This window comes from Macaca fascicularis, chromosome 20 (assembly GCF_037993035.2).
Source record: "Macaca fascicularis isolate 582-1 chromosome 20, T2T-MFA8v1.1".
In the NCBI taxonomy this organism is placed as follows: domain Eukaryota; kingdom Metazoa; phylum Chordata; class Mammalia; order Primates; family Cercopithecidae; genus Macaca; species Macaca fascicularis.
In genome coordinates this window covers 54,516,352-54,800,670 of record NC_088394.1, presented here as the reverse complement: position 1 = coordinate 54,800,670, position 284,319 = coordinate 54,516,352, and the positions used below count along the sequence as shown (strand labels likewise).

The window sequence follows — 284,319 nt, the reverse complement described above, 5'->3', positions numbered from 1 at the left end:
TGTAGGGTATAAGATCAATATACAAAACTGTTGTAGGACTGGCCCAGTGGCTCACACCTGTAATCCTAGCACTTTGGGAGGCTGAGGTGGAAGGATTGCCTGAGCCCAGGAATTCAAGACTAGCCTGGACAACACAGCAAGACCCTGTCTTTGCAAAAAATTTAAAAATTAGCTGGACATGGTGGCACACATCTGCAGTCCCAGCTACTCGGCTAGAGCACAGTGGTGCAATCTCGGCTTACTGCAGCCTCCACCTCCCCGGTTCAAGCAATTCTCCTGCCTCAGCCTCCCGAGTAGCGGGGACTACAGGCGCATGCCACCACACCCGGCTAATGTTTTTGTATTTTTTAGTAGAGATGGGGTTTCACCATGTTAGCCAGGATGGTCTCGATCTCTTAACATCATGATCCACCCGCCTCAGCCTCCCAAAGTGCTGGGATTACAGGTGTGAGCCACCGCGCCCTGCCAATAAAATAATTTTTAAAAGGTTAAACATAGAGTTACCATCTGATCTATCAATTCCACTTCTACATGTATACCCGAGAGAAATGAAAACATATGTCCACACAAAAACTAGTCCATGAGGGTGGCCAAGGTGGGCGGATCACCCGAAGTCAGGAGCTCGAGACCAGCCTGGCCAATGTGGTGAAACCCCGTTTCTACTTAAAATACAAAATTAGTCGGGCATGGTGGTAGGCGCCTGTAATCCTACCTACTCGGGAGGCTGAGGCAGGAGAATCGCTTGAACCCAGGAGGCGGAGGTTGCAGTGAGCCAAGATCATGCCATTGCACTCCACCCTCGGCAAAAAGAGCGAAACTCTATCTCAAAAAAAAAAAAACAACCTGTACATGAATGTTCACAGCACCATTATTCACAGTAGCTAAAAAGAAAATATAACACAAATGTAAACTACTGAACAGATAAACAAAATGTGGTGTAATGAGAAAAACACTGAATTGTATGAAAAACTTCCCCCCAAACTTGGAGGCAGTCGAGAGACCAGAGAATGACTCAGGCAAGTCCAGCTTGGCGAGTAGATGAGTTTGAGGACTTACATATGGGACACTCCTGGACAGCAGCAGGACAGTGCTACAGATCCGCGCCACCTCCCATCTCTAAGCTGTTTTTAAGCTAATTTTCTAGCTCTTTGCCTACTGAGTGTATGCAGTGGGACTGTTTTCCTTGGTAGGTTCTCAGATCGTGTCCAGGATGTTTGAGTCCTCAGGAATATCTGCTCCTAGGCTGGGCACCATGGCCTTGGCTCACCACCCAGCGTTCAGTATTCAAGCAATGGACATACACTCCCAAGTAACCTGATGGGGGACCTGCCACACTACATGTGGTATAGCCACACAACAGAACATTATTCAGCAATAAAAGTGAATGAAATACTGATTCATGTTCCAACTAGGATGAGCCCTGAAAACACGATGCTCAGTGAAAGAAGCAGACAGAACAGGTCACATATTGCGTGACTCAATTTATAGGAAAGGTCAAGAATAGGTAAACCCACAGAAGCAAAAAGTAGATTCAGAGTTGCCAGGGACTTGGTGGAGGGGGAGATGGGGAGTGACTGCTAACGGGTTCAGGATTTCAGTTTTAGTAGAGGACGGTGATCACAATATTCTGAAATTAGATAGTGGTCATCATTGCACAATTCTGAAGAAATGCACCTTATTGGACGCATTTAAAGGGTGGATTTTATGGCATACGAATATGTCAACAAAACTTTTTTATTTTTTTAATTTTTTTTTTTTTCCGAGACAGAGTTTCACTCTGTTGCCCAGGTTGGAGTGCAGTGGCATGATCTTGGCTCACTGCAGTCTCCACCTCCTGGGTTCAAGCGATTCTCACAGCCTCAACACAGTTTGAGGCTGGTCTCGAACTCCTGATATCAAGTGATCATCCTGCCTTGGCCTCCCAAAGTGCTGGGATTACAGGTGTGAGCCACCACACCCAACCAGTATGATTCAATTTATATAAATTTTTTGGAGGCCAGGCGCGGTGGCTCATGCCTGTTATCCCAGCACTTTGGGAGGCCGAGACGAGTGGATCACTCGAGGTCAGGAGTTCGAGACCAACCTGGCCAACATGGCGAAAACCCATCTCTACTAAAAATACAAAAATTAGCTGGGTGTCGTGGTGCGCACCAGTAAGTCCCAGCTACTCGGGAGGCTGAGGCAGGAGAATCACTTGAACCCAGGAGGTGGAGGTTACAGTGAGCAGAGATTGTGCCGCTGCACTCCAGCCTGGGAGACAGAGTAAGACTCTGTCTCAAAAAAATAAAAAATAAAAAATAAGATATGACTTGGGTTTCTAAGGATCCCCAGCGTGTCCTCATCGGTTGGACCTCTGATGCATGAAGAGGTAGGTGCAGTGGAGAGCATATCCACAAAACAGAAATGAGGCTATTGGGATGCTGGAGATTACATGACAACTTATGAGTGACACACAACCAAGAACAGAACCGGGACTGGATGCCCGTTTCTTCATTCAACAAGTATTTATTGAGCACCCACAAACCCTCAAAAACTGTTCTAGGACCTAAATCCTGGGGTCATAGTCATGCCCCCAGCCCACTCTCTTGCGGGAAAGACCATGGCTCAAGGTCCCCCACATTACTGGTTAAAAAACACTCCAGTGCTCTGGCCGTGTCCTTGCGGACAGAGACCGGGAGGATAATGAGGCCAAATAGCTTTGGCCCACCGCCCTGGGACTGGCAAAGACGCCAGACCTCCTAACGCTCTTCCTTGGAAGAAGGAGCAGTGCTTGATTTGGTCAAGAGGCCAACACGAACAGTAAGAGGATAAACACGAGCTGGCTGGACGCGAGGCTGGCTCAGGGCAATGCTGTTGGGCTGAGGATTCAGGGAGCTGGTGTGGTCCAAGAGTCACACTTGCGGAAACTACAACTCCCAGCGTGTCCCGCGGCCGCCCAAGCGGGCGTCATGTGATCCATGCTCACGTGTCTCCGCAGCCGGCTCGGGAAAGAATCCCCAAAGGTAAGTGGCCGGAGACAGGCTCTGGAGGGTGGAAGTGTTAGATCCCCGAGGTCTCTGGAGCCCCTCAGCCCCCGCCACCGCGGTAGTGCTCAGGCCCTTTCCCTGCAGAGGTCCGGATCCCGGCGTCCTCGCCCCACGCCCGTCCCTCGGTTGGCCGGCTCTGCCGCGCCTTAGCCCAGCCAGCGGGTCTCCACCCAGTCCTAGGCCGGAATCGAGTCCCGGAGCTCCTCCCCAGTTTACCCCACAGTAGCCCACCCGCCTCACTCCAGGTCTGGGAATCGCCCCGCCCCGGCCTCCTGGCCCGGGTGCGCCCTGGCTCACCTCACAAAGCAGCCCACCCTTTCAGGGCTCCAACCCCAGGCTGGACTGGGAGCACACTCCAGTTGGGATCTGAGGGGCCTACATCTCTGGCCTGAGCATGTGGGCATCAGGCTTCTATTCTGGCTCCGCCACCTGCCCACTGTGACCTTAGTCTAACCTCTCCCTCCAGGGCCTGTTTTCCTGTCTGACCTGAGGCTCCAGTCCATGGGTAAGAGTGAGAGCCGCTCAGTCTCCTCCAGCTCTGCTAAAGCCAGCGCAGAAGTAGCCCAAACTCTTCTCTCTGCTGACAGCAAATTGTAGGCAAGGTCTTGAGAAAGAAGAAATTGGGGCCAGAAAGGGAAGTGAGGAGAACCAGATCCCAGACCTTTGGAGAGAAGGAGCAAACCCCCTCTGGCACAGCCCATCAGGGAGAAAGCAGGTAAGGTGCAAAGGTGGACTGAGTAATTTGCCAGTGAGCATTGGGGGTGCCCAGAGATCTTGAACCAAGGCAGAGAATCCGCAAGAGATGAGACCCCCAGCTTCTGAGTTCCATGAGGACCCCAGCCTGTGCTCTCATGTGGGTGGCAGGAGAGGCTGGCAGATGGTGCAGGACTTGGGCAGGGCTGCCAAAGGGAAACATTTTGATTGGAGAGTCAGGAAGCCGCACCAAGCCTTGTGACCTTGGACGAGTCACTCTGTAGACCTCTGTGTCTGACATGAGCAGCGGGGAGGAGGTGGTCACAGCTCTGGCAGCACTCACTTTGCAGGGTTCCTTCTCTAACTGCACGGGAAGCCTGGGAGTCCCAAGACTCTGCCTTCACTGCTCACTGCTTTGATTTTGCTGAGTTGCTGGCTGGGTGACAGGATGTGTAAGAGGAAGAAGCCCTGTGACATCTGACAGATCTTTCTGGGTTTAGAGCCAGCAGAGGGATGTTTCCTCTGGTGCCATGGTTGCATGCTTGATGACAGATGGTTGAGAGCACATGAATTTTCCCCCTTTCCCTCTCAAGAGTGGATGGTCCCCAGCTTTGTTTGTCCATCATCAGGAGGAGCGATGGGAAGTAGCCCAAGTGGTTTTGTTAACCATTTTAAACCCCCAGTGGGCTGAAGGCATCAGAGAGGAAGGTCCAATGGTTAGGGCAGTCATTATGGCTGAATCTGCTCAGTTCCCTTTTCTTCCCTCTGGGCTGTAAAGACTAAACCAGGCCAGGGGCTGTGGCTCAAGCCTATAATCCCAGCACTTTGGGAGGCCAAGGCAGCAGGATTGCTTGAGCACAGGAGTTCAAGACCAGCCTGGGCAACATAGTGAGACCTCCTCATGTCTACAGAAAATTTAAACACGACCGGCATGGGGGGCTTGTCACATGGGAGAAGTCACATGGGAGAAGAGTTGAGAATTGGCCTGAATTTTGAAGGGCCAATTTTGTTCCCCACAGGAACAAAAAATGTAAAAGGTTGGCCAGGCACGGTGGCTCACTCCTGTAATCCTAGCACTTTGGGAGGCCGAGGCAGGGGGATCACAAGGTCAGGAGTTCGAGACCAGCCTGGCCAACATGGCAAAACCCCATCTCTACTAAAAATACAAAAATTAGCCAGGCATGGTGGCAGGCACCTGTAATCCCAGCTACTCAGGAGGCTGAGGCAGGAAAATCTCTTGAACCCGGGAGGTAGGGGTTGCAGTGAGCTGAGATCGTGTCATTGCACTCCAGCCTGGGCAACGAGAGCAAGACTCCATCTCAAAAAAAATAAAAAAAATTAAAAAGTTAGCTGGCTGTGGTGGCACACACCTGTAGTCCCTGGTACTCAGGAAGTTGAGGTGGGAGGATTGCTTGAGCCTGGGAGATTGAGGCTGCAGTGAGCTCTGATTGTGCCACTGCACTCCAGCCTGAGCAACAGATTGAGACCCTGTCTCTAAATAAATAAAGACTAAACCGGAGAGGGAGTAGGGACTGAAATGGAGTTTTGTATGAGTACCCTGAAATCGGGACTCAGGAATGAGGAGACTCTCAGAGGGGTCTTTGGCAGATTTTGCCAGCCTGGGTGGTAACCAGCTAATAGTAGCCTCTGGGGAAGACTGCCCTGGCTCCTCCCTGCCCCCTTAGTCCCTGCCCTTGTAATCTGGGCTTCTTCCTGCTCTTTCTCCCATTAGCTATCCCAGGGCCTCTGTGCCCATTGTTACCTGGCCAATAGCACCAGGCTCTGGTTTGGGGTTTTTTGTTGTTGTTTGTTTGTTTGTTTGTTTGTTTGTTTTGAGACAGAGTCTTACTCTGTCGCCCAGCCTGGAGTGCAGTGGCATGATCTGGGCCCACTACAACCTCCATCTCCCGATTTCAGGCCATTCTCCTGCCTCAGCCTCCTGTGTAGCTGGGACTACAGGGGCGAACCACCGCACCTGGCTAATTTTTGTATTTTTAGCAGAGATGGAGTTTCACCATGTTGGCCAGGCTGGTCTCAAACTCCTGACCTCAGGTGATCTGCCCACCTTGGCCTCCCAAAGTGCTGGGATTCCAGATGTGAGCCACCGCACCCGGCCCAGGCTCTGGTTTTGATCGGTGTTCTACTCTTAGCTTGCTTAGGGCTGGAGAGTCTCAGGCATGGTTGGTAGTGGGCAACATGGGAAAGGGCATCTGCAGAAATAACAGCAGCAGTGACCATTTATTGAGTGTTAAACCCTTACTGATATTAACACACGCCCCACAGGAACATATGATGTAAAGGCTTAGAGGGGCGAGGTGACTTGCCCAGGGTCACACAGATAGGCAGCGGAGGAGTCAGCATTCTGAAGGCAGAGCCTACTCAGAGACCCAGATCACAGCCCTGTCCAGGGCTGCTCTTGATCTGGGGGTGGACTTGATTCTTTAGGACCATCATTTCTCTGTGAGTCTCAGGCTATGAGCTGACCCTTGAGAACACTGAAGGTCTTTTTTCATGGCTGGGCTCCTCATAGCATCAGAAGATTCTTGGAAGAAAAAAAAAACTGCATCTCAACAGTGTTTAGCCAGAGAGCAAAGAGAATCATTCGAGTGATAAGCCTGTTATCTAAGTTCCGCCACACCCAAGGTACTGTCTTGGACTCAGGAGTGGGGCAGATACAAACGGATGGATGCCCTGTGCTCAGACAGGCCTGGGTTTGAATCCCAGCTCCACCACTGACCACTGTATGACTCAGGGGAGAGTGGTTGTCCCTTCTGGGATTCAGCTTCCTCTTTGGTAAAATGGTGACTGTCATGTCTACCTTTTAGGGCTGCATTGAGGATTGAATGAGAAAGCATTCCATAGCTGCAGCAATAGTGGTTTATAGTAACAAACAGCACTGCATGTTGAGCACCGATCATTGTAATCTAGCCCAGGAGAGCAAGCCTAATGGCCAGTGAGATGCTAGCACATGAGAGAGTACTGAGAAGAAACCAACTTGAGTGGTGCTGGCCCCTATATGGCACCAAGAAGAGCTCAGTGAGTGACCCAGGAAATGGGGAAGAAATAGGACCTAAAAGGGTGGCTGGCAAAGGAGTTGGGAGCATTCCAAGCATGGGAGGAATCATTGTTTTCCTGAAGATGCAAACATGACAGGCATGGGGGCTTGTCACATGAGAGGAGTTGAGAATTGGCCTGAATTTCAAAGGTCCTCGAAAGTCACAGAATTTAGACTCTGGGCCACCGGGAGGCATGCTGGACTGTAATATGTTGAATTTCAGTTCTTGGCGAGGGGTCCTTTTGGGACCCTGTGGTGTGAAAACAGGCTGGGAAGCCAGGCAGATCCGGATCCAAATCCTGCTGTGCAACTTGCTAATATATGACCCTGGGTCAGTGATGGGATCTCTCCAAACCTTTTGACCACAAGACTGTCCTAAGGATTGAATGAGATAAAGTATATCCATGACACACCTGCCCGACATGGGGCCTCTCTCTAGTGCTGATGTGTTAGTACCCACTTTATGTTGACATCTAACTGGCCCAATGAGTCTGTATGCCTGAAACAAGCATGATTTACACCTGATCTGTTTCTGTGTCTGTCTCCCCATACTCTGGCACCCAGTGCACTGTCTGCACAGAGGCATACCTGGGTTTGGATCCTACCCATGTGATCTTGGGCAAGTTATTTCACCTTTTTGTTCCCCAGTTCCCCCATCTTAGGATAACAGTAGTGCTTGCCTTTGTCCCATCTAGGTTGAGAAGAGTCCTAGGCTAACAGCCCCAAACAGGTGGGTGTTGCTCAGCTGCCTGGGGCATGTGGTTGTAAGGCAGAACCCACAGACCTTGCAGGAAGAAGGCTTTTGGGGCCATGGCCCAGGCCAGCATCAACAGTGACTACAGTGAGTGGGGCTTGAGCACAGATGCCGGGGAGCGGGCCCGGCTGCTTCAGAGTCCCTGTGTGGACACAGCCCCCAAGAGTGAGTGGGAAGCCTCTCCTGGGGGTCCAGACAGAGGCACCACTTCCACACTTGGAGCTGTCTTCATCGTCGTCAACGCGTGCCTGGGTGCAGGACTACTCAACTTCCCAGCAGCCTTCAGCACTGCGGGGGGCGTGGCAGCAGGCATCGCACTGCAGATGGTGAGTGCACTGGCTGGGAGGGCAGAGGTGCAGTTCAGGCGGGCACTTTGCCTCAAAAGGGAGGCTTTGAGTCAGGAATGGCCAGTAAGTGATACAGCACTGCTCTCCCCTCCCTCACATGTGGCAGACATGACTAATCTATTCTAGTATTCTTTCTTCTGACCCAAATGAGGCTTCAAAAGCCTTCCAACAATCAGAGAAATTTGAACATCAATTACATCTCTAATTTTTTAGGCAAAACATTGATTTTGTGGTATGTTTACAAAGAGGGCCCTTATCTTTTAGAACTGCACACTGAAATATTTATGGATGAAATGATATGATAGCTTATATTGGCTTCACAATAAATGCAGAGTGGGAGGGAAAGGGAATGATGAAACAGGTTGGCCATGCATTGATCATTTTTGAAGCTGAGTGATGGATACATGCCAGTTCTTTTTAACTATTCTCTTTACCTTTTTTTTTTTTTTTTTTTTTTTTTGAGATGGTGTCTTGCTTTTTCACCCAGACTGGAGTGCAGTGGCCTGATCTCAGCTTACTGTAGCCTCCGCCTTCCAATTTCAAGTGATTCTCCTGCCTCAGCCTCCCAAGTCGCTGGCATTACAGGCACCCACCACCATGCCCAGCTAATTTTTGTATTTTTAGTAGAGACAGGGTTTCACCATGTTGGCCAGGCTGGTCTCAAACTCCTGACTTCAAGTGATCCTCCTGCCTCAGCCTCCCAAAGTGCTGGGATTACAGGCACGAGTCATCGCGTCCGGCCTATTCTCTTTACTTTTGTATGTTTGCAATTTTTCACAAAACTTTTTGTTTTTAAAGAAAATCTCAACTCAGCATCGTCTAGCAGTCCCTTAAAATTGCCCTTGGGATTTGGCAAGCTTGCTTTGGGCACTGGCCCAGTAAATGCGAGGCGAGCCCAGGGCGCCCTCTGCTGCCAGGCCTGTCCCACAAGCTCTTGTTCTGCCTCTGCCTGCAGGGTATGCTGGTTTTCATCATCAGCGGCCTTGTCATCCTGGCCTACTGCTCCCAGGCCAGCAATGAGAGGACCTACCAGGAGGTGGTGTGGGCTGTGTGTGGCAAGCTGACAGGTGTGCTGTGTGAGGTGGCCATCGCTGTCTACACCTTTGGCACCTGCATCGCCTTCCTAATCATCATTGGTGACCAGCAGGACAAGAGTGAGCTTCCCCCTCAGTCCCTACCCCATCTCTTCTTATCAGCCCTGCGGGGGAGGGAAAAGGTGCTGAACACCTTTCCAGGACTTACCTGGGCCCAGCATTCATCTGGGAATCCTCCCTCCAGGCAGAGGGAGGTCCTGGGACCCAGCGGAGCAGGAGGGCCACACCCCGTGATGGCCTGGCTTGACATTCCCTCCTTCCTCCCTGTGTAGTTATAGCTGTGATGGCAAAAGAGCCGGAGGGGGCCAGCGGCCCTTGGTACACAGACCGCAAGTTCACCATCAGCCTCACTGCCTTCCTCTTCATCCTGCCCCTCTCCATTCCCAGGGAGATCGGCTTCCAGAAATATGCCAGGTATGGAGGCCCCAGCCCCGGTCAGACAGAAGCTGTGATCCTGGGCAGCTGTAGACCCAAGGGCTCCTGGGGAACCCTGCTCCTCCATGCCACCTTACCTTGGGGAGCAAGAGTAGGCAAAGCAGGGCAGACCGGGGCTTGCAGGGTTTCTGTCTCCATCACAGAAAAGGATGCATCCGTGAGAGATTCAGTTCTAAGTGTCCTTTTGCATCCATGAGAAATTCAGTTCTAAGTGTCCTTGTCAAAGAAAGAACAGGTGGTATCTGGATGGTGAAGGCGGCCTCCTGGCTTTCCCTGGGAGGAAGGGATTTGGGCCTTTGAGATTGTCAGCCTGGCAGCATCTTACCTGCAGCTTGGCATGAAGGAAGGAAACTGGTTTCCTGTCTCAGCATCTGAAAGGCTGTGGGATTCTAGGCTTCCCCGTCTGTAAGTGCAGGGGCCATGCTGCACTCTCTCCCAGGCTCCCATAAATGTTGACACAAAAGTGTTTGTACTCTCAACCCTCTTACCTCTGGCATCTCGTAGTTCTCAAAGGCCAGGCTCAGAGGATGGGCTGCCCACAACCCCTGCCCAGGCTGGGCTGCTCTGATTCAAGTCCCAGGTGTGCTTTGGAGCCCTGCTCTCTGCATTGTCTCTGAGCCATGGAGCTGAACCAGCACTTCCCAATGACCAGAGATGATGATCGGGTCCCCTCTTGGCTGTCCAGCTCCCTCCTAGCTGTGGCAGGTTTCTCTGAAACTACTTCTCAGGCATTTACTGAGTCTTTGCTTGGCATAGTTCCTGGTTCATTCAGTGGACACTTGTGGTCACTAGAGCTGAAGGTGGATGTCCCTAGGGGTGGAATCAGATAAGAGGCAGCTGGGGATGAGGACACTTAGTCTCTCCTTCCCGGCAGCTTCCTGAGCGTCGTGGGTACCTGGTACGTCACAGCCATCGTTATCATCAAGTACATCTGGCCAGATAAAGAGATGACCCCAGGGGACATCCTGACCAGGTGAGGGTGAGGGCCCTAGGAGACATGGGGAAGAAGCCACCACTTGGGCCCCAGCAGGTGCTGGGTCAGGAACCAGAAGGCCACACAGGTGCTCTTCTCAAGGCTCATGAGCTCATCAGGGCTGACTTGGTCATTGTAGGAAGGAGGAAAGAGCCCCTGATCTCATGTTACTAGAGGGAAGAGCAAGAATCAGAGACAGGAGGCACCTTGCCACCCACATCCAACAGATGAACCAGTGTGAGGCTAGGCCTTGGGTTGTGGAGGAACCTGAGGGTGGAATCCCAGGGTGGAATTGCCCATGTTTCCAGCATGTGCTTATCTGTAATTTCTATATCTTTGAGGGTGAATTTATTATTTAAACCTTTTTTTTTTTTTTGAGACGGAGTCTCGCTGTGTCTCCCAGGCTGGAGTGCAGTGGCGTGATCTCGGCTCACTGCAAGCTCCGCCTCCCGGGTTCACGCCATTCTCCCGCCTCAGCCTCCCAAGTAGCTGAGACTACAGGCGCCCGCCACCACGCCCGGCTAGTTTTTTGTATTTTTAGTAGAGACGGGGTTTCACCATGTTAGCCAGGATAGTCTCGATCTCCTGACCTCGTGATCCACCCGCCTCGGCCTCCCAAAGTGCTGGGATTACAGGCTTGAGCCACCGCGCCCGGCCGAATTTATTATTTAAAAAAAAAAAACCAGGGCCAGGCGCAGTGGCTCACGCCTGTAATCCCAGCACTTCGGGAGGCCGAGGCAGGCGGATCATGAGGTCAGGAGATAGAGACCATCCTGCCTAACATGGTGAAACTACGTCTCTACTAAAAAAATACAAAATATTAGCCGGGCGTGGTGGCGGGCGCCTGTAGTCCCAGCTACTCAGGAGGCTAAGGCAGGGGAATGGCTCGAACCCAGGAGGCAGAAATTGCAGTGGGCTGAGATGGCACCACTGCACTCCAGCCTGAGCGACAGAGCAAGACTCCGTCTCAAAAAAAAAAAAAATTTCCTTTTTTTGAGAGAAACAAACCAGTGAAGCAAAATCCCCAGTCCAGGAGCCAGGAATTCTGGATTTTGGTCCTAGGGGGCTTTTTGGAGCCTCCACGTCCCCTCCCAGCGGGGCCTGGGACAGAGGGATGCCTCTTTTCCCTGTTCCCAGAATTCTGTGGGTGGAACCTATAGAATGCCAGTTGCTGGAGACCATGGTAGGCTGAATGAAAAGTGAGGGTGTGGGGTGGGTTGGTGGCTCCAAGGAGTTCCCAGGTGGCAGCACCTTGTGTGTTTGTTCACAGGCCGGCTTCCTGGATGGCTGTGTTCAATGCCATGCCCACCATCTGCTTCGGATTTCAGGTGCCAGTGCCAGTTGCAAGGTCCCTGCTGTCCTCTTAGGTCACCCCACCCCAGGTTGGAACCCAGGAAGGAGGAGGAACCCAGGCAGGATGGAGGAAATCCTGGGGGGAAGGACAGAGCAGGGGCCTCAGGACTTGCCCCTTGTCCCTGGGGTCTTTGTTCCCAAGGTACCTTCCTCTGGAAACTGGGGGTGAGGTCATTTCCCCACCATGACCGTGCCCTTCGCCTGGACAGTGCCACGTCAGCAGTGTGCCCGTCTTCAACAGCATGCAGCGGCCGGAAGTGAAGACCTGGGGTGGAGTGGTGACAGCTGCCATGGTCATAGCCCTCGCTGTCTACATGGGGACAGGTGAGTGCTCCCCCCTAGACCTGGGACTGGAGTGCTCTCACTTCCACAGGTGTCCGCAGGTCCTGGGGCCCAGCTTTCCTGGGGACAGCCCTGCATTCCCAGCATGACTTGTGCAGGCACTGGCTTGAACTTGGCCTGCCTGGGGCCTCCTCCTGCCAAGATGAGAGTGGCGTATTCATCCATTCATTCACCAGTTCTAAGTTGGTGCCTAGGAAGTGCCAGGAACTGTTCTCAGTGTGGGGGATGCCATGGAGAGAGATGGAGCTGGTCTTGCCCTCATGGAGTTGACATTCTTGTTGGAGAGACAGTCATGCAGGAGTAACTAGGGAATCAGTAAGGAATTCCAGATGGTGGCGAGCATCCTGATGACAGTGAAATCGGGGAGGTGTATTTTGTTTTGTTCTATTTTGTTGTGTTTTGAGAAAGGGTCTCAGAAACTGTCACCCAGGCTGGAGTGCAGTGGCATGATCATAGCTCACTGTAACCTCAACCTGCCGAGTTCAAGTGATCCTCCTGTCTCAGCCTCCAGAGTAGCTGGGACTACAGCCATGTGCCACCATGCCCAGCTAATTTTTTGTTTTGTTTTGTTTTGTTTTAGCAGAGACAAGGTCTCACTCTGTTCCCCAGACTAGTCTTGAATTCCTGGGCTCAAGCAATTCTTCTGCCTCGGCCTCCCAAAGTACTGGGGTTACAGGCGTGAGCCACCAACCCAGCCTAAAATGGGGAAGGTATGAATGGGACTGGATGGGTGACTTTGGGAGTGGTTCATAGAAAGTTCTTCTCAGAGGAGGCCCAAATGATGAGAAAGAGCCAGAAGAGGAGGGGCTGGGGGAGAACGGTTCTAGACAGAAGAACCACAAAACACCAAATCACTGAGGCGGGGCCAGGAAGAAGGTCTGCGTGGCTGGAGTGGTGTGTGATGGGGGCAGGTGACAGGCAGTGAGGCCAGACAGGCACTGGCAGCCAGATCCTGTTGGACCTTGAGGGCTTCTGGGAGTCAGAGAGGAAGCGTTTTAAGCAGGGGGGATGGTTCGGGGAAAGATGGCTCTGGCTGCAGTGTGGAGAGTGGTTGGGATGAGTGAGCAAGTCTAGGAGACCCCGGAAGAAGGATCCCCTGAGTTCTTTCCATGGACAGACAATAGGAGCTGCCTGGGCCAGTACTGTTCTAGCCTCTGAATACACAGCCAGGAATAAGAGAGGCAAATAGCCAAATCCCTGTTCTCCTGGAGCTCATATTCTGACTGGGGAGACAGAAAATAAGCCTGTGAAAAAAATTAATTTTTTTTTATTGTTTACTTAAAGACCAGTGTAATAGTACAGTTTAAAAAAAAAAAATTAGAAAGAGATAAGGCTGATCACTGTGGTTCACACCTATAATCTCAGCTATGGGAGGCCAAGATGGGAGGTTCTCTTGAGCCCAGGAGGTCAAGACAGGCCAGGCAACATGGTGAAACTCCATCTCTACAAAAAAATTTAAAAATTAGCCAGGTGTGGTGACATGCACCTGTGGACCCAGCTACTTGGAGGCTGAGGTGGGAGGATCGCTTGAGCCTATGAGATAAAGGCTGTAGAGACCCATGATCATGCCGCTACACTCCAACCTGGGCAACAGAGCGAGACCCTGTCTCTAAAAAAGAGAGAGAAATGAGTGTTAGGGGACAGGCACAGTGATTCATGCCTATAATGCCAACACTTGGAAAAGCTGAGATGAGAGAACCGCTTGAGGCCAGGAGTTCAAGACCAGCCTCGGCAACATAGTGAGACTCATCTCTACAAAAATTAAAGAATTAGCCAGGCATTGGCCAGGCACGGTGGCTCACTCCTGTAATCCCAGCACTTTGAGAGGCCAAGGTGGGCGAATCACTTGAGACCAGGAGTTCAAGACCAGCCTGTCCCAACATGGCAAAACCTTGTCTCTACTAAAATTACAAAAATTAACTAGGCGTGGTGGCAGGTGCTTGTAAGCCCAGCTACTCAGGAGGCTGAGGCATGAGAATCGCTTGAACGTGGGAGGCAGAGGTTGCAGTAAGCCAAGTTCACGCCACTGTACTCTAGCCTGGGGGATAGAGTGAGACTCTGTCTTCAAAAAAAAAAAAAAAATTAGCCGGGCGTGGTGGCATGTGTCTGTGCCTGTAGTCCCAGCGACTTGGGAGGCCAAGTCGGGAGGTACTCGAGCCTAAGAATTCAAGGCTACTATGGAACTATGATTGTACCACTTCACTCCAGCCTGAGTGACAGAGCAAGGTCCTGTCTTTAAAAAAAAAAAAAAAAAAAAAACGGCCAGGCACCGTGGCTCACACCTGTAATCCCAGCACTTTGGGAAGCCAAGGTAGGCAGATCACATTAGGTCAGGAGTTCAAGACCAGCCTAGCCAACACGGGGAAACCCCATCTCTACTAAAATTACAAAAATTAGGGCCAGGCACAGTGGCTCACGCCTGTAATCCCAGCACTTTGGGAGGCTGAGGCGGGCAGATCACAAGGTCAGGAGTTCGAGACCAGCCTAGCCAACATGGCGAAACCCCATCTCTACTAAAAATACAAAAATTAGCCAGGCGTGGTGGCAGGCGCCTGTAATCCCAGCTACTTGGGAGGCTGAGGCAGGAGAATCACTTGAAACCGGAAGGCAGAGGTTGCAGTGAGCCGAAATCACACCACTGCACTCCAGCCTGGGCGAAAGAGCGAAACTCCATCTCAAAAAAAAAAAAAATTAGCCAGGCGTTGGCGGCAGGTGCCTGTAACCCCAGCTGCTCAGGAGGCTGAGGCATGAGAACCCAGGAGGCCAGACTGGGCACGACAGAGCAAGACTCTGTCTCAAAAAAAAAAAAAAAAAAGAGCCAGGCATGGTGGCGTGCACCTGCTGTAATCCCAGCTACTCAGGAGGCTGAGGCGGGAGAATCACTTGAACCTAGAAAGTGGAGGTTGCAGTGAGCCGAGATCATGCCACTGCGCTCCAGCCTGGGCAACAAGAGCGAAACTCCATCTCAAAAAAAAAAAAAGAAAAAAGGCCAGGTGTGGTGGCTCATGCCTGTAATCTCAGCACTTTGGGAGGCTGAGGCAGGTGAATCACAAGGTCAGGAGTTCAAGACCAGCCTGGTTTATATGGTGAAACCCCATCTCTACTAAAAATACAAAAATTAGCCAGGCGTGGTGGCGAGTGCCTGTAGTCCCAGCTACTTGGGAGGCTGAAGCAGGAGAATTGTTTGAACCTGGGAGGCTGAGGTTGCAGTGAGCCGAGATTGCACCACTGCACTCCAGCCTGGGCCACAAAGGAAGACTGTTTCAAAAAAAAAAGAAGGCTGGGCGTGGTGGCTCACACTTTGGGAGGGTGAGGTAGGAGGATTGCTTGAGCCCAGGAGTTTGAGACCAGACTGGGCAACAAAGCACAACCCCATCTCTACAAAAAAATTAACTGGATGTGGTGGCATCTGCCTGTAGTCCTAGTTACTTGGGAGGCTCAGGTGGGAGAATCACTTGAGCTGAGGAGGTCAAGGCTGCGGTGAGCCATGATCACACTACTGCACTCTAGTCTGGGTAACAGAGCAAGACTGTGTCTCAAAAAAGAAAAGAAAAATAGGACAGGGTGATGTGAGAGAGTACCTGGGGTGGGGGTCATTGTATCATGGTAGCTGGACTGGCAGGAAGCATTCTCTGAGGAAGGACATCTAAACTGAAACCCGCATGATGAGGAGATGGCATCTGAAGCTCTGCCAGATAGAACAGTCAGTGCCGAGGCGCTGAGGTGGGAATGTGCTGGGCAAGTTTAAGCTCACAAAGCTGGGGGCTAGAGGGCTTCCAGTGATGGGGGATATGAGAAGTCAGGGAGGGAGGCATCTGATCAGAGCCCCATCTCCCACTCTGAGCCTCCGTCTAAGTGTCCAGAGCTGCTATAGCAGCCTCCCAGCTGATGTTGTCCCTAGGTGGAGTGCACAGTCCACCCCACTACCCTCCCACGGTTGCCCTGACCCAGCTGTTCCGGCCCCCAGGCATCTGTGGCTTCCTGACCTTTGGAGCTGCTGTGGATCCTGACGTGCTCCTGTCCTACCCCTCGGAGGACATGGCTGTGGCCGTTGCCCGAGCCTTCATCATCCTGAGCGTGCTCACCTCCTACCCTATCCTGCACTTCTGTGGGCGGTGAGCCCCCTTCCACTCCCCAGGGCCCCTCCGAGCCCCTGTGAGCCCTTCCAGCATGGTCCTTTGGCCTTGTGTGGACCCCATCCTGTAGAAGGAGAAACTGAAGCCTGTAGGAAAGGGTCAGTGCCTAGGATGGGTCCCTACGTATCCCAAGACAGGTCTCAGAAGCGCCCTTTGTCCTGGGGTCACCAGAACATTCCGTGAGTCCTGTAAGAATATCCAGGGCGGCCGGGCGCGGTGGCTGAAGCCTGTAATCCCAGCACTTTGGGAGGCCGAGACGGGCGGATCACGAGGTCAGGAGATCGAGACCATCCTGGCTAACACAATGAAACCCCGTCTCTAGGCGCGGTGGCTCAAGCCTGTAATCCCAGCACTTTGGGAGGCCGAGACGGGCAGATCACGAGGCCAGGAGATCGAGAGACGATCCCGGCTAACACGGTGAAACCCCGTCTCTACTAAAAAATACAAAAAAACTAGCCGGGCGAGGTGGCGGGCGCCTATAGTCCCAGCTACTCGGGAGGCTGAGGCAGGAGAACGGCGTAAACCCAGGAGGCGGAGCTTGCAGTGAGCTGAGATCCGGCCACTGCACTCCAGCCTGGGTGACAGAGCAAGACTCCGTCTCAAAAAAAAAAAAAAAAAAAAAAAAAAAGAAACCCCGTCTCTACTAAAAATACAAAAAAATTAGCCGGGCGAGGTGGCGGGCGCCTGTAGTCCCAGCTACTCGGGAGGCTGAGGCAGGAGAATGGCGTAAACCCGGGAGGCGGAGCTTGCAGTGAGCCGAGATAGCGCCACTGCACTCCAGCCTGGGCGACAGAGCGAGACTCCGTCTCAAAAAAAAAAAAAGAATATCCAGGGCATGGCACGGTGGCTCATGTCTCTAATCCCAGCACTTTTGGAGGCTGAGGCAGAAGGATCACTTGAGCCCAGGAGTTCAAGACCACTTGGGCAACCTAGTGAGACCCCCATCTCTACACAAAATAAAATAAATAGCCAGGTGTGGTGGCATGCACCTGTGGTCCCAGCTACTCAGCCACTTGGGAGGCTGAGGCAGAAGGATGGCTGGAGCCCAGGAGTTCAAGGCTGCAGTGAGCCAAGATTGCACCACCGCACTCCAGCCTGGGTGAGAGAGCCAGACCCTGTCTCAGAAAAAAACAAAAGAATCTCTATCCAGATCCTTTCCTGAGCTTTCACGTGGACACCCTGCCCTTTGCATACCCCAGAGAGTTCCTTTTAAGGAAAAAACTATATCAGTTTCCATGTGATGTAAAGCAAAGTGCTAAGCTCTCCACATTCACCATCTCTAGTCCCCGTGGTAAACAGAGTGCTGGTGGCCCATTTTACAGAAGAGGAAACTGAGGCTCAGGAATGGGGCTTTCCCTGCCGTCTACCCAATTAGGAGTCTGGCTCCTGTGAGCTAGAGGTGGGAGGCTGCTAGCGGCAGGAGCACCTCTAAGCCCCTCTCCATGTGGGCAGGGCGGTGGTGGAAGGCCTGTGGCTGCGCTACCAGGGGGTGCCAGTGGAGGAGGACGTGGGGCGGGAGCGGCGGCGGCGAGTGCTGCAGACGCTGGTCTGGTTCCTGCTCACCCTGCTGCTGGCGCTCTTCATCCCTGACATCGGCAAGGTGATCTCAGTCATTGGAGGCCTGGCCGCCTGCTTCATCTTCGTCTTCCCAGGTGCGGACCCCTGGCGCCCCATCACAGCCCCACAGCACAGACTCCCAGGGCCTCCCTAGCCTCTGCTCCCTACTTAATCCAAACATGCAGGAGAGAGTAACCACCATCACTGACTAATCAACTGCCTCGCCTCTGTGATGGCCCCTGTCCAAGCATTATCTCCTGGAAAGAAGGTGTAGTTGTGATCTCCAGTTTACCTGGAAAGAAGGTGTAGTTGTGATCTCCAGTTTACCTGGAAAGAAGGTGTAGTTGTGATCTCCAGTTTACTGATGGCACGTGGGGCTCAGAAAGGGTCACAGACTTGCCTAGAGCTTAACAAACTCGACTAGTAACAAACCTTTTCCATCCCACACTGTCTGGGTTCAGAGTCTGTTCTCTTAACCATTCATTCAGGTGTCTGCTGCTCCCTAACTGAGGGATCTGTCTGGCTGGTTCAGCCCATTACAGCCCAGAGAGCAGTAGGGTCTAGGGGTGACACCCTGACACAGACATCAGAGGACCTGGGTTCCAGACACAGATCTACCACCAGATCCCTGGAGAAGTGTCCTGTTGGCCCAGCCATGAGTTCTACCCTTACCCAACTTGTCTTTATCCAGGAAGCCACCCTCAAAGCCCCAGCTACTTTGCTGGAGCAGGGGAGCCAGATCTGCTCGGAAGTGTACTGGGAAGACCCCTGGGGTTGGGCCACCACTGAGTCACCATTGAGTGCTGTCCCTTTAGCTCTGAGTCTAGCATGCTGCCCAAGGGATCTTATCAGATGCTGGCCTGTCATGGGAGAGCAGATGCCAGACGTCCTCAGGTGGATGTGGCATGGGGGCAGAGATGGAATTTCTAGAAGAGTAAACATGGGCCTTTCTCCATCCAGCACTGCTTCTTGGGAAAGGGGAAGGTTAGGAGGGAGGGAGCCCTCTCCCCTCACGAATGCTCAGGGCCACTTCTTCTCTTCTAGGGCTGTGCCTCATTCAAGCCAAACTCTCCGAGATGGAAGAGGTCAAACCAGCCAGGTAAAGCAGGGCCCAGTCCTTGATCCTCTCAGGGAGGCACTGGATTGGAACATGGCTTTGTGGGGGCCTTAAAACAGATAGGAGTCAGAGGCTTGTGTACTTAGAAATCATGGGTTTGGTTTTGTTTTGTTTTTGAGACGGAGTCTCGCCCTGTCGCCCAGGCTGGAGTGCAGTGGCACAGTCTCGGCTCACTGCAAGCTCCGCCTCCCAGGTTCATGTCATTCTCCTGCCTCAGCTTCCCGAGTAGCTGGGACTACAGATGCCCGCCACCACACCCAGCTAATTTTTGTATTTTTAGTAGAGATAAGATTTCACCATGTTGGCCAGGCTGGTCTCGAACTCCTGACCTTAGGTGATCCTCCTTCCTTGGCCTCCCAAAGTGCTGGCATTACAGGTGTGAGCCACCACACCCAGCTGGGTTTTTTGTTTTTTTTTTTTTTAATACTTTAAAAATTGGGTAGTGTGCTAGGTGTTAACAATTTGAACATTAATAAAGGGCTTAATAGAAAAAGATGGAAGTCCCAGTTCCCCCACAACCCACTCGCCCCCACATCCCTTCTCCTGAGATAGCTCCATGTTACCAGTACGGTCTGTGTCCTTCTCAACCACTTGTGTACATGTGTGCATGTCTGTGTACACATAGCTATGCAGATGTATATACAGTTGCAGGGCATTTGTTTTGTTTTATGAAAAATGATTTCAGCCTGGTGCAGTGGCTCACACCTGTAATCCCAACACTCTGGGAGGCCAAGGCAGGTGGATCACCTGAGGTCAGGAGTTCAAGACCAGGCTGGCCAATGTGGTGAAACCACGTCTCTACTAAAAATACAAAAAAAATTACCTGTGCATAGTGGTGGCCACCTGTAGTCCCAGCTACTCGGGAGGCTGAGGCAGGAGACTCGCTTGAACCTGGGAGGAGGAGGTTGCGGTGAACCAAGATCGCACCATTGCACTCTAGCCTGGTGACAAAGTGAACCTCTATCTCAAAAAAAAAAAATGATTTCAGGTTCAGGTTTCGCTTTCCTGTTCTAGTCCCGTTGTTCCAGTTTCTAGTCAGATCTCCACCCCTTACAGTCCCATACCACGTTCAAACAGGTTTTGTTAAAGCTCTTATCCCACCTTTCTCAGCCTATACCCCCACTGCCTCAGACCCAGACCCCGCCTCCCCAGCTCCTATAATTTGTCCCACAGCCTCTCTAATGATCCCCTGCTCTTCAGCAGGACCTGGCACCTGGACTTCTCTCAGCCCTTTCTGGCTATCAGCTTTTTCCAGCCTCCTCTTCCATATCCCTGCACTGACCAATGCCAGTCCACACCAATCTGCATTTTCTGGACTTAAAATTAGTATTGTATAGACAGCAGTTAATTCTCTTACCTTCCCAATGCTTTCTTTTTTTCCCTCTTGTGTAGGGGGTGAGCTCAGGGACCCCCCCAGCCCCAATCTAGTAGTGGAACAGTAGTTACCGATTGAAGTAACTGACATGTTTATTTTTGTTGTTGTTGTTGTTTTGTTTGTTTGTTTTTGAGTTGGAGTTTTGCTCTTTTTGCCCAGGCTGGAGTGCAATGGTGCGATCTCAGGTCACCAACCTCCTCCTCCTAGGTTCAAGTGATTTTCCTGCCTCGGCCTCCCGAGTAGCTGAGATTACAGGCACGCACCACCACACCTGGCTAATTTTGTATTTTTATTTTTATTTTTATTTTTATTTTTGAGACAGAGTCTCGTTCTGTCGTCCAGGCTGGAATGCAGTGGTGTGATCTTGGCTCACTGCAACCTCCACCTCCTGGGTTCAAGTGATTCTCCTTCCTCAGCCTCCCGAGTACCTGGAACTACAGGCACACGCCACCACGCCCAACTAATTTTTTTTGTATTTTTAGTAGACATGGGATTTCACCATATTGGTCAGCCGGTCTTGAATGCCTGACCTCATGATCTGCCTGCCTTGGCCTCCCAAAGTGCTGGGATTACAGGTGTGAGCCACTGTGCCCAGCTTAATTTTGTATTTTTAGTAGTGATGGGGTTTCACCATGTTGGCCAGGCTAGTCTTGAACTCCTGACCTCAGGTGATCCGCCTGCCTCAGCCTCCCAAAGTGCTGGGATTACAGGCTTGAGCCACCACGCCTGGCTACTGACGTTCGTTTTTACCATAAAAAATATTTAAAGGCCTTAGGAGGAGTATTGCCCCCCAAAATCATTTGAAGACAGATCTCAGGTCCCATTTGTTTATTTTGTTCAGGTAGTTTGTTTAAAACCTCTGGACAGCTCGAAGGCCAGAAAAAAAAAAAAAAAAAAAAAAGATGTTTTGATCTTCAAAGGCCATATGCAAAAACAAGGACTGAGCTCCCCCTCAACACTGTTTTTCTTTATGACACAGGCTCTTACTATGTTGCGTAGGCTGACCTTGCACTCCTGAATTCAAGTGTTCCTCCTGCCTCAGCCTCCTAAAGTGCTGGGATTACAAGCCTGAGCCGCGGCATCTGGTCTGCCACTTGCTGTTTTTCACTCAACTGCATCAGCATAAGAAGATCTGCTGCTTAAAATTTTTATTTATTTATTTATTTTAAGAAAGATTGAATGATGAAGGCTTGGAAGACAAAAAAATTAAAAATTACAAAAAAATTTTGTCCCAACCCTGTGGCTCACACCTGTAATCCCAGCATTTTGGGAGGCCGAGGCGGGTGGATCACTTGAAGTCAGGAGTTCAAAACCAGCCTGACCAACATGGGGAAACCACGTGTCTGCTAAAATTACAAAATTAGCCATGCGTGGTGGTGCATGCCTACAATCCCTGCTACTTGGGAGGTTGAGGCAGGAGAATCGCTTGAACCCGGAAGGCGGAGGTTGCAGTGAGCCGAGATCATGCCATTGCACTCCAGCCTAGGCAACAAGAGTGAAACTCCATCTCAAAAAAAAAAATTTTTTTAGAGACAGGGTCTTGCTCTGTCACCCAGGCTAGAGTGCAGTGGTGCAGTCATAGCTCACTGCAGCCTCAACCCCTGGGTTCCAGTGATCCTTCCACCTCAGCCTTCCAAGTAGCTGAGACTACAGGCATGCATCACTACACCCAGCTACTTATTTTATTTTTTGTAGAGGCAGCGTTTGTTTTGTTTTGTTTTTGAAATAGAGTCTTGCTTTGTTGCTCAGGCTGGAGTGCTAGAGTGTAGTGGCATGATCTTGGTTCACTACAACATCTGTCTCCTGGGCTCAAGCAATTCTCCTGCCTCAGCCTCCTGGGTAGCTGGGATTACAGGCGCCCACCACCACGCCCGGCTAATTTTTTATATTTTTAGTAGAGACGGGGTTTCACCATGTTGGCCAGGCTAGTCTCGAACTTCTGACCTCAGGTGATCCACCCGCCTTGGCCTCCCAAAGTGCTGGGATTACAGGCATGAGCCACCGAGCCCAGCCAAGACAGTGTGTTACTTTGTTGCCCAGGCTGGTCTCAAACTCCTTGGCTTCATGAGATCACCTGCATCGGCCTCCCAAAGTTCTGAAATTACAGGTGTGAGCCACCACTCCTGGCCATGCTTTTTCCTTTTTTAAATGGCTGTAGAATATACTCTTGTATGAAACTGTCCTGAATGTGATACTCTTATACTTCTTGGTACATATGTTCAAGGATTTGGGTAGATCAGTTCTTAGATGGAAACTGTGAGGTCATAAACCACGTTCATTTTACTTTGGCACATGGGTTCATATTATCCTCCAAAAAGGCAGTGCTAGTTAGAGTCCCAGCAGCAGTGAATGGGAGTCCCCGTTTCCTCACACCCCTGCCTGCACTGGATAGTACAACCTTTCTAAGTTTTGCTAGACAGAGGGACAAAAAACACGTTGTTTTCATGTACACATTTCCCTGAATAGTAGAAAGCTTGAGAACAGGTGCATGCTTTTAAAAAACTTGTTACATAAAAGAGCCAGGCGTGGTGGCTCACGCCTGTAATCTCAGCGGGCAGGTCGCATGAGGTCAGGAGTTCGAGACCAGCCTGGCCAACATGTAGAAACCCCGTCTCTACTAAAAATACAAAAATTAGCCAGGCATGGTGGCACATGCCTGTAATCCCAGCTACTCGGGAGGCTGAGGCAGGAGAATTGCTTGAACCCAGGAGTTGGATGTTACAGTGAGCCGAGCTTGCACCACTACACTCCAGCCTGGGTGACAGAGCGAGACTCCGTCTCAACAACAACAACAAAAAAAAACGTATTACATAACAATACTTGTTCATTGTAAAAAACTTTGTTTGTTCATTGTAAAAATACAAACATGTCGGCTGGGCACAGTAGCTCACGCCTGTAATCCCAGCACTTTGGGAGGCCAAGATGGGCCAATCACCTGAGGTCAGGAGTTCGAGACCAGCCTAACCAACATGGTGAAACCCCATCTCTACTAAAAATACAAAATTAGCCGGACATGGTAGCACATGCCTGTAATCCCAGCGACTTGGGAGACTGAGGCAGAAGAATTGCTTGAACCCAGGAGGTGGAGGTTGCAGTGAGCCGAGATCACGCCATTGCACTCCAGCCTGGGTAACAAGAGGGAAACTCCATCCCCCCCAAAAAAATACAAACATGTCTAAAGAAGAAAAAAAATCGGCCGGGAACAGTGGCTCACGCCTGTAATCCCAGCACTTTGGGAGGCCAAGACAGGCAAATCACCTGAGGTCAGGAGTTCGAGACCAGCCTGGCCAACATGGCAAAACCCTGTCTCTACTAAAAATACAAAAATTACCTGGGTGTGGTGGCGGATTCCTGTAGTCCCAGCTCGGGAGGCTGAGGCAGGAGAATTGCTTGAACCTCAGAGGCGGAGATTGCAGTAAGTGGAGATCGCGCCACTGCACTCCAGCCTGGACAACAGAGCAAAACTCCATCTCAAAAAAAAAAAAGACGAAGATAAAAAATCACCCTTTTTTTTTTTTGAGGTGGAGTTTCACTTGTTGCCCAGGCTGGAGTGCAGTGGTGCAATCTCTGCTCACTGCAACAACCTCCGCCTCCCAGGTTCAAGTGATTCTCCTGCCTTAGCCTCCCAAGTAGCTGGGATTACAGGCATGTGCCACCACACCCAGCTAATTTTTTGGGTTTGTTGTTGTTGTTGTTGTTTTGAGATGGAATCTCGCTCTGTCACCCAGGCTGGAGTGCAGTGGCACGATCTCGGCTCACCGCAACCTCCACCTCCTGGGATCAAGCGATTCTTGTGCCTCAGCATCCAGGGTACCTGGGACTACAGGTGTGCGCCACCACAGCTGGCTAATTTTTGTATTTTTGGTAGAGACAGGGTTTCACCATATTGGCTAGGCTGGTCTCAAACTCCTGACCTCAGGTGATCCACCCACCTTGGCCCCCCAAAGTTCTGGGATTGCAGGCGTGAGCCACCACAGCCGGCCATTTTTTGTATTTTTTTTTTTGAGTAGAAACAGGGTTTCACCACGTTGGCCAGGCTGGTCTCAAACTCCTGACCTCAGGTGATTTGCCTGTCTTGGCCTCCCAAAGTGCTGGGATTACAGGCGTGAGCCACGGCAGCCAGCCTAATTTTTCTATTTTTAGTAGAGATGGGGTTTTGCCATCTTGCCCGGGCTGGTCTCGAACTCCTGACCTCATTGGAGAAGGGTGATCCACCCACCTTGGCCTCCCAAAGTGCTGAGATTACAGGCGTGAGCCACCGCGCCTGGCCGGAAATCACCCTTTATTTCAATTCCGTTTTATCCCTGTTGCTGTTATTGGTACATACATTTGCAGATGTCTACTTTTTGTTTCCTTTTTTAATGAAATAGACCACATTCCATGTGACCTGCTTTTTTCTGAACATCTTTCCATCAGGATGCCTACATTCGAATCCTGGCATGATGTGACCAATCAGTTACTCCCATTAGATCTTGGTCTTCTTACCTATGGACTAGGGACAATACACCTGGCCCCACACTACCTTCGTATTGAAGTCTTAGGGAAATAGGAAGTGTTCTACCAACACGAGAAGTGGGATAATTACAGTAATTAACAGTTATATATATTGAAGTCTGCAGTCACAGGATGGGATGACTGATCAGACCTCTCTCACCCTCTGTTCTCTAGCTGGTGGGTGCTGGTCAGCTACGGAGTCCTCTTGGTCACCCTGGGAGCCTTCATCTTCGGCCAGACCACAGCCAATGCCATCTTTGTGGATCTCTTGGCATAACCACTGCCTCCCAGGGAACACAAGGCCTTTGCCATTGGTCGCAGGAACCCATCTCTTAGAGCTATGGGGCCATTGTTAGTCCACGATCATTCCAACTGGTGGGATGACATCCGGACATCCTCTTCCAGGGACTGGGGCAAACTCAGGCCCCACACCTCTGGACAGCTCAAACCCAGTCCTCTTCCTGCTCCCCGGTGCTGGCAGTGCTGTGGATGTTGGCAGGAAGTCTCACATCATAGAGGAACCTTCTTCCTCTCCCAGTTCTCAGCTTCTCCATGCCTGGAATCCATGGGTGAAGAGAGTCGGTAGATCTCGTAAGAAAGAATCCAGTCTGACTTCCTGACTTCCCTCTGGAGAATGACTATGGACAGAAGGCCACCATCCTCCACAGAGCACCCTATCCTGAGTAGGGGCTGTGCTTATTACCCCAGGCCAGTGGTAGCTTCCTCAGGAGCCTGGTCATTTCCAAAGGTAGCACTGAAGTCATACAAATGCATAGTCAGGTAGATTCAGGCCTTGCCCACATCTTCCTGGGCAACCCCCACCATGAACCTGTCAGCCTCTTTCCCGTAGCTAATGGACATTTCCCAGGCCTTGAGGGGCCTCACCGTGTCTCTTTCACCAAACCTGATGGTCCAGGCTGGGCATCTCTCCTCCATCCCCAGACATCACCAGGTCTATTGTTTACAAACGGTGCCAGCCCGGCTCTGAAGCCAAGGGCCGCCCCGTGCCATGGTGCTGTGAGTATTCCTCTGTTAGCTTTCCCCATAAGGTTGGGGGATATCTGCTTTTTTGTCTGAGATGGGCCCCTCTTTTCAGAGGCCCCAGGGTGGGTGATGGAGAAGGCTGGGAACATTTCAGCCCCTCTGTGTGGGCTGGGCTGATGAGAATCAGGGTGTACCTCCCCGACACCTTTTTCACTGATGTTTTCTCTTCTCCCTGCCTCTCCTCTGCCTCCTCCCCCGCCAGCCCTAGCCTGACTACCCAGAGACCAAAAAAAATAGGCAGGGCCGGGTGCGGTGGCTCACGCCTGTAATCCCAGCACTTTGGGAGGCCAAGGCGGGCAGATGACTTGAGGTCAGGAGGTTGAGACCAGCCTGGCCAACATGGCAAAACCCCTTCCCTACTAAAAATACAAAAAATTAGCCGGGCATGGTGGTGGGCACCTGTAATCCCAGATACTACTGCACTCAAACCCAGGAGGCAGAGATTGCAGTGAGCTGAGATCGTGCCATTGCACTCCAGCTTGGGCAACAAGAGTGAAACTTCATCTCAAAAAAACAAAAACAAAAAGGCAGCTGGGTTGTCACCGATGGGCAGCATTTGAGCCTGCCACACTGGCCTGGAAATTTCCCTTCCAGTCTGGATTTTGTCTGCTCCTTTCCCCTCACCCCGTCACCTCTTCACCTCCCATCCCATTTCACTGTATAGCTCAGTCTCTCCCACGTACATAATTGGGGGCAGAGGGGGGCTCTCTTATCAGCCTCTTCAGCAACACATGTCCATCAGGCCTGGCCTCAGTGGCCAGCCACATTGATGTCACATTGGAATTGTTACCCCAGGCAGGGTGAAGAGATAGGCTATCTCCCCACCTCCCACCCCCCTCCCCACTATATTCTTGTTTTGTCCACCTCAGCCCCTCAGCTACCCCCTCTCACTTTGGCCAATCCCAGGCACCAATCAGGCTTCCTCCTCCACCTGGAGCCCCTAGCGTTTCCTTGGCCCCTCTTCCCCAAAACCTCTGTACAGGGTATGAGAGGGACCTCCTGCCCAGCCACCCACCACTCAGGGCAGTCCGATCTAAGAAGCAGAAGCTGGTTGGAGGCTGGCCGGGCTTCTGTCCAGTCTCCAGATGGATAAACTGCCTTTTCTCACATCCCCTCTTGGTGCCTGATCTTCTCTGCCCACGGGGTCAGACCCACGGTACTGTTTTCTGTCAGTCTCCGGCACAGCACCAAGCTCTGCCAGCACCAGTCCCTGACAGGGCTAGGAGGACAGCCTGGTCAGCAGGGCTGCAGTCCCCCAGTGCCGTGTTTCGGGGGTTGAGGGATGTAAGTGGAGTCATTGCACAGAGACAGACTAGTCAGGAGAAGAAGCTGGAATCTGGCCTCTTGGCCTAACCTCAGGAGCCCCCTCCCATCCTCTCCCCACTCTCCCTGTCGGGGTACTTCACTGTTTATTTTCTACTTGTGTATACTCGGGAAAGGGAAGATGGTTAATAAAAGGGATTTGTGCTGCTGAGCTGTGTCCCCTGTGTCTGGTTCAGGGGACAGAGTCCGTGCCACTGCCAGGAGGAGGAAGGGCTGGGGTAGAAGGTGTAGATGGCACGTCACTGTCTCTGACCCCGTCTCCGGAATGGCACCACCATGCTCCCTCTACCAAGCAGGGACCTGCAAGTGGCTCTTGCCACCCCTGCTTTCTTCCACATTCTACCTGTCCTTCTCCAATGACTTAGGAATGTATCGCAGTCTACAGTCCTGCGACCTCTGCCTTCACTCAAGCCCTCGCTGTGTCTTTCCTGTGCCTTTGTGGTCTCAGACTGTCTCCCTGACTTCAGATCTTGGCAAGAGCTTCAAACTCCTGAGTATCCACCCCCATCTTTTCAGAGGCCTGTGCTGAGCAGGTCCCAGCTGTCTTGATTTTGGAGCCACCAGTCACCATGCTCAGTGCTGGCAAGAAAACCAGCAACGGTGGTCTGGGTGTGGTGGCTCATGCCTGTAATCCTAGCACTTTGGGAGAACAGGGTGGGGAGATCACCTGAGGTCAGAAGTTTAAGACCAGCCTGGCCAACATGGTGAAACCCTGTCTCTACTAAAAATACAAAAAATAGCCGGGCGTGGTGGCGCATGCCTGTAATCCCAGCTACTTGGGAGACTGAGACAGGAGAATTGCTTGAACCTGGGAGGTAGAGGTTGCGGTGAGCCAAGATCGTGCCATTGCACTCCAGCCTGGACAAGAGTGAAACTCTGTCTCAAAAAAGAAAAAACAGCAAAACAGACTCCAGCACTGCTCTCAGCCTAGTTGTGGGAAGACTGATGCCAAGCAAGCAGTGACACAAATATACACTTCCAAACCGTGATACGTGCCAAGGAGCGAAAATACAGTGTGTTAGTCTGGGGTCTTGAAGTTGTCTGGGGAGTCGAGGAAGACTTCCTGGAGGAAGTGATGTTTGAGCTGGCCTGTGACTGATGAGTAGGAATTAGTGAAGAGAGGTGGGGAAACTTTGCCAAGCAATGGAAACTGCATGTGCAAAGGCCTTGAGCTGGGAGGAATATGACTTCAGGAACTGAAAAGTGGCCAAGGTAGGCAGACATTTACTGTGTGTTGGGAGGGTCTTAAATGACTCCTCCTTGCCTTTAGGGTCAAGTCTAACCAGCTCATCTCTCACCACACTTCCCCTCTCTGCTCCAGCCACACTCAAGTGAAGGTCAGGCTCCAACTCCTAGTAAGAGTGGGGGACTGACCTTGCAAGGAAGAAATACTTCAGAAGAGCCTGAAGGCTTTGGGCTTTGGGCATTAGGCCTAACTAGGGGGTGAATAACTGGAGGTTGAGTTTCACCTTCTCTGAACAGAAGGAAGGAAAGGATACGTCTATGCTAAAGGCATACTCCAGTGCAAACAGCCAAATTCATCCGCTCATACACTTCACTGGACATCCACCTAGTGTGATGGGTGGATAATGAGAAATTACTTAATGGACACAATGTCCATTATTTGGGTGATGGATACACTAAAATCCCAGACTTCACCACTTACGCAATATAGCCATGTAACAAAATGGTATTTGTACTCCTAAAATGTATACAAAATTCTTTTTTTTTGAGACAGAGTTTCACTCTTGTTTCCCACGCTGTAGCACTCTTGTTGCCCAGGCTGGAGTGCAATGGTACGATCTTGGCTCACTGCAACCTCCGCCTGCTGGGTTCAAGCGATTCTCCTACCTCAGCCTCCCTAATAGCTGGGATTACAGGCACCCACCACCACACCCGGCAAATTTTTGTATTTTTAGTAGAGATGGGGTTTCAGCATGTTGGTCAGGCTGGTCTCAAACTCCTGACCTCAGGTGATCCACCCACCTCGGCCTTCCAAAGTGTTGGGATTACAGGCGTGAGCCACTGTGCCCAGCCTACAGATTTTTTAAAAAAGACATCCCCATCCTAATGTCCCAAATACTCATAAGCACTTGGTTAATGTCTGTCTCTCCCATTAGACTATAAGCTCTATTAGAGTAGGCCTATGTCTTCTTTTTTTTTTTTTTTTTTTTTTTTTTTTTGAGACGGAGTCTCGCTCTGTCGCCCAGGCTGGAGTGCAGTGGCGCGATCTCGGCTCACTGCAAGCTCCGCCTCCCGGGTTCACGCCATTCTCCTGCCTCAGCCTCCCGAGTAGCTGGGACTACAGGCGCCCACAACCGCGCCCGGCTAATTTTTTGTATTTTTAGTAGAGACGGGGTTTCACCGTGGTCTTGATCTCCTGACCTTGTGATCCGCCCGCCTCGGCCTCCCAAAGTGCTGGGATTACAGGCGTGAGCCACCGCGCCCGGCCGGCCTATGTCTTCTTTACCCACCAGTGCTGGTGCCTGGCATGAGCGCTCAGTAGTTACTGAAAGAATGAATGAATGAATAGCAGCATTTGTTGAGTTCTTATATTGTGCTGACACTTTACTTGCACAGTCATCTGGTCTTCAAATTTCTATGAAGAAGCAAAAGCTAAGAGAAGTTAAATATTTTGCCCACGGTCACACAGGTTGTAAGACTGGAGGTAGACGGCACTTTTAACTTGCATGAATAGACAAGTGAGCAGGCCAGGTGCAGTGGCTCAGGTCTGTAATTGCAGCACTTTGGGAGGTGGATTGCATAAGACTAGGAGTTCAAGGCCAGCCTGGGCAACATAATAAGACCCATCTCTACAAAAAAAAATATGAAAAAAGCCGGGCACAGTGGCTCAAACCTATAATCCCAGCACTTTGGGAGGCTGAGACGGGCGGATCACTTGAGGTCAGAAGTTCGAGACCAGCCTGGCCAACATGGTGAAACCCCATCTCTACTAAAAATACAAAAATTAGTCAGGCATGGTGGCGGGCGCCTATAATCCCAGCTACTCAGGAGGCTGAGTCAGGAGAATCACTTGAACCCAGGAGGCAAAGGTTGCAGTGAGCCAAGATTGTGCTACTGCACTCCAGCTTCAGCAACAGCGAGACTCTGTCTCAAGAAAAAGAAAAAAAAAAACATATATATATAGTGCATATCTGTAGTCCTAGCTACTCAGGAGGCTGAGGCAGGAGGATCACTTGAGCCTAGGAGTTTAAGGTTACAGTGAGCTGTGATTGTGTCACTGCTCTCCAGCCTGGATGACAGAGCAAGATCCTGTCTCTCAAAAAAAAAAGAAAAGCAATGTACAAATTTAACTTCTTCCCAAGAGGACCCATGTTGGGGTCTCCCTGCCACCTCCTGGGAGTCAGGGTGTTTCTAAGACTTTTTTTTTTTTTTTTTTTTTGAAATGGAGTCTCACTCTGACACCCAGGCTGGAGTGCAGTGGCCCAATCTCGGCTCACTGCAACCTCCGTCTCCCGGGTTCAAGCAATTCTCCTGCCTCAGCCTCCTGAGTAGCTGGAACTACAGGCACACACCACCACGCCCAGCTAATTTTTATATTTTTAGTAGAGACAGGGTTTCACCATGTTGATCAGAATAGTCTCGATCTCTTGACCTCGTGATCCGCCCACCTTGGCCTCCCAAAGTGCTGGGATTACAGGCATGAGCCACTGTGCCTGGCCTGTTTCTAAGACTTTAACATGCATACCAGTGCACACAATTATCACAAATCCCCTGGTGGCTCTCCTTGGGCTACAAATTCTGATTCACTAGGTCTGGAGTGGGGCCTGAGGTATACATCGCTAACACTCCCAAAGATGCCAATGCTCTGGTAATCCCTGGGCCACACTTTTGAGTGGCAGGTGCCTCGAGGACAGTGCAAAGTCATTGGCATCAGACAGACCTAACTTGAATCCTAGTGATGCCTCTTAACACTGTGAGAACTCAGGGAGTTACTTCACTTCCCTGAACTTCCATTTCCTCATCTATAAAGCAGGGTGATGATGCCTACTTTGTAGATGCAGACATTACAAATGCAAGGATGATGGCATAATAGTACATATCAAGTGCCTGGCCGACAGCAGTGACTACGTTAGTCTTTTTGCTGAACTAGAAGGAACAGGGAGTGTGTAACAGCCGTTTCTTCCTTTGGTCAGTAGAGGTCACCTTTGCATAATCTCTGCTCATGAAAGTGGGAACCCTGTGGCCACAGAAGAGACTACAGGCCTCTGAGTCACTGGGGCTCCTGGAGACTTGGCTGCTGCTTGGTACATCTGAGTGACACCCATATACTAAGGCAAGGCCACTCTCAGTCATGGCCCACAGCCTGGTGGGGGAATCAGACCAACTGAATAATCACAGATGCTAATGTTATAGGTACATATACTAGATATAGATATGGATATTACAAACCCAGATTTGGTACTGAAATAATTTGGTAATAATGTTAGGTGTGATACAATAAAGAAAATGTCGGCTGGGCGAGGTGGCTCAAGCCTGTAATCCCAGCACTTTGGGAGGCCGAGACGGGCGGATCACGAGGTCAGGAGATCGAGACCATCCTGGCTAACACAGTGAAACCCCGTCTCTACTAAAAATACAAAAACTTAGCCGGGCGAGGTGGCAGGCGCCTGTAGTCCCAGCTACTCGGGAGGCTGAGGCAGGAGAATGGCGTGAACCCAGGAGGCGGAGCTTGCAGTGAGCTGAGATCTGGCCACTGCACTCCAGCCTGGGTGACAGAGCAAGACTCCGTCTCAAAAAAAAAAAAAAAGAAAATGTCAGCCGGGCACGGTGACTCATGACTGTAATCCCAGCACTTTGGGAGGTGGAGATGGGCAGATCACCTAAGGTCAGGAGTTCAAGACCAGCCTGACCGACATGGAGAAACCCCGTCTCTACTAAAAAAAAAAATAGTAATACAATATTAGCCCAGTGTGGTGGCACACATCTGCAGTCCCAGCTACTTGGGAGGCTGAGGTGAGAGAGTTGCTTGAACCTGGGAGGCGGAGGTTGCGGTGAGCCGAGATCACGCCATTGTACTCCAGCCTGGGCAACGAGAGCAAAACTCCATCTCAAGACAAAAAAAAAAAAGAAAGAAAATATCAGTAGATGTGGAGGAAGGCCAGAGACTTTGCAGACAGGAAGAAGGTAGATGCCCTGTCCTCCAAACTTGTCAAGTTTCCTGGGGGAAACAAACACAAGATTCATCCATTTGATCCTTACCCCATTAAAAACAAAATTGGGGGCCCGGCACGGTGGCTCATGCCTGTAATCCCAGCACTTTGGGAGGCCGAGGCGGCTGGATCACAAGGTCAATAGATCAAGACCATCCTGGCCATCATGCTGAAACCCCATCTCTACTAAAACTACAAAAACTTAGCTGGGCATGGTGGCACAGGCCTATAGTCCCAGCTACTCAGGAGGCTGAGGCAGGAGAATCGCTTGAACCCGGAAGGCAGAGGTTGCAGTGAGCCGAGGTCGCGCCACTGCACTCCAGCCTGGGTGATAGAGTGAGACTCTGTCTCAAAAAAAAAAGAAAAATAAATTGGGCTGGGTGCAGTGGCTCACACCTTTAACCCCAGCACTTTGAGAGGCAGAGGTGGGCAGATCACTTGAGGCCAGAAGATCGAGACCAGCCTGGCCAGCATGGCGAAACCTGTCTCTACTAAAAATACAAAAATTAGGCCAGTAATGGTGGCTTACGCCTGTAATCCCAGCACTTTGGGAGGCCAAGGTGGGTGGATCCTGAGGTCAGGAGTGCCTGGCCAACATGGCAGAACACCGTCTCTACTAAAAATACAAAATAAATTAGCCGGGCCTGGTGGTATGCACCTGTAGTCCCAGCTACTCGGGAGGCTGAGGCAGGAGAATAACTTGAACCTGGGAGGCAGAGGTTGCAGTGAGTCAAGATGGTGCCACTGCACTCCAGCCTGGTTGAATGTAAGATTCCATCTCAAAAAAAAAAAAAAAAAAATTAGCCCAGCATGGTGGTACACACCTGTAGTCCCAGCTACTCAGGAGGCTGAGGCACGAGAATCGCTTGAACCTGGGAGGCAGAGGTTGCAGTGAGTCAAGATCGCCCCACTGCACTCCAGTCTGGGTGAGAGAGCAAGACTCTGTCTCAAAGAAAAAAAAAAAGATGCATTAGTTAAGAGATGCTACAGATAAAACCTAAAATCTCAGTGGCTCAACACCATAAACATTCATATCTCACTGATGTCACAATCCAATGCAGGTGGCCCTGCTCAGGCACATGGAAGGCTAGGGTGAGGCTTGGGGCTAGCAGGTGGGTGGTTGAAAATAATACAAATTGCCGGGCGCAGTGTCTCATGCCTGTAATTCCAGCACTTTGGGAGGCCGAGGCGGGCAGATCACGAGATCAAGAGATCGAGACCATCCTGGCCAACATGGTAAAACCCCATCTCTGCTAAAAATACAAAAATTAGCTGGGCGTGATGGTGCATGCCTGTAGTCTCAGCTACTCAGGAGGCTGAGGCAGGAGAATTGCTCGAAACTGGGAGGCAGAGGTTGCAGTGAGCTGAGATCACGCCACTGCACTCCAGCCTGGCAACAGAGTGAGACTCCATTTCAAAGAAAAAAAAAACAGACATCCCCATCCCAATGTCCCACATACTTGTAAGCACTTGGTGTGGGAGTTAGATATGGAGAAAAGCCCGCTGAGCAGAATGCATAAAAGCTTGGGCTTTGGAGACCAAAAACTCAAAGTCTGACTCCCAACTAATTTCTCCATTGGCTCCTTAGCTATGTGACCTCAAGGAAGTTGTTTAACTTCCCTGGATCGTAATTTCATCAGCTGCAAAAACGGGAATAATATCATCTGATGTTTAGCTTTCTCATCTCTCCAGTTCTCTATTGTTGCATAATAAGCCACCCCAAAATTCAGAGGCTTTAAACAAAAGTTTACTTTCTGTAACAATTCTGTGGGTTGACCAGGATCAGCTGGGTGGTTCTTCTCTTCTGTGTAGTGTTAGTTAGAGCTAGGGCTGCAGCCATGTGGAGGCTTGCTTGGGGCATGGTGTCCAAGATGGCGTACTCACTTGCTGGCTGCTGGCTGGGAACTCGCCTGAGCTGTTACATGGAGCATCTGCACATGATCTCTCCATGCGGCTTCAACTTCTCATAATGTGGTGGCTGCATTCTTGGGAGAGTCCCAACAGTGCTGTGATCTCGGCTCACTGCAACCTCTGCTTCCCTGATCCTCCCACCTCAGCCTCCCGAGTAGCTGGGACTACAGGGGCATGCCACCACACCCAGCTAATTGTTTGTATTTTTTTGTAGGGGTCTTTTGTATTTTCTTGATGGGGTCTCGCCATGTTGCCCAGGCTGATCTTGAATTCCTGAGTGCAAAGCAATCTGCCCACTTCAGTCTCCCAAAGTGCTAGGATTATAGGTGTGAGCCACCACGCCAGGCCCAACAGTGAGCATTTCAAGAGACCCGGAGAGAAGCATCTTCAGCTACAGGAGTCCCAGAATGCCACTTTTGTAGCATTCTCTCAGGCAAATGAGTCACAGGGCCCAAAAAGATTCTAGTGGAGAGGAACTAGACCCCATCTCTTCAAGAGAGAAGTGACAAAGAACTTGTGGCCATTTTATCTAGCACATAATCTGGAAAATATACACAAATACTGGGATCAAAGGGTTTTTGCAAGAATTATATGGAATTTGTAAAAAGTACCTTGCCCGTAATGAGGGATATTGAAGAAATAAATGAAAAAATAAATAACCATTGACTGTCGTTATTCTTTTAAAAGGTTACATTTGGCGTCAAAGAGTACCTTAAGTAAATCAGGATGGAATTCTTCACATAAGAGGATTCACCTCACATCAGTCTAAATAGCCAGCTTCCCTAGTTCCTGGAAAAGAGGACCTGGGTCGTGTGTCCTTTCACTGACATCCCACTAACTATAGCTACACCCTTCACACTCAATGGGGTCTCTTCTGAAGGCCCAACGTGGAGAAAGAGGGTCTTGCTGGGAATATGACTAGTTCCATCTCCTGGAGGGTCAGTGGTTGGACCAGGAACCTGATTCCCAGCCACCAGCTAAAACCAAATGACATCCCTTGGACTTTGGTTGTTGGTCAAAAATGAGAATGGGGTAGGGTGCAGTGGCTCACGCCTGTAATCCTAGCACTTTGGGAGGCCTAGGTGGGTGGATCACTTGAGGCCAGGAGTTCAAGACCAGTCCGGGCAACATGGTGAAACCCCATTTCTACTAAAAATACAAAAATTAGCTGGGCATGGTGGCACACGTCTGTAATCCCAGCTACTCGGGAAGCCAAGGCATGAGAGTCGTTTGAACCCAGGAAGTGGAGGTTGCAGTGACCTGAGATTGCACCATTGCACTCCAGCCTGGGTGACAGAGCAAGACTCCATCTCAAAAAAAAAAAAAAAGTCATAGCCTCATCCTCAATAAACCACATTTTATTATGGGAGACAGGGAACGGGATTCATTTGTTTAAAATAAAATGATTAAGATGATACAAGAGGGCCAGGCACAGTGGCTCACACCTGTAATCCCAGCATTTTGGGAAGCCAAGGTAGGTGAGTCACTTGAGCCCAAGAGTTCAAGACCAATCTGGGAAACATGGCGAAACCTCATCTCTATTAAAAATACAAACAATTAGCTGGGTATGGTGGCACATGCCTGTAGTCCCAGCTACTTGGGAGTCTGAGGTGGAAAGATCACCTGATCTTGGGAAGTCAAGGCTGCAGCAGGCCGAGATTGCACCATTGCACTCCAGCCTCGGTGACCAGAGTAAGACCAGTCTTAAAAAAAAAAAAAAAAAAAAAGGTGATACAAGGGCGAAGAAGGACCATGGAATTACACTCTGTCAATAAACAGATAAGGAGCGCCAGAGGACTCTGAACTCCTTCCTAGCTCCCTCATGAATGACCTCTGAGCCAGGAGGAAGTTCTGCAGTCTCCTCCTCTGAAAGCCAGGAGCTTCTCCAACCTTTCAGCATTCCTGTTTTTAGACTCCATGGGCTGTGCTTTGGGTTAGTGATCCTATGGCCAGCTCTCAACTTTTCTCTTCCCAGGTCACCCTGCATTCCATTCAGCCAGTTCATGCACATATGTATCCATGCATCCATCCATGTATCCATCTGTCCTTCATCCATTCATCCATGTATCTTTCTTTATTTATCGCCCCCGCCCCACTCCCCCCACCCTGCCCCAAGACGGAGTCTTGCTCTGTCCCCGAGGCTGGAGTACAGTGGCACAATCTCGGCTCACTGAAACCTCTGCCTCCCTTGTTCAAGCTGTTCTCCTGTCTCAAGCTGTTCTGTCTCAACCTCCCGAGTAGCTGGGATTAATAGGTGCACCACCACATCTGGCTAATTTTTGTATTTTTACTAGAGATGGGGTTTAACCATGTTGGCCAGACTGGTCTCGAACTCCTGAATTCGTGATTCACCCGCCTCAGCCTCCCAAAGTGCTGGAATTACAGGCGTGAGCCACCATGCCAGGACCTTTTTTTTTTTTTTGAGACGGAGTCTTTCTCTGTTGCCCAGGCTGGAGTACGGGTGGCACCTTCTTGGCTCACTGCAATCACTGCCTCCCTGGTTCAAGGGATTCTCCTGCCTTAGCCTCCCAAGCAGCTGGGATTACAGGCATGCACCACTATATCTATTTTTTGTATTTTTATTAGAGATGGAGTTTCACCATGTTAGCCAAGCTGGTCTCGAACTCCTGATCTCAAGTGATCCACCCGCCTCGGCCTCCCAAAGTGCTGGGATTACAGGCATAAGCCATCACACCCAACCTAGTCCTAGCTTTGATTCAAGAGTTTTGATTATGGCCAGGCGCTGTGGCTCACACCTGTAATTTCAACACTTTGGGAGACTGAGGCAGGCAGATCACTTGAGGTCAGGAGTTGGAGACCAGCCTGGCCAACATGGTGAAACCCCGTCTCTAAGAAAAATGTAAAAAATTATCCAGGTGTGGTGGTACATGCCTGTAATCCTAGCTATTCAGGAGACTGAGGCAGGAGAATGGCTTGAACCTGGGAGGAGGAGGTTGCAGTGAATCGAGATCGCACCATTGCACTCCAGTCTGGGTGACAGACTCCGTCTCAGGAAAAAATAAATAAATAAATCTCAACCTTTTCTTTTTTTGGTGGGGATAGAAATTTTATTTATCCATGAAAGCCTCAAATCTGGGAACCTGATCTAATCCAACATTCTTTATTTATGTATGTATTTATTTATTTTTCCTTTGGAGACGGAGTTTCACTCTTGTTTCCCAGGCTGGAGTGCAATGATATGATCTTGGCTCACTGTAACCTCTGCCTCCCAGGTTCAAGCGATTCTCCTGCCTCAACCTCCCTAGTAGCTGGGATTACAGGCACCTGCCACCATGGCCAGCCAATTTTTATATTATTAGTAGAGATGGGGTTTTATCACGATGACCAGGCTGGTCTCAAACTCCTGACCTCAGGTGATCCACCCGCCTCAGCTTCCAAAGTGCTGGGATTACAGGCCTGAGCCACTGCGCCCAGCCCCTAATCCAACATTCTTATTAAAATGAGAAGAAAACTGAGGGCCGGGCGCGGTGGCTCACGCCTGTAATCCCAGCACTTTGGGAGGCCGAGACGGGCGGATCACGAGGTCAGGAGATCGAGACCATCCTGGCTAACACGGTGAAACCCCGTCTCCACTAAAAATACAAAAAAAACTAGCCGGGCGAGGTGGCAGGCGCCTGTAGTCCCAGCTACTCGGGAGGCTGAGGCAGGAGAATGGCATAAACCTGGGAGACAGAGCTTGCAGTGAGCTGAGATCCGGCCACTGTACTCCAGCCTGGGTGACAGAGCGAGACTCCGTCTCAAAAAAAAAAAAAAAAAAAGAAAGAAAGAAAACTGAGGCCCCGTGAGGGAAGGTGACTTATCAAGGTCACCAGCAGTTAATGGCAGCCTGGAAGCCAGGCCTCCAGCCTCCTAGTCTAATGGTTAATGTTTAGCTGGCTGAGTCTCTGTCTCCGCCTATGTTCTTGATGCTCATTCCAGGGAATGGAAAGATGTGGATATGAGGAGGAAGCCCTGAGATCCTTCTCTGTCCTTTTTCCTCAAAACAACAGACTCAGCAGTGACCTATTTCAGAAAAAGCGCAAAACAGCAGCTGGCTGCCCATGGGTAGAGTCTGCAGAATCTACTCCTCCTCTGTTCCCCCAGCTCTCTCCCCACAGGTAGGGCTGTGGTCATGGGAAAAGGACTCAAGCAGGAGCTGCCAGGACAGACAGTGGCGGGACCTACCTGGAATGGAATCTTAGCTTAGAGGCCCTCTGCCACCAAAGAAGCTAAGGTGAGAGGAAGACATTGCATTCTGTGAGGACCCCAGCTCCCAGCATTTGTAGACAAATGATTATTTCCTTTCATCTTCTGAGTTGAGACACAGCCATTCACCATAGAACAAAGGCACTCGCTTTCTGTAGCTACCATCAGGGCTCTTTGCACTGGGAACAGGGCCAAACAGGGGCAAACTGTAAAAATAGTAAAAGGGCAAGATCCCCCAAAGCAAACGCTCAGTGTGTACAAGGCACACCCTCAGAACTGAGGTAGATGCTTCACACAGCAGATGGGAAGACAGACAGCAGACCAGACAAGTGACCAAGTCTGAGGGACTGGTGCAATCTCCATGCAATAAAGCACCAGCCCGGCCCGAGGGAGAGCACGGCTTTTCCCGCTGCCTCCCAGTTCCCTCATCTTCGCTGCCGGGAAGTTCTTTACAACTAATTCCAATCTCTCTGCTGCAAATCTCTACCCTCTAATTCAGCCTCAGGGACTGAAATCCTCCTTTTGGATGGAGCCTGGGCCCTGGCTTCCAGTGCTGGCTCCAGCACTGACCACTGCCTGACCTTGGGCAGGCCTCTCTGCACTGGTCCCTCATTTGTGAGATGGTGAGATTCTGTGGTTCCTTCCAGCTCTGGCTGATTAAATTGTCCTCAGCCTTCTCCTCCCCAGAGGTTGTAAATAGAAGCTGTTGTGTGCTGATATTTCGGGGGGAAAAAATAAACTGGAAGAGAAGAAAGACTAAGAAAAAAGAAAGAAGGGAGAAAGAAAGAAGAGGAGGAAGAGGAAGGTAGGGAAAGGGGAGAAGAAGAAACATTTAAAAACTAAGAGCTGGGGCTGGGCGGGGTGGCTCATGACTGTAATCCCAGCACTTTGGGAGGCCAAGGCGGGTGGATCACCTGAGGTCAGGAGTTCAAGACTAGCCTGGCCAACATGGTGAAACCCCATCTCTACTAAAAATACAAAATTAGCCAGGCACAGTGGCATGTGCCTGTAATCCCAGTTACTCGGGAGGCTGAAGCAGGAGAATCACTTGAACATGGGAGTGGAAGTTGCAGTGAGCCAAGATCGTGCCATTGCACTCCAGCCTGGGCACAAGAGTGAAACTCCATAACCCCCCCCCCAAAAAAAAAAAAAAAAAAAAAACAAAGCTGGGCCGGGTGCAACGGCTCATGCCTGTAATCCCAGCACTTTGGGAGGCCAAGGCAAGTGGATCATTTGAGGCTAGGAGTTCAAGACCAGCCTGGCCAACGTGGTGAAACCCCATCTCTACTAAAAATACAAAAATTAGCCAGACATAGTGACATGTGCCTGTAATTCCAGCTACTCGAGAGGCTGAGGCACAAGCATTTCTTGAGCCTGGGAGGCAGAGGTTGCAGTGAGCCGAGATCACGCCACTGTGCTCCAGCCTGGGCAACAGAGCAAGACTGTTTCAAAAAAAACAAAAATAAAAATAAAGTATCTTAATGTCTGGCTTCTCTGAGAAATTGGAATTTCCGGCAACCCTGGTCCTCATTCCTGCTTGGAAACCATGAGCTAGAGTTGGATGGACCCCTGCCCTCAAGTTCACTACGGTTCCAATCTGGCAGCTTTTCTCCTGTATGTGTCCTGCCTGCCCCCAGGGAACATCTGGATTTTAAAAAGCTACAATTGACCTTGAACCAAATCAGCCAATTCCAGCCCACCCCTTTGCTTCCCTGCACCCTAGCGTTCACCCTGGGGCACTGAAATGCCAGTAACTGAGCAGAGGTCTGCATCAGAGCCAGCTGTCCGATCAGCCTCTGCTCAGAAGCTCAGGCTGACAAAGGGAATGGGACTGACCAGGAAAACTAGCCAAGGGCTGTGCAGGGGGTGAGGTGAGACAGATGCAGCCTCTCAGCTTCACCATAAATTTTAGCAGTTCACAAATCCCAGCATCTTCCTTACTTGTCTGGCTGCTCATGATTAACAGAAGCCCAGGGAGAAGCTGACTCTACCTTCTCTTCAACCACACCCAAGATATTGGTATAAGGGAAGCTGGCACCATGAGTATTAGTATAAAGGAGGCTTCCGAGTTCTGCGCTAATACAGCTGGACCTCAAACAACCAGAACCTAATGACCATTGTATGTAACTGAATTCCTGATTGATATGGGTTTAGTCTTCTAACCTGTATATTCCTTGATGTTTCAAACAAATAATCTTAACATGTGTTAGAAATCCTTTCTTCTAGCTAAGTGTGGTGGAATGCACCTGTAGTCCTAGCTACTTAGGAAGCTGAGGCGGGAGGATCCCTTGAGCCCAGGAGTTTGAGGCCTATCTGGACAACACAGTGAGACCCATCTCTACAAAAAGAAATAAATCCTTTCTTCTTGAGCAAACCTCATGAATAAAACCGAATCTTTTTTGGCTGATTTAAGGTCTGGTAAAGAGCTTCCTTTCCTGCAAAAGTTGTTTTTAAGCACCTATGACGTGTCACCCCTGTCTAGCCTTGAGAACCGAGAGGGTGCAGGCAACGGGCCAGAGTGAGTACTAACCACAGACTGTTCCTGAGAAGTTGCCTTCATAGACTAATTCTAGTTTGTGTTTGTTTTTATTTTGAGACAAAGTCTTGCTTTGTCTCCCAGGCTGGGGAATGCAGTGTGTGATCTTGACTCACTGCAACCTCCGCCTCATGGGTCCAAGCAATTATTGTGCCTCAGCCTCCCAAGTAGCTGAGATTACAGGCACACATCACCATGTCTGGCTAATTTTTGTATTTTTAGTAAAGACGGGGTTTCACCATGTTGGCCAGGCTGGTCTCGAACTCCTGCCCTCAAGTGATCTGAGCCTCCCAAAATGCTGGGATTACAGGCTTGAGCTACCACGCCCAGCCTATAGACTAATTCTAGTTTGAATGCCTTGCCTATAGACTAATTCTAGTTTGAATGCCTTGCCTATAGACTAATTCTAGTTTGAATGCCTTGCTTCCAGCCCTTACTTCCTGGTTCTAGGTTGATTAGAGCTCCTTAGGGACCTTCACTTCAGTACAAGCCAGAGCTTGTACTGAATCCTAGTTTGTGTCTTGAGGATTTGCTTTTTTTTTTTGTCCTAAGGATTGAAACCCCAGGGGGGGGAAAATCAAACTAATTGTGAGCTCTGGATAGCTGAGTTCAAATTAACTGAGGTTTAACTGAACAGGTCTTGGGCCCTGGGACAGTCTTGATAATTGAAATAGAGCAGAGCTGGAATTGGATACGTCTGAATATGAATCCTGGTTTTACCATTTCCAGTCAGTAGGATCTTACATAACTTACCTTTCTCAAGCATTTACTATGTATGCACTTAGCACTGTGTATAACACTTCCCATGCATTATCATTTGATCAGTGAGCTCTAAAAGCATTGCATAAGAAGCCTCAGGAAAGACACTTTACCTCTCTGAGTCCGAATTTCTACATCTACATGGTGAAAACAAAAATAAACATCGGACAGGTTTCTCGGGTGAATTAAGTGAGCTCAGTGCTGGAACGTCCTCAGCATCTGGGCTGGCCCAGGGCGTGTGCACTGCAGGTGTGGCCACCAGAACACGGAATACACCACTCTATCAAATGCATCCTGCCAGGGTGCTCTGCTGGGTAGTCAGGTTTGGGTTGTTGATTTTCTTTTTTTTGAGACGGAGTTTCGCTCTTGTTGCCCAGGCTGGTGGCAGGCACCTGTAGTCCCAGCTACTCGGGAGGCTAAGGCAGGAGAATTGCTTGAACCTGGGAGGCAGAGGTTGCAGTGAGCCAAGATTGTGCCATTGCACTCCAGCCTGGGTGACAGAGCGAGACTCTGTCTCAAAAAAAAAAAAAAAAAAAAAAGAAGTTGATACAGCAAAGGCTGGGGCATGATGTTTAAGAGGCAGGAACTGAGGAGCTCTGTAGGGTCCAATTATGGAGGGTCATTCAAGCCCCAGCAGGGTTAAAGATAATAGGAAGCTTTTGAAGGGTATGAAGCCCAGGCTGTCATGATCAACTCTACTGAGACCAGTGAAATATGCAGATGAGTAGATGACCTGTCTCATCCCTTGCCTGGAGCAGGGAAGCCTGTTTGAGAATCTTTCCCATCGTGACCAGCTGCTGGGAGTCTGCTTCCTTTCTGTTCAGGTGGCTGCCGACAACTACCAGGCACTGGCGAGCTTCTTTGGAAAGTTCTCCACTTTTGCCAGCCATGACTGCTGTTTTTGGAAAATGTGACAGGGGTGTGTATGTGCTCTCCCTGAGTGTGCAAATTGTCAAGGGTCTGTTTTCCATCAATTTCAAAGTAAGCCTCAAGCCTCAGCTGAGCAGGAATTAACACCAGCAAAACCTTGAGTTCCTTATCCTTTGCTTCAAGGCTTCCTCGATCCTATAAATATGTATTGAGCACCCCATCTGTGCCAGGAACTGATGTGGCACTGGGAATATGGCAGTGACCAAGACAGACACAATCTCTGCCTTCTAGGTGGGAGGAAATAGGCAGTGAACACAAACACACACATACAAAAAGGTCGTTTAGAACACTAACTGCAGTGAAGGGCCTCCTTAGCATCCTTGGAAGCCTTCCTGAGAAGGAAACAGGTGAGTTGAAGGATGAGGAACAGCTAGAGAAGATTGGTCCAGGAGGAGAGAAAAGGAGTGTGTCTGGGCATGGTGGCTCATGCCTGTAATCCCAGTACTTTGGGAGGCCACAGCGGGCAGATTGCTTGAGCCCAGGAGTTAGAGACCAGACTGGGCAACAAAGTGAGAGTCCGTCTCTACTAAAAATACAAAAAGTTAGCCGGGCGTGGTGGCTCATGCCTGTAATCCTACCACTTTGGGAGGCCGAGGCAGGTGAATCACCTGAGGTCAGGAGTTTGAGACCAGCCTCACCAACATGGTGAAATCCCATCTTTACTAAAAATTAGCCAGGCGTGGTGGCGGGCACCTATAATCCCAGTTACTAAACGGGGTGAGGCAGGAGAATCACTTGAACCCGGGGCGGGTGGAGGTTGCAGTGAGCCAAGATCACAACACTGCACTCCAGCCTGGGCGACAGAGCAAAACTCTGTCAAGAAAAACAAAAAACGAAAACAAACAAACAAACAAACAAATTGGCTGAGTGCGGTGGCTCACGCCTGTAATCCCAGCACTTTGGGAGGTCAAGGTGGATCATGAGGTCGGGAGATGGAGATCATCCTGGCCAACATGGTGAAAGCCCATCTCTACTAAAAATACAAAAATTAGCTGGGCGTGGTGGCACGTGGCTGTAATATCAGCTACTTGGGAGGATGAGGCAGCAGAATTGCTTGAACCAGGGAGTCGGAGGTTGCACTGAGCCAAGATCCCGCCACTGCACTCCAGTTTGGTGATAGAGTGAGACTCCATCTCAAAAAATAAAAAAAATTTAAAAAATTAGCCAGGTGTGGTGGTGCACACTTGTAGTCCAAGCTACTCGGGAGGCTGAAGGGAAGGATTACCTGAGCCTGAGGAGGTCAAGGCTGAGTGATCGCACCATTGCCCTCCAGCCTGGGTGACCGAATGAGACCCACCTCAGTGTTGGGGATGGACAGTAAGAAAGAGGCTCTTGTGGTAGGTGGGGGCCTTATAAGCCATGTAAAGATTATATAGGGAGCTATTAGAAGGATTTTAGCAGAAGGATAGTTTATGGAGGAGCAGGGCAGAGTACAAAGATGGAGACCAATCAGGGCGTGCTGTGGTCCAGGCAGAGATGACAGCGACACATGGACTAGAATGAGAACATGGGAGATAGAGATCAATGGGAAGAGTGGGGATATATTCAGAGGATAGTGACTGATCTCTGACCTTGATCCTCATCCCCCTCTACTGCAATCTGAAAGGTGTCAGCTGCTCTGAGGTTCTGAGTGTGGCTCTGTGTTAACCCTGCAGGAGGCAATGTAGCCAAGTGGCTACAAGTGTAGATCTGGACATCACACCAATCTGGGTTTGAATCCTGGCACTGCCTCTGACTGACTGTGGCCTTGAGCAAGCTCTTTACCGTCCCTTTGCCTCAATTTCCTTGTCTGCAAAATGGGAATGCACAGGCCAGGCACGGTGGTTCATGCATGTAATCCCAGCACTTTGGGAGGCCAAGGCGAGTGGATCACCTGAGGCCGGGAGCTCGAGACCAGCCTGCCAACACGGTGAAACCCTGTCTCTAGTAAAAATACAAAACTTAGCCAGTCGTGGTGACCCATGTCTGTAATCCCAGCTACTTGGGACGCTGAGACAGGAGAATCGCTTAAACCTGGGAGGCTGAGGTTGCAGTGAACCGAGATCGCGCCACTGCACTCCAGCTTAGGCAGTGGAGTGAGACTCTGTCTCAAAAAAAAAAAAAAAAATGGGAATGCACAGAGTAGTACCTGCTTCACAGGGTTATGGTAAATAAAAAAGACAATTAAAATGAAGGACTCAAGGCAGAGTCTGGCAGACAGCGAGTGCTCAGTCAAGGTGTGTCATTACCACTGTCATGATCAAGTAGAGGCATTTACTTGTCCCTCCTGGTTTTAGGCCAATTACACTGACGGAATTTGGTTACAATGGCCTCATTGGCAAAGAGTAAGTTTTGTCTCCTTCCAGTCCTTATCTTTGGCACCTTGTGGTACACCTACCTGTGAGGCAGGTGGCTCTCTGCCATCCTTAAGTCAGAGACAGGTGATGCCACCATGCAGACCAATTTAGAAATGGCAGGAAATGGGGTGACTTCCATGGGAATGGAGGTGGGTCCAGTGGCCCCCTGCTGTCACTGTCCGACTTTCCAGACCTCTGTCCACAGCCTCTGGCCATTCCTCACATCTACTGCTGCTCTGAGGGCACCTGCAACTTCAGCAACACAGAGAACCACTGCCTGAAAGCGGTGAGTCACCTCCTCTCCTCAGAATCAGAGGAAGGTTAGAATGAGGGTGTCTCGGCCGGGAGCAGTGGCTCACGCCTGTAATCTCAGCACTTTGGGGGACTGAGGCGGGTGGGTTACCTGAGGTCGGGAGTTCAAGACCAGCCTAGCCAACATGGAGAAACCCCATCTCTACTAAAAATACAAAATTAGCCAGGTATGGAGGCACATGCCTGTAATCCCAGCTTCTCGGGAGGCTGAGGCGGGAGAATTCCTTGAACTTGTGAGGCGGAGGTTGCGGTAAGCCAAGATCGCACCATTGCACTCTAGCCTGGGCAACAAGAGCGAAACTCCATCTCAAAAAAAAAAAAAAAAAAAAAATTAAACTGAGACAGGGTCTCTCTGCTATGCTGCCCAGGCTGGTCTGGAACTGCTGGGCTCAAGCAATCCTCCCACTTTGGCCTCCCAAAGTGCTGGAACTACAGGCATGAGCTATTGTACCTGGCCAGGATGTCTCTTTCCTGCTCAGGTGTCAGAAGAGCAAAAAGAGGAGCTTAGAACCCCAGTGCCTAGTGCTGTACACGCACGCGCACACACGCATGCACAAACACACACACACAAACACACACACACTCTTCCAATTCACAGTTTACAAAGCATGACATTTCCTCCTTTGCACCATACAGCAACCCTGTGAAGCAGGCAGATTGGTTGGGCCCACAGTGTTGTTTTAAAAAATCGTGTTCCGGCCAGGTGCCGTGGCTCACGCCTGTAATCCCAGCACTTTGGGAGACAGAGGCAGGCAGATCACAAGGTCAGGAGATCGAGACCATCCTGGCTAACAGGGTGAAACCCCGTCTCTACAAAAAATACAAAAAAATTAGCCGGGCATGGTGGCGGGCGCCTGTAGTCCCAGCTACTCGGGAGGCTGAGGCAGGAGAATAGCGGGAACCCGGGAGGCCGAGCTTGCAGTGAGCCGAGATTGTACCCCTGCACTCCAGCCTGGGTGACAGAGCGAGACTCTGTCTCAAAAAAAAAAAAAAAAAAAAACAAGAACAACAAAAAAAAATTGTGCTCCTAGGCCAGGCCCAGTGACTCACGCCTGTAATTCCAGCACTTTGTGAGGCCAAGGCGGGCGGATCACCTGAGGTCAGGAGTTCAAAACCAGCCTGGACAACATGGTAAAACCCTGTCTCTACTAAAAATACAAAATTAGCCTTGTGTGGTGGCACACACCTGTAATCCCAGCTACTCGGGAGGCTGAGGCAGGAGAATTGCTTGAACCCAGGAGGCGGAGGTTGTGGTGAGCCAAGATTGCACCATTGCACTCCAGCCTGGACAACAAGAGTGAAACTCCATCTCAAAAGAAAAAAAAAAAAAAAATTCCTGGGCTGGGCATGGTGGCTCATGCCTGTAATACCAGCACTTTGAGAGGCCAAGGCGGGTGGATCACCTGAGGTCAGGAGTTCAAGACCAGCCTGGTCAACATGTTGCAACCCCGTCTCTACTAATAATACAAAAATTAGTCGGGCGTGGTGGCATGTGCCTGTAATCCCAGCTACTCAGGAGGCTAAGGCAGAATAATTGCTTGAACCAAGGAGGCAGAGGTTACAGTGAGCTGAGATCACGCCATTGCACTCCAGCCTGGGCAACAAGAGCAAAAATCCGTAAATAAAATAAAATAAAATAAAATATTGTTTTACTGGCCAGGCATGGTGGCTCATGCCTGTAATCCCAACACTTTGGGAAGCCGAGGTGGGACCAGACTACCTGGTCAACATAGTGAGGCTCTGTCTCTATAAAAAAATTAAATATAGGCCGGACGCAGTGGCTCACACCTGTAATCCCAGCACTGTGGGAGGCCAAGGCGGGCAGATAATGAGGTCAGGAGTTCAAGACCAGCCTGGCCAACATGGTGAAACCCTGTCTCTACTAAAAATACAAAAAAAAAAAAAAAAAAATTAGCTGGGCGTGGTGGCACGTGCCTGTAATCCCAGCTACTCTGGAGACTACAGGAGAATTGCTTGAACCGGGACCTGGGAGGCAGAGGTTGCAGTGAGCAGAGATCACGCCACTGCACTCCAGACTGGGCAACAGAGCCAGACTCTGTCTCAAAAAAAAAAAAAATAGTAAATTTAAAAATAAATAGGCTGGCACAGTGGCTCATGCCTGTAATTCCAGCACTTTGGGAGGCTGAGGCAGGTGGATCACCTGAGGCCAGGAATTCAAGACCAGCCTGGTCAACATGGCGAAACTCCGTCTCTACTGAAAATACAAAAATTAGCCGGACTTGGTGGTATGCGCCTGTAATCCCAGCTACTTCGAAGGCTAAGGCAAGAAAATTGCTTGAACCCCAGAGGCAGAGGTTGCAGTGAGCCAAGATTGTGCCATTGCACTCCAGCCTGGGCAACAGAGCAAGACTGTCTCAAAAACAAAAACAAAAACAAAAATTAAAAAATATAAAGCAGCAGGAGGTCTCACAAGGAATGGTGACAATTTAGAGAAGACTGCCCTAGAGCAGTGATTTCATCTGTGCTCCCTGCCTGCTGCTGGGCCCTCAAGTTCTGATTATCCATTGCTGGAATCTGAATATTCCAAGTGCCTTCGATTTCCATTTGACCCTTGACAAAGGATTATTGTGCATGGGGAGTTATTACAGGCCACCAAAATTTGGTTTTCAAATAGAATTAGCATTTGAGGAGTGTTTACTGGGCACAGTCAGATTTCTGCCAAGAAGTTTGGTTGCCATGCAGCCTTGCAAACTTTCTGCTGTGTATGCCCAAGTGGAGATAGTTTTACCCCTATTAAGACTGACAATGGGGGAGATGATAGGACCATAGAGTCTTTGGCTCTACCTAAATAGGCCAATTAAATAAAATCATGGGGCCAGGCACATTGGCCTGTTCCTATAATCCCAGCACTTTGGGAGGCTGAGGCAGGAAGATCGCTTGAACCCAGGATTTGAGACCAGCCTGGGCAACATAGCAAGATCCTATCTCTAAAAAATTTTTTTTTAATTGGCTGGGCAAGTTGGCCCATGTCTGTAGTCCTAGCTGCTTGGGAGGCTGAGGCAGGAGGATCGATTGAGCCCAGGAGTTTGAGGTGGCAGTAAGCTATGACTGTGCAACTGTACTGCAGCCTGGGCAACAGAGTGAGACCCTGTCTCTAAAAAAAGAAGAAAAAGAAAAATGGTGAGCCCTGGCCCCTACAGCGTAATCCAGCCCACTGCCTTGGTGATGCTAGTTGATACTTAGTAGCTCTCTCCTGGGTGGGAAAGGGCTGCAGCTTCTCCCAGCTCCCTGTGGTATGGCATGGGTGTGTCTCCTGGAGTCAGCTCCAAGACTGCCCTTCCCTCTAGGAAGCCACAGGGCACAAGCTCAGGTCCCATATGCTCTGCTGGTAGCTTCTATCATGTGGGATGTCAGAGGGATTAGGACCTTGATGTCAATTGGTGTTGGCCAGGAAGTATAGCAAGTTGTATTTCACCCTCAACCCCAGAAAGACTTTGGACTGATTCTTCTCTGCAGGTCCTAGAAGCTTATGGCATGATTCAGGGCATTGGCCTCAACATTTACCACCTCTACTCACCCTGGTGGAAGGCATCAGGGGCATTACACCACTGTCATGAGCAACCTGTTCCAAAGATACCAGTTCAATGTGGTCACCTGGGTAAGTGGTTGGTGAGGTGGGATGTGGGATGGTGGAGGCTGCATCCTATAATCTGGAGATAATTATTATAGATAATGCTTCTCTCTACCTTTACAACTAGTCCGGTCCACCATCGTCTCTTGCCTGGACCATTACAATCTACCTCTAATTTGGAGATTCCTGATTCCATCCTTGTTCTCCTATAGTCTTTTTCCTCTTGCAGCAGCCTTTATTTATTTATTTATTTATTTATTATTTTATTTATTTATTTTTTTCAGACATAGTCTCACTGTGTCTCCCAGGCTGGAGTGCAGTGGCACGATCTTGGCCCAGCACCCAGCATTTTTGGAGGCTGAGGCAGGAAGATTGCTTAAGCTCAGGAATTCCAGACCAGCCTGGTCCATAGCAAGACCCCAACTTTAAAAAAGCAAAATTCAAAATAAATTAATAAATAATAAAGGAGTCAGACTCCTGAGGTTCATATTCCAGCTTTACCCTAGGTAACCATGCACTACGACACCGCCTCTCTGAGCTTCAGTGCCTTCATCTGTGAAATGGGATGACAGCAGTACATAGCCATAGGGTAGAGGATCTTCATGAGGGTTAAATGAGATAAAGTATGTAAAATACCCAATGTCTAGTGTAGAGGAAGATTTTGTTGCTGTCGTTGTTTTGAGACGAAGTATCGCTCTGGTGCCCAGGCTGGTCTGGAATTCCTGAGCTCAAGCAATCTTCCTGCCTCAGCCTCCAAAAATGCTGGGTGCTGGGATCACAGGCATGACCCACTGCATGCTGCACCCAGCCTCTTTTTTTTTATTTTTACTTTTTTTTAGAGACAGGATCTCACTCTGTTGCCCAGGTTGGACTGCAGTGGTGCCATCATAGTTCACTGCAGCCTCAAAACTCGTGGGCTCAAAGGATCCTTCTGCCCCAGCCTACCGAGTAGCTGGGACTACAGGCATACACTACTATGCTCAGCTAATTAGAAGTCTGACTCCTGAGCCCAGACTGTAGTACTCAAGGTACCTCATTCTGGCCTCCCTGGAAGCATCCTTGGGGCCAGTTTTCTGTGCTGAGACAGTCTTGGACTGGAGACAGCACAGTCTTGAACCTGAAAGGGATCAAGGTGGTGGGATGCTCAGGTGGTGGAAATGAGGGACAGGCAGCACTTCCCCAGGGTCCCCTATCCAAGGCAGGTACACCCTGGGCCCTACCTCTTAGGAATATTGGATGGCAATGGAGGCAGAAAGGAAGGCATGCAGAGGGCCTTACTGCCTCTCCTCTTTCCACCTCACTTTTCCTGGGTTACTCTCTCTGAGAACCCTCATTTGGAGTACAGTGTGGACCAGGGGCTACTGTGACTCAGAACAGTTCCAAGTGGAAATGACTTAGAGATCATCCTAGCCAATTCCTCTGTTTTACAGAAAGATTCTGAGACTTAGAGAGGAAGAAAGACTTGGTCTATACGGGAATGGCATGAGCAAAGGTGTAATTGCTTCATCATGGGTTCTTCCTGCCTGTTGCACAAACAAAATCAGTTCACTGAGACTGTGATATTGCAGGAGAGAGTTTTATTAACTCAAGGCTGGTCGTGCAGTAGTTGGAGTTATTACTCAAATCAGTGTCTCTGAGAAGTCAGAGGCTGGGCTTTTTATGAACAAGTTGGTGGGCAGGGGGCAGGGAATCAGTTGGAGATAGCACAGAAGTGTAGAAAATGGGCCTCCTGTACTGAGTCTGCCTCCAGGTGGGGCCACAGGACTGGTTGAGGCATGAGTCACAGGTTGGGGCAGGATCAGCCAGTTGCCAAAAAATCTGGGGAAAAAAAAATCTGGGCCAAGAACGATGTCTCATGCCTGTAATCCCAGCACTTTGGGAGGCCGAGGTGGTCGGATCACGAGGTCAGGAGTTCGAGACCAGCCTGACCAACATGGTGAAACCCTGTCTCTACTAAAAATACAAAAACTAGCCGGGCATGGTGGCACACTCTTGTAATCCCAGCTACTCAGGAGGCTGAGGCAGGAGAATCTCTTGAACCTGGGAGGTGGAGGTTGCAGTGAGCCAAGATCGCACCACTGCACTCTAGCCTGGGCGACAGAGGGAGACTCCGTCTCAAGAAAAAAGAAATCTCAAAAGACAAATCTTAAATTTCACAAGTAATGTTATCTATAGGAGCAAGAGGAAGTCACAAATCCTGTGGCCTCTGGCCACATGACTGCTGAGCATAAGGGATTATAGAAACTATGCCTACATTTAGCAGAACTCGGGCCAGTCCCATACTCCTAATCTTGTGGACTTTCATTAGTCCTTTTTTGCTTTTTGTGTTTTTTTGTGTGTGTTTTTTGTTTTTTGTTTTTTTTGAGACAAAGTTCTGCTCTGTCGTCTAGGCTGAAGTGCAATGGCATAATCACAGCTCACTGCCTCAAACCATCTTCCTACCTCAGCCTCCCAAGTAGCTGGGACTAGAGGTGTGCACCACCACATATTGCTAATTTTTTATTTAAAAAGTTTCTTTCTTTTCTTTCTTTTTTTTTTGAGATGGAGTTTCACTCTGTCACCCAGGTTGGAGTGCAGTTGCGTGATCTCTGCTCACTGCAACCCCTGGCTCCCAAGTAGCTTAGATTACAGGCATCTACCGTCATGCCCAGCTCATTTTTGTATTTTTAGTAGAGACGGGGTTTCACCATGTTGGCCAAGCTGGTCTCGAACTCCTGACCTCAGGCGATCCACCTGCCTCAGCCTCCCAAAGTGCTGGGATTACAGGTGTGAGCCACCATGCCCAGCCTAGAGGGGGTTAGTTTTAAAGGAGGACTATTATCATCCTTGCTTTCAAATTAAACTATTAATATCAGGGCACGGTGGCTCATGCCTGTAATCCTAACATTTTGGGAGGCCAAGATGGGAGGATCGCTTGAGGCCAGGAGTTCGAGACCAGCCTAGTCAACATAGTGAGACCTCATCTCTTTATTTCTATTTATTTTATTTATTTATTTATTTATTTATTTATTTTGAGTCAGAGTCTTGCTCCATTGCCCAGGCTGGAGTGCAGTGGCGCAATCTTGGCTCACTGCAGCCTCTGCCTCCCTGGTTCAAGTGATCCTCTTGCCTCAGTCTCCCGAGTATCTGGGATTACAGACATGTGCCACTTACACCCAGCTAATTTTTGTATTTTTAGTAGAGCCAGGGTTTCACCATGTTGGATAGGCTGTTCTCAAACTCCTGACCTCAGGTGACCCGCCCACCTCAGCCTCCCAAAGTGCTGGGATTATAGGCGTGAACCACCACACCCAGCTGAGACCCCATCTCCATTTTTTTTTAAAATTAAACTATCAACTAAATTCCTCCCATGATTAGCTTGGCCTATGCCCAGGAATGAATGGAAGAGAGCCAGCCTGTGAGGCTAGAAGCAAGATGGAGTCAGCCATGTGAGACTTTTCTCACTGTCACAACCTTTGCAAAGGCAATTTCAAAAGTACAGAAACAGAGCAGGGGTATAGAACTTGGAAAACGTTTGCAGGATTCCAAAAGAGCATCTTCATGGGATTCACCAAGTCTGGGGGGCCTGGTCATGGAACAATGGGATGGAGGGATAATGTGTCTCTGGCTTTGAATTCTATAAACCCCTACTGCACTCTCTTCCTCCAGTCTCCTAATGGTCCCATCCCTGGGGTACCCGAATGCATTAATACCACTGCCATATGGATGTCAGGGATGTGGCTGAAATGCTCTCTGTTTTCCTGACTCCCTCCCTGCCTGGAAACCATGCAGTTGAGTCTAAGATCTGGTCAGCCAATGGTAGAGGCATGACAGCTGGGCTGTGGCCTCAAAGGATTAAGGGGCTTTCTTGAGGGAGAGCTAGGGCACGTAAGCACTCAGTTATTTGTTGAAAGAAGAAATAAGTGAGGGTGTGAAAGGAAAATAAAATCTCAAAATCCTCAAATCACTAAGCCAAAGGGAAAAGTCAAGCTGGGAACTGTGTCAGGCAAACCTGCCTTCCATTCTATTCCTCAATAAGATAGCTACAAAGATATGTCCACTGCAGCCTCGACTGCCTAGGCTCAAGTCATCCTCCCACCTCAGCCTCCTGAGTATCAGCTGGGACTACAGATGTGCACCAACACAAAAATTCCTTGTGGGCCTCAAGGTCCTTACCCTGTTGAATTTCACCCTGGCAATGTAAATTGATAGCTTATCTTCACAGGTGAGGGACAAAGGACAGAATTCAAAGTCATCCCTCTGCTCACCTGAGACAAATCCATATCTGATTGCCCCCTCTCCCCTATTGTTTATGTAAAAATGCAGATTCACTGAGCTGGACTAAGGCATAAGTGACCATTCCTCTACCCCCCTCTCACATGTAAATTGTATGTTTAGTAAAATGCTAATCTGAGACTCAAAGAAATGCAACCTTTTGTCTCTTATCTACAGATGACCCTGATGCAGAAGCCCCCACTTTGAGCTGTCGCAACCTTTCCAGATGGAACCAAAGTACATCTTACACATACTGATTGATGCCTTATGTCTCCCTAAAATGTATGAAACCAAGCTGCACCCCAGCCACCTTGGACACGTGTTGTCAGGATCTCCTGAGGCTGTGTCATGGGTTAACCTTGGCAAAATAAACTTTCTAAACTGATTGAGACCTGTCTCCGATAGTTTTGGGTTAAGAAGGGAGAGTGCTATGTGGCAGTTGGAGAGGATTCAGGGGTGAAGGTTGGGGGAGTCCCAGGGTCCAGGAAGAGGGTGTGGGTGAGAGTTGTCATCCTGGGAGGAGTGTGAGTGTGCCCATGTCTAGCAGCAACTTTGTGCTGGTTGGGAGGCGGGGTTGACCAGGGCCCCCGGGAATCCCAGTTCTCAGTTTCCCTGAGACCCAGAGTAGACACAGCCATCCTCAGCTGCTTCTCCCTGCAGTACTATGCGGACATGTCCCCTTTCTACCGGAAGCTGCTGCAGCACAACCTCCGTGCCCCATGTGACAAACGCAAAGTCATCTGACTGGGGAGAGGTTTGTGGAGACCCTCTGCCCCAGGGGAGGGGAAGAGTGGATTCTAGTTGGGGGGGTTTGGTGGGGATTGGGGGTGGAGGTGGAGTAGTCCTTCATTCTTCCAGAAGTCGGCAGCCTGGGGAAGAGTCCTAGTGCTGCTCCAAAAGGCAGCCATCCTGGAAGCCTTCTGCCTCAGGGAAGAATCAAGTGGAGGAGAGCTGGGAAGATGATCAAAGTTCAAGCATTTCTTCCTTTTCATTGGTATCCAAAAGGAGATCTTGTCCTTTCAACTATCTAAAGCTGGGCTCCACCCAGATCACAGACAAGAGATAACTTTCCAAAAGAGCTTCATTAGCATTTAAATGTGTGCCAATCTCATCATCTAAAAAACAAAAATAGAACCCTCTCCTCCAGCTATAGCTCTCCTCCCCTTTCCCAGACTCACAGGCCACTTCCATCTGGCTTTGGTCTCCCCTCATTCCACAGAAAGGACTCTCGCTAAGGTCACCATGGCCAAGCTGAGCTGTCACACAGCCCAAGGACCTTGTCAATTCCCTCCTTGCTTGACTGCTCAAAAACACTGAGCCTCTCAGTTCTCTTGGCCTCCAGTAGCCCTCAGGCCTCTTGGGCTGGGCTGCTCTTTCACGCCTTCTTTGCGGGAGGCTCTTCCACACTTAACCTTGAGCTCCAGCAGGATTCTTTTCAGGTCCTGGCTTCTGCTCTCTGCAAGCTCCCACTGGGCGGCAGCTCTACCAGCCTGGGCCTGTCAGTAACTGCATGCTCTGTTTCCAGAGTCTTCCCGAGTGTTAGCTCCTTGGAGGTCACAGGACATCTCCACTTGGGTTGAATCATAACTACTTTCAACACCTGCACTAAACTCACCATCTCTTCTCCCAAACTTCCCCAGTCTCCTAGTCTCATAGGGAGAAAGGCACCTAGTAGCAGACAATTTTTTTTTTTTTTTTGAGACAGTCTTGCTCTGTCGCCCACACTGGAGTGTAGTGTGCAGGGGCGCGATCTCGGGTCACTGCAACCTCCACCTCCCGGATTCAAGCGATCCTCCCGCCTCAGCCTCTCTAGTAGCTGGGACTACAGGTACGCGCCACCACGCCTGCTTAATTTTTGTATTTTTGTAGAGTTAGGGTTTCATCATGTTGGCCAGGCTAGTCTCAAACTCCTGACCTCAGCTGATCTGCCCACCTCAGCCTCCCAAAATGCTGGGATTACAGGCATGAGCCACCGCGCCCAGCCCCTTCATTTATTTTCTCTTACCTTTCACACTCTATCAATTACCAAAGTCCGACAATTTCACTTCCCATATCTGTTGTGGTCCCAGTTCTCCCCATTCCCACTGCACTATCTCCCCTGGACTCTAAGATCAGCTTCCTGGTTAGTTTCCCAGCCCTTCCTCCACTTCACAGCCAATGTGACCTTAAAAAAAATGCAAATATAAGCCTGTCCGCTGCTCCACCCAACCCTTCAAAGGCTTCCCAGAGCTCTTAGGATAAAGGGCTGACCACAGCAGCCCTAGATGGGCTTCTGGCTATCACTCTGGGTTCCAACCTTCCTGGTCTTTTAGCTCCTCACAGATGCCCAAAGATGCTGTATCATCTCTGGAAGGCCTAGCTCTTTGCTAGAATGTAACCCTCCCCTCCACTCTTCCCCTGTAACTCCTACTCCATGCCCAGCCAGGCTTTTACTTTTTAAAATATATATATATTATATTTTTTATTGTACTTTAAGTTCTGGGATACAAGTGCAAAATGTGTAGGTTTGTTACACAGGTATATATGTGCCATGGTGGTTTGCTGCACCTATCAACCCATCATCTCGGTTTTAAGCCCTGCTTATATTAGCTATTTGTCCTAATGCTCTCCTTCTCCTTGTCCCTCACCCTCTGACTGGCCCCCATGTGTCATGTTCCCCTCCCTGTGCCCATGTGTTCTCATTGTTCAACTCCTGCTTATGAGTGAGAACATATGGTGTTCAGTTTTCTGTTCCTGTGTTAGTTTGCTGAGGATGATGGCTTCCAGTTTCACCCATGTCCCTGCAAAGGACATGGTCTCATTTCCTTTTTATGGCTGCAGGTTTCTGAATTTCTCAGTGGGCTTTTTGCAGTGTGCCTCCCTGGACATCCTCCCAGGGTAGAGCTACAAATGTCCTACTAAAGCTTCAGCGCCCAGGGAATCAGAGGGATTGAGGCAAGGCAGTGGTAATGGGCTGGATTTAGAGTTAGGCTGTCAATGGGGAGCTCTGGATAAGAGAGAGAATCCTAAGGTAGTTAAAACTACTGTAAATTGAAGTTACTGACTAACCTGAAAAATGAGACTGAAAAACAGGAACATGAAATAATAAGGCCTTGTATTTCTTGCATTCTTTTTTATGTATTTCTTTATTTTTTGAGACAAGGTATCAGTCTGTTGCCGAGACTGGAGTGTACTGGTACAATCATGGCTCACTGCAGCCTTGACCTTCTGGCCTCAGGGGATCCTCCCACCTCAGCCTCCTAAGTAGCTGCAACTACAGGTATGCAGCACCATGCCTGGCGAATTTTTCTTTTTCTTTTTTGTAGAATCAGGGTCTTGCTGTGTTTCCCAGGCTGGTCTTTAACTCCTGGGCTCAAGTAGTCCTCCCACCTTGGCCTCCCAAAGTGCTGGGATTACAGGCGTAAGCCACTATGCCCAAAGGCCTTGTATTTCCATTCACCTTTCTTCCAAGCACTTTGAAACATACTATAATATAATTTGCACAGATCTCAAAGCCTCAAAATTCTTTGTCTTCTAAGTATTTTTTGTTCCCCTCCCTAACCTAATTAAACAAGACTTTTGTTTTCAGCATTTACATTTCTCTCTCTGGGCTATTTTGGGAAACAATGAAAAGTTTCCTAAAACCAGAGTCTCCTCTCTAGCCAGGCTGGAGTGCCGGGCGTGATCTTGGCTCACTGCAACTCTGCCTTCTGGGTTCAAGCAACTCCCCCCTGCCTCAGCCTCCCGAGTAGCTGGGACCACAGGCATGCGCCACCATGTCCAGCTAAGTTTTTGTATTTTAGTGGAGACGGGGTTTCACCATGTTGACCAGGATGGTCTCGATCTCTTGACCTCATGATCGGCCCACCCCGGCCTCTCAAAGTGCTGGGATTATAGGCATGAACCACCACACCCGGCGAGAGTTTTGTAAATTCTTCCAGAGCCTGGGATGCAGTTACTTGGGGAGAAGTGAAAGACTGGAAGAAGATGAAGGAAAGAGGCCAGGAAAGTAATTAACGGCTAGCTAAAATATCCTGTTTATTTCTTTTTTTGATACGGAGTCTCGCTCTGTCGCCCAGGCTGGAGTGCAGTGGCCGGATCTCAGCTCACTGCAAGCTCCGCCTCCCGGGTTCACGCCATTCTCCTGCCTCAGCCTCCCGAGTACCTGGGACTACAGGCGCCCGCCACCTCGTGCGGCTAGTTTTTTTTTTTTTTTGTATTTAGTAGAGACGGGGTTTCACCGTGTTAGCCAGGATGGTCTTGATCTCCTGACCTTGTGATCCTCCCTCCTCGGCCTCCCAAAGTGCTGGGATTACAGGCGTGAGCCACCGCGCCCGGCCCTAAAATATCCTGTTTCTAAATACAGTGTGTTGCTGAGTTATAAGGTGATTCAGTTAATCCTTTGTGAAGGTGTCTAGTAAAATGGTTGGTCTGGACCGGGAGCGGTGGGTCACGCCTGTAATCCTAGCACTTTGGGAGGCTGAGGCGGGCGGATCACAAGGTCAGGAGATCGAGACCATCCTGGCTAACACGGTGAAACCCCGTCTCTACTAAAAATACAAAAAAATTAACCGGGTGTGGCGGCGGGCGCCTGTAGCCCCAGCTACTCGGGAGGCTGAGGCAGGAGAATGGCCTGAACTCGGGAGGCGGAGCTTGCAGTGAGCCGAGACCCGGCCGCTGCACTTCAGCCTGGGCTACAGAGCGAGACTCTGCCTCAAAAAAAAAAAAAAAAAAAAAAAAAAAAAAAAAGTTGGTCTGGGCTTGATTTCCAGTTATGTCTTTTGATAAAAATGCAAAGGTGTATCACGTGATCTACAGTACCCCTTCCAGTTTGTAAATTTCCTGTGAGTCTTTCAGCTATTTAGTAAGGATGTAAGCCACCTAGGATTCTGACAGACGGTTGAAGGACTTTGATCTCTAGGCCATTGTGCAAATCTTGCAGGTACTTAGCTCAGGCTCCATGACCAGTCAAATCCTAGAAGTGGTGTTGTAACTCCAGGGGAGGGGTTGGCAGTGAGCACAAGGGTCTGCTGGTGCAGTCTCAGTTGAAAGCAGCAAACCATTTTCCTGGCAAAGATAGGCTGAAGTAGAAAAAGGCATTTCACCTGTATTTTACCTTATCTTTATTTTTGGAGATCTATGTTTGAGACCAGAACTAGCTGTAGAATTACAGAGTTGACCTTAGATAGCTGACCTCTATGGGTATCACCTTCTGTCTCTTTTTTGTTTGTTTGTTTGTTTTTTTTTTGAGACGGAGTCTCGCTCCGCTGCCCAGGCTGGAGTGCAGTGGCCGGATCTCAGCTCACTGCAAGCTCCGCCTCCCGGGTTCACGCCATTCTCCTGCCTCAGCCTCCGAAGTAGCTGGGACTACAGGCGCCCGCCACCGCGCCCGGCTAGTTTTTTGTATTTTTTAGTAGAGACGGGGTTTCACCGTGTTAGCCAGGATGGTCTCGATTTCCTGACCTCGTGATCCGCCCGTCTCGGCCTCCCAAAGTGCTGGGATTACAGGCTTGAGCCACCGCGCCCGGCCTCACCTTCTGTCTCTTAAAAAAAAAAAAATTTTGGCCGGGCGCGGTGGCTCAAGCCTGTAATCCCAGCACTTTGGGAGGCCGAGACCATCCTGGCTAACCCGGCGAAACCCCGTCTCTACTAAAAACACAAAAAATTAGCCGGGCGAGGTGGCGGCGCCTGTGGTCCCAGCTACTCGGGAGGCTGAGGCAGGAGAATGGCGTGAACCCGGGAGGCGGAGCTTGCAGTGAGCTGAGATCCGGCCACTGCACTCCAGCCCGGGCGGCAGAGCGAGACTCCGTCTCAAAAAAAAAAAAAAAAAAAAAAAAATTTTGGCTGGGCACAGTGGCGCATGCCTGTAATCCCAGCACTTTGGGAGGCTGAGGCGGGTGGATCATGAGGTCAGGAGATTGAGACCATGCTGGCTAACATGGTGAAACCCCGTCTCTACTAAAAATACAAAAAATTAGCCAGGTGTGGTGGCGGGCGCCTGTAGTCCCAGCTACTCAGGAGGCTGAGGCAGGAGAATGGTGTGAACCTGTGAGGCAGAGCTTGCAGTGAGCTGAGATTGCGCCACTGCACTCCAGCCTGGGTGACAGAGTGAGACTCCCTCTCAAAAAAAAAAAAAAAAAAAAAATCTTAAAGTGGGGTGTGGTGGTTCAAACCTGCAACTCCAGCCCTTTGGGAGGCCTACGTGTGGGGAATCACTTGAGGCCAGGAGTTGGAGACCAGACTGAGTGAGATCCCATCTCTACAAAAAAAAGTTTTTAATTCATTTAAAAAAGTATTTAAAATTATACAAATAAAACATAAATACATACTCTTTGTAAAAAGTTCAAATAGTGGCCAGGTGCAGTGGCTCACGCCTGTAATCCCAGCACTTTGGGAGTCTGAGGTGGGTGGATCTCCTAAGGTCTGGCATTCGAGACCAGCCTGGCCAACATGCTGAAACCCTGTCTCTACTAAAAATACAAAAAATTAGCTGGGCATGGTGGCAGGTGCCTGTAATCCCAGCTGATTGGGAGGCTGAAGCAGGAGAATCCCTTGTACCTGGGAGGCAGAGGTTGCAGTGAGTCAAGACCATGTCATTGCACTCCAGCCTAGGCAAAAAAAGAAAAGAAAAAAAAAAAGTACAGTCATCTATAGAATAAAAAGCACAGTTTCCTTTTACCGTTCCTCATTCCCACTTCTCTCCCTACAGACAACCATTAGTGTTAGTTGGGGTGGGGGGAGGAGTATATCTTTTCAAATGTTTTGATGCATTTAGTTATATAGAAATATAGACAGTTATTTTCTTCCACACAAATGATAACATAATGATTATATATTTTTTCTTTCCTGCATCTAACTTTCTAATTTAGCAATAAATCTTAGAACCATTCCATATAAGCAAATACAGACTTACCTCATTTTTTAATTATTATTTTTTTGAATCTTGCTCTGTTGCCTAGGCTGGAGTGCAATGGCACAATCTTGGCTCACTGCAACCTCCGCCTCCCAGGTTCAAGTGATTCTCCTGCCTCAGCTTCCTGAGTAGCTGGGATTATAGGTGCCCGCCACCACGCCTGGCTAATTTTTGTATTTTTATTAGAGATGTGGTTTCACCATGCTGGCCAGGCTGATCTCAAACTCCGGACCTCAGGCGATCCACCCGCTTCGGTCTCCCAAAGTGCTGGGATTACAAGTGTGAGCCACAGTGCCCAGCCGACTTACCTCATTTAAACAAAAACAAAAACAAAAAAGCCGGGTGCGATGGCTCATGCCTGTAATCCCAGCACTTTGCGAGGCTGAGGTGGGTGGATCACGAGGTCAGAAGATCGATACCACTCTGGCTAACAAGGTGAAACCCCGTCTCTACTAAAAATACAAAAATTAGCCGGGCATGGTGGCAGGCGCCTGTAGTCCCAGGTACTCGGGAGGCTGAGGCAGGAGAACCGCGTGAACCTGGGAGGCGGAGCTTGCAGTGAGCCAAGATGGCGCCACTGTACTCCAGCCTGAGTGACAGAGACTCAGTTAAAAAAAAAAAAATTCGGCCGGGCGCGGTGGCTCAAGCCTGTAATCCCAGCACTTTGGGAGGCCGAGACGGGCGGATCACGAGGTCAGGAGATCGAGACCATCCTGGCTAACACAGTGAAACCCCGTCTCTACTAAAAAATACAAAAAACTAGCCGGGCGAGGTGGCGGGCGCCTGTAGTCCCAGCTACTTGGGCGGCTGAGGCAGGAGAATGGCGTGAACCCGGGAGGCGGAGCTTGCAGTGAGCTGAGATCCGGCCACTGCACTCCAGCCTGGGCGGCAGAGCGAGACTCCGTCTCAAAAAAAAAAAAAAATTCATAATATTCCATAAAAAAGTACGATATTTATTTATTTATTTTTGAGTCACAGTCTCACTCTGTCACCCAGCCTTGAGTGTAGTGGTGCGATCTCGGCTCATTGCAGCTTCTGTCTCTCGGGTTCAAGCGATTCTCTTGCCACAGCTCCCGACTAGCTGGGATTACGGGTGCCTGCCACCACACCTGGCTAATTTTTGTATTTTTAGTAGAGACGGGGTCTGGCCCAAAGTACCATACATTTTAGTAATCAGTTTATTATTGTTTCCAATCTTTTGGGTCCCCATAAACAATGCTTCCATGTGTATGTGTATGCATTCTACACACATTTGCAATGTTCATCTGTGGAGTAAATTCTTAGACATGGAATTATTGGGTCAGTGGGGTTGGCGTTTTCACTTTTGATAAACTCGGCCAAAATGCTGCTATACATAGGGGTTTTGGCAACTTTTACTAGCAACAGGGCAGGGAAGGGCCTTATTCCTCGTCCTTGTTCTGTTTAGGGGACCTTTTACTTCTAAGAATACAATGTTGTAAGTCGATTTCTCCCTTTAGTACCCTGCAAGGCTTATTTGCACATATGCCTACCATGTGCCAGGCACAATGCTAGGTGCTGAGAATACAGCTATGAACAAGACTGAAGCGATCCTTTTTCTTACTATAGGTGGGGTCCCTGGCTCTTGCACAGTTCTGGCTCTTGCACGGTTGCTTGAAAACACGAGGGACTCAGTAAATGTATGCTGAAAGACCTGGCCTCCAACTAAGGAAAGGTACATGTCGAAAAGTATTTTTAGGCTGGGCTTGGTGGCTCATGCCTGTAATCCCAGCACTTTGGGAGGCTGAGGTGGATTACCTGAGGTCAGGAGTTCAAGACCAGCCTGACCAAGATGGTGAAACCCCGTCTCTACTAAAAGTACAAAAACTAGCTGGGTGTGGTGGCACGTGCCTGCAATCTCAGCTACTTGGGAGGCTAAGGCAGAGTCTCACTTGAACCAGGGAGGCGGAGGTTGCAGTGAGCTGAGATTGCACCATGCACTCCAGCCTGGGCAACAAGAGCAAAACTCCATCTCAAAAAAAAAAAAAAAGATGTATTTTTAGGACATTATGTTCAGTTAAATAGGCCAGTCACAAAAAAACAAATACTGCATGATTTCACTTATATGAGGTATCTAAAGTAATCAAACTCAGAAACATAAAGAAGAATGGTGATTGCCAGGGACTAGGGGGAGGGGGAAATGGAAGGTGTTAAACAACAGATACAGTTTCAGTTCTGCAAGATGAAAAAGTTCTAGAGATCTGTTGTACAACAATATGCATATAGTTAATACTACCGTATTCTACACTTAAAAATGATTAAGATGGTAAATTTCATGTGTTTCTTACCATAATTTTTTTGAAGTCTTTTTTTGGGCACCAGAGGTAATATGAGACAGATGGCCAGGAGACCACCTACTGAGCCTAGCCTGAGGACAGGGGTGAGCAGAGGGATAGGTCTGAATTTCTTTTTCTTTCTTTCTTTTTTTTTTTCTGGAGATGGAGTCTTGCTCAGTCGCCCAGGCTGAAGTGCAGTGGCACAATCTCGGCTCACTGCAACCTCCCCCTCCAGGGTTCACACCATCCTCCTGCCTCAGCCTCCCGAGTAGCTGGGACTACAGGCGCCCGCCACTACGCCCGGCCTCCCAAAGTGCTGGGATTACAGGCGCGAGCCACCGCGCTTGGCCTTTTTTTTTTTTTTTTTTTTTGAGATAGAGTCTCGTTCTGTTGCTCAGGCTGGAGTGCAGTGGCGCGATCTCTGCTCATTGCAAGCCACGCCTCCCGGGTTCAAGCGATTCTCCTGCGTCGCCTCCTAAGTAGCTGGGATTACAGGCCTGAGCCACCACGCCCGGCTATTTTTTTTTTTGCATTTTAGTAGAGATGGGGTTTCACCGTTGTTAGCCAGGATGGTCTCGATCTCCTGACCTCGTGATCCACCCGCCTCAGCCTCCCAAAGTGCTGGGATTACAAGCGTGAGCCACCGTGCCCGGACTTAATTTCAAAAGGTAATACAGCTAACCAGTCAACACTTCCTTCCCAATCCTTTCTCTTTGGGGTACAGGTGAGTATAAAATCTTACCAACTATCATAGATAAGAAACAAACCAAAGCAAAATATGTCTCTATGCTTTTTCTCTTGAGAGCGAAGGACATGGGTATCCTTTCTTAGAAGGCTTCTAGGACTTAAGCCAGTAAGAGAACTTGCGTCTCCTACGTCTCTGGAAGGCGTCTCTGGAAGGTGTCCTTTCTTCAATAGGCAGAACTAAAACAAAGTTCCCTTGACCAACGCGAAGCAAGCGAGGACAAGGTGGCCACCTGGGTGACTACATCCCCCAGCATGCACTACTCCTTCTAGGTCGCAGCCAGTGACGGAAGAAGTCGCATTACTTCTGAGATGGGAACGGGGTAGGGGAGCGCGACTACACATCCCAGGATGCAAAGCGCCCCAACTCTAGTCGCAACCTGGCTTGCTTTCTGGCTGGCGTTCCCCGCCAAAGGGACACTAGGGGAGGGGAATGTTTCGGTTGGGAATCCCCGAAGTCTGCTGGATCGTGACATTTCGAAAGAGGAAGGAAAGTGGAGGAAGGCTGTTTCACTGTAACTCAAAGTAGTTCCCGCGCAGGGTGGCGAGGCGTTATGGACCCCTTCCATAATTTATTGTTCCTCAAAGGCAATGCCAAGCCCCACTGGTTGCAGCCCTCGAGGGCAGGTGGGAAGTACGTGAAGCCCCAAATCGAAGTTACCAGCGTCTCCTTATTGGCCCTCGCCTCGAGCGCAGGCGCGAGGGCTCTGACTCTGGTGCACTGGGCCTGGTGAGCGGCAATTGGCCAAAGTCCGCGAAGTAAGAGTCCGGATTGGTAGTTGCTAGCAGGAGCCTGGTTTCTCCCTCGACTTCTGCAAGTGATAGAGTGTGATTGGTTTAAATCCGCGGGCACCTGTCGGTGATTGGCTAGAAGCCACAGGCGGGGCGCGGCCATTGGCTGGCACTGGGGCCATCCCTCCTCGGGCGGGCAGCGAATGATGAAATGGGAACGGGGAGGGGAAAGGCCGCGACGTGAGCGCGCGACCTCCGGCGCCATTTTGTAGAGAAACAAGCGGAGTTAACCGAAGAGGGGGTCGAGGAGAGCCGGAGTCGGGGACCCAGGAGTTTCCTGTGTCCAGCGCTGCCGGAGCCGCCTGAGGTGAGGCGGGCTGGCGTCAGGGGCTACGGTAGGGTGGCGGTGACAGCTTGGGAACGCGAGTTTCGGTGGGAAGAGGAATAGGGGTGGACCTGGGGCCACTGGAAGCGTTTCCCGGAGCTCCAGGGAGTGAGAGGCAGCCGGGACGGGGAATTGGGACGAGGCGGGAGAGGGCGGACTCTTCTCCGCACGGCTCTCGGAGGCTTCGCGCTCTGAAAATTAGAGGCCAGCCAGAAGGCTCCAGGGAGCGGAGAGCAGAGCTCGGGGTGAGACCCGGGGTGGTCTCTGTCCCGGGCCTGGAGGCTCAGGGGGCGGCAGTGGCGGCAGTTCGTGTCGCTGGGCCTGGCTTCGCGCGGGTTGCACCCTCCTGAGACCTCCACGAGCTCCTCAACTCCTCTGTCTGTCTCTGCTCCCGGATGGTTGCAGTGGGCATCGGCTCCCGAGGCCTAGCGCTTCGGGCGAGGGGCACCGTGTTTGGAGTTTTTGCACGTTTCCAGTTCTTCTCCGTGTACTCGGAGCTGCCACTCTCCCCCTCTGACGCCCCCAGCACGTTGTCAAAGCCCCCCAGGTTTCGGGTGTCCCCGGATGGGAAGGGCGGGCGGGAGCGAGCACTTCCTTATTACTTGCTACAGGTTTTGTTCCACTCGCGCGCCTGGGCGCTCACACTTTCTTTGAAGTCGGCCCCCACCTACTCGGTCCGGTGTCTGCAGTAGTGGCGGCCCTGCTCACCCAGGACAAGTGTCCTGCTAGTGAGCTGAACACTTGTAGGCCTCAAGGCTGATGAGATCCACTGCAGATCTTGTAGAGGTACTTAAGGCCAAACACAAATAATACTTTTTCAGTACCACCTCCTCTGCAGAATTTACCCAAGAGGGCTCACCGATACTAACTCCACGAGGAGTAAGCTTTGTAGATTAAAAAAGAATGCTTGACATCTGTGTGTTTGAAAATGTTGTATTTAAAATAAACTTTATGACAAACTTTTCCCATGAAGTTACTTCAATCAAATGTCCCATTTCTTAGGACTCTAATCAATTAAGGTCTGTTTTCTTCCTGAAAACTGAGCAACAATGCTTAACCTACCCTGCCGATTTCTCTACAATTCGATCGCCTGTGACTACTTGGGTTTTTTTTAAAGTCAATAATTGAGTGAATATAATTATACTGTTTGAAAAAATGCCGAAAGTTTTCCTTATGACAGCCTCCTTGATAGGAATAGGGAATATATGTATTAAAACAAAGAGGGAGGGCAAGTAAAATATTAGGAAGAAGATGAAACAGATTAAGAACAATTTTTTTGTATGGGTACGTGGGTTTAATACTTAAGTGGTCTGTGGTCCAGGTTGGCATTCCTACCCTTTTAGAGATTGGCAGCAGAGTATTTTAGCTATTAAGAAGACATGTGGTAACAGTTTAAATAATTATGTCTTAGGACACTGCAAATTGTTACCTTGTCTAAGGAGAACGTGCATTGATGATACATGGTTTTAGGTGACTAGCTGTGTTTTCAGTGAAATGGTAGCATGTTGACAAAACTAGTTTGGGCAGTTGATCCCTTTTCAACAAGTGTGAGTCCCCCAAGTCATAGTGGAAACAAGTCTAGAATCGACTGGGTGCGATGGTTCACGCCTGTAGTCCCAGTACTTATGGAGGCCGAGGTGGGTGAATCACCAGAGGTCAGGAGTTCGAGACCAGCCTGGCCAACATGGTGAAACCTCGTCTCTACTAGAAATACAAAAATTAGTCAGGTGTGGTGGCAGGTGCCTGTAATCCCAGCTACTTGGGAGGCTGAGGCGGGAGAATCGCTTGAACCCGGGAGGTGGAGGTTGCAGTGAGCCGAGACAGAGCCACTGCACTCCAGCCTGGGGGACAGGGAGACTTTGTCTCAAAAAAAAAAAAAAAAAGTCTAGAATCAAGGCACAAAGACATGTCTATTTGTAACTGAAAATATTTCCTTTTCTTACCTAAGATTGTAATCTTAGAAGTTTTAAGGTACAGTTTTGTGGCATTATGGTGGAAAAGAATTGAAATACGTTCTTTTTGGTTCCCAGCTTACCACCCTGGGTTCATTTTCTTTTTTTCTGGTTTCTAAATTTCTCCTGGGGGTTTAGATCCTAGTCTCTTTAATATAAATGTTGTCGGCCGGGCGCGGTGGCTCAAGCCTGTAATCCCAGCACTTTGGGAGGCCGAGACGGGCGGATCACAAGGTCAGGAGATCGAGACCATCCTGGCTAACACGGCGAAACCCCGTCTCTACTAAAAACACAAAAAATTAGCCGGGCGAGGTGGCGGCGCCTGTGGTCCCAGCTACTCGGGAGGCTGAGGCAGGAGAATGGCGGGAACCCGGGAAGCGGAGCTTGCAGTGAGCTGAGATCCGGCCACTGCACTCCAGCCTGGGCGACAGAGCGAGACTCCGTCTCAAAAAAAAAAAAAATATATATATATATATAAATGTTGTCAAGCTAAGTAATAAGACATCCTTATTTGGAGTCAAGTCATTAAAAAAAACTATGAAAACAAATGGAAATGCTTGCCATCTTTTCAAAACATGCTTTAAAGTCTGATTTCAAATTATGTTGCATTTTACTTTTTCTGAGTATGTTTTTGGATAGATTCTGATCTGTTTATGATAAACTTTTTTTTTAAGATGGAGCCTCGCTCTGTCGCTAGGCTGGAGTGCAGTGGTGCGCAATCTCGGTTCACTGCAACCTCTGCCTCCAGGGTTCAAGCAATTCTCCTGACTTGGCCCCCTGAGTAGCTGGGACTACTGGCGCCCGCCACCATGCCCAGCTGATTTTTGTATTTTAATAGAGATGGGGTTTCACCATGTTGGCCAGGATGGTCTCGAACTCTTAACCTCGTGAACCGCCCGCCTCACCCTCCCAAAGTGCTGGGATTACAGATACGAGCCACTGCGCCCAACCAAGAAGCTTTCTTTTTAATCAGTTTAAATTTATGAACTTAATTATTTCTTTCTATGAAGTAACAGGTCTTCGATACCCAATGCCAGAGAGTGGAATTTGTCCACAATAATTCTGATTGAATGCTGTCATATTTTGAGACTAATTTTTTTGGCCCAGGCAAGTGGCTCAAGCCTGTATCCTAGCTTTTTGGGAGGATGAGGGAGGAGGATGCTTGAGACTAGGAGTTAGAGACCAGCCTGGGCAATATAGTGAGACCCTTTCTTTACAAAAAAGAAAATTAAATTTTAAAAAATTAAGTTTTTGCGGCCGGGCGCGGTGGCTCAAGCCTGTAATCCCAGCACTTTGGGAGGCCGAGATGGGCGGATCACGAGTTCAGGAGATCGAGACCATCCTGGCTAACACGGTGAAACCCCGTCTCTACTAAAATACAAAAAAAATTAGCCGGGCGAGGTGGCGGGCGCCTGTACTCCCAGCTACTCGGGAGGCTGAGGCAGGAGAATGGCGTGAACCCGGGAGGCGGGGCTTGCGGTGAGCTGAGATCCGGCCACTGCACTCCAGCCTGGGCAACAGAGCTAGACTCTGTCTCAAAAAAAAAAAAAAAAAAAAAAATTAAGTTTTTGCAAAATATTTATTATGAATATTTTGTCCCAGATTAACAAAAAGAGTAGTCTGCCATTTTGAAATGCTGTATTTTATGAACTTGGTATATCTTTTTTTTTTTTTGAGACGCAGTCTCGCTCTGTTGTCCAGGCTGGAGTGCAATGTGGGATCTTTGTTCATTGCAACCCTCACCTCCCAGGTTCAAGCAATTCTCCTGTTTTGGCCTCCTGAGTAGCTGGATTACAGGCACCCATCACCACGGCCAGCTAGTTTTTGTATTTTTAGTAGAGAAGAGATTTCAACGTGTTGGCCAGGCTGATCTCGAACTCCTGACCTCAGGGGATCCACCTGCCTTGGTCCCCCAAAGTGCTGGGATTACAGGCGTGAGCCATAGCGCCCAGCATGAACTTGGTATATACTTTTATTAAAAAAAAAGACTTTCAAGCCGTATATATTAACTGAGACATTTCTTTAATGACCCTCTGACCAAACTAAACTTCCTGCTGTGAAGTTTCAAAATGGCATCCCATTGAGTGACTCTATATATAGAAGAATCTAGCAATTCCTTTTCTGTTTGCTCACAATTTTAAAGATGAATCTTTGAAAGTTAAAAGGGGCTCAAAACCTGCCCCCCAGTGTATACAATAGTTTTTTTTTTTTTTCTGAGACAGGATTTCACTTCAATGCCTAGGCTGGAGTGCAGCGGCACAATCACTGCCCACTGCAGCCTTGGTATTCTGGTCTCAGGTGATTCTCCCACCTCAGCCCCTGAGTAGCTGGGACTACAGGTGCATGCTACTACACGTGTCAAAAATTTTTTTCTTTTTTTTTTGAGATAGTGTTTTGCTCTTCTCCCCCAGGCTGGAGTGCAGTGGTGCGGTCTTGGCTTGCTGCATCTTCTGCCTCCCGGGTTCAAGTGATTCTCCTGCCTCAGCTTCCCAAGTAGCTGGGATTACAGGTGCGCACCATCATGCCTGGCTAATTATATATATATGTTTTTTTAAAACAGGGTTTTGCTCTTGTTGCCCAGGCTGGAGTTCAGTGGTGTGATTTCTGCTCAATGCAACCTCTGGCTCCTGTTTTCAAGCAATTCTCCTGCCTCAGCCTCCCGAGTAGCTGGGATTACAGGCGCACGCCACCGTGCCCGGCTAATTTTTTGTATTTAGTAGAGACAGGGTTTCACCATGTTAGTCAGGGTGGTCTCAAACTCCTGACCTCAGGTGATCCACCTGCCTCAGCCTCCCAAAGTGCTGGGATTACAGGCGTGAGCCACTGCACTGGCCTGTAGTTTTAGTAGAGATGGGGTTTTACCATGTTGGCTGAACTCCTGACCTCAAGTGATCTACTTGCCTCAGCTTCCCAAAATTCTGGGATTACAGGTGTGAGCCACTGCGCCTGGCCTAATTTTTGTATTTTTTTTGTTAGAGATGAGGTTTCACCGTGTTTTCCAGGCGAGTCTGAAACTCCTGGCCTCAAGCGATATGTCCACCAAGACCTCCCAGAGTGCTGTGATTACAGATGTGAGCCACCATGCTGGCCTATGATACTTTTTTTTTTTTAAGTGTACTTTTCACTCAAATTTGCAAGAATGTAGCAAACCAAATAAAGCATTGTTGACTGGAAAGCATAGTTTGAGAAGGCAGTAATTAGAGGTGTAGACTTAATATGAAGCCCTTTGTTGAGTTTTTTGTTTGTGTGTTAATGTGGAGTCTCGGTCTGTTGCCCAGGCTGGACTGCAGTGGTGTGATCTTGGCTCACTGCAACCTCTGCCTCCCGGGTTCAAGTGATTCTCCTCCCTCAGCCTCCTGAGTAGCTGGGATTATAGGCGTGTGCCATCACGGCCAGGTAATTTTTTTTTTTTTTTTTTTTGAGACGGAGTCTTGCTCTGTCGCCCAGGCTGGAGTGCAGTGGCTGGATCTCAGCTCACTGCAAGCTCCGCCTCCCGGGTTTGCGCCGTTCTCCTGCCTCAGCCTCCCGAGTAGCTGGGACTACAGGCGCCCGCCACCTCGCCCAGCTAGTTTTTTGCATTTTTTAGTAGAGACGGGGTTTCACTATGTTAGCCAGGATGCTCTCGATCTCCTGACCTCATGATCCGCCTGTCTCGGCCTCCCAAAGTGCTGGGATTACAGGCTTGAGCCACTGTGCCTTGCCATGGCCCGGTAATTTTTGTATTTTTGGTAGAGATGTGGTTCACCACGTTGGTCAGGCTGGTCTCAAACTCCTGACATTGTGATCCACTCACCTTGGCCTCCCAAAGTGCTGGGATTACAGGCATTAGCCACCACACCTGGCAGTGATTTAAAGGAATGTAGTGCATATATTTAAGAAATGCATTTATGTCTTTAATTCTGGAAAACACAGCATTAACCTCCAGGATACCTGTTGCTTAATTGTCTTACAGTTGTTACAGGGAAATTCCTAAAATGTTGAATACGATGTTCAACCGTGTAGGATAATTTTTTGTTGATTCTGAGAATATAGATATAAACTTTTTGGCCGGGCGCAGTGGCTCACGCCTGTAATCCCAGCACTTTGGGAGGCCGAGGCGGGCGGATCACAAGGTCAGGAGATTGAGACCACGGTGAAACCCCGTCTCTACTAAAAATACAAAAAATTAGCCGGGCGCGGTTGTGGGCGCCTGTAGTCCCAGCTACTCGGGAGGCTGAGGCAGGAGAATGGCGGGAACCCGGGAGGCGGAGCTTGCAGTGAGCCGAGATCGCGCCACTGCACTCCAGCCTGGGTGACAGAGCGAGACTCCGTCTCAAAAAAAAAAAAGAAATGCATTTATGTCTTTAATTCTGGAAAACACAGCATTAACCTCCAGGATACCTGTTGCTTAATTGTGTTACAGTTGTTACAGGGAAATTCCTAAAATGTTGAATACGATGTTCAACCGTGTAGGATAATTTTTTGTTGATTCTGAGAATATAGATATAAACTTTTTCTTCCAGTATATTCTCACAACACCAGATGCGTGGGGTTTTCCCCTGCACATCAAACAAGCTATTCAGCAATGGACACCACATGGGTATCCTCTAATTCAGTATGATTCTGACATGGTGTACCTGAAGAGAGCATCAGATCCCACAGGTTGAAGGCTCAAGTCCCATAGACAGCCCCCCACTTCCAATGCTAATCTCAAGCCCCAGGTTGTTTTACCTGTGTTTCTGACCAACTGACTGTAAATTGAGTTCCTAAGTACTCCTTCTTTTGTTCAATTAACTTGCTAGAGTGGCTTATATAATTTAGAACTCTGGGAAATACTTAGGTTTTTTTTTTTTTTTTTTTTTTTTTTGAGCCGGAGTCTTGGCTCTGTCACCCAGGCTGGAGTGCAGTGGCACGATCTAGGCTCACTGCAACCTCTGCCACTCTGGTTCAAGCAGTTCTCCTGCCTCGGCCTTCCAAGTAGCTGGGATTATGGGCATGCGCCACCACACCTGGCTAATTTTTTATATTTTTGATAGAGACGGGGTTTCATCATGTTTGCCAGGCTGGTCTCGAATTCTTGACCTCAAGTGATTGACCCACCTCAGCCTCCCAAAGTGCTAGGATTACAGACGTGAGCCAGCACTGTACCTGGCCAACACGTAGGTTTGGGTTTATTATAAAGGATATGGATGAGGAGGTGCATAGGAGAAGTAAGAGCTGTGGAGCTTCCATGCCCTCCCCTGGCTACACTATGCCTCAACTATCTGGAAGCTCTCTGAACCCAGTCATTTATGGACTTTTATGGAGGCTTCATTACATAGGCACAATTGATTAAATCATTGGCCTTTGGTGGTCATCTTAATCTTTAGCACGTTTCCCCTCCCTGGAGTTTGGAGGAGGTGGGGCTAAAAGTCCTAACCCTCTAATCTTGCCTTGGTCTTTCAGGTGACCAGCACCCATGCAAAAACTACCTAGAAGTTGCCAAGCTATCAGTCAACTCAGCATACAAAAAGAAATTTACCATTCTAAGGATCTTAGAAGTTGTATGCCAGGAAATGGGATGAAGACCAAATGTATATCTCACAATATTACAGTAATGTTGAACTAATTATTTGAAATATAAAAGTGGGATTAAAGTATTTTCTTTTCTTTTCTTTTCTTTTTTTGGAGGCAGAGTCTTGCTCTATTCCCCAGGCTGGAGTGCAGTGGCACGATCTCGGCTCACTGCAACCTCCTGCTCCCAGGTTCAAGCGATTCTTTTGCCTCAGCCTTCTGAGTAGGTGGGATTATGGGTGCCCACCACTACACCCAGCTAATTTTTGTATTTTTGGTAGAGACATGGTTTTGCCATATTGGTCAGCCTGGTCTCGAACTCCTGACCTTAGATGATCCGCCTGCCTTGGCCTCCCAAAGTGCTGGGATTACAGGCGTGAGCCACTGCGCCCAGCCTCTAATATTCTTTTTTTTTTTTTTTTTTTTTTGAGACGGAGTCTTGCTCTGTCACCCAGGCTGGAGTGCAGTGGTCGCATCTCAGCTCACTGCAAGCTCCGCCTCCCGGGTTCACGCCATTCTCCTGCCTCAGCCTCCCGAGTAGCTGGGACTACAGGCGCCTGCCATCTCGCCCGGCTAAGTTTTTGTATTTTTAGTAGAGACAGGGTTTCACTGTGTTAGCCAGGATGGTCTGGATCTCCTGACCTCGTGATCCGCCCGTCTCGGCCTCCCAAAGTGCTGGGATTACAGGCTTGAGCCACCGCGCCCGGCCAAGCCTCTAATATTCTTAAGCTTTATATTCAGAACGCGGCGGTTTCCCAGTCAGATAATTAAACATTTGCTCCCTTAGATTTATAGCTTCTAGGTTTTGGGTTTTTTTTCTTAATTGGATTATTTTATTTTATAGAGCAGTTTTGGGTTCACAGTAAAAATGATCAGAAAGTACGGAGGTTTCCCATATTATCTCCTGCCCCAATACATGCTTTGCCTTCCTCATTATCAACACCCCCCCCCCGACTAGAGTGATACATTTCTTATAATTGATGAACCTACACTGATACATCATTATCATCCAAAGTCTCTAGTTTACATTGGAATTCACTCTTGGTGTTGTATAGGCTGGATTTGGACAAAATATAGGGCCTGGTTTTGCTAACGAATAGTTGCCAGGCGTGGTGGCTCACACCTGTAATCCTAACACTTTGGGAGGCTGAGGCGGGCAGATCACCTGAGGTCAGTATTTTGAGACCAGCCTGACCAACATGGAGAAACCCCGTCTCTACTAAAAATACAAAATTAGCTGGGCGTGGTGGCGCATGCCTGTAATCCCAGCTACTCAGGAGGCTGAGGTAGAGGTTGTGATGAGCCGAGATCGAGCCATTGCACTCCAGCCTAGGCAACAACAGCAAAACTCTGTCTCAAAAAAAAAAAAAAACAAAACAGGCTGGGCGCAGTGGCTCACGCCTGTAATCCCAGCACTTTGGGAGGCCAAGACGGGTGGATCACCTGAGGTCAGGAGTTCGAGATGAGCCTGACCAACATGGTGAAACCCCATCTCTACTAAATACAAAAAATTAGTCGGGCATGGTGGTGCGTGCCTGTTGTCCCAGCTACTTGGGAGGCTGAGGCAGGAGAATTGCTTGAACTTGGGAGATGGAGGTTGCAGTGAGCTGAGATTGCGCCATTGCACTCCAGCCAGGGCAACAAGAGCGAAACTGTCTTAAAAAAAAAAACAAAAGGCCGGGCGCGGTGGCTCAAGCCTGTAATCCCAGCACTTTGGGAGGCCGAGGCGGGCGGATCACAAGGTCAGGAGATCGAGACCACAGTGAAACCCCGTCTCTACTAAAAATACAAAAAAATTAGCCGGGCGCGGTGGCGGGCGCCTGTAGTCCTAGCTACTCAGGAGGCTGAGGCAGGAGAATGGCGTGAACCCAGGAGGCGGAGCTTACAGTGAGCCGAGATCGCGCCACTGCACTCCAGCCTGGGCAACAGCGTGAGACTCCGTCTCAAAAAAAAACAAAAACAAAAACAAAAACAAAAACAAAGAATAGTTAGCTGGGCCAGCGCAGTGGCTCACACCTGCAACACTAACACTTTTGGGAGGCAGAGGTGTACAAATCACTTAAGCCCAGGAGTTTCAGACCACCCTGGACAAACCACCCTAGAGATGGGAAACCCCATCTCTTCTAAAAATACAAAACCTGAGGTGGGAGGATCACCTGAGCCTGGGGGGGTCGAGGCTGCAGTGGGCCGTTATTGCACTCCAGCCTGGGTGACAGACTCTGTCTCAAAAAAAAAAAGTTATCCTTTTGTCTAGTTTCAGGCTCTTTTGTCTTTTTTGAAATAACTTTCTTTTTTTTTTTTTTTGAGGCGGAGTCTCGCTCTGTCACCCAGGCTGGAGTGCAGTGGCGCGATCTCGGCTCACTGCAAGCTCCGCCTCCCGGGTTCCCGCCATTCTCCTGCCTCAGCCTCCCGAGTAGCTGGGACTACAGGCGCCGCCACCACGCCCGGCTAATTTTTTTGTATTTTTAGTGGAGACGGGGTTTCATTGTGTTAGCCAGGATGGTCTCGATCTCCTGACCTCGTGATCCGCCCGCCTCGGCCTCCCAAAGTGCTGGGATTACAGGCTTGAGCCACCGCGCCCGGCCTTGAAATAACTTTCTAACTAATCTCCGTTGTAGTTTCTTTATCATTGGTTTTTGGGTTTATTTCAAAAATAATATGTGGATAGTCTGATTGTAAAAGATTCTAAGAATGCAGTTAATTTTTTATATTTCTGCCAAGATTCCACCTAAATTATTACTTTGAAAATATCCTTTCTTTGTTCAGAAGTCATTCTAATACCTTCATCTGAAGTTATAAGTGTTGATTCCTCCTTCCCTGTGGTACTACTGTGTTGTGTTATAGCGAAAAGACTGTTAAGCAGTGGTCCCCCAAAAATCTTTGTCCTTTTTTTTTTTTTCTTTAAATGAGACGAAGTCTTTGCTGCGTCACCCAGGCTGGAATGTAGTGTTGTGATCTTGGTTCACTGCCATACAACCACCTCCTTCCGGGTTCAAATGATTCTTCTGCCTTATCCCCTGCCGAGTAGCTGGGATAACAGGCGCCTGCCATGCCACACCTGGCTAATTTTTGGTTTCATCATCTTGACCAGGCTGGTCCTGAACCCCTGACCTCAGGTCATCTGCCTACCTCGGCCTCCCAAAGTGTTGGGATTACAGGTGTGAGCCACCGCACCCAGCCTCTTTGTCTTTTTACATCTGGAATGTCATCTCTACCAAAACTTTATCATTCTAGTCCAAACTCAGATGTACTATCTATAAGTCCCTAATTTCCTTAAGCAAAATTGATTTTTTGCCATTCTTGTCCAGTTTCACTTATGTGCACCCTACACTGCCTTTTTAAGTTTTCTGTCTCATAGTGAGTAAGGAGTCTCCCTTTCCCCAGTGCATACATACAGTTGAACTGTAATTGAATAGTGCTTCATTTATTACAGTGGGTAAATTGATAGAATATAGCATTCTTGGAAATCAATACTCTTTGGTTTTTCTTTTTTTAGTACTGCTTGAATGAGCAAGTAACATTTGAGAGGAAAAGATAGATCTATCATTGGTGGTTCATTATGTAGGTCAGGATTTTAGTTTCATTTGTGCATTGGATTTTAGAATATCATGACTAACTCTAGTAGTCTACAGAGTTAACTATTTACATCTTGGCAATTCCTTGAATTGATTAGGGAGATCGATCTTTACCCCCAACCTTTTATTTGGATAGAGTTTTCTTAGTTGTGACCAAAGCAAATAAGGTTTTTTCCACAGCAATTTTTTGGAGGACTGGAAACAAGATTTGAATTTTTCATTGCCTCACTATGAAAATGCAAAACTCGGCTAGGCGCGGTTGGTCACGCCTGTAATCCCAGTACTTTGGGAGGCCGAGGCGGGCGGATCACTAGGTCAGGAGTTCAAGACCAACCTGGCCAAGATGTTGAAACCCTGTCTCCACTAAAAATATAAAAATTAGCCGGGAGTGGTGGCAGGTGCCTATAATCCCAGTTACTTGGGAGGCTGAGGCAGAGAATTGCTTGAACACAGGAGGCGAGGTTGCAGTGAGCTGAACATCATGCCACTGCACTCCAGCCTGGGCAACAGAGCAAGACTCTAAAAAAAACAAGCAAAAAAAACAAGAGTCCTTGCAATTTCTTACTTTTTATTTTTTTGGTAGTCAGTGTCTTGCTCTGTCATCCAGGCTGGAGGACAGTGGCCTGATCATAGCTCACTGCAAGCTCGGACACTTGGGCTCAAACAGTCCTCCCCCTTTAGCCTCTTTAGTAGCTAGGGCTACAGGCATTTGCCACTGCACCCTGCTAATTAAAAAAAAAAAAAAAAAGTAGAGATGGGGTTATTCTATGTTGCCTAGGCTGGTCTTGAACTCCTGGCCCCAAGCCGTCCTCCCTTCTTGGCCTCCCAAAGCGCTGGGATTAGAGATGTGAGCTACTGTGTCTGGCCTGCTGTTTCTTGAGTACATTAGCTTCTCTTTTCCTTCCATGTTCATGGCTTTCCTGTGACCTTATCTTTCCTTTCTTGGTATTTCTCATCAAGAGTAACTTCTAAAAAATGTTCATTTGACCATTTTGTCTGTTATTAGGCAAAACAGGCCTAAAACATATCCAAGATAACGGCGGCTTAACAGAGTAAAAATGTATTTCTTCCTCAAATAATTTTCATTGAGGATGTTTGTGCAAATTTCATTGAGGATGTTTCATTGAGGATCCTGTGCAATAACTCAAGAACTCTGCCTTCATCTGTCATATCGTGACATCCTCCTCCTCTAGGTCTTGGGGCTTATTCATCGAGCAGATAGTGAAAAATGAGAGAATCATGAGTGAGGTTTTATGAGCTAGGTCTGAAAGTGCCACATACCGTATTTGGTGTATACTTTGTGGGTTAGGAACTAAGTCTTGCAGCCAAACCAATACAAGAGAAGCTGAGAAATGTATTCTAATTTTTTAGCCAGGAAGAGGAAACAGTTTGGTGAGCATCTAGTCCATCTCTGCATCACCCTGTTAACTAAAACAGACCCAAACCAATAGAAATAGCTTCCCAGATCATTTTCGTGATAAGATTCAAAATTCTTAAATGGATTCTCCATGTGCTAGACAGGAAATCCACAATTTGGGTCCCATTTACCTCCAGAAGATATTTCATCTCTGCCACTAGCTGGGCGAGAGTGTTGGGAGCAGTCCCCAAGTCCACCTGCAGGTTTGGTAATTCACTAGGAGGACAGACAGCCAGGACCATGATTTTTTTTTTTTTAATAGCAAAGGATACAGGCCCGCTGCTGTGGCTGACCAACACTTTAGGAGACCGTGGCAGGCAGATCATTTGAGGCCAGGCGTTCAAGGCCAGCCAGGCCAACATGGTGAAACCCTGTCTCTAGTAAAAATACAAAAAATTAGTCTGATGTAGTGGCTTACGCCTGTGGTCCCAGCTACTCTGGAAGCTGAGGCAGGAGATCACTTGAGCCTGGCAGGTAGAGGCCACAGTGAGCCCAGCTCAGGCCACTGGGAACTCTTCTGAAAGTTATCAGAGACCAGTCAAGGGCCAACTATGCAAGCCTTTCTAAGGACAGCAGGCTCAGGCCATCTGTGTTACCTCTTTTCTACAGTGAGTGAGGTGAATGGCTTCCATAGGTTGGGATTTTGCATAGAGAGTCTTGGAATATGCAAAGCTTCTGATGTAATATTTTTTGGTTTTGAGAGTTAATTTTCTACTTTGGAAAAAAAAATTCAATTCCTTTCTCAACTATTTTATGTAACTTTTCAAAAGTTATTCTTATTAGATACTTTGTGTATATAAGAACATAATCTAAATAGACCACTGTTACGTGACCGTTTTTTTCCCCCTCAATAGATAATTTCTATTATTTATGGGTCGCTCTCTTTTTTTTTTTTTTGATACAGAGTCTCGCTTTTTCGCCCAGGCAGGAGTGCAGTGCTGCAATCTGGGCTCACTACAAGCTCTGCCTCCTGGGTTCAGGCCATTGTTTTGCCTCAGCCTCCTGAGTAGCTGGGACTACAGGCGCCTGCCACCAGGCCCGGCTAATTTTTTTTGTATTTTTAGTAGAGATGGGGTTTCACCGCGTTAGCCAGGATGGTCTCGATCGCCTGACCTCGTGATCCACCCACCTCGGCCTCCCAAAGTGCTGGGATTACAGGCGTGAGCCACCGTGCCCGGCTGGATCCCTTTTTTAGTTATTACATAGTATGCCATTTTATGATTTACTTAATCAGCGCCCTTTTGATGTATATTTAGGCTTTCAGTTGATAGTTTTTAAAGAGTTGGTCATTGCCTGGAGAAAAAGTAATGAATTAAAAGGTGACTCCTAAGTATTCAGTGCAGAAGTATAATACAGATGGTTTAGGGGCTGAAAGCTCTTCTGTGAGGGTGGAGATGCTTACTGATAGCAGGAATTGGTATTAAAACAATTATTTAGACTTGTACAAATTGATTTTGAAACTATAATACGAGGATTTTTGCTGGTTTTTTTTTTTTTTTTTTAAACTTAGCTCTAGGCCAGATGTGGTGGCTCAAGCCTGCAGTCCCAGCACTTTGGGAGCCTGAGGTGGGCAGATCATGAGGTCAGGAGTTCAAGACCAGCGTGGCCAACATGGTGAAACCCCATCTCTACTGAAAATAAAAAAAAAATTAGCCGGGCATGTTGGTGCGCGCCTGTAATCCCAGTTACTTAGGAGGCTGAGGCAGGAGAATCGTGGGAACCTGGGAGGGGGAGGTTGCAGTGAGCCAAGATCATGCCACTGCACTCCAGCCTGGGCGACACAGCGAGTCTCAAAAACAAAAACAAACAAAAAACTTAACCTCTACTGCTCAATATCTTCAAAATTATACTACTTATTATCTGAAAGTTAAACTATTCTTTATCTGTAAAGTTTGGGTAATATCACCCTTGAGTTGTGAGGATTAAATAAACACGTAAAGTGCTTAGACCAATTCTACTTAGTATTTATTATACTTGCATAAGTTATCCTATTATGTACACAGTAGTTATAACTAAGATTTTAATAAGTGAACCAACCTTTTGGAACTGCCTCATAAATCTAGAATCTTTGCCTCTTGGAGAAGTAGTTAATATCAGTAAGTGTATAATCAGCCTTCCATAGAAGTTTTGCTCTTGTCGCCTGGTCTGGAGTGCAGTGGCACGATCTCGGCTCACTGCAACCTCCACCTCCTGGGTTCAAGCTATTCTCCTGCCTTAGCCTCCTGAGTAGCTGGGATTACAGGTGCGTGCCACCACGCCTGGCCAATTTTTGTACTTTTAGTAGAGATGTGGTTTCGCCATATTGGCCAGGCTGGTCTTGAACTGGTGACCTCAGGTGATTCATCCTCCTTGGCTTCCCAAGGTGCTGGGATTACAGGCGTGAGCTACTGTGCCTGTCCGATGTAGAACATTTTCATAATTGCAGAAGGAGAGTGAAAAAAAGACAAGGCTCAGATTGACCTATTTTAGGTCAGAATGCTGCTTTGGAAGTCACGAATTTTCAAGGTCAAACTTAGTTGGTGTAAGTATTCTGTATTTTTTATTAGTATTGGAAGTTGGCAGCCTTGGGTCTTGCCTACTTGTCTTTTTAAAGTGCCTGATATTTAAATGTAGAGCAAGATAGGTAGTAGAACATTGCTGGCATCAGTGCTGTGGGAAACCAAACTGCCTTTAGATCGATGTCTTTGCAGCGTGGCATGGTGGCATGTTCTTGTAGGTCCGGCTACTTGGGAGGTTCAGGTGGGAGGATCACTTGAGTCTAGAAGTTTGAGGTTGGCAGTGAGGTGTGGTCACACCACTAGACTCCAGCCTGGATAACAGAGCAAGACCACCTCTGTTAAAGGAAAAAACAAACAAATAGATGTCTTTGGTTCAGTTGGAGGGAGTTAAGGGGAGAAAAAGGAGGTGTGAGGGGCATTCCTTGTCCCCAAAGAAGAGATTGCATCAAACTACAGTATCCTTTTCTTAAATGTTTCTTTTTTTTTTTTCCCCCCCCCGAGATGGAGGCTCCTCTGTCACCCAGGCTAGAGTATGGTGGTGTGATCTCGACTAACTGCAAGCTCCACCTCCCAGGTTCATGCATTTCTCCTGCCTCAGCCTCCCGAGTAGCTGGGACTACAGGTGCCTACCACTGTGCCTGGCTAATTTTTTGTATTTTTAGTAGAGACAGGGTTTCACCATGGTCTGAATCTCCTGACCTTCTGATCTGCCCGCCTTGGCCTCCCAAAGTGCTGGGATTACAGGTGTGAGCCACCACGCCCGGCTTCTTAAATATTTCTAAAACCTGTTAGCAAGGAAGAACCTGACACTGCTCCTTAGGTCAGTGGTTCTCAGGAATTGACTGGGGAGTTTATTTATTTTATTTATTTATTTTTGGAGATGGAGTCTCGCTCTGTCGCCCAGGCTGGAGTACAGTGGTGTGATCTTGGCTCAGTGTAACCTCTGCCTCCCGGGTTCAAGCAGTTCTCCTGCCTCAGCCTCCCTAGTAGCTGGGACTACAGGTGTACGCTGTCACGCCCTGCTAACTTTTTGTATTTTAGTAGAGACTGGGTTTCACTGTATTGCCCAGGCTGATCTCAAACTCCTGAGCTCAGGCAATTCACCCACCTCGGCCTCCCAAAGCCGTAGGATTATAGGCGTGAGTCATCATGCTCAGCCTGACTGGGGAGTTTAAAACAGCCTGTACTCCCTTTCTCCAGCAGTGTTGACTCTCTTGGTCTTGGGTGGTGCTTAGGAGTCAGCATTTTATTTATTTATTTAGAGACCGAGACTCGCTCTGTTGCACAGGCTGGAGTGCAGTGGTGCGATCTTGGCTCACTGCAACCTCCGCCTCCCGGGTTTAAGCGATTCTCCTGCCTCAGCCTCCCAAGTAGCTGGGATAACAGGCGCCTGCCACCATGCCTGGCTAATTTTTCATATTTTCAGCAGAGACAGAATTTCACCATGTTAGCAAGGATGATCTCAATCTCCTGACCTCAAGTGATCCACCTACCTCGGCCTCCCAAAGTGGTGTGATTGCAGGCATGAGCCACCACGCCTCGCCTATTTATTTCTTTATTGAGGCAGAGTCTTGCTCTGTCGCCCAGGCTGGAGTGCATTGGTGCGATCTCATCTCACTGCAACCCCCCACCTCCTGGGTACCTGGGATTACAGGTGTGTACCACCATGCCTGGCTAGTTTTTTGTATTTTTAGTAGAGATGGGGTTTTGCCATGTTGGCAAGGCCGGTCTTGAACTCCTGACTTAAAGTGATTCACCTGTCTCAGCCTCCTGAAGTGTTGGAATTACAGGCGTGAGCCTCCTTGCCCACCTTGCCCAACCAGGAATCAGCATTTTAAATATTGCCCTCTCTCCCCCTTTCCAGTTCTTATACATAGCTGCCTTAGTTGAATAGCATTATAGTAAAGTCTGTATTTATTACATTAAGACTCTTGGTCAATGTTTTCTTTCGTGTATTCTATAATACCTAAAGTGAGTACATGGTGTATAGTTAGGGCTCAAATGTTTGAGTTGTTAGGAATGCTCACTTTAGTAGATAATGATGTATTTGTATGTTTATTAGTAATATGTTAATGTATTATAATATATATATATATTTTATTTATATCTCACCCTAAGTGATCCCAGAAGGATATTCCTTCATGATAAAAGAAGGAATGGGAATAGTACAGTTTTCCAGTTAAAAATGTTTTCTGGCCAAATAGTTCATGCCTATAATCCCAACACTTTGGGTGGCTGAGGTAGGAGGATTACTTGAGTTCAGGAGTTCCAGACCAGCCTGGGCAACAAAGTGAGACCCCGTGTCTGCAAAAAAATAAAATAAGTAGCCAGGCATGGTGGCATGTACCTGTAGTCCCAGCTACTTGGGAGGCTAAGGTGGGAGGATCACTTGAGCCTAAGAGAGCAAGGCTGCATGAGCCATGATCACGCCATTGCACTTCAGCCTGGGTGACAAGCTCGAAACTCTATCCCACCCCTCCAAAATTTTTATTTCCATAGGTTATTGGGGGACAGGTGGTGTGGGTTACATGAGTAAGTTTTTTTTTGTTTTTTTTGGAGACAGAGTCTCTCTCTCTGTCATCCAGGCTGGAATGCAGTGGCAAGATCTTGGCTCACTGCAACCTCCCCGTCCCAGGTTCAAGCGATTCTCCTGCCTCAGCCTCCCAAGTAGCTGGGATTATAGGTGTGTGCCACCACACCTGACTAATTTTTGTGTTTTTAGTAGAGATGGAGTTTGTCACCATGTTGGTCAGGCTGGTCTCGAACTCCTGACCTCATGATCCACCTGCTTTGGCCTCCTCAAGTGCTGGGATTACAGGCGTGAGCCACTGCACCCGGCGAGTAAGTTCTTTAGTGGTGATTTGTGAGAATTTGGTGAACCCATCACCTGAGCAGTGTATACTGTACCCACTTTGTAGTCTTTTATTCCTCATCCCCTTCCCACACTTTCCCCCTGAATCCCCAAGGTCTATTGTGTCATTCTTATGCTTTTGCATCCTCATAGCTTAGCTCCAACTTACAAGTGAGAACATATGATGTTTGGTTTTCCATTCCTGAGTTACTTCGCTTAGAATAATAGTCTCCAGTCTCATCCAGGTCGCTGCGAATGCCATTAATTCATTCCTTTTTATGGCTGAGTACTACTTCGTTGTGTGTGTATATGTATACCACAGTTTGTTTATCCACTCGTTGATGGATGGGCATTTGGATTGGTTCCATGTTTTGCAGTTGCGAATTGTGCTGCTATAAACGTGTGTGCAAGTATCTTTTTTGTATAATAACTTATTTTCCTCTGGACAGATACCCAGTAGTGGGATTGCTGGATCAAATGATAGTTCTATTTTTAGTTCTTATTTTATTTTATTGTTTTTTGAGACAGAGTCTCATTGCATCACCCAGACTGGAGTGCAGTGATGCGATCTTGGCTCACTGCAACCTCAACCTCCCAGGCTCAACAATTTTCAGCCTCCCGAGTAGCTGGTATTATAGGCACGTGACACTATGCCCGGCTAATTTTTTGTATTTTTAGTAGAGGCAGGGTTTCACCATGTTGGCCAGGGTGGTCTTGAATTCATGACCTCAAGTTATCTGCCTGCTTTGGTCTCTCATGGTACTGGGATTACATTGTGAGCCACCGTGCCTGGTTCACTGTGTTTTGTAATACAGATTGGATACTCAGGTTTATTTGTTTTAGTTTATTTTTCTTTAAATTTTCTTTTTCTTTTTTAAATTGAGACAGTCTCTCTGTCACCCTGGCTGGAGTGAAATGGCATAATCTCAGCTCATTGCAACCTCCATGGCCCGGGTTCAAGCGATTCTCATGCCTTAGCCTCCCGAGTAGCTGGGACTACAGGCGCCTGCTACCACACCTGGCTAATTTTTTTGTATTTTTTAGTAGAGACAGGGTTTCACCATGTTGGCCAGGTTGGTCTTGAACTCCTGGCCTCAGGTAATCCTCCAACCTCACCCTCCCAAAGTGCTGGGATTATAGGCGTGAGCCACCGCGCCTGGCCTTTTCTTAAAATTTTCAATCATGCATTATATTTACATGGCTCAGAAATAAATCAAAACCAAAAATAAAAGATATAATCAGTGAATTTTTGTTCTGACTTCTGTCTCTTCTCCTTTTTTCTCACCCATTCCCTTTTAGATAGCCCCTTTGCTTTGCTTTCCTTTCCTTTCTCCTTTCCTTTCCTTTCCCTTCCTCTTTCTTCTTTCCTCTTTCCTCTTTGAGATGGAGTTTCGCTCTTGTTCCCCAGGCTGGAGTACAATGGCATGATCTCCACTCACTGCAACCTCCACCCCGTGGGTTCAAGCGATTCTTCTGCCTCAGTCTCCTAAGTAGCTGGGATTACAGGCATGTGCCACCACGCCCAGCTAATTTTGTATTTTTAGTAGGGATGGGGTTTCTGCATGTTGGCCAGGCTGGTCTCAAACTTTTGACCTTAGGCGATTGCCTGCCTTGGCCTCCTGAAGTGCTGGGATTGCAGCCGTGAGCCACCTTGCCCAGCTCAGATAGCCATTTTCATAGGCTTGTAGTTTATTATTTTCACAAAAAGGCAACTATATATATGTGTGCATGTATACAAACAAAAGTTAGTGTATATACAAGTGCTTAAACAAAGACACATGACTATATACACTGTCCAGGATGTTTATTCACCAGTCACCTAGTCCTCGCCAGCCATCTTTCATGCTCTGACAGATACTGCTACAGTAAATAATACCATCCATGTGTTATACTTTTGGAGGTGTGTAGATTTCTGGACCTTTTTTTAGTGGGATTTTAAGTGAAAGCTTCTATGTAACTACTGTTAATCGAGACCTTATTTGGGATCATGCTATTTAAGAGTTCTGCAGCTTTTCACTTAGCGACTTAGTGTCATGAGTATACTTTTTTGTTGACATTTAGCAAACTATGTACCACAGCTGCTCTTGGTTCTTTTTAGCTTGAATGTTCAATAGACAATTAGTAATATTGTATAGTGTTCTCTAGTGAAAATGTGAATGCCATTTTATAATCCTTTTTCCCCCCAGCTCTGCAGTAGGTAGTGGTTTATGTATGGTAAAACTATATTTGAATTGGACATTAAGCATATTGGGTGGGTGTCCCATTGCATGTATGAATATAATCTTTTTTTTTTTTTTTTGAGACTGTGTCTTGCTCTGTTGTCCAGGCTAGAGTGCAATGGCGTGATCTCAGCTCACTGCAACCTCTGCCTCCCATGTTCAAGCGATTCTCCCTGCCTCAGCCTCTCTGGTAGCTGGGATTACAGGTGCCTGTCACCACGCCTGGCTAATTTTTGTGTGTTTAGTAGAGACAGGGTTTTGCCTTGTTGGCCAGGCTGATCTTGAACTCCTGACCTCAGGTGATCTTCCCGTCTCAGCCTCCCAAAGTGGTGGGATTACAGGCATGAGCCAGTGCACCTGGCCTGAAGATAATCTTTACACTCATTTATATTTGGGTGATTTATAGTATTTTAGTATTAGGAAAAGTACTGAGAATGGCCTTGTACAATCTTTGTTCCCCTCAGTTGCTGTTTTACTTTTTTTTTTTTTTTTTTTTTTTTTTTTTTTTTTTTGAGACGAAGTCTCACGCTGTTGCCCAGGCTGGAGTGCAGTGGCGCGATCTCGGCTCACTGCAAGCTCCGCCTCCTGGGTTCACGCCATTCTCCTGCCTCAGCCTCCTGAGTAGCTAGGACTACAGGCGCCCGCCACCGCGCCCGGCTAATTTTTTGTATTTTTAGTAGAGACGGGGTTTCACTGTGGTCTCGATCTCCTGACCTTGTGATCCGCCCGCCTCGGCCTCCCAAAGTGCTGGGATTACAGGCTTGAGCCACCGCGCCCGGCCTTATTTTTTGTTTTTTAAGGGATGGGGTCTCACTGTATTGCCCAGACTGGCCTCAAACTCCTGGGCTCAGGCAATCTTTTTGCTTGAGCTTTCTGAGTAGCAGGGAGTACCAGTGTGTGCCATCTCACCCAGCTATTATTTTACTTTTTATTTCTTATATTTTAATTATAGAGACACTGTCTCACTATGTTGCTCAGACATGTCTTGAACTCTTGAGCTCAAGTGATCCTCCTGCCTTGGCCTCCCAAAGTGCTAGGATTACAGGTGTTGAACCACCGTGCTTGGTTACTTTATATTATCGTAAGCATATAGTTGGTAAATTTTTTGATATCATTGTTCAGGTAGCAGTTGACTTGTAGTATATTATTGTCAAATGTCAGTGACCTTTTATTTGCACTGTACATTGTTTAATTGAGAAGTGCTGTGAGAAGACTTAAGGAAACAAGGTAATTTGACTGGGTGCGGTGGCTCATGCCTGTAATCCTAGCACTTTGGGAGTCCTAGGCAGAGGGATCGCTGAGCCCCAGAGTTTAAGACCAGCCTGCGAAACATGGCAAAACCCCATCTCTACAAAAAATACGAAAATTAGCCGTGTGGTGGCAGGTGCTTGTAGTCCTGCCTACTCAGGAAGCTGAGGTGGGAGGATCACCTGAGCCAGGGAGGCTGCGGTAAGCCGTGATTGTGCCACTGCCCTCCAGCCTGGGTGACAGAGACCCTGTCTCAAAAGAAAAATAGATAATTTATTGCTTGGAAAGGATTTAGCATTTTTATTGTACGATTGCTGCTGTTACCTTATTTTCCTTAGAATTATAGTTGTTTCCCATGTTGAAATATCAGTGGCATGATAATGACAAGTCCTCTGGAGTTTTGGAAGGATGTATATATGTGTTTTTATTTTATTTTATTTTTTTTGAGACAGAGTCTTGCTTTGTTGCCTAGGCTGGAGTGCAGTGGTGGCGTGATCTCGGCTCACTTTAGCCTCCGCCTCCCGGGTTCGTTCAAGGGATTCTCCTGCCTCAGCCTCCTGAGTAGCTGGGATTACAAGTGCGCACCACCACACTCGGCCAATTTTTGTATTTTTAGTAGAGATGGGGTTTCACCATGTTGGCCAGGCTGGTCTCGAACTCCTGACCTCAGGTGATCCACCCGCCTCAGCCTCCCAAAGTGCTGGGATTGTAGGTGTGAGCCACCACACCCAGCAATATGTGTTTTTAATGATGAAGATTAGGAGATTTGTTGAAATGGTAGCCATTTTTGGAGTGGTGGTGGTGGTGGTGTTTTTTTGAGATGGAGTTTCGCTCTTGTTGCCCAGGCTGGAGTGCAGTGGCACGATCTTGGCCCACCGCAACCTCCACCTCCAGGGTTCAAGCGATTCTTCTGCCGCAGCCTCCCAAGTAGCTGGGATGCTGGGATTACAGGCATATGCCACCACGCGTGGCTAATTTTGTGTTTTTTTTTTTTTTTAAGCAGAGATGGGGTTTCTCCATGTTAGTCAGGCTGGTCTCCAACTCCTGACCTCAGGTCATTCGCCCTCGGCCTTCCAAAGTGCTGGGATTACAGGCATGAGCCACCACGCCCGGCCTTTTGGAGTGTTTTTTTTAAGGCTTTGGCCTGGATATGAAGTTAATCATTAAAACTATCTGAGTCCCTGGCATGTAAAGAGCCAATAGTACACAAATAGAATGATCCTGCACTACAAATCCCTTATAGTGAATGAATATCTTGGAATCTCAATTTTAATGATCTTAAAATAATTAACTCTCTAAATAAATATTTTTGTGATGAACTTGTTGGAAAGTGACTATAGCTTTTTGTTACAGTATTTAAAAATGGCCTATAAATAATGACATGTGACCTAACTCTGTATACACATAATGCTAGAGGTTTATTGGAAGGCTGTTTACACCTTTGTAGTAGTATATGCTACTAAGGCTAAATCACTTATTGTCTATTCTCATGTAATTGTTGTATATGACTAGCAGTATTTCAGTGGATTTTCGTGTTTTTTTGGTAGAGTTAAAATACAGGTTAAAAAATCCTAAGCTTCAATTTATATCTTATTCATTGAACAAATATTTAGTGAGTTCTTACTATGGGACATGAAGTATGTATAATAAATTGGCACAGAGTAAATAATTACTATCGTTGTATGTAACTTATATCCTAATATGAGAACACAAGAAAAATATAAATATGATACATGTTAGTTGATATGTGGAAAAATGCATGGGGCAGGGGTGTGGGGATTACAATTTTGCATAGGATAGTCAGAGTGGTCTTCACTGAGAAGGTGATGTTTGAGTAAAGACTTAAAGAGAGGTAGTTAGCCATATTGCTATCCACAAGAAGGGCATTCCAGACTGACGTATCAGTTTGGTGCAGAGGCATTAAGGTGAGAGTGTACCTGAGAAGCAACAAGGAGGCCACTGTGGCCAGACAGAACTGAGTAGGGGAAGAAGAGTATAAGAGGAAGCCAGAAGAGTAACAGTGGTTAGGTTAACATTAACAGTGGTTAACCTAACCACTGTTTATTCATTGGACATTTTAAAGACTTCGGCTTCTTTCCATTCTTTGAGTCAGTGGAGGGTTTTGAGGACAGGGTGACACATCTGAGTTCTAGACACACACACATACACTTTTAAATTGTAGAGGTAGGGTCTAGGTATGTTATCCCAGGCTGGAATGCACGTGATGTGATCATAGCTAACTGCAGTGTTGAACTCCTGCGTTCAAGCAGTCCTGCCTCAGCATCACAAGTAGCTAGGACTGCAAGTGTGAGCCACCATGCCTGGGTTTTGAGTTTTTTGTTTTTTGTTTTTTGTTTTGGGACGGAGTTTCACTCTGTCGCCCAGGCTGGAGTGCAGTGGCGCACTCTTGGCTCACTGCAAACTCCACTTCCCAGGTTCACACCATTCTGCCTCAACCTCCCAAGTAGCTGGGACTACAGGCACCCGCCACCATGCCCGGCTAATTTTTTTTTTTTTTTTTTTTTGAGACGGAGTCTCGCTCTGTTGCCCAGGCTAGAGTGCAGTGGCGCGATCTCGGCTCACTGCAAGCTCCGCCTCCCGGGTTCACGCCATTCTCCTGCCTCAGCCTCCCGAGTAGTTGGGACTACAGGCGCCCACAACCGCGCCCGGCTAATTTTTTGTATTTTTAGTAGAGGCGGGGTTTCACCGTGGTCTCGATCTCCTGACCTTGTGATCCGCCCGCCTCGGCCTCCCAAAGTGCTGGGATTACAGGCGTGAGCCACCGCGCCCGGCCTACTTTTTTGTGTTTTCAGTAGAGACGAGGTTTCAACGTGTTAGCCAGGATGGTCTTGATCTCCTGACCTTGTGATCTGCCCGCCTCAGCCTTCCAAAGTGCTGGGATCACAAGTGTGAGCCACTGCGCCTGGCCGATTTTGAGTTTTTTGTTTGAAAATTATTTTTCTCAGGACATTGTGTTGAGAATAGACCATAGGAAGCAAGTGTAGCAGGGAGACCAAGTTAGAGGGCTGTCATAGTAATCCAGGTGAGAGATTGATGGTCTTTATCATAGCTTGGATATTGTGAGCAATGGTTGGATTCTGGTTGTATTTTATAGGCAGAGCCAAAAGAATTTCCTGTCAGATTGGCTACAGGGAGTAGGAGGACTCTTAAGATTTTGACCTGAGTAAGTTTAAGGGTGAAATTAGCACCAACTGAGATGGAGAGTGCTTTGCAGGGTGTGACATCATTAAGTGGGGGGAAGACAAGGAGCTTTTTTTTGAACACGATATGTTTGAGATGTGAAGTAGAGATTATATTATACAAATTTGGACACTATGAGAGAGGTTTGGGCTGAAGATAGAACTTTTGAGTTATCGATATAGATGATTTTTTCTTAAAAATTTTTTTTAATGTATTCTTTTATTTTATTTTTTGAGACAGAGTCTCGCTCTGTTGCCCAGGCTGGAGTGCAGTGGCACAGTGTCGGCTCACTACAGCCTCCACCTCCTAGGTTTAAGTGATTCTCCTGCCTCAACCTCCTGGGTAGCTGGGATTATAGATGTGCACCATCACATCTGGCTAATTTATAGATTTTTTTTTTTTTTTTTGGAGACAGAGTCTTGCTCTGTTGACCAGGCTGGAGTGCGGTGGCATGATCTCGGCTTACTGCAACCTCCGCCTCCCAGGTTCAGGCAGTTCTCCTGTCTCAGCCTCCCGAGTAGCTGGGATTATAGGCTTGCGCCACCACGCCCGGCCTATAGATGATTTTTTAAGCCATAAGACTGCAGTAGGCCGGATGCAGTGGCTCACGCCTATAATCCCAACACTTTGGGAGGCCGAGATGGGCGGATCACCTGAGGTCGGGAGTTCGAGACCAGCCTGACCATCATGGAGAAACCCCGTCTCTACTAAAAAAAAAAAAACACAATTAGCCAGTCGTGATGGCGCATGCCAGTAATCCCAACTACTCAGGAGGCTGAGGCAGGAGAATTGTGTGAACCCGGGAGGTGGAGGTTGCAGTGAGCTGAGATTGCGCCATTGCACTCCAGCCTGGGCAAGAGCGAAAGCTGAGATTGTGCCGTTTCACTCCAGCCAGGGCAACAGGAGCGAAACGGTCTTTAAAAAAAAAAAAAAAAAAAAGACTGAAGTAGATTACTAAGAAAGTTAATCTAGAGAAGAAAAGTTCAAGGACTCCAATATTGTGAAGCCAAAAGTCATCAGAGTAGACTAGAGAGACCAGTGAAATGCCGTATTAGGAACAAAATAAGTTTATCCATCATCTTTTTATTGTTAAAAGTATTTCACTTCTTCTTTTTTTTTTTTTTTTTTTAAATAGACAGGGTCTCGCCATGTTGCCCAGGCTGGTCTCAAACTCCTGGGCTCAAGTGATCCTCTTGCCTCAGCCTCCCAAAGTGCTGGGATTACAGGTGTTAGCCACAGTGCACAAGCCTTTTTGTTTGTTTGTTTGTTTGTTTGTTTTAGGTGGGTATGGAGCAGTAGCATATGTAGAACCTTTGATTTGTCTAGATAAAACTATGTAGCCTTTATACATTAAACTGTTACCTTTGCTTTGTCTTGATAAAACTATGTAACCTTTATACATTAAGAAACTGTTAGAGATAAAGGTTTTAAATGGCCTCTTAAAGGGGCTTTAATCTTCCTGAGTTTACTGCATCTTACATGGTGAGTTTCGATTGTAATGAAACTGCAAGTAGACTTCAGAACACAAAGCTGTGGATAAGCTCAGCTCCTTTCCTTCAGAGATTTTTGTGTTTCAGTGGTTCTTGGTGAATTCCTTAAAAAATGGGTGTTGTAGCTGGGCACGGTGGCTCACACCTGTAATCCCAGCACTTTGGGAGGCCGAGGAGGGCGGATCATGAGGTCAGGAGTTAAAGACCAGCCTGGACATCATGGCGAGACCCTGTCTCTACTAAAAATACAAAAACTAGCCAGGATGCGGGCTCCATGACTCATGCCTGTAGTCCCAGCGTTTTGGAAGGCCGAAGCAGATGGATCGCATGAGGTCAGGAGTTCAAGACCAGCCTGGCCAACGTGGTGAAACCCCTTCTTTACTAAAAATACACAAAATTAGCTGGGCATGGTGGCTGTTGCCTGTGATTCCAGCTACTCGGGAGGCTGAGACAGGAGGATCAGTTGAACCCAGGAGGCCGAGGTTACAGTGAGCTGAGACTGCGCCATTGAACTCCACCCTCGGCAACAAGAGCGAAACTCTGTCTCAAACAACAACAACAACAAATAGAGATGCGCTCTCACTATGGTGTTCAGGCTTTTCTCAAACTCCTGGCTTCAAGCAATCCTTCCACCTCCCACCTCAACCTCCCAGAGTGTTGGGATTAAAACACTTTGGTGTGAGCCACTGCACAGCCACATTTGTCTTTTTATAGAGAATAGTTGTCATTCAGTAGATGGCTGGAGTTAAACTGATAATCATCCTGTCATTTTAGCTGTACTGCTACTTTGGGCTTCCCTTTCTGAATTCTCCCAGTGAACAGTTTCAACAATGCAGGACGCAATTTGGCTTCTGGAGTCATTACTTGTACAGCCATTCAAATACCTAAGGTATAAGACCAAACTACCTGATTCTGAAGCAGTAACGTAAAGAATAAAGTGAATACATAGTGTCTTATAAATAGGTCGCAGATACCATGGAAAGAGAGTCTGAAAATGAGAGGTGAATGTTCTTTCCACAAACCTTAGTTTCAAGTAAGTTTCCACTTGCTGCTTCCAAAGGGTATAGTAGAAATTATTTTGAAATAGGTAAAATAGAAATTTTAAGTGTTACAAGTTGTCTTACTAAAGTGAAACTCTTTGGTTGAGTATTTTCTTTTTTTGAGACGGAGTCCTGCTCTCTCACCTAGGCTGGAGTGCAGTGGCATAATCTTGGCTCACCGCAATCTCCACCTCCCTGGTTCAAGCAATTCCTCTGCCTCAGCCTCTTGAGTAGCTGGGATTACAGGCACACACCACCATGCCTGGCCAAATTTTTTTGTATTCTTAGTAGAGACGGGGTTTCACCATGTTGGCCAGACTGGTCACAAACTACTGATCTCAGGCAATCCACACACCTTGGCCTGCCAAAGTGCTGGGATTACAGGCATATTTTTTCCCCCCAGATGGAGTCTTGCTCTCGCCCAAAGCTGAAGTGCAATGGCGCAATCTCAGCTGACTGCACCCTCCGCCTCCCAGGTTCAAGCAATCCTGCCTCAGCCTCCTGGGTAGCTGGGATTACAGGCATGCGCCAGCATACCTGGCTAATTTTTGTATTTTTAGGAGAGACGGGTTTCACCATGTTGGCCGGGCTAGTCTTGAACTCCTGCCCTTGTGATCTGTCCGCCTTGGCCTCGCAAAGTGCTGGGATTACAGACATGAGCCACCGCACCCAGCCACGTATTTTATTTTTATACCTGCCCTGCCTAATTGAGAAACTTGGCATCTCTTATCAACAGTGGTTGAGCTACTTTATTGTCTTTTTAAAGTCCTTAGTAACATTTTAGGTACTAACACAGAGGTGATGGTAGTTTAACCCTATTCTCTTCCAATTATTATTTTTTTTTATGGCTAGTCGAGTGAAGCAGTGGGAATGGCAAGGAACAAAGAAATCTGCAACTAGTTGTGATCAGTTAGTTGTAAACATCACTGTACTTGGACCAGCCTCCTTTTTCCTTTAATTTAAAAATCTGGATTTGTGTGTGTGTGTTTTTTTTTTAAACAGGTGCCATGTTTCAGAACAGAGTAAGACTCCTGGTAAAGAAGAACTGAAGATATTATACAGATACCAGATATAGCCTAATTACAAAGAAAGCATTAACCTGCCTCTGAGGTGACTAAAGGGGAATAATGGTGATTTTGCGCCGGGCTCGGCCGCCTGCTTCCGCCCCAACCAGCAATGAATCTTGACTCGCTCTCGCTGGCCTTGTCTCAAATCAGCTACCTGGTGGACAATTTAACCAAGAAAAATTACCGAGCCAGCCAGCAGGAAATACAGCATGTAAGTAAACTAGCCAGAAAACAAATGCCATTGAAGGAATGAATAGACAGTGGAAAGAAAACCACACATTTATGTGGGCATGTTGCATGAAAGGTAACAAACTTTTGCCCCTTATTTCAAGTGATTTCTGTCATCATCTGTAAAACAGCTCTTAGCCCAGTCTTTTTTTTTTTTGGAGACAGTCTTACTCTGTCACCAAAGCTGGAGTGCAGTGGCATGATCTTGGCTCACTGCATCCTCTGCCTCCCGGCTTCAAGCAGTTCTCCTGCCTCAGCCTCCCGAGTAGCTGGGATTACAGGCATGTGCCACCACGCCTGGCTGTGTTTAGTAGAGACGGGGTTTCACCATGTTGGTCAGTCTGGTCTCGAACTCCCAACCTCAAGTGATCCGCCTCGGCCTTATTCTGGGATTACAGGCATGAGCCACCACGCCCAGCCCAATGTTTTTTTTAAAAAAGATTTTTCACAGCTTTTTATTTTCCATGGAAATTATAAAATAGGTCTGACCTGTCTTTGGGCTGGTGCTCAGGGCCCAGAGAAACCTGCTAGCTAGGGTTTTCCTTTCTTTACTTTTTTTTTTTTTTGAGATAGAGTTGCCCAGGCTAGTGTGCAGTGGCGCAATTTCGGCTTACCACGACCTCCGCCTCCCAGAGGAGCCTGAGCTCTTTCGCTCAGGCAGGAGTGCAGAGAAGTGATCTCGGCTTACTGCAACCTCCTCCTCCTGGGTTCAAGCGATTCTCATGCCTCAGCCTCCTGAGTAGCTGGGACTACAGGCGCCCGCCACCACACCCAGCTAATTTTTTTTTTTTTTTTTTTTTTGAGACGTAGTCTTGTTCAGCTTCCCAGGAGTGCAATGGTGCGATCTTAGCTCACTGCAACCACCATCTCCCAAGTTCAAGCGATTCTTCTGTCTTAACCTTCCGAGTAGCTGGGATTATAGGCATGCACCATCATGCCTGGCTAATTTTTGTATTTTAGTAGAGATGAGGTTTCACCATGTTGGCTAGGCTGGTCTTGAACTCCTGACCTCAGGTGATCTGCCTGCCTTGGCCTCCCAAAGTACTAGGATTACAGGTGTGAGCCACCACGCCTGGCAGATTTTTATATTTTTAGTAGAGACGGGGTGTCACCATGTTGGCCAGGCTGATCTGAAACTCCTGACCTCAGGTGATCTGCCCGCCTTGGCCTCCCAAGGTGCTGGGATTATAGGCGTGAGGTCTTGCGCCTGGCTCCCAGGCTTTTCTTAAACAGGATTGGGGATGGTCCCCAACCAACTTCATGTCTGGGTTTTTCATGATAGTGAAGTCGGAAGCCAGCAGTGCAGCTGCCACCTACTTCTGTCCAGCCAGACCCTTGCCCTTGCTGATCACAGTCCTGGGGCTGGACTGCTTCACATAAGTTGTCTTTTGGCCTTGGAGTATCCTTTATCAGAGCCTTGGGCCCCTGGGCTCCTTCACTCAGTACTTGGTGGGCCACCATCACACCCTCCCGTGCAGTAGGTATTGGCTTGCCTGGCTGAGTCATGTGGGAGAGTCCTTGTATGGTTCCTACAGACTTTCCTCTTTGAGATAGCGTTTCTCCATGTTTGATTGCTTACAGATCAAAGTGCCAAAAATGAACCTCAAGATAGCTGAAAGTTTTCTTTACGCTTTTACATTTATTCTCAACATTTTTTGTGTGTTGGGGAGGGTGGTGAAGTGTTTATCCAGTGATCTTTCTATTTTTTTTTTTTTTTTGAGACAGTTTTACTCTGTCGCTCAGGCTGGAGTACAGTGGTGCTCACTGCAGCCTCGTTCTCCTGGGTTTGAGCAATCTTCCTATTTCAGCCTCCCGAGTAGCTGGGATTACAGGCTTCCGCCACCACAACCAGCTAATTTTTTGTATTTTTAGTAGAGAGGGAGTTTCACCATGTTGGCCACACTGGTCTCGAACTCCTGACCTCAGGCCATTTGCCCGCCTCGGCCTCCCAAAGTGCTGTGATTACAGGCATGAGCCATCGTGCCCGGCCAATCTTTGTACTTTCTAGAAATTGTCCTTCAAAGCTATTTAAGCTAGTTAGTCCTTTTTTTAATCTTTTTCTTTTTAAATGCCCTGGTTGAGCTTGAATAGACCAGTTGTTTTTTTTTTTTTTTTTTTTTTTGAGACGGAGTCTCGCTCTGCCACCCAGGCTGGAGTGCAGTGGCCGGATCTCAGCTCACTGCAAGCTCCGCCTCCCAGGTTCACGCCATTCTCCGGCCTCAGCCTCCCGAGTAGCTGGGATTACAGGCGCCCGCCACCTCGCCCGGCTAGTTTTTTGTATTTTTTAGTAGAGACGGGGTTTCACCATGTCAGCCAGGATGGTCTCCATCTCCTGACCTCGTGATCCGCCCGTCTCGGCCTCCCAAAGTGCTGGGATTACAGGCTTGAGCCACCGCGCCCGGCCTGACCAGTTGTTAAAAAAGAAATAGAAAAAGATTTTAGCTGTTCAGTCCTATTTGGCAAGAGGACTTCCAGTTACCTTCTTATGGTTCTTGATTATCAGGACCCTTGTGTCCTCTGGGGTAAGCCACATGTTAAATTGACTTTCTTTTTTTTTGGGACGGAGTCTCGCTTTGTCGACCAGGCTGGAGTGCAGTGGTGTGATCTTGGCTCACTTCAAGCTCCGCCTCCTGGGTTCATGCCATTCTCCTGCCTCAGCCTGCCAAGTAGCTGGGACTACAGGTGCCTGCCACCACACCCGGCTAATTTTTTTGTATTTTTAGTAGAGACGGGGTTTCACCGTGTTAGCCAGGATGGTCTCGATCTGACCTCGTGATCCACCTGCCTTGGCCTTCCAAAGTGCTGAATTACGGGTGTGAGCCACCGCGCCCAGCCGTAAATGGACTTTTTAGTATGTATACCTTTGCCCCCACCTTCTGATGAGAATACCTTGCCCTCACCACCACTATTTACCTCTCTTTTCCCAATTATTTTTCTACCTTGCTGGAACAAGATAAAGTGACACTTCCACAGTACATCAATTCCATACACTTTTATTAGGTACCTGTGAGGTAGGATTTTATCCTTTCAAACTTACATTTCTCATGCTATAGAGAAAGATAAGGAAGATGAGCAAGTTCCCAGAACGTGGCAGGCTGAGTGGTCACACAGGCATGGAGCACATGCTGAGAACCTAGAGGGAAGGACTGCAGAGTGCCATCCTGGATGCTGCAGCTGGAAGTGGTCCTTCCCGCCACTTGGCCCCTGACACCATGCTCTGTAGTGTGCAGGGGTCTGATGGCACTGCTAGATTGCTCCTTCAGCTAAGGGCCACATCTTAGACAGCTTTACTTTTCCCTTCAGCACTTGTCCCACTGCCTTGCACACAGGTGCTGTATCAGTGTTCATTGAACAAAGGAGGGAAACTGATTTCAATTTCACTTGTTCAGTATCATTCCAGTTTTTTTTTTTTTTTGGTTTTGTTTTGTGTTTTTTTTTTTTTTTTTTTTTTTTTTTTTTTTTTTTTGAGACGGAGTCTCACTCTGTCGCCCAGGCTGGAGTGCAGTGGCCGGATCTCAGCTCACTGCAAGCTCCACCTCCCGGGTTTACGCCATTCTCCTGCCTCAGCCTCCCGAGTAGCTGGGACTACAGGCGCCCGCCACCTCGCCCGGCTAAGTTTTCGTATTTTTTAGTAGAGATGGGGTTTCACCGTGTCAGCCAGGATGGTCTCGATCTCCTGACCTCGTGATCCGCCCGTCTCGGCCTCCCAAAGTGCTGGGATTACAGGCTTGAGCCACCGCGCCCGGCCATCATTCCAGTTTTTATGTGAAAATTGCACAACCCATTTGGGGTACCTTCATCTCAAAAGAAAAGTACAAGACTGCCTTTGATACCTTTCTGTGGATTCTGTGGTGAAAAACCTTTATGCTTTTCATACTTTTCTATTCTCCGTAACTTTCTTCAAAAGTATCTCTTTCCACCTCTTTCTTACTCAAACACAAAAGCATTCCTGTTTTAGAGATTCTGGCCCGTGGGTTATCTGGCTAGTTACGGCCTCTCCCGTTCACCTGGTTATACTTTATTACTGGTGACTGGTTGGAGAGGCAGGATCACTGACTCTGTCACCCCTAGGAGCCATTAGGACCCCTTCCCTGGAGGACGGCCTGCTTGTTCTCTGGGGACTAGTCCTCATTTCCCTTCCATGATACAGTGGGGCAGGTTATTTTTATTAAGCAAACATTTATGAGAACCCCCTCCCCAAAATAAAGTCCCCAAGTAAAGCACAACTCTGAGAGGTTGTGGACTATGAATTGTTTCTAGGGAAGATAAATTTCTGCAAATATATTTTAATCTTTTCCTCTATCTTGTGATTAAGGGGTTGCTTTTTGGTAAGGATTTTTTTTTTTTTTTAAATTGAGATGGAGTTTTCTTTTTTTTTTTGAGATGGAAAACAAATTTTTTTTTTTTTTTTTTTTTTTTTGAGATGGAGTCTCGCTCTGTCGCCCAGGCTGGAGTGCAGTGGCCGGATCTCAGCTCACTGCAAGCTCCGCCTCCCGGGTTCACGCCATTCTCCTGCCTCAGCCTCCCGAGTAGCTGGGACTACAGGCGCCCGCCACCTCGCCCGGCTAGTTTTTTGTATTTTTTAGTAGGGACGGTGTTTCACCGTGTTAGCCAGGATAGTCTCGATCTCCTGACCTCGTGATCCACCCGTCTCGGCCTCCCAAAGTGCTGGGATTACAGGCTTGAGCCACCGCACCCGGCCACAAAATTTTTTTGATCATAGAGTTAGGCATTATGGAAATTCAAGCCAGATTTTAAAAACCTGGTCATCTCCGAAGAAGAATACTGACAGTAATAGTGGTGCAGGGAACAATATGGTAGATTATTGAATGAAACAGATTAACTTGAATAAAATGCTGTGACTTGCATCTCTAAAACAAATTATAAAATGTGATTGGACTTGTTTTGGTCTGCTTCCTCTTTTTTTTCTTTATTGGTTCCTTTATTTTTCACATTTTAAAAAATTGAAATATCCACAGGTTGTAAAAATTCCTTTTTTTTTTGTTTTTGACGGAGTCTCGCTCTGTCTCCTAGGCTAGAGTGCAGTGGCGCGATCTCCACTCACTGCAACCTCCACCTCTCGGGTTAAAGCAATTCTCCGCCTCAGCCTCCTGAGTAGCTTACAGGCACCCACTACCATGCCCAAGTAATTTTTTTGTATTTTTAGTACAGATGGAGTTTTCACCATCTCTTGGCCAGGCTGCTCTTGAACTCCTTACCTTGTGATCCACCTGCCTCAGCCTCCCAAAGTGCTGGGATGCTGGGATTACAGGCGTGAGCCACTGTGCCCAGCTTTCTTTTCTTTTTCTTTTTCTTTTCTTTTTTTTTGAGATGGAGTTTCACCTTGCTTCCCAGGCTGGAGTGCAATGGTGCGATCTTGGCTCACTGCAACCTTCACCTCCTGGGTTCAAGACAATCTCCTGCCTCAACTTCCCGAGTAGCTGGAATTACAGGCATCCACCACAATGCCTGGCTAAATTTTTTTGTGTTTTTAGCAGAGACGGGGTTTCACCATGTTGGCCAGGCTGGTCTCAAACTCCTGACCTCAGGTGATCCACCCACCTTGGCCTCCCAGAGTGCTGGGCTTACAGGCATGAGCCACCATGCCCAGCCTGTTTTTTTTTTTTTAAATGAGACAGTATTGGTCTGTTTCCCAGGCTGGAGTGCAGTGGTATAATCTCAGCTGACTGCAATCTCCGCCTCCCGGGTTCAAGTGATTTCCAAGCCTCTCGCTCCGCAGTAGCTGGGATTACAGGTGTGCACCACCACATCGGCTTATTTTTGTTTGTAGTAGAGATGGGGTTTCACCGTGTAGGCCAGGTTGGTCTCAAAACTTCTGGCCTCATGTGATCCACCTGCCTCGGCCTCCCAAAGCGCTGGGATTAAAGACATGAGCCACCACGCCTGGCCAGATTCACCCTTTTAAAATACATAATTTGGTAGTTTTTTAGATTCACAAAGTTGTGCAACCATAACCACTATCTAATTTCAGAACATTTTCATTACCTCAGAAAGAAATACCTGGGTTAATTTGCACTCATTATTCTTTTCCTCCTCCGTCTAGCCCTTAGTGACCACTATTCTATTTCTGCCTTGATGGATTTGCATATTCTGAACATTTCATATAAATGGAATCGTACTATATGTGGCCTTCTGTGTCTGCGTTTCTTTTTTTGTTTTTTTGATTTTGGTTTGAGATGAGAGTTTCACTCTTGTTGCCCAGGCTGGAGTGCAATGGCGTGATCTCCACTCACTGCAACCTCCGCCTCCTGGGTTCAAGCGATTCTCCTGCCTCAGCCTCCAGAGTTGCTGAGATTACAGGCATGCGCCACCACGCCCAGCTAATTTTGTATTTTTAGTAGAGACGGGGTTTTTCCGTGTTGATCAGGCTGGTCTTGAACTCCCAACCTCAGGTGACCCGCCTGCCTCAGTCCCCTTAATTCCTCTGAAATTAAGCCCTACACAGTTTTGCTTAAAATAGAAACCATTCTACCAGTTGGTAAGGGGGGACTAGTAAAATAATTAAAAAACTGTATTAAACACCTTACAATCTGGTAGCAAAATCTTAGGCTATATGAAAAATTAAGTATATCAAAGGCTTTTTGCAGTATTTCTATAATGTTTCGATTTATGACTGTAGTAAAACATATTGTGATCTAGGAGCCACATATTAAGAGGGATATTAGCAAATAAGTCTATGATGTCAGAGATTTAGAAAATTATATGGAATGGTTGAAAAAAATCATATTGAATGGTAGACACTATTTGACCTAAAGAAGACACATGAGGGAGGATTAAGACTTAGAGTGTATCAAACATATGTGCCACACAAATAATGGAGTATCTCCATAGTTAACTTTTTTTTTGAAACGGGTTTCGCTCTTGTTGCCCAAGCTGGAGTGCAATGGCGCGATCTCGGCTTACTGCAAACTCCGGCTCCTCGGTTCAAGCGATTCTCCAACCGCAGCCTCCTGAGTAGCTGGGATTAGGAGAGCACGCCACCACGTCCGGCTAATTTTTGTATTTTTAGTAGAGATGGGGTTTCACCATGTTGGTCAGGCTGGTCTCGAACTCTTGACCTCAGGTGATCCGCCCACCTTGGCCCCACAAAGTGCTGGGAGTACAGGCGTGAGCCACTGCGCCCGGTGCGTAGTTAACTTTGAAAACGTATTCTGCCTCTTAAAAATATTCATTCCAGGTTTTTATTGTATAATTCACATGGGAAAAAAATTAAGCAAGAAACAAATGTAAGGATAACGGGATTTTAGTAAATCTTTGCTGATCCTAGTGAAGCAAAAGCTTGAAACTTTTTTATTCTTTGGCCATTGACAGTGTGATGAAATGTGCCTTCTATTTTTTAGGTTGATAACACAGTCTCAGACAAGTCAGTGTATTCATTAACCATGATCTGGCCCCCTGATTCCGTCTGAACTTTTTTCTTATCTTCAGAGTTCTTTTCTGTTTCTGTGCTTTTGCACTCTAGGTTTTTGCTTCTCCCTGGATTGTTTTTTCTTCACCCGTATCTATGGTTGTTTCAGCTCACAGGTCTCACCTTAGAAGGTCTCTGAGATAACCCCCTGCATCAATATTAGCAAGCTCTGTTTTATTTTCTTTTTGTAACAGATAATGTTGTCAGAAATTTTTTGCCTGTACTTCTCCCACAAAAATTGGCTTAGTGAGAATTTGGATCCTATTAGTCTCCTCTGCTGCTGTGTTTACAGCTAGAATAGTATGTAGCATATACTCAACAAATGTAGGTTGAACCAGATTATCGTATTTTTTCAAGGGTGAGAGATCTGGTTAATTGGATCATAGTTAATTCTGTTCTTTCTTTATTTATTTTTTGTTTGTTTGTTTGTTTGTTTTGAGACGGAGTCTCGCTCTGTTACCCAGGCTGGAGTGCAGTGGCACGATCTGGGCTCACTGCAAACTCTGCCTCCTGGGTTCAAGCCATTCTCCCACCTCAACCTCCCTGGTAGCTAGGACTACAGGTGCCTGCCATCACACCTGGCTAATTTTTTATTTTTTTTAATTTTTTTTTATTTTTTGAGACGGAGTCTCGCTCTGTCGCCCAGGCTGGAGTGCAGTGGCGCTATCTCGGCTCACTGCAAGCTCCGCCTCCCGGGTTTACGCCATTCTCCTCCCTCAGCCTCCCGAGTAGCTGGGACTACAGGCGCCCGCCACCTCGCCTGGCTAATTTTTTTGTATTTTTAGTAGAGACGGGGTTTCATTGTGTTGGCCAGGATGGTCTCGATCTCCTGACCTTGTGATCCGCCCGTCTCGGCCTCCCAAAGTGCTGGGATTACAGGCTTGAGCCACCGCGCCCGGCCAATTTTTTTGTATTTTTTAGTAGAGACGGGGTTTCACTGTGTTACCCAGGATGGTCTCGTTCTCCTGACCTTGTGATCTGCCCGCCTCGGCCTCCCAAAGTGCTGGGATTACGGGTATGAGCCACCTTGCCTGTCCTTTTGTTTTATTTTTTATTGAGACAGGGTACTGCTTTGTCCCCCAAGGTGGGAGCACAGTGGCACCATCATAGCTCACTGTAACCTTGAACTCCTGGGTTCATGTGATCCTCCAGCCTCAGCCTCCCAAGGTGTTTGGATTACGGGTGTAAGCCACTGCGCCCGGCTTCTATTCTCTTTTTTTTATTTTTTGGAGACAGAGTTTCACTCCCTCATCCAGGCTGGAGTGCAGTGGCGCAGTCTCTGCTTACTGCAACCTCTGCCTCCCAGGTTCAAGCAATTCTCGTACCTCAGCCTCTCAAGTAGCTGGAAATTATAGGTGTACATCACCATGCCTAGCTATTTTTTTTGGTAGAGATGGTCTTTCTTAACTTCCATATTTTCTGAATGAGGAGACGGGAAACTGAAATAAGCTAAGAACTTAGCCAGCTTTCATGTTGTTATCGTGATATAGTGGGAAGATCATAGCCTTTGAAGTTGGACTATAAATCCAGATTCTTCAGCTCATAGTCTTGGATTTTTGGCTCAAGGAGTCTGTTTTAACTGTGTCAACCCGTTATCCGTGGGGATAGAGGGTGGTAAATGTTAGCAGTTGTTGAAGATTAAGCCAGGAAAGCTCAGTGCAATATCTAGCCCAACGTGTAGGTAGTATGTGGCTCTTAGTAAACATGATTACTCTGCACATATACTGTGCTCAAGTCTTTTCTAGACTAGATGTGCAGAAGTGAACACAGCTACAGAAAATTTCAGTAAATTAGCAGGTAGTAGTAATTGCTATGGAGAAAAAGTAAAGCAGAATAAGGAGTGATGCTGGGGCAGGTCATATTGCTATTTTAGGAATGGTAATAAGACCTCACTGATAAGGTGGCTTTAGAGTAGAAACCTAAATGAAGTGAAAGAACAAACCATGATAGCTATCTGGAGTTTTTCATTTAGAGAGAATAACAAATACCAACAAACATGGGTAAATTTGAGGAAGAGCAGGAAACTAATTGAGCTCTAGGGCAGCATCTAAATCACTGAAGTCTGATCTGGTGGCAGCTTCATTTAAGGCTGTGCCGTGTAGCGTTACAGTTGTGTTAGCAGAGAGAATTTGTGTTATGTAAAATTGTTGTCTTAAAAAAAAATCTTTGTTACACATTTGATCAATGCTACTTGGTGTTTTTGGTGTAGATGTTGAGCAAAGTACAGAGTTGCATGGTAAAATTACTGTAGTTTTTCTACTCTTCTTCCTGCCAGTGACTGACTATAGGAAACTTTTTTTTTTTTTTTTGAGATGAAGTTTCACTCTTGTTGGCCAGGCTAGACTACAATGGCACGATCTCGGCTCGCTGCAACCTCTGCCTCCCGGGTTCAAGTGATTCTCCTGCCTCAGCCTTGCAAGTAACTGGGATTACAGGCACCCACCACCATGCTTGGCTAATTTTTGTGTATTTAGTAGAGACGGGGTTTCCCCATGTTGACCAGGCTGGTCTTGAACGCCTGACCTCAGGTAACCCACCTGCCTTGGCCTCCCAAAGTGCTGGGATTATAGGCGTGAGCCACTGCGCCCGGCACAGGAAACATTTGAAAAATATTGAATTGGCCGGGCGTGGTGGCTCACGCCTGTAATCCCAGCACTTTGGGAGGCCGAGGTGGGCGGATCACAAGGTCAGGAGATCGAGACCATGGTGAAACCCCGTCTCTACTAAAGATAGAAAAAATTAGCCGGGCGCAGGGGCGGGCGCCTGTAGTCCCAGCTACTCGGGAGGCTGAGGCAGGAGAATGGCGTGAACCCGGGAGGCGGAGCTTGGAGTGAGCCGAGATTGCGCCACTGCACTCCAGCCTGGGCGACAGAGCGAGACTCCGTCTCAAAAAAAAAAAAAAAAAAAAAAAAAAAATATTGAATTACAGGTGGAAGCAGTGGTGTATGCCTGTGATCCTAGCTACTCAGAAGGGTGAGGCAAGGAGATTCTGTGAGTCCAGGAATTCGATATCAGTCTGGGCAATACGGACCCTCTCTAAAAAAAAAAAAAATTAATTATAACTTATGGGCACTTCCATCAATAATTCCTTTAACTTCAAAAATGAGTAATTAATGTAAATTGGAATTTTGCCTTGGAGGTTGATTTTCTTTTTTGAAACTTTTTTTTCTTTTTAAATCCTCTCTTAAACATACTATGTTTGGTCATTTTAGATTGTGAATCGGCACGGTCCTGAGGCAGACAGGCATTTATTACGCTGCCTATTTTCGCATGTGGATTTCAGTGGCGATGGTAAAAGCAGTGGCAAAGATTTCCATCAGGTATTTGGGGCTTACAAAGTTCATGTCCACTTAGCTGTAATTGTTAAATGAATTTTGGGCGTAGTGTATGTAGCATATGACACATACAAAATAGCATCCAGAAGTAATTGTAGCTGGAAGGTGAAAAGGTGTTAGATTTTTCCTTTTTTTTCTGTGCGTCCCTTCTTCTGCCTGCCTGTAGACTATAACAGGTACCTAGTTCAGATTTTGAGAGGTACGAATCAGACTTGCCTGAAGGAAGCAGGAATGTGGGGGTTCCCTGCCTGAAAAGTTAGTAAGGCAGAGGGGATCTCATGTCCTGGATTGAACCTGTAGCTTTATTTCCCATCTAGCAAGAGTTTGTCATTATACTGTTTCTTACAGTAATCTTATCAATGAGCTCTTCTTTTCTGGAAGTTTTGCTGGTAATAGACTTTGAGTAGTGTAATGAGTTTTTTAAAAAACCTCTATTTTTATAACCTTTTTTTTTTTTTTTTTTTTTTTTGAGACAGAGTCTCGCTCTGTCGCCCGGGCTGGAGTGCAGTGGCCGGATCTCAGCTCACTGCAAGCTCCGCCTCCCCGGTTCACGCCATTCTCCTGCCTCAGCCTCCGGAGTAGCTGGGACTACAGGCGCCGCCACCTCGCCCGGCTAGTTTTTTTGTATTTTTTTAGTAGAGACGGGGTTTCACCGTGTTAGCCAGGATGGTCTTGATCTCCTGACCTCGTGATCCGCCCATCTCGGCCTCCCAAAGTGCTGGGATTACAGGCTTGAGCCACCGCGCCCGGCCTTATTTTTATTTTTATTTTTTTATTATTTCCTGGTTCCTTTTACCTTGGGTGTTGTTGAGACAGAGTCTCTCGTCACCCAGGCTGGAGTGTGGTGGCACAATCATGGCTCACTGCAACTTCTGCCTCCTGGATTCAAGCGATTCTCCTGCCTCAGCCTCCCAAGTAGCTGAGATTATAGGTGCCTGGCACCACTCCTGGCTAATTTTTGTATTTTTAGTAGAGACAGGGTTTTACCATGTTGGCCAGGCAGGTCTTGAATTCCTGGCCTCAGGTGATCCACCTGCTTTAGCTTCTCAAAGCGCTGGGATTATGGGCATCAACCACTGCGCCTGGCGAGATTTTTAAAGAGCTGATTTTGATAAGATATAACAGTATATAGTGTTAGATCACAGTTTAGTGTTCTGAGTACCTCAGCTTCTGTTTGTTCTTAGATGACGTTTAGTGCTAATGAAAGTCATTTTTTATTTTTAAAGACTCAGTTTCTGATTCAGGAGTGTGCGTTGCTGATTACAAAGCCAAATTTTATCTCGACGCTGTCCTATGCCATTGATAATCCATTGCACTATCAGAAGGTTGGTATTACTATTATCTTTAAGAATGTGATCTCAGGCTTTCTAAAAAGGCCCTAAGCCTTGATCTGTTAATGTGATGTCTTAATATAAAAATTTCAGGTTATTTTGGGATGTCTTTCATAGCTTTGTAACAAAATTAAGACAGTTCATTTAATAATAAATAGAATCTTACTAAAACCAGATCATGTGAAGACTTAAGTTTGTCATAGTTTTAGGACATAGTGTGATGTTTCTAGCAACACTACAGAATTAAGCAACTCCTATGTAGTGCCATCCTTGAGCAAACAGGTTGTTAAAAATTTTTTGAAAAAACAAGTTCTTATTTTAAACTAAAATTTGGTTTGTTTCAGAGTTTAAAACCTGCACCCCACTTATTTGCCCAGCTGAGTAAAGTGCTCAAATTAAGCAAAGTACAAGAGGTGAGTGAGTTAAGAAAAGAGACGTAGACAGAATTAGAATTAGAAACAGCCATTTGACTCTTTGGTTAATCTAACCCTTCTTGTTTCAGGTAATTTTTGGCCTTGCCCTGTTGAATTCTTCCAGCTCAGATCTTAGAGGTTTCGGTGAGTTACTTTTCCAAAAATATCATGAAGTGAGACTTTAAAATACATGGGTTTTTAATCATGAGCCTCTGTGGTTTAGACTTACTAAGATAATCTGAAATTAATTTCTCTCTATGGTAAAAAACATGTAATATAAATGTTACCTCATAACAGAATTTTTTTTTTTTGAGACGGAGTCTCGTTCTCTCTGTCACCCAGGCTGTAGTGCAGTGGCGTGATCTCGGCTCACTGGAAGTTCCGCCTCCTAGGTTCTCACCATTCTTCTGCCTCAGTCTCCTGAGTAGCTAGGACTACAGGCGCCCGCCACCATGCCCAGCTAATTTTTTGGTATTTTTTAGTGGAGACGGGGTTTCACTATGTTAGCCAGGGTGGTCTCGATCTCCTGACCTTGTGATCTGCCCACCTCGGCCTCCCAAAGTGCTGGGATTACAGGTGTGAGCCACCGCACCCGGCCCCCTCATAATTAAGTGTAAATTTCCATAATGATAATTGTATTTAGGTTGTGTAACAGATCTCTAGAACGTTATCTTGCCAAACAGAACTATGCCTATCAACAACTCTCCCATTTTCCCCTCACCACAGCCGGTCCCTGGCCATTACTTTCTTTATACTTGTCAGCTAGAGAAAGCATTAGAGAGATGGGTGAGCTGGTGAATGAGAAGGGTGATTATCTGCATTTTGATGGTATGTGACTTTTTAACCCATTGTGGTGCAAAAATAACTTGTGGTTTTTTGGTTTACCTGACTTCTAGCTGCCCAGTTTATCAAACAGAAGCTTCCAGATCTTCTGCGTTCTTACATTGACGCAGACGTCAGTGGAAATCAAGAAGGTGGCTTCCAAGATATAGCAATAGAGGTCCTACACCTCCTCCTCTCCCATCTCCTCTTTGGGCAGAAGGGAGCCTTTGGAGTTGGACAAGAACAGATAGACGCTTTTCTTAAGACGCTGCGCAGAGGTAAGGGAGTCTTTGTAGCCTACAGTGGATGGTTTTCTTGGATGACCACAGACACATCACAAAAGCATTTTTTTCTCTTCTCTTTTCTCTCCTCTCTTTTCTCTTCTCCCCTCTCCCTCTCCCCTTCCCCTCCCTTCTCCCCTTCCCCTCCCTTCTCCCCCTCCCCTCCCTTCTCCCCCTCCCCCTCTTTCTTTCTCTTTTTAAAAAAGAGACAACATCAGCTGGGCACAGTGGCTCAGGCCAGTAATCCCAGCACTTTGGGAAGCTCAGGAGAGCATGACACCATGCCTAGCCTTACATGCTGTTTTTTTTTTTTTTTTTTTTTTTTGAGATGGAGTCTTGTTCTGTCCCCCAGGCTGGAGTGCAGTGGCGCGATCTCGGCTTACTGCAAGCTCCGCCTCCTGGGTTTATGCCATTCTCCTGCCTCAGCCTCCCGAGTAGCTGGGACTACAGGCGCCCGCCACCTCGCCCGGCTAGTTTTTTGTATTTTTAGTAGAGACGGGGTTTCACCGTGTTAGCCAGGATGGTCTCGATCTCCTGACCTTGTGATCCGCCCGCCTCGGCCTCCCAAAGTGCTGGGATTACAGGCTTGAGCCACCGCGCCCGGCCTTACATGTTGTTTTTAGCTTAAAAAATTGGTCACTTTCGATATGCTCACTTCACCTCCTTGGATATTGGCATTGTAAAGTTAAGATAAATTCTAGTTATTTTGTTGCCTCTGAGCTTTCATGTTTGAGAAAGATTAAGAATTCTTTTTAAAACAAATCTGGTAGTGGATTAACATCCATTCTCATGGTTATTTTTATTTACTTCCTAATGTTTATATAGTTTAATGTACATTAACATTCTCACTAGTGGGAAACTCCACTTGCCAGTGAAATAAATAGACTGATATTCTGATTGTTTGCTTTCTCTGCATGGGAAGTGATAGCCCTGTTGTGAAAATTTAAAGTAATATTTAGGGTATGAGTTGGTCAATAGATGGAATCCCAATATCAAATGTTAAAGGTACACTGATGAGCATTTTTTGTGATATAAAAGTATTCAAATTTTGAAATTGATGTTAAAGTCATAACTTGGGCTAATAGGCTGGAAAAAATGAAATAAGCTTGCCTTTGATATGAACTTGTGAGAGAATTGGGTTTGAGGGGATTTTGGATAGAGCAAAAGAGGATTGTTTGTTTTTAATTAATATAGCAGTTGTAACCTTTTTCTTCCCTCAGATTTTCCCCAAGAACGCTGTCCTGTGGTGCTCGCACCACTTTTATACCCTGAAAAACGGGACATTCTAATGGACAGGATCCTGCCTGATTCCGGAGGGGTAGCTAAAACCATGATGGAGAGCTCTTTGGCTGATTTCATGCAAGAAGTAGGCTATGGCTTTTGTGCAAGGTTGGTAGTAAAACATGTTGTTTCTGATTATTCTTGTGCAAAACATGTATGATGTAATTGTTTAAAAAAAGTCTCTAAAATTCCTTAATCATCTTTTCCTCTCAAGAGGCATGCTTCTAAATTTTAATCTTCCACAAACTAGTATGTGTGACAGCTGTAAACATGCTGGGTGTTAAATGTTTAACTCCTTCCCCTCTCCAGTTTCTCAAAATTAGGAGTCAGTGGTTTCTAGGCTAGTTGCCACGATAGGCATATTTTAGCTTTTGGAAGGAAGAGAGAGCATTGAAGCAAGTTAGTATTTATGGAACTTGTATCGCTTTACACTTAATGTGACTAATTTTCTCCTCTCTGACCCCCACCCCTCTAATTTCTTCATTCTGCCTTCATCTGTGGCTTCCTTCCTTTTCTGCCTCTTTTATACCCTGTCTCTTGCGTATTTTTCTCACTTGCTTAGGGCATCAAAGGATATTATTTCGCGTTGTTAGTAGCACTTAAGACTGTGATATACTGGATTATTAATATTTTTCTAAAAGCAAATTATTAAGGATGTTAATGTGCTTTGCTTTGACTTAAAAATCCTTATGTTTTAAAAACCTTCAGACAAACCACATTCTCACTTAGGTTTGAAATAGTGCATTTGTGAGTGTTGTACTTGTGCCTGGCATATAACTTTTGTTAATCAAACTGAATAAGATGCATAGTGAAATGTTAGGATGCAGACCGGGCACGGTGGCTCATATCCTGTAGTCCCAGCACTTAGGGAGGCCGAGGTGGGCGGATCACATGAGGTCAGGGTTCAAGACCAGCCCGACCAACATGGTAAAAACCCTGTTTATACTAAAAATACAAAAATTAGCTGGGCATGGTGGCACGCGCCTATAATCCGAGCTACTCAGGAGGCTGAGGCAGGAGAATCGCTTGAACCCAGGAGGCGGAGATTGCAGTGAGCCAAGATTGTGCCACTGCACCCAGCCTGGGCAACAGGGTGAGACTTCATCTCAAAAAAAAAAAAAGTTAGGATGGATGTTCAAGGTTTTGTACATATCAGAATAATCAAACTCACTTTGGATGTTAAAATCTTAAAGAAGATTGAGGATAATTTTGTCATTGTGAAAGAGAGCATCACTCATGAGTCTTATTTTCTTCCACTGATTTTTTTTTTTTTTTTTTGAGATGAAGTCTTGCTCTGTTGCCCAGGCTGGAGTGCAGTGGCACAATCTCAGCTTACTGCAACCTCCGTCTCCCGGGTTCAAGTGATTTTCCTGCCTCAGCCTCCCGAGCAGCCGGGACTACAGGTGCGTGCCACCATGCCCAGATAATTTTTTGTATTTTTAGTAGAGATGGGGTTTCCCTGTGTTAGCCAGGATGGTCTTGGTCTGACCTTGTGATCTGCCCGCCTCAGCCTCCCAAAGTGCTGGGATTGCAGGCGTGAGCCACCACATCCGGCTCTTACACTGAGTTTTAAAAATCGTTTGCCTTTTAAAAAAATTTTCAGGCTGGGCATTGTGGCTCATGCCTGTAATCCGGGCACTTTGGGAGGCCGAGGCGGGTGGATCACTTGAGGCCAGGAGTTTGAGATCAGTCTGGCCAACGTGGTGAAACCCCGTCTCCACTAAAAATACAAAAATTAGCCAGGTGTGGTGGTGCGTGCTTGTAATCCCAGCTACTTGGGAGGCTGAGGCAGGAGGATGATTTAAACTTGGGAAGTGAAGGTTGCAGTGAGCCAAGATCGTGCCACTGTACTCCAGTACTCTTGTACTCCACAAGAGGTGGAGCCCAAGTGGAAATACTTGCTCACTTCCTGCTGTGTGGATGGTTCCTAACAGGCCACAGACTGATAATGGTCCATGGCTGGGGATTCAGAAGCCCGCTGCATTATATCATTCTTACGCCTTTGCATCCTCATAGCTTATCTCCCATCTAACAAGTGAGAACATACAATATTTGGTTTTCCATTCCCTAGTTACTTAGAATAATGACTTTTGCCATTTTCTTACCGAAGTAGATGGTTTTTACATTCCTAACTGTATAAATATAACAAGAAATGACACTTACTGCTCTGCCTGTTTTATTTAGTAAAACTAAGGATTTCAAACAAGGTTCATTTAATGCCAGAATTTCTCAATTTTGATGTTGAGGCTGGTAGCATTTTTCTGAAGTTACATTTCTGTTTCAGTATTGAAGAATGTCGCAATATAATCATGCAGTTTGGTGTTCGGGAGGTCACAGCTGCCCAGGTTGCAAGGGTTTTGGGAATGATGGCTCGAACTCATTCAGGATTAACAGATGGCATTCCATTACAGGTGTGTTGAATTCAGCTATTTTACCAAGTGAGTTAATGTCCTGTCCTCTTTATTTTTTTTATTAAATTACAATATGATTGATTGCTGTGTCGACCAGAAGTGAACATATGGAGTAGTTGGGTTTGTTTAATTCAAGTTTTACTTCTACAGAGTATTTCTGCTCCAGGCAGTGGGATCTGGAGTGATGGGAAAGATAAAAGTGATGGAGCACAGGCACACACGTGGAATGTAGAAGTCTTGATTGATGTTCTTAAAGAACTGGTGAGTATATGTGATGATGGTTTTTGATTTGTGGTATTTGGATGATATAGTCCAAAGAAAGCAAATTTTTAAGAATTTTCCACCTTTGTTAACTCAAAAAGTAATAAAGTGTCCAAGTTAATTGTGTACTGGAGACAGTACGTAATCAAATTTAAATTTTTTCATTAGGGTTGTTACCTTGTAACTTGGGGTGCTACTGCTAAATTACTCTTTGTCTATGGTGAATAAGAATAACGAAAATCATTTATCTTGCCGCTTCTACTTTGGTTGTAAACTGAATGAAAAATAAACAAAGTACCTCTATTGAAATATTGAAGGGCTTAAATAAGACATAAAGGAATTGAACTGTATTTATTTTTGCTTTTGCTATGTTGCCCATATTGGACTTTAACTCCTGGGCTCTAGTTAGTGATCCTCCTACTTTTGGGAGCAAAGGGTTGGGATTACAAGCGTGAGCCATTGTGCCTGGCCTAGAATGGAACTTCTGTTTTTGTTTTCTTTTTTAGATGAAGTCTCACTCTGTTGGCCAGGCTGAAGTGCAGTGGCATTATCATGGCTCACTGCATCCTCTGCCTCCTGGGTTCAAGCATTTCTCTTGCCTCAGCCTCCCAAGTAGCTGGGTCTATAGGCATGTGCCACCATGCTTGGCTACTTTTTTTTTTTTTTTTTTGTATTTTTAGTAGAGACAGGGTTTCATTATGTTGGCCAGGCTGGTCTCAAACTCCTGACCTCAGGCAATCCGCCCTCCTTCCAAAGTGCTGTGATTATAGGCATAAGCCACTGCACGTGACCCTAGAATGGAACTTTTAGATATTGAGAGGTAGTGTGTGTAATAAGCCGGGTGTGGTGGCTCACTCCTGTAATCCCAGCACTTTGGAGGCCGAGGCAGGTGGATCACATGAGGCCAAGAGTTTGATACCATCCTGGCCAGCATGGCGAAAACTTGTCTCTACTAAAATTAAAAAAAATTACCTGGGCATGTTGGTGTACTTCTGTAATCCCAGCTACTTTGGAGGCTGAGGCACGAGAATCTATCGAACCCAGAAGGCAGAAGTTGCAGTGAGCTGAGATCATGCCACTGCAGTCCAACCTGAGTGACAGAGTGAGACTCTGTTTCAAAAAAGAAAAAAAAGAATGGGTTTCTTAAAATTCACGTTTAAAATTTTGTAAGTAGAACATCTAAATTGAATTTCAGATTTAATATGGCCTTTTGGACAATGTATCAAAATATACACACATTCATTACATTTTAAACTGCTTTGGTCTTTTTTAGAATCCGAGTTTGAATTTCAAGGAAGTAACTTATGAACTGGACCATCCTGGATTTCAAATTCGTGACAGTAAAGGACTTCATAATGTGGTTTATGGCATTCAGAGGGGTTTGGGTATGGAAGTGTTCCCAGTAGACCTCATATATAGACCTTGGAAACATGCTGAAGGCCAGGTGAGTGAGTGAGTGGTATTTAGCTATAGAAGGGGGGATAAAACATGACTTATTCTATATGTAGTGCCATCTACCCATTGATTGAAATATTCTTGTAAAGTAGAATATGTTATACATAGCACAGAAAAGCAAGGACTCTCATAAGTATTGAAGGAATATTATCATAGTTTTAGTACTAGTCAGACTCCTTTAAGCTGTAACTGTCAAGGTGTTTTCCCAATAGTTTAATGATGTGTTCGTTTCCAAGGCAACATTAAGTTTCCCTAATTGGCTCAAAAAAGTCTTTTAACAGTTATGATTGAGAATCCACACAGGGTTTCATTGTGCACCTTTCATGTGTCTGAATTGTGTGTGGTTTTCAAAGGGCAGGTAATTAAGAATTTTTTTTTTTTTTGAGGCGGAGTCTCGCTCTGTTGCCCAGGCTGGAGTGCAGTGGTGCAATCTCACTACAAGCTCACTGCAAGCTCCGCCTCCCGGGTTCACGCCGTTCTCCTGCCTCAGCCTCCCGAGTAGCTGGGACTACAGGCGCCCGCCACCACGCCTGACTATTTTTTTTTTTTTTTGTATTTTTAGTAGAGACAGGGTTTTACCATGTTAGCCAGGATGGTCTCGATCTCCTGACCTCGTGATCCGCCCGCCTCGGCCTCCCAAAGTGCTGGGATTACAGGCATGAGCCACCATGCCTGGCCATAATTAAGATTTTAAAAGGGAAATTGCCATGCTAATAACCTTAAGATTGACAATAGCCTAATGAAAACATTTCAGATTTTATAGCATTCACAGTCATTTATGGTGGTAAGCATTTTCTTTCATTGCAGCTCTCCTTCATTCAACATTCCCTTATAAATCCAGAGATCTTCTGTTTTGCTGACTATCCCTGTCATACTGTTGCCACTGATATTCTGAAAGCACCACCAGAGGATGACAATCGAGAAATTGCCACGTGGTAAACACTTTGATTCAGCTTTCATTTAAAGGATTACTTCTTCTTTTGTGAAATATAAAGTTAATAGTAAGCCAAATACATAGTTAACAGGTTTAAATGAAGCAGTAGTTTTAGTGACCCTACTTAAGTATTTATAGAGGGGATTGTTGGATAACTTATTTTTCAGTCCCTATCGTTAGTTATATCTTGTAGGGTCTGTCCTTAGGTGTTCTTTTAAAAGCATCAAATCTGAAAGTATCAAATGTTGGAAAGAGGTTAGTACTTCCTCCTTTCTCCCTTAATGTTGAGATTTCTTCTCTGTAGAGCTTATGCCTTTTTTTTTATTTGTAAGTTGCTCAAGGTGCCCAACCTGTCAAATATAATAGTTTTCTTTTCTTTTCTTATTTATTTTATATTTTTGGGATGGAGTCTCACTCTGTTGCCCAGGCTGGAGTGCAGTGGCACAATCTCAGCTCACTGCAACCTCCACCTCCTGGATTTAAGCGATTCTTCTGCCTCAGCCTCCTGAGTAGCTAGGATTACAGATGCTCACCACCGTCCTCGGCTAAGTTTATATATATATATATATTTTTATATATATATATATATATGTATTTTTTTTTTTTTTTGAGACGGAGTCTTGCTCTGTCGCCCAGGCTGGAGTGTAGTGGCGCCATCTTGGCTCACTGCAAGCCCCGCCTCCCAGGTTCACACCATTCTCCTGCCTCAGCCTCCTGAGTAGCTGGGACTACAGACACCGGCCACCACGCCCGGATAATTTTTTGTATTTTTAATAGAGGCAGGGTTTCACAGTGTTAGCCAGGATGGTCTCGATCTCCTGACCTCATGATCCGCCCGCCTCAGCCTCCCAAAGTGCTGGGATTATAGGCATGAGCCACCACACCCGGCATATATATATATATTTTTTTATTGAGATGGTGTCTCGCTCTGTTGCCCAGGCTGGAGTGCTGTGGCGCAATCTCGGCTCATTGCAAGCTCCGTCTCCCAGGTTCACACCATTCTCCTGCCTCACCCTTCCGAGTAGCTGGGACTACAGGCGTCCGCCACCATGCCTGGCTAATTTTTTTGTATTTTTAGTAGAGACGGGGTTTCACCGTGTTAGCCAGGATGCTCACGATCTGATCTTGTGATCCGCCCACCTTAGCCTCCCAAAGTGCTGGGATTATAGGCGTGAGCCACCCCGCCTGGCCTAGTTTTATATTTTTATTAGAGATGGAGTTTTACCATGTTGGCCAGGCTGGTCTTAAACTCCTGACGTCAAGTGATCCATCCGCCTCGGTCTCTCAAAGTGCTGGGATTGCAGGCTTGAGCTACTGCACCTGGCCGAATCTAATACTTTTCAGCTAAAGTATCTAGTTTCTCTGAGTTCTAGTTTCAAATATTCGAGGTAGAATCTTAGTCCGGCCCAGTGTCTAGATCAGGTTTCTCTTGGAACTCTGTCCCATCATTCCTCTCTGCGAATGTGTGAAGAAAGAATGGTACAAGTACTTTCATCATTGTTGAAGTACACAGGGCTACAGGGAGAGAGCGTGGCCTGAATTTTTCCCCAACGGGATCTAGTTCATAATGTATCTTCAATTTTTTTCTATCTATACCCTCCCAGAACACGTTTCTGTTTTTTTTTTTTTTTTTTTTTTTTGGAGACGGAGTCTCGCTCTGTCGCCCGGGCTGGAGTGCAGTGGCCGGATCTCAGCTCACTGCAAGCTCTGCCTCCCGGGTTTACGCCATTCTCCTGCCTCAGCCTCCCGAATAGCTGGGACTACAGGCGCCCGCCACCTCGCCCGGCTAGTTTTTTGTATTTTTTTTAGTAGAGACGGGGTTTCACGGTGTTAGCCAGGATGGTCTCGATCTCCTGACCTCGTGATCCGCTCGCCTCGGCCTCCCAGAGTGCTGGGATTACAGGCTTGAGCCACCGCGCCCGGCCACGTTTCTGTTATTGATCAAATAATTGTCTTTACTTTTTTTGGTGGTGGTGTGTCCTTTTCTTAGGTGGTAGCCAACATTAGATTTGTAAGCTTGCTTATTTTTTTCCTTATGAGTCTGATGTATATAGTAGTATTTCTTCTTCATTTTATTTGAACAGATAAAGGCCTCTTTCCATTTTTATAAAACTTAAATACCATTATCACTTTAACAAATAACAGTTCCTTAATATACCTAGTTATTTACATTTAAGTTCTTCAATTGGCTCAAAAATGTCTTTTAATCTTTCTGTGATTGAGAATCCAGACACGGTCCATAGTTTCTTTTATTCTGTAAATCTATCTTTATTCTCTCTTTTAAATTTATTTTTTGCCATTGATTTGATAGAGAAATATAGCATTTGTTCTCTAGTCTACCCCATGTTATTTTCTTACTTGTTTTCTTGTGGTATTTACTTCATTCTCTATCCCCTTGTTTTTCATGGGCTGAGGATAGAGTTAGATCTTCAGGCTCAGTTAAAGTCAACCAGATTCAACCTCTTGGGGCAAAAATAATTCTTAAGAGAGTGCTGTGGACTTCAAACTTCTAATATTAAAACATGACACCAACTTGGTTTTGTGCTTACAAGCTGTTATCACTTATTTTGAAAATTAATCTGTATACTTGGATGTTCATTGATAAAGCATGTTTCTTCCTTTCTCGTTAGGAAGAGCTTGGATTTGATTGAATCTCTGCTGAGGCTTGCAGAGGTTGGGCAGTATGAGCAAGTCAAACAGCTCTTCAGCTTCCCTATCAAACACTGTCCAGACATGCTGGTATTGGCCTTACTACAAATTAACACCTCTTGGCATACCTTGCGCCATGAACTTATCTCCACTCTGATGCCAATTTTCCTTGGAAACCATCCTAACTCAGCTATTATTTTGCACTATGCATGGCATGGGCAGGTAAGATGTGACCTTGTGCCTACCATTTTTTCATCTGAATAATTGACTTTCAGAGTGTTGAGGAAGCTCAAGCAGAGAACTTTTTTTTTTTTACATCTCTGAATTATTATGACTTTAGAAGTCATACTGTCATAAAACTTGTTTTATCTGTTAGAATCATGTGAGGAATAAAATATAAGATCCGAAAAGCAAGGAGGCAAAATAATATTTAATGATTTTATTTTCTTTCCCCCCCCCCCCTTTTTTTTTTTTTTGAGATGGTGTCTTGCTCTGTCGCCCAGGCGGGAGTGCAGTCTGGCTCACTGCAACCTCCATCTCTTGGGTTCAAGTGATTCTCCTGCCTCAGCCTCCTGAGGAGCTGGGATTACAGGCATGCACCACCTTGCCTGGCTAATTTTTGTATTTTTGGTAGAAGCGGGATTTCACCATGTTGGCCAGGATAGTCTCGAACTCCTGACCTCAAATGATCCATCCACCTCGGCCTCCCAAAGTGCTGGGATTACAGGCATGAGCCACCACACCCGGCCAATATTTAATAATTTCAGTATTAAGAAAGGTCTGTATTGCTGGGGCATCCCTTTTCTTTTTATACTAAGGAACTTAAACATCTATCATGGAGGCAGAAGGTACTGATGTCGTATTTTCACGGGAAATGAAAGAATATCACAGATCAATTTAATTAGCATTCTTTTCTAATTTATCTAAATCCAACATTTACATTTTATTTCAGTTTGTGCTGAAATGCCTTTCAAGCCCCTGTGCTTTTCACCTCTAATTTTGTAGAATGTGTTTGGCAAGTAAGTATTCTTTTGTCCACTGATTTTTTTCTCTCCCCCACGTTTTTTTTTTTTTTTTTGGAGAGAGGATCTTGCCCTGTCACTTAGGCTGGAGTGCAGTGGTGCAACCATGTCTCACTGCAGCCTCAACCTCCTGGGCTCAGTCAGTCATCCTGCCTCAGCCATCCCGAGTAGATGGGACCACAGGCACATGCCACCATACCCAGTTAATTTTTTGGATTTTTGTAGAGACAGAGTCTTGCCAAGTTTCCCAAGCTAATATCCTACATTGTATGATACATGTAGAAAAAAAAATTTTTCTTTGCCTTTACCTCAGGTGTCCTTTTTAGTTACTTTTTATCCTTTACCCATTCTTGTAATAGTTTATATTATATACAAGTGCTTTTTACAAATTAATGAAATAAGGCTCTTTATTGTAAGTGAAAAATGATAGCCTTAGTTCTAGGTCATTCAGTTAGTTTCTCCTCCTTTCCTAGAGACTCAATTAACATTGTAGACTTAACAGTTTACAAAATGCATGATAAACATTTAACCAAGCATTTGCAGTCCAGATGGTCTTCATTCCTTTCTCACCAAAGCTGTGAGGTAGAAAGGGCTGGTAAACAAGCTGCATCTCCTCACTTGTGATTGAATACTTGTTCTAGCAGACCATCTGCCACTCTAGGACAATTAACTGGGATATTACTTGGACATAGCAATAGTAATGATCTTGCTGTTGCTTCTATGATAAATACTCACTGAGTTCCAGCTATTTGCATCATTCATGGTTATTTCTGAAAACCAGTCTACCTGCCAGTAAAAAAAAAGAAATGGAATAAAAAAAAATCAAAGATTCTTGTTTGTGGAAATAAGATTTAGAATGTGTGTACCGGTGCCATTCCCAGAAGTAGTGATACATCCAACACTATACTGTGCAACATGAGAAATAGTTACCTCAAACTGTTTTGTTTTTATTCATATATCAGTAATTTGCATTTTAAGTAATTATGTAAACTTTATGTAACCTCATGTTCACATAATCTAGTTCACATTTTATTTTTGAAAATGATAGGCAGACTTAATATAGGACAGATAAGTTTGATGAATGACTGTATGACCGAAGTTTAGGAACAGGCTTTATTTGGAATATGTAGAGGTAACTTGGCTTTACCATAAAGAATATCATGGTAATTGCATAGTTTGAGGCCTGAACGTAATGTCAGCACAGGTATACCTGATTTTTATACAAGTTCTAGTAAAATTAACCGGGCATTTGTAATAATATCTATCACAGTGTTTAGCGGTATATCTATTTAATCTTTCTTCCCCTTCTTAGGGACAGTCTCCCTCAATTCGCCAACTTATCATGCATGCAATGGCAGAATGGTACATGAGAGGGGAGCAGTATGATCAGGCCAAATTGTCTCGAATACTTGATGTGGCCCAGGACTTGAAGGTGAGTTCAGCAGGACAGAGTGACACCAATTTATTTACTAATGAGAAATAAAGGCTGGGCGCGGCAGCTCAATCCTGTAATCCCAGCACTTTGGGAGGCCGAGGTGGGCGGATCCACGAGGTCAGGAGTTCGAGACCAGCCTTACCAAAACTTGGTGAAACATCATCTCTACTAAAAACAGAAAAATTAGCCGGGCGTGGTGGTGCACGCCTGTAATCCCAGCTACTCGGGAGGCTGAGGCAGGAGAATCGCTTGAATCTGGGAGGTGTAGGTTGTGGTGAGCCAAGATTGCGCCACTGCACTCCAGCCTGGGCGACAGAGCAAGACTTCATCTCAAAAAAAAGAAGAAAAAAAGGAAAAAAAGTAAATGCTTATGTAACAAAGATGCTCTAGGAATAATTCACATGTAACTAACTCCTAGAATGAGTTGAGATTTAGAGGTTTCTTGAAAAGGATAGGAAGGAGAGTGACTTTAGGTAGATAAAAGTGTTTTTGATTGATCTTCCATATATTGTAAAGCTGTTTAGTGAAAAATTAGCTTTTCTCATACGTTATATTAGATGCAGTTTTTGGAGAAACTAGGCATGTTTTTCCCCTTAAGCAACTGTCTGAGAATCAACAGGATCTTTTGATGAATTACTCTGTGCCTTTTTTTTTTTTTTTTGAGATGGAAACTTAGTCACCCAGACTGGAGTGTCGTGGCGCCTCTTGGCTCACTGCAACCTCTGCCTCCCAGGTTCAAGTGATTCTTCTGCCTCAGCCTCCCGAGTAGCTGTGACTACAGGCGCCTGCCACCATGCCTGGCTAATTTTTGTATTTTTTTTTTTTTTTTTGAGACGGAGTCTTGCTCTGTAGCCCGGGCTGGAATGCAGTGGCCGGATCTCAGCTCACTGCAAGCTCCGCCTCCCGGGTTTAGGCCATTCTCCTGCCTCAGCCTCCGGAGTAGCTGGGACTACAGGCGCCCGCCACCTCGCCCGGCTAGTTTTTTGTATTTTTAGTAGAGACGGGGTTTCACGGTGTTAGCCAGGATGGTCTCGATCTCCTGACCTCGTGATCCGCCCGTCTCGGCCTCCCAAAGTGCTGGGATTACAGGCTTGAGCCACCGCGCCCGGCCATTTTTGTATTTTTAGTAGAGACAGGGTTTCACCATGTTGGCCAGGCTGGTCTTGAACCCCTGACCTCAGGTGATCCACCCGCCTTGCCTCCCAAAGTGCTGGGATTACAGTCGTGAGCCACCATGCACAGCATGGACTCTATATTATTAATCACTAGGTGCATTAATGTACTGGTGATGTAGTCGTGCTTAAACCTGTGTTTAGATTTTGAAAAATGGGTAGGGATAATTATTCATGCTTTCAGTCTTATTCTGCTCTAGGTTTAGTTATTTTAAAAAGTACGGTAAAGTTTGTTTGGAAGGTAGTGTCATGTATTCACCTTTAAAATGTGATCATTATTTTAGAAAATAATGAAAAAAAAAAAAAAAAAAAAGACTAATGTTACCACCGAATTGTGCTAAGCTGTTTAAATTGTGACCAAGGAAGTATTAGCAGTGTGTTTTATTTGAACTTTGTGGAAAGCAAGAAACAGAATGTGGGACAGAGATAGTTTCTTAATTGCTCCACTTGCATTTTCTAATATGCTTTGTCCTTTAGGCCTTGTCAATGCTGCTAAATGGTACTCCATTTGCCTTTGTTATTGACCTTGCTGCACTTGCTTCACGTCGTGAATACCTCAAACTTGATAAGTGGCTCACAGATAAAATTCGAGAGCATGGGGTAAGCAGGATTTGTTCATTTATTTTTCCTCTTAAATTTTGGTGGCTAAAATGACTAAAGTACAAGTTTCAAAATTTGTGCAGCAGTAATAAACTAAAAGTAGAAAAATTTAAAAGAAACAACTTTTTGCAGTGGCAATGCAGATGTTATATATTTTGGATTTTAGTTATAGTGCTTGGTAGTTATCTTTAATCCAAAAACATTTAATATAAATTTTAAATACACTGAGAGACTTTTCTCTTCCTCAGGAGCCTTTTATCCAGGCATGTATGACTTTTTTAAAGAGACGGTGTCCTTCTATTTTGGGTGGCCTTGCCCCAGAAAAAGACCAGCCCAAAAGTGCTCAACTTCCTCCAGAAACTCTGGCGACAATGTTGGCCTGTCTGCAAGCTTGTGCGGGGTAAGAAGTACATGGATGAATATGACTGTCTTTGAATTGGATTATATGAATAATTGTAGATTTGTGGAAGAAGAGGTTCAGTGAAAGTTACAGCAGTTTAAGATGGTCCAATGTTTTTTAAGTCCAAAGTCCTATACTATTTATGATACATACTAGATCCATTTGAGTTAAGGTTTTGTATCTGGTGTGAGATGGAGGTCCAAATTCATCTTTTGCATGTGAATATCCAGTTGTTTCAGGAGCATTTGTTGAGACCACTACTTTCTCTTTTGAATTATCTCAAAGTAATTGCCTGTAGTGCATGGGTTTGTTTGTGGTCTCTCTCTTTTAAGTGGCAAGGTCTTGCTGTCGACTAGGCTGGAGTACAGTGGTGCAATCATAGCTCACTGCAACCTCAAACTCCTGTATTAAGCGATCCTCCCACCTCAGCCTCCCAAGTACCTGGGACCACAGGCACATGCCACCCCTCAGCTGTTTAAATCATCTTCTTCTTCTTCTGTTTTTTTTTTTTTTTTTTTTTAGAGATGAGGTCTCAGTATGTTGCCCGAGCTGATCTCAAACTCCTGGGCTCAAGTGATCCTCCTGCCTCAGCCTCCAAAAGTGCTGGGATTACAGGTGCGAGTCACCACACCCGGGCTGTTTTTGGTTTCTTAATTCTGTTGATCTGTGTCTCTTAGGCCAGTTCCACAGTCTTGATCACAATAGATTTTCAGTAAGTTTTGAAATTGGGGATTATGAATTTCCCAGGTTTGTTCTTTTTTAAGATTGTTGCAGCTCTTCTGGGTTCCTTGAATTTTCCTAGAAATTTTAAAATCAGCTAGTCAAGCCTGGGTGCGGTGGCTCACGCCTGTAATCCCAACACTTTGGGAGGCCGAGGTGGGTGAATCACGAGATCAGGAGATCAAGACCATCCTGGCTAACACAGTGAAACCCCGTCTCTACTAAAAATACAAAAAAAATTAGCCACGCGTGGTGGCAGGCACCTGTTGTCCCAACTTCTGGGGAGACTGAGGCAGGAGAATGGCGTGAACCCGGGAGGCAGAGCTTGCAGTGAGCCGAGATCCCACCGCTGCACTCCAGCCTGGGCGACAGAATGAGACTCCGTATCAAAAAAAAAAAAAAAAAAAGAAAGGGAGATCAGCTAGTCAATTTTTGCAAAAAATTTGCAAAACAGCCTACTGGGAATGTTGAGAGTATTATGTTGAATTTTTAGCTCATTTTCGTAAGTACTGCCATCTTAATAATAATGTCTTTTTAATCCATGAATCTGGGATGGTTTTCTACTTATTTAGGTCTTTTAATTTTTTTTTTTTTCTTTTTGAGATGTTGTTTCACTCTTGTCGCCCGGGCTGGAGTGCATTGGTGCGATTTCGGCTCACTGCAACCTCCGCCTCCCGGGGTCAAGTGATTCTCCTGCCTCAGCCTGCCGAGTAGCTGGGATTACAAGTGTGCACCACCACACGCATCTAGTTCTTGTATTTTTAGTAGAGACAGGGTTTCGCCATGTTGGCCAGGCTGGTTTCAAACTCCTGACGTCAGGTGATCTGCCTCAGCTTCCCAAAGTGCTGGGATTACATGTGTGAGCCACCACGCCCGGCCTCTTTAATTTTTTTCAATGATATTTTTTCATTTCAGTGTACATCTTGCACTGATTTTGTTAAATTTATTAAGTATTTATTTAACTTAATTTTTTTTTTTTTTTTTTGAGACAGAGTCTTGCTGTCTCGCCCAGGCTGGAGTACAGTGGTGCGATCTTGGCTCGCTACAACTTCTGCCTCGCAGGATTAAGTGATTTTCCTGCCTGAGCCTCCCAAATAGCTTGGACTATAGGGATATACCACCTCTCCCAACTAATTTTTGTATTTTTAGTAGAGATCAGGTTTCACCATGTTGGCCAGGCTGGTCTCATCTCCTGACCTCTAGTGATCTGCCCGCCTTGACCTCCCAAAGTGCTGGGATTACAGGCGTGAGCCACCACGCCTAGCATTAACTTAATTTTTGTGTGTGTGTATGTTCCCCAGGCTGGAGTACAGTGGCATGATCATGGCTCACTGCAACCTCCACCTCCCCCGCTCAAACTTCAGAGTAGCTGGCATTACAGGTATGCACCACCATGCCCAGCTGATTTTTTATTTTTTGTAGAGACAGGATTTCACTGTCTTGCCCAGGCTAGTGTTGAACTCCTGGGCTCAAGGCATCCTACCACTTTGGCCTCCAAAAGTGCTTCAATTAATTATAGGCATGACCTTCTGCACCTGGCCTATCTTTGTAGATCTATCTGTTACTGAAAGTGGAGTATAGAAGTATTCAATTTTTTTTTTTTTTTTTGAGTTGGAGTTTTGCTCTTGTTGCCCAGGCTGGAGTGCAGTGGTGTGATCTCGGCTCACTGCAACCTGTACCTCCTGGGTTCAAGCAATTCTCCTGCCTCAGCCTCCTGAGTAGCTGGGATTACAGGCATGCGCCACCAAGCCCAGCTAATTTTGTATATTTAGTAGGGACGGGGTTTTTCCATATTGGTCAGGCAGGTCTCGGACTCCTGACCTCAGGTGATCCGCCCACCTTGGCGTCCCAAAGTGCTGGGATTACAGGTGTGAGCCACCATGCCCGGCCCAATTTTTTTTTTTTTTTAATTTTTTTACTTTTTTGAGACAGAGTCTGGCTCTGTCCCCCAGGCTGGAGTGCAGTGGTGTGATCTTGGTTCACAGCAACCTCCGCCTCCTAGGTTCAAGTGATTCTTGTGCCTCAGCCTCCTCAGTAGCTGGGATTACAGGTGCTCACCACCACACCCAGATGATTTTAAAATTTTTAGTAGAGATGGGATTTCAACATATTGGCCTGACTGTTCCCAAACTCCTGACTTCAAGTGATCCACTCGCCTCAGCTTCCCAAAGTGCTGGGATTACAGGCGTGAGCTACTGTGTCCGGCCTCCTGTTATTTTTTTGACCGTCTTTTTCTCCCTTCAGTTTTGTCAGTTTTTCCTTCGTGTGTTTGGGGCTTTGTTTTTAAGTATATGTTTTTGTAATTGTTACATACTTCTTTATTTTATTATTATTTTTGAGATGGAGTCTTGTGTCTCGCTCTGTCGCCCTGGCTGTGGTGTGGTAGCACTGTCTTGTCTCACTGCAACCTCCTCCTCCTACGTTTCATTGATTCTCCTGCCTCAGCCTCTGGAGTAGCTGGGACTACAGGTGTGCGCCACCATGCCCAGCTAATTTTTTTTTTTTGTACTTTTAGTAGAGATGGAGTTTCACCATGTTTCCCAGTGTGCCCTTGAACTCCTGACCTCAGGTGATCTACCCGCCTTGGCCTCCCAAAGTGATGGGATTACAGTCATCAGCCACCGTGCCCGGCCTTAATGGTTACATATTTCTGATGGATTGACCCTTATTGTAAAATGTCTTTGTCTCTATTAACAGTTTTTTTCTTAAACGTTTGTTTTGTGTGATACTAGTATAACCATTATAGTTATCTATAGTGGTTTGCTTGGTATATCTTTGTTTTTTTTTTTTTTCTTTTTCTTTTTCCTCAAGCTATATGTGTCTTAATCTGAAGCAGGTCTCTTTTAGAGAAGGTATGGTTGGAGTGTGTGAATTTGTGTGTGTATTTACTACATTCTGCCTGTCTTGCATTTAATATATTTATTGACAATGTAGGGCTCTTTTGCTGTTAATCTTTCTATCTCTTGTCACCTTTGTCCCTCTGTTCTTCTATTATTGCCTGTCTTACTGTTAAATAAATATTTTGTAGCGTACCATCTTAACTCCTTTGTTTCTTTGACTTTATTTTTTGTTTTGTTTCTTAGTGGCTGCCTTGGGTATTAAAACTAACATTTTAACTTATTCCAATCTTTTAGTTTCAGTAGGATCCAAAATTTTCCTTTAGTATGGCTTCGTCCCCTTTGCCTTGATTTTTGCCATTATTGTCATACAAATTATACCTTTATACATTATATGATCACCAAAAGGTTTATAATTCATGCAGTTATTTTTTTGAGGCAGGGTTTCATTCTGTTGCCCACACAGGACACGATCACAGCTCAGTGCAGCCTCAGCCCTCCAGACTCAAAGCAATTCTCCCAGGTAGCTGGGACCACAAACATGTGCCACCACACCTGATAAATTTTTTTATTTTTTGTAAAGTTGAGGTCTCAGTATGTTGCCCAGTCTGGTCTCGAACCTCTGGGCTCAAACTGATCTCCCGTTTTAGCTTCCCAAAGTGTTTGGATTACAGCAATGAGCCACTGCACCCAACCCGGTTGTTCTTTAATTAGAAGATTCATACTGTCCTTCATATTTACCTGTGTATCTTTGCCAGTATTTTTTCATACGGATTCAGGTCAGTGTTCAGTGTCTTTTCATTTCAGCCAGGATTCTTGAATTTTTCTTGTTTCAGCAGGACTGCTAGCAATGAATTACCTCTTTTTGTTATCTAGGGAATATCCTAATTCCTCCTGTATTTTTGGGGATAGCTTTGCCAGATGAAGGATTCCTGGTTGGCATTCCTTTTCTTTGAACATTTTGAATGTGCTCCCCCACTGCTTTCTGTCCTCCATGGTTTCTGATGAGACATCAGCTGTTAATTTATTGAGTATTGTATGTGATGAGTTGCTTCTGTCTTGCTGCTGGTAAGATACTCTCCTTGTCTTTTTTCTTTCATCAGCTTGATTATGTTGTTCTAGGTGTGAATCTCTTTGAGTTTATTCTACTTAGAATTTATTGAATTTCTTGGATGTCTAGATTAATGTTTTTTAAAAAACTTACAGGGTTTTCAGTCATTATTTCTACAAATCTTTCTGTACCTTTTTCTTCTCTCTTTGTACTCCCTTTATGTTTGTGGTGGCACACTCAGTGGTGCTCCACATGTCTCTTGAGTTCTCAGCCCCTCCCACCCCGTTTTTTTTTTTTTCTTTTTTCTTTTTCATTTTCTCAGGCTAGATAATTTTAATTGATCCATCTTCAAATGAACTCTTTTGTCTGCTTGAATGTGTGGTGGTTAGTGAAACTTTATTACAGTTACTGTGCTTTTTCTGTTTGGTACGTTGTAGAGTGTAGTGTCTGACGGGAAAAAACATTTCTGTTTGGTTCTTGGCTTTTTTTTTTTTGGCTAATTTCTATGGACATGCTTTTTGAGATAATATTCTTATGCTTTCCTTCAGTTCTTTTGATATACTTTCCTTTAAATGTGTTCAGTAGTGGCTGGGTGTCGTGGCTTCAGCCTGTAATCCCAGCAGCCCTTTGGGAGGGCTGGATCACCTGAGATCAGGAGTTTAAGACCAGCCTGACCAACATGGCAAAACCCCATCTTCATTAAAAATGCAAAAATTAGGCTGGGCGCGGTGGCTCAAGCCTGTAATCCCAGCACTTTGGGAGGCCGAGACGGGCGGATCACGAGGTCAGGAGATCCAGACCATCCTGGCTAACACGGTGAAACACTGTCTCTACTAAAAAAATACAAAAAGCTAGCCGGGCGAGGTGGCGGGCGCCTGTAGTCCCAGCTACTCGGGAGGCTGAGGCAGGAGAATGGCGGGAACCCGGGAGGCGGAGCTTGCAGTGAGCTGAGATCCGGCCACTGCACTCCAGCCTGGGTGACAGAGCGAGACTCCGTCTCAAAAAAAAAAAAAAAAAAATGCAAAAATTAGCCAGGTGTAGTGACAGGCAACTGTAGTCCCAGCTATTTGGGAGGCTGAGGCAGGAGAATTGGTTGAACCCAGGAGGCGGAGGTTGCAGTGAGCCAAGTTTGTGCCACTGCACTGCAGCCTGGGCAACAGAGTAAGACTCTGTCTCAAAAATAAATAAAATAAAATATAAATAAAATAAATAAAATGCAAATAAATGTGTTCTCTGAACCTATTTAAGGTAACCGATTTGAATTCCGTGTCTAGTAAGGCCAACAGCTGTGCTTCCTCAAGGATCATTTCTGCTGATAGCTTTCCAGCCCTTCGTGTGGGACACCCTTTTGTTTCTTTACAGGTCTTGTAATTTTTTTGTTGAAAACAGACAACTTTAAATAATATGACATTTCCTGAAATCAGATCTTCCCTCTTCAGCAGAGCGTATTGTTCGTTATTGCCCTTTTTCTGTTTAGTGACTTTCCTAAACTAATTCTCTTCTTTATAATAGTTGGCTACTGAAGTTCCTGCTTGGTTAGCCTTGTTGTCAGCTAAGATTGACAGAGATTTTCTTAAACCTAATCTTGGGAATCAATAATTAGTTTTTACTCTGGGAGAGTCTTAGATGTTCTTTGGGGCTGACTTTCAGCACTAAGCCAGGCAGTTCACAGCCACCTTAGTCTTTACTTCCAAAGTTTTTTTCCTCTCTCTCTCTTTTTTCTTTTTTTTTTTTAATTGAGACAGAGTCTCACTCTGTTGACCAGGATAGAGACCAGTGGCACGATCTCAGCTCACTACAACCTCCACCTCCCGGGTTCAAGCGATTCTCCTGCCTCAGCCTCCCGAGTAGCTGGAATTATAGGTGCACACCACCACGCCTGGCTAATTTTTGTATTTTTAGTAGAGACAGAGTTTCACCATGTTGGCCAGGATGGTCTCGATCTCTTGACCTCGTGATCTGCCTGCCTCGGCCTCCCAAAGTGCTGGGATTACAGGCTTGAGTCACCGCACCCAGCCCAAAGTTTTTTACAGATTTTTTTTTTTTTTCCGAGATGAAGTTTTGCTCTTGTTGCCCAGGCTGGAGTGTGGTGCAATCTTGGCTCACTGCAACCTCCACCTCCTGGGTTCAAGCTGTTCTCCTGCCTCAGCCTCCCAAGTAGCTAGGATTGCAAGCATGCACCATTACGCCCAGCTAATTTTGTATTTCTTTTAGTAGAGGCGGTTTCTTATGTTGATCAGGCTGGTCTCGAACTCCCAACCTCAGATGGTTTGCCCACCTCCCAAAGTGGTGGGATTACAGGTGTGAACCACCGTGCCTGGCCTTCTTTACAGATTTTTAGTTAGCCTGTGGTTTGCTCCAACTGTGATAGTCTTCCATCTCGGACAGGCAGTCAGTTTCAGACAATTACTTTCAAATGTTTTTTGCAAACACCTCATGCAGAAAAGGTTTTTGTTTGGGTCAGTTTTTAGATCAAATAAATCCAACCATGTCATGGTGTTCTCACACAGACTCCCTATACAGGTGAAATCATGACAGTTCACTGAGAAGGAGACTTTGATGTTTTAACCCTGTTTTGACTCACTTCTCAGGCTTCTGGTTTTCATTGTGATTGAGAGCTGTTAGCTTCTAAGCTTGCTGTGTAGCTGGAGATGGGAATAATAGGGTAAATTAATATGCTAGAAAGCTTGATAGTCTCTTGAATAAACGTTTCCTACTTGTTTATAAGCCTTTGGTTAATTTCCAAAGTTCTGAAAAAGTTGATTCAGATACTTTTCTAGTTGCTTGTATGAAGGAGAGGAAGTCAGCCCATACCCTATCGTTTTGCCTTGTGAGAATGTATTTTTTTTTTTCTTTTTTTTGAGACGATGTCTTGCTCTGTTGCCTCCGATTAGCTGGGATTACAGGCAAATACCACCATCCTCGCCTTTTTTTTTTTTTTTTTTTTTTTTTTTAATGGAGCTTCACCATGTTGCCCAGGATGGTCTCAAACTCCTGAGCCGAGGCACTCTTCCTATGCTGGGATTACAGGTATGAGCCACCACACCCGGCCAGCATTATTTCTTTTTGTTGTTGTTTGAATAGTCTCGCTCCGTTACCCAGACTAGAGTGTAGTGATGTGATCATGGCTCACTCACAGGCTCAAACAATCCTCTCTGCATCCTAAAGTCCTGGGATTATTGGCATAAGCCCCCTATGCTCAGCCTTTTTTTTTTTTTCCCCCTTGAGGTCTTACTGTGTTGTTGAACAGCCTGAAGTTCAACAGGCACAATCATAGCTCAATGCAACCTTGAACTCCTGGCTTAGTCTTCCTGCCTGAGCCTTGTGAATAGGTGGTCCTATAGACGCATGCCACCATGCTTGGCCTGATGGTCTTTTTGTCATAATTAGAGAGAAACATGCCTCTAACACCTAGTAGTAGAAACCAATGATACTAGGCTGGGTGCAGTGGCTCACACCTGTAATCCCAGCACTTTGGGAGGCTGAGGGTGGGTCACCTGAGATTGGGAGCTCAAGACCAGCCTGATAAACATGGAGAAACCCCGTCTTTACTAAAAATTAGCCGGGCGTGGTGGTGCATGCCTGAAATCCCAGCTACTCGGGAGGCTGAGGCAGGAGAATCGCTTCAACCGGCAGAGGCAGAGGTTGGGGTGAGCCAAGATCTTGCCATTGCACTCCTGCCTGGGCAACAAGAGTGAAACTCTGTCTCAGAAATAAAATAATAAAAGAAACCAATGATACTGTCTACAAACATTCCACATTGCACAAGACTGCCTTGTACAAGAAATAATTATTCATTCCAAAGCACTCTGCTCTATAAGCTCTAAATGTTCTGCAGTTTCAAGTTCTAAAGTGTAGCCTTTTACATTTATACATTTTAATCCATCTGCGGTGGAATATTCTGCAGAGTTAATTGCTTGTTAAAATTGCACAGAATGTTTTTATTGTAAGAAGGCAGTTTACCTAACTTTTGGGTTTCAATTAATTTCTTTTTTTTTCTTTTTTTTTTTTTTTTTGAGACGGAGTCTTGCTCTGTCACCCAGGCTGGAGTGCAGTGGCCGGATCTCAGCTCACTGCAAGCTCCGCCTCCCGGGTTCCCGCCATTCTCCTGCCTCAGCCTCCCGAGTAGCTGGGACTACAGGTGCTCGCCACCTCGCCCCACTAGTTTTTTGTATTTTTTAGTAGAGACGGGGTTTCACCGTGTTAGCCAGGATGGTCTGGATCTCCTGACCTCGTGATCCGCCCGTCTCGGCCTCCCAAAGTGCTGGGATTACAGGCTTGAGCCACCGCGCCCGGCCTCAATTAATTTCTTTAATTGATCTCTTAGCAGTACTTGTTGAAAAATTTAATAAGATAATGTATCCAAAGTATTCTGAGTCTATACTGATGATAATAAATGCCAGAGAAGGAAAGTTATTTCAACTAATACATACAGAAGTTACTATGATGGAGTTGTAATTGTTAATGTGTGCTAATAGTAATGGGTATATGTTTGAAGAGCAGGATAATTATGTAGTTTGAAAATATCTCTCCACAAATTACATTGTAATTACAAAGGGGGAAAACAACTTCAGTGGAGAAACCTGTCAGATACCATGTTAATCTGTTGATCAAAGTGATCACCATGTGAAACCTACATCATGTGTTTCATAGAATGCACTGAGAAGAATTCAAGGTAATTTATGCCGTAAGGTTGTGATACCTAATTTGAATTTAGAATATCAGACAAATCAAGGGACATTCTACAAAACAACTGACTTGTACTTTCCCCCCCTTTTTTTTTTGAGGCAGGGTCTTGCTCTCTTGTCCAGGCTGGAATGCAGTTGCGAACTTGGCTCACTGCAACCCCTGCTTCCTGGGTTCAAGCGATTCCCTCAACCTCCTGAGTAGCTGGGACTACAGGCGCACACCACCACACCTGGCTAATTTTTTGTATTTTTGGTAGAGATGGGGTTTTGCCATGTTGGCCAGGCTGCTCTTGAACTCCTGACCTGAAGTGATCCACCTGCCTCTGCCTCTGAAAGTGCTGGGATGACAGGTGTGAACCATTACACTTGATCCTGACTTGTACTTAAAAGAATGAAGTCAAGAAGGACACGTAAAGGCTAAGAAAATCTTTAAGATTAAATGACCTGAAGAGAGGTGACAACTTAATGCAATGGAATGGATCCTGTTCCAAGGGAAAAATAGCTTCGAAGAGCATTGTGGGAATAGTTGGTATAATGTGAACATGGCCTATTTATTTTATCATTGTTAAGCTTCTGATGTTTGATTTTACATGGCTATGTAGGAAAATGTTTTTCTTATAGAAAATACATAGTGAAGGCTGAGAATGGTGGCTCACACCTGTAACCCCAGCACTTTAGGAGACTGAGGTGGGCAAATTGCTTGAGCTTAGGATTTTGAGACCAGCCTGGGCAACGTCGCAAAACCCCGTCTCTGAAAAAAACATTTAAAAATTAGCTGGGCGTGGTCTGTATGTGTGGAATCCCAGCAACTGGGGAGGCTGAGGTTGGAGGATCATCTGAACTCAGGAGGCAGAGGCTACAGTGAACTGTAATTGCACCACTGCATTGCTGCCTGTGCGACAGTGAGACCCTGTCTCAAAAAAAGAAGAAAACATGTAGTGAAGCATTTAGGGATAAATTCATGATATATCCAAACCAATGCTGCAGGACAAAAAGTATAGAAAGAATGGTTAGATTAATAGGGCAAATGTATACCCTTGGCATGAAAAGCATTTGTGGGAGTTAATTGTAATATTCTTGCCTTCTTGCCACTTCTTTTTTTTGTTTTTTTTTTTTGTTTTTTTTTGAGACGGAGTCTCGCTCTGTCGCCCAGGCTGGAGTGCAGTGGCCGGATCTCAGCTCACTGCAAGCTCCGCCTCCCGGGTTCACGCCATTCTCCTGCCTCAGCCTCCCGAGTAGCTGGGATTACAGGCGTCCGCCACCTCGCCCAGCTAGTTTTTTTTTTTTTGTACTTTTTAGTAGAGACGGGGTTTCACTGTGTTCGCCAGGATGGTCTCGATCTGACCTCGTGATCCCCCCGTCTTGGCCTCCCAAAGTGCTGGGATTACAGGCTTGAGCCACTGCGCCCGGCGACACTTCTTTTATTATTTATTTATTTTTTTTGAGACGGAGTTTTTCTCTTGTTGCCCAAGCTGGGGTGCAATGGTGCCATCTTGGCTCACTACAACATCCACCTCCCAGGTTCAAGCTATTCTCCTGCCTCAGCCCCCTGAGTAGTTGGGATTACAGGTGCATGCCACCATGCCCAGCTAATTAATTTTTTTGCATTTTTAGTAGAGAGGGGGTTTCAGCATGTTGGTCAGGCTGGTCTCGAACTCTTGACCACAGGTGATCCACTGCGCCTGGCCAGTTCTTGCCACTTCTAAGTTTGAAACTGTGTCAGAAATAAGAATTTATCCCTAAATAATAAAGGTGAATATTTTAATTTACTATAGTTTATTCTAAAGTGCCCATTTTATTTTTCTTCCTACTTTAATTTCTGAAACGATGTGTCTTATTGGTGATGTGTCTTATAATTGGTGGAATTACTTTTTTTGTTTTTCCATAAGACGTAAAATATTAGTGTGGCTTACACAGTTGAAGACATTTGGATTCAATGTAGTATAATATAATTACCATCTACTGCTTTGTAGCCTGTTTTTCTGACCCGTGGCATTGGTCTTTTTGGAACAGTTTTTTTTTTAATTTAATGGTTTGTTTGCTTGCTTTTGTTTTCGTGATTGGTAAAACATAGATGTGGTTTTAAAGTCAAAACTCTAAAGCAAGATACATTTGGAGAAATCTTACTTTGAACTCTGATACCTCTACCTTGTTCTCCTTTTCTCCTGTAGTTAGCCACTGTCATTAATTATTTTGCATTATCTTATATTAAAAACACATACTCATTTGTATATTTATCCTTCACTGTAGAAGAGATAATATACAACTTGCTTCTTGATCTTATATCCTAGAGTTCACTCCATACAATTAGAGAGCTTCCTTGTTTCTTTTAATTGCTGCATAATACTCCATTGAATGAGTATTCTGTACTTTAGTCAACCAGTCTCCTACTGGTGAAAATTCACTTTGTTTTCGCTCTTTGTATCACATATAGTGTTGTAGTGAGCAGTGTTTTGCACCCATCATTTTTACCAGTGTGTAATTGGACTACTAGAAGAGGATGTGTCAGAATAATAGGTAAATTCGTGTGCGATTGTGTTAGGTATTGCAAAATTTTCCTCCATAGGGATTTTTCTATGTTGTAAAACCAGCAGTGTTACAGCGTCTATTTCCCCACAGCCTTGCTAATACAGTATGTCCCCATTGTTATGGTGAGATATGGGACAACATGGAGATACGGTATCTCTATGAAGTTTTAATTGTTGTGGAGTATTTGGAATGCAGATACATTTGTAAGTGAAGATTCAGAGGGCCTCTTGTTTCCTTAAATTTGAAATACCTTTAATTATTTTGAGCATTTTTGTGGAAACTAATGTTCTACTTGTTTCTAAAGTAAATAAGTAGACCAATACCTTTAGGAGTGTGAGGCTCCCTTTTCTTTTTTGTGGTCTGCATAGCGTAACAATAGGAATGCATTTCTGAGATATGTGTCATTAGGCAATTCTGTCTTTGTGTGAGCATTATATAGTATACTGGTAACAAACCTAGATGGTATAATGTACTGTATACAGTTTGCCTATGTGGTATGGCCTATTCCTCTTAAGCTACCAACCTGTACAGTGATGTTACTATACTGAATAATTTGAAGGCAATTATAACACAGTGGTATTTGTATATTTAAACAGAAAAGGTACAGCAAAATATGATATTAGAATTTGTGGGACAACCATTATATATGTGGTCCCATATACCATTTTGTTGACTGAAATGTCATTATATGGTACGGGACTGTATTTTTCTTCCTGGCTTCAATGGACATAAAACAACTTGTTTATTTCATTTGTTTCTATGTTCAAACTATTGTTATTTTGCTGGCACAAGTAAAAATTTTCATAGATTTTTCTCTTACCGATTTAATGTAATACAGGCTTATTCAGTACTGTTAGCACCCTAGTCTTTTTGTTTTTTTTTTTCCTCCAAATGTGAAACCACTTTCTTTTCTGAGTGATCACTTTTACTTCTTAATGCCACTAGTAACATTCTGAATTTAGGTGGGAAGATTTAAGACTAAGTTCATGTACAGCTGCTACTGCTTTTTTTTGTTGTTTAAGACAGAGTCTCTCACTGTCGCCCAGGCTTGAGTGCAGTGGTGTGATCTCGGGTCACTGCAACCTCCGCCTCCCAGGTTCAAGCAATTCTCCTGCTTCAGCCTCCCGAGTAGCTGGGATTACAGGCACCTGCCACCACACCTGGCTAATTTTTTGTATTTTTAGTAAAGAAGGGATTTCACTGTGTTGGCCCGGCTGGTCTCAAACTCCTGACCTTGTGATCCACCCATCTCTGTCTCCCGAAGTGCTGGGATTACAGGCATGAGCCACCGTGCCTTGCCCTTTTTTTTTTTTAATTAATTTTTTTAGAGACAGGGTCTTCTTTCTCTAAGACTGGAGTGCATTGATGTGATCATAGCTCACTACAGCCTTGAAATCCTGGGCTCAAGCACTCCTCCCGCCTCAGCCTCCCAAGTGGTTAGGACTACCGTCATGTACCAACACACCTGGCTAATTTTGAAAATTTTTTGTAGAGATGAATTCTTGCTGTGTTCACAGGCTGGTCTTGACGCTCCTTCCTCAAGTGATCCTCCCACTACCACCTTCCTCCCAAAGTGCTAGGATTATAGGTGTAAGCCACCTCCACCTCCCAGCTATCATGTAGAGCTTCTGTTTTTTTTTTTTGATATGGAGTCTCACACTCTGTTGCCCAGGCTGGAGTATAGTAGTGCAATCTCGGCTCCCGGGTTCAAGCAATTCTCCTGCCTCAGTCTCCTGAGTAGCTGGGATTAGAGGTGCCTGCCACTCGCCCGGCTGATTTTTGTAATTTTAGTAGAGATGGAGTTTCACCATGTTGGCCAGGCTGGTCTCGAGCTTCTGACCTCAGGTGATCCGCCTGCCTTAGCCTCCCAAAGTGCTAGGATTATAGGCATGAGCCACCGCTCATGATCCAAGTAGAGCTTCTAAATACAAAGGACCCCATGGTTGTATGAGGCAATACAGACTGAGTATCCCTTCTTGGAAATGCTTGGGATCAGAAGTGTTTTGGGTTTTGGGTTAAAAAAATTTTTTTTTAACCATTTGCATTATACTTGCTTAATATACACCTTCAGTTCAAAAATCCAAACTCCAAAATGCTCCAATGAGCATTTCCTTTAAACATTGGCATTCAAAAAGTTTTAGATTTTGTAGTGTTTGGGATTCAGATTTTCGGATTTGGGATGCTCAACCTGTGATAGCAACCTAAGATAGGAAAATTGGTTTAACTGTCAAGTAAACATTTACCCTACTTGACATTTGTTTTAGAGGTCAGTCGCTTCTTCATGTGCTTGTTAAAGGTAATGACTGTGCATGGTGTTTTTGTCTATAAGTACATATATTATCTTAGACTGTGATATACTAGTATAAAAATTGCATGCCTGTTTGCTTTGATATGTTTGGGTTTGGGCATAATTTTTGACAAAGTGGTTGAAGCTATGGAATGTTTCTTGGAGAATTTTAAAATATTTTGGTTGTACTGTGTACTAGTTCATTTCAGAAGTGCAAATTAGTTTCAAGAGAAAGCCAGCACTCAGAAAATTCTAGTGATGAGTGACAAGTGCAGAGGGATAGGATGTGGCAGAAATTTGGCTACATGTTCCAGCAAGTTTTCTTTCCCCTTTCCCTTTACTTCTCATCTCTTACCCAGGCTGAAATGCTGTGGTGCTCATTGCAGCCTCGAACTCCTGCACTCTATCAATCCTCCCAACTCAGCCTCCCAAGTAGCTGGGAGTACAGGCGCTTGCCACGAGACCAGGCTCACTTTTGTTTTGTTTTGTTTTGGAGACGGAATCTTGCTCTGTCACCCAGGCTGGAGTGCAGTGGCGTGATCTCGGTTCACTGCAGTCTCTGCCTCCCAGGTTCAAGTGATTCTTCTGCCTCAGCCTCCTGAGTAGCTGGAACTACAGGCGTGCACCACCATGCCTGGCTAATTTTTGTGTTTTTAGTAGAGATGGGATTTCACCATGTTAGCCAGACTGGTCTTGAACTCCTGACCTTAGGCAAACCGCCCACCTTGGCCTCCCAAAGTGCTGGGATTACAGGCGTGAGCCATTACGCCCAGCCTCGACTTTTTAATACTTATTTAATATTTGTAGACATGGGATCTTGCTATCTTGCCCAAGGTTGGCCTCAAACTCCTGGCTCAAGCAATCCTTCCACCTCAGTCTTTCAAAGCAATGGGACTACAGGTATGAGCCACTGTGCCCGGCCTCAACAAAGTTTATTTATTAGAAAATCAAATTGGTACTCAGGAGGCTGAGGCAGAAGAATCGCCTGAACCCTGCGGGGCAGAGGTTGCGGTGAACTGATACCGTGCCACTGCACTCCAGTCTGGGTGACAGAGTGAGACTCCATCTCAAAAAGAAACAAAAAAAATAAAAATCAGATTGGTTTACTTACATGTTCTGGGGAATAGGAACTGATTTTTTTTACTTTTTCCCCTCTATTTTAGGAGTGTTTCTCAGGAGCTATCGGAAACTATCCTCACCATGGTAGCCAATTGCAGTAATGTTATGAATAAGGCCAGACAACCACCACCTGGAGTTATGCCAAAAGGCCGTCCTCCTAGTGCTAGCAGCTTAGATGCCATTTCTCCTGTTCAGGTAAATGAGTGCTACATTCGATACATCTTCATTTGCCATAGATTTGGAATAAGAATAAGCTTCTATGTCTTTAATAAATTGTCTGAATTTGTTACATTTTAGATAACTGCATGTCTAGCATCCACTTATTTTAAAGGAGATATGTAAATAGGCATTGTAGTTAAGAATAGATTTTATCATCAAATAGAACGTGACGCTAAGAGGAAATATACAAACAACTTATTTAGGTAAATGAAGAGGGTTTCTTTTTAAAATATGAATTACATAGACTCTTGAGACCTAAGCACTGCCTTTGAACCTGATGTGTCTTGTTTGTAGCTTCACGGGCCAAGCAACAGTGCTAGAGCATAACGACTTGTTATAACTGGGGCTCTTCAGCTCTCAACTGAACTGCTCTTTTAAAAACAAGGTACATTTAAGTTACTCCCTGACATCAACCACCCCCTTCTCTCTGGGAGCAACATATTGCGCTTCTATTTTCAGATGCATTGAATGGCATATTGGGTTTTAAGGAAAGAAAGAGGCTAAAACTTAGTGATTCAGTGGCTACTTCCCTATAAAAGGCATTTGCTTGTCACATTCTATAGCCATGAAGGTATGAAGTAGTGCCACAAACTTAAGCCTGGAAGTGCAGTTATTAGATATTTTAAAAATACATATTTTGGTGAATAACATACCTTGTTTTTGTTTTCAAAATTGGAGCTGATCTTCCCCCACCTCCAAAATCCCCAAATTTTGACTAAATTTATTTTGACTGGGAGATTTGTTTCTAATTTCTAATATTTCTATTTATGTTGAAACTTAAATTTAGCTTGAGAGATTGTTTTAAAGTGACTTATTGGAATTTGTGAGGATTTATTAATGTAACTGTCCCATGTCACCACTAAAAGTTTAGGGCAGTTCATCTTAAGTGTTGTTCATTAGATTTTATAGCCCTTTTTATGGCTCTGTTATAGGTTGAGCATCCTTAATCTGTAAATCTAGAATGCTCCAAAATCAAACTTTTGGAGCACTGACATGACACACCACAAGTAGAAAATTCCATACCTAATCTGATGTTATGTGTTGAGTCAGAACATAGTCATAGTTTTGTTTCACGCACAAAATGCTTAAAAAAATATTTTATAAGATTACATTCTGGTTATGTGTATATAGGTATATGTGAAACAAGTGAATTTCATGCTTTGACATGGGTCCCCTCCCCATGATGGGATTGTTATGATACCTGGTTATGTGTGCGCAAATATTCCAAAATCCAACACTGAAAACTTTTCTGGTCCCAAGTATTTTCGATAAGGGATTCTCAACCTGAACTTTGTCAAAGGCAAACTCTTTAAACCTATTCCATATGTGACACAGTAAGAAAAGTGACTGACACGCTTGACTTGATAACTGGGATTTAAGTATCATTGTGATTGAGTGGGTGTAATAGTTTGCTTTTTAAGAGTATGAAGAGCTGTTGTTAAAGACTGCTTTATGTGTGTCTGCCTTTCCTCGAAGTATGTTTAATACATTTTTATAATGTTTTTCTTTAGATTGACCCTCTTGCTGGAATGACATCTCTTAGTATAGGTGGTTCAGCTGCCCCTCACACCCAGAGTATGCAGGGTTTTCCTCCAAATTTGGGTTCTGCATTCAGTACCCCTCAGTCACCAGCAAAAGCATTTCCACCCCTTTCAACCCCCAATCAAACCACTGCATTCAGTGGTATTGGAGGACTTTCATCACAGCTTCCAGGTAAGGGGGAGGCAAATGAGAGCGTGGATTATTCATAAGTTTCATTATGCCTTACTGTTTCGTAAGGGGTTTGGAGTCACTATGACAAGGAAAGCTGTTTAAATGAAATTGTGAAAGCTCCTTCAGTATCCAAAGTTAGGAAAAGAAAAACAGATTATATTCCATTCAGTCTAATTGGAGGAAAGAATTAGGATATTTGTAGTTGTAAAGTTAATTGAATTATTTAGTAAGGATTTTGTGTTAACATGATAATATAAGTGGTAACATGTATGTTAATCACTTTCTAAAGGGCTTAGATCAAGAACTAACAGCTTTATGAATTCAGGTTGGTATAATAAAGTTAGAAACTATTGTACATATCAGGTTCAGGCATATGTTCTGCCTGCCTTATTGCATTTCACCAACCTTGAAGATGATAGGACATCCTAAAAACATTTTAAGGTTTTTTTTTTTTTTTGCGGGGGACGGGGTTTCGCTCTTGTTGCCCAGGCTGGAGTGCAGTGGCGCTATTTTGGCTCACTGCAACCTCAGCCTCCCAGGTTTAAGCGATTCTCCTGCCTCACCTCCTGAGTAGCTGGGATTACAGGCACCGGCCACCATGGCTTGCTAGTTTTTTGTATTTTTAGTAGAGACAGGGTTTCACCATGTTGGCCAGGCTCGTCTCAAATTCCTGACCTCAGGTGATCCACCCACCTTGGCCCCCCAAAGTGCTGGAATTACAGACGTGAGCCACCGCACCTGGCCACGTTTTCAGTTTTTTTCCCAGATACCGTGGCATGTAACTTCACATTGAAGTAAAAGCTACATTTTTTTGGTTGTTGTGGTTGTTTGTTACCTACATCTTCTTAGCCCCCTGTACCTGTTATGTTGACACTGTAAGTTCGGGCACTAAAACCTAAGGACTTCAGTGTTATCATTGACTCTGATCTAGTTAACATTGCTGCTCTGTGCTTCTGGCTTTTATGATTAATTCATTTAAATAAACGTTACTGAACTTACTAAGGCCTTCCTAGCAAAGCTCTAATTACTGTAAGATTCCGTTTGTCAGAGCTGAGAGGAATAAAGAAGTTTTGAGACTCATGGTAACTTTAAAAGATGGTATCATGAAATTATCTGATTTGAATAATTGAGAAAAGCTAGCCACCTCCTTATTTTAACTACCTTGGGTATGGGAGTATGTGCTTCGAGAATGTATACTTAATTTTTTGCACATTATCAAGAATATAAATAATTCCAGATGCTGAAGAAATTTGGATTATCTGTTGTTACTGCCTAGTTTGTAGGCTCTGTAAAATTGAATAGATGTAATAAGGGAATTAACAAAGGCTCTGACTTTTAAAGTAAGAGTTATTATGACTATTTTAAAAGTCAGTCTTATTAATACATCTGAGATGTTAATAAAATCAAGAATATGAATAATGATAGGATTTGTGGCTGCCTTCGTTCTCTCTAGTAGGTGGTCTTGGCACAGGCAGCCTGACTGGTATAGGAACTGGTGCTCTTGGACTCCCTGCAGTGAATAACGACCCTTTTGTACAGAGGAAATTGGGCACCTCTGGACTGAATCAGCCTACATTCCAGCAGAGTAAGATGAAACCTTGTAAGTGGTAGTGTTGTCTGTGATTGTGAAGTGTGACTGATAAAAATGTTTAGTTGTATGTCTCATTTGTGTTAGTAGGGCCATATGTTGATGTGCCTTCTAGACCAGTGGGAATAAATTCACAAATTTGAATTATTAAAATAAAAGTTAGAGATATCAATCCACTTTTGCTGTGGATTCCCAGAACAAAGTCATGGTTAGTAAGAGGCTGCATCCTGAGGGTGTTTGTCCTAAAAGTAAGAAATAGATAAGATAAAGAGAAATTAATATGTGGTAGATAAATGAATGTAACTCTTGTACTTAACCTAAACATGTGTTGAGTTTTTTTTAAAGCAAGTCAGGAGTGACAAGGAAAATTTCAGATTTCTGTTTCCAATTTTTGTTTCACCTCCTTAGTGATTTTTTATCCTAACTAAATTCATAGAAGTCATCTTTATAAATCCATAGGTATAATTGACTGAAGTCCTTGTCATTGGGACTGTGTAGTCATGACACGAGATTTGAAAGTATTCCAGCTGACTTGATAATGTTAGTGTGAAAGTCTTGTCTGAATGTTATGTTTTGTAGCATGCTTTGTGTTTACATCAGTCTTTCATGCACATGCATGATAATTATATGTTAAATGTGATTTTTATTATAAAGTGATAAAGATTTGTTAACTTAATGAGGTTGTATTAAGGGTAAGTGCATTATGAGTTTGAACCAAGTTAACTTTTGTGTTGTAATGAGTCCTGATGAAGATAATACTAATGTAGAATTATGGAAGGCACTTTGTTAAGGATCTTTTATGTCTACCCTAGAACACGTTAATACTGAAACTTGACCACTTAATACCCTTTTCAGTTTTTTTATATTTCCCTTAAAGTTAGAACTGCAATAGTCTCTGGCTGTCTGTGTTTTATGGGGAAGTGGAAGAAGGGCTTAAATACCCACTGATGCCTTTTTTGTTTCCAACAGCGGACTTGTCTCAGGTGTGGCCAGAGGCAAACCAGCACTTTAGTAAAGAGATAGATGATGAAGCAAACAGCTATTTTCAGCGAATATATAATCATCCACCACATCCAACCATGTCTGTTGATGAGGTGAGTGTCTAGGATGATCCGATTATTTATTGTTTAAGCCAGTCTTAAATAAATGTCCTTTTCAGTGTTTTTAGAAATCCAGCTCAAAGTGCTCTGATATAGCAATGTGTGTTTTGAAACCTTAATATTTGTCTCAAGCTCTTTTGGTAAATATTCTACTTAACAGTCTTTTGTCAAGGATATTTGAGAAAGGCACTTAGTAATTGTTTCCTTTATGTGTGCGTTGTTTTTTTGTCTTGCTTTTCCAGGTATTAGAAATGCTGCAGAGATTTAAAGACTCTACTATAAAGAGGGAACGAGAAGTGTTTAACTGTATGCTAAGGAACTTGTTTGAAGAATATCGTTTTTTTCCCCAGTATCCTGATAAAGAGTTACATATAACAGCCTGCCTGTTTGGTGGTATAATTGAGAAAGGACTGGTCACTTACATGGCACTAGGTCTGGCTCTACGATATGTTCTTGAAGCCTTACGCAAGCCTTTTGGATCCAAAATGTATTATTTTGGGATTGCTGCACTAGATAGATTTAAAAACAGGTAAGTGGATAGGTTTCCTATGAAGTGTCTCTTCCCTGACCCCACAGACAGGGTCTTAACTCTTACCCAGGCTGGAGTGCAGTGGCACGATCTTGGCTCACTGCAGCCTTGACCTCGCGGGCTCAAGTGATTCTCTCACTTCAGCCTCCTGAGTAGCTGGGACCACAGGTGCATACCACTATGCCCAGCCTTTTGTATTTTTTGTACAGACAGAGTTTCACCATGTTACTCAATCTGGTCTTAAACTCCCGCCTCGGTCTCTGAAAGTTCTGGGATTATGGTGTGAGCCACTGTGCCTGGCCTGAAGCTTTTTTTTTTTTTTTTTTTTTGACATGGGGTCTTGCTCTGTTGCCCAGGCTGGAGTGCAGTGGTGCGATCTGGGCTCACTGCAACCTCTACCTCCGGAGTTCAAGCGATTCTCCTGCCTCAACCTCCCGAGTAGCTGGGATTAGAGACGTGTGCCACTGCACCCAGCTAATTTTTGTATTTTTAGTAGAGACAGGGTTCCATCATGTTGGCCAGGCTTGAACTCCTGATGTCAGGTGATCCATCTGCCTCGGCCTCCCAGAGTGCTGGGATTGTAGGTGTGAGCCACTGGGCCTGGCTAAAGCTTCTCTTTTTAAAAATAAGTGGTAGGAAAACTAAAATGAGAGCAGAGGTTTTTGGTTGGATATTTATGAGGTATACTTTGTACAGTAGAAGTCTTCCCTTTTAGGTGTATAGTTCTTTGAATTTTGGCAAATTTATGTAGTTCTGTAACTCCCACCACAATCAAGATACAGAATATTTTGGAACTCCTGAATTCAAGTGATTGTCCTGCCGCGGCCTCCCAAAGTGATGGGATTATAGGCATAAATCAGCATGCCCGGCTGATGCAGAATATTTTCATCATCTCCCAAGAGGTTTCCTTGTTCCCCTTTGTAGTTAGTCCCCTTCCCTGACTCGCAATCTCTGATAATCTCTAAAGTTTTTCTAGAATGTCATTTACACGGAGTCATAGAAATATGTAGTTTTTTGAGATTTATGTTACTACATGTTTCAGTAGTCTTTGTGTAGTATTCTATATGAGTTGACTACAAATTATTTTTCCATTCGTATGTAGGTGAAAATTTGAATTGTTTCCAGATAAGTGGCTCATTTTAATCTATTTTTAAGTAAAATATAGCCTTTAAAAATCAAAGGTAGTGTCTTTTCTGATGTAAATCCAGTGAAAATCATCAGTATTTTCTCCTTCTACTTTTGTTTTCTTCCCTTTGACATTTTCTTCAAATAAGTTATTCATAGGTAAGATGGAGAAAATGACCTAGATTAGCATTTGGACAAAAACATTTTGTTAGTGCTGCTTCTGTTCTGACACGAAATGATGGCAGAATGATTTTGTTGGCAGATTGAAGGACTATCCCCAGTATTGTCAGCATTTGGCTTCTATCAGTCACTTTATGCAATTTCCACATCATTTACAGGAGGTAAGTGCCCTCTGTACCTAAAACCCAAATAGCTGTGTAGTATTTGGAGGGTTTAATATTTTGGCTTTTTTTGTAGACTTGATGGTAGTGGCATTAAGATTTCTTAATAATTGGCATGACATAGGTATACGTATTAGTTGAGGTTGTTCATTTTGTGGCCTTACAAGAGAACATGAAAAAATAATCATTCTTGGATTATCTTTTCTAAGTAGCAGGCTTACTTCAAAAACTTTTTACTCATTCTTTTAACCTGATAATGGAGTTGAAGAATAAACAGTTCTACTAAGAGAATCTTTATCTTAGGTAAAGTACAGACACCCTGCCTCATTCTAAAAGGGGATTGGAGTGGGAATCTTGTGTGTAAAAATGTGAAATTTTTATGAGTTAATATGAGCCAAAGCTGTTACGCATAAGACTTAGATCATGTTTATTAAAAATAAAGGCTTCTTAACACTTCCTTAGATTCCTTTGAGGTGTGGTTTTTGTTTTGTTTTTGTTTTTGTTTTGAGATGGAATCTTGCTTTGTCGCCCAGGCTGGAGTGAGACAATCTTGGCTCACTGCAACATCTTCCTCCCGGGTTCAAGTGATTCTCCCATCTCAGCTTCCTGAGTAGCTGCGATTACAGGCGCCTGCCATCATGCCCGGCTAATTTTTGTCTTTTTGTAGAGACGAAGTTTCACCCTGTTGACCAGGCTGGTCTTGAACTCCTGACCTCAGGTGATCTGCCCACCTCCGCCCTGCAGAGTGCTGGGATTACAGGTGTAAACCACCGCACCCGCCTGAGATGCTTATTTAAAAGGAGTCAGTCCCTGGGAAAATAGACCTAGGGAATATACATTTTAAAAACCATTTTATATGATCGTTATTTTTACTGAAATTTGAGAAGCTTGTTGCAGTGACTGATTTTAGGTTAATTGGTAAGCATTATCTATACCTTTGTCTTGGTTTTGGTCAACATCAGTTTACATAGAACAGGGAAGTTGGTTAATTGACTATTTTTAACATGCAGTAGACAACTTTATAAGATCTTATTTTAAGAAATCAGGATGATCAGAATTTGAACCTACTTGATATTCTGTATTTTAATTTAGTTCAGTGCTCCCTACCTCATCCTTCTAGATTTATTAGGAGGGCAGGGTTATTGTAATGACTTAATCTCTGGGAATGTGGAGTATATTCATTCAAGTGAGTGGACTGAGACAAATTAAGAGACAGGAATATGGAGCTTGAAAGACTTGGAGAAAGAGTGAGTTAGCAGGAGAGCGATCACTCAAAACTAGTCCCTAGCACCCACTGTATGTAGCAAGATAGCCAGAGAGAGAGGAGAGAGAGAGAGCATCACTTTCTGTACTTTGTCAGCATAAAGGGCTATACTTTCTTCTGAGACTCTTTCCTACTTTAGAAATGTCCCTCTAAAAAGAAAACTGTTGTATACATAATTGGTAGGTTTAGTTCTGCTAGGTAAGGACTGTTGAAATAGCTTCGGGATCCTTATGTCAGCACTCTAAATTGTGTGGGGATGGGCTCTGTATTTTTTTGTAATAGCTTTATTGAGATAATAACTCATACTACCACGGTTTTTGTTTTTTAAGACCTTTGGTTTCTCATTGCTGCCTAATTAGAAAAGAGATGAGTTTACTGTATGAATTATTAAGACTTTTAAAGTTTGCATTTTTTAAGGAGTTTAAAGGCATTTATATGCAGTATCTGGGGCTGCTGCTTTAGAAGTTGTTTTGCTGTAGTTCTCTCATAAATACTAAGATTTTATCGCTGAAGGAGTTCATGGAATCTACTTACGTACTAGTGCCAGGGTATGGGGCAAAGAGTATGGAGCTAGATGAACCAAAAAAGCATTCATGCATGTTTTTTACCCTCTCAGAAAAGAGGGACATATAATCCAGACTTAGCAATTAAGGTTAACTGTTTTTCCTCTCCCTACCCTTTTAGTATATTGAGTATGGACAGCAGTCTAGAGATCCTCCTGTGAAAATGCAAGGCTCTATCACAACCCCTGGAAGTATTGCACTGGCTCAGGCCCAGGCTCAGGCCCAGGTTCCAGCAAAAGCTCCTCTTGCTGGTCAAGTTAGCACTATGGTTACCACCTCAACAACCACCACTGTTGCTAAAACGGTTACAGTCACCAGGCCAACTGGAGTCAGCTTTAAGAAAGATGTGCCAGTAAGTAAATCTGTCTTTTTTCTCTTCTAGGATTTATGATTATATCACTAGTGAACATGTATTAGAATTTTATCATAACATGCCTACCAAAAAAGATATAAAAGACCAACATTTCTTCCTTTGTATCTCCCATCCTTATATTTCCCAGAGGCAAACATTATTAATAGTTCACTATTCTTGCCCACGTTTCTAATATACAATCATACCATGTGTATTTTTTAACACTAAGTCTGTATACATTATTGTACTTTTTTCAGAGAAGCACTTCAACTTATTTGCTTTATGTACTTTATTTTTTTTTTTTTTAGCCTTCTATTAATACTACAAATATAGATACATTGCTTGTAGCCACAGATCAAACTGAGAGAATTGTGGAGCCCCCGGAAAATATCCAGGAGAAAATTGCTTTTATTTTCAATAATCTCTCACAGTCAAATATGACACAAAAGGTGAGCATGCTGTCATAGTTTATAAATTCATTCTCTTTTCCTTAATGGACTAAAGGATATATTGTTGACCCTTTTACATACTCATTTTAAAGGTAGAGGTAATAAACTCAAAGGGAATATGTGTATTTAACCTAGTGGTTTTGGTAAACATTAAATAGTACCAATTTTTAAGGTTTTGTTTTGCAGCTTTTTGAAATAAGCTTAATGTTCTCATGGTGATAGAAAGTTTCATTTGTACTAGTCATTAGTCAAAACTCATTTTCTCCCAGAGACTATTCAGAGTATTTATTACAACCTAATAACTGAGGCCGACTTTGTGAAAAGCATAAAGAATGCCACTTGCCTCCTCAGATTACATGGTAAGACAGTATAGTTGACCCTTGAGCAACATGGGGGTTAGGGTTGCCAATCCTCTATGTAGCCAAATCCTGGTATAACTTTTTATTCCCCCAGAGCTTAACTATTAACAGCCTACTGTTGACCAGAAGCCTTACTGTGATAACACAAATAGTTGATTAACACATATCTTATATGCATATAATACTGTATTCTTAGAATAAAATAAACTGGAAAAAAATATTATGAAGGAAAATTATAAGGAAGAAAAGATATATTTACTATCTGTTAAGTGGAAATGATCATCATACAGGTCTTTATCTTCATGAGGAGGAGAAGAGGAAGTCTTGGTGTCTCTGAGGTAGTGGAGGTATTAATAGAAGAAAATATACATTTAATTTTACTCTGTGTCATTCATATCCTTGTTCAAGGGTCATCTGTACTTGGAAACACCAGAGTTAGCTAAAGATTCCTGTAGATGGAAATTTAGGAAAACATGGTTCTGGAATTTTCCCCATTCTTGGTTACACTGTGGGTCTGTTAATGGCAGCTTGTAGATTAGTAATTCAGGTGGAGATAGGGGACTACATGTTTTATGATTTTAAAGCTGAAAATGACCATAAATGTTTCAGTCCCAATCACCTATGGGTTGAGTTGTGATTGACTATGGAATTGAGCATACTCTTCTTCATAGCATCTATCTGGTGTGAAGGAAAGTCATGCTTTAGTATCTAGTTAGTTTTGCAAGGACCCATTATAGTTAGTGCTGTAGAGAGTGCTGTATAGTATGGTTCATAGAAACCAAATGTTATTTTATCATAGTGTAATTCTGTGCTTCCCATGTCGTATTGACTGGCTAGGTTGAAGAGCTGAAGGAAACCGTGAAAGAAGAATTTATGCCTTGGGTTTCACAGTATCTGGTTATGAAGAGAGTCAGTATTGAGCCAAACTTTCATAGCCTGTATTCAAACTTCCTTGACACGCTGAAGAATCCTGAATTTAACAAGATGGTTCTGAATGAGACCTACAGAAACATTAAAGTAAGAGTTGGTTCTTGTATTTTCTTTAATTATTGCTTTGAATTTAGAAATATTTGATTATATAGGTAGGATTTTTGATATTTTTTGATATATATTGTCAATATTATGTACCTCTGGAAATTGCTGTAGATTTTGTTTCTTACATGGAACTAAATTTTATGAAGAACTTAAACTTATAGGCATACCCTGTGCATTTTCTTTGAAAGTAACCACTATTGTAAATTGTTTTTGTCATTCCATACATGATTTTAGAACTTTACCATTGTTATGCATAAACAGCATAGTATTGGTTAGCATATTCTGTATGGTGTCACCCTCTGTACATCCTTTTCACTTTTTTTTCGCTTGCTTTTTTTTCTCCCCTGGATATTATTCGTGATAATGCTCTTTGCTGTAGTCCTTTGTTTTTTTTCTTTTTAATTTTTTTGAGGCGTGGTCTCACTCTGTTGTCTAGGCTGGAGTGCAGTGGTGCGATCTCGGCTCACTGCAGCCTCCACCTCCCAGGTTCAAGCTATTCTCTTACCTCAGCCTCCCGAGTAGCTGGGATTACAGGTGTACCACCACGTCCAGTTAATTTTTGTATTTTTAGTAGAGACGGGGTTTCACCATATTGGCCAGGCTGGTCCCGAACTCCTGACCTCAGGTGTTCCACCCTCCTCAGCCTCCCAAAGCGCTGGGATTACAGGCATGAGCCACTGTGTCTGGCCAGTCCTCTTTTTTAAAAAACAGAAAATATAGTCTTGTGGAAAACCATTGTATGGATTTGTATTGCTGCTGGGCATTTGTGTTGTTAATCACTTCAACTATTATAAACAATACTGTCCTGAATGTTTTCATTTGTATCTTGTGGTCTTCAAGTGCCAGATATCTTTATACTCAAATCTGTTTGTGGAATAGCTGTTATCTAGGATTCTGTGCAGTTTAAGATCAAACTCTACTGAGCCGAGGCTTATTCAACAAAATTCAAGTATTTTAATTTCTAAACCATCATTTATTTCTTAGGAGGAAAAACTTCTAGAACCAGCATACAAGCATACAGCTATGGTCATTCTTTGCTCAATAACTTAGGTCATTGGTTTAGGAACCAGCACTATATTTAAACCTGTGGATGGAAATATTCCCCATTCTTGGTTACGCTGTAGTGCAAAAGAATTCCTGGCTCTCTGTTGCACAGCTGACTTGTGCCATTCTGCTGTTGCTGTATGGAGTTAAGGAACATGGCTCTATTTCGTTTTTATTATCTGATAGCAAGGCGGTTGGGATACATAAAAGTTTTCACATACTCCACAGCAAAGTTTCAAGACCTTGGTTTTTAAACAGAAGTTTAAATATAACCCTAAATCAAGAGGTACCACAGAGTAGATGGGTATATACATGTGTGCATACCTGCAGCCAAAACACTCTCCTATGTTAATTCTGTCCCCCTTAGAAAAACAGTAACTGGAGAATCAATTAAATGGTTTGGGTTTTTTAGAAATTTGAAAAGAAGTATATAAACAGTATTATACTCTATCTCAGAAAGTTATCTTAGTTGACTGCAGAGATTTGTTAATGCCTGGATATACTGAGGATTGCAATAGGAGGGTAATTTGATTATATTCCTTTGTGTACTTGCTTCCTTTAAGGACTTAAGCATGGCTATCATCCTCATTTAAATTAAGTTAGCACTTCAAAATAGCTTTGTAGTTAGATCTCTGCTTTAAACCTAGCTAAGGTTTTCAGAGTTGAAAATACTTTTCTAGGGGAGGATAGCTGACACATAAGTTTGTGTTCCTTTTGAATTTTGTACAATGTGTTTGTACCTATTTTGAAAAAAAATGTAAAGACTTCTTAAAGGTAAAAATGGCACTGTTGAATCATGAACACAGCAAAATGATATTGATAATGATATACAGAGTAATTCTACTTTGGGGCCTGTTGTTAGAAATGATGACTTGTCTTTAGGATAATGGAATTCTCAAATACTTAGTTGAGTTTTCTTTCATAAGCTCATTCTCATATCTTTCTTAATCTTACACTATTTCAGGTGCTCCTGACCTCAGATAAAGCTGCGGCCAATTTCTCAGATCGTTCTTTGCTGAAGAACTTGGGACATTGGCTAGGAATGATCACATTAGCTAAAAACAAACCCATCTTACACACTGTGAGTTTCAGCTAAATGTGTAAAAATTGAGAATCTTCAGCACATTATGATTACAAGTATTGGCTGTTTGGAGCTATTTGATGATTATTGGGGTTTTATAAGACCTTGGCCCATGTTTTGAGTTGTTAACCCCTTTTTGTAAGACAAGGACTAGACATTATGTTGATTCCTGTTTTGGGGATAAGCTTGGCAAAATACTTTTCTTTGGTTATGTTATACCATTTTGGGGGGGTATATTCCCAGCTTTTGAAAGTATTTTTCTTATTCTAGGACTTGGATGTGAAATCATTGCTGCTAGAGGCTTATGTTAAAGGACAACAAGAATTGCTCTACGTGGTGCCCTTTGTTGCCAAAGTCTTAGAATCTAGCATTCGTAGTGTGGTGAGTAGATTTTAATATTTTATTTATGGCTAATTCCTAAGCATTGCTTTGTTTTAGCATGAGATCAAGAGATTATATTCTTAGTTCTTGTGAGGTAAAGCTAGTTAAGTCTGTTTTCCTTTATGGCACTTGGATTTCCAATTTGAGAGGCTGGGTAAAAGAGGAAAGATTGTGATGGTTGGCTTTGGTTTTTGGTGTTTTGTTTTGTTTTGTTTTTGAAATGTGATATAGGTGAGAAGGCTAGGGGTTTTGTTATGGCTACACAGGTATAAGTGTTTATTTTTGTTTTGTTTTTTTTAATCCTTGTTTTTTGTTTTTTATTTGTTTTACACCCCCCCCCCCACTTATGTTGTGTTGAAATTGTTTTAAATAATCCAAATTAAAGGGCACCTTTTGGGCCAGCTTAACATAATAGCTCTTCTTTAGGTTTTTAGGCCACCAAACCCTTGGACAATGGCAATTATGAATGTATTAGCTGAGCTACATCAGGAGCATGACTTAAAGGTAATTTACTGCTTCCTTGTCCTCTGGAACATTCTTTGCCTTCACATTATTAAAACTTGCAGTGAAGGCAGGGTATTTTGGGGGAAGTACTATAGTAACTGAACGTAGCATATATTATGAATAAAACTAAAATTTTCTTTTAAAAATTCTAATCCAACTCTGGAACTATGCAGTTAAACTTGAAGTTTGAAATTGAGGTTCTCTGCAAGAACCTTGCATTAGACATCAATGAGCTAAAACCTGGAAACCTCCTAAAGGATAAAGATCGCCTGAAGAATTTAGATGAGCAACTCTCTGCTCCAAAGAAAGATGTCAAGCAGCCAGAAGAACTCCCTCCCATCACAACCACAAGTAAGTGTGCTAAGTAGTCAAGGAAGGCTTCTGTTAGCCAGGATATTCTCTTAAATGGTACATGTCCACGTCTATAGCAAACTATAATTTCCCACATAATGTAGTGGTGAAACTTTGTATGCATTTTGGTGAGCCTTCTAATTATCAAGCAAAAGTAATGACTACGCCTTGTGTTACCATCTTAGATTCTATCCTGGCAGTTCATGCATATTATTAACTAAATGTGATTTAATCAGTTGCCTCTCATATCCTAGCTAGGCTGGTTATCTCTGTTGTGTGAAGTTCCGGAAATAACTGCATACTATGATGGCCTGTTAACCCCTCAAATCTGGGTATGGCTACACCTGCTCAATCTGCCAAGGGAATTGGACTGTTTTATCTACATGAAGAAGATGAGAGAAGGGTGCAGGAGTGTTGGATGATTGGGAGTTGTGGTTAGAATAAATTGAGCTTTTCTTTCTCAGTCCTCAGCAGCTGAGAATCCCCAGATAAACCAAGAAACAGGCTAGGTTGAAAACAGACATCTTAATATAGACTGAGTTTGTAGGACTTGGGCCTGAGAATGTGGCATGGCTGCTCAGTTGATTTCTGTGCTGTGGGGCACTGCCACTGACATACTTTTAACGTGCTTGGTGTATATCTCTGTTATAACAGAATTTCCCTTTCAGGGTGGGAAAAATAAGACCTGCTACATCCTTCCCTCCTCCCCCAATTAGTTTAATTAGATAATGACCACTTAATATTAAGCTAATTTTATAGTAAAGTCAACAAATGTACTTTTAAAATCTCTTTTTATTACTTTACATTTAGCAACTTCTACTACACCAGCTACCAACACCACTTGTACAGCCACGGTTCCACCACAGCCACAGTACAGCTACCATGACATCAATGTCTATTCCCTTGCGGGCCTGGCACCACACATTACTCTAAATCCAACAGTAAGTAAACACTGCTTCATTCTCCCAGCTTCTAGTTTGTGATAAAGTAAACTTTGTTTGTGGTCACCTTTTCTTCAGCTCTTTGCCCTTCCCTCTGGATTCCTAGGTTGTAGAGTTTGTCAGAGAGGATGGAGATCTAGAACTGCTGTGTAGTTCAGTTGGGATTTTTCTTCTTCCCTTAAGAAATAGAGTGACTAGATGTTGGTTATATTGGTTCCTCATATCCAAACCCATGATACTAAAATTTAGCTGTCAATAAAATCACAATCTCCAGGAATTCCTTACACAGAGTAAAAGATGCTTAATGTATACCATAGCTTTTTATTTTCTTTATCTTGTCACTTTAGCCTTCTGCAGTAAGCCATTTCTTCCAGCTGATGGCTGGAAATGAGCTGATCGTGCATGTGTATAAAATTTGTAGGCTAAGATCTCGAAGTAGGACTTAGTACTTTGAGTTATGTTGTTGTGGCCTGGGTTCCGGAAGGAGGTCTGATATAATATGGTCATGTAAGATGACCGCTCATCAATCCTTTTTCCTATACTTAGTATTTGCTTTGTACATTCAAGGGGAAATTGTATTATTATCTTTAGTCTTTTATTCTACTTAACAGAATATATAATCCAGAATCAGGTGAGTGGAGTTTTCGTTGTCCTTACTTTTTAGAAACTGAAAATGTTCACAAATACAGGAGTAACATTAATACATTGAGCTTTTTATTAAAAGGAATTGAAAGGGTATCAGAGAAATTTTAACCTTTTGTCCACCCCCCCGCCAATAGACATGCTACTTAGTTTTAGAGGGGCGGAGTGAGAGGCAGTGAGACACCTAGATCCAAAATTATGATTCATCTTTAGAATACTCTCAGTGTTCTGAACACTGTTATATGCTAGTTTATTTTATTGTTTTAATTCAACAAGTTAAAGGGACCAAGTAAGTTTTGGGGCATAATTTATGCCTACAATAAAAGATTAGAAACAGCCTTTCAAGTGAAGCCAAACATTTCAGTGGGTACTGTAAAATGCTCACTATTCTGATGAATTAATTTTAATATTAATAGTTTTTGTGGGAAGTCTTTTTTCTGTAAATTTGATTCTTTTTACATTTTTCAAGCTAATAGAGAAGTTGCTTTCTTTTAAGAGCACTTGAGCCACAAATTTTAAATAAGCCAGCAGTGTGTCTTTAAGTAGTTAATGCATTATTATAATGAACAGCTTGTCCATTAAACTTGGATTTTAAAAAAAGACATATATATATTATTGCATATCATAGGGTATACCGAATACTTTTCCCTGTGTGGAGCCCAGTTTTCTGTTACCCAAATTTTCCATTGGTTAACTTTTAAGTAGAAACTGGTAGTTTTTGGTTAACCTTGATTTACAAAATCATGAGTGTGTTTGCCAGTAGGAATTGGATTGTCTTATTTAAACAAGGTGTTGACTTTGTCCTCCCCAACCCCCCAGATTCCCTTGTTTCAGGCCCATCCGCAGTTGAAGCAGTGTGTGCGTCAGGCAATTGAACGGGCTGTCCAGGAGCTGGTCCATCCTGTGGTTGATCGATCAATTAAGATTGCCATGACTACTTGTGAGCAAATAGTCAGGAAGGATTTTGCTCTGGATTCGGAGGAATCTCGAATGCGAATAGCAGCTCATCACATGATGCGTAACTTGACAGCTGGAATGGCAATGATTACATGCAGGGAACCTTTGCTCATGAGCATATCTACCAACCTAAAAAACAGTTTTGCCTCAGCCCTTCGTGTAAGTTGGCTATTTCGTTGATATAGGTACAAAACATATTACTACTTGTCTGTAATAAGTTTTTTCTTTGCCTGTATATGGCACTGGGCATTACCACTTATTGTTAATAATCACTATATTTGTTTGATAACTTCCATCATTTTGGATTGTAATTCTGTGAGGCAAAGCATCATGGCTGTGCTTTTTTTTTTCTTTTTTTGCTGTTGTATCCTCAACACAATGTTTGACAGATAGTAGATACCCATATATTTATTGGTTTAAATAAATTAAGATTTAAAAAGGAAATGTGAAATCTAACAATACTCATTTCTGTTAATCAGGAAGGATGAAAGCTGTTTGAGAAGGCTGATACAAAATGACTTAAAGTGATGTTGCATGTGCACACACTTTTCAGATAATTCACTTACTAGTTTTGAGTCTCAGATATCATGGTTATTCAGGTATCATGATTAGTAATTTGTTTACTGCTTACTGATTTTTTTGGGGGTTTTTGCCTTTTTTTTTTAATGTTTGTTTCATGAGACAGGGTCTCACTCTGTAGCTTAGGCTAGAATGCAGTGGTGCAGTCTTGGCTCACTGCATCCTCCACCTCTGAGCTTCAACTGATTCTCATGCTTCAGCCTCCCAAGTAACTGGGATTACAGACATGTGCTACCACGCCCAGCTAATTTATGTATTTTTTTAGTAGAGAAGTGCTTTCACCATGTTGGCTAGGCTGGTCTCGAACTCCTGGCCTCAAGTGGTCTACCTGCCTCGGCCTCCCAAAGTACTGGGATTACAGGTGTGAGCCACCATGTCTGGCCTGCTTTACTGATTTTAAGACATGTTCACCATAAACTGATAAGGTGTCTAGGATATTTTTGTCTTAAAAGTGAGAAAGCTGTTAAGACTATTTCAAGATCACAGCTGATTGATTCATAAGTAGAGTCAGAACTTAAAATGCATTTGCCAAATGCACTGCATTTTCTACTATCCTGTCTGTCCACATTAACTTTCAAGTCTTTTTTTTTCTATTCCCCCCACTCCCCCACCTCCATTAATAGACTGCTTCCCCACAACAAAGGGAAATGATGGATCAGGCAGCTGCTCAGTTAGCTCAGGACAATTGTGAGTTGGCTTGCTGTTTTATTCAGAAGACTGCAGTAGAAAAAGCAGGCCCTGAGATGGACAAGAGATTAGCAACTGTAAGTGTTTAGAATTTGCCTTTTAAGATTTTATTTCTTAATTTAGGGAAGTGCCTTATAACAAGAACCTCAGTGACTTTTTTTGTTTGCAGGAATTTGAGCTGAGAAAACATGCTAGGCAAGAAGGACGCAGATACTGTGATCCTGTTGTTTTAACATATCAAGCCGAACGGATGCCAGAGCAAATCAGGCTGAAAGTGAGAATTGGGGCCGTGTCTCTCCCCATTCTGTCTTTGTTTTATTTTTAATGTTCTTGTTGATTGAACTCCTTACTGGGACTAGGACAGCAGGGTTAAATGTTGTTTATGAGAAAACATCTTAACTTGTTAGCATTTCACTTAATGGCTGCCTGTGGAGCAGGTATGGAAATAGCTCTAAATTCCCTTGCTCCTCCAAAGTTGTTGAAATGCTACTACTGTAAGGAGTTCATGTGCCTTAACTAGTTTTCATGTTTCCCACCTTGGGCTTCTCACATTAATGGTTGCTTATTGTTCCCAGTGAGACAGTGATAAATCTGATAATACTTACCAACTCCAAGGGAGAATTGCACTGGCATCGTCCCATGTGAGGCACTTTCCAAGAGAAACTTTCAGTTAATTTATAAATGAGGTGACTCTTAGCAGGATTCAGGGAAATGAGAAGCCCTCTTCTGAACTGCATTTGTTAGTGTGCATGTATGCTTAATCATACTGTCACATGTTGTAATGACTCTTGTGTCCCTGAGCTTACTCACATGCAGACTTTCCACTTTCAAAACAGTTTATTTTGATTATTGAGTGAATTCTGTCAAAATAGATTTTCTTCTTTCAAGGTTGGTGGTGTGGATCCAAAGCAGTTGGCTGTTTACGAAGAGTTTGCACGCAATGTTCCTGGCTTCTTGCCTACAAATGACTTAAGTCAGCCCACAGGATTTTTAGCCCAGCCCATGAAGGTAAATGTGTTTTAGATTAAATTGAGTGTTTTGCCAATTAATTTAAATGTTTTTGACATTTAATATATGTTTTTGACTTGCTTCCTGGGAGAATAATTTACAGGGGAACCTATAGTTTTTGAGTTGTAGGTATTCTTTGTGTCCAATTAAGTATGACATACAGGGGATTAAAGAAAAAATTGACGTGGGTGTGGGTGATTTATCTTTAAGGTTTGGCCTAATTAGAGGAATTTGCATGGTAACATAATAACTTTTGGGTTTTTATATTTAAATTTTATTATTTATTTTTTTGAGACAAGGTCTTTCTCTGTCACCCAGGCTGGAGTGCAGTGGCACAATCTCAGCTCATTGCAACCTCCACCTCCCAGGCTCAAGCGATCCTCCCACCTCAGCCTCTTGAGGAGCTAGGACTACAGGCGTGCACCACCTTGCTGAGCTAATTTTTGTATTTTTTATAAAGATGGGGTTTTGCCATGTTACACAGGCTAGACTCAAATTCCTGACCTCAAGTGATTGCCCATCTCAGCCTCGTAAAGTGCTAAGATTACAGGCCTGAGCCATTATGCCCAGACTTCCCATTTTTTAAATAAAAGAATTTTCTAAAATTTTCAAAGGTGTTTACAGAAAACTTGGAAATATAGGGAAAAACATTTTCCAGCTGAACCAGTTGAGAGTAAGTTGCTGACCTGATAGCCCTATCACTCCTGAATCCTTTGGTTTGTATTTCTTATAAAAAAACCTTTTTCCTATGTGACCACAGCACAACCATTAAGGTCAGAAATGAATACTAATACCTTACTCCATGTAATTCATAGACCTCATTCAAGTTTCACCAAGTATCCCAATAATGTTTAGTAAAAGACCTGTTTTAGAATCACACATTTCTTCAGTTGTCATATTTTTAAAGTCTCCCTCAGTTCTAGCTGGTATAGGTAACTCAGTTTTTCCTTATCTTTCATGACCATAACACTTCTGAAGATTATAGGCTAATTATTTTCTTTTTTTCTTTTCTTTTTTTTTTTTGAGACGGAGTCTTACTCTGTCGCCCAGGCTGGGGTGCAGTGGCCGTATCTCAGCTCACTGCAAGCTCCGCCTCCCAGGTTTACGCCATTCTCCTACCTCAGCCTCCCGAGTAGCTGGGACTACAGGCGCCCGCCAACCCGCCCGGCTAGTTTTTTTTGCTTTTTTTGCTTTTTTTTTTTTTTTTTGAGACGGAGTCTCGCTCTGCCGCCCAGGCTGGAGTACAGTGGCCGGATCTCGGCTCACTGCAAGCTCCGCCTCCCGGGTTCACGCCATTCTCCTGCCTCAGCCTCCCGAGTAGCTGGGACTACAGGCGCCCGCCACCTTGCCCGGCTAGTTTTTTGTATTTTTTAGTAGAGACGGGGTTTCACCGTGTTAACCAGGATGGTCTCGATCTCCTGACCTCGTGATCCACCCGTCTCGGCCTCCCAAAGTGCTGGGATTACAGGCTTGAGCCACCGTTTTTTGCATTTTTTAGTAGAGACGGGGTTTCGCCATGTTAGCCAGGATGGTCTCGATCTCCTGACCTTGTGATCCGCCCGTCTCGGCCTCCCAAAGTGCTGGGATTACAGGCTTGAGCCACCGCGCCCGGCCAGGCTAATTATTTTCTAAATGGCTTGATTTATTTGTCCAGTGTATTCTCATGGCTAGATTCAGATAATGCATTTTAAAAAATAGGAATAGCTCAGAAGTAATGCTGTATTCTTATTCTGTCCTATCAGGCTTTGACAGCTGGACTGAGTACTATACTTTTCATGGTTTGAAACACTTTCTTAGGATGTAGAGGGCTTAGTAGATGGTGCAAGTGGTGCTGCCCTCAGTCTGTCCCATTATTACTAATGCTCTCTTTTATCACTTGATTATGCTGCTGTCTGCCAGGTTTTCCTCTCTCAAATGAAACACCTCTTCCTTTGTGCCACCTTGTACTGCCCCACTTGATAGTATTAATTCTGAATAGCTCAGGAAGAAGGAAAAGAAGAGGCCCTCCATGTTTGAATGTAAAAATAAGAAAAAGGGAGTAAACATACTAATAGACCTCTATTTGATACATGTGTCAATAAAAAACCTTAACATTCTTTTGTCTCTTGTTGGTTGTTTCCTTCTCTAAAACAGCAAGCTTGGGCAACAGATGATGTAGCTCAGATTTATGATAAGTGTATTACAGAACTGGAACAGCATCTACATGCCATCCCACCAACTTTGGCCATGAACCCTCAAGCTCAGGCTCTTCGAAGTCTCTTGGAGGTTGTAGTTTTATCTCGAAACTCTCGGGATGCCATAGCTGCTCTTGGATTGCTCCAAAAGGTTGGTTCTTAAGCTATTACTTTTAGAAAATGCTAGGTGTGTAAACATTTATTGACCTCCGCCACCATCTACATATTTATACAGTTAAGCTTAAGATTTCATAATATAAATCAAGTTCTATAAGTAGGTGATTTTTTTTTTCCCAATGTAGAATGTAGTCATAGAAGTTTTGAATGGTAAAATTGGAAATCTTTATTTTTTTCTTAAAGATATTCCTGAGATATGATTTGAAGAAACTTTAAAAGCCCTTCAGTTGTGTGTATGTGTGTGTGTGTGTGTGTTTAAGAGACAGGGTCTCTCTCTGTCACCCAGGCTTGAGTGCAGTGACGTGATCATGGACTCAAGTGAGCCTCCCACTTTACCGTCTCGAGTAGCTGGGATTACAGGTGCGCACTGCCAAGCCAAGTTAATTTTTAATTTTTTTTGTAGAGACGGGTCTTGCTTTGTTGCCCAGGTTGTTCTCAATCTCCTGGGCTCAAGTGGCCTTCCCTCCTGAGCCTCCCAAAGCATTGGCATTATAGGCATGAGCCACTGAGCCCAGCTGCCCTTTAGATTTTGAGGGACAAGTTGATCCAAGAATTTGGATCAGGGTAGGTAGGGAGCCCTGGGTTTTAACTACAGCAAAGCCTTTTATGACAATGAAGAGCACAGAATGAACTTAAACCAGATAGAATTTAGAGTGTGTGTGATAGGCAACTGAAGGGGATGTTTGGAGAGTGGAAAGGACAGGGAGGCTTTGGAAGGTATTTGGTACTTGGCATTGAGATTTGGTTTCTGGCTATGATAGTTGGGCCAAGCACCATATTTTCCATGGGTCTGAACACTTTCTTTCTCCTATAGGCTGTAGAGGGCTTACTAGATGCCACAAGTGGTGCTGATGCTGACCTGCTGCTGCGCTACAGGGAATGCCACCTCTTGGTACTAAAAGCTCTGCAGGATGGCCGGGCATATGGGTCCCCATGGTGCAACAAACAGATCACAAGGTCAGTAGCCATCTTCGAAAAGTAGTGAGTATTGGATCGCGACTGCCTTTTGACATAGATAGTACTGTTTATGTCCAGGGGTTTCCCTTTTTTCTAGTAGGTAGGTGGGACACTTGGACTTCCTACTTCTGAGAGGTGAGAATTGTTAAGTAGTTGTTTTCCATCTGGTCTCTACCTTCTCCCCATGTTGGATATAGAAAACTAGTACCTTATTTTGGGCAATAAATTGTAGGTCATTGTTTTAAAAGGTTTCAGTGATTTCTCAGAAGTGGTATTCATGTATAAGTATTTTAATGTCTTAAATGGAATCCTCTGTATCCTAGGTTTTGAAAGCAAAGCCTGGGCTATCTGTTCTATTTCATTACTGGCTGTTTTTCAATTTGGACACTGATTTACAGTTGAATCTCAAGGCATTCTTAATTTGGAGCACATTTCCATTGAGTACAATGGGCACATACAGTATGGTTAAGCCTATATGAGTAAAGATACTGAATTTTTTCTAGGTGCCTAATTGAATGTCGGGATGAATATAAATATAATGTGGAGGCTGTGGAGCTGCTAATTCGTAATCATTTGGTTAATATGCAGCAGTATGATCTTCACCTAGCGCAGGTATGGAAGGAATTTACTTGCAAGGACAAAAGGACTCAGGGAAGTATGTTTGCTCTTTTTTTTTTTTTTTTTTTTGAGACGGAGTCTTGCTGTGTCTCCCAGGCTGGAGTGCAGTGGCCTGATCTCGGCTCACTGCAAGCTCCATCTCCTGGGTTCACGCCATTCTCCCGCCTCAGCCTCCCAAGTAGCTGGGACTACAGGCGCCCGCCACCACGCCCTGCTAGTTTTTTGTATTTTTAGTAGAGACGGGGTTTCACCATGTTAGCCAGGATAGTCTCGATCTCCTGACCTCGTGATCCACCCGCCTCGGCCTCCCAAAGTGCTGGGATTACAGGCTTGAGCCACCGCGCCCGGCCGTATGTTTGCTCTTAAGTGTTTTCCCTCTTACGTTGTGTTTTCTGTGTTGCCAGTCAATGGAGAATGGCTTAAACTACATGGCTGTGGCATTCGCTATGCAATTGGTAAAAATCCTGCTGGTGGATGAAAGGAGTGTTGCTCATGTTACTGAGGCAGATCTGTTCCACACCATTGAAACCCTCATGAGGATTAACGCTCATTCCAGAGGCAATGCTCCAGAAGGGTGAGGATTAAACACTTTGAGATCCCTGTGCATTTAGTAGTCTCCTAATATCTTTAGGGATGAATGTGCAGACTTACTAACATTACTTGTTAAAACTGTTTTACCAACCACATATGGGTGGGTAGCTTTGGTAAGGGCTAATATTGTCACTTGAAGTATGAATGCTTAATTGACTGCGAAGTCTTCTTGGCACAGAGCAGTACATACGGTACCAGACTTAGTGTCAGAGTCCTGTGTTTAAGCCCTGGTCATGCCACTTAAAAGATTTCTGATTTTAGGCAAATTGACTCACCCTCCTTAAAACTATTCTTTATAGAAAATGGGAATAATTTCTCAAAGAACTATTGGAAATCAAGAGAAGTAACGTAAAGAAAGCGTGGTACATACTAGGCAAGCAGTGAATATTTGCTGACTCTGAACATCAGCTTCATTTAAATGAACACGTTTTTTGGGCAAGAAGTAGCTTAACTGAGGGCAGTCGTTTGCATGTTACGTGCTCATGAGCAAGCGGATAAGAGACTAAGGATAGTTTTGTTTCAGTGTGGAAGTGGTAAAGCAAAGTGGTAAACCACCACTCTTGTGGTTGCTGTTAAATAAGTAAACTGTACATCTGTATGTCTGTAAAATCACAGCTATGGGTAGACTGATTTTCACCCTGGATTTATTGTACTAGATTGCCCCAGCTGATGGAAGTAGTGCGATCCAACTATGAAGCAATGATTGATCGTGCTCACGGAGGCCCAAACTTTATGATGCATTCTGGGATCTCTCAAGCCTCAGAGTATGATGACCCTCCAGGCCTGAGGGAGAAGGCAGAGTATCTTCTGAGGGAATGGGTGAATCTCTACCATTCAGCAGCAGCTGGCCGCGACAGCACCAAAGCTTTCTCTGCGTTTGTTGGACAGGTAGAGCTTTTGGAAAGAAAGGTGCTTTTTATTCAACATAAGTAGGGTGTGATGCCTCCAATATTAAAGCTCAGTATTACGTACCTGTGGTCAGACAGTTACCTCCATACTCATGCAAACCCAGTCATCATTGTATGGTTAAATTACAGCCTGTTTTCTCATGGTTGATCACTAAGCAATAAAGGCAACATTCCCTCTCACCATTGATTCTGTATTCCATTTCAGTTGTCACAGCTACAAAGTACAATGGGTCAGATAATGAATAATGAAACTACAAAGTGTATTTACTAGCACTGATGGGACTGTGGGCTAATAAATATGTGAAATTCTCACAATAGCCCACATTAAAAAAAATGACAAAAATGCTTACTTAAATGGTAGAATGTTTTATTGTATTTTCTAATTTAAATATCTACCTAAATTAGACATGTTCCTTTGGAAAATATCTACCTAAATTAGTGACATGTTCCTTTGGAAAATAATTTTCAGTATTTTCATTAGATTTGATACAAATTGGACTTTGACTTAAAAGTGTTAGGAACAAAGCTCCTAGCTGAAAATCAGATTTGGCAGGAATGTCTGTGAATAGGATGAACAGGAAAAATGTCAGAACCAAGCCATAGTACCCTTTAGCATTCTGTTTTTGATCGTCACTGGTTGCTTTCAGTGACTGTGAGGGAATCACACAATAAGTTCATGTGTCCTAATTATAATATAACTTGGCAAGAGTGGTACTTTTCCTGAATTGACCTTGGAATTTCCTTTATTAGAACTGTTGTAATTCTTTTTCAGGGTGAGTTGTCTGCTTATTTCTGCAGATTGACCATTATATTTCTTCAGACTGAACCCAAAACTTTTAGGTATATTGCTAAAGAAAGATTACAAATTAGGTCTCTTTTCAAATTAATGACAATTGAATGTGGAAGAGCTGACTTCAGTTCTAGAAGTTATTTGAAATTAGGTTTACTTTTCTTTTCTTTTTTTTTTTTTTTTTTTTTTGAGACAGAGTCTGGCTCTGCCGCCCAGGCTGGAGTGCAGTGGCCGGATCTCAGCTCACTGCAAGCTCCGCCTCCCGGGTTCACGCCATTCTCCTGCCTCAGCCTCCCGAGTAGTTGGGACTACAGGCGCCCGCCACCGCGCCCGGCTAGTTTTTTGTATTTTTTAGCAGAGACGGGGTTTCACCGTGTTAGCCAGGATGGTCTCGATCTCCTGACCTCGTGATCCGCCCGTCTCGGCCTCCCAAAGTGCTGGGATTACAGGCTTGAGCCACCGCGCCCGGCCTAGGTTTACTTTTCAAAATGAATGTTACTTAGTAAATCATACTGAGTATACTTCTCCCCTAAAAGAATCCAGGGAATTACAAAGCATACCCTACTGAAAAATTATTACTGCATGTTTATAGTCTGATTTGTAATTTGAATGGAAAAAATTGGAATCCATTGGTCTTTCCGATCATTACTATTTCATGGGTATGGATGTGGCACCTGTCTCAGCCCTTCCTGCTGGCTTATTTGCTCTCATTTCATCTTTCTCTTGAAAACGATAGTGTATTATACTTTTCTGTGCTGTTTTGTGTCCTTCTGAAAATTCTTTCCTTCTTGTGCTCCTACTTGACCATAGTACTCTGTCCTTATTCCTCAGTCACTTTTAGTTTTACAGATACCAATGTAGACAAAGTCCCTTTGCCATGCTGGCATTCTGTCCTAGTAGGGTGCAGTATTATCATAGTCTAACCAATTCAGTTGTCTTTATTGCTTATCAGGGACAGTTGTTTCAGAAATTTCAAGGTAACCTTGAAGTTTTTTTTTCTGAACTTGGTTTCTCTGTTTAGTAAGTACTGACCTGTTCTTCCTCTGTAGCCTTAATGCATATTTCACTGTTGTCTTTTTTGTTTGTTTGTTTTAAAGGAGTGAGGGGAACTAGCCAAATAACATTCCCGCTGTGCTTCACTTCTAGTTCATATGTCATATAGTTTCTAATTTTTCCTTTCTTTTAAATAAACTTGTGTTTCCCACATTATTTTAACTTAGTATAACATTTTATTACATTAAAATACCTAGATCAGATTTGTGTGTATTTCCATTTGGTACTTACCTATTGTACAAATTATTGATTTTTCTGGGGGTAGCTTGTTGGAGTTTTAAAAGCTTTGTTATTAAGTCAGTTTGAGGAAATTATCTTCAAATCCTTGAGAAGTAAATTACCTTAAATTCTGTGAGAAAGTAAAATACATGCAATTTAGTCTCCTCTTTGGAGTCCACAATGTCTTAATGTGACTTAAAGTTACGAACAGTTGGTTTTATTTGCATGGTTAATTTTCCACATTATTTGGTGGGGACATACTGTTCAAAATTGCCATGATAATCTGTCAGTTTCCATCTTCCCTGTTCTACATTAAACTTAAAACTGGAGGAATTGTGTCATGGCACCTTAATGGGAAAATAATTCTGATAATACATTTATTACAATGTAAGAATTAGAAATATGACAGTAGGAACAAATGAGAATATCTCTTAAGCATGAAAATTAAAGGTATATCAAGTTTATTTGTGTGTGTTATCTCATTGTGTCTTTATTTTTTGTTCCTGTGGTAGATGCACCAGCAAGGAATACTGAAGACTGATGATCTCATAACAAGGTTCTTTCGTCTGTGTACTGAAATGTGTGTTGAAATCAGTTACCGTGCTCAGGCTGAGCAGCAGCACAATCCTGCTGCTAATCCCACCATGATCCGAGCCAAGTGCTATCACAACCTGGATGCCTTTGTTCGACTCATTGCACTGCTCGTGAAACACTCAGGGGAGGCCACCAACACTGTCACAAAGATTAATCTGCTGAACAAGGTCTGAAACCCTTTCTTGCCTTAGTCTTGGTCTACATCAGTGGGATTTTTTTTTTTTTTTTTTTTTTAAAAAGAGTCTCACTCTGTCACCCAGGCTGGAGTGCCTCCCAAGTAGCTGGGAATACAGGCATGAGCCACGATGCCTGGAGCTTTTCTATTTTTAGTAGAGACAGGGTCTCACCATGTTGCCCAAGCGGGTCTCAAACTCTTGGCCTCGAGTGATCCACCTGCCTTGGCTTCCCAGAGTGCTAGGATTATGGGGATGAACCACCATGCCCGGCCACATCAGTGGTTTCTTTTTTTCTTTTTTTTTGAGACGGAGTCTCACTCTGTCGCCCAGGCTGGAGTGCAGTGGTGCGATCTTGGCTCACTGCAAACTCTGCCTCCTAGATTTGTATCTACCTCCTCTCTACACCATTCTCCTGCCTCAGCCTCGTGAGTAGCTGAGACTACAGGCACTCACTACCATGCCCGGCTAATTTTTTTGTATTTTTTGTTTTGTTTGTTTTATGTTTTTTGAGACGGAGTCTCATTCTGTCACCCAGGTTGCAGTGCAGTGGCGCAATCTCGGCTCACTGCAAACTCTGCCTCCCAGGTTCACACCATTCTCCTGCCTCAGCCTCCCGTGCAGCTGGGATTACAGGCGTCCACCACTGCGCCCTGCTAATTTTCTGTATTTTTAGTAGAGACAGGGTTTCACCGTGTTAGCCAGGATGATCTTGATCTCCCGACCTCGTGATCTGCCAGCCTCGGCCTCCCAAAGTGCTGGGATTACAGGTGTGAACCACCGAGCCGGGTCACATCAGTGGTTCTTAACCCTATTTGAGTCCCTCAAGTGATCTGCCTGCCTCAGCTTCCCAAAGTGCTGGGATTACAGGCATGAGCCACCATGCCTGGCCACATCAGTGGTTCTTAACCCTATTGAGGCCAACCCTTCCCCAAAACATTTTGTTAACTCCTCTTTTCTGTCCTGAAATTAAATTTGTAGATAATATGTAAACATATCCGCTCTGTCTTAGAAACAGAATATAGTGCCTTAATAGAAACACAAAAAGAGATCATAATGTATTTCAGTATGTTAATGCTTGGTAGTGACTACAGTATGAATTTGCCCCATACACAGAATCACTGTGAGTGGGTGGCTAGAAGTTTCCCCTGCTGATAGATTGGCAACTCAAGTACGTGAGTGACATTAGCCATTGGCTTATTTACACAGTGGAGTTCTTGGAAATCTGAATATTAAAGCAGTGCAAAAATACGTGTAAAAATGGATTTTGATTTTGGATTTGGGAAATTAGAGATGTGTTCTTCAAGCCCCTCACTGTTCAGTGGGCAAGTCAAGTGGAATGAGATCTCTGCAGCCTAACAGCTTTCCTGGCCCCTGCCTACTAAATGCCAAGATAAGTGTAAATCATTGCCACATGTCAACTTCATGTCAGACCAGACAAATTAGATTGTTATATTGTGTTTAACATGGTGAAATGTAAGGGGGCCTTGCTGATTTCTAGAGCTGAAGAAAAACCATTGGGCGTTTGTAGAGAATATTCAGGTGTGGTCCAAGGATGTTGAAATTCAAAGAAACACACAAAACACTGAAGGTGGAGTCAGACCAATTTATGGCCCCATCGGTTGCCAGCATGTAATTTTGTATTCAAATTGTATATATGCTTTCTTTTAATGTTGGGTTTAAGAATGCAGAGTTTAAAAAGCATGACATCAAAGTGGTAAGTGAATTATCCGAATGATTTACAAGCTCTAATTTGTGTTTTATATAGGTCCTTGGTATAGTAGTGGGAGTTCTCCTTCAGGATCATGATGTTCGTCAGAGTGAATTTCAGCAGCTTCCCTACCATCGAATTTTTATCATGCTTCTCTTGGAACTCAATGCACCTGAGCATGTGTTGGAAACCATTAATTTCCAGACACTTACAGCTTTCTGGTGAGAATTGCGTTTGAAATTTTGTGTTAAGGTTTGCTGGATTAATGTAGTAAAATTTGGGGAGTAGAACCCTTGAGCATTTTGAGCCTACATTCATGTGCTGTTCACTGTATTTAAGTTGGACTGCGCTTCTGACTAAGGTTTTTCTTCTTTCAGCAATACATTCCACATCTTGAGGCCTACCAAAGCTCCTGGCTTTGTATATGCCTGGCTTGAACTGATTTCTCATCGGATATTTATTGCAAGAATGCTGGCACATACGCCACAGCAGAAGGTGTGGCTGCAGTTTATCTCCTGTACATGAAGACTATGACTACCTGGGCTTATTTATTAGCATTGCCTATAGATTTCTGTTAGTCATTTAGTAGTAATTGTACTTCTTCCAAACTTAGTTGGGAATTCTATTAAGTGTTCACTCAAGTCAAGTACTTGACTGTCTCTGCCTGAAAGCCATTCTTCAGTGATTAGGTGTTGCTGCTTCAAGGTTGTGGGCCCCCTGTGTCAGTCTCTCAAGTTTTTTAAAATTGTTTTTTCCTTTCTTTTAAAATGTTTTGCTTCTTTATACACAGGAATGATTTATTTTACATATTTGTCAGTTAAGGGGTTTTTTGGGGTGGTAGGGGTGTTGTTTTTAAAGTTGAAATCCATGTGTGCCCTCATAAATATCTGAATAAATCTCTGGGTAATAGGGCTCTGGAGCTTGTTGATTTTAGACTCTCACTTTAAATGTGGAAGGCTCTCAAACTAAGGTTGAGGACTACTGGGCTATGTTATTTTGAAGGATTATGATCCAGTTCTATTTAAAAGTTCTTTATCTAATTGGTAATACAACACAGTTAACATGAGAAGTTCTTTTCCTCCCATCTTGGAATTAAATTGGCAAATGAGTACTGCAGAAAGTACCATTTTTTGGCCCCTCAGATCAGAAGAAATGTGACTGCTATGTAATGGAGTGAACTTGACAAAGAAGGTGAAATAGCTCTTAAATGAAGTTGGTTTTGTTTGGTGGAGAAGGGTATTCTAGGAGACAGAAACACAACATATTAAATACAATTATCCAGGAATTAATTGAACATAATTGGTATAGTTGGGGGAGGGTGAGCAGGCCGACTTTGGCTGAAAATAGAGAATTCATGTTGTGGACTCAACAAGGTTATTTGCAAAGAGTTGAGGAGTTGAAAGAGGGAAAAGAAATGGCCGAGACTTAATAAGGAATTAAGAAAACACATTTCTAGTTGTCAGTTTCTGCAGTTGACTGTTTTGTGTTCTATCAGAAGTTTCCTCTTTAAATTTTTAAATTTTGCTGCAGGTACACAGGGACCATTATGTCTTGAAATCTCTGGAGCCAGTTTGTTTCAAATATTATTTCCCACTATCTCTGTAATAACTTGGTCCTTTTTAATCTTTTTAATGCCAGTCTTTTTTCTTTTCTTTTTTTTTGAGACGGAGTTTTGCTCTTGTTGTCCAGGCTGGAGTGCAGTGCCGCGACCTCGGCTCACTGCAACCTCTGCCTCCCAGGTTGAAGTAATTCTCATGCCTTAGCCTCTGGAGTAGCTGGGATTACAGGTGACCAGCACCACGCCTGGCTAATTTTTTGTATTTTTAGTAGAGACAGGGTTTCAACATGTTGGCCAGGCTGGTCGCGAACTCCTGACTTCAGGTGATCCAGCGGCACTCAGCCTCCCAGAATGCTGGGATTACAGGCGTGAGCCATTGTGCCTGGCCTTTAATGCTGATCTTTAGTAGAGATACTTCCTCTGTTAAGTTAAGAAGTTAAGTCAGTGTAGCTGCTTGGGCAACTTGTAGTGGCTGAAAAACAGCTGAGTATAATTATGACTCATACATTTCTTTCTTTCAGGGGTGGCCTATGTATGCACAGCTACTGATTGATTTATTCAAATATTTAGCGCCTTTCCTTAGAAATGTGGAACTCACCAAACCTATGCAAATCCTCTACAAGGTAATTAACTTGTATTTATTACAAATTAAAATAACTGAGATCTTTAAAATACACTTTAGGAATCTGAGGCCTTATTTTTATTAAGCCTTTAAGGCAAGACATACATTCAGAAAAGTGTAAAAACCAAGTGTACTTGCATAATCAGCACCCAGATTGTACAGTGTTTATATGTTCAACTTTAGAAGATACTACAGTTTTACAAAGTGTTTGTATCAGTTTACACTTTTAAACAGCACAGAGGAGTTACTCTTTTTCCCACATCTTGCCATATCTGGTATTGTCTGTTTTTCATTTTAGCCATTTTGGCAGTTGTATTGTGAGATCTCATTGTGGATTTAATTTCCTTGGTGATTTATCTCCTTTTTTTGGGGGGGGAGACAGTCTTACTCCGAAACCCAGGCTGGAGTGCAGTGGCGTGATCTCAGCTTACTGCAACCTCCGCCTCCCAGGTTCAAGTGATTCTTGTTCCTCAGCCTCCCTAGTAGCGGAGACTACAGGCATGTGCCACCACGCTTGGCTAATTTTTTGTATTTTTAGTAGACATGGGGTCTCATCACGTTGGCTATGCTCGTCTCAAACTCCTGACCTTAAGTGATCGGTCCGCCTCAGCCTCCTGAAGTGCTGGGATTACAGGCCTGAGCCACTGCATCCAGCCTCCTTGATGATTTCTTAATGAGGTTTTCATGTGTAGATCAGCCATGGATATCACCTTTTTGTGGTGCTCCTCTTCCAGTCTTGGCTCTTGTTTGTATTTTTATTTATTAAATAATTCTTTATATGTTTTAAATGCAAGCCCTTTGTTACTGTATATTCAGACATCTCTCATTCTCACAGCTTGCCCTTTTACTCCCTTAAAGGGGAGGTGTCTTTTGAGGATCGGAAGCTTTAAAATTTATTGTAGTCAAAATTGCAGATTTTTAAACTTTTATTAAAAGTTGCTTTTTGTGACTTGTGTAGGAAATCTTTGCGTGTCTCAACATGCTAAGGTGTTCTATTTTCCACCTATCTGAATTGTCAGATTTATGAGCATAAAATCATTTAATGTTCTGAAACTATTTTTTATGACTGAAGGATCTGTAATGTGTCACTTCTCACATTAATTTTTGTGTTTTCTCTGTCAGTCTTGGTTAGGGTTTATCAATTTATTTTTTCTAATAACTATCTTGGGCTTTGATTTTCTCCCTTTTGGTACTTTAAAAAATTTATTATACGCTTTTACTCTGCTTTGATTTTCGTTAGTTCTTTTTTTTTTTTTTGAAGCTTCTGAAGATGCTTATTACATCATTGTTATCTTTGTTTTTTGTCCAGCCTCCTCTTCTAGCATATTCATTTCAGCCTGTAAACTCCTGATGCCTAGTTTTTCGTCATACGTAAATGGAAATATTTGATAAATTGTCTGTGATAATGTTAATTAAAGCCTAAAACTTTTTAAGAAATGTTACTAAAGTATACTTTATTCTTTTTGTGGGGGTGGGGGGGAGCTTAACGTTGTAATAGGAAAATGTTACTCCATTTTCCTTACTTAGTGTGGAAATATTTTTCTTGTTTTTTAAAAATAGGGCACTTTAAGAGTGCTGCTGGTTCTTTTGCATGATTTCCCAGAGTTCCTTTGTGATTACCATTATGGGTTCTGTGATGTGATCCCACCTAATTGTATCCAGTTAAGAAATTTGATCCTGAGTGCCTTTCCACGAAACATGAGGCTCCCCGACCCATTCACTCCTAATCTAAAGGTAAGGTTCTAACTAGTTAAAGGAAAACTTGTGTCTTAGTATTTCAGTCCTTTCTCTGATAAGTAGACTGTTCCGCACTTCCCTACCCACATAACATGCATACTGTTAAGGGTACTCTTTAAAGGAAATAATCATGTTATTAAGCCTGATACAGGGTATGATATTGTTGCTATTGCTGTTGCTGGTGAAGGTTGATTCACAGTCTTTTTCTAGTTGCTAGTTTTCATATTAATTTTGATATTAATCGGCCGGGCGCGGTGGCTCAAGCCTGTAATCCCAGCACTTTGGGAGGCCGAGACGGGCGGATCACGAGGTCAGGAGATCGAGACCATCCTGGCTAACACGGTGAAACCCCGTCTCTACTAAAAAAATACAAAAAACTAGCCGGGCGAGGTGGCGGGCGCCTGTAGTCCTAGCTACTCGGGAGGCTGAGGCAGGAGAATGGCGTAAACCTAGGAGGCGGAGCTTGCAATGAGCTGAGATCCGGCCACTGCACTCCAGCCTGGGCGACAGAGCGAGACTCCGTCTCAAAAAAAAAAATTTTGATATTAAATTTAGCTCTATTTACAGAACCCCAGCTTAGGTGTTTGGGCAGTCATTTGCTGGGTGTGCCCCCCATGGCAAAGAATTGCAGAACAAACAGACCTTTGTAATCTTTTTCTGTTTTTGAGGCAGTCTTACTCTGTGACCCAGGCTGGAGTGCAGTGGTGCAATCTTGGCTCACTGCAACCTCCCCTTCGCTGGTTCAAGCTATTCTCCCGCCTCAGCCTCCCAAGTAGCTGGGATTGCGCCACCACACCTGGCTAATTTTTGTATGTGTTTAGTAGATATGGGGTTTCGCCTTGTTAGCCAGGTTGGTTTCAAGCTCCTGACCTCAAGTGATCTGCCTGCCTTGGCCTCCTAAAATGCTGGGATTACAGGCGTGAGCCACCACGCCCTGCCATAGTCTCCATATTTCACAGTTTTGTGTATCTGTGTGTTTGTGCGAGTTGTTCCTTGGTCCCTTGCTGTTCTTGGAGGATTGGTTCTAGGACCCACTGGGACATCGAATTTTAAGTAAGCTTAAGTCTCGTATGTAAAGTGTGGCATATAACCTTTGCGTATCCCCTTAAATGACATCTGTATTGCTTATGATACCTAATGTAGTGTAATGCTATTATGGAAATAACTATTTTAAACTATATTAGTAACTTACTAAAATTTGTGTTTTTTAATTGTATTATTTTATTATTTATTTATTTATTTATTTATTTTGAGACGGAGTCTTGCTCTTTTGCCCAGGCTGAAGTGCAGTGGCGCAATCTCGGCTCACTGCAACCTCTGCCTCCTTGGGTCCAGTGATTTTCCTGCCTCAGCCTCCCAAGCAGCTGGTACTATAGGTGCCCGCCACCATGCCTGGCTAATTTTTTTTGTAGTTTTAGTAGTACGGGGTTTCACTAGTTGGCTAGGCTGGTCTCAAACTCCTGCCCTCATGATCTGCCTGCTCTGACCTCCCAGAGTGCTGGGATTACAGGCATGAGCCACCACACCCGGCCTTTATTGTTGTATTATTTTTTATTGACCCCATCATCTGCCTCTACCTTCATCCTCCATATTTTCTATTTGAGGTTAATTGGATATGGAACCTAAGGGTATGGAGAACCCACTGTATTTTTTTAAGTCATTGGAATAAAGGAGAGAGAGGACCACTTAAAATCTCAACACCCTGACATGGCTACTATAGTTAGTTTGTTTAAGAGAGGGGGTTCTCACTGTGTTGCCCAGACTGAAGGGCAGTGACTATTCACAGGTGCGAACATAGTGCACTTCAGCCTCAGGCTCCTATGCTCAAGCTGTCCTTCTGCCTCAGCCTCCAGAGTAGCTGGGACTAGAGGTGCACACCACTAGAAGAGCCCAGCTATAGTTTAAATGTAGTCTCTACTCTGTCACATGCATTTGTTTGTTTGTTTTTGTTTTGAGACAGAGTTTCGCTCGTTGCCCAGGCTGGAGTGCAATGGCGCGATCTCCGGCTCACTGCAACCTCTGCCTCCTGGGTTCAAGCGATTCTCCTGCCTCAGCCTCCCGAGCAGCTGGGATTACAGGCACCACACCCAGCTAATTTTGTATTTTTAGTAGAGACGGGGTTTCTCCATGTTGGTCAGGGTGGTCTCGAACTCTGAACCTCAGGTGATCCACCCGCCTCAGCCTCCCAAAGTGCTGGGATTACAGGCGTAAGCCACCACGCCCGGCTTCATTTTTTTTTTTTTTTTTTAAAAAGGAGTAAGTGTGATGTCTTGTCTTGCTGGGGCTTCTTTTCAAAGACTCTTGGTGAGTGAGGAATGTTATTCTGGATTATTATTTTGAAATCCAAGTCCAGGAAAAGTCAGTCAGTTGTGCAAATTAGACCTTTGCCCAAAAGGTATCTTGCTTCTGGAAAGGAAAAACATTATGGAGTGAGAAATTTTTATCATTTTGTACCAAGATTCTTCTAAAGAAAGAAAGACTGATTAAAGTAATAAAATGTGGCAGCTGTGCCCTTCAAGGCATTTATAGTGTATCTAGTTTTAGAAAAACAGTCCCATCACTTTTTAGCATAGATGTAATTTACTAATAAAAATGACTCTGCTTGTGATTCTTGCATTTTATCTGTGGCAGGTGGACATGTTGAGTGAAATTAACATTGCTCCCCGGATTCTCACCAATTTCACTGGAGTAATGCCACCTCAGTTCAAAAAGGATTTGGATTCCTATCTTAAAACTCGATCACCAGTCACTTTTCTGTCTGATCTGCGCAGCAACCTACAGGTTAATTGGTTTGGCTTAAAACTCAGCTATGTCTTCCATAGAAAGCACTTTCTATGTATGGTTCTGTGTGTGGTCCATTTGGGAGTTAGTCTTTTATTGTCATTTCCATCAGTTGGGTGAGGTTAACTGGATTTATGTATTTTACTAGTTCATTTCATCAGTGATATTTTGCTACAGCTTTGGACGAGACAGCCCTATAAGAGTAGACCACTGACAGTCATTAGCTGTTGGTACTTCCAGGGTTTTTCTGAATATGTGGATGCTGATTTACATTTCTCTGTAGGGTATTTGGAAAGATATATATTTACAATCTGTATATGCCATGCAACTACAACTTTCTCTCCAAATCTTTAATTGACACAGTGCATATTTTGATTTTATAAACTTTAGAGTTGTGCCTTGAGTACAGTGATAGAAGCTTTGGCTTTCTGAGGGAAATCACATTTCTCTTACTGATACAACCACCTTTGGAGCATCTGTGTATTTGTTAAATAATCTCAAAAATTCGAGCAAGTGAATCACCGTGAATGTTCAGCCTTTCCATGAAGGTGTAAGAAGGGTTTAGAAATACTGGTGCTAGAATTGGTCCTCTGCAGGAGTAAGCATAAAGAGTTCTGTTTTGCTCATTTTAAGGTATCCAATGAACCTGGGAATCGCTACAACCTCCAGCTTATCAATGCACTGGTGCTCTATGTCGGGACTCAGGCCATTGCACACATCCACAACAAGGGCAGCACGCCTTCAATGAGCACCATCACTCACTCAGCACACATGGATATCTTCCAGAATTTGGCTGTGGACTTGGACACTGAGGGTGAGTGAAGCCTGCCAGTTTTCAGAGTAGAGTTCTCTGTGCTTTTTGCTACAGTCTGATCACAAAAATGTAAAAATCCTTCAAGCCACAATAGTTGAAGGAATGTTCTGTCAGTATATTTATTTACAGGTCTGGCTGATTATTTTATCTTTAATTGGACATTATCTGCTCAGTGCAGAAAATACAAAAAAGCATAAAGGAAAGAATTATCCAGAATCATGCAGTATCAGTTTTGGTGTATGTGACTGAAGTTTTTCAGTGTGAAAATAAACTTAAAGTCCCTTTAAACATAGGCTCTTGTTACATTGTTTTGTTAGGCTGCCTTATATAATAGCATTTTTATTGGTGCCTGTTTGGCAGGTATCTTGTTAAATGTTCATGTATAAAGATTAATAAATAGGACTCTCCTGTTCTGCAAAAAGCTCACAGTATAACTCCTGTTGCAGGTTGCAGCTTTTCCGCTTGAGGCTACATTTCTTTTGGTCCTCTATGTGTATCTTATATAATAGAGACCCCAGTTAGGTGCTAACTAGTTGTGCAGTCCTGTCCAGTTTTTGCATACATATATTTTAGGGGGACACTACTCTTTAACTTTGCTTATTGATTCTTGAGAGATACATTATTGTTGCATATATGCTGCATGCCTGTATGTGGGATGGATTTAAGACAGCTTCACTCAAGATATAACAAAATTGAATACCATCACGTCCAGAGCTCGGCAATGAAAGGACGGAAGCCTTTAGAGAAACGTGTCACTGTGATAGACTCACAAACACGAGTAATGTCAAGCAGAGGCAGACAACCAAACCAAATTAAGATAATACTTACTCCGATGTAGTTTAGATTAATGGTTCTCAAAATGTGCTGGGTACCCTTAGGGTGTCAAGACCTTTTTAGGAGGGCTGTGAGGTCAAAAACCGTTTTTTAAAGCAATAGAGTCTTGCTGTCTTACCCAGGCTGGAAGGCAGTGGCTAAATATCGGCTCACCACAACTTCCGCCTCCTGGGTTCAAGCGATTCTCCTGCCTCAGCCCCGAGGAGCTGGGATTACAGGCACGTGCCATCACGCCCAGCTTATTTTCTGTATTTTTAGTAGAGATGGGGTTTCACCATGTTGGTCAGGCTGTTCTTGAGCCCCTCATCTCAAGTGATCCACTTGGCTCAGCCTCCCAAAGTGCTGGGATTACAGGCGTGAGCCACCCCGCCCGGCCCAAAACTGTTTTCATCATAAAACAACATTTACATTTTTGGGTCTATTCTGTCATGTATACAGTTGAATTTCTCAGAGGTTACATGAAATATACTGTAACAAGTTGAACACAGAAGCAGAAATGAAAATCCAGTTGTCTTTTATTAAGCAAGACTTAGAGATCTGCAAAATGTAGAAAAACGTAGTGATGAGTGTCACCAGAAAATAGTTCATGTTACTTATATTAGCATATAGTGGGTCTGTTTTTAAAAATGAATATTTAAAAAAACCTAATTTCTAATGTGGAAAATACTGAAATAAAACTCACAGAAATGAGAACTCTTCGGGGTCCCGAGAACCACTGCTTTAAACCAAAGATTAATTTGAAAGCCTCTGTCAGAAACCCAAACCCTAGCCAGTTAGAACTGTTTTCCCATGTTGGCCTTTCAGTCTAAGTCCTAAGTCAAGGTTTCTTAATTTCTAGGTCGCTATCTCTTTTTGAATGCAATTGCAAATCAGCTCCGGTACCCAAATAGCCACACTCACTACTTCAGTTGCACCATGCTGTACCTTTTTGCAGAGGCCAATACGGAAGCCATCCAAGAACAGATCACAAGGTAAGAAAGCAGCTTATTTTTTAAATGCTTCAAAAGGGTTTTCTTCCTTTCATCTTAAATTCTTTTTTTTTTTTTTTAAATTCTCTATGCTTTCAGTGTTCAGTGAAAATCTATTGTTTGGTTGGTTTGGGTGTTTTTGTTTTTTTGGGAGATGGAGTGTTGCTCTGTCACTGAGTCTGGAATGCAATGGTGCGATCTTGGCTCAATGCAACCTCCACCTCCCAGGTTCAACCTTTCTCGTGCCTTAGCCTCTCAAGTAGCTGGGATTCCAGGCACCCGCCACCATGCCCAGCTAATTTTTGTATTTTAGTAGAGACGGGGTTTCACCATGTTGGCCAGGCTGGTCTTGAACTTCTGACCTCAAGTGATCCGCCCACCTCAGCCTCCCAAAATGCTGGCATTACAGGTGTGAGCCACTGCACCTGGCCTTCAGTGAAAATCTTTTACATGTCCAATAATGTATTAAGTGTGGGATACAATTGTGAGCAAAATGGGGATGGTTGCTGCCCTCCTAATACTCATTCTGATGAACATGTATCACAAGTAGAGAATTATAAATCGTAATCATGGCTTAAATGAAAAGTAGTTTACACCACAAGGCACATTTTGATTAAAGGTCAGGAGTTTCTCTGAGTTGGTGGTGATAACCAGTCCTAAATCATGCATGCCTATGGAAGACTGTGTTAAGGACCTTGGACTTTTCCTCATTACCTCTGGGTTGAAAGCAGTAGCAATAACAGGAAATAACAATAGTTAGGAATCTGTTGCCGGATTGCCTAGACTATATATAGCATTAGAGAGATTGTGATATATATATACACACACACACACACACACTTTAAAAATTGGACTAGACTCTTAAAACTTGCTCATTTGCCTAATACCTATGATGCTAAATATGGTATTCCTTTGTGTACTAAAATTTAATATCTTATTGGATGCTTAGATGATGATGATCCATTTTGTTTATATAAAGCTGCAGTAAGTCTCCTTGGGCTTGTAATCTTTGTTATGCTTCATGTACAGTTGGTATGTGAAAGGATATAAAAGCCAATACTGGCATTCAGAAAAATTTTACCAATTTACACATGCACTAGCAATGTTAGAATTCTTTTGAGACAGTCTCGCTTTGTCGCCCAGGCTGGAGTGCAGTGCCTCAATGTCGGCTCTCTACAACCTCTTCCTCCTGGGTTCAAGCAATTCTCTGCCTCAGCCTCCTGAGTAGCTGGGATTATAGGCACCTGCCACCACGCCTGGTTAATTTGTTGCATTTTTAGTAGAGACGGGGTTTCACCATCTTGGCCAGGCTGGTCTTGAATTCCTGACCTTGTGATCCACCCGTCTCAGCCTCCCAGAGTGCTGGGATTACAGGCGTGAGCCACCGCGTCCAGCCTGCAGTGTTAGAATTATTATTTTCTATTTCCTTACTTTTCATTGAGAGCTTGCTTGCTTGCTTATTTATTTGAGACAGAGTCTCTGTCGCCTAGGCTGGAGTATAGTGGCATGATCTCGGCCCACCACAACTTCCCACCTACCAGGTTCAAGTGATTCTCCTGCCTCAGCCTCCGACTGCTGGGATTACAGGCATGTGCCACCATGCCTAATTTTTGTATTTGTAGCAGAGACGTGGTTTCACTATGTTGGCCAGGTTGGTCTTGAACTCCTGACCTCAGATGATCCACCTGCCTCAGCCTCCCAAAGTGCTGGGATTACAGGCATGAGCCATTATGCCTGGCCTGGGAGCTTATTCTGGAAATTACTTTTTGTACTAACTTCGTGTGCCATGTACTCTGGGCTTTATGTGGCTTCCTCTCCCCCATCACCCCTTATTCTGAACAGTTCTGAGGTAGATACCATTATCTGCACTTGACATTAATACTTAGTCTTCTAGGGCTAAGAGCAAGGTTCAAACCCAGGTATTCCATCCCATGCCATTTGGAGTATATTGATTAATCCACCTGTCTTTACTACTAAAGGTGAAAACTTTTGCCTGTGGTTTAATAATCAGGGAGAAGTTAGAAAAAAGGGTAATGGAAGAATCATCATGAATTTGTATTCTTCTCTGCATTAACTAGCTCTTTTCTCCCCTTTCCCAGAGTTCTCTTGGAACGGTTGATTGTAAATAGGCCACATCCTTGGGGTCTTCTTATTACCTTCATTGAGCTGATTAAAAACCCAGCGTTTAAGTTCTGGAACCATGAATTTGTACACTGTGCCCCAGAAATCGAAAAGTGAGTTCAAAGTAATTTTTAATTGTCTAGGAATGAGACTGGAGACTGAAAACCTTATTTGTCTCTAGGTTGGGTCAGTGATTAGTAGTTGAATGAGATGCAGGGTATTGTTAGGCCTACTCTTTAATCACAGATTTGTAACTGTCTTCATCCTTCAGGTTATTCCAGTCGGTCGCACAGTGCTGCATGGGACAGAAGCAGGCCCAGCAAGTAATGGAAGGGACAGGTGCCAGTTAGATGAAACTGCATCTCCGTTGTACGTGTGTCAGCCTAGAGGTCTCACTGCACCGAGTTCACAAACTGAAGAATCCTTTCAGCTCTTCCTGACTTTCCCAGCCCTTTGGTTTGCGGGTATCTGCCCCAACTACTGTTGGGATCAGCCTCCTGTCTTATGTGGGCACGTTCCAAAGTTTAAATGCATTTTTTTGACTCTTGGCCAAAATTTAGAAGATGCTGTGAATATCATTTTGAACTTGTGTAAATACATGAAAGAGAAAACCTTTGTCTGGAACTTCTTGGCTTTGTGCAAGCTGTGTCCAAGGCAAGTACATAAACTGGTACCTTGTAATAAAGAGGCAGCTGATGCCATGCACTTGTCTGAGGGCATAGCTCCATGTCCTCTGACATTCCTGGTGTCCCAAAGAATAGCAAATGCCAGTTTGAATATTATGTAACTTATTTTTTTAATGTGGACAGGGGACCTTAAAAATCACTAAGTTATTAAAAATGTGGATGTGCTAGAATTTGATATGTCTGGGAACATGGGAAGGGCTCACAATTGGAATCCCATGAGTTTCTGTTTTTCTCTACCCAAACTCATTCCAAAGCTGACTGCATTTGTACCATCTTACTTATTTTGGGGATTACACACCTCAGCCGCGTGAGATGGGGGTCAGCTCTTTATAATAAAGGGAAACTAGACCAGGCCTAAAGCCCACCCCCTACATCCCTCTTCTGAAACTTAAAAACAGTGGGAATATAGGAAAGGGAACCAAATCTCATTAATTGTTCTCCCCATTACCCCAATGAATGGCCATACAGGCTAAGCTGAATAATGACAAAGTCGAAAGGACCAATACAGCCCCTTTTATAAGGGTTTTGAACGTTTAGCAAATGTATTGGTCCCTGTGCTGTATTTTGTAGCCTTTTCCCGGGCTTCAGCTCCCCTACTTCTTGTATGTGTATGCATACTGTAGCTAACCATTAAAGTCATGACACACACGAGTCCACTGTGCCTTTCTCAGTAGCAGCAGCCAGTGCTGGTGGTGAGGAGGAAAAGTGGACAGTCCAGCCTTGCAGACCTTGGGGCCATGGGGGACCATCAACTACTTGCTGAATGATAGGTCATTCCCACTAACTAAGCTGGCATGTTTAAGGAAACTATTTTTCTTCCTATTTCAACACTGGAAAATTGCTGGAGCAGGTTTCTCTGGTTAAACAGAATTTAAAATGCCCAGTTTTAATACCCCCCAGGTATTTCGGTATTTTTTCTTTTTAAAGAAAATGAGTAGATGTGTATTTTAAAACTTAACCCACTTAAAATTTGCCTTACCTTTCATGACTGTCAAGTTTTACAGCCAGAGAGGACAAAATAGTTCAAAATTAAATAATTGAAGTCCTCCATGAGTGATGTCTTAGGATTTATTCCCTGAGGGGTGGTTTGTGCCATCTAGAGTGAACTTCGGGTAACTGATCATTGAGTGCCAGTTACACAGCTTATTAAATCCAGTCTTTTAAATAAAGGTTAAGTGATTTCCTCAAACTAGACTTAGATTTAAACCAGGGTCTACCTCCAAAGTCTATTATGAAATGCTGAAACACAACTGGACGACCTATTACTACCGTATTTCCACTGGCTTTGGTTAAAACAGAACAAAATAGCTGTAACATGCTTTAACAATTAGCAGTGATTCCCAAGTCTGCTGTTCTCAATCCTAAAACACATCACCCTTACCTCAGTTTATCCTAGCACACCACGTTTGCTACTTTTCCTCTTGGTGTTTAATAAGAAAAAGATCCAAATTTTCCCTTTTTCAAACATCAATGAGTACTAGCTTAGAATAAAAGTTCTTATTGCTGTTCCTTCAGGGAACAGGGAAACTGCCAACTTGTGTCAGTTCCAACAACTGATGTAAGATCATCTTCTGACCATAGCGAACCTGTAAGGCTTGCTGTTCCCTCCAGCTGAGTTGGGCATAGACTTCCTTATTACTGAGTAAATCTTGGTCAGTTTTTAAGTCTGTGGCATAGGTCTGTAAGGTCAATAGAACACTGTTTCGTAGCAGCTGTCTCCACGATGCTTTGAGCTTGGGAATATTTGTGATCGTCAGGCTGCCCTCTTCCCTTTTATTATCTCCCCCTCCATCCTGGTCTTTAAGCTCTCTGAACTCCTCAGCAGGCATGCACAGTACCTAGAAACAACCACAGAGCCCTTTAATTAGGATGTACTACTTTTGTACTTCCAAAATGATTCAGGAGATTAAACCCATCTTAGCATTTATTAAAAACCCCACATTTCATCTTCTAGCTGTTTTGCTTTAAATACTTAGATTATCAGCATTAAATGGCCATTTTCAGCCCTTTACCTTTAGTGTGGTGATCAGCTCCTCTTCAGTTAGCACCTCCTCCCTCCCTATCACAAAGGCGCCTTCTTCCCCTACCATCTCCAGTTTGCATAGGAAATCCCAGCGCTCATACGCTAGGAGCCTTTCAGCTTCAGTTTTTGTTCCTGTAGATGAAATAGCAATGTGAAAGGCTCAGTACACCCAATGGCTCATTTTTTCTTTAGTCTGCCACCCAGTCTACAAAGTCAACTGCTATTTAGCAAAGCTGTTTAACCTGAGGTGTGGGTATAGACACACCATCAGTGTCAAATATTGAGTTAACAATACACTCACCCTGTAATGCTGCCTCACGAACTGTCACCATCTGAATGTCAGCTGTGTCATCTGTGTTGTCAGGATATGGTTCAACAAAACCGTACATATGAATCAGTTGCCAGTTAGCCATTTGCCCATAAGTGTTGAAAATCTCATGGCCTTTAGGAATGGGCTGAGTGGCTACCATCCGAAGACAATTCTGAGGTGAAAGGGAGAAGCTGGGGCCATGCCTTTCACGGGCCAGCCCCATGAAGATTACTTCCACTTAAGAGCCTTTAGCAGGTGTAGTTCAGCCATGGAACTGATGCTGTTAGCTACCAAAGTTCTACCTTTAGTTCCTGTTAGACCCTGAACTGTGAAACAAAAAAGGGTTAGGCTAACTTTCAAAGGCCAGCTTCATGTTTAAGTGGGTGGATTTCTGCACAGTCCTCTTCAGCACTTAAAAAGTTGCTAGCTTTAAAAATGAAATTTTTGGCCGGGTGCGGTGGCTCACACCTGTAATCCCAGCACTTTGGGAGGCCAAGGTGGGTGGATCACCTGAGGTCAGGAGTTCCAAGACCAGCCTGGTCAACATGGCGAAACACTGTCACTACTAAAAAATACAAAAATTAGCCGGGCATGGTGGCGGGAGCCTGTAATCCCAGCTACTTGGGAGGTTGAAGCAGGGAGAATTGCTTGAACCCGGGAGGCGGAAGTTGTAGTGAGCTGAGATCACGCCACTGCACTCCAGCCTGGGTGACACAGCGAGACTCCTTCTGGGCGCGGGGTGGGGCGGGGGAATGAAACTTTCGCATATCAAAGTGGGAAAGGAAAATGGAGGCAAGGATTAAGAAATAACCATACTTAACTAATTTTCGATCCTATAAATGTGTCATCTTTTCAGGCAACTTTCCGTATAGAACAGAGCTGGTAAAAACACAGCTTTATACCAGTTCTAGGATCATCTTAGACCTCTGGCCTGTGAATGTCCTCATCCCTACAAAACACGGAGACTATCACTGTTCCAGGCTGCTATCCACAGAGCCACACACAGTCTGGGCTCACTGATGTGATCAGCCAGCAGGGAATGAAGCATAGCTATGCAGACCACCCAATCTCTAGCACTAAATAAATGATGGTAGTATAGTTTATCAGAGAGTTAACCCCAACTTACTTTGAGGACTTTAAAATGTTTTGCATTCAAATGATTCTACAGTAATAAGCACACTAAAAGTACATACAGGAGGAGCTGATTTCACCTACTCATTTTGTAGCATTAGTAAGAGAATGGAGCCTAAGACACAATGGCTTGAATCATGCTTAGTGCACCAATAAGAACTCCACTCACCGCAGAATATTCTAAATTGGCATTGTGATTGGCTAAGTGGTTTAGTATGTCTGCAGCAGGCACCATCACTGGGGAGTTGGGCTCCTTTTCATCCTCCTCCTCTTCCAGTGGTTCCTGAAAGCTGCCATTGACAGAACCTGGCTAAGGTCCTGTCTTGGGTGAGGGATTGGGGGTGGATTTCATTGTTTTTCCCCTTTTGTCCCTCTCTACAGTTCTAAAGAAAAGGGTTCCGTCCTCAGAGGCCCCACCCACTGACCTATAGGCCATCACAAGGGCCACGAGCTGATGGTAGAGTTCTAGGGAGCGAACCCTGAGGCTGAAGAGATCGGGGTGGGCTTCCATGAAGGGCAGCACGATGGAGTGGTACTCGCTGCGGATGTTGGCCAAATCCTTCTCCACGGCCTCAGGTACGCCTGTGCCCTGCAGCAGGCACCGGCGCTGCTCCTCTGGCCTGCAGGGACACCCACACCCAGGTTCCCTTCATCCCTTCACACACTTTACTGGGCAGGACTGGTGCAGGGGCGGGTGGCGGGGAAACTTCCTGCAGCAGGCTACGGTGCAGGCGTTCCCCAACCCCTCCCAAAGTTCTCACCAGAACATCGGGTGCTCCAAGCGGCCCAGCTCGGGCCAGAGCGCAAAGTACGGCCTCCAGCGTGAGGCCGGGGCCTGCAGCTCGTGGAGGAGCGCCAGCAGCAGTGGCACCCAGCCCGACTGGCTCTGCAGCGCGCCTCGCTCTGAGGGAGACACAGGTGTGAGCGCCCCGGCGCGGCCTCGCCGGCCCGCCCCGCCCAGCCCCAGAGCCCTAGCCCGCCGCCGTGCCCACCTCGCTCCAGCAGGCCGCCAATGGAGCAGGTGTACTGCGACAGGAGCGCGGCCCGCGGTACCACGAACAGCAGCTCTCCGGCCTGCACGCTCTCCCGGGCCACCATGCCGTAGCCGGCCACCGTGCCCTGCCGGCTGACCGCCACCTGAGCCGGAGGAGGGCTGGTCAGGGCAGCCCGCGCCCCGCCGCGGGTCCTCCGCCCGCCGGCTCGCTCGCTCACCTTGGGACTCAGCTCCAGCCCCACCCGCCGGCACCAGTTCAGGAAACCGACCACAGCATCCGGGTCGCCGCCGTCCACAGGCCCCGCCACCTGAGATAAGTGCGCGCAGTGACCAGGCCCGGCCCCAGAGAGCCCGCTGGGAACGGCAGGAGACCGCGACGCGCGCGCGCAGAACGGGCTTTGGGTGGAGGTGGGGACGAGCGGAGAGGGGCGCGGGACCCGCGGGAGGGAGCGGAGGGGGCGCAGGCGCATGGCCCTGCGGGCGGAGGAGGGGTGAGGCGCGAAGGAGAAGGCTGGACCCCGCACCCGCCACTCACCCGTGGGCGCTTCGTCTGGGTCGCCATGGTCTGAAAGCGCGCCGCCCGGTGGGCCCGTGGAGCGCGCGGCCACTTCCGGCGTCTCTGGCCCCGCCCCGGCGCCAGAACCACGTGGTGCCTGTTTTGGCGTCCACGCTGCAGACCGGCCGGTGTTAGCGCTGGCTGGAATCGTTCCTACTGAAAACATCTTGAGTCCAGGATCTCCAATTGCACTCACGCGGTCAGAGTGCAGAAGGAGCGTCCCGTGCCGCTTGGAGCCTGGTTCTGAGCCAGGTACAACCCTGGCCTTTGGTCTGTCCCCGAGGGCTGAGGCTTCTTGCGGTCTGGGTGTAGGAACAAAATACGGTTTCTGGATCGGAAGCCGAGGGTCTGGCGGCCGGCCGGTGGTGAGCGACGCATCTGGGCGGCCAGCGACCTCCTGATCTCGACTCCTTGTTACCGATGGCCATGGAATCGTTTTACTGGTGGTATGCGTTCAGAGCAGTTTTCGTGTGTGTTTCGGAATAGCGTGGCCTAGAGGGCTCCTGGATCTAGAATAGATCCTGTCTGCCCTTATTTGCCAGTACATCCTCGTTTTTTAATCTACTGCATAGCACGTGGTGGGTTTTATTAGCTGACATAGTAAGGACTCAATATCTACCTATTGGGTAAATAAATGAATAAAACAAATGGTGGTTAAACCTGGGGAAGTAGCATGCTGTTTTTAAGAAAACGAGGCTGTGAATAAATAAACGAGGTTACAGGAATGGGTTTTGAAACCAAGCAACGCCGGAGCTCAACACTCAGTGTTTTTTTTTTTTTCTCTTTTTTGGGGAGGTGGGGAGACGGAGTCTCGATCTGTCGCCCAGGCTGGAGTGCGTGGTGCAGTCTCGGCTCACTGCAACCTCCACCTCCCGGGTTCAAGCAATTCTGTCTTAGCCTCCCGAGTAGCTGGGACTACAGGACTACAGGCGTAGGCTGCCACGCCCAGCTCATTTTTTGTATTTATTTTTAGTAGGGTCGGGGTTTCACCGCGTTGCCCAGGCTGGTCTCGAACTCCTGAGCTCAGGCAATCCGCCCGCCTCGGCTTCCCAAAGTGCTAGGATTACAGGCGTGAGCCATCGCGCCCGGCCTGGTCTATTATTAAGGCAGATCCTTTTTCCTGAAGCTTAGTCTCCTCACCTGTGAAACTAAGATAATACCTACCCTGTAGGATTAATGTAAGGACTGGTATGTTGACTAAAGAAAAAATATTAAGTTTTTAAATAATTAAAATTAGTTTTATTTAGAAGCCTTACTGAGGACTATAGACTGAGGCCTGTAGCCCAGGAGTAATCTTGTGAGGCTGCTGTAACAGGGTATTTTAGTTTAGGTTATATGTAGTTGAAGATTTAGTATGTGTAAAATCATATCAAAGTTTAGGGATAAGTATATCTGGTTATAGATTGCAGAAGTATAATCATTAACCCTGTCAGACATGATCGTATGTTTAGGAGAAGGCAAAGAACAGGTCATTTATCTTTGAAGGAATGTAGTGACTCAGGCAAGAGATTTGGAGGGCAGGGGTGTTTTGTTTTTAAGGCTTTTTTTTTCTGGAAAGCTGTATTTTGTTTTTTATTTTGAGACAGAGTCTCACTCTGTCCCCCAGGCTGGAGTGCAGTGGCATGATCTCCGCTCACTACCACCTCTGCCTCCCGTGTTCAAGAGATTCTTCTGCTTCAGCCTCCCGAGTAGCTGGGATTACAGGCGCCTGCCACCACGCCTGGCTAATTTTTGTATTTTTAGTAGAGACAGGGTTTCACCATGTTGCCCAGGCTGGTCTTTAACTGCTGGCCTCAAGTGATCTGCCCGCCTCAGCCTCCCAAAGTGCTGGGATTACAGGCTTGAGCAACCGCGCCTGGCTGAGGAGAGCTGTATTTTGTCCCAGAGTCAGGGGTTTAAGCAGAAATTAGCACATAAGGCTTTTAATGTTTGTCACACTCTCCTCTCACTGGTAAAATAATGTGACATGTACTGGAAATAGAAAGATGGGTGGAGACCATCCTCTCCTAGCACCCTCACCCCAAACCAAGCAGCACCAGCAGCCCCTGCCCAAACATTCTGTCACTCCAAAAGCTTCCCACGATGGGCATGGCATCACCACACTGGAATTCTTAGGTTCTTTATTAGTTTTTCAGCACAGTTAACTCTTTCTACGTTGACTAGAGTTTTGTTTTACATTTTGTCATCTCATGACAGCAGCCACCAGAATACACAGAATTAGGCTCTTTGTGCGGAGAAGAAAATAATAAACATTAAAAGTTCACCTTGACCAAAGAGACAGCCTCCGGAGGACCACCACACATGGGAGGACCCAATGTACACACACACACACACACACACACATCTATATATATAATGTATAGATATTTATAGATATTTCATCTGGAAACACAGCAAAAAACAAAAAAAAAATTCCACGATTTGCAGTGCTATCTACAGTAAGAGGGATGAATTCTACCAGCTTTCAACCAGTCACATTCAGTATTCAGAAGCAGCACATGAGGGGGTAGAACTCGGCACAAACTAACACATCACCAGGCTAGTCATGGCTTAAGATTACAGAAGGGGGGTGATGTGTATAGAGGAAATACGCATATAGGTGTCCTCTCAGCCTCAGAACACCTGCCACAACCCTCCCCCTCCACAGCCCTTCATGTTTTCATTGCTCTCTCCCCTCTCTGTTTTGAGGTTTGTGACCATTGATTTAGGGTCTGAGACAAATGGCTCTGGTTTCTGGGCCGCAAGATGCTATAGGGTAAGGTGGGTGGATGGAAAGCATACAACACAGTCCTGGGCTTCAGGGGACAGCAGGGGGCTGGGGTGTGGGAGAAGCCTTTCTCCTCTACCTGGCTCTTGTTCGTGTCCAGAATCATCAGCCCCCAGTAAGCCCCAGCCCAGGGGGCTATGGGGTAGAAGTCTCGCTGCCTTGGGCCAGTTGACTGAATAAACTCTCTCTTCCTTAGTGATGCTTCCAGGACACGCTGGCACAGCCTGGCCAGAGCTCTGCCTGAAACACCACACTGCTACTGATGGCATTGCCCTCTGGGGAACCTGGGGGCAAAAAAGGGGTCTCCAGGAACTCAGCTACCCCTGCCTCTGGCCACCTGCGGGCTCCCAAAGGCAGTCACCACGATGTTCTCAGGGCACACACGCCACACATGGGCTCTCTCTTCCTTCTCCCTCACCCCCAGTCAGGTCACTGTGGGGACAGACGACCAGGCAACTTCTGCCTCGGGGAGGCCTTGGCTCAGAAATGGGAGAGGGCCAGGAGGTGGCAGAGTGTGGGCTGGAAGGGACAGTCTGTGGGGTTCCTGCCCTCACGGTTCTCCATGTTCTGTCTTCCTTGGGCAGAGAAACCCCGACGCCCCTGCCTGCCTGGCCCTACAGCACCAGCTGGGCCCAGAGAGCACCAGGAAAGTGGCTGCCTGGTCCGACCGCCCCCTTGTGGCTATTGTCCAGATGATTGTCACATGTGCTATGAGACAGAAACGGGTGTGCTTGGTGGAGAGTGGGGGAAGGGGTCTCCCAGGGCTCCCACTCCAGTGCCTGAGCTGGCCCTGCACCCCTGTGGGCCCAGTAACCACCCTCTCGAAGCCTCTCCCATCTGCAAACCTGCCTGCCCAAGGGCTCACCCAGGAATGGCCTGGATCCTTAGAGAATCTCCCTCCCTATGGCCCTGCCCTCCTGTGCCTGGGCCACAGGGAGTGAGATGAGAGGGGTCAAGTCGGCCAAGTTACCACGGAGAGTGAGATGGGGTGGGGAGGAGTGAGCCCCTCAAAACACCTGGAGACTGTTCCGCTGAAGGATCTAAGAGAGATCCCCTCATTTTTTTCAAACAGAACCCCATTTCCTCCCCTTTGCCCTCACAAAAATAAACTAAAGGGAACATGAGCCGGCGCAAGGATGGCGGTGGGGCCTCGACGTGGGCGGACAGGTGGGCGTCGTCAGCGGGATCGAGGGCTTCAACAGGACACCTCCATGGTGTGGTTGACCTGGCCCAGCCCCTCGCTGCTCTCCGAGTGGGTGCAGGCCTGTGGGCGGCTGCCATCCACCGAGCTGGCACTGGTGAGGGATGCAGTGCGGGAGCGTGCCAGGCGGGTCATGCTGGCTGAGGGCACTGTGGACAGAGACAGGGTGGGCCTGAGGACTGGCGGGCAGGGCCAGGCGCCTCTGGTGGGAAAAGTAGGCTGCAAGCAAAGCGGCTAGCGAACCGTTTCTCGAAGGCACAAAGGGCCCCTCCCGAGCCAGGAGGCTGGCGACAGCTGTCGGGCCGGGGGCATGCAGGGCCAGCGACAGTGAGTGGGCCTAGGGGGCTGTGGCCAGCAGGGCCCTCTCAAGCAGCTGACCAGGCAGCCCTGAGCAGCTGGTGCAGGGAGGTGCTGGGTTTCCAGCCGTGCCTCCCTCGAGGATGCCGGTGGAGAAGTAGGACTGCTTCTGTAAAGGAGGACACGGAGCAGTGGTCACCCTCAATTCAGACTCTGCCCTTGTTTGGAGTTTCACAAGCAAGACTTGCGGGCAGCAAACTCTACCCTCCTGAACGCTCCTGGCCACCTCTGGCTCAGGCAGGGCCAGACCTGGGCTCTACCTCTAAGGAGGGTCTGTTTCCAATCCCCAGAGCTCTGGAAGCTACGAAGCTCATGACAACCTAGAAGCAAGACTGCTCTGCAGCCCAGCCAACCTAGAGGCCAAGTCTGCAGAAACACAAGAATCTGTGGGCTTTCTGAGTGGAACAGGACACAAGAAGGTTCCAAACCACAGCAAGATGCGGCCTGGCTGCAGCAGGAGCGGGGGAGGGGGAGGCTAGGTGTCCATGCATCAGGGGAAGGGCTGTGGGGCTACCTGCTCCTCCACTCAGCCTTCGGTCCTTCAAGTACGCAACTAAGAGAGAAGACAGAGCCAGACAGGGGGCGGGGTGGGGGAGACACAACACAGTGAACAGCGTGGTCCACTGAGGCCAGAGCATTGAGATGAGCCGGAGAGATGGGACAAAGGACAGGCACAGAGAGGCTGGGGGCAGGGTCAGAGGCTCTGGAAGCCCACCCAGCAGTGGTCCCCAGAAGGATCTCTGACCCAAGGAAGCCCTGACAGCCGGTGGGGTGCTTATCCCCTCACCATTCTGCTGGGCCTCAGTCTCCTGCGTACAGAACTGGGGAGGCCTGCCCCTCTGTGCCTCTCCCAGCTCGGGGCTGCCTGGTGGAGTTTCTCCCCAGGACCCTGAGAACGCATCTCAGCGCCTGACAAGCTTCCTCCATTCACCTCACAAATGCTTGCTGTGCCCTGATCCCAGCCTCTGCGCTCCTGCAGAGCCCCCCTGCGGGCCCTAGGGCTCTGCCCTGCTCCAGAGAGCACTGTATTCCTGGGTGTCCTCCCCAGCCTTCCCACAGGCCGCCCCCTGTTTGCCCTGGAGATACCAGCTCCAGAGGCTAAAGTCTGGAGGGCAATAAAAAACAAACTGAGAAGAGGAAGTTTGCCACCTGGTAGTGGGGAGCTGGAAACAGGTATGTCTTAGAGGGAAGGGGAAGTTGAGGAGACACCCAAGGGGTGTGTGTGTCTGTGTATGTGTACCTGGTTCTACCCCAGACCCAGATTTTCAGATCTGCCAACTCAGGTTCAGCTGCTTTCAGCTCTCTGAATGCCCAGGCCGCCCCAATTGCCTTCCCTGGCCCCAGGCTCCAAGCCCACTCCTATGACGCCCTGGGTGCAGCCACCAGTTGTTTCAAAAGGCCTTCTCAGGTGCCGTAGGCCCAACTCTGACCCCAAGCCCTGGGGCAGATGAGGGGAGTGTGCCTCACCCCCAGACAGGCTTCCCTGGCAGGACGTGGCCCTTGGACCTGGACCCTCAGCACAGAGAGAAGGGTCCCTTCCCCCAGTATGCCCATCACTGCCATCAGAACAGTGTGCCAAGTCCTCCCTAAGGGCAAAGGGGAGCTGGGCACAGCCTGGGATGTGCAACTTGCAACTCAGGTGGCATCTGTGGGGCCCAGCATCCGGGGCCCAGGTCACACAAAACTATGCCTGTGGGCTCCCCAGTACCCCCTGACACCACGTGCCAGCCCTGCAAACAGGACCCCCCACCCCAGCACTGACTGCCCACTGGTCTCTAGGTGTGGTGGGGTGGAAATGTACTCACTGTAGCCCATGCCTTGCAGGAAGTATTTGAAGGCTTCAGTCAGCTTCCCTGGCTGCGGAGGGCAGGACAAGCACATGCTTTCATTGGCTGCCTAGGATTAGCAGGGAGGGTAGAGGCTTCCCCCACCCCATAGATGGAAGGGCAGGAGGGCCAAAAGTCTCACCTGTGTGACCTGGGGCAGCCCTCCGGAGTCTGCCATCTGCAAGGGAGAGAGTGGGGTGACTTGAGCAGGGCCCTCACTCCAGGACAAGCTCCCACCTGGCTGGGACCCCAGGCAAGCCCCTCCCTGAGGTTGGGCCCATGCTAGGGAAGCTGGCCTAGGGCTGGGGAAGAAAGCCTCACCTTCAGGAAGGTCGTGATGGTCGGGTCCAGTTTGGAGTTGCACTCCACCTGGGGACAAGGAGCCAGCTTCAGCAACAGCCCCGGCCCCTCCCCACCCCTGTGGCTAAGGCAGGTTTGATGCCCCAAGCTGGGGAGGAGAGGGGGTGCAGGGAGGCAGAGGGAGACCCAGCACCTGTGACAGGCTGCTTCTCCCAGGGCTCCCCACGTTCTTGGAGACCAGTTTAGCAGCGCCCCTGAAGGTCCTGGGACCCTTGGAGCCCACTCACAACTGCTAGGAGTGGGAGTCAGGCAAAGGCTGGGCTGCCGTGGTGGGACTGGCCTGGGAAGAAGTCCTGGGGCCCTCAGCAGTGAGGTGAGGGGTGCCGAGGGTCTGAAAGAGACCGGGTGCAGAGGGCTGGCACAGCCCACCACCGCACTCTTCCAGGACCTCCCGGTGGGCATGGGAAAGCCTGGTATTTCCACGGCGCACGGGGCTGCTCGGGCACTTCCGGACCCTGCAGCTTCCCAGCAGCTCTGTGCTGATGGGGCCTCACAGCCCCAGGCCACCTGCTCCCAGAGTTCCAGCAGGAGGGGTGACACGTGGTCCCCAAACGTAACAGGTGCAGGTGATGGGGAAAGGGAGACTGTGCTGCTGTATGCATTAATGATTTATAATGACTCAATCACATTTCAGAAAAAAGAGAGATCGTAGGCCCTGGGCCTGAGGTGGGTAGGGACCAAGTTGGGGCTGTGCTGCTGGGGAGGGAAGAGGGGACCTTCTGATGGCCCGGCCCTGGCCCCAGCCCTCCCCATTTCCAGGCCTCCCCCGCCAGAAGGATGGGGGCTATGCCAGATGTGAGGCTTGGCAAGACTGGGGAAGTGGACGAGAAGCCCACCATCCACTGCCAGCCCTGGAGGCTCCCCTGGGCTGGGTCAAGAATTGCCCCTGCTGGACAGAGGCCATGAGCCCCTCACCCCTACCTCACACCCCCAGTGAGCCCACAGCCCCTCACTCACCACCCCGTCCTCAGCAGGTGCATTATCCCCGACCACCAGCATCACGGGGCAGCTGCAGATACAGAGGAAAAGGGCTGTCTGGCTGGGTCACGGGGGCAAAGGCTGGGGCAGGCCAGAGGGCCAGGAGGCACTCACCGGAGCGTCTTGGCATTGAGCACTGTTCCAGGCCGGTTAATGTCCAGGTCTCTGCGGCTGTGGGGGAGGGGAAGGGGAGGGGCAGAGGTGGGCACCCCAGGACAGGATGAGGGGCATCCCAAGCCCAACACTGCCAACTGGTAAAGCAGGGAGGCATGGACCTGCTCTGCATAAATGAACTGGAGGCCCCCTATGCACGGCTTTTTGGACTCCCCAGCACATACCAGGTGGGCTCTCAAATTTTGCTATCCCCCTCAGAGCCAGGGGTACCGCCACCTGTGCTGTGGGAGGTTCTGCTACTGGTCTGTCTCCTGGACCATATGGGATGGCAGGCCCTGGGTCTCTTTATTCTCTATTGTTTTCCTAGCACCATGCACACAGCAGGTGCTTACTATTTGTAGAAGAATGAGAAGGAGGGCAGGTGAGTGAGGGGGCCTGGCCACCTCCCTGCAGGGCAGGGCAGCCCCTAAAGGGGGCTCCAAGGAGCATAGCTTGCAAACCACAGGCTCATCCGACCTCGTCCCCATTTTGCAGACGTCAATATCAAGGCTGGGTTACTGCAGTCAGGGATGTCACCAACACCCCCAACACTCCCACGCAGGAAGCCCCCAGGGGAGGAGGAAAAGTGGAAGAACCCAAGGCCTGGAGTCTGAAGACCTGTTCCCCTCTGCCCCTCACAGGGTGTGACCTTGTGCAGGAAATGACCTCCTCTGAAGCCCAATATGGTGCCCATCTACAAACCAGGGCAAGGGTGTTGCCTGCCTGCCTCCCTCAGGGGGCAGTGTGCAACGGCCCCCACTGGGGTGTGCTGGGTCCCAGGGCTGCTGACCCCACCCGCACCTGTTGTACATGTTCCAGAAGAGCTGCAGGTTGGCCTGGTTCACCACGTTCCCAATCTGCTGCCGGTAGCTCTGCACCAACTCTGTGTTGTTCACTAGCTCCTCCTAGGCCCAGGGGGATAGATGGGGGCGTGCAGAGGAGCAGACAGACAGAGGGACGCAGGCTCAGAGGGGGCCGGCAGATGTCACTGCCAGAGTGGCCCTTGCCCCACTCAGCAGGCAGGGGAGAGAGAGTGTGGGCAAGTAGGAGGTGGGGCCTTGGGAGGGGATGTCTGTCTTTCAGATGCCTCAGCATCATGGAGATGCAATCTGGAGTGAGCCACGTCAGATGCCAAGTACACCCGCCTGCCTCCTGCCAAGCCGGGAGGGGCAAATCCCAGAGTGCCCCAGATCCGCAGAAGGCCCCGCCCCCTTACCTGGCTGAAGAGGTGGGAGAGCACCGTGTCAGGTAAAGTGCTAGTTAGGCTGGAGAGCTGCAGGGAGCAGGGCGCCAGTGTGAGTGCCACCCCTCACCCCACCCTAGGTACACCCACCCCATCCCTGGTCACCACACACACCTTGGTGGCAGCCCAGTCTATCCAGCCTTTGCCGTTGGGGTCGATGTTCACCAGCACCAGCCCCTCCACCAGGTCGGGGAAGATGAGCTGCAGTAAGAGGGGAAACAGGGCTGGGCGAGGCCAGGATGGGTGCAGACGGTGGAAATGCTCTGTGAAGTCTTCAAGGTGCCGCTGATCAGCCGCCTGGCTGCAGCTGGGTCCGTGCGCGCATACCCATGTCCAGATGCCCTGCCTGTCCTCCTCTCACCCAACCCTTCACAGTTCTTGGATTTATTTAGAATCTCTATCATTGTTTCCACCCCTCCACATACACACACACACATGCTCTTTCAACAGAATCAGCTCTTAATATATTTTTGAAGATGGTGCTATTGCAAAATTGAGTATTAAACATCTTAAAATCTTAAGCATGTTGTTTTTTTGCTTTTATAGAAAATGAAGCCCTGGCCAGGCGCCATGGCTCATGCCTGTAATCCCGGCACTTTGGGAGGCGAAGGTGGGTTGATCACCTGAGGTCAGGCATTCGAGACCAACCTGGTCAATATGGTGAAACCCTGTCTCCACTAAAATACAAAAATTAGCCAGGCGTGGTGGCATGCGCCTGTAGTCCCAGCTACTCAGGAGGCTGAGGCAGAATTACTTGAACCAGGGAGGTGGAGGTTGCAGTGAGCCGAGATTGTGCCACTGCACTCCAGCCTGGGCAACAGAGCGAGACTCCACCTCAAAAAAAAAAAAAAAAAAAAAAAAAAAGAAAGAAAGAAAATGAAGCCCTCATGATATAAATTAAGAAAAAAATCAATCTTTTAAAGCCTATTTTGCCTTAGGCATTGCAAAAGAGGGATTTTCTCTTCAACTGTTAGACCATGTTTAAAGAAAAACAGCATAGCCACATCAAGCTTGTCTAGGGTGGCAGGGAATGGCCTCCAGTTAACAAAATGATTAAGTGCTGACATTGCAACTGGATTGAAAATTCTTGGTCATTTCTTTTGAAGTAGGAAATGTCTTAGATCCTGAAAAATTAGGTTTTTTTTTTTTTTTGGCTTGTTTTTAGAGATGAAAAGCTTGTGAATTTCTATCCAATAATGATGTTTTTGAAATGTGCTTCTTTAAACCTCCCAACCACAATAACATTTTTTGCTGAAAAAATTATTCATGTTGAAATACCATGGCAATTAGTGAAGGACGATCCTTATTTAGTGGCTAGAGCAGCAGTTGTATAGTTTGTTGCTACTAGAAATTCTGGCTTTGGATAATAGTTTAAGCAAGTTATAGTTTGTAGTCTCTTGAGAAAACCATATGGAGAGGAACCTCTTTTTAAAAAAAGTTAATTTCCCTGGAGGAAAAAAGAAAAAAGAGGTTTTCTACATAAAGAAGAGGTGGGAGGAGGAGAAGCAAGAGCAGAGACAGTTCCTCAAGGCTGAAGGGTTCCCCGGTCCCCACCACAGGGAGATCCCTGGCTTGCCCGGGTGTTTGGGGTAATGGGGGCATGGGGACACTCACTGCAAACTTGGCCAGCACATAGGCTCCGGCACCCACTCCAATGCCAATCACGTACTTGAACCTGGTGCAGAACAGGCTGGTCACTCTAGGGCTAGGGGTGCCATTTCCCATACATGTCACCCAGAGCAGGCCCTGCCCACAGCCTGAAGCCCTCAGCTGAAGCCGGGTGGCTCTGCAGTCGGGGTAGGCACCCCTGGGCCCTAGCACTCACCCGAAATGCTGCACCACGCTAGGGAGCATGGCAGCCAGCTGCTCCATGGAGGGGAACTGGTACCTGCAGGCAGAGCAGGAGGTCAGGGCCCAGGTGTGGCCTGGGGTGCAGAGCTGGAGACAGGCGGAGGGGGCTCCGGGTACCTACCCCTGAGGAAACTGCGACGCCCCCACCTGTTGTCCAGGGGCATCCACGTGACACACCACAAAGTGCTTGGTGATCTCCTGCATGTCCTCGAAGTTGAAGAAGGTGTTGAAGCATAGTTTGTCTGCAAAGACACACCTCCACTATGGCTGAGCAGAGGGGCCGGGGGACTGGAAGGGAGGCCAGGCCCCCAGAGGGCTCACAAGGCAGAAGTGTCAGCCTCAGGTCCATCGGGGAAATGGAGGCCCAGAGGGCGAAGGCAACAGAGCTAAGTGCGAGTGGGATTGACAGGGCCCTGTGGGGAGGGCGCGGGCCTCACTGCTGATGGGAGGCAGAGGAGGGCTGACTGAGGCTGGGCTGCACTTACGGTTGAGGCCCACATCGTGGTAGGTGAGGATGGCTGGGCGGTTCCCCTTGGGGGAGCCCCGGATCACCACGTGCAGAAGGCCGTAGGGCGTCTCGATGTCGTGTTCCTGGAGGGGAGAGACCGCGCTGGACACTGGGCAGCCCCGCTCCTGGCTCCTCTGGGGAATGAGGTGGTGCAGCCTGGTGCCTGTCAGGCATGTGGTAGAACCCCTACTTGGGGCATCCTGTTCTCATCACCCCAAGAAGCCCCCAGAGAGGACTGAATGGATGGAACACCCCTTCTCAGGCCTGTTCAGCACAGAGACATGAACTGGTCTGCGTGGGGAAGTTCTGGACCTCTCTGCAAACCAACCAGCAGTTTGTGCCGCCACTGTCCTCAGCCCTTGAGGGTCCAAGGAGGCTGTTTTTCTCCATCTTGCAGCAGCCCCTCCTGGACAGCTCTGCCTCCCCAGCCCAAGCCCCTCTCTCACTCAGAAATCTCAGGCGCTTCCTGCTGCTGCAGGGGAACGGCCTCAGTGGTCCTGCCTGGAATCCTCAGTAAACACCCCATGCCAGCCAAGCCTAGCCCCGGCCCCCACACTGCCCCTGGCTCCCACTCTAAGGCTCTTGCACATGCGGTTGCTTCCACCTTGAACGCCCTTCTCTGTGAGCCCAGCATCCCCAAGGGCTCCCTTCAGGCAGGCCCGGTCAGACCCCCGTCCTCATCTCCTCTAGAGGCCTTCTGCAGAGCCTCCTCTGGGATCCTCTTGAGTTCACAACTTTGGTTTTGCTGCTCAAGGTCATTACTTCCTCAGGAAGACCTGGCTCGACCCCTTACTTGTGCATCTGAGCATGTCACGTTACTTCTCTGCTGTGCCTCAGCCTCTCCATCCAGAACCACCTCATAGGCACTTTGTGAGAACTAGACAAGCCAACATCTGTGGAGCATTTAGCACTTGGAGAAAGTCCCGGAAAAGGGGCTATTATGCTAGGGCATCCCTGGGCCTTGGGGGGATGCCCTCCTCATTGGTCCCTTTGCAAAATGGGCATTCTTAGACACTTGGATGGGCAACCTTCAAGAGGGGCCGTCTGAGCTGAATAAACAGATCCTCTCTGCATCATCGTGAGCCCTGGGAACCATGTGAGTGGCCCAGTGAGTTGGAGATAAGGCTGGGGTCAAGGACATGAAAGAAACATCAAGTGACTGAGCACCTACTGTGTGCCAGGCTTCCTGCACGTTACCCAAGAGACAGGAACCCTAGTGTTTTGCAGATGAGGATACTTTGGTTTAGAAAGAACCTGAGTTGCTGCCTCCGAATGGGAAAGGAGATTTAGACAGCGGGAGACAGCTGCTCAGGGGCTGGCATTAGTGGGTCTGGTCTCAGAGGACAACTGTCCAGGCCTATGTCTCCAGTATGGAGTGACAAGCTGGCACCAACCTGGTGGCCAAAGGCTCTACCCTAGGGGCCACGTTTTGGCTTACAGGCCCTGTTTATTTCCCTGTTGTCCTCCAGGAGGGCCCTGGTAATGAGCCTTAGGGTGAGCCATGTGGCTCAGGGGATGAGGAGGCCACACCAGGGCTGAGAGGGGACAGGCCACACAGTCCCTCCCATCCCAGGCCTGTCCTTTCTCCGGGCCCATCAAATCCAGGAACACTTCCCAGTCACTGACCACTGACCCACACTTTTCTCATTTACTTCCCACATAGACCCAAGCGATAGAGGAGGAAATTGAGGCTGGGAAAGAGGAATGACTTGCCCAAGGTCAATCCCAGAGTAGGGAGGGTGGCCCTGCCAGGCGCCAGTCTCAGGGGCCAGGGCGGTGCACTGAAGGTTGCATGTTCACAGGAGATCAGGTTCCATGCGAGGGAGCTCCTGACCAGGCAGCCCCTTCACAGCACCCTGTGAGTTCTCTCAGCTTTGGAGGGTGGGACTGCAGAACAGCTGCAATGCGCCTCCGGCTGCATAAAGGACAGTTACCCTCCCGGGTTCAGACGTCAAGAGCCCAGGGCGGTGTCTTCCAAACCCAGATCCGCAGCCTGCGGGTCAACGTGAGGGCTGCGAGGGGTGTCTGCCCTCCGCTGCTGAGCAGGTTCCGACTGTCTCCTCCCACCCCTGGTGTGGCCGCCCCGTCCCCATCCCTCTGAGGTGACGTGGTCAGACCCTACTAGGGCTCATCTCCCAGGATGGGAAGTGCTGGGGCTGGGGCTGGGCCTGGGCGTCGCCGGGCTGCCTGTCCTACAAAGCCCAGTGACCTTCGCTGAACCCTGCTGCCCACCTCCCTAACGCCTTCTCTGACCCTCTGCGGGGAGCTCAGGACTCAGTTCAGCCCAATCGAAGCCAAGCATCCCCGTCCCTTGGAGCACTGCGCAAGGGCAGCGCCCCAAGGGCCACAGTGCGGTGCACTCTGAGGCCCCCAACCCTCAGGGCCCAGCACTCCCATTGGCTCTGGGTGACGTCAGAGCCGGCCCCGCCTCCAGGTGGGCGCAGGCGGGAAGCACTGCGGCAGCAGGGAAGGGGGCTGTGGCGGCTCCTCTCGGCCTGTTCGTCTCCCCTCGCCTGTGACCTTGAGCACTGCAGGGGACGGGGGGTGCTTTGAGCCGGGCTTTCCGCCGGTGTGGGAGTTGGTGGTGGTGCTGCTGTGGTTCGGCCTGTCAGCCGCATCAATAATTCAGGGGACAGGGTCTGCATGGGCGGGCAGGTGCTGACGTCGTCGCCTCGGGGTGTGCGGGGTGACCTATGGTCTGCGGAACCGGCAGGGCAGGCGTGTGGGGCCCGGGGGTGGGGGTGAGTCTGCCCCTGCCTCTCCCTCCTGAGGAAGAAAGGAGCCGGGGTACCTGATGCCCCGGCGAGAGGAGGTGCCCTGGGTTCCACCTGGGGTCCCCTAGCCCTGCCAGCTTCACGGCTCCAGCGTTGCCTTCCCCCACCTACAAAATAAGGCACGCAGGCAACCCCTCCTCGTTCCTCCCCAGCAGGGACCCCTGCCTGAGGCTATCATTCCTGTGTGGCCCAGACCTCCTTGCCTCTGCCCGGCTGGCGCAGCAGAGCCCTGGGAACTGTGAGGCAACTCCTAAGGAAAAGGCTGCCCGTCCTTCCCATCACACTGGCACAGCCATCCAAACAAGCTAGACGGCCGCCCACTCGGACGGCAGCCCCTGCACGCACAGACCCTGCACGCACACTGGGTACACAGCCTCGGGGGCTGACCAAAAACCCCCCCGCCCCCTGGCCTGATGGCCCCAGGCACCACCAAGGCAGACACCATCCAAGCGCACACCAGAGGGCACACGGTCAGTGGGACGTGCAGGCACTGGCGCCCGGGTCCACACGCAATGCAGCCAAATCAGACTGTGCCTTCCGTGTTCCATTTCCTGCAGATATGTCACCCACCCCCCACCCACCCACTCCCCCTAGCCCCTGCTATGGGCTCTGACTAGCAGCTGCCCCCAGCCACTCCTGCAAACAGGATCACCAGGGAGCCTGGAGCCCTCTGGCCGTGTCTCAGGGACCCCAGGGTGAGGCTATTGAAGGCAGGGCTGCCACCAGATGTGGGCTGAGGGGGGCACTTCCTCCCTACAGTGGGTCATAAGGATGCACCATCCTCCCGGCCCACCTCGCTGCCCGTAGCGCTCTCACTCACCCCATCCCAGCACTCCGGCATCTTGCCGAGGGAGGGAACCCGCCTCTACCAGGAAGGACAAACAAAGGCCTGAGTCACTCGGGTCCAGAGGGCGGGGACAGCTTGAGTGGGAGATGGTCGGCTCTGTGATGGGGCACAGCTCCTGGGCCATTTATACAGGGATCCTGGCCCAGCCTAGCTGGCCCCTCCTCCCCGCAGGGTTTCCGAGCAGCCACTCGCTTGCCCGGAGCCCCGGCTCCCAGATTGGCTGCTGGGAGACAAGCCTGGCTCCAATTGGCTTCTGAAGTCCTTCTTGCCCCAGCCCTGTCACTGCTCCTCCCACCCCAGCCACATATCATCCTTGATGGTCCCCAGCCCCTGCATCCGCCCCCAGCACACAGGCACACGCCAAGAGCTGCAGCTCATATAGGATCCTCCAAATACAGGAGCCGAGGTCACACGTACCAACTCACCCATGTCAGGTACACACAGGGTCCTCACGGACATGCACAGCTCACCAATGCGGGGCAGGGCAGGGTGCATGGGCACTGCCCAGACAGCTACAGCCCTTGACCCACACCTTGGGGAGTATAGAGGGCCCGAGAGGGCCCCAAGCACAGGATCTTGGGGACCAGATCCCCAGGCCCAGCCTCCCCATCAGGAAGGTTGCATCGCTTAACCTTGAGGAGGCCTGGGGAGCTGCTGCTTTCTGGGGCAACTTGGGTTATCACCCTGCTTCAGAGAGCTGCTCCTCTACCCACCAGGGTTTTCTCCCACCTTGCCCACGCAGATGCAGGGGGCTTCCCCACACACTGAAAGTGGAGTTTGGGGGCCAGGGGCCCTGGGCAGATAGCAGGGCCAAGGGTATGGTCAGGCACACACCAGCTCTGTCCTCCCCACCCTCACCCTGCTGACAGGGGCTCCAGGCCACCAGGGAGATGAAGCGGGGCTAGGAGGCAGCTTCTTGACATTGACATGCCCACCTCCTGTAGACCCACCAGGCCCTCGTTCCCAGAGGCAACCAGTTTGGGGCTTGGCTCTCGGGTCTCTGGGGAGCAGAACACTAGGGCTATCTCAGGCTCCGTGCCCTATCCTCCTGGGAAGCAAGGATCTGGGTGGTGAGCTCACCCGAGGTCTGCAGGTGGAGTGAGCAGAGGAGAATAAAGACCAAGAAGTGCATGGGAGGAGAGGAAATAGGCCAGGGAGAGGAGCAGAGGAGGGGGCCTAAGGCTGGGAGAGCAGGAGCCACAGAGAGAAGGGGGATGCTGCGTGCCCGTGCTCCCAAATATAGTCCATGAGGGTTATAGGTATTATCGTTGCAACTCCCTGTGCAGTAGGCACTGCTGTTTCTTCCATTTACATATGGAGGTTCAGAGAGGTTGACTGACTTGCCCAAGGTCACACAGCAAAGAAGTGGCAGACCTGTGAGTGGCATCAGGGTTTGGCTGGCAAGACCTGACCCTGCCTTGTCTGGCCACTGTAACTGCACAACCGCCAGAAAAGGGCCAACAATTTGGAGAGGCACACAGACTGCCCCATTTCTCTCCTGCCAGGGCCTGGGCAGGGGTGGGATCAGGGCACAGAGCCTAAGATAGCCCTAGTGTCCTGCTCCCCAGAGACCCGAGAGTCAAGCCCCAAACTGGTTGCCTCCAGGAACGAGGGCCGGGTGGGTCTACAGGAGGTGGGCATATCAACATCAGTAGCTGCCTCCTATCCGGCTTCCTCTCCCTGTCTTGCTGAAGAAGGAACACACCACTCACCCCAGCCCATGCTGACAGCCCTGCATGCTGGCCGACTGCCCTTAGAGAAAGTGGTCATCTCCTCATCTCTGGGTACCTGGTGACCTGGTCGATACCTGTTATGTACACTATTGCTGGCCATGCCCTCTGCCTGGGAGCACCTACTCCATCTCTCACCTCTCACTCTGGAGACCTAGGGCAGACTGATAGGCCCTGTGCTCCCCAGGGCAGCAGGGAAGTACAATGGGGAGTCCCCCTGGCCCATCACCTCCTGGCTATGCTCCCCATTCCTGCAGCCACTGTGGCACAGGAAGAGGCTTGCAAAACAGGCACAGCCCTGCCCTCTGCTCTGCCCACAAAGCCCTCCCATGTCCCCCAAAGCCCCACCCAATCCTATGCCCACTCCAACTTCTGATCCCTGAGTGGCCTCTCCCCACCTTTGGACCCAGGTGACAAGCTGAACTGCGACACTGACCATTCCAAGCCACAGCCTCCATGACTGCTCAGCTCACTGCCTGCAAACTCACAGACCTGGGTTTAAGTCCCTCCTGGCCCCCTATTAGCTGGGTGACCTTGGGCAAGACTTTTTTTTAACCTCTCTGTGCCTCAGGCTTCTAACTGTAAAGCAGGGACTGTGTGCCTTTCTCACCAGCCTGCTGTGAGAATCAGAAAAAACTGCACAAATCACTCCAGATCTGACCCCATCCCTGCCCAGGCCCTGGCAAGGGAGAAATGGGGCAGTCTGTGTGCCTCTCCAAATTGTTGGCCCTTTTTTCTGGCGGTTGTGCAGTTATAGTGGCCAGACAAGGTAGCCTCAGGTCTTGCCAGCCAAACCCTGATGCCATTCATAGCTCTGCCACTTTTTTGCTGTGTGACCTTGGGGAAGTCAGTCAACCTCTCTGAGCCTCCATATGTAAATGGGAGAAACAGCAGTGCCTACTGCACAGGCAGTTGCAAGGATAATACATATAATCCTCATGGACCTAGAGAAAGGATGAGGAAACTGAGAGATGGAGACATTAGGTAATTTTGTCACTTGGCTAGTAAGCAGCGGCAGCTACTAGTACCTCAGCACTCTGGGTGGGCCTGAGGTCTCAGAATCAAGAGTGGTAAACACTATGTTCAAATGTCCTGTAGGTGACAGGCTTTCTTTGAGCACTTTACCCATCTCTATCCCTCTTTTTTTTTTTTTTTTGAGACACGGTCTTGCTCTGTTGCCCAGGCTGGAGTGCAATGGTGCGATCTCTGCTCACTGCAACCTCCGCCTCCCAGGTTCAAACCATTCTCCTGCTTCAGCCTCCCAAGTAGCTGGGACTACCAGCGCCTGCCACCACACCTGGCTAATTATTGTATTTTTAGTAGAGACGGGGTTTCATCATATTGGCCAGGCTGGCCTCAAACTCCTGACCTCAAGTGATCTACCTGCCTCAGCTCCCAAAGTGCTGAGATTACGGGTATGAGTCACCGCACCCAGCCTGTATCCTCTTTTTGGAAGATATTTTTTATTTTAAGTATGGAAGGCTTCACGAATATGTGGGTCATTCTTGTACAGGGGTCATGCTCGTCTTCTCTGTATCACTCCAATTTTGGTATATGTGCTGCTGGGGCAAGCACTCATTTTATCTCCTAATACCCTCTTTACAAATGAGGCAGATAAGGACAGAGAGGTTTGGTAATCTGCCTAACGTCACACAGCTAGTGGGCACAGAGCCAGGAACCACACCCAGGCAGTTTGGTGCTAACTCCACACTCTAGTGGTCATTCGTCACGGTCAGCTGAGTGTCCATATGAGGGGCCCGTGGACACCATCGCCTTAGATACACTCGGGAAGTCCGTGCTGCCTGTCTCCATGAAAATGCGGTGGATGAGTGGAGTGACTTGGGCTGGAGGTCACATGCTTGGAAGTGGCGAGGCCAGAACCTAGGTCTGTCTGGCTCATGTTAGTCCCTCTGCTACACTACCTCCCCCACTGGCTGCCCCCACAGAGGCAGGGGACAGTGACAACGCCTGCCATGGTGAGCAGGAGATAAAATCCCTGCCAGGCTTTGGCCCAGATAACAACCATCCATTCTTGTGGCTGCTTTTCTAAAACAAAAAACGAAAACAATGCTGCCTCCATGTGGTGTGACAGGAGGGGACAGGAAGGTGCCTTTTAACGCAACCTGCCTTTTACCGAGCAAAAGTCCTGAGAACCGGGGTCCACATAACCCGGGCCCCGCAACTCCAGGGCTGCAGCTCAGAGGGCTCGGTGGGCAGAGTCAGCTTCACAGCAGCAGTTGGGCACCCAGAGGTCTCCTCCACAACTCCAGGAATGCCCTCTGCCTGTCCCCCACACCGTAGGCCTGTGTGCTGGGGCTGGCATCAGCACTGTTGCTGTCGGCCTCCCACGCTGTGGGATCAGTGTGTTGAGGCACTGGCTGGGTGCTCTAGGATTTTACTTGGCCAACCCCTTCCTCCAGGGCCCATTTGCCTGCACGGCCCATCCTCATGTGCAGCATGGAGGACAAAGAAAATCCCCTGGTGAGCCTGTCCTGATCTCCAGTTGTCCCTTTCCACCAGCCTGGGCCGGCTCCCGACCACTTCCTTCCCATCCCTCCTCCCGGGCTCCCGTTCACTCCCCACTGCTGGAACCCCGGCCTCTCCTTCCAGCTCCAGAGCCCTTTCTGCTTGCAGATGGCATTCCCAGGGGATCTGAGCACATGTACACTGGCTGCCCTGAAGTCTCCCCTCTCGTCCTTGAAGTGGCACGTGACCGAGGGACCAGCACACAGGCCCAGATTCTCACACTGATCCTCACGTAGCTCCCACTGGGGGAGGAGCCAACAGGGAGCCCCGCCTCCGTGTCAGCCCTGCGTCCAGACCATGTGGCTGGTGCTGTCACGGGGCTTGGAGGCTGACCCCAAACCAGGTCAGGCCCAGGCAAGGACAGTGACCCGGGGGCTGGCTCCACCTTACAGAAGGAAGGGTCTGAATTGGTTTGGCATGTTGGGATTGCCAGTGGGGTCCCAGAACCCAACAGGGCTCCCTTGTGTAATTGGTTCAGCATGTTGGGGTGGCCAGTGGGGCCCCGGAACCCTGGGTTCCCTTGTGTTTGCTGTCAGGCATTTTCCCAAACTCGGAAATCAACGGTCACTGTGGGACTCAGAGGAGAGACATGACTGGCCGAGTGAGCAACATCATCACCCGGAGGAATAAAAACAAAGGGCGTTTTCAGTTTTCACCGAGAACCTGGCATCAACTAAAGAGGACAGGGTTGTCCTGGCAACAGCTGTCATGGAAACAGGAGCTATTTTAGAGTCAACCTGCCTTTCATTGGAAGAAAATGCTGATTCAGATGACAACATCCCTCACTCTCTTTTCCATCCTCAGTCCCCCTAGAGACCCCGTCTCTTCCCTGCTATTCACAGAAGCAGGGCCAGTTCACCTCCCACCCCAGCATCTCTCTGTTAGGCAGGGGGCAGGCAGGGCCGCTATGAGCTCTGGGGGTGGTCCTGGCAACTGCTACAGGCTGGGGGCACACAGAAGGGCTGTGACCCTCCTCTGGGACCTGGCCAGGTGGGGAGAGGGGCTGGCCAGCTGTCAGTCCCACATCTCGGGGGTCTGAGCCTTGACCTACCTTCCAGTCTGTGTCTGCAGCCAAGAGGAAGGCATCAGAGCTCTCCTAGGGGAAGGCAAACAGAGGGGGTGGCAAGTTAGGCCCTAGCTGGTCTGGGGAGCCCATGGGGCCTTAGCAGACTCAATTTCTGTCCCAATCTGTATTTTCTTTTCTTTCTTTTTTTTTTTTTTTTAAGAGACAGGGTCTCACTCTATCACCCAGGCTGGAGTGCAGTGGCACAATCACAGCTCACTGCAACTCCTAGGTTCAAATGATCCTCCTGCCTTGGCCTCCTAAAGCGCTGGGATTACAGACATGAAACACTGTGCCCAGCCCACCAGTCTGTCTCAATGTTAATGAAACTGACCAAGGGCTCACCAAGGTGCCAGGTATTGGCCACCAAGTACTTGGTGGAGGAGCCTGTGAGCGTCCTCATTAAGGATATGAGTATTCCATCTTATAGGCCACGAGGGTGAGGCTCAGAGAGGCTGAGTCACAGGCTAGAAAGTGCTGGAATCTCCCACTGCAAATCCTTGCTGTTGGTCACTCTGCCCTCCTGCTACCGTAGATGTTTTTCTGACCATCAGGGGACGAGGGTGGAAGAAAGGGAGGGAAGGGGAGAGGTGGGCGTGACTAACATGCCCACGTGTAGGGATGGGGAAGCTGAGGCCCACACAGTGAGGGGACTTTTCCAGTCCACACAAAGGTACAGTGGCAGCTGCTCCCACCTCTCCAGACCTGGTCGCTTTGCGCCTCAGATCACTGGAGCTTACTTCACAGTGAACCGTTTGAGTCTGGCTAGTGCCTGTTCTGCCCACTGGACCGCGGGCGTCACGAGGGTGGGACTACGTCTGGCTGTGCTCTCAGTATGAAGCTGGCACGGAAGGGGCTCGCCAGACACAAACAGATCTGGATGAACAATCAGGCTTCACCAATGAGGGGAGAGAGGCTCAAAATGCGCCCACAGGTTACGAGGCTGCACAGATGGCCAGGGGAGGAGCGGGGGCTGGAACCCCACATCTGAGTTGCCAGGCTCTCCCTGAAGCCAAGGGGAGGGTGGCTGTGCGACTCACCCACTCTGGGTCCGTCTCCCTATCTGTATGACAAGGCAGCTGGCCAGCTCAAACTTGGGCCACTTTCGGGCCTGGGGAGGGAAACTAATCAGGAACCGGCACACGTCCGGGTAAAGGAAAACTCACAGGTCCTGCCTTGCCTTCCCTTGTGTCTGCCTAGAAACCTCTGTGCCCTGCTCTGCGAGGCTGTGAACTCACGGGCAGGTCACTCAGCCTCCAAGCCTCAGTGTTGTGAGGATTACAGGAGAAGCTTGGTGTTGCCCATCATTCTGCCCTTTGTATCCCAGCGCTGGACTGTGCCTGCTACAGATTCTTTTAAGGAATAAATAAATACAAGGATTGGCCAGGCATGCTGGCTCATGCCTATAATCCCAGCACTTTAGGAAGCTGAGGCAGGCAGATCACCTGAGGTCAGGAGTTCGAGATCAGCCTGGCCAACATGTCAAAACCCTGTCTCTACTAAAAATATAAAAATTAGCCGGGTGTGGTGGTACGTGCCTGTAATCCCAGCTGCTAGGGAGGCTGAGGCAGGAGAATCACTTGAACCTGGGAGGCGGAGGTTACAGTGAGCCGAGACTGTGCCACTGCACTCCAGCCTGGGTGATACAGTGAGACTCTGAATCAGAAACAAACAAACAAAAAAACAAACCACGGATGACCGAGACAGTCACATGAGAAATAGGGTGCCACGGGAGGAAGAGGGAAGCAGTCAGCTAGGAAAGTACAAGGAGGAAAATGACCCCAAATCACAGGAGTGGGAGGGAGAAGAATGAAACCAGTATTTCTGCCATTTTTCCCAAAACAAGGAAGAGTTCAGCCACCTGCTTTCCAGCAGGCCAGGTGGTGGAGAAAATCAGAAGGAACTGGGGGTTCCCATACCCAAAGAGGAAAGCCAGGCTTTGGGCTGCCTGTGACTGTCACATAGAGAATGGCCGCACCCACTCGGGCTTCTGCAGATTCCTTCCAGGCCTGTGGGGGCTCTGCAGGGAGGAGGGGAGGAGAGGAGGGAAGGGATGGGGCTGGAGGGGGAGGACAAGGGCCTGGGGCTGATGATGAATGGATCCTCTCACCTTGCACAAAGGGGCTGAGGAGAAGACAGGGGAGATGTCTATACTCGGGACCTTAAGAGGGCCATTATCTCAGAGAAGGACAGAGGAGGCAGTTTTGTTACAAGCAAAAGCTAACAAAAAAGAAGGCCGGGTGTGGTCACTCACATCTGTAATCCCAGCACTCTGGGAGGCCTAGGCAGGAGGATCACTTGAGACTAGGAGGTCCAGGCTGCAGTGAGCTAGGATTGTGACACTACACTGCAGACTGGGTGACAGGGTGAGACCCTGACTGTCTGTCTGTCTGTCTGTCTGTCTCTCTCTCTCTCTCTCTCTCTCACACACACACACACACACACGTTGGAGCAGATAATGGCAGGGTGTGCTGTATGCTCTCTGGGTCTGGGGGCCCCAGGAGATGAAGGGTGTGGGAGGGGAAGGACCCAAAGGCCAAGAAAATGCAGGGTGTGCAGAGGGAGGCAGAGGAGTGGTGTGTGGGAGGCGGGATGGGGACACAGGCGCAGAGGGATCCACAGACAGGCCAGGCACTGGAGTCTCCAAAGGCAAAAGCCAGGCTCCAGTGGCGGGCAGGCAGGCTGTGAGTAAATGTGTGGGAATCCTCACTTCCCACTGGACTGAGAGAATTTATACCTGGCAAACGGCAGAACGTTTAAAAAGTGAACAGGGTGCCAGATGAAGTGGCTCACGATTGTAATCCCAGCTGCTTGGGAGGCTGAGGTGGGCCAGGAGTTCGAGACCAGCCTGGGCAACATAGCAAGATTACCTGTCTCTACAAAATAGAAAAATGAGCCAGGCATGGTGGTGCATGCCTGTAGTTCCAGCTACTCAGGAGGCTGAAGTGGGAGGATCGCTTGAGCCCTCTCTAGCCTCCTTGAAGAAGGAGGAGGCTGTTATGGTCACACCACTGCACTCTAGCCTGGGTGCCAGAGCCAGACTTATCTCCAAACAAAAATAAAAAATAAATAGAAAGTGGAAAGGATGGGGCTGGGCACAGTGGATCACGCCTGTAATCCCAGCACTTTGGGAGGCCAAGGTGAGTGAATCACCTGAGGTAGGGAGTTTGAGGCCAGCCTGACCAACATGGAGAAACTCCATCTCTACTAAAACTACAAAATTAGCTGGGTGTGGTGGCGCACGCCTGTAATCCCAGCTACTCAGGAGGCTGAGGCAGGAGAATCGCTTGAATCTGGGAGGTGGAGGTTGCAGTGAGCTGAGATCGCGCCATTGCACTCCAGCCTGGGCAACAAGAGCGAAACTCCATCTTAAAAAAAAAAAAAAAAAAAAAAGTGAAAAGGATGGATGCTTCCGCACTGCAGCTGAAAAAGGAGAATCTGTCTGTGAGAGCCAGAGAATCCTGCCTGAGCGCCAGACTAGCTCTTGAAGACAGAGAGAGGGGGTAGGACTGCATGGGGTGCCATGTCGCAGCATCCAGGAGACTGTGTCGGGCATGGGGTGGGGCTTTGTTTTAGACAGAGTCACTCTGTCGCCCAGACTGGAGTGCAGTGGCGATATCTGGGCTGACTGCAACCTCCGCCTCCCGGGTTCAAGTGATTGTCCTGCCTCAGCCTCCCGAGTAGCTGGGATTATAGGAGCTCATCACCACATCTGGCTAATTTTGTATTTTTAGTAGAGACAGGGTTTCACCATGTTGGTCAGGCTGGTCTCGAACTCCTGACCTCAAGTGATCCACCCACCTCAGCCTCCCAAAGTGCTGGGATTATAGGTATGAGCCACCATGCCCGGTCGGCTTTTGTTTTGTTTTGTTTTTGAGACACAGTCTCGCTCTGTCGCCCAGGCTAGAGTGTAGTGGTGCAATCTCGGCTCACTACAACCTCCACCTCCCAGGGTCAAGCGATTCTCCTGCCTCAGCCTCCTGAATAGCAGGGATTACAGCACCACGCCCAGCTAGTTTTTGTAATTTTAGTAGAGATGGGGTTTCGCCATGTTGGCCAGGCTGGTCTTGAACTCCGGATCTCAGGTGACCGGCCCACCTTGGGCTCCCAAAGTGCTGGGATTACAGGCGTGAGCCAACATGTCTGGCAGGAATGGGGCTTTTAAGGTGCCTTTGGAAAAAGCAGATATGCCCAGGCCCACAGCTTGGGGCCTGTGCCGACTCATGAAGGAGGGGAGAAGCCTCCACAGGATCTGAAACGGAGACCCTCATGCAGGGGTGAGGATGTCATGGTGGCAAACTCTGGTCCTGGTGATGGGTGGATAGAGACACTACCTGCAGTGGCGCCAGGCTGCTCAGTGGGCACGAACAGGCAGGAGTATGCCTGCTGAGTCAGGGAGGGAGGGGCGGCAAGGGCTGGGCCAGAATGAGGCAGAGAAGGGTGCCCAGCTGAGGTGGGCACTGGAAGAGACAGGCATGGAAGTTATCAGGCCAAGATGCCCTCAGCTCTCCCCATTGTGCTAGGGGGCCCTGCCGGGGCACAGAGGCACACCCCATACCGGCAGGCAGCACCTCTGTGCGGCTGTCCCGCAACCTGCACACTTCAGCACTTGTGATGGGATGCAGGGGTCCCCGAGGGCCCCTCACAGCAGAACTCTGCTTTCATGCCTCAAAAGATAGGCTGGCAGGCAGGCACAGAGGCTCGGGCCTGTCATCGCAGCACTTAGGAGGGCTGAGGTGGGAGGATCACTTGCACCCGGAAGTTCAAGACCAGTCTGGGCAACAGAGCAAGACTCATCTCTACAAAATGGAAAAATTAGCCAGGTGTGGTGGCACATGCCTATGATCCTGGCTACTCGGAAGGCTGAGGCAGGAGGATCACTTGAGCCCAGGAAGCTGAGGCTGCAGTGGGCTATGATGGCACCACTGCACGCCAGCCTGGGTGACAGAGTGAGACCCTGTTTCAGAAGAAAAAAAAAAAAAGAAAGAAAGAAGGAAAAGAGAAGTCAGAAAGAAAGACACAGGCAGGAGTGGGCAGGAGGGACTTTTCAGAAAGTTCTGAGAAACTTCTTCCTTCGGAGCTGTATCACCATCTGTGGCCTCCACCCAGCCCATGTTTTTACTGAGAACCCACTGTGTGCTGTGTGGGGCACTGGGGAGACCTGGGGGTGCAAAACAGAATAGATCTCTGTCCTGGGAACCTGTGGGGCAGGGCACACACAAACCAGGCTAAGTGACACGGCCAGGGCCAGAGCGTGTTGGGGTTTCAATATTAGACCCAGGGGTTAGAGAGGGACTCTCTGAGGAGGGAGCATTTGAGCAGAGGCCTGAATAAAACAAGGAGTGGAGCCAGCCCTGCAAATTTCTGGGCTAGTGTATCCCAGGCAGATACACTGGGAATGTGATGGGCATGTTCAAGGAGGCTAGAGAGAAGCAAGCTGGGGACGGGCTTGGGAGACAGGCTGGGGAGCTGGTGCAGATTGCATCCTGGGTTCCATTTCTGACTGAGATGGCTTGTTAAGCAGAGAATTGACACGGCTTGCTTTTTATTTATTTATGTTTTGAGACAGAGTCTTACTCTGTTGCCCAGGCTGGAGTGCAGCAGTGCAGTCTTGGGGTTGAACCTCCCGGGTTCAAGTGATTCAGCCTCCTGAGTAGCTGGGATTACAGGTGTCCACCACCACACCCGGCTAATTTTTGTATTTTTAGTAGAAACAGGGTTTCACCATGTTGGCCAGGCTGGTCTCGAACTCCTGACCTCATGTGATCTGCGCACCTTGGCCTCCCAAAGTGCTGCGATTATAGGTGTGAGCCACCATGCCCAGCTCATGGCTTATTTTTAAAGGGTACGGAGCAAAGGCAGAGGCAAAAAGACTATCAAGGAGGATCCTGCAAGCATCCTGGGGCAACAGCCGATGGAGGCTTAGATCAGGGAGCAAGTAAACTTAGAATAAAGGACTTGAAAAATGTGCAGTCGCCACCCCACCAGGGCAGCTTATCTGTGGCTACGCTCGGATAAGCCACGTCTTATCAGTTAACTCAAGGTTCTGTCTGTAAGGTAACACTGCACTCTTCTTGGGGGCAGGACTGCCACCTCATGTGGTTGGATCCCTGGATCCCTGGCCGGCTGCACAGTTCCAATCCTGGCTGCTCAGCAGCTCCTGGGCTCCTCTCCTTGTGATGGAAGGCTGGGGAGGCAGGGCAGGGCAGAGGACAGCACCCTGTAGATTTGAGGGGCTGGGCTCCTGGCCTCCCCATCTGTAAAAGGAGGGGGTCTAGGCAGCATAACTTGCAGGGACCCCAGCCCTGATGCCTCAGAATCCAACAAGCAGGGAACCCATACTTTTTGCAAAGTGGTTTCTGTCACAGTCACCAGTATGATGGCACTGGGAGGGAAAGGGAAGGTGGACAGGGTGTTGTCACAACAAAAAAGGGTGGCATGAAAGTCACTCTGGCCTCTAACACCTTGTCCCATGACGGAGGGGTCTTTGGGACAAAATCATAACCTGTGATGCCTCTGTCCCCCTGCCCTGGGTGGCACTGTTGGTTAGACCTGCCCAGGTGCCACAGAGGCTTGGGAGGCTGATAAGGAAAACGCACAGACGGGGGAGCAGCGTGCTCTGCTGGGGCCTGCACTGCCCGGTTGTTACCTCTTGGGGCTCCTGGGCTGTCCACAAACAGGGGTTGATACGGCCTCATTCCCCCACTAGCTGTGTGACCTTGGCCAACTGGGTTCACCTCTCTGTGCATCAGTTTTCTTGTCATTAAAGCGGGAATAACTCTCCTGTAGCACCTTTAGCCTCAAAGACGGCTGAAGCCACCTTGAGGCTGGCTGGGTCTGCGTGGCACTCAGGCCTCCCGGAACTCCCCCTCCCGAGGCAGGGACAGGGCTTCTTGGGGTGGCCGGCCCTGGGGAGGGTCAACTGCAGGGAAGGCGCGCGGTCTCCCTCTTGGCCACGAGGTGGCGCGCTCGGCCCTAAGACCTCAAAGGCGCGACTCCAACTCACCAGCTCGGTGGCGTCCTGGCCCCGCAGCAGCGGCTTCTCCTCAGGGAATCGCAGCTCCTGCAGCCCGGCCATGGTCACGTCGTGGAGCAGGAGGCCTAGGGAGGGAGGGCAAGGTTGAGGTCTGCTACGGCGGGGACGCCCGGGCGGAGAAGGACAGCGCAAGCCAGGGCTGGGGCAGGAGCGCGGGGACCAGACGCATTGTCCCCCTGGCCCCCAAGCGTTGCCCACCCAGGCACTCAGGGCCCCCAGGCCTCCGTCTGCAAGCCCGGCCTGTCTGGCTTGGGGGATACCATTATAGTATTTGTTTTCTCGTTGTTTTTTTTTTTTTTTTAACACTGAGTCTCGCTCTGTCGCCCAGGCTGGAGTGCAGTGGCGCAATCTCGGCTCACTGCAACCTTCGCCTCCTGGGTTCAAGCGATTCTCCCGCCTCAGCTTCCCAAGGAGCTGAGATTATGGGTGTGCACCACCACCTTGCTAAGTTTTGTGTTTTTAGTAGAGACGGGGTTTTTTTTTTTTTTTTTTTTTGAGACATTGTCTCGCTTAGTCGCCCAGGCTGGAGTGCAATGGCGCGATCTCGGCTCACTGCAAGCTCCGCCTCCCGGGTTCACGCCATTCTCCTGCCTCAGCCTCCCGAGTAGCTGGGACTACAGGCGCCCGCCGCCTCGCCCGGCTAATTTTTTGCATTTTTAGTAGAGACGGGGTTTCACCGTGTTAGCCAGGATGGTCTCGATCTCCTGACCTCGTGATCCGCCCGCCTCAGCCTCCCAAAGTGCTGGGATTACAGGCGTGAGCCACCGCGCCCGGCCGAGACGGGGTTTCAACATGTTGGTCAGCCTGGTCTCAAACTCCTGACCTCAAGTGATCCACCCGCCTCGGTCTCCCAAAGTGTTAAGATTTCAGGTGTGAGATACCACGCCCAGCCTATTATTTGCTCTTAAAAATTAAAACATGTTTCCAAATAAAAGAGAAAAGCAACGTCATGATTCCTAAAACAACTACAAGCAAAATTCTGCCTTTATTGAGAAGCAGAAGGGTACGTGCGGGGAGGCCAAACACAGGGTCAGACGCAGACAGAGTCCCCTGCCGAAGGCCTCTGCTGTCTGAAGGGGACAGTGGGGCTCTGGAGGATAGAGAGACTGGAGAAGAACAGAGCTGAGAGCTCCCCGGAGGGCTCGCAAGACGAGCCTGTGTGAAGATGGGCCAGGGAGGGGTGGGAGTAGAGGCTCTGGTGGTGTCACAGGTTGAGGGATGTTGAGAGCGGGGGTGCAGGTCTCAATTCAGGCCACCAGCAGGGAGGGGGTGACACACAGGGGCTGCTCAGCTGCCAGAGGGTGGGCCTGGGAAATTCCAGGGGTTTCTGAACCTCAGAAGAAGAATGGGTCATACACGCAGGCGTGTGTGTGTGTGTGCAGCAGCCAGTGGTAGAGGAAGGAAGACAGAGGGTCCCAGGACCCCATAATTCCTCTAGGAACGGCACCATCATCCCTCAATTTCAGGATGGCAGAGGTCAGAATGCACCAAGAGAAAAACTAGCCAAGAACATGATCTAGAAATTCATAAAAGAATTAAAAATGGCCAGTACCTACATGGAAAAATATTCAAGCTCACTAGAAGTCAAAGAAATTTAAATTAAGATACTTTTTTTTTTTTTTTTGGCCACGCACCGTGGCTCATGCCTATAATCCCAGCATTTTGGGCAGCTAAGGCTGGAGGAGCACTTGAGCCCAGAGGTTCAGGACCAACCTGGACAACATAGCAAGACCCCATCTCTACGAAAAAACTAAAGTAGCTGGGTGTGGTGGTGACAGCCTATGGTCCCAGCTACTCAGGAGGCTGAGGTGGGAGGATCACTTGAGACCAGGAGTTCAAGGTTACAGGGAGCTATGATTACACCACTCCACTCCAGCCTGAGTGACAGAGCAAGACCCTGTCTCGAATGAATGAATGGATAGCTCTTTCTTTTTTTGCCAATGGCATTGGCAGAGTTTACATGGCTAGCAAAGGTGTACTAAAACAGGCACTTCTTATATGGCTTGTAAGTATATAAATGGACATATATTTTTGGAGGGCAGTTTTGCAAATGAATTAAAATCATTTAAAAGGTTCATACTCTCAGACTCAGCAATCCTCTCCCGTGGAGAAATCGCCTAAAGAAACCAGAGATGGCAACAAATCATTTATCTATAAGAATTCTCAGCACAGTGCCATTTGCAATAGAGAAAAAAATTGAAAAAAAAAAAAAAGTCTATCAATAGGGTACAAGATAAACTGTGTGTCAATAATAAAAGATGATTTAATATAATAAGAAAATTCCTGTTACAATAAATAGAAAAGCAGGCCTGGGTCCCTGCGCACGTGCCATGCCGGAGTCCCGGCTCCCAGTGGTTTCCGAGGAAACCAGCTAACACAATGCAGATGGGCTGTATTTTTAGAAAGGCATCCTTGAGGCTCTCCCGCTCCCATTTCCATCCTTTCTGATGTGTGCACGCTCACCCATCCATCCAGGGCATGGGGGCTGGGAGAGCTGAAAGAAGGGTCGCCTCCTTGGAAAACTCTTCTGCATCAGGACATCTTAGCCACCTGCTTTCCTGAACACCCATCTCAATTAAAGTCCTTGGTAGCCCTGGGGTGTCCCTGTGGCCCCGCACCCCCAGCCTGTTATGAAACCACCCTGGACACCATCCTCCCCAAGGACCATGCTATTAAAAGGGCTGAGAGTGGGCAGTGCAGGGACAGATGGCCTGTGACGGAGGTGGTGGCGGGGAAGGGGGCAGAGAGAGACCTCATCATCCAGAGAACGGGGAATGGCTCAGCCCGTGAAAAACAGACAGTCCAGGGCTTGGCTGGAGTTGCGGGGCTCCAGGACAAAGAGGCCAGAGCAGACATTTCCACAGCAGGGTGGCAGAGAAGTTTCTTTTAAAGAAAGTTATGATTTTTTTTTTTTTTTAAGAAGCTATGTGATAAGTTATAAGAAAATGAGAGTCGTACTCATGAAGCCTGGCTAAGGTCCCCAAGGAGTTAAGTAGCACAGAAGTGGGAAGACGCCAGGGTCTATGAAGCGGCCAACAATGGCTCTTTCCACTCTGTCATGCTTTCCCCCTTCTTGATCTCTTATTCCCTAAAGGGACGGGAGCCGCCCTGTCCAGCCCCCAGTGCAAAGACAAGAGCTCTTCCAGGAGACGCGTGTGCAGGGACCTGCTGGGCAGGCAGAAGCTGTAAACACCGAATGGGCCTGGGGTAAGTCCCAGCGCTTCTACTTCTCAGGGGTAAGATCTGGAGCCACTGAAGCCAGGCCATCATTTCTACCCTATCATTCAATGGCTAGCTTTATTTTGGGCAAATCACTCAAAGCCCCACTTATTTGCAATATGAGATCATGTTGCCCACCTCAGAAAAGTCTGAGGTGCAACAGAAACAACAAATATATAAATAACTTTTTTTTTTTAGACGGATTCTTACTCTGTCACCCAGGCTGGCGTGCAGTGGCATGATCTCGGCTCACTGCAGCCTCTGCCTCCTGGGTTCAAGTGATTCTCCTGCTCCATCCTCCCAAGTAGTTGGGATTACAGGCACCTGCCACCACGCCAGCTTTTTTTTTTTTTTTTTTTGTATTTTTAGTAGAAATGAGTTTTTGCCATGTTGGCCAGGTTGGTCTTGAACTCTTGACCTCAGGTGATCCATCTGCCTCAGCCTCCTAAAGTGTAAAAATGACCTTTTTTTGTTTGCTCAGAGGGTCTTGGTCAAAACAAACCCTGGCTCTGCTCTAAGCAAACTCCAGGCTGGAGTGCAGTGGTACAATCATCGCTCACGGCAGCCTCAAACTCCTGGGCTTAAGTGATCCTCCCACCTCAGCCTCCCAAGTAGCTGGGACCACAGGTGTGTGCCACCAGAGCCCCACTATTTTTTTTCATTTTTTGTAGAGATGGGGTCTCACTATGTTGGCCAGGCTGGTCTCAAATTCCTGGGCTCAAGCAATCCTCCTACCTCAGCCTCCCAAAGCACTGGGATTACTGGTGTGAACCACCATGCCCAGCCTAAAATGCCTTTTAAATGAAAGATTTTTGTACATATTTGAATGGAACAAAAATCACATAGATGATCAGGGTGTTCCTTGCCTTTCCCTGCCGATTTAAGATAACTTTGGAGTTTTGTTTTTTGTTTTTTTCCTCGTTTCTGTTAGATTCATAGCTGCACGCAGAGGGGCGAAGCTGATGTACATAGGGGAGGGATGGTACAAGGGATGAGGGAGAGGAAACAGCCCCTTTGGCTGGGGGACAGTGACATGTGAGAGGCCCCTGAAGGGCAAAAGAGCACCGGGGACTGTGGAAATGGGCTCCTGTGCTGTGTTAGTGTGGGTGGATTCCTTACGAGGAATTGCATTTCAGTTTAATCACTTCTGGTTGCTGATTTGTGTTTTTTCTCCTTTCCTTCTTCTTTTTTCAAGGCAAACAGGAGCACTCGGCTCCCATCATGCAGCCAGCAGGCCCCTCCCGCTATGCTTCTGTAACTGTGATTCCATGCTGAGACCCCAGCCAGGTGAATCCTCTGATTTATTAGGGTTAAAAATAGAAGCAATGACTGTGGTCATTCCTGGAAATATCCCATAAATGCTTAAATTGATCAGCAGTAGTTATACATCCTACAGAAAAAAGCAATTGCTGAATCGGGAGAACAAGTGCAGTAGTCCTAGGAGATGGTGGGGGTGTTTGAAAATACACTGGGGGGCCGGGCGCGGTGGCTCACACCTGTAATCCTGGCACTTTGGGGGGCCAAGGCAGGCAGATCACTTGAAGCCAGGAGTTCGAGACCAGCCCAGCCAACATGGCAAAACCCTGTCTCTACTAAAAATTCAAAAATTAGCTGGGCGTGATGGTGGGTGCCTGTAATCCCAGCTACTTGGGAGGCTGAGACAGGAGAATTACTTAAGCCCAGGAGGTGGAGGTTGCAGTGAGCTGAGATTGCATCACTGCACTCCAGCCTGGGTGACAAAGCAAGACTCTGAGGAAGAAAGTAGGAAAGAAGGAAAGGAAGGAAGGAAGGAAGGAAGGAAGGAAGGAAGGAAGGAAGGAAGGAAGGAAGGAAGGAAGGAAGGAAGGGAGGGAGGGAGGAAGGGAGGGAGGGAGGGAGGGAGGAAGGGAGGGAGGGAGGGAGGGAGGGAGGGAGGGAGGAAGGGAGGGGAAAAGAAAGAAAAGAAAGAAAGGAAGGAAGGAAAGAAAGGAAAGAAAACAAAGAAAAGAAGGAAAGAAAGATGAAGGAAGGAAGGAAGGAAAGAAGGGAGGGAGGGAGGGAGGGAGGGAGGGAGAAAGGAAAGAGAAGAGAAGAGAAGAGAAAAAAATGAAAATACATTGAAGAATTTGGGTGGTCTCAGTGACTGAGGGTCCTACATTCAGTGCCCAGGGACCACGGGTGAGAAGGGTCATGCAATGTGGGGACAGTGCTACACATGAAGGATCACTCCCCACGCCAGCCCCCATAGCTGCACAGTGAGAAACGCTAGAACTGAAAGAGAAGAGAGTAGGACATAAATGGAGTGAAGTTAGAGGATACAGGAGAAGCCAGAGGAACCAGGCCTGTGGGACAGGAAGAGACCAAATAAGAAGAGGTAGAACTGTGGAATGGCTGGTGTTCTTTCAACCACAGGGGTGAAGGGGACCCACAGGTCAGGGGTAAGGTCCGGTCCATGCTGCCTTGAGTATGCCACACTCCTGAGTTAAAAGGTCTCATTATTATGAGAAATGACACAGGCAAATGAAATGAGCCATACCCAGGTCTGGCCAGCTCCACCCTGGGGGAGGGGTCCGTACCTCCCCCGGATGTGGCTGAGTGGGATCGTGTGACTCATGTCCAGGCCTGTGCACCCAGGCACCGCAGACCTGGTGTATCTCTACTGCTTGGATCAGAGTTGGTGCTCAGTGATACACGGGCCACCGTCCCTACCCGACGCTACACCAGTGCCTGGTTGGAAAAGAAGCCCCAGAAATCTGGGACCCCGGAAATTGGGGAATCACCTTCCAACTGCACTATATAGGGGGTCTGGAACTGTCCAGGGAGCTGGACTCTCTTATTACTCTCCCTGTCCTTATCCTGATCTCCTAGGCCTGGGACAGCACTGAGGGTGGGACAGGGATTAGGGACTCCATCTTCTCTCGGGATTCCCAGTTCACAGATGAGAAATAAGAGGCACAGGAAGGAGCGACTGACCGATGCAAGTTCTCCTGTGGCCGACCCAGGCTGGGGATCCAGAGTGCATGCTCCCACCCGCCTACATGCATTCTGCCTCCCTGGCTGGGTGGCAGGATGGGAGGATGCGGGCGACATTACTTTCTCTAGCCCAGGCTCCATTTCTCTCTCTAGGTATGGCTCCTTGATTTACGCCAAACTTGAACTTGGCCAGTTCTGCTTTTTCCTTGGGTTGAGCCTATGAATCCCTATGCCCCCACCAACCACACCACCACCCTGCATACATGCGCGTGCGCGCACACACACACACCCAGCACATTCCACTGTCTTAGGCAGCCGTATTTGGATTCTGGCACTCCTGGCTAAAGACCCGGGCTGACTCAGTAGGCGCATCCTCCCCACGGGAAGCACATGCCTTTGTTCATGCTCTTCCCTCTGCCTGGAATGCCTTTCCCCACCATATCCCTACAAGGGGAGCAATATGGAAAACAGTCCTTAATATTCCTGAACGCCGTGTTCCAGGTATTTTACATGTATAAGCTCGTTTACTCCTCCTGACTCCTCATAGAGGTAGGTACTACTACTGTCCTCATTTTGTAGCTGAGGAAGTGAGGCATACAGAGGTGACATCACCAGCCCAAGGTATTACGACTGGTAAGTGACGGAACCTGGATTTGAACCCATGATGTCTGGGTCTGGAGCTCATATGCTCATGTGTGGACTCTATCATCTTTCTTTTTTCTTCTTTTTTAAGATAGAGTCTCACTCTGTTGCCTAGGATGGAGTGCAGTGGTGCGATCTCAGCTCATTGCAACCACCACCTTCTGAGTCCAAGTTAATTCTCATCCCTCAGCCTCCCAACATAGCTGGGATTACAGAATTCTGCCACCAGGTCCAGCTAATTTTTGTACTTTTAGTAGTGATGGGGTTTCGCTATGTTGGCCAGGCTGGGACTCTATGGTCTTGCTAACCCACTGATGCATGGATGAGTGGTTTAATCTCCCTACTGTCACCTCCCAGAGGACAGCGACCTGATCTTGTTCATCTGTCCAACCCCATCAGAGTCCAAACACACACAGGCTTAATAACTGGGAAATTAGATGTAGGACAGGCCAGAAATCTCCATGGCTGACCCCCCCACAAAAGCTATAGGAAAGCACAGGATAAACATTTTTGTTGCTCAAATGTCACTGTTCCAATGTCAGTTATAGGCATAAAACAGTATTCAAATGCACACCACCAAGGTGGTGAGGCCACTCTGATACGAGGCTGTTTGATGGGGCTGGCTGTCAAGAGGCTTCCAGGGCAGTAAGTTTGGCCACAAAACTTGGAGGGGGCAGGGCTGGGCGCGGTAGCTCATGCCTGTAATCCCAGCACTTTGGGAGACAAAGGCAGGCAGATCACTTGAGGTCAGGAGTTCGAGACCAGCCTGGCCAACACAGTGAAACCCTGTTTCTACTAAAAATTCAAGAATTAGCTGGGTGTGGTGGCAGGCACCTGTAATCCCAGCTACTCAGGAGGCTGAAGCAGAAGAATCACTTGAACCTGGGAGGCGGAGGTTGCAGTGAGCCGAGATCCTGCCACTGTACTCCAGCCTGGGTGACAGAGCAAGACTCCATCTCAAAAACAAACAAACAAACAAAAGAAAACTTGGAGGGGCAGATGCAGCCTCAGCACATTCCCCACCTCCTGCAGGTTGGTCTGGGCTCTCTCCTTCCTCTCAAATCCTACCTGTGTCTCCAGTCTCCCCATGGCGTTTGCCAAAATCCCTTAAAGCACTCCCATTCTAGGGCTCAATAAGGAGAAAGAAAATACTATGCACTCAATGGAAAAGTGGGCAAAGGTCTGGGATGGGAATTCAGAGAAGAAACAACAAGGGCAAAGCATCTGCCCTGCCTCACTGGCCGTCAGAGAAATGCATGTGAAACAATGAGCAATATGACCTGCTCAGACCGCAGCTTCTCAGACACTCCTAGAGGACAAGCACTACATCTGTTTTGTTCACTGGGATGTCCCCTGTGTCTATGACAGTGCTGGGCACAGGGCAGACACTCAACATTTCTGTTCAATGAAATAAGTAAATGAACGAATGAACCATTCTTCATACAGACCACAAATTACTAAAAGATGGATAATATGCAAGGTTGGTGAGGTTCTGGGAAAATGGGCACACCCTCATGCTGCTGACTGGATGGCAGTGGGTTCAGCTTTATTTGAAGAACAACTTGGTAGTCTGTTAAATGCAAATATCTGTCAATTCTGCAATTCTGTGTCTAGGTATTTATCCTAAAGAAAAACACCCACGTGTACACTAAGAGGCAGCACACAAGGGTGCTCCGCACAGCTGAGTGGAGCAGTGCCCTCTGGAAACCACCTCAGTGAGCACCAGGAAGATGGTGAAATAAATTATGGAACATCTACGCACTGGAGGACCATGCAGCCATTAAATAAACAAGGCAGTTCCACTCAAACAGAGCGGGAAAGCATTCTAAAATAGGCAATTAAGAAAAAAAGGCATGTCACCAAATAATGTGTAAAACTAATCCCATTTATGGCTGGGTGCAGGCTCACACCTGTAATCCCAGCACTTTGGGAGGCCAAGGCAGGAGAGTTGCTTGAACCTGGGAGGCGAAGGTTGCAGTGAGCCGAGATCGCGCCATTGTACTCCAGCCTGGGCAACAGAGTGAGATTCTGTCTCCAAATAATCTCATTTATATAAAAATTATATGCATTGAACAAGTATATATATTGGCAACTTCCAAAAAAAAATCCTCAAAAGTCTCAGGGTAAACTGTAACAATGCTTATCTCTGGGGAAGGATATGGGGAAGGGTATAAAAGGGAGATTCTTTTTTTAATCCGGTGCACCAGATTTTATCAAATCTAAGATATCACTGATTACAAGTGACACTAATTTTTTTTTTTTTTGAGACGGAGTCTCGCTCTGTTGCCCAGGCTGGAGTGCAGTGGCCGGATCTCAGCTCACTGCAAGCTCCGCCTCCCGGGTTCACGCCATTCTCCTGCCTCAGCCTCCCGAGTAGCTGGGACTACAGGCGCCCGCCACCTCGCCCGGCTAGTTTTTTGTATTTTTTAGTAGAGACGGGGTTTCACCGTGTTAGCCAGGATAGTCTCGATCTCCTGACCTCGTGATCCACCCGTCTCGGCCTCCCAAAGTGCTGGGATTACAGGCTTGAGCCACCGCGCCCGGCCAGACACTAATTTTTATGAATCAATAAGAAAAAAAAAAAACCCACCGCCGGTTAAATTAAGACATAATACTTTCCCCCTTTTAAGTTATTTTGAAAAACATTAGGCTTGCAAAAAAATTACAACAAAACAAAAAACAAAACCAAAAAAGCACAGAAACGCAGAAATTTCCCACATACCCTTCACTCAGCTTCCCCCAATGTTATCATGATACAGAACCACAATACAATTGAGAAACCAGGAAATTAAACACTGATACATACTGTTAGGTAATATACAGAACTTACATATATTTTACCAGTTTTCCCAATAATGCCTTTTTTGGGTCTAGGACCCAACCCAGAATGCCACATCATATTTAGTTGGTATGTCTCCCTGGATAGTTTATCAGTCCATCTTTTATAACCTTAACACTTATTATTATTATTTTTTGAGATGGAGTCTTGTACTGGAGTGCAATGGTGTGATCTCGGCTCAATGCAACCTCTCCCTCCTGCATTCAAGTGATTCTCCTGCCTCAATCTCCTGAGTAGCTGGGATTACAGGTGCCCACCACCACGCCCAGCTAATTTTTGAATTTTTAGTAGAAACAGGGTTTCACCATATTGGCCAGGCTGGTCTCAAACTCCTGACCTCGTGATCCAGCCACCAGCCCAGCCGACCTTGACACTTTTGAAAAGTATTGGCCAGTTAATCAGTAGAATGTCCTCGCTTTGGGTTTGTTTGTTGTTTTCTCATGATTAGACTGAGGTTATAAATTTTTGGCAAGAATACGACAGAATGAGGTGTCCTTCTGGGTTTGTATCAGCAGGCACATTATGTCAATCCGTCTTGTTACAGAGGATGTTAACCTTGATCCCTTGATAAGGAGCTCTCTGCCAGGTTTCTCCACTGAAATGTTACTATTTTTCCCTTTGTAAGCAGTGTGGGAAGATACTTTGACACTATGTAAACATCCTATGTCTCATCATACTTCCTCACCCCCTCCACCCCCTTACCCCTGCTAATTTTAACAACTATTGATTCTTGCCTACAGCAATTATTACTTTGATGGTTGCCTAATGATAATTTTCTTTTTTTTCCTGCTGAGGAAAAGGAAAAAGATAATTTTCTATTTCCATAATCTCTTCTATGCTTATTAGAATTATCCTGTAAGAAAGAGTCATCCTGACCAGGCGCGGTGGCTCATGCCTGTAATCCCAGCACTTTGGGAGGCCAAGGCGGGTGGATCACTGTTGCAGGAAGTCAGGGACCCCGAAAGGAGGGACTGGCTGAAGCCGCGGCAGAAGAACATAAATTGTGAAGATTTCATGGACATTTATTAGTTCCCCAAATTAATACTTTTATAATTTCTTACGCCTGTCTTTACTGCAATCTCTGAACATAAATTGTGAAGATTTCATGGACACTTATCACTTCCCCAATCAATACCCTTGTGATTTCCTATGCCTGTCTGTACTTTAATCTCTTAATCCTGTCATCTTTGTAAGATGAGGAGGATGTATGTCGCCTAAGGACCCTGTGATGACTGTGTTAACTGCACAAATTGTTTGTAGAGCATGTGTGCTTGAACAATATGAAATGTGGGTGCCTTGAAAAAAGGAACAGGATTAACAGCAGTGTTCAGGGAACAAGGGAGATGGCCTTGGACTCTGACTGCTGGTGAGCCAGGTGGAACAGAGCCATATTTCTCTTCTTTCAAAAGCAAATAGGAGAAATATCGCTGAATTCTTTTTCTCAGCAAGGAACATCCTGAGAAAGAGAATGCACACTGAGGGTAGGTCTATAGACGGCCCCCTTGAGGCAGCTGCCTTTTACGGTCGAAGCCAAAGGGATGAAATAAGCCCCGGTCTCCTGTAGCGCTCCCAGGCTTATTAGGACGAGGAAATTCCCGCCTAATAAATTTTGGTCAGACAGGTTGTCTGCTCTCAAACCCTGTCTCCTGATGTTATCAATGACAATATGTGCCCGAAACTTCATTAGCAATTTTAATTTCGCCCCATTCTGTGGTCCTGTGATCTCGCCCTGCCTCCATTTGCTTTCTGATATTTTATTACCTTGTGAAGTATGAGATCTCTGTGACCCATACCCTATTCGTGCACTCCCTCCCCTTTTGAAAATCGCTAATAAAAACTTGCTGGTTGGCCAGGCGCGGTGGCTCACGCCTGTAATCCCAGCACTTTGGGAGGCCGAGGCGGGCGGATCACGAGGTCGGGAGTTCGAGACCATCCTGGCTAGCATGGTGAAACCCCATCTGTACTAAAAATACAAAAAATTAGCCAGGCGTGGTGGCAGACACCTGTGGTCCCAGGTGTGTAGGAGGCTGAGGCAGGAGAATGGTGTGAACCTGGGAGGCGGAGCTTGCAGTGAGCTAAGATCGCGCCACTGCACTCCAGCCTGGGCGACAGAGCAAGACTCCGTCTCAAAAAAAACAAAAACAAAAACAAAAAAAAAACTTGCTGGTTTTACAGCTCAGGGAGCATCACAGAACCTGCTGACGTGTGATGTCTCCCCCGGACACCCAGCTTTAAATTTCTCTCTCTTGTGCTCTTTCCCTTTATTTCTCAAACCAGCCGAGACACCTAGGAAATAGAAAAGAACCCACGATAAATATCGGGGGTGGGGTTTCCCCCGACAGATCACGAGGTCAGGAGATCGAGACCATCCTGGCTAACACAGTGAAACCCTGTCTCTACTAAAAAATACAAAAAATTAGCCAGGCATTGTGGCGGGTGCCTGTAGTCCCAGCTACTCGGGAGGCTGAGGCAGGAGAATAGCCTGAACCCAGGAGGTGGAGCTTGCAGTGAGTCAAGATAGTGCCAGTGCATTCCAGCCTGGGTGACAGAGCGAGACTCTGTCTCAAAAGGAAAAAAAAAAAAAGAGTTGTCCTTTCTCCTCCTTTATTCAATTACTTATTTACATCAATATGGATTCATGGATATTTATTTTACCCTGTGGGTTAAAAGCCATTGCTATCATTATTTCATTGTTCAAACTGGGCCAGGTTTGGCCACTGGGAGTTCCCTCAAGGTGGCTCTTGAATGCTTTCAACATGTACCCATTATTTTTTGAGTTTCAAATATTCTAGCCTCATTACATGTTCTAAACTCATCTTGTACTTTCTCTGCCTCAACCGTGAAATCAACCATTTCTCCAAGGAGCCCTAGTTCCCTTTATTGGAGAATGATGTTTAGAAACCAAGATCTGGACACCAGGTGTGCTCACTGCTACTGTGGTGTCATTGGTCTAGGCCCTCTCAGCAGGCAGAGCTATGAAACGTATGCAAGATACTAACACACACAATTTACTTCTAAATATATATATCTCTCTCTCCATATATATCAGATATATATACATCTGCAATCTGGAATTTATACTGATACCTTTAACTCTACTTCAACACCACAGAGTGCATTCTAGCTTCCCCACTTTGATTGCAATTTTTTTTTCTCCAGTGGTGAGAAACCTGGCTCTCACCCATAATATTTCTGCTTATTTGTTCATTTCTGGGATACATTCAAAATAGTGTCAGAACGGCTCCTTCTATGATGAGTTCCCTGTCATTCAGGGTTTTTTTGTACTTACTGAAAGAACTCTTTTAGAACATATTAGATCCAGATTTTAAAAAGGCATCTATCGCTCTTGTAAATTTTTAAAAAGGCAAATATAACTGAAATAAATTGTTTAAGGGATTCCTTTTCACATTTCGAGTCCAATGTCTCTTAATCTCTCTATCTTGGAGTTTTTAATGCTGTGCTATTCCACACAGCCTGGGCTTCTCCAGCATCAAGAATGCTCTACTACTATCTCTGGGATTTCCTTCTGAGCTGCCGACATCCACTCACAAATTCTGATGTTCGTGTGATGGCAGTAACAGCATGATGCCCCCCTTGCCAACAGAGACTGTATGATGCATCCCAATCTTAGAGATGTTAAAGTACGAAAAAAAAAGGTGCATCTTAGAAAGGATATAACATAGCTCTTTCATAAAGTAAGAAGGTGATATATAGCACCAACGTGTAAACTGTTTCTCTACACAACACAACTCCAGGTGTTACGCACAGACATTACAGTAGACACAACAGGCCTCTAATTCTAAGACCAAGGGCAAGGGAGATGGAACTAGAATTCCAGTAACACATTCCATCTGGGCAGCTTCTATAAGGAACTAGTGAAAGAGTCCTCCTGCAGCAGAGACTGCTAATTGTCCCCCCATATCTGTTCTCCCCTTCTTCCTGAATAACAATCCCCATATTTTAGATGAGTAGGTGGACGATGGGAAGAAAGTTTGTTTATGATGACGTGGTGTTCTGCCAGTGAGAGGTAAATGGAAGCACGGGACTTTCAGGCAGTGTTCTTTAAAGGGCATGGTGGCTCATGCTTATAATCCCAGCACTTTGGGAGGCTGAGGGGGAAGAATCACCTGAGGTCAGGAGTTTGAGACCAGCCTGGGCAACATGGTGAAACCCCATCTCTACTGAAAATACAAAAAGTAGCCAAGCATGGTGGCACGTGCCTGTAATCCCAGCTACTCGGGAGGCTGAGGCAGGAGAATTGCTTGAACCCGGGGGATGGAGGTGCAGTGAACTGAGATCATGCCACTGCACTCCAGCCTGGGTAGCAGAAGACTCTGTCTCAAAAAAAAAAAAAAAAGTGGGGGAGACACGGCCAGGCGCGCTGGCTCATGCCTGTAATCCCAGCACTTTGGGAGGCCAAGGCAGGTGGATCACGTGAGGTCAGGAGTTCAAGACGACCAGCCTGGCCAACATGGCGAAACCCTATCTCTGTTAAAAAAACAAAAATGAGCCGGGTATGGTGGCTGGCACCTGTAATCCCAGCTATTCGGGAGGCTGAGGCAGGAGAATCACTTGAACCTGGGAGGCAGAAGTTGTACTGTGCCAAGATCATGCCACTGCACTCCAGCCTAGGCAACAGAGTGAGACTATATCTTAAAAAACAAAGCGGGGGGGGGGGGCAGCCACGCCATTCTTTGACTCCTCTTCCCGCCTCCTGGCTGGAATACAGATGTGATGGCAGGAGCTTGAACTGCCATTTTAGGCTCAAAGGCAGGATTCTAAAGGTGGTAAAGCAGCGATATAGAATAAAGAGTCAAGGTACCTGAGAATCATGAAGCCATGATTTGGGAATCCTCTATTTTGAGATCCTGGTTATGAAAGAGAAAAATATACTTTTATCTTGCTTATTATTATCATGGGTTTACTGTTACACACAGTTGACACTAATCTGAACTTGGGATATTTTTCTTGGAGACCCACCCTATCGTCCTAAAGGAAGTCAAGGAAAAAGGAAAGGGTGGGGCTTTCCCAAAGAAAAACAGGGAAATGCTAGAGCGAACCTGCAACTTCCTCTCTCCGGCAGGCAGCATAATCCATGATGCCATTCTCTCCCGGCAGTTTAAACCGGCGAGCAGCCCCTCCCTCGTAACCCACACCTCACAAGCTCACGATAATTGTACTGACATGGGTAACCATGACCTACATTAAAAGGTTAAAAGCAATTGGCACTTTTTGTCACAAATTCTCACATTTCTTTTACATGGGTGCCTCACGCAATTCAGCTGTGTATCTTCGCCTAATCTGGCAAATTTCCCAGATACACGTATCCTGGATCTTTGTGCAAGATTCAAACACGTAAACTGAGGCAATGAATCTTCTTTGGCACAGGAGTCTGCAATACAGTCTCCAGTAAACAGAGAGCCTGAGGGGCATCTTTCTTACTGGGCATTTTTGTCACGGAAAGCCCCATACTTCTCTGAAATGCCTAATTTATTAGCATTTGAGGAATGACATTCATCTGGCAGAGAGGGACTCTGTTCCAAGCAACTCCCAGAGCTTTCCTGCCTCAAATGCAATGTCTGCAGAGGGGGCTACCTGCATTGGTCCCCACCTGACACCGAGGTCCTTTCTTCTAACAGCACCTGGGTTTCCTTTTGGGAAACCTCCCTTCCCCATGCTCAGTACATGTGTTTCGGGCCTGAATGACCATACCCCAGGAGTGGCCCAGGCCTAAGGCATTCATTCATTCACCAGATACTGATTTGGCACCTACTGCATTCTAGGACTGGAGATAAAATACTGACCATTATAGACAAACATATCTACCTTCGGGAGCTTTCTGGGTGCTGGGGGGGAGGCAAACAATCAACAAACCTAGGTAAATTCAAGGCATGTCAGACGACCTAAGAGCAAAGCAGGAAGCAGCTTCACAGGAGGGGAGAGGGAGGGATGTAGAACAGGGTGGTAAGAGTGAGAAGCCACCTGCTGAGAAGGGGATGCGAGCAAGACTTGAAGAAGATCCAGGAGTGAGCCTTGGGATGTCGGGAAGGGCACTCAGGGCAGGGGGAACAGCAAGTGCAAATGCCAGGAGGCAGGCGCCTGCATGTTTGAGCAAATGAAAGGAAGCCAGCCAGGCGCAGTGGCTCACGCCTGTTATCCCAGCACTTTGGGAGGCTGAGGCAGGCAGATGGCTTGAGGCCAGGAGTTCGAGACCAGCCTGGCCAACATGGTGAAACCCCGTGTCTACTAAAAATACAAAAGTTAGCCGGGAATGTGGTGTGTGGTGCACACCTGTAATCCCAGCTACTTGGGAGGCTGAGGCAGGAGAATCACTTGAACCTGGGAGGCAGAGGTTGCAGTGAGCCGAGATTGCACCACTGGACTCCTGCCTGGGTAACAGAGATTCTCTCTCTCTCTCAAAAAATAAAAAGAAAAGAAAAGTAACAAAGCCAGGGTGGCTGAAGCAGAGCGAGCCAGGAGGCGAGGAGATGAGGACAGGGGTGGTAAGGGTTGGGGTGCTCGTCCCGTTCAGCCCTGAAGGTTGTTAGGGAGACTTTGGCTTTTACTCAGAGTATAAACATGCACTGGAGGGTTTTGAGCAGACGGGTGATGTGATACAATTTTCATCATGCAGGACTCCCCCTCCTGCAATGTGCAGAATAGACCTGGGGGGTTAGGGCGGAAATGGGGAGACCAGTTATTGAGGCGCTGCTGGCTTGCCACACAGCGGTAGTGCAGGAGGTGGCCGAAGTCCTCAGCTTCTGGTATGTTCTGAAGGTAAAGCTAGAGGGACTCATGGATCCATCGGACATGGGCGGGAGAGGAAGACGAGTTAGGGTGACTTGGTGGAGCCACGGAGAGGTAGAGCTACCGTTTATGATTTAGGGAAGAACTTGTGAAGAAGAGGTTTGGGGGAAAGATAAGCGGTGTGGTTTTAGACCTGAGCCAGGTGGAGCTGCCCATGGGCAGGTGGATGTAAGAGTTTGTGCTTCAGGTTGGCACAGTGGCTCAGGCCTGTAATCCCAGCACTTTGGGAGGCCAAAGTGGGAGGATTACTTGAGCCCAGGAGTTCAAGACCAGCCTGGGCAACATAGTGGGACCCTGTCTCTACAAAAATTTAAAAATTAGCTGGGCGTGGTGATGCATGCCTGTGGTCTCAGCTACTTGGGGGTGGGGGCTGAAGTGTGAGGATCACTTGAGCCCGGGAGATCGAGGCTGCAGTGAGCGGTGATCATGCCACTGCACGCCAGCCGGGGCAACAAAGACCCTGTCTTCCTAAACAAAGAAATGAAGGGAAGAGAAAGGGAGCAAGGAGGAGGAGGAGGAGGAATGGAGGGGAGAGGAGGGAAGGAGAATACATAATACAGTTTTAAAAAAACAATTTGTACTTCAGAACCTTGGGAGGAACCACTTCAAAGATACCATAGAGAGAACAGATGAGGTCATCTAGGGAGTGAACGAGGACAGGGAAGAAGGTGTCCCAGCACCGAGCCCCAGAAGGCAATGAGGAGAAAGCAGCAAAGCCAGTGAGAAGCCACTGAGGCAGCAGACACCACCGAGGGGTGGAGTGGCCTGGAAACCAAGTGGACCGAGCCCTGGGCCCCATCCCAAAGGCCTTTGCTGGAATCCTTGGAGAGGGGAAGCTCTTCCCCAGCAATGGGGTTTTCAGGAGGATAGTCTGTGAGCCAGCAACCACACTGCCCTTGCGAGGAAGGGCCTGACTTAGAGCTCAACAAATCCAGAGAACCAAACTAATAGGAATGAGGGAGAGAGAGACAGAGCCCGATGGCCCTGTGTCCACTGTGCTGGCCGGGGACAGCCCATGTTCCTCTCTTTGTATCACTCTAAGTTCGGTTTCTGTCACTTGCGCCCAAGACACCTCACGTACCTTCTAAGTTATTTTCTCCTGCGTGGTCCTGGGGGGCCGGGTGAAGCCAGCATCCCGCCTCTCCCTTTGGCAATCACACACAGGCAGCCGGGCCCCAGTGCAGGGTCAGAGGGCCCTACGTGCTTGATGGCAGGCCTTTCCCACCACGCTCGAATGGCAACACCATGCTCCACTCCAGGGTAGTTCAGGCCTTTCCCAACCCAGGCACTTTCACTAAGCTGTGATGGGGAAAAGCACCCCCAGGCCATCCTGGTCATCCTCCTGGGTGCTCACCTTGGGTTGTGGGTTGCAGGGGACCTCTGGGTCATCCCTGACAACGGCTCCTCTGCTCTGTCCGCATGGGCCAAGCACAGTGTGAATACTCTCCAGCTGGTAAAGACTTTGGGCGCAGTGGGCTGAGCGCACTTCCTTTATGGAAGAGGCAAAGGCTGGTGCGAGAGCTCTTCCAAAAACCTGAAGGGGAGCCTGCTGGCTTCCCTCTCCCTACCCCAGAGCCCAGGCCCCAACAGCACATTTATCCTCCAGAACACCACGTGGCCAACATTGTTAAAAGTCACTTCTGGCACCCCTAGAGCTGTCAGGAAACAATTTGGGGTGCACAGAGTATGATCCTAGGGATTGCAAACCCTGGACTTGGTTATGGGACTCTTCCACTCCCTGCTATCTCTCTCTCTCTCTCACACACACACACACACACTCTCTCTCTCTCTGGGGAGAAGACACCCCAGAAATATTCCCTCTGTCCCCTCCAAAGAGGCTGGCTCCCTACCTTCCCCATCTCACTGCCTAGGACGGGTCCTATCAGCAGACACACAGCACCTGCCCTGCCACCCCTGCCAACAGGTGAACTGAAGCAGCATCTAGGGCCCCAGGGGTATTTGTTATGGGGATTAAGACACCCAATCACGCTGACTGGCAGATACATTCCACCTGTGGTTTGGAATCTAAAGCACTGAGGATTAAGAGGCGGGGAGGGGGTGGTGTATGATGAGAGCTTTCCCGGCTCTGTGAGGAGACCAGGTTTATGCTAGGCTGGGTGGAAGTGCTCATCCCACTTAGGTTTGTGTGATGCTCTTCAGTTTACATAACAGTGTCATGGTGCTCTCCCAGCTGATCCCTTGACTACCCTGGGGGCAAAGCCAGGCTCAGGTCAAGGTAACACAGTCAGAGAGATCAGAACGAGGCTTGCAGACTCCAACCCACGGTGCTGCCCTCAGTGCAGGCTGAGGCATGAGTCTGATCTGCACACACCCCTGCTGCTTTCCTGTGGCTGCTATAATAAATCACCACAAAATTGGTGACTTAAAGCAGCACACATTCAAGCTGAGATCGTGCCACACTGCCCTCCAGCCTGGGCAACAGAGTAAGACCCTGTCTCCAAAGGAAAAAAAAAAAAAGCAACACACGTTCATTCTCTTATAGTTCTGGAGGTCAGAAGTCCAAAACCTATTTCTCTGGGTTGAAATTAACATGTTGGCAAGCTGTCTCCCTCCAGAGGTTCTGGGGAGAATCTGTTCCCCTGCCTTTTCCAGCTTCCAGAGCTGCATTCCTTGGCTGGCAGCCCCTTCCTTCACCTTCAAGTCCAACAGCAGAGCTTCTTGCTGAAGCAATCGTATCTCCTCTTTTTCTGTTTTTGAATATCCCTTGCTTCCCTCTTTTTTTTTTTTTTTGAGATGGAGTCTTGCTCTGTTGCCCAGGCTGGAGTGCAATGGCATGATCTTGGCTCACTGCAACCTCTGTCTCCCAGGTTCAAGCGATCCTCCTGCCTCAGCCCCCTAATAGCTGGGATTACAGGCACGTGCCACTATGCCTGGCTAATTTTTGTATTTTTAGCAGAGATGGGGTTTTGCCATGATTGGCCAGGCCAATCTTGAACTCCTGACCTCAGGTGATCCACCCACCTCGGCCTCCCAAAGTGCTGGGATTACAGGCGTTAGCCACCGCACCTGGCCCTGCTTCTCTCTTATAAAGACACATGTGGTTTCACTTAGAGCCCGCCTGAATAATTCTGCAAAACAGCTCCAACTCAAGATCCTCAATCATGCCTGCAAAGTCTCTTTTGCCACATCAGGTAACATTTACAAGTTCTAGCGATTAGGATATCTTTGGGGGCTATTATTCAGCCCAGCACACCCTCCCTCCAAAGTTCCACGGCTCCACCTTTGCCTCTGTTTTTCACTTTGCTGGTTCCTCCTCCTTAGACTTTAAGGAAAGCCAACTTCCCATCTGCCTTGAACCATTCCTCCTCCTGTCCTTTTCCTCTCTGTCCACTGGACTCCAGCTCGTCTTCAGAATTCCCACGGGATTGGTTCTTATCAGCATCTAGTGCTTTGCATTAATTTTTAGTTTTTTTAAATATTAGCCTCCAGATGAGAATTTTTTCGTTTTTAAAAACAGAATTTGAATTTCTTGTAACACACATTCACTGAGAAAAATGAGAAAAACAGAAGACCAAAAACAAGAAAGTAAAAACCGCATGCAATCCTGTCAACAGAAGCAGCCGCTATTAATGTGTCTCTAATACAAACCAACAGAAAATATGTTTCGAAACATCTGTTGGACTCTGGAGTCAAGATATTCTGGTTCAAATTCCAGCCAGCCACTCACCATCTGTGTGCTCTTTGGCAAGTTACTTAACCCCTCTGTGCCTCACTTTACCTATCTGTAAAAAAGAAGAAATGATAGCACATACCTCCTAGGGTTGTTATGATGATGAGTTAACATACAGCATGTGGTTAAGACTGTGCCTGGCACACAGCAAATGCCATATACGTGTGAGCTGTCATCACCATTAGTATTACACTATTTAAGGGGACATCTGTTCAGATGGATAAATAACCTTTGGCAGTATAATTCGTAGCTACCTGGGGTTCTCTGGTATGAATGCACTGCTGCTCTACTGTTAGGCATTTAGGTTGTTTCCAGTTTTTTTCTTTTTTGCTTCTATAAACAATGAAGGGATAACCATCCTTGAACAAACACCTTTGCACACATCTTTATTTGCTCCTAAAAACTCAACTGCTGAGTCAGAGATCACACATATTTTTAAGCTATTGATACATCATTGCCAACCTGACCTTTATAATTCTCTACCCAGTGGAACAGCATGCCCCTCTCCCCACACCCACCCTCCCTGGGCACACCCAATGACCCTCATGTCTCCCCTCTCCTCCAAGGGACCACATTTCCTTACTCAACCATATATGTGCCCCCACATCAACATCACAGCACCCCAGTGAAGCAGAGAAGCAGACGAACTGGAAATGAGGATTCAGGGTCCTGCTTTCAGCCTCCTAGGGCAAACCCATGCCTCAGTTTCCACATATGTAAAATGTGGGTCAACACATCTGCCAACAAACACTAAAATCGTCTATAAAATTGACTGGGGCTAGATATTCCATGGATTCAAATGAAACCAAAATTCTAAACAACAGGTAAAACTTTTGTTTCTTAATCACACATCAAGTATATTTTTAAAAATTTCCAAGATCCACTACTGAGGCTCCCCAGGGACCATTTCAGAGCCCAGATCTGCCATTTTAGAGCTCTGACTCTGAACCATTTTGGAAACATACTGCTCGAGTGCCGACGTGCAGAAACAATTGCCTTCCTACTTGCGAAAAGACCAGTGTCCCACTTTCACATATCACACTAAAAAACAAAAAAATCACCCAGCTACCGAAGGCACCAGGAATCTGCCCTCTGAGAATTGTAATGAGCTCGTGTGCAGGTGTGACCGTGTCCTGGGCTCCCCACAATATATATATTTTTGAGACTCACTCTGTTGCCCAGCCTGGTGGGCAGTGATGCAATCTCAGCTCACTGCAACCTCTACCTCTCAGGTTCAAGCAATTCTCCTGCCTCAGCCTCCCCAGTAGCTGGGACTACAGGCACACACGACCAAGCCTGGTTCATTTTTGTATTTTTGGTAGAGAAAGGGTTTTGCCATGTTGACCAGGCTGGTCTAGAACTCCTGACCTCAGGTGATCCACCCATCTGGGCCTCCCAAAGTGCTGGGATTACAGGCATGAGCCAACTGCTTTGGCCTCACACTGTTAATGAGGGCTATTATTCCCATTTTACTGATAAGACTGAGGCTGAAAGAAGGTAAGAATTGCCCGGGAGCTGAGAAGCAGAGAGGAGACCCTGAAATTCACATCCTCCGATTCCAAAACCCCTGCCTTCCTTGTCCTTGTTGCAGCAAGACCCCTCTGAGGGGCCTGGAAATGGCCTCGATAAGCATTCGTGATTTATGAAGCCTCCAGATGGACCCCAACAGCCTCCCCTTCTCCCCAGAACAAAGAGACATGCTGGGTCTGGGCACGACAACCCACGGTCTCCTTCTAGTCCCATATGTGAGGGGGTACCTGGCCTTCCCCACGATGTCAGAGCTGTAGGTGTCTGGCTGGAAGGGCCCCACCCGAGGCCATGCCCCTCTCACAGGAACCTGAGACCTAAGTAGGGTCCCCCAGAGACACATCTCAGAGAGGCCTGGACTGGTGCGAGAACCCAGTGAAGGAACTGGAACACCCTGGGGGGAGGGAATCTGGAAACTGGAGCACAGCGGGAGGAGAAGGGGCCCCCAGCACCGTGATGGAGTGCACTGGGGAGGCAGCCTGAGGACGCCAGCTCCGCGACTCTCATCTACTGTCCGCCTGCCAGAAGCTGCACTTGGCATCTTGCACACACTCACACCTAATCTCCAAAGGCCCCAGCCAGCTGGGCACCACGACGATCCCATTTTACAGATGAGGCAAGTGAAGTGTGGAACAGCTATTAGACTGTCCTAAAGCCAGGCAGTTAGAATGCCATGGGACAACTCCCGGTTCAGGGCTCGGTTCTGAATCCAGCGCTGCCTCTTCTGAGAAATAGGAACGTGAGGAAGTCACTGACTTCACTGGCAAGACAGGCAAGATAATAAAATAGGAGAATGTGAAAAGTACACAGAACTAAATCGGTATGAGTTTGTTTTTTTTTTTTTTTTTTTTTTTTGAGATGGAGTCTTGCTCTGTTGTCCAGGCTGGAGTGCAGTGGTGCAATCTTGGCTCACTGCAACCTCCCTCTCCTGGGTTCAAGTGATTCTCCTGCCCCAGCCTCCCAAGTAGCTGGGACTATAGGCATGCGCCACCACGCCCAGCTGATTTTGTATTTTTAGTAGAGATGGGGTTTCATCATGTTGGCCAGGCTGGTCTTGAATTCCTGACCTCAGGTGATTTGCCTGCCTCAGCCTCCCAAAGTGCTGGGATTACAGGTGTGAGCCACTGCGCCTAGCCTTCAATATGAGTTTTTAAAATTCAGTAAAACAATTTCTGAAGGCTGATGTTGGGGCAGGGAGTTAGAGGCCTCTACAGAATTATCCTAGAGACATAGATGCTGAGCGGGCTGTGTGAGCCTAGCCTCAGTCAGCAACCCTCGAGCATTTGCTGTGTGCCACCACAATAAAGTGGCCACCTCCCAGACTGTGACCTGCTTGTCATCCAATGGGGGTGATGGGTCAAATCTCATAGATGCAGGAGAGCAGGGAGAAAGGAGGGTGGGGACAGATCCAAATGCTCTAGGGGCCAACCAGCCAGAACAGGTGGGGCCCAAGAGGTGCCCACCAGGGTCTAGGTCCCAACCACATGTGTCGCCTACACTATCTGAGCAAGCCTCACACCATCTCTTAGAGACAGGGGCCAACAGTTCCATCTTTAAGATGAGAGGGCTGAAGTCAGAGAGGTTAAGGAAAATGTCTGAAATCACACAGCTGGCTACTGATGGGGTTGGATTTAGAATCCAGATCTGTGAGAAAAGGAAGAGGACAGAGAGGAAAGGCTGTGAAGACCACAAAACAGCAACAGAGAGGATGGGCTGTCTCCCAGGGCCGGGTTGCAGGTGCAATGGAAGCCAGTGACTGATGATAGTGACTGAGAGGGGCCTCATCCACCCTGGCCAGGGACTTAGAAAGTCCACCAGAATCCGGTGAGCCCATCTGGTGAGGGAAGAAGGGTCCTGACTCCTCTACCAGGAGATGAGGGAACAGTGCATGGGGTCTCCAAAGCCTAGACCCCTCCTTGAGCCCCCTACACATGTCTCCTGTGAGCATTTCTCATCCAGGCCCTTTGGGGGCAGGAAGAGGGGGAGGAGAGAGGAACCAGGAGATCCGTTCACCATGCAGGGCTCTAAAAACCCATGGTGGGGGCCGGGCGCGGTGGCTCACGCCTGTAATCCCAGCACTTTGGGAGCAGGAATCACATGAGATCAGAAGTTTGAGACCAGCCTGGCCAACACGGTGAAACTCATCTCTACCAAGAACACAAAAATTAGCCATGCATGGTCGCGTGCCTGTAATCCCAGCTACTCGGGAAGCTGAGGCAGGAGAATCCCTTGATCCTGGGAGACGGAGGTTGCAGGGAGCCGAGACTATGCCACTGCACTCCAACCTGGGTGACAGAGTGGGACGCCATCTCAAAACAAAACAAACAAACAAACAACCCATGGAACTGTAAGCCTTCCTAGGGGGTTAACAAGTTCAGCGGCCTGTGCTGTTCCCTTCCAAGCTGGGTGAGCTGGGCCTGCCTTAAGTGGGCTCCACAAAGAAAAAGTTGGCAAGGGATTGGAGGGGGTGCCAGCCCCGTGGCTAACTGGGCACAGCGCTGGCACTTCTGAGCACCCAGCCCGTTTCCAGTGTCCCAGGAACAGCCTGCACCTTCCCTTCTCTACAAGTCTGTCACGAGCTATTGCTGCTTTATTTATTTATTTTTTTGTAAAGATGGGGTCTCCCTATGCTACCCAGGCTGGTCTTGAACTCCTGGCCTTAAGCGATCCTCTGACCTCGGTCTCCCAAAGTGCTGGGATTACAGGCATGAGCCACTGCGCCTGGCCTGCTACTGCTGATTTAATAAAACCTCACCCCCACCCCCACCTTTTAGCCCCCTCCCCCCCAACACACACGCACATTCCAGGCCATTCAGCCTCCATACCTCTCCCGGATCAAGCCGCTCTCACAGCCCAGAGCATGGGCCAGTCCCTTGATCCTGAACCCATAATGCCACCTCCGTCTTCATTAACAGAAATTGTTTTTCGAGATCTTCAAAAGCTGCCCCCGACTCAGATTCCACCCTGTTTCCTGAGTGCACCCACAGCCTTGTAACAGGGCTCCTGGGCTCTGCTCCCTCATCGGCCATTAATGTCCTCGAAGGCAGTGATCAGCCCCCTCCCCCAAGTGTCGGAGGACACTTACTGGAATCTGTGCTCATCTGACATACATGGATGGAGCACCTACAAGTCCCAGGCCTGGAGGAAGCCGGCTGCTTTCCTTTCCTCCTGTCTGGGTCTCTCCACACCGGGGAGAACACAGAAGTCACTCCTCGAATCCTCCCCTGTCCCTTTCCCACCTCCTTTTCCTGACCGTTCTCTCTTGCTCTCCAGCCACTGCCCCCTGGATGTGAGTTTCCAGCAGGGCAACTGATCACGTCTCCAGAAGGACTCCAAGGCTGAGGGTCCCCAGTTAGTAGGGTCCAATCTGGCTTCCCACTTCCCAGGCCACTTGGCCTCCGCTCCCAGCAAGAAACTTCTGCCCCCCAGAGAAAGACGGCCCAGATTGTCACAGGGGGCAGAAATAAGAGGTTCATGGCGCGGGTCCTGCCAGGAGCCCACGGGTCCTTTCTTAGAGGACAAGCGACACTGATTGGAGGGCAAGAGCCCTGAACTAGCTTTCAGGGTCCTGATCCGAGCTCCGCTGGTCAGAGACCCCAAGGGGCCACCCCCTGACCGGTGCTCCTGCAGCCCGGACGCCGGCGCAAGGGACTCGCCACAGCCTCAAGTCCTCTCCCCGGGCCGGGCTCCGCACAGAAACAGGTAGCACAAAACTAGGAATCAGTGGGGGATCCGCACCCCTTCCTGCTCTGACCCGAGCCGCCCCAGTCCCCGGCGGCCGCGCCCGGAGCCCGCTCCAACTCGGAAAGTGGCGGGCGGCTGCGGGGCAGGCGGGCGGTACCTGTGAGCAGCTCCAGCCGGTGTCCCAGCACCTTCATCTCGGCGCCTGGTGCTGCCCGGCTCTGGGTGGCGGCGTCGGGGCAGCGCGCTCCGCCGAGCCGGGGAGAGGAGCGCGGGAGACCCGGAGCGGAGCGGCAGGAAAGCGCGGAGCAAAGCGGGAGGAGCAGCTCACAGCAAGGAGCGCTCTCCCGCCCCCAACGCCGCGCTCCCCCCTCCAAAACGGTTTAAAAAAATCCACCAATTGCATGGCCGCGCACCCCCAAAAGGCACCCGCCGCCACCTGGTCCGGGTGAACTCCAGGAGGCGGAGGGAGGGCGCGGGGTGGGTGCGGTGACACCGCGGGAGGGGTCCCCCGAGCCCGGCGCCCGAACAAAGAGACCCGCCGCCTCCGGGCGTCGCGGTTGGGGGCGCGCGGACGACGGCTGGGTGTCCCCAGCGCAGCTGGGAAGGCGAAGAGGGAGAGCGGGGGCCGCGGGCAGGAGGGGGCGCCGTCCCTGCGGAGGCGAAATGTGGCGGGAGCCAGTGGGTGCGGGGCTCGCGGGGCTGGGGTTGCGCGCGGGGCTGGGGTCGTGCGCGGGACTGTGCTGGGTTGGGCGGGGACGCGCGCAGCAGCCGCGGCGGCGAGAGGAACGGGACCTGGGCGCAGGGGCTAGGGCGCCGCCGACTCACCGTGGAGATGCGGGCGAGACAGACGCGCAGGCGGGTAGCGGGGCCTCGGCGCCGCCGACGCGCGGGTGCAGGTGCGGGCAGCCGGGAGCCCCTCCGCGTGCCCGCGGCTGCCGGGGCGGAGGCCGGGCTGGGGGCGGTGCGCCGTGGGGGGCGTGCCGGCGTGGGTTTGGCGGGTGTGGGCGCTCGGCCAGCGGGGCGGCGCCCGACCTGGGGCTGGCCCCGGACGGACCACGGTACCTCGCGCGTGGTTTCCGCCTCCTGCGCGGGTAGCTAGCCCGGTGGGCCGGTGGGCCGGTGGGCGGGCGGGGACCGCGACGCGGAGCCTGGGGGCACACCCTGATCGATCCGCGCCCCTGCCCACTTCTCACCCGCTCCGCCGCGCGGACTGTGCTGGGTGCGCTGCAAGGCCCTGCCCGCCCCTCCAGGCCCCCTGTGGCCGCGCGGCGTCGGGTTCCCGGGGGAGGGGACGGCGCTGCCTTAGTCTTTGTTTAGACTCCCGAGGGGAACCTCAGCCCTGCAGAGACATCCCTACCCCACCGCCCCTGCGCCTGCTGCTCCGCGCCACCCGCCGTCGCCGCCTGGGAACCGAGGGAGAAAAGCCGTGGGGGTCGGGAAGAACAAGGGGCTCAGGGGCCCTTGGGGCGTCGTCCCCCTCCCCCCGTTTTCGGAGCCCGAGGGTGCCCTTGGGGAACTTGTGCAGGAGTGGGGAGGGACATCCCCTAGCAAAGGTGTCCCGGGCCCTCAGGGTCCCACCCTGAAGATGGGGAGGTCCCTGCTCCCCTCAATTCACATCCATTACCTGAGCGGGAAAGGGAACATGGGGACCCGTGTCTTCCTCAGGCTCATCCTGCTCGGGACCCCGGGGCACTCCTCCCTCCTGCCACACCCCTCACCACCCTGCCTTTGGTCCCAGATGAAGTCCCACTCTGGGGAGTATGGAAATCTGATGGCCTGAAAAATTTTATTTGGGCAAGACAGCTCAAGACAGGACTCCTGGAGACCCGGGTTCTGTTCAGGCTCGGCCTGTGACTTTGGGCGGGGCTCTGCTCCTCCCTGGGTTCCAGCCTTTTCCATGCAGGTCATCTTGGAGGTCCTGAATGGCGGTGGGGTTGAGGGTGCAGAGGGGCCTTCAGGCTTCCGGGCCCTTCCGCAGACCTCTCTCTGGGCTGGTTTGCGGAGAGGCCCTGGCTTTTCTTTCCTCCATCTCCAGGGGGCTGTGGCCGTGAATTAACCCATCCACCAGCTGAGAAAGCTGGTAAGATTTTGGTGGCCCCAGGTGGGGCACATGTTCCCGCTTGGGTTACAGCTTTGTCCTTGGGTTACCCCTACAGCTTGGGGTGCAGTGTATAAATCACAGGAGGCAGCAATTTGGGTTCCTTGCTTTGCGGAAATCCCTGCCTCTCAGTTTCCTCCTTTGCAAAGGGGTGGAGGGAGGTCGGTGATGACAGAAGTGAACCTCTATTTCTGACACCTCCACCAGGCTTAGTTCTATATATAGCAGCCAGGAGCCAGTCCTTAGGAGCACAGGCTGGTCCTATTGCTTCCTGGCTGTGGGATGTCTGGCAAGCTGCTTACCCTCTCTGAGACTTCATGTCATACTCTGTGAAATTGGGATGATGCTGACCTCAGGATTCCTGTAAAGATTAAATAACAGAATATAAAGAAAATGCTTAATATAGTGCCAGACACATAACTTAAGTTTAAGTGTTCAATAAATGGTCATTATTATTACTCGTGATGAAATTGTTATTATCGCATGAGAGATTCTTTCAGGCTTACCTAAGTCCTACCCTTTTCAGTCATTAAAGACTTTGTCATTGGACAAAATTGTTGATGTTCTAATGACATAATTCGCGGGGCCTAGGCTGTTCTGCAGGCTTCCTAACAGGAGCTTTGACACTATGACACACCTGTCTGTATGAGACACGGTGTCTGCAGTGACCTTGAACTCATGCAGACTATCCACGTAGCTCAGATAGTTCATGAACTCCTGTGAGCATTCCAGTGAGTCAGATTGTGGATTTGAACTCCTAAAAGTGGAGACAATAGGGCCGGGCGTGGTGGCTCATGCCTGTAATCCCAGCACTTTGGGAGGCCAAGGCAGGTGGATCACCTGAGGTCAGGAGTTCAAGACCAGCCTGGCCAACATGGTGAAACCCCATCTCTACTAAAAATACAAAAATTAGCTGGGCGTGGTGGCACATACCTGTAATCCCAGCTGCTCGGGAGGCTGAGGCAGGAGAATCACTTGAACCCAGGAGGCGGAGGTTGCAGTGAGCCAAGATTGCGCCACTGCACTCCGGCCTGGGTGACAGAGTTTAAAAAAAAAAAAAAAAAAAAAGTGGAGACAATAGATGATGAAGAAATGTAATTGTGAGGGTTCCCAGGGCTGTTGTGTCAAGCAAAGGTGCTTAGGGAATAGGCAGGTGGAGGAGGCCCTGACCCTTCTGGAAACATCAGTCATGCCAGGCAGAGGAGTCACTGCCGAGTCAGCAGAAGGGCAAGCTCTGGGTCCCCTGTGCCGCTGGGCTCTCTTCATCTTCAGCACCCTGGGGAGGAGGCGTGATGTTTGGGAGCAGGTTGGATTAACAGTGGAAAGTAGAACAGTGCAGAAGGCTGAGCTGTTGCCTGGGACAGGAGGCCTCTAACAAAGTGTCCCCCCAGCCTTGCTCCTAATTACTTGAAACATGCTTCCTTTTACACTGCCTTGTAAAATGGGCAGAAGATCACTGGCCTGCACCCAGGTTGGAGTTGAGATAACCTTTCTGAAGATCTCAAATGAGCCTTCAGTTTCTCATCTGTAAACTCGGGCTGATATATCAGTCAGGGTGTTTAATTGCAAGAAATAGAGACCTACTCTGGCTAATTGAAGCAGAAAAAGACTTTGTTAAAAGGAGGATAGGCTGGGCATGGTGGCTTATGCCTGTAATCCCAGCACTCTGGGGGGCTGAGGCGGGCAGCTCTCTTGAGGTCAGGAGTTCGAGACCAGTCTGGCCAACATGGTGAAGCTCCATCTTCACTGCAAATACAAAAATTAGCCGGGTGTGGTGACAAGCGCCACCACACACGTAATCCCAGCTGCTTGGGAGGCTGAGGCAGGAGAATTGACTGAACCAAGGAGGCAGAGGTTGCAGTGAGCTGAGATCCTGCCACTGCACTCCAGCCTGGGCAAAAGAGTAAGACTCCATCTCAAAAAAGAAAAAGAAACAAAAAGGAGGGTGGGCAGCTCTTGGAATATCGGGTGCCAGGCCTGACACTGCAGTGTTGCCCTGATGTTAAAACCACCACTGCCATCCCCCGGCACAGAAACTGCAGCCAGTGCCACCCCTGCACATGGCCACTGGGCACTGACATCAGGATCTCCGCTGCTGCTTCCCCAGTCCTCATCACAGTGGATTCTGCATGGTCTTGGCTTCCTCGAGCCACTAGTTTCTAATTAACCAAGAACAGAGCATGCCCAGATGCAGCGGCTCACACCTGTAATCCCAGACCTTTGGGAGACTGAGGCAAGAGGATTGCTCGAGCCCAGGAGTTCAAGACCAACCTGGGCAACATGGCGAAACCCCGTCTCTACAAAAAATACAAAAAGTAGCCAATCATGGTGGTACATGCCTGTGGTCCCACCTCCTTGGGAGGTTGAGGCAGGAGACTTGCATGAACCTGGGAGACGGAGTTTGCAGTGAGACAAGATTGCACCACTACACTTCAGCCTGTGCAACAGAGCGAGACTCCGTCTCAATTAATCAATCAATCAATAAAAAGAATGGAATGTCTGATTGGAGGAGCCCAGGTCATATACTTTGGCAAAGCAGTAAGCAAAGCTGGGGAAAGATGTTTTCAGTTTCTCTAGTGGGAGGTGGGCTCTGCCTTGTAGAAAGGGTGTGTCAGCTGCTGGGGGACAAGAGTGACCAGTGACCACTTTAGATAACAATGGTCTTGTGAAACTGTTGTGAGATGATGCACATGGACATTTGACTTGGAGCCTGGCATGGAGGGAACACAGGGATCTCAACGATCCCTGTCGTTGAGATTCATACCACACTGTAAATGTAAACCAGTGATACTCCTCCATTCTTTAAATTTTTGATTTTTCAGCAGATGAAAGACAAAAGGACCTTGAAAACAGTATGGCTTGCTGCCCTTCCACAGATAGAGGCAGCTCCGGTCCTGCTGCCAGGAGGACAGGTGACTGGGTTTTTCCATTGTGGTGATGAATTGGGCTGAGTCATCATCCCCTCGTGACCATGACTGGGAGCAAGTAAAAAGAACCAGCTGATGGAGTCAGAGGTGCAGATGATGAACCTGGGGCTATTGAATCTTCATCCGTCAGCAGGGGTGGGGGAAGCAGAAACTGTCTTCCCCTCCCCACTAACACTCCCTACTCCAGAATCTTGAGCCACATGGCCTCAGGGAGAGAAGAGAGGCTCCTTTCTTTCCTTTCTACTATTGATTGAGTGTCTCTTTGGTGCTGTGGGGTTCAATGGAGAACGGAGCTGATCAGGACATTGACCTTGCCTTCAAATGGAAACCAGCTCAGAGTCCCGTAACCTCAGTACCAGGCAGACTCGGCTAAGATGAGTAATTGATGTTACCATGGAGTGCAGTGGAGGCCTGGAGGACTCAGCAAGGGTTTCCTGGAGGAAGAGGCACCTGAGCCCCCTAGAGGTGGAATATCAGCAGATGGAGATGGGAGGCGGGTGAAAGGGAGAGAACATCCATTCATCCATCTGTTCATTCATCTATCCATCCATCCATCCATCCATCCATCCATCCATCCATCCATCCTTCCTACAATGGGTCAGCCAGGCTCTGTGCTGAGTTCAGGGAGGCACAGAGCTAAGCACAGTGCAGTCCTGCCCCTCAACAGGAGCCCCTGAATTGAGGTGGAGAAGCCTAGGTATGCATGAGCAGATGGTGCAGAAGCTGGAACAAGGAAGTGGTGGGGGAGAGTGCCCGGCCTCAGCCTGGCTCTGGAATTTCACCAGTTACCAGATTATCTGCTCCCTGTTCCTGGGCCACCGTGGACGACTCACTGGTTATATTGCAATCCCCTTTCTCCCATGATATGTAAGGGCCCTCCTCCCTGCAGGGCCAGCCCTTTGCTATGTGGTGACTCTGGACACCCCACTATCTCCTCTGTTCCTGAGGACAGTAGAACCCCCTCTAGTGCCCTTTGCAAATGCCCCTCCACCTGCCCTGGAAACTTTAGCAGACTCATGGAAACCCGGTTGGTGCTGAGTCAAGGCAAGAAGTGGAACTGATAATATTTTTTTACAAATTGTAATAGTTAAATATATTCAATGCATAAACCTTATGCAGGGGAAAAATAAAAATCACTAATAATTCCACTGCCTAACAATAGCCAGTGCTAACATTTTGGGGGTTTGACCTTCAACACTTTATATACGCACGCACACACACACACACATACATACATACAGTGGTCCTCTGTGTCTATGGGTTCCACATCCATGGATTCAACCAACCACAAATCAAAAATATTTTAAAAACCAATAAAATAATATAACTATGAAATAATGCAAATAAAAACAATACAGCATAACAACTATTTACACAGCATTTACATTGTATTAGTTTTTTCTTTTCAGATGGAGTTTCACTCTTGTTGCCCAGGCTGGAGTGCAGTGGCGTGATCTCGGCTCACTACAACCTCCGCCTCATTTCAAAGGCTGAGGTTTTGTTTTGATCTTGTATTATGATGTGTGTGTGTGTGTGTGTGTGGTTTTATTGTTTGTTCTTTTTGCTTTTTTGGTGGTGGTGGTTGTTTTTTTTTTTTTTTTTTTTTTTTTTGAGATGGAGTCTCCTTCTGTCGCCTACACTGGAGTACGAGTGGCTTGATTTTGGCTCACTACAACCTCCGCCTCCCAGGTTCAAGTGATTCTCCTGCCTCAGCCTCCGGAGTAGCCAGGACTACAGTTGTACGCCACCACATCCAGCTAATTTTTGTATTTTTAGTTGATACAGGGTTTCACCATGTTGGCCAGGCTGGTCATGAAACTCCCGACCTCAAGCAATCCACCCACCTTGGCCTCCCAAAGTGCTGGGATTACAGGCATGAGCCACCGTGCCCAGCCTGATCTTTGTTATGGTTATGTAAGATGCTATCATTGGGAGAAACTGAGTGAAGCATAGACTGGACCTCTGTGTACTATTTTTTTTGCAACTTCCTGTAAATCTACAATCATTTCAAAATAACAACAACAAAAATTGAGGTAGGCCTGGGAATGAACTATTTGACCTCAGTTTCAGAAGCTTCTGTTTTAAACTCTACACTTTGTCACCAGAGCTAAGGTTTCCTCGTCTCAGTTTCCCTTGAAGGGTGGGACTTGGTCTAGGGAAAAGCACCCCTCATGGAGAGTGGCGGGTGACCATCCAGGCTCTCCGCCATCATAGTGCTCCTGCAGCCCAAGTGTGTGCTTGAGGGGCTGACCTACCCTGCTCTCTGCAGGAGGGGAGAACCTGGAGGGGAAAAGGGGAGGCACGGTTTCCCTTGTGGGCTCCAGGGAGTTTCTAGGACAGGTAGGAATCTGGCAGAAAGCAGACGAAAAGATGAGATTTGCTCTTTGGAGCTGAGCAAAGCCTTCTCTTTCCTTAGGAAAACCCATGTGTCCAGAGAAACCTCTGTCCTGAAGGTCAGCTGGATAGGGGTCCCCTTTTGGCAGGCTCAGCCTTCTCGGGGTGTCATTGGCCCAGCCTCATCTTGGGCCTGAGCTAAAGCCATCCACAGAGCTGGGCATGGGCCTCTCCCCAGACCTGGGGCAGACTCAGTTCTATGACTCACCACCCAGGGGCACTCTCTGTTCTCAAGGGCTGCAGTTTCCCCGGTGTCCTGAGCACCATGACGACAGGGTTGGGTTGAATCAGAGGTTTCAAGCAAGTTTCCACATAACAGAAACTGGGGAGCCAACTTAGAATGCTGGCTTGAGAGTCTCCAAGATCATCCTCAGGCTTCATGATTTGCTAAGACTCACAGAACTCAGAAAACCCATTGTATTCGTGTTTATCATTTATTGTGGTGTAAGGATACACATCAAAATCAGTAAAAAGAAAAGGTACAAAAGCAAAGTCCCAGGGATATCAGGTGCATGCTTACAAGTGTCCCTTCCTAGTGGATTCACATGGGAACACACTAATTCTTCAGCAACAATGTATGACAACACATGCAAGGTGTTAACAACCAGGGAAGCTCACCTGAGCCTTAGTATCCAGGGTTTTTATTGAGGTCAGTCATGTAAGTATGCATCACCCATATGACCAACCTTAGCCACCAGTCTCCAGGCCCCCAGAGATCAAACTGATACAGTGGCCTCAGACAAATAAAAACAGGCATTCATCACAAGTTACATTGTTAGTATAAACTCTGGTCAAACTGATACAGTGTGGCCCAAGGCCTCAGACATACAAAAACATTGTTATCAAACAGGATGCTACAAGGGCTAAGGTTTATCTCCTAGAAGGAGTCAAGGACCAGCTCCTTTTTGGAATGTGCAGGGTTTGAGCAATACCAGCCTTCTGAGCTAACTCTTTACTGGTCAGATGTCAATCATTTATTTTACCTAATACACACACAAATCATCTGTTAGCACCATGATTTCATAAAAGAAAGATTTAATGCCAAGAAGGTAGGTTGGACGTCACGACAGTGTGGGTGGAGGTCTGTGCTCTCCAAGAGAAAACAGTTGACTTGATGTTGCTGACTATGAAAATGAAGGGACCAGAAGCCACAAGTGTACACCGTGAACCCGACATGGGCTTTTTTTCTTGTTTGTCTGCACACCTTTGTCTCCAGTCAAGGAAGGGATGAGCTGAGAGGCTCAGCCCTGCCTCCGCTCCTGTGCTGGCTCTGAGTCAGATGTCCCTACTCTTGGGCAGGACCAGGCCCTGCTGGGAATGGGGGGCATGGTGTGGCACCCTCCTCCCTTAAGCATCTAAGCCATTTGTCCTTTCTTTTTTTGGAACTTGTTACTGTTACAACTTATTCTGTCAAAGAAGGGAGTCTCTTCTTTTTTAGCAAGTACTCTGGCCTCTGCCCTGCCCCGTGCCCCAGGCTCTGGTCCCTACTAGGCTGACTCTATGACTCTAGAATAGAACAGCTATTCTTTTTTTTTTTTTCTTTTTGAGACAGGGTCTGGTTCCGTTGCTCAGGCTGGAGTGCAGTTGTGTGATCATAGCTCACTGTAGTCTCAACCTCCTAGGTTCAATCGATCTTCCCACCTCAGCCTCCTGAGTTGCTGGGACTACAGATGCGTGTCACCATGCCTGGCTAGTTTTTGTATTTTTTGTGGAGATAGGGTTTCCCCATGTTGCTCAGGCTGGTCTCAAACTCTTGGACTCAAGCGATTCTCCTACCTCAGCCTCCCAAAGTGCTGGGATTACAGGCATGAACCTCTGCGCCTGGCCAGAACAGCTATCCTTCTAAGGTCCCAACTCATCCTGCTTTCCTCACCATATATCCTGCATGCATGGAGCTGAGCATTAAAGGCCTAGGTTGCTGGCCTATGCAGGCTTCAAGGCTTGGAGACAGACAGCCCTGGGTTCCACCATCCACTACCTGGATGACCTTGAGCAAATAACCTAACCTTGCAGATCTCCCTGTTTCTCAAGTGGGTCTAATGATAAAGCTTTGGGGAATTAGTGAGTGGGTAACAGCCCAGGGCCTGGTGCCCTGTTTGATTCCATTGATTAGAAGCTGTGCGGATGATGAATCATGCAGTTTCAGGTGCAAAGCGTGGGGGCAAACAGAATCCTTATGATGAGTGCAGTAGGTGCTGTGACACATCCAGCTACCTTGGAACTGGGTGCTGAGAAGTCAGGGGGGTTCTGGGGCTTCAAGACTTCTGGGGAGGGGGCACAACTCATGCACATGACAAGAAGAGAGCTGGTGGGGCTTTGGGGTCGTGAGGACTGAGGGGCTTGTTCACCGTGGGGTCTTTGCATGTATATTCTCTCTGTCCGGAGACCTCTTCCTTCCATTTTCTACACCTCCCCTGGCTAATCCCATTTATCTCTGGATTGTCCATTTAGACCTCAACTAACCCCTTCATTCCCTGACTCCCCGCCTCTGAGCCCCCTTTGAGCCCCATGCTTAGTTGTAATAATAATCTGCCATTTATTGCACCAGGGATAATGCAGAAGGCATTACCTACATATGTTATCTCCTTTGACTCTCTCAATAGTTAGAGAGCTGTGGCTTTATTTTTCTGATTTTACAGAAGAAGAAACAGACACACAGAAGTGAAGCAAGTGGCTCAACCGCCCTCCCTCACTCTGTACAGTGGTTGTCTGTGTGCAGTTTCATCTGTGCCCTGAACGATGAACTTCCTGGGAGCAAGGAAGCTTGTTCACCGTTTAGCCCCAGATACCTAGTACGGGCTCAGTAGATGGGAGGCCTCCACCAGTCCTTGCTGAATGAATGAATGAATGAATGAATGAATGAATGAGTAGATGAATGTTTGTAAAGTGGCAATGCAAGCTTGGGATACCATGGACCATGGAATAAACAAATATTCGTACCTGTGATGGGCAGAATAATCCCCACCACCCCAAATATTAATCTCTGGAACCTATAAATGTTATGTTACTTGGCAGAGGGAAAGGAAGGTTGCAGATGGAATGAAAGTTGCCAATCAGCTGACTTTAAATAGGGACATGATCCCAGATTATCTAGGTGGGTCCAAAGTAATCACGGGGGTCATCAAAAGTGGAAGAGGGAGGCAGGAGGGAACAAAAGAAATGGCAGTGTGAAAAGGATGTGGCTTGACAATGTTGCTGGATTTGAAGATAGAGAAAGGGCCACAAAGGCAAGGAAAGCACGCAGGCTCTAGAAACTGGAAAAGGGACAGAAGGGGATTCTTCCCTACAGCTGCCAAAAGAAGGACAGCCCTGCTGACATCTTGATTTCAGCCCACAGAGAGACTCATTTCAGACTGAGGACCTCCAGAACTGTAGGCAAATATATTTGTGTTGTTTTAAGCCACAAATGTGTTTTTTTTTTATTTTTTATTTATTTATTTATTTTTTTTTTACGGAGTTTTGCTCTGTTGCCCAGGCTAGAGTGCAATGGGACAATCTTGGTTCACTGCAACCTCCTCCTCCTAGGATCAAGCGATTCTCCTGCCTTGGCCTCACAAGTAGCTGGGATTTCAGGCATGCACCACCATGCTCTGCTAATTTTTTTTTTTTTTGTATTTAGTAGAGACGGGGATTCACCATGTTAGTCAGGCTGGTCTCAAACTCCTGACCTCAGGTGATCCACCCGCCTCCACCTCCCAATGTTCTGGGACTACAGGCATGAGCCACCACACCCGGCCCACAAATGTGCTTTTTGACAGTTACCATAAAAAAATGAATATAATGCCCTATCCCTGATGCCAAGAATCACATCTGACCCTTAGTGGTCACTTATGACATGATGGTTGAATTGCACTGGAGTATTGCTATAAGCACCCCCTTACTATCAGGAAAGATACATTAAACAAAGTGCTTTTAAAAAAGTTTATATATTGGGGTCTAACTGGGAGGTCTCAAGGTGGGTCAGAATTTGGTCCTGAGACAGAACCATTAGCTCAGCAGGTTGGGCTGGATGGATCACAGAGAGTGACACCAGGGGCCTTTGAGGGAAGGGAGTCATAGGCCGGTGAGTGAGCAGTGATGCTGGACGAGTAGATGTCAGCATCCTGGGACCACCTATGGCCTCAGGCCTGGGGTCCCTGCATAATCATTAGGGCCACCATGCGTTGAGTCTAGACCCTCTGCCAGACAGGATCCTAAGCTCCCTGTAACATCAGCCCAATAGCCCATTGTGTAGGCAACATGATGCTGCCTGCCTGTCAGAGGAAAGAACAGCCAGCCCTTGTGTACTCCTCCACTGTGCCGGACACTGTTCCAAGAGTGGCACAGCCTTAACCCATTCAGTCCTCATAACAGCCCCATGTGATGACTCCCATCATTGTCCCGTTTACAGATTAGGAAACTGAGGCCTAGAAAGGAAGTTACTTTCCCACTCGCATAGCCAGTAATTGGGTCTGAACTAAGGCAGTGTGGGCCCAGGGTCTCTGTTCTTTTTCTTTTTTGACACAGGATCTCCTACTGTCACCCAGGCTGGAGTGCAACGGTGCAATCATACTGCAGCCTTAACCTCTGGGCTTAAGCGATCCTCCCACCTCAGCCTCCAAGAGTGCTGAGATTACCAGCCTGAGCCACCAGGCTCAGCTGTGGGTCTCTTAACTACTATGCTTTACTGCCTGTCTAGATGGAATAATAATTACATCATAATTATGTATCTATTAATATAAAAGTATAATAGTATAACAATTTAATAATTATAGTACCAAAATATACCATTTTAGCACATTGGTTATTTTGAACTGAAGTCAACTGAGAAGAAGCAGATACAAGAAAAACTCTCTGGCCACCCCCTATTTGCCTAAAAGCAGGATATAAATGTGTAAAGGTAGCTCTTCTTCACTCTCTGCCAGGAAGAACAGAAGTTAATCAACATAGACAACTTTGGACCCTTAGCCCAGAGAGGGCAACAGAGGAATCTACAAAACAAACCTGACTCACCCACCCTATCTTCCCTTAGTTTCTCCGTGTATTTACCCTCCCACAACTTGCCTCCCTAGGAGCTCTAAATCCTTTCACTTTGTCTTGTCACTTCTCTAATAATTTATTGTTCTTTTGTCAAGATGCTGCATAAGCCCAAGTTCTAGCCACTCCTTTCAGTTACTCGTCCCTGAGTATTTCCATGTGTATGCATGATGCACACGTTAATAAACTTCTGCTTGTTTTTTTTCTTGTTAATCTGTCTTTTGTCAGCCTTGTTTACAGGACTCCAGCCAGAAAATGTAGGAGGATGGAAGGAAAAAGAATCTTTTTTCCCTCCCCTACAATACCACCTCCCATTTGGATCAAGCCTTTCTGTTTATGACACATTCTCTTGTTTTCTCTTGTCATCCTCCCAGTGGCTGGTTATGATCATGAGTGCCCTTGGCTCACATTTTGGGAAACAGAGTCCAGAAAGGGAGACACCCACCCATCTACTGTCCGAGATGAGGGTGGGATTCCTTCTGGGGTCTCCTGCCTCCAAGTCCAGAGTCGCCCACTCCCACTGGCTGCCCCTGTCTTCTCCTGGTGCATTATTTATGGGCCATTACCCACCTCCTGCAGGCGTCCAGATGCTGCCTGCCAGAGCTGTGACCTCAGTGTCCCCTGGAGAAGATCAATGGCTACCCCCCAACCCCCTGCCAGCCCTACTCTCTGCTCTCCCCTCCAGCCGCTGCCTCTTTGGGTCTCTGCAGGCTCCTGGTGTGTGGCACAGCCTGTACCCTGTTCCACCTACCAGAACCACCTTGTGAGCACAGCTTCCTCTTTGCCAAGCCAGCTGACGTATTCAGCAGGCTCCCGACTTGCTGAGCAAAGCAAGGGTAGTGGCGAATTCCAAGCTTGCCAGGCCCTCACCCTGACACGTGCAGGGGTGGCATAGGGGGTGTGGATGGTGTGTGTGTGCATGTGGGTGTGTGTCTTGAGAGGAGGGTGTGTGTGTGTGTGTGTGTTGTATGTGGGAGGGAGGTTTAAGCACTCATGGTTGAACCTATTTGCGTTGCCTCTTCTGGGTCTTGTAACTGAAAGTGTAACCAGCAAGGGTCATTTTCTTCTTCTCTGTCACCCAGGGGGGTGGGAAGAGGTGCTTAGATCTAGAGTTAAGGTTGGGAGCAGGGCCCCTGAGGACCCTGGGATCCCATAGCTTTGGAGCTGTGTGACGTTGTGCAAATTGCTGAATCTCTCTGAGCATTATTTTCCTTCTCTTTAACTACATCATTGAATCATGATGAAGATTAAATGAGAGTGCACAGAAAACAGTGAGCACAGAGCCTGAGGGAGAGCAAACACTGAAAATGAGCTTTTTTTTTTTTTTTTTTTTTTTTTTTTTTGGGGGACGGAGTCTTGCTTTGTCACCCAGGCTGGAGTGCAGTGGCGCGATCTCCACTCACTGCAAGCTCCGCTTCCCGGGTCACACCATTCTCCTGCCTCAGCCTCCCGTGTAGCTGGGACTACAGGCGCCCGCCACCACGCCCAGCTCATTTTTTTAAATGTATTTTTAGTAGAGACGGGGTTTCACCGTGTTAGCCAGGATGGTCTCGATCTCCTGACCTCGTGATCCGCCCGTCTCGGCCTCCCAAAGTGCTGGGATTACAGGCGTGAGCCACTGCCCGGCCGAAAATGAGCTTTTGATGGTGCATGCGTTTGGATCACAAACTCCTGGAAGAAAGAGCACGAGGAGACGAGTAGCCCAGGGTTCCACAGGCAGGACTCATTGGGTTTTAGGCAGGAGTTAGGTCATCTTCACCTCAGTTTCCATGTCTATAAAATGGGCAATAGTTGAGTCGAGCAGTTGCTTAAAACCATGGCTAACATTATGGAATTCTAGAAAATAAAAGTGAAAACCCCAGGTCATCGCCAAAGTTTCCCCTTCTTGAACTGAACACTTCCCTCCCTTTTCCTCAGATTTGAAGGCATTTGGCAAGTGTTAGCACATAAAGCTGAAGGACAGGCATCTTGGTTCCTCCTCCCTACTTTAAAGCCCCTGGTTGAAGGTCTCAGAATCATCTGGAGACCTTGTGACTCACAAAGCCCCTGAGTCCTGATCCTGGGACCCTGGTTGGTTGGGGACGAGGGTACCAAAGCATCTGTGTCCTTAATAAGTTTCCCGAGTGAGTCCAAAGCAGGTGGCCACTGTGAGAAACTAGAGACCAAGTGCTCTGTTGGGGATTGTCCAGGGGCCCCTGGGAAGAGTCCTGGACTTCCAGAGTCCTGTCTCCAGGCTCCTTCTCCTCCATCCTAAGACCCTGAGAATTAAAGGAATGAACTTTCCCAGACGTCACCATCTCTCACTTCCTCCTATTGAGCATTGTTGATCTCTGTATTTTGATCAATTTCCAATCACCATAACTGTTCTTGGATCCATGTCAATTGACATTGGTTCTGCAGATGCCTCACCCTGGAGGCACAGGTAAGTGAAGCTGGATCTACATCAAAGTCTTCCCCAGACTAGTGAGCACAACTTGAAAAGTCTGCTGTTCGGGTGATGAGACAACTGAGATAACAGTGTGGTCAGTGTCCAGGAAGCCACAAGCCCCAAGTGCCAGCATTTCATCATTGCATCCTGCGCCTGGTTGGGCTAGTGGGTGCCTGGTAAATAGGAGGCAGAGAAGGGGAATAGTACTGCAGCAATAGCTAACTGGTTTACCAGGAGCAACCCCCCCACATTTTATTTTCTCTTAATAGATTCTGGAGGCCGGCTTTGTCTGCTTTAAATCTCATTGTATGGCCGGGTGTGGTGGCTCACACCTGTAATCCCAGCACTTTGGGAGGCCGAGGCGGGTGGATCACGAGGTCAGGAGGTCAAGACCATTCTGGCTAACATGGTGAAACCCCATCTCTACTAAAAATACAAAAAATTAGCCGGGCATGGTGGCAGGCGCCTGTAGTCCCAGCTACTTGGGAGGCTGAGGCAGCAGAATGGCCTGAAACCGGGAGGTGGAGCGTGCAGTGAGCCGAGATCGCACCACTGTACTTCAGCCTGGGTGACAGAGCGAGACTCCTCCTTAAAAAAAAAAAAAAAAAAAAAAAAAAAATCTCGTTGTATGATTTTTTTCCTGTAGTGAATCAGCAAGAGTCTAAGGTCTTAAGTGATTTCAGTGACCTTCACCACATTCAATGCCCTCTTAATCCAGAATCAACTGTGCCCCTTGTGAACGCACACCTGCCCTTCCTCCATCTCATTCTTCATAGGAACAAGCACGATCATCAGCAAGCCTCAAAGGCTCACCATGGACTGCAAATCCATCTGAAAGGTTCTATATAGTTGCAACTACAATACTATCAAGTAGGAATTTAGATTATCCCCATTTTACAGATGAGAAAACCAAGGCTTAAGGAAGTTAAGACTTAACTTGCTGACAGTCTTACAGCTGGTCAGTGGTGGAGCAAAGACTTGAGCCTGGATCTCCAAGCCCACACCTTTAACTACTCTGCCGAAGAGCCTTTTCATATTGGTAGAAACACCTGGTTTTATAGGATAGCCCCTCACCCAAGCCCTCTTCTGTACACCCCTTCCCCAGGGCCACCTTCTAGCTAGCAGTCCTGCAGCCATTCCCACTTGCAGTGAATGTACTCCATCCCTACTGCCTGGAGTTAATTATCTCAAAAAGACATTTGGAAACTCAGCCTTGCTGAGTCTAATGTGTTCCCTTTTGCTAATTCAATAATCCTGTTTTTCAAATATGAGTGTGTTTTTTAAACCTGTCATTGGACTGATTACTCAGCAGATATTATCTGATCGTTGTTTTCTTCTTTGAACTCATGCTCATACAAGCCCGATGGATTTCAGAGCGGAGACCTGTGATTTATGACCGGGGTGTCTATTCACCAAGGGCAAGGCCTTGGCTCTCTGTATGCTGAGGCTCAGCAATCAGCCAGGACATAAGAGGGCCAGCCTGAAGCCCTGAAAAATATAACCTACCAAATCATGGCAGAAAGCAGCAGCTTGAGCTCCTACTGGTGCATTTGGTTCACCAAATGCTAAGAGTGATTATATCCAGGTGGTGGATTTTAAGGGAATTTTTAGTTTCTTCTTTATACTTATCTGTTTTATTTCCCACTGTTTTTAGTTTACAAAGTGTGTATAATTTTAATAACAAAATAAGAATACATTTATTGTGATTAAGGCGGGCGTAGTAGCTCATGCCTGTAATCCCAGCACTTTGGGAGGTCAAGGCAGCAGATTACTTGAGGTCAGGAGTTTGACACCAGCCTGGCCAAAATGGTGAAACTCTGTCTCAACTAAAAATACAAAAAAAAATTAGCCTGGTATTGTGGTGAGCACCTGTAATTCAAGCTACTCAGGAGGCTGAGGCAGGAGAATCACTTGAACCTGGGAGGCGGAGGTTACAGTGAGCCCAGATCGCGCCACTGCACTTCAGCCTGGGCGACAGAGAGAGACTTTGTCTCAAACAATACCACACACACCAAAAAATCATTTATTGTGATTAAAAATAAAGTTAATTCAAAAAGATAAATGTGATCCTTTAGGCAAAGCCTCAGGTGAGTCTGGCTTTTATGAACTTGTTAAAGCCGCTCCCAGAAGCAGACCCCTCCGAAAATGAGCAGAACTCGATGTGAAAAGAGAAAACAAGACCAAGGCTATTAATTATGTTCATATATTTCTGAAAACAGAATGAAATTTGAGCTTTTAAAATGTAGACTTTATCATTTGTTAAATCCTAGATGTCACTTTTGTTTACCCTCAGGCATGACTTACATAAATTTGCAAGTAGACTGTAGGGTGGATCTGTTTGTGTGTTTTTCATTCAACAAACACGGATTGAGCTTCGCCCTATACAAGTCAGTATTCTAGGCTTAAAGGATTCGAGAAGGAATGAGGATGGAGCCTCAGGATTGAGCACCTCCTAGTCTAGTGGGAGACAGTTATGCAAACAGTTACACAATTTGACAAGTGCTGTAGGAGTGCAATGGGGAAGCCCAAAAGAGGCGATCTTCGCTCTGCCTGAAGAACTCAAGGAAGGCTTCACAGAGGAGGTGACTCACACTTAGAATAGGAGTTTTCCAGGTAGAGAAGGTGGGGAAGACATTCTGGGCAAAGGGAAGAAGATATGCAAAATTACCTGGGGATGATGGTGATAGGAAAAGCTTGTGTCCATGAAATAGCAAGTTGTTGGTTGTGACTACAATTTAGAGTATATAGCATATGCATTTGTAGATGTTGGTTGGATGGTTAGGAACTTTGAATGATGGACTAAGAGGTTAACTTGAAGATAGGGAGCTATTAAAAGGTTTTAAGCAGTGGAATGGCATGATCAGATTTGCCTTCTAGAATGGCTGCTCAATGGATACATCCATGAAGGTCCACCTGGGAGACAGAAATCACATCATTTATTTGGACAGAGGGAATTTAATGTAAAGAATTATGAAGTAGGTCAATCTATCCATCCATCCCCCATCTGTCACATGTCATTCATTAAAGCTCACTATTTTTTCAGTTCTTTTTTTACTTTTATAAATTTAAGGGTACAATTGCAATTTTGTTACATATGTAGTGTGTACAGTGGTGACGTCTTGGCTTTTAGTGTATTCATCACTCGAATAACATACCAGTTATTGTACCCATTTTTTCGTTTAATATGAACTTTACAAATAAATGCAAAAACCTTAAATATACATTTGCTAAGTTTTGACAGATGCGTACGCCTGTCTAACTAAACTTTCTGTTGAAATATGAGACATTACCATCACCTGAAAAAGATCCTTCATGCCCATTCACAGGCAATCCCTGCTTTCACAGAGACCACAACCACGATTCTAGTTTTTTCCACCATAAAGTGGTTTAGTTGAGGTTTCTCAGCCTCAGCACTGCTGACATTGTGGCCCAAATAATTATTGGTTGTTGGGAATTGTCCTGTATGTTATTTAGCCTATACTAGAACTTCATACAAATGGAAGCCAAACTTTTTCGTTTGGCTTTTTTCACTTAACGTAATGTTGATGAGATTCTTCTATGTTGTTTTGTATATCGCTGGTTGTTCCTTTTTTTTTTTGAGATGGAGTCTGGCTTTGTCGCCCAGGCTGGAGTGCAGTGGCACGAACTCGACTCACCGCAAGTTCCACCTCCTGGGTTTACGCCATTCTCCTGCCTCAGCCTCCTGAGTAGCTGGGACTACAGGCGCCTGCCACCACGCCCAGCTAATTTTTTTTTTTTTTTTTTTTTTTGTAGTTTTTAGTAGAGACGGGGTTTCACCATGTTAGCCAGGATGGTCTCGGTCTCCTGACCTTGTGATCCGCCCGCCTCAGCCTCCCAAAGTGCTGGGATTACAGGCATGAGCCATCGCGCCCAGCCTGTCAGTCTTTTTAATTTAGCTTTTCTGGTGAAAGTAACATAGTTTTTATTGTGGTTTAAATATGCCTTTCCCTGATGAGTAATGATGTTGAACTCTTTTGCCATTCATAGATCTTCCTTTGTGAGTCTTTTGTTCAAATATTTTCCTCATTTTTTACCGGATTTCTTGAGACAGGGTCTCACTCTGTCATCTAGGCTGGAGTGCAGTGGCATGAACTCGGCTCACTGCAGCCTCTGCCTCCTGGGATCAAGCAATTCTCCCACCTCAGCCTCCTTAGTAGCTGGGACTACAGGCACACACCACCACACCTCGCCAGTTTTTGTATTTTTTGGCAGAAACAGGGTTTCACTATGTTGGCCAGGCTGGTCTTGAACTCCTGGTCTCAAGTGATCCGCCTGCCTTGGCCTTCCAAAGTGCTGGGATTACAGGCATGAGCCACTGTGCTGAATAAAGAGCCTTTTAAGTTTTTTAAAGCCTTTTACATTTTATGATTAAGTCTTTGATCCATACATGCTGCTTGTTTTTTTTCCTAGACAAGGTCTCTCTTTATTGCCCAGGGTGGAGTGCAATGGCGCAATCATGGCTCAGTGCAACCTCAACCTCCTAAGCTCAAGCAATCCTCCCATCTCAGCTTCCTGAGTAGCTGGGACTACAGGTACGTGCCACATACCAACTAATTTTTAAATGTTTTCGTAGAGATATGGGCTCGCTATATTGCCCAGGCTGGTCTTAAACTCCTGGGCTTAAATGATCCTCCCACTTCAGCCTCCCAAAGTGTTGGGATGACAGGTGTGAGACACAGTGCCTGGCCCATATATTCCACTTTCTATGTCCCTCTTGGTTCGAGCCAGATCCAAGAGCACAGGGGCTTCTGAGTCAGGCATTTAGGTGGTGTCTTAGCCAATTTTCTGTTGCTATAACTAAATACCACAGACTGGGTAACTGATAAAGAATAGAGTTTAATTTCGTTCATGGTTCTAGAGGTTGGGAAATCCAAGGGCATGATGGCAGCTTCTGGTGAGGGCTTTGGTACTGCATCATAACATGGCAGAAAAGCGAAGGGCAAGAGAGCATGTGTGAAAGAACTCGCAAGAGCTAGCCAGGCTCATTTTACAACAATCCACTCTTGGGAGAATTAACTCACTCCTGCAATAAAGGCATTAATCTATTCATGATTCATGTGGGCTCCACCCTCATGACCCAATCCCCTCCCAAAGGCCCCACCTCTTAATATTATTACATTGGCAATTAAGTTTCCAACACATGAACTTTCGGGGGATGCATCCAAACCACAGCAGGAAGCATCCATCCTCCCCTCACCCCTGCTGAGCCTCAGAGCTACACAGGTGGCTGTGTCAGGATGTCCTCATGCTGGAGAGACATGAGCATTCACCTGAGTCATCAAGCTGCAGTTATGTGTCCACTCTGAAGGGACAGAGAATTGGTCTGCTCACCATTGACCATCAAACCCAGTTTCTGCCTTCCAGGTCTGGTAAAAAACTAGCTTTTGTCCTAGTCCTTATTAGACCTTGAGAAAGTCTCAGCCCTTATGGAGCTCCCTGATCTGTAAAAGGAGAGATCTTTGACATGAGGCAGCTCAGCCTAGCAATGAATTGATTAATTGTGAGGCTGTGGGTTCAGACTTCCTGCCTGGTTCAAATCCTGCTCTGTCTCTGCACCCAGTGCAAATGAACCCATCTTTGTGCTTTGGTTTCCCCATCAGCGAAGTGGGATTAACGACAGGGTCAACTTCGGAGATAAGACTCATATAGCTCTGGCTCACAGCACTCAACAGTTTCTAGCTGGTTCTCTTGCCTGCAGCATGTCCCTCGAATGAACAGAACAGCCCTGGGTGGTCAGAACTCTCATTGGCCTCATTGTACAAGTGAGAAAATCCAAGGTTGAGAACATTAGGGACTTATCCAAAGTCCTAAGTCTTAAAAGTGGCAAAGCTGGGATTGAACTTCAAAGGTTGCAAAGCTCTTGGGGAAAAGAAATCATTGAAAAAAGCTGTGCTGTATTAGCTCACATCCTCCCCTCGCTCCTTAGAATACCATAGCCAACTGAAAATTAAGCCTAGAAGAATATTTAAGATTTAATTTCACAGGCACAAGAAACAAGCCCAGAATCAGAGGAGCTACTGTCTCCCACAGCAAGATGAGGGATGCTCTGGGGATGAGAAGGACCATGGGGGAGCCAGACAGTCTGGGTGGGGACAAACCAAGGCAGAGGCTGCCAGCTGGTGGCCCCAAGTCTGTTGCAATCCAGGGATGCATTTATTTATTTATACAACCTAATTTTTTTTTTACTATTAATATATTAATCTGCTTTACTCAAAGTTTTTTTTTTTTTTTAAGAATTGCAAACATTAAACAATCAGGATTTCTGTCTCTCACGTACATCACACGCACAAGCACAGACAAAATCTAGATATCTGGCTTCTCCTGAAAGCTCAGAAGATTTGGCAACACTGGGTAGCCACTGGCTGCAGCTGGCTTTATGAGGCATGAACACCTGGGTCCCCACAGTCCCCACCCCTTGCTGTCCTTTACACCTGACCCTGGAAGGCACTGGGTTTCGGACCTCTGACTCTCAGGTTTCAATGCTATTCTCAGCTGGGGGCCTTCTCAGATAGGGTTCTTACCCTGGTGGCCACGGGTAAAAAGTGAAGGAGCCTGTGAATTTGGATGGGTGTACTAAACATGTGTTTCCAATGTTTTGACATCTGAGAGTTTGCTGGCCCTGGGGAGACTCCTCCTTGCAGGGCCAGTCAATTCCTAGTGATAGTAAATGACTTTCTTAACCTCCAAAGCCTGAACACCACAGCTACCTCCTGCATCGGGTTTTTACACACCGGGCCACTCTTCTCCTGCCCTAATCACCTCCAGACAACTAGAGACGACCCCTATGCCCTAGTAACCCCTGAAATTATTCAAACTGGCAAATTCTAAGCCTGTGTACCCTGTCTCACCCATTGCTTCCTGCAAAAACCACAATAAAGGCCCTGGCGCAGTTTTCCTCCTGTTTGCTTTGCTTCCTGACCAACCCCATGTTGTCCTGCATGGCGTGGTGTGCCTCCTCCTCTGGGATCTGTTGTTGCAGGAAGTCAGGGACCCCGAATGGAGGGACTGGCTGAAGCCGTGGCAGAAGAACATAAATTGTGAAGATTTCATGGACATTTATCACTTCCCCAATTAATACTCTTTTTTTTTTTTTTTGAGATGGAGTCTCGCTCTGTCGCCCAGGCTGGAGTACAGTGGCGCAATCTCGGCTCACTGCAAGCTCCGCTTCCCGGGTTCACGCCATTCTCCGGCCTCAGCCTCCCGAGTAGCTGGGACTACAGGCGCCCGCCACGCGCCCGGCTAATTTTTTTTTTCTATTTTTTTTAGTAGAGACAGGGTTTCACCATGGTCTCGATCTCCTGACCTTGTGATCCGCCCGCCTCGGCCTCCCAACCCAATTAATACTCTTATAATTTCTTATGCCTGTCTTTAATCTCTTAATCCTGTTATCTTTGTAAGCTGAGGACGTATGTCACCTCAGGACTATGTGATGATTGTGTTAACTGTACAAACTGTAAAACATGTGTTTGAACAATATGAAATCAGTGCACCCTGAAAAAGAAAAGAATAACAGCAATTTTCAGGGAACAAGGAAAGATAACCATAAGGTCTGACAGCCTGTGGGATCAGGCAGAATAGAGCCATATTTTTCTTCTTGCAGAAAGTGAGTAGGAGAAATATTGCTGACTTCTTTTCCCAGCAAGGAATAACCCTGGGGAAGGAATGCATTCCTGGGGGGAGGTCTATGAACAGCTGTTCTGGGAATGTCTGTCTTATGTGGTTGAGATAAGGGATGAAATACGCCCTGGTCTCCTGTAGTGCCCTCAGGCTTACTAGGATTGGGAAATTCCAGCCTCGTAAATTCTAGTCAGACTGGTTGTCTGCTCTCGAACCCTGTTTCCTATTAAAATGTTTATCAAGACAATGCATGCACAGCGGGACACGGACCTTCATCAGTAATTCTAATTCTACCCTTTGCCTTGTGATCTTTTATTGCCTTTGAAACATATGATCTCTGTGACCTACTCCCTATTCATACACCCCTCCCCTTTTGAAATCCCTAATAAAAATTTGCTGGTTTTGTGGCTCGAGGTCACCATCATGGTTCTACCAATATGTGATGACACCCCTGGAGGCCCAGCTGTAAAATTTCTCTCTTTGTACTCTTTCTCTTTATTTCTCAGACTGGCCAACACTTAGGGAAAATAGAAAGAACCTACATTGAAATATTGGGGGCTGGTTCCCCCAATAATCTGTGAGTAGCAAGCTATCATTTCAACAGCAGTAAGCTCCTGATCTGTTGGTGTCACCATAGCTAAATGATAATAAAACCTACGTTTAAAGCAATGGACAGAAAAATGTCCATCTTTCTTTTCACTAACCTCTAACTGCAACTGGGTGTTTCCTTCAGTTATCACTGTAGCAACAAACCACAGTAGTATTAACAGTGTCAGTTATAAGAATTAAAGACAGAGGAAATAAACATGAAAGGTGGCTTGGTAGTTAACACAAGTTTATTTTAGAGAAAACAAACCTGAGAGGGGCGTGTGGCCAAGTTAGGTTAGAGGCACACTTTTTTACAGTCTAAGAATTTTTAAGGATTCAGAGTGGGAGAGTTTATTAGAGCTTGGACTGCTTTTGTGTTTTTTGGTTGTGCTTATTCTGGAGAGAGAGTTGTGTGTCTGTTCCCATACATCTTTCTGCAGCCGCAGGCATACCCCTCAAGTCTGCTTTTAGCTTCCCTATTTTAGTGCTGAAGGGAAGGAAATGTACTTATTAAGGCCCACTGTTTTACTGGGGCCCATTGTATGAGGGTGAAATTTAGCATTTACCAAAGAGACTTTCCTCCCACCTCCCTCTGTGCCTGAGTTGTTTTATCTGTGTTTTACTGTTTGCTCTTTCTGGCTGCTTGTAGTTAGAAGGGAAATGATTTCCTTAAAATGCATAAGGCTAAGAAGGGAGCTGGAGCTTAAAGTGGCAGTGTTTGTCCAAGATAACAGTGCTCCTGCTCTGTCATTAGTGTCTTTGCTTCATTAGAAACCATAAATCAGCCTGGTGTGTGGCTCATGTCTGTAATTCCAGCAATTTGGGAGGCTGAGATGGGAGGATTGCTTAAGCCCAGGAGTTCAAGACCAGCCTGGGAAACATAGGGGTACCCCATCTTTACAAAAAATAAAAAATTAGCTGGGTGTGGTGGTGCATGCCTCTAATCCCAGCTACTTAGGGAGGCTGAGGTGGGAGGATCATTTGAGCCCAGCAGGTCAAAGTTGCAGTAAGCCATGATTGCCCACTGCACTCCAGCCTGAGTGACAGAGCAAGACCCTGTCTCAAAATTAAAATAAATAAATAAATAAACATAAAAATAGGCCAGGTGTGGTGGCTCACGCCTGTAATCCAGCACTTTGGGAGGCCGAGGCAGGCGAATCACCTGAGGTGGAGTTCAAGACCAGCTTAGCCAACATGGCCAAACCCCATCTCTACTAAAAATACAAAAATTAGCCAGGTATGGTAGTGCGTGCCTGTAGTCCCAGCTACTTGGGAGGCTGAGACAGGAGGCAGAAGTTACAGTGAGCTGAGATCATACCACTGCGCTCCAGCCTGGGCAACAGAGCAAGACTCTGTCCAAAAAAAAAGAGGAAGAGGAAGAAGGAGAAGAAGAAGGAGAAGAAGTAGGAGGAAGGAGGAAGGAGGAAGGAGGAAAGAGGAAGGAAGAAGGAAGAAGGAAAAAAGAAGTCAGTAGATGTAAAGGAAGAGCAGAGATTACAGCCAGGAAGAAGGCAGACACCCTGTTTTCCAAATATATCAAGTTTCTTAGAGGAAATAGGCACAAAATTCATGCATTTGACCATTCATCCATTAAAAACAAAATATGGCTGGGCACGATGGCTCATACCTGTAATCCCAGCACTTTGGGAGGCCAACATGGGCAGATCATTTGAGGTCAGGAGTTCGAGACCATCCTGGCCAATATGGTGAAACCCCGTCACTACTAGAAATACAAAAATTAGCCTGCATGGCGGTGTGGGCCTGTAGTCCCAGCTACTCAGGAGACTGAGGCAGGAGAATGGCTTGAGTCCAGGAGGTGGAGGTTGCAGTGAGCCAAGATTGCACCACTGCAGTCTGGCCTGGGCAACAGAGCAAGTCTCTCTCTCTCTCTCTCTCTCTCTCTCTATGATATATTTATATATTTATATATATATATTATATATATAGTTAGTGACAGTGAAGTGGCATGGAAATGTGGCAAAAATCTGAATGACAAACTTGGGGTATACTCTACCAAATGGCATCCCAAGGTCTTGAGAAACTCCTGGATCATAGCCATCTCGATGCTTCTCCTCCGAGAGGTCTACTCGTTCCTTCGTTCATTCTTTTGTATGTATGAGAGCACCAGTCTATTGAGCACCTATGGGTGCCAAGTTCTGTTACTTGACTAAGAACAGATCTAGCTGCTTCCTGACACTCCCCATCTGGACACGAAATTCTTTCTGTCGCTGTGCCAACCTTCTCTTCTTTTTTTGCCCCTCTCTTGATCTAAGAATCCCATTCCCGGGTGGGTTTGGTGTGTTAATGCTGGGCAAGTGAGCCTGCCTGGACCTATGGCTATCGCAGACAGCTGTGGTGGTAGGGGTGGGGGGCAATTGAAGGTCTCTAACTTCAAAGGTCCCTTGGGAGGTGCATGGGGTCCTCTTGGGGTTCCCAAGGACCAATCTGCCAGCTTGTGCAGCACCCTCAAAAAAGAAGGGGAAAATATCACGCTCTATCTGGTATCCAGAAAACCACTTAGATGAGAAGCTCTTCTGTCTGCATTGGACAAGCTCCAACAGTAATCACAAATCTACTCCTTATCAACAAGTCCCTCATCTACCACAAGTAACCAAGTGCAACCTAGAAATGCCATTGTCTTTTGTTCACACACTATTTTTTTAGAAATCTGCACTTGGTTTGTGTATGAACATATATTACAACTGTTGTATGTGATAAAAATTTAAACTGGCTTATACAGAAAATAGTTTGTTTTCTTTTTTTTTTTAAACAAAGGTCATTTACAGCCAGGCACAGTGGCTCATGCCTGTAATCCCAGCACTTTGGAAGGCCGAGGTGGGTGGATCACAAGGTCAGGAGATCGAGACTATCCTGGCTAGCATGGTGAAACACCGTCTCTACTAAAAAAACACAAAATAATTAGGCGGGTGTGGTGGCGGGTGCCTGTAGTCCCAGCTACTCGGGAGGCTGAGGCAGGAAAATGGCGTGAACCCAGGAGGCGGAGCTTGCAGTGAGCCAAGATTGCTGCCACTGCACTCCAACCTGGGTGACAGAGCAAGACTCTGTCTCAAAAAAAAAAGGTCATTTACGAGGTGAATTGAGAGGCCTGGGGATGCATCTGTTTCAGGCACCGCTGACCCAGGGAAGCCTTGGTTTTTCATCTCTGGCTCTTGCTTCTGTTGTGTTCACTTCAGTTTCAGGCTCTATTTTGTGGCCAGATGGAGATACGCATTCTAGTTCCTACCTCCTGTCTGGTTTCAGGTCCAGCGAATTTGCACGTGTCAGGAATGTGACCAGTGTTCTGAATTGGTCACATGCCTGTACCCACCATGGCTGGGGGCGTTGGAATTATTGATTGGTTTGGGGTGAGAGGCATCACGGTCTCCTTCCCTGGAACTGATCAGCTTCTCTGGGAACATGTGAACCAATGGGATGGATGCCCAGAGGACAACAGGGGTATAGTTCCCAGAGGGGTAGAAAATGGATGCAGGCAGAAATAATAGCAGGTATTCTTGGCCTTGAACAGATGCTAAGTGGAGGGGCTGGGGTTGCACCTGGGGTTGTGGACCACGAAGCCCCCATGGCCTGTGGCCTCCAGAAATGAGGTCTCATCCCTGTGGGTGAATCTCTCCCTGTCTGCCTTCGTCTTTTGCAGCAAACCTCAGTCTGAAGTGAAACATCAGGAAATAATTCAGCCTTTTGTTTCATGGACACATACACAGAGCCTGTAGGTTCTGCACACATTCCTTAGATGAGTGGTAGTTGTGGGCGAGGCTGCAGGTGTCTGTGTCATACCTTTGGGGCCTGGAGGCCAAGCAGCGGCTTTCATTGGATGCTTCCCCTAGATCAGGGTACATGGAAACAAACCTGGGTTCCAGATCCCCCGTCAGCTCAGGGCTGTGCACAAGGAGTCTGGTAACAATTGGCAGATGAGGTGGAGGAGCTGGGAGCAGATGGGCCCTGGAGGGTCAATCACTCCTTGGGGAAGTGCAGACAGGTGTGGTTGCAGCTCCCTGGCTGATTGGTGCCTGACTGAACCTAATGATGGACATGAACCAGAGGCTTCAGAAGTGCATGCCATCACTGCTCCTGTAGCTACGCTGCCCTAGCTCAGGCTGCCATAATGAAACACCATAGACTGGGTGGCTTAACCCAGGAAGAATTTCTCACAATTATGGAGGATGGGGTGTCCAAGATTTAAGGTGCTGGCAAGGTAGGTTTCATTCTGAAAGCTCTTCTTTTGGCTTACATGTGGCTGCCATCTTGTTGTGTGCTCACATCACTTCTTCTTTTTTTGTTTTTATTTTTTAAATTTTTTTAATTTTTTATTTTTTGTCGCCGGGGCTGGAGTACAGTGGCCGGATCTCAGCTCACTGCAAGCTCCGCCTCCCGGGTTTACGCCATTCTCCTGCCTCAGCCTCCCAAGTAGCTGGGACTACAGGCGCCCGTCACCTCGCCCGGCTAGTTTTTTGTATTTTTTTAGTAGAGACGGGGTTTCACCGTGTTAGCCAGGATGGTCTCGATCTCCTGACCTCGTGATCCGCCCGTCTCGGCCTCCCAAAGTGCTGGGATTACAGGCTTGAGCCACCGCGCCTGGCCTGTTTTTATTTTTTATCTTTTTGAGACAGAGTCACACTCTGCCACCCAGGCTGGAGTGCAATGGCATGGTCATAGCTTGCTGCAGCCTTGACCTCCTGAGCTCAAGTGATCCTCCCACCCCAGCTTTGCAAATAGCTGGTACTACAGGTATGCACCACAATGCCCAGCTAATTTTGTAAAAAAATTTTTTAGAGACAAGGTCTCATTATGTTGCCCAGGCTGGTCTTGAACTCCTGGGCTCAAGCGATCCTCCTGCCTCAGCCTCCTAAAGTGCTGGGATTGCAGGCATGAGCCACTGCACCTGGCCAACATGACCTCTTCTTTGTGCATGGGGGAGAGAGAGAGAGATTGTGTGTGCGTGTGTGTGGGTGTGTGTGTGTGTGTGTGTGACGGAGAGAGAGAGCGCACATGCATGCAAGCTCTTTGGTGTCTCTTCTTATAAGGGCACTAATCCCATTATGAGGGCCCCACCCTCATGCCCTCACGTAGCTATAATCACCTTCCAAAGGCCCCATCTCCAAATCCCATCACATTGGGGGTTACGACTTCCATATATGAATTTTAGGGGGACATAATCCAGTGCATAGAAGATGCTAAGTCCCTTCCATCTGTCATTCGGTCTGACCTGCCTGGCACTCTGTGCTGTTTTACAGATGGAGAAGCTAAAGCCTGAAGGGCAGAGTGACTGACCCAGGTCTCAGAGCCTGGGAGTGGCAGAGGCAGGATTGGAATCCAGGGTCAACTGGCTCCAAAGTCCATTCATTTAATCATTGAGCTCTGCAGTTTTCCAAGGGCCAAAAATCTGAACAGACAGTGGGCTTCTGAAAGCCAAACAACGAGGATGCAATAGATTACAGACACGCCACTCACAGGATATTACTAATTAGGTCAGCTGATTTGTTTGAGACAGAAAACCATTGGGCAGTTATTTCAAAGAAAAATAAAGCCATGAAGCAAAATGCTTATATGCTCTCCTTTGGTACCGATGGGGCAGGTCCTACCTTGCTATCATTGCATTTCTGATGCCTCTTGCTGGTGCAGGATGTACTTAGTGCTTGGTCAATATGGAGAAAAGGAGGGATGGACGGAAGAGGGAGGGAATCAGGAGGATCTTGTACCATGTGCTCCTGGGCCAGAGCCAAATTTTCTTTTCTTCCTTTTTTTCTGAGATAGACTTGCTCTGTTGTCTAGGCTGGAATGGAGTGATGTGACCATAGCTCACTGCAGCCTCCAACTCCTGGGCTCAAGCTATCCCCCTGCCTCAGTCTCCCGAGTAGCTGGGACTACAGACATGTGCCACCACACTGGCTAAGTTTTTAATTTTTTGTAGAGGTGAGGTCTCACTATGTTGATCAGGCTGGTCTGGAACTCCTGGCCTCAAGCACTCCTCCTGCCTCGGCATCCCAAAATGCTGAGATTCCAAACGTGAGCCATCATGCCTGGCCCGTAGCCTAATTTTCTTGAACTCTAATTCATGCTTAAGGTCCAAAGAGTTTTGTTTCACACTATTTTTCCTTACTTCCCCCACCCCGCCACGCTCAACTTAGAAAAACTGCAAACACAGAAAACTATAAAAAGCAAAAAACACCCACAGACCATAGCTGTCAAAATCTGTGGTTGTTTTTCCTTCCAGTCTTTTTTAAATGCCTCAATTCATTATTTTTGTCTATAATTTTAACATAGGTAGACACATATATGCTCCATGTTTGAAGATACAATAGCTGCCAAGAGCATCTTGCCTTTCGTTAGAACACCTTGCAAACTGCCAAGGCAGCATTTCATCACCTTCAGAAACACTTGCTGGACCACTTCTCTGCTGGGGGCAGCAGGGACAAAGAGCAGAGCCCAGGCCCAGGCCGGGGTGATCAGCTGGAATTCTAGTATGAGAGGGGATCTTGGCATTCTTTGGGTTCAAATCCTCGTTTTACAGGTGAAGACACTGTGGCCTGGAGATTTGAAGAGCCGGGTTCTGGCTGCTCACCAGTCCCCTGGTGGCTCTTCTAGCTGGGTTTTACATGCACAGTGCCATCTGCCCAGACTTGACTGTTCTCCATTTGCCCCTCTGCACCCACCATCTTCCCTTCAGCTTGCTCCAAACCCTGGATGGTTGACCTGGGGGTGCCCTATGACCTGGGCTCCCTTACCCTGTGGCTTCTGGTTGGCTTCAGCCAATGGAAACACTGGTGGAAGACTGGAGGGAGGAGGAGAGATGCAAGGGTCGTTCCCTTGATGCTTTTCCTTCCAGGCCTTCATTCCTCTTCTGAAAGTGTCTTTGCCTGTTGGGGGTGCAATAATGAAACAGCATAGACTGAGTGGCTTATACACAACAGAAATGTGTTGCTCACAGTCCTGGAGACAGGGAAGTCCAAGATCAAAGCATCAGCAGATTCAGTGTCTAGTGAGGGCCTACTTTCCGATTCATGGATGGTGCCTCCTAGCTGTGTCCTATGAACTCCCGTGGGCCTCATTTACAATGAGCACTAATCCCATTCCTGAGGCCCCACCCGTACGTCTCACCCCTCAAAGGCCCACTTCCTAGTTACCATCATATTGGAGACTAGGTTTTGCTATGATTTGAAAGTTTCCTCTCCAAAATCCAGGTGTTGAAACTCTTTATTTTAGAGACAAGGTCTCCGTCTGTTGCCCAGGCTGGAGTGCAGTGGCATGAACATGGCTCACTATAGCCTCAACCTCCTGGGCTCAAGCAATCCTCCTGACACAGTCTCTGGAGTAGCCGAGACAACAGGCATGACACCATACCTAATTTTTTAAATTTTTATTTTGTAGAGATGGGGTCTTGCTATGTTACCTAGGCTGGTCTTGAACTTCTGGCCTCAAGTGATCCTTCTGCCTCACCCTCCTAAAGTGCTGGGATTACAGGCTTGAGCCACCATGTCTGGCCCAGGTGTTGAAACTTAATGGCCATATGATGGTATTAAGAGGTGGGGCCTTTAAGAGGTGATGAGGCAGCAGGGCACAGTGGCTCATGTCTGTAATTCCAGCACTTTGGGAGGCTGAGGTGGGTGGATCACCTGAGGTCGGAAGTTTGAAACCAGCTTGACCAACACGGAAAAACCCCGTCTCTACTAAAAATACAAAATTAGCCAGGCATGGTGAAGCGTGCTGTAATCCCAGCTACTCCGGAGGCTAAGGCAGGAGAATTGCTTGAACCCAGGAGGCAGAGGTTGTGGTGAGCTGGGATTACGCCATTGCACTCCAGCTTGGGCAACAAGAGTGAAACTCCATCTCAGAAAAAAAAAAAAAAAAGAGGTGATGAGGCTATGAGGGCTCCTCCCTCCCTACTGGGACTAAGGCCCTCATAGAAGAAGCTTCACACAGCACAGCATTCAGTTGGCTCATGCTTCCACTTTCTAGCCACTTGAGGACACAGCGTTCCTCCCCTCCGGACAACGCAGCCCTCACGAGATAATCAAACCCACGGCACCTTGATTTTGGATTTTCTAGCCTCCAGAACTGGAGAAAAGATTCTATTCTTTATAAATCGCTCCAACTCAGGTATTTTGTGATAGCAGCACAAATCCACTAAGACAGGTTTCAACATTTGTTATTTACTTATTTATTTTTGAGATGGAGTCTCACTCTGTCACCGAGGCTGGAGTGCAGCGGTGTGATCTTGGCTCACTGCAACCTCCACCTCCTGGGTTCAAGTGATTCTCCTGCCTCAGCTTCCCCCAAGTAGCTGGGATTACAGGCGTCCATCACCACGCCCAGCTTATTTTTATATTTTTAGTGGAGATGGGGTTTCACCATGTTGGCCAGGCTGGTCTTGAACTCCTGACCTCAGGTGATCCGCCTGCCTCGGCCTCCCAAAGTGCTGGGATTACAAGTGTGAGCCACCTCGCCCGGCCTAGGTTTCAACATTTGAATTTTGTCAGGGTTGGATGAAAAAACATTCAGCCCATAGCAGAAGGTCACAGCTCCTATGCGGTGCCTGTCTCCTGAAGGCCTTGCTGGATTCTGGCAGTGACTCCTTCTCTTTGCCCTTCCAGAGCTGCGACAGCTAACGGCTTCCTGATGGTGCCAGAGCTGGGGCGCTGATGGCTCTGGCCATACCTTGATGGCTCCCTGAACTGTGCCCACACCTCCATATACAGCCTTTCATACAGAAATCCCCTCCAATCACACCTCTGAGTGGGCCATCTCTGGGTGTACCTAACACTCCGTGCTAAGTACCCATCCTTGTGGTTGCCTGTGCTGTTATCTTATTTTCTTCGTGGTAGTGATCACTGTTGGAAATGAACTTGTGTGCTTACTTTTTCCGTGCCTGTCTCTCCACTGGCCTGTGTGCTCCATGAGGTCAGGGGCCTTGTCTGTTATATTCAGTCCTGAATCTCCTGCACCAAATGCTGACCTCATAGGAGGAGCTCCATCCGTAGTAATTGGATGACTGAGCAAATAAATGGCAAAGTCAGAACTTGAACTCAGGTCTTCTGACTCCTAATTCAGTGCTCTTTCGCCTTCTTACATTCTGGAAGAAAATGAATAGAAGATTCTAGAGTCTTCTGCCCTGTCCTGAAGAAGTTTATATGCTAGGACAAGGTAATTATTATACAATAACAAGGATACTGATACAATAACTACCATTTACCAGATGCTTATCTGATTCCAAGTGCTGAGCGAAGCCCCGGCCTCTATCACCTCCTAGGGACCCTCATGACCACATGGGAGACGGGGACTGTTGTGACCCTACTGACAGATGAGAGATGGAGCCTGAGGATTAGGGACTTGTTTGCTCGTTCTGGCCAGGCAGGCTGCAAAGCTGAGGGCATGGAAAGCCACAAGAGGGTAAGGAGCACCTGTGCTCTCCACACCATACCCCAGAGCAGGGCCTGGTCCACACAATCTGCCTCCCAATTGCCATGCTCTGGGTGAGGGAGCGTGAAGGGTCTGCCCTCAGCACAGCAGGGAATCACTGGGATGGAGTAGGGGAGCCCTGTGGGTTGGTGTAGCCCTTTCTTGGCCACCCTCATAAAGTGCCAGGAGCCCAGGCTCTGGATGCCCTTTCTCCCTCCCTCCCAAGTTGGGCTGCTTGAGCCCCAGACCCTGGGCATGTCTCCCTAAGAAAGGTGTGAAGTCCAGTCCACATACCTGCTCTCTTGGTACCACTCTGTGCTGGTCAGGGGGGTGGGTGCTGGTCAGGGAGAATGGGGTGCTGGTCAGGGGGGTGGGTGCTGGTCAGGGAGAATGGGGTGCTGGTCAGGGGGGTGGGTGCTGGTCAGGGGATGGGTCCTGGTCAGGAGGGATGGGTGCTGATCAGGGGGTTGGGTGCTGGCCAGGGGAATGGGTGCTGATTGGTGGATGGGTGCTGGAATGGACTGAAAGCAGCAGTGAGGGTGAGCTGTGTGCCAGCCCGTCTTGCCTACCTGGCTCACTTGCCTGAGGTCATGAGACCAATACCATGGAAGAACCAGGACCTGAGCCGGGGCTGATTGTGGAGCCCTGACCTTTAGTCACCCTTACTTCAGAATAGATGGCCCGGGCTTCTGGACAGCACAATAATTATGGGAATTGCCACTTATTTGTAATCTCACACTGACAGCCTGCTGGGAGGGAACCCACTCAGACTCACCTCCTCCCGGCCATGTGACCCTTGCAGCCCGGGGAGTCCTGGGAGTGGGGTGGGGGTGGGGGATGAGGGTGTTCTCTGTTCTCAGGCCAAATGGAGAAAGACAGGAAACCAGAGCACATTAGGCTGGCTTTCCTCGTGGGCAGCGCCTCTGGCCAGCCCTTGCAGACTCTCCTCGAGGGCATTGTGAATGCCTTTCCTGGGCTGCAGAGACACCCGATGGTCCCCCGACAGCACATCCCAAGGGGTTTTAGGTACTTATGGCATTGAGAGCTCTGGCCAGTTCAAGACCCTGGAGCATTTGACTCCCAAATTTGAGCTAGATTATTCTGACTCCAGGCCACAAAGCACTAAGGAAGCAGGAAGCAGTGAGGCGTCCAGGTCCGGGTTCTAAATCCTAGCTGTAGAGACAAAAGCAACTCCATCTTGGATGCATCCGCGGGTTTGACTTCTGATTAGCTTAGTCCCGTGAATGCCTCGTTTCCACTTTATTTCCTGTCCCTAGCGTAAGAACATGTCAACCTTGATGTTATCACACAAACTGTGGGCTGTGACGCACGCAGCATTCTTGCCTGTTCTGGAGGGCTGCCTGCAATTTTCTTGCTGGAATACACGTACCCTTTCTCTATGGTATACAATCCTGAGGTCTTGGGAGTAACAGCGGAGAACTACCTGCATTATGGCCACCTAAGACCACGCTTCTGTCTGTGAGTTCCCCCAATAAATCACCCAATACTGACAAACTGGATTTGTCTGCCTCCTTTGGTTTCTCAGCTCCTTTGGCATTTGGGGATTGCTTTGCACATATGGCTCTGTGATAGTTAATACTGAGTGTCAACTTGATTGAAGGATGCAAAGTATTGATCCTGGGTGTGCCTGTGAGGGTGTTGCCAAAGGAGATTAACATTTGAGTCACTGGGCTGGGAAAGGCAGACCCACCCTCAATCTGGGTGGGCACAATCGAATCAGCTGCCAGTGAGGCTAGAATATAAACTAGGCAGAAAAAAAAAAAAATGTGAAAAGACTAGACTGTCCTAGCCTCCCAGCCTACATCTTTCTCTCGTGCTGGATGCTTCCTGCCCTCAAGTATCAGACTCCAAGTTCTTCAGTTTTGGGACTTGGACTGACCCTCCTTGCTCTTGCACCTCAGCTTGCAGACAGCCTATTGTGGGACCTTGTGATCATGTGAGTTAATTCTTAATAAACTCATATATATATATATGTATATATATATATATTTATTATTATTATTATGAACTATTAGTTCTGTCCCTCTAGAGAACGTTAACTAATATAGGCTCTTTCACGGAACACCAGCTCTGCACATATGGGCTGTGGGAGATCTTTAGCCAGTTACTTGGCCTGCCTAGCCCTTGATTTTCTCATCTGTAAAATGGGGATAATAATAACACCAATGTCTCCAGGTGGTTGTGAGGATTACATAGGACAATGAAAGTGGGACTGTATGGAGGTTTTGAGACCCGTGTGGTCCCGTCCTCGGGTAGAGTCTAAAAGAACAACAGCCCATTGGAATTCCAGTGAGTGCTCATGTCTCCTGAAGAACATGATGTGGGTCTAGGCATATATGCCACAGCCCACTCTGGCCTCATCACCGTCCTCTGTAACACCATGCAACTCCCATAGGATGCTCATCCTCCTCTACAGAAAATCTCCCCTTCTTCCATGCATGCCTGTTCCATACTTGCCACCTTGCCAGGCCTCTGCCCTGCAGCCAGGGGCCCAATTCCAGAAGGCGGCACTCACAGCATGTTCAACGGGCGAGTCTGCACAGTAGTGCTATTGCCACCTGCTATGAGGTGTACCGCCTTTGACCTGGCTTCCCTCGGGACAGTTCTTTCCCTTTCTCTCTCAGAACTTGTCTGGCAGTGGCAACATGCTTTAGGGAGGGCATGGAAGCAAACAGTAGGCAATGCCAGAGCCCTCTCTGTCGGGCCTGGGACAGCTAGGAACATTCCCACCTTCATACCTGTGCTTCTGTTACACAGGGGATGCACTCAGCACAGGAGCAAGCTCTTAGGCGGCATTTTTAGAACTGCCTAACGTAAAAGCTCTGCTGCAATTTTCTGTCTAGGCTAAGAGTGGGCTTGGGAAATGCATCCAGTCAAAGATGAAAGAACTTGGAAGGAAGCAGTCTGGGCTGCCTTCCCTGCCCCTGTGAAATTGATTAGCCTGAGTGGTCACACCCAAATAGGACAGGCTGGGTCTTGATGTTTTCCAGGTGACAGATTAGGGTACATCTGCAAACCTTGACTGAACTAAGTCAGAGGAAGGATCAGGACAAGCAGCCTAGTGGCAATGTTTTGAAACCAGAAAGCAACCAGGCAGCAAGGCCTTGGACATGGTGCAGCCTCATTCTCCAAGGCTGAGAGCTGCAAGGAAGGTGGCGGCGTTGGGGGCCCAGGAGCTGCCTGGGAGGCCAGTCAGTAAGGGGCACCATGACATACTGGAAATGCCATGAGAAGGAGGCGACCATATGAATTAATCAGAGCTCTTCTCAGGGAAAGCTGTGCGTGGGGCAGGTAGGGGAGCTTTGGTGAGCCTCCTAGAGTGAGGGAGGAAAGATGGCAAGGAGTGTGAGTAAGTAATCATGACAATTGCTTGCTGGACCCTAGGGTAGGTGGCTGAAGAACTCCAGGGCTTCTGTTTTGCCGAGTTAGGGGTTCAGGACAGTTGAGGAGAGGCTAGACCTTGTACCAGCCCCTCCTGCAAGCTCTGACTCAGGGACAGCCTCTCCTCTTACACGCACATCGAACATCTGGCCCAGGGATACTAGTTTCGGGGTTGCCTGTCGAGGTGCCCTGGATTATCACCAGGCTCTGGCTAAAGGAACCAGTGTCTCTGGGCCTTTGTTACCAGCTTCATTCTGTCTCCTGGTGGAAGGTGCTTGTTATGGGTTGAACTGCATCCCTAAAATATATGTTGACGTCCTGGTGTGGTGGCTCCCGCCTGTAATCCCAGCACTTTGGGAGGCTGAGGTGGGCGGATCACTTGAGGTCAGGAGTTTGAGACCAGCCTGGCCAACATGGTGAAACCCCCGTCTCTCTACTAAAAATACAAAAATTAGCCAGGCACAACAGCATACGCCTGTAGCCCCAGCTACTCGGGAGGCTGAGGCTGGAGAATCACTTGAACCCGGGAGGTGGAGGTTGCGGTGAGCTGAGATTGCACCACTGCACTCCAGCCTGGGTGACAGAATGAGAATCCATCTCAATAAATAAATAAATAAATAAATAAATAAATAAATAAATATATAAATGTTGACGTCCTCACCCCCATAAAAGTGAATGTGCTTTATTTTGGGAATAGGAATTTTGCAGATGTCATCAATTTAAGAAGAGACCATTAGGGTGGGCTGTAATCCACTATGACTGGTGTTTATAAAAGGGAAAATTTGGCCACAGAGACAGACAGGCACAGAATGAAGAGAACACAGTGACACAGCAGAAGACTGTGTGTGATGATGGAAGCAGAGATCAGACTGATGCAGCTGTGGCCAAGGAAACCACCAGAAATTAGGAAGAGGTAAGGAAGGATTCTCCCCTAGAGCCTTCAGAGGGAGCATGGCCCTGCTGACACCTTGATTTTGGATATCTAGCCCCCAGAACTGTGAGAGAATAAATCTCTGTTGTTTTAAGCCATCTAGTTTGTGGTGTTTTTTCACTACAGCCACAGGAAAGGAATCCAGTGCTTCTGAAACAAGTGTGGGGGAGCCTTGTCCAGAAGCGTTCGTCTGGTAACACACCTTCCATCGGCCAGAGTAAAACCTGCGCACAGAGCCCGTCTGTGAGGAGGTTCTACAATGCACAGCTTGGCGAACTCTGGAGCCTATGACCCAGCCTTGGTTCCTGTCTGTAAAAGGAGGGACTGGAATGGAATTAGCCCTCTCCAAATTCTAACTTGTTTCAGTTTTGTAAGCCCTCCTATTCCCAGTCAGAACATAAAGACCCAAGGGACTGTCAACCATTGAGAGCTTGCTTGCCCTATACTGGGCAGGGTCCTAGGGGACTGATGGAGGCGTCTCTCCCATGGGGATGCAGCCTATGGGCTCCCAGGACACCTCCTCTGCCTGCACTAGAGGAAGCTGGCAGCATCCAAGTGATATTTTGGTGACTTGGCTGCTCTGGAACTAATGACAAAATAAAATTCCCAACATCAAACCAGTCCCTGCTCTGAGCTGGACTGTCCTGTGAAGCTTTCCTGTATAAATACCACTTCTGATCAAGGTGCAGTGGCTCACACCTGTAATCCCAGCACTTTGGGAGGCCGAGGCAGGCAGATTGTTTTAGGTCAGGAGTTTGAGACCAGCCTGGGCAACATGGTGAAACGGTCTCAACAACAACAACAATGACGACAACAAAAATTAGCTGTGTGTGGTGGTGTGTGCCTGTAATCCCAGCTACTTGAGAGGCTAAGGTGGGAGGATCACTTGATTCCAGGAGGCCGAAGGTACGGTGAGCCAAGATCGCGCCACTGCATTCCAGCCTGGGCAACAGAGTGATACCCCGTTTCAAAAATAAATAAATAAATAAATAAATAAATATCACTTCTTAGGCGTTAAAATCCCTGAGGTTGAGCAATTTCTGATATGGAGGCTTTTTTACCCTATTATTTATTTATGATGTTATTTCTATCCACTTTCTTTCTCTCTATGAGATTTAAGGGCCAAATCCACCTGCTCTTTCCATTCTCCAAAAAACTCATGGAAATGAAATGGCAACATTAAACTAGTCAGTAATTTGATGCTGGAGATTCTCACCTCTCCTCATCTTAGACAATGTGAAATTTAGGAGGGATAAAAGTTAAGTCCTGCCCCAATGTCAAAAACAAACCAATGGCACGAGAACAGGACAGCAGAGGTGTGACTGAAGACTGAAGCACTCAGGTCATTTCTAGCTGAATGAGCACAGCTTAATGTGCGGTTCCAAGGATGCTGATGAAACCCAGCAGAATGCTTACTATGCATGGGTCAGCAGGGTGTGGACAGGCAGGTCATTCTGGGATTGACATTTTGAGAAGGTCATAGAAATATTAGACAGCAACTGGAGGGCAGTGATCGGGATGGAAACCGTGTGTGTATGAGTGATGGTGCATGAATTTAGACAATGAATTTAGTCTTTGAGCCAGTGCTTTAGTCTGCAGGTTTATATCTCCCCCAGCTCCTGTGACAAATTCGCATCACCAAAGCAATGCTATTAGGAAGTGGGGTGCTTTGGGAGGTGATGAGGCAGAGCCCTCATGAAGGAGGTCACAGAGAGCTAACTAACCGCTTCCACCATGGGAAGACACAGCAAGAAGGTGCCATCTATGAACTAGGAAATGGGCCCTCACCAGACAAGGAATTACTGGCCTCTTGATCTTGGACTTCCCAGCCTCCAGAACTGTCAAATATAAATTTCTGTTCTTTATAAGCCACCCAGGGTATGGTGTTTTTTTATAGCAGCCTGAATGGACTAAGATGCCAGTGATTTCATTTCTAGGTCTCTGGCTGAGTTTACATCTTATTGTGGCTATAACAAATCACAATAACGAACTGGGCAGCCTGAGGAGCACAAATTCATAACCTCACAGCTAGGGAGGACAGAAGTCCAATGGGTTGGCAAGGCCACAATCCTCCTGGAGGCTACAGGTGAGACTTCATTTCCTCGCCTTTTCCAGCTTCTAGAGGCCTCCTTTGGCTTGTGGTCCCTTCAACAATGACGTCACTCTGGCCTCTGCTTCTGTCATTGCGTCTCCTTCTTCCCCTCTGCTTCTGCATCACATGGCCTGCTCTGTGACTCTCTTGCCTCTCTCTTACAAGGACCCTTATGATTATAATGGGCTTACCCCACAACCCAGGATCACCTCCCCCCACCTACCGCAAGAGCTTTAATTTAATCACATCTGCAAGTCTCTTGTCATGTAAGGTAACAAATTCACGGGTTCTGAGCATTAGCATGTGGGCATCGTTGGGAGGCCATTACTCTGTCCTCTACACTTGCCTACAGAATACACAGGTGTGCAAGGGTGTAGGAACAATGTTCTCAAATAATAAAAGCACAGAGACAGCCTAAGATCTGACAACAGGGTTCTGGTTGGACAATGATGCAGCCATTCTATGGAATATCACACAGCCATAAAAAGATGGAGGTAGATGACATGGAAGGATGTCTGCGATGTATTATTATTATTATTATTATTTTTGAGACAGGGTCTTACTCTGTTGCCCAGGCTGAAGTGCAGTGGTGCGATCTCGGCTCACTGCAACCTCCGCCTCCCAGGTTCAAGTGATTCTCCCACCTCAGCCTCCCGGGCAGCTGGGATTACAGACTCATGCCACTACATCCGGCTAATTTTTGTATTTTTTGAAAGAGACGGGGTTTCACCATGTTGGCCAGGCTGATCTCGAACTCCTGACCTCAAGTGATCCACCTGCCTCAGCCTCCCAAAGTGCTGGGATTACAGGCATGAGCCACTGTGTCCAGCCCATGATGTATTTTTGAATAAGAGATAATTTTCAGAAATTCATAATTTATTTAAGAAATACTTTCAACGCTTACTATGTGCCAGGAGCTGAGAACACAGCAGTAAAACAGGCAGAATTCATATTCATTTTCTGAAAACGGTATACAGAAATATGTGTATGTATGGGAAAAAAAGTCTTACCTGGAAAGTACATGCTAAGTTGTTAATAGTGATTCTTAGGAGAGGAAGAGTGGGGCATGGAGATGGTAAGAATTTGCCAGGTTTATTTTGATGTTTTCATATGGTTTTATCTTTTCAACAAGCACTTGTTATTTCTGCTAAAAATGAAAATGAACTAAGGTAGAGTCATCAAGACAAATTATTATGTGAACTCTAACTTCTTGACGATAAAGCTGTACCATCTGCAAAAGAGAAAGAATGAAGGAAAGAAGAAGAGAGGGAAAGAAGGAGAGAGAATGGAAACAAAGAAAAGGGGAAAGGAAAGGAAGAGAAAAAGAACAAGCTGATAAGTGTTCACTTGGAGAAGGGAAGGCTTGAGGGGCCCTTTGCCAAGGCTCTTGTGGTTCAAAGTGTCCCTCTCTCCCCTGCAGGAGCTGGCAGCTCCTCCAGATATATTTCCTTCTATCCTCTCTTTGGGCACCTGGCCCTGTGCCTGTGCGCAGTGGGTGATCAGTGACATATTGTCGACAAGCAAAGCAACAAATGGAAGCGCTGGTAAAGGTGGAGAAGCCACTTCATCAAGCCAGGGCGCATCTTTGACCCCCTGAGCCATCAGGCACATTCACCAGCCTCAATTTTTTTTTCTTTTTTTTTTTGAGAAAGGGTCTCGTTCTGTTATCCAGGCTGGACAGCAGTGGTGCCGTCATAGCTCACTGTAGCCTCATCCTCCCAGGCTCAAGCGATCCTCCCACTCAGCATCCCGAGTAGCTGGGACCACAGCACCAGCCTTAATGCTATACCAAGATTCGCTTCCTTTTTTTTTTTTTTGAGACATTGTCTCGCTCTGTTGCCCAGGCTGGAGTGCAGTGGTGCGGTCTTGGCTCACTGAAACCTCCAGCTCTCAGGTTCAAGCAATTCTCCTGCCTCAGCCTCCCAAGTAGCTGGGATTACAGGCACCCGCCACCACACCCGGCCACATTTTATGTTTTTAGTAGAAACGGGGTTTTGCCATGTTGGCCAGGCTGGTCTCCAACTCCTGACCTCAAGTGATCTACCCGCCTCAGACTCCCAAAGTGCTGGAATTACAGGCGTGAGCCACCTTGCCTGGCCCTCCCCTCATTTATAACCATTTTAGGTCAAACTCTGGTCCTTCCCAAGCCCTTGGAACTTCCTAATTTCTTCAAGGCACAGATTCTGCTGTTTGGGGACGTGGGTGGAAATTCTAGCTCACTTATTTCGGCCACAGTGGTCCCCAAGATGAATCTGTGGTTTGCTGCTTCCTCACCCTGAACTGTAATCTCTGAGCTGGCCTTTCTGCCCGCTGCGTGTGTCTCTGAGACTGAGGCTTTGTGGTGGGACGTGTGGGAGGAAGAGGAGGGATGAGGCCTTAGGCATGGGGGCTCTCTATCCTGGGCACTGTGATCTCAGCCCTACGTTCCCCTGACAGACACTGCCTCAGGTTGCACGCCTGGCAGATGGTTTTTCTGAGAACGCCACCCAGTAACAAACAAAGCAGGCATCTGTCTTTTCATTTTACTCTTGGTTCTTAGCGTTTTAGGAAAAAATGTGTCTGGACTTGAGTATCTGAAATATTCACATGTTTTACTAAGAAAACAAGGAAACTCTGATTTTCTTGGGAAACAATGAGAGTTGTCATTTCCTTTTAGTGCTCTTAAGCACAAGTTGAAACAAGGACAACACAATTTCGATTAGTTCTCATCGTCTCTTTGAATGCCTACTTCACCCTTCCTAGAGCTACAGTGGTATGAAATTAACACGCTCCCTCCCAGCACTTTGGGAGGCCAAGGCGGGTGGATCATTTGAGGTCAGGAGTTCAAGACCAGCCTGGCCAACATGGTGAAACCCCGTCTTAACCCAAAATACAAAAATTAGCCGTGTGTAGTGGTGCATGCCTTTAAGTCCCAGCTACTTGGGAGGCTGAGGCACCAGAAATGCTTGAACCTGGAAGGTGGAGGTTACAGTGAGCCAAGATTGTGCCAGTGCACTCTAGCCTGGGCAACACAGCAACACTCTGTCTCAAACAAACAAAAAAAGTGTAGCTCGATTCAACCTGCCAGGCCCTCTGTGACATGTCACCACCCCTTCACTGCTCTATCCTCTTCTCCTCCCATCCTCCCCACTCCACTCAGGCAAGTTCCTGCCCTGGAACCTTTGCACATGCTATTCCCTCTGCCTGGAACACTCTCCCCTCAGGCGTCTGCATGTTTCCCTCCCTCCTTCAAGTCTTTGTGCTCCAATGTCACCTCCTCAGGGAAGCCCCCCGACCACCCTCTGTAGAACTGCAGCCCCCACCCTGTCTCAGCCCTCCTAAGCCCAGCCCTGCTTTATTTTCCTCTATAGCACTTGTCACCTCCCAATAGATCACTTATTCAGGGCAAGGATTTTTGTCCATTTTCTTTACCATTGTTAACCAGTCCTAGAACCATCATTGAATCTGAGTGTTTAGAGAAGAGTTTTGCATCATGTGTCCAAAATCTTATAAACATGGCCAGGTGCAGTGGCTCTTGCCTATAATCCCAGAACTCTGGGAGGCTGAGGCAGGTGGGTCATCTGAGTTCAGGAGTTCGAGACCAGCCTGGCTAATATGGCGAAACCCCATCTCTACTAAAAAAAAAAAAAAAAAAAAAAAAAAAAAAAAAAAAAGATAGTGGGGCATGGTGGCGCATGCCTGTAATCCCAGCTGCTCGGAAGGCTGAGGCAGGAGAATCACTTGAACGCGGGAGACAGAGGTTGCAGTGAGCTGAGTGAGATCGTGCCACTGCCCTCCAGCCTGGGCAACAGAGTGAGACTCTATCTCAAACAAACAAAAACAAAACCAAATCTTATAAACATGCTCATGATTCCACCCAGCTATTCTATATCTAGGAATTTATCCCTTGGAAGTAATCACAGATGTGCACAAAGATATGGTTAGAAATGTCACAAGAGCAAAACACTGGAAATAATGGGAGCTGGCATTTAATTACCACTTACTGTGTGTAGGCGCTGTTGCAAACATTTTATGTGTATGAACTTATTTAAACTTCACAACAACCCTAGAACCTGCTGATTATTGCCTGTATTTTACAAGTGAAGAAACAGGCAGAGGGTTTGAAGAGTATGTAGGAAAGCCAGGATTCAAAGTTGTGCATCTTGTGTCTGACTCAAGAGCCCACACTTTTTTTTGAGAGAGAGTCTTGCTCTGTTGCCCAGGCTGGAGTGCACGGGCGTAATCTCAGCTCACTGCAACTTCTACCTCCCGGGTTCAAGCAATTTTCCTGCCTCAGCCTCCTGAGTAGCTGGGATTACAGGCGCCTGCCACCGCGCCCGGCTAATTTTTGTATTTTTAGTACAGACGATGTTTCACCATGTTGGCCAGACTGGTCTCGAACTCCTGGCCTCACGTGATCCATCCGCCTCAGCTTTATCAGATTCTCAAAGACCTCCAGGAACCAGGGTTGTAGAATAATTTTCCTACATAAACAAAGTTATGAATTGTCAATGCTGCTTTTAGCATAGTCTTAAAAAAAATTTTTTTTTAACCTTCATTCCTTCCACGTAAGCTTCCCTTTTCTTGCCCCTAAACCATGTTAAGAATCTGGAATGTCACCACAGATGTATCGTTAGGCCAGGTGCAGTGGCTCATGCCTGTAATCCCAGCTTTTTTGGAGGCTGAGGTGGGAGGATTGCTTGAGTCCAGGGGTTCAAGACCAACCTGATCAGCCTAGTGATAGCCCATCTTTACGAAATAAAACAAAAATAAAAACAAAATCCAAGCATCTTCAATGACTTGGAAAGAGCTTTGTTATATACAGTTAACTGCAAAAGGCAGGTTACTAAAGAGAGTCTACGTTCTGACCACATTTTCATTAAAAATGTATCTCTACCTATATTCATGGTAAAAGGACTCAAATTGACTATGTATGTTAATATTGCCACTTCTAGGTGATGAAATCCTAGGAGTTTTAAAACTTATTTTCTGGTCTTGTTTGTACTCATTACATGTTTACAGGAATGCTACTTTTATCATTAAAGAAACTTTTTGTTTTTAGAAAAAGGCAGACTTTGGGCAGACAATTTGGTAGTCCCTGTCAGAATTTTAAGAGATTGGGGTTTTGCTGTGTTGCCCAGACTGGTCTCGAACTCTAGCAGTTCCTCCATCTCGGCCTCCCAAAGTGCTGGCATTATAGGCATGAGCCACCACGCCTGGCCCCCTATCAGAATTTTAAATGTACTTATTCTGTGCTCCATCAATTCCATCTTTCCAGAAGTCTGTACTACAGAAATCCTTGCACATGTGGCTGCATGTAAGTCCTGTGACATTCACTGTAACCTTGTGAAAATTTATAAACAGCCCAAATCCTTCAGAGAAGGTGAGTGGTTAAATAGAATATGGTATTTCCCTACTCCGAAAACCTCTGCGGTTGTTAAACAAGAATAAGGTAGATAGATCTGAGATATTGTTAGGTAAAAAAGGGAGGGCACAGAACAGAATGTATAATAAGATCCAACCTACAAAAAGGACTACATGTGAGTATGAAGGCGTTGAAAGGGGCTGGAGGGAAGCCATCAGTTTGTTGTTGTTGTTACCTCCAGGGGAGGCACCTGGAGCTGGGTGTGGGTGTGGCAGGGTGATGGTGGAGGGGACTTGATATTTTGTTCTGGTTACTTGAATCTTTCAGAAGTCTGTACATGCATGACCATGTACTATATACGTCATCAATTTAACACGGTAAAAATATGAAAGTTTTAAAATAAAAGCTCCCAAACTCTAAAACGTTCTCCCCTCACTGAACTGCTCAAGGACTCCATTTGCAAACTGATAGAAAGTCGTAGGAAATGGCCATGGGTTTTGGTTACCGTCTAGATAGAAACGGGCTCCATCACTGAGCCGGGCACAGTGGCTCACATCTGTAATTCCAGCACTTTCGCAGGCCAAGGTAGGAGGATCATTTGAGGCCAGGAGTTTGAGACCAGCCTGGGCAACATAGCAAGACACTGTCTCTATTTAAAAAACAAACAGGCTGGGATTGGTGGCTGACACCTGCAATCCCAGCACTTTGGGAGGCCAAGGCAGGCAGATCACTTGAGGTCAGGAGTTTGAGAGCAGCCTGGCCAACATGGTGAAACCCCATCTCTACTAAAAATACAAAAATCAGCCAGGCGTGCTGGTACATGCCTGTAACCCCAGGTACTCAGGGGGCTGAGGCAGGAGACTCGCTTGAACCTGGGAGGCAGAGGTTGCAGTGAGCCGAGATGGCACCACTGCATTCCAGCCTGGGTGACAAAGAGTCCGTTTCAAAACAACAACAACTGTAAAAAACAAACAGGTTGTGTCTCCAGCAAAAGACAAATGGTTATGTAAACAGTGATGCAGCCATAAGGGGCACTTTTTTTTTTTTTTTTTTGAGACAGGGTCTTGCTCTGTTGCCCAGGTTGGAGTGCAGTGGCACCATCATGGCTCACTGCAGCCTTGACTGCCCGGGATCAAGCAATTCTCCTACCTCAGCCTTTCTGAATGGTTGGGACCACAGGTGCTGCCACCACACCTGGCTAACGTTTTAAATTATCTGTAGAGATGTGGTCTCACTATGTTGCCCGGGCTTGTCTCAAATTCCTGGCCTCAAGTGAGCCTCCCGCCTCAGCCTCCCAAAGTGCTGGGATTACTGGCATGAGCTGCTGTGCCTGGCCTGGGGCACACTCTTATGTCCTAAGCAAGAACACTAGTTGTGAATATCTTGGAGCAATGTGGAAAGTAAGGGACAAAAGTCAAATGGGAAATTGTGCAAGAGCTGCTGGGCTTACAGCCAGGCGGGATGACGTGTGCCCCAGATAGAGGTAGGAGGGCTGCAGCATACAGCCAGGTGGGGTTATGGCATCTTAGTCCAAAGCTGTTTCTCCCGGGGCTTTCTCATCCCAGCTCTGAAGCCACAAGCCTGCAAGTCATCTGGATTCCTGTCGTCACCACATTCTCTTGGCTCCCTTCACTTCTTGACATCCCCACAGCTCTACCTCCGGCCCCGGGCACCTTCATCTCTCACCTCCTTTATCATAGAAGCCTCCCAAGGAGTGTCCTGGTTTCCCAAGGCCATCTGTATTAGGCCGTTCTCACACTGCTATAAGGACATACCCGAGACTAGGTAATTTACAAAGGAAAGCGGTTTAATCAACTCACATTTCAACAGGAATGGGGAGGCCTCAGGAAGCTTATAATCATGGCAGAAGAAGAAGCAAACACATCCTTCTTCACATGGCAGCAGGAAAGAGAAGTGCCAAGCAAAAGGGGGAAAGCCCCTTATAAACCCGTCAGATCTGTGAGAACTCACTATCACGAGAACAGCATGGGGAAAATCGCCCCCATGATTAAATTACCTCCCACGGGGCCCCTCCCACGACACGTGGGGATTATGGGAACTACAATTCAAGATGAGATTTGGGTGGAGACACAGTCAAACCATATTACCATCCTTCTCCCTTCTGGAACGCCTACACTGTTCCTCACTTAAAGATTTGACTTCCCGGCTTCCCTGCCTGGACGCTCCAGGCCTCTGTATGTCCGGTGGCTCCACAGACTACTCAGAGGGCCCTTCTTACAGTGCGGCCACCCTCTTGTCCCCATTATTTACCACCTCAGCCTGCTTGTCTTCCTCATGGTTCTATCCCTGTCTGAAATCCTCACTGTTACTTGTTGATTCCCGATCTCCCCCACTAGCCAGCATTACTCAAGGGATTACCACGTGCAGGACACTGCATTAAGCACTTTACATAGAACCCATTTACTGCGCCTCAAAACCCTACCAGGTGAGTATAATCACGGTTCTTGGTTTACAGATGAGGAAAATGGGGCGCCGAGTTAAGCACCGTACTCCCATGTCACGTGGCTCCAAAATGGCAAAGCCGGGGTTTGAACCCAGGGCCTCCCAGCCCAGAGCCTGGACCCCTAATTACTAAATGATCCTACCTGAAACTACTGATTTGCTAAAAACTGACTTTTTTTTGAGACAGCGTCTTGCTCTGTCACCCAGACAGGGGTGCGGTGGCGTCATCTCGGCTCACTCTGCCTCCTGGGTTTAAGCCATTCTCGTGCCTCAGCCTCCTGAGTAGTTGGGATTACAAGTGTGAGCCACCATGCCCGCCAGATTTTTGTATTTTTAGTAGAGATAGGATTAGGCCATGTCGGCCAGGCTGGTCTTGAACTCCTGACATCAGGTGATCCACCTTCCTCCCAAAGTGCTGGGATTACAGGCGTGAACCACCATGCCTGGACAAGAAAACAGGCATCTTACTTTTTGAAGATTCAAATTGTCTTGAGGAGCAGCCAATGTCCTGTTCACTCCCGTGCTGGGGAGCAGGACCCCCAGCACCCCCACCTGTGCCAAGCTTTTATTGCCTTTAGTGATTTGGAGCACGTGTCTTGACCTGTTTTTCCCTGGACCTAGGATAAACCAGGCTGTTGTTGACAGAGTTCTGCTTTTTGTTGAAGCTCTCAAAATATCGAATCCATAAGCTTGTTTTCTTTATTTAATTCTCACCAGGGTTCGGCGGTATGAAGGAGAGCCCCCCTGGCTAGCACCGATGGCATTGAAACAGTGGCAGTGCTTCTGGTTGCAAAAAATAGGGGATCAACGCCTATTTGGGTTCTATTTTTATTAAAACCCCATTAGCTTGTTTCTATCGGAGCAATTAAGGTGTCGAGGCCTGATGCTCTGCAGGCACTGTGGAGGAGGCGCTTTCTTGTGAGCAGCTGTTCTCAGGCGGAGAACTTTCTTTTCAAAAGGACCCCTGGGGGCTGAAGTCTCAGGCTTATTCTCAGCCCCGGGTAGGTTTTCTTAGCGGATAATTTGGTAACATCCTCTGCAGCTGGGCTTGAGTTAATGCGGTTGAAGGTCACCTAATTTTCCCCCTTCCTTTTTTTTTCTTTCTTTGCCTGATTTTGTAACTCACAGTCAGTCTAAAGGCTTCTAACCTGCTCCAGCAAATGTTAATTCTGTTCACACCTTGCCAAGTGTGAAATTTCACCCAGCACGGCTGTGCAGACACATTTCTGTTTCTACCCTGGCACCCTGAAATCAGCTAAACCCACCGGAGCGGGGCCCTGTCCTCGTTCCACGCCGGGGTGGGTACAACCCGCTGGCTAGGGTGTGTCCCCACGACATGACTCTGTGCATCTTAACATGCCAGCACACTCTGGAACTTGACAGCTTGCACTTCGCAGGCCATGAATGGAGTGCGTGTTAGGCTCCATCCTCTGTGCTCTGGAGGACTCAGTAGGTCTGGGGTGGGCGCTGGAATCTGTAGTTCTAGCAAATTCACAGGTGGTGCTGATGCAGCTGGTCTGGGGACTACACCTTTGAGAACCACTATTATGGGGTTTATTTATTTATTTATTTATTTTTGAGATGGAGTCTTGCTCTGTCATCCAGGCTGGAGTGCAGTGGCATGATCTGGGCTTACTGCAACCTCTACCGCCTGGGTTCAAGTGAGTCTCCTGCTTCAGCCTCCCCAGTAGCTGGGACTACAGACCATGCCTATTTTTTTGTATTTTCAGTGTAGATAGGTTTTCACCATGTTGGCCAGGCTGGTCTCGAACTTCTGACCTCAAGTGATACACCCATCTTGGCCTCCCAAAGTGCTGGGATTACATGCATGAGTCACTGTGGCCAGTTCCTATTAGGGACTTTTGCTTAAATGTTATTTTCCCCAGAGGCCCTCCAGTCACACACAACCTGACTTGGAAGGTGGCCCTGCCAACAGCTCTCAGGGCAATCTGTATGGCCCGTCCTGGGCTCACACTTGTGATGATCTAATAATGTCCTCCCACTCCCTGACCGTCAGTTCTACCCCTAGGGCCAGCTCTATCATATTCACCCCTCAAAGGATCTGCTCTCTGCCTCCTCCCCACTCCCTCATCTCCTGTCACTCTTATCCACACCTCTGCCACCCAGGCCTGCTTTTGTTCCTTAAGACAGGCCACCCAAGTCACACACCTCTCATCTTTTCCTGACCTAGGACCTCCTCTCACTGCCTGGAATGATGACCTCCTCTGGGCTTTTCACCCAGCCAGCTCTGCATCTTTCCTCAGAGAGCCCCTCTTTGGACTTACTATTTAAATAAGTTCCCCGAAAACTGGGCAAAGTGGCTCACACCTGTAATCCCAACACTTTGGAAGGCTGATGTGGGATGATTGCTTGAAGCCAGGAGTTCTAGACCAGCCTGGGCAATGTAGTGAGACTTCATCTCTATAAAAATTAAGAATAAGAAAAATTAGCCAGATACGGTGGCACACACCTGTAGTACTAGCTGCTTGGGAGGCTGGGGCGTGGAGATCACTTGAGGCCAGGGGTTCAAAGCTGCAGTGAGCTAGGGTTGTGCCACTGCACTCAAGCCTGAGTGACAGAGCGAGACTCTGTCTTTATTTACACACGCCCTTTAATTCACCTCACAGATCTCATTGCAATCCTGTTTATAGTCTGCCTTGCCCTTTACAGTGTAAACTCCACAGGGCAGGGAGGGTTGACCATTCCGCTCCTGACTTCAGACCCTCACTGGAGGGGCGAATGAATGAGTGAATGAGTGGGATTAATTTCTGCTGTCAGTGAAGTTCACAGCAGAAGCAGCCAGAAAACAGCCAAGCCTGCCCTACAGGGACTGGTTGAACTGTGTAGCCTCTGCTGTCTCTTAATCTCCCTTCCTCTGAACCAACCATGAGCCACCCATCACCTGTTTTGAGCAAGGCAGTTGGGGGCGAGGCAGAGAGAAGGAGGCAAGGGAGTTTTTGTAGCAGCCAGAGCTGCTGTGTGATTAGACACATGTAATCAATCCGCAGAGCCACGCGGTGTTCTGCCAACTGAGATACCCAGATTAAACAGACCAAGGGCCCCTGAGGCAAAATGCCATGCAAAATAACTTTTCAAAAATAGCAGCTTGCAATCTCGGGAATGAGCACGGGTTGTCAATGACATGAACGGTGTTTTGAAACAGAAAGAGGAGTCCTGTTTTTACTGCAGATAATGGTTATATGACATAGGCATAGTTGGGCCAATTTTTCCAAAGGAGACACTTAGAAGGGATGGCGAGTCCTATAGAAACGGTGTTGGGAGGACCAGGACTGAAGAGAGAGACGCCTGATAGTGCGGTGGGAAGAGGGGATGGCGAGACCTATAGAAACGGTGTTGGGAGGACCAGGACTGAAGAGAGAGATGCCTGATAGTGCGGTGGGAAGAGGGGATGGCGAGACCTATAGAAACGGTGTTGGGAGGACCAGGACTGAAGAGAGAGACGCCTGATAGTGCAGTGGGAAGAGGGGATGGCGAGACCTATAGAAACGGTATTGGGAGGACCAGGACTGAAGAGAGAGATGCCTGATAGTGCAGTGGGAAGAGGGCTGCCCTGGCCTGCTCTGTTGCTCAGTGCACAGTGGAGCAGAGCAGGGAAGAGCTGGATCTCAGGATCAGCCCGACCTGGGTTCCAGCCCTGGGCCCAGCACTGGTTACTGTGTGACCTTGGGCACACACTTAACCTCACTGTGTCTATTTCTTTCTCTGTAAAATAGGGATAACAACAATTTATCTCTTAGGGTTTTTGCGGAAATTAAATGAGATAATACATATAAAATTAGCAGGGTGTTGTGGCAGGCACCTGTAATCCCAGCTACTCAAGAGGCTGAGGCAGGAAAATCACTAGAACTTGGAAGGTGTAGGTTGCAGTGAGTTGAGATGGAGCCACTGCACTCCAGCCTGGGTGACAAAGCGAGACTCTGTCTCCAAAAAAAAAAAAAAAAGAAAGAAAGAACACCTGTAAACCAGTAGAACAATGGGCAAAACAAGTAAACAGGCATTTCACAAAAGAGGAAGCATAAATGGCCAATGAATGTATTTTAAAATGTGCAACTCATTAGTACTTAGAAAAATGAAAATCAGAATCACATTTATATATACAAATTTATATATATATG

The 284,319-nt window shown here is 47.2% G+C and overlaps 4 protein-coding genes and 3 non-coding genes across 133 annotated transcripts; 4 read left to right on the top strand and 3 right to left on the bottom strand.

Annotated features, from left to right (window-relative positions):
* The first annotated feature begins 2,963 nt into the window (after nt 1-2,963).
* SLC38A7 (solute carrier family 38 member 7) lies at nt 2,964-27,269 on the top strand. Of its 26 annotated transcripts, none has more exons than XM_074027172.1 (13): nt 2,964-3,002; nt 3,493-3,531; nt 3,614-3,741; nt 7,470-7,854; nt 8,831-9,029; nt 9,242-9,383; nt 10,279-10,377; nt 11,648-11,705; nt 11,940-12,054; nt 16,040-16,187; nt 17,661-17,860; nt 18,810-18,864; nt 24,926-27,269. In XM_074027172.1, the coding sequence occupies exons 4-13, from the start codon at nt 7,585-7,587 to the stop codon at nt 25,026-25,028; spliced, it is 1,389 nt and encodes a 462-aa protein (XP_073883273.1). In that variant the 5' UTR covers nt 2,964-3,002; nt 3,493-3,531; nt 3,614-3,741; nt 7,470-7,584; the 3' UTR covers nt 25,029-27,269. The 26 variants fall into 26 exon arrangements, 22 of the variants coding, with proteins under 22 accessions (XP_073883273.1, XP_073883272.1, XP_045237389.1 ...); XM_074027171.1 differs by having other exon boundaries at nt 3,349-3,531; XR_012428915.1 differs by lacking the exon at nt 3,493-3,531 and having other exon boundaries at nt 11,972-12,054.
* Nucleotides 27,270-64,058: 36,789 nt separating this feature from the next.
* On the top strand, nt 64,059-175,778 carry CNOT1 (CCR4-NOT transcription complex subunit 1). Of its 10 annotated transcripts, none has more exons than XR_012428873.1 (49): nt 64,059-64,157; nt 92,201-92,476; nt 103,135-103,242; nt 104,484-104,582; nt 104,933-105,001; nt 105,091-105,145; nt 105,898-106,101; nt 107,325-107,493; nt 109,670-109,796; nt 109,947-110,057; nt 111,331-111,501; nt 112,320-112,447; nt 115,077-115,317; nt 117,430-117,549; nt 119,202-119,324; nt 119,573-119,724; nt 135,000-135,150; nt 136,686-136,887; nt 138,341-138,487; nt 139,445-139,569; nt 139,818-140,104; nt 141,492-141,570; nt 143,519-143,749; nt 144,058-144,198; nt 145,395-145,574; nt 147,601-147,717; nt 147,988-148,098; nt 148,525-148,602; nt 148,776-148,953; nt 149,764-149,894; nt 151,356-151,652; nt 152,696-152,836; nt 152,929-153,033; nt 153,648-153,767; nt 155,901-156,092; nt 156,933-157,075; nt 157,579-157,687; nt 158,098-158,267; nt 158,941-159,172; nt 161,767-162,015; nt 163,231-163,953; nt 164,110-164,227; nt 165,812-165,913; nt 167,473-167,646; nt 170,281-170,430; nt 171,064-171,244; nt 172,917-173,049; nt 175,146-175,280; nt 175,439-175,778. XR_012428873.1 is itself a non-coding variant. In XM_074027146.1 (49 exons), exons 2-49 carry the CDS (start codon nt 92,375-92,377, stop codon nt 175,515-175,517), a joined length of 7,134 nt encoding a protein of 2,377 aa, XP_073883247.1. In that variant the 5' UTR covers nt 64,059-64,157; nt 92,201-92,374; the 3' UTR covers nt 175,518-175,778. The 10 variants fall into 10 exon arrangements, 7 of the variants coding, with proteins under 7 accessions (XP_073883247.1, XP_015298298.1, XP_015298296.1 ...); XR_012428872.1 differs by having other exon boundaries at nt 158,941-159,193; XM_074027146.1 differs by having other exon boundaries at nt 138,344-138,472; nt 158,941-159,193; nt 163,790-163,953.
* Nucleotides 135,432-135,567, top strand: LOC123570712 (small nucleolar RNA SNORA50). Its single transcript, XR_006694965.1, has one exon. It is a non-coding gene; the product is annotated as a small nucleolar RNA SNORA50 (small nucleolar RNA).
* Nucleotides 146,661-146,795, top strand: LOC123570710 (small nucleolar RNA SNORA46). The gene has a single exon (XR_006694963.1). It is a non-coding gene; the product is annotated as a small nucleolar RNA SNORA46 (small nucleolar RNA).
* Nucleotides 169,880-183,382, bottom strand: SETD6 (SET domain containing 6, protein lysine methyltransferase). 50 transcript variants are annotated; one of them, XR_012428909.1, is made up of 10 exons: nt 180,847-180,878; nt 180,530-180,619; nt 180,310-180,454; nt 180,079-180,220; nt 179,743-179,937; nt 179,487-179,639; nt 179,008-179,135; nt 178,178-178,358; nt 177,866-178,008; nt 175,945-177,691 (listed from the first exon to the last, which is right to left on the bottom strand). XR_012428909.1 is itself a non-coding variant. In XM_074027148.1 (9 exons), the coding sequence occupies exons 1-9, from the start codon at nt 180,871-180,873 to the stop codon at nt 170,026-170,028; spliced, it is 1,074 nt and encodes a 357-aa protein (XP_073883249.1). In that variant the 5' UTR covers nt 180,874-180,878; the 3' UTR covers nt 169,880-170,025. The 50 variants fall into 50 exon arrangements, 7 of the variants coding, with proteins under 7 accessions (XP_073883249.1, XP_073883248.1, XP_065393543.1 ...); XR_012428904.1 differs by having other exon boundaries at nt 179,487-179,607; XR_012428910.1 differs by having other exon boundaries at nt 177,264-177,691; nt 178,178-178,512.
* NDRG4 (NDRG family member 4) lies at nt 182,971-279,639 on the bottom strand. 44 transcript variants are annotated; one of them, XM_074027149.1, is made up of 20 exons: nt 279,541-279,639; nt 265,411-265,625; nt 263,281-263,412; nt 208,058-208,152; nt 201,040-201,084; nt 194,903-194,992; nt 192,089-192,194; nt 191,725-191,845; nt 191,578-191,640; nt 191,367-191,427; nt 189,867-189,953; nt 189,726-189,782; nt 189,311-189,414; nt 188,471-188,527; nt 188,336-188,387; nt 187,340-187,387; nt 187,161-187,196; nt 186,998-187,049; nt 185,707-185,745; nt 182,971-184,984 (listed from the first exon to the last, which is right to left on the bottom strand). In XM_074027149.1, exons 2-20 carry the CDS (start codon nt 265,511-265,513, stop codon nt 184,830-184,832), a joined length of 1,503 nt encoding a protein of 500 aa, XP_073883250.1. In that variant the 5' UTR covers nt 265,514-265,625; nt 279,541-279,639; the 3' UTR covers nt 182,971-184,829. The 44 variants fall into 44 exon arrangements, with proteins under 44 accessions (XP_073883250.1, XP_073883253.1, XP_073883254.1 ...); XM_074027152.1 differs by lacking the exon at nt 194,903-194,992; XM_074027153.1 differs by lacking the exon at nt 265,411-265,625.
* Nucleotides 198,931-199,037, bottom strand: LOC123570766 (U6 spliceosomal RNA). Its single transcript, XR_006695010.1, has one exon. It is a non-coding gene; the product is annotated as a U6 spliceosomal RNA (small nuclear RNA).
* Nucleotides 279,640-284,319: the final 4,680 nt, after the last annotated feature.

What these genes read in the sequence shown, in the direction of transcription:
- SLC38A7 (XM_045381454.2), top strand. Translation starts at nt 7,585, where the DNA reads ATGGCCCAGGCCAGCATCAACAGTGACTACAGTGAGTGGGGCTTGAGC. An exon ending in CGCTGTCTACATGGGGACAG is followed by an intron (nt 12,055 to 16,039) that starts GTGAGTGCTCCC and finishes TCCGGCCCCCAG; the next exon opens with GCATCTGTGGCTTCCTGACC. An exon ending in GAAGAGGTCAAACCAGCCAG is followed by an intron (nt 18,865 to 24,925) that starts GTAAAGCAGGGC and finishes TCTGTTCTCTAG; the next exon opens with CTGGTGGGTGCTGGTCAGCT.
- CNOT1 (XM_015442809.3), top strand. Translation starts at nt 92,375, where the DNA reads ATGAATCTTGACTCGCTCTCGCTGGCCTTGTCTCAAATCAGCTACCTG. An exon ending in GTGGCAAAGATTTCCATCAG is followed by an intron (nt 103,243 to 104,483) that starts GTATTTGGGGCT and finishes TTATTTTTAAAG; the next exon opens with ACTCAGTTTCTGATTCAGGA. An exon ending in AATTAAGCAAAGTACAAGAG is followed by an intron (nt 105,002 to 105,090) that starts GTGAGTGAGTTA and finishes TTCTTGTTTCAG; the next exon opens with GTAATTTTTGGCCTTGCCCT.
- SETD6 (XM_065537470.2), bottom strand. Translation starts at nt 181,033, where the DNA reads ATGTTTTCAGTAGGAACGATTCCAGCCAGCGCTAACACCGGCCGGTCT. An exon ending in TTGGAGCACCCGATGTTCTG is followed by an intron (nt 179,938 to 180,078) that starts GTGAGAACTTTG and finishes GTGTCCCTGCAG; the next exon opens with GCCAGAGGAGCAGCGCCGGT. An exon ending in TCGTGAGGCAGCATTACAGG is followed by an intron (nt 178,009 to 178,177) that starts GTGAGTGTATTG and finishes TTTCATCTACAG; the next exon opens with GAACAAAAACTGAAGCTGAA.
- NDRG4 (XM_074027149.1), bottom strand. Translation starts at nt 265,513, where the DNA reads ATGAGGTCAGCATTTGGTGCAGGAGATTCAGGACTGAATATAACAGAC. An exon ending in CCACGATGTGGGCCTCAACC is followed by an intron (nt 191,846 to 192,088) that starts GTAAGTGCAGCC and finishes GTGTCTTTGCAG; the next exon opens with ACAAACTATGCTTCAACACC. An exon ending in CTCAATGCCAAGACGCTCCG is followed by an intron (nt 188,388 to 188,470) that starts GTGAGTGCCTCC and finishes CTGTATCTGCAG; the next exon opens with CTGCCCCGTGATGCTGGTGG.